We start from the raw sequence: 258,855 nt of genomic DNA, 5'->3' as shown, positions 1-258,855 counted from the left end.
CCTGCCCTCAATCTTTCCCAGCATCAGGGTCTTTTCAAATGAGTCAGCTCTTTGCATCAGGTGGCCAAAGTATTGGAGTTTCAGCTTCAACATCAGTCCTTCCAATGAACACCCAGGACTGATCTCCTTTAGGATGGACTGGTTGGATCTCCTTGCAGTCCAAGGGACTCTCAAGAGTCTTCTCCAACACCACAGTTCAAAAGCATCAATTCTTCTGCTCTCAGCCTTCTTTATAGTCCAACTCTCACATCCATACACGACCACTGGAAAAACCATAGCCTTGACTAGACCTTTGTTGGCAAAGTAATGTCTCTGCTTTTTAATATGCTGTCTAGGTTGGTCATAACTTTCCTTCCAAGGAGTAAGCGTCTTTTAATTTCATGGCTGCAGTCACCATCTGCAGTGATTTTGGAGCCCAGAAAAATAAAGTCAGTCACAGTTTCCCCATCTATTTGCCATGAAGTGATGGGACCGGATCTTAGTTTTCACTCTCCTTTTTCACTTTCATCAAGAGGCTCTTTAGTTCTTCACTTTCTGCCATAAGGGTGGTGTCATCTGCATATCTGAGGTTACTGATATTTCTCCCAGCAAGCTTGATTCCAGCTTGTGCTTCATCCAGCCCAGCGTTTCTCATGATGTACTCTGCATATAAGTTAAATAAGCAGGGTGACAATATACAGCCTTGACGTACTCCTTTTCCTATTTGGAACCAGTCTGTTGTTCCATGACCAGTTCTAACTTTTGCTTTCTGACCTGCATACAGGTTTCTCAAGAGGCAGGTCAGGTGGTCTGGTATTCCCATCTCTTTCAGAATTTTACACAGTTTATTGTGATCCACACAGTCAACGGCTTTGGCATAATCAATAAAGCAGAAATAGATGTTTTTCTGGAACTCTCTTGCTTTTTCAATGATCCAGCGGATGTTGGCAATTTGAGCTCTGGTTCCTCTGCCTTTTCTAAAACCAGCTTGAACATCTGGAAGTTCACGGTTCACGTATTGCTGAAGCCTGGCTTGGAAAGTAAAAATCCCAATTTTACAGGTGAGAAAAATGAGACAAATACAATTATGGATCACTGTTCTGCATAAAAGGGAATGGCATTATTTTTGCAATAAAGTAATTGTTTCATCAACTTTGAGCGCCACTAATCTACTAGGTAATGGGGAAACACTGGTGAATTAAACACCATGTTCCAGGGAATTCCCTGGCAGTTCAGTGGTTAGGACTAGGTGCTTTCACTGCCATAGCCCCAGGTTCAATCCGCCCTCTGGAACTAAGATACCAAAAGCTGGGTGGCGCGGCCAAAATAAAAACTGTTCCATACCCTCAAAATCTGAATTGTGCCCAACTAAGCCCTACATGGTTTATTTCCTGCATACCTCTCCAGTCGTGCCTTACTCATCTCTCCTAGGATTTTTGTTCCCTAAACAAGCCTTGCACTCTTTTCTCTTCTGGGCTTCTGCACAGGCTGTTCCATTGTCTAGAGCCCAGTTTTTGCCACCCCACCTCTACTAAAACCAGCCTCCTTCCTTTAACTAACACCATCCTCAAGATATCCACTGCCCTTCTCAGAAGAACTGGACCAGGCCCCTGTTTGACAGCATGTAGCACCATACACTTCTTCATAACCCTTTTCACAGCTGTCATTGTTACAGTATAGTTTTTTGATGTTTTCTCCTTCCAAACCCCCTTCACAACTCCAAGAGAGTAGAGTCCTGGTAGCACTTAAGAATTTTCATTGAGGGAATTCCCTGGTGGTCCGGACTCCAAACTTTCACTGCTGAGGACAGAGAGTTCAGTCGCTGGTGGGGATCTAAGATCCTGGGCAAGGTGTATGCCAAGAAAAAAAGTTAAAGAATTCTTAAAGAAACTGCTGATCTTTTGAAATTAAAAGACACTTGCTCCTTGGAAGAAAACCTATGACAAATCCTGGACAGCATATTAAAAAGCAGAGACATCACTTTGCCAAAAAAAGTTCGGTAGTTGTGAGAGTTGGACCAAAAAGAAGGCTGAGCGCCAAAGAATTGATGTGTTCAAATTGTGTTGCTGGAGAAAACTCTTGAGAGCCCCTTGGACAGCAAACAGATCAAACCAGTCAATCCTAAAGGAAATCAATCCTGAATATTCAGGAAGGACTAATGCTGAAGCTGAAGCTCCAATACTTTGGCCACCTGATGCAAAGAGCTGCCTCATTGAAAAAGATCCTGATGCTGGGAAAGACTGAAGGCAAAAGGACATGGGGGCAGCAGAGAACAAGATAGTTAGATAACATCACTGACTCAATGGACATGAATCTGAGCAAACTCTGGGAGTTAGAGAGGGACGGGGGAGCCTGATGTGCTGCAGTCCATGGGGTTGCAAAGAGTCAGACACAACAACAATTTTTTGAAAGCTACTACTTAGGCAAAAGTGCAAGTAAGAACAAATCCAGGAAAGAAAAGTGTTCTTTGAACCAACTGTTCTTCAAACCAACTTCCTTCCGTTGGTTTTAATTCCACTTCTTGGAGTCAGTCAAGGAAGTCTTTGATTTCTTCAACAAAACATCTAGTTAAATATCTTCAGAGCATCATCTTATCCTCCACATTTTCTCTTCAGCTCCAGCATCCATCCAGCCTCTGGACAATCATTTATTGAGAATTATTTATTTATTTAGTGGAAGCATGGAGCCCTAGCCCTCAGACCAGCAGGGAATTCCCTGAGTATCATTATTGATGCACCATTATCTGGCTGGGGAATAGGATCCGGATCTTGTCCCCTTCCTTATGGGACAGGTTAGCTTCTGACACCTACATCTTTCTCATAATATGAAAGATAAGGCAAGTCCCCAGGAAAAATCTATGCTCTTCCCAGAGTGTCTGCTCAGTTACAGCTGCCCAAACTATTTTTGTTTTTTCTTTTTTGGTGGGGGAGGAGGGCTTGTTTTTGTTTGTTTGTTTTGTTGCACTTATCTGCCTGGCAACACTGTTAATCCTGTAAGAAACAGCTCTGTGTCCTACTACAGGCCTAGCTGTTTCTTTCTCTAGAGCTCCCACAAGTCCTTATTTTCTCCTGTGTAAGAATCCTGTTCACCATGGACTGTAGTTCTGTGTCTGCGTTTGCCTCCCCCACCTCCTAGAGTACTTGAGGAGCTATGTGATGGTCACATCAGCATCCCGAGGCTTGGCATCAGCTCTGGCACTTGGTAGACAAATGATGGATATTTTTTGAATGAAGCTGTGACTTGGGAACTTTGCAGAACCATTATTGCCCCTCTTAACTTGGAGTGTCTCCCATAAGATGATGGAATCTTTTAAATCACTTTTAAAAATTGAAGTATAGTTCATTTATGTTACATTAGTTTCAGGTATACAGCAAAGTGATTCAGTCATTTATATATATATATATATATATATATATATATATATTCTTTTCAGATCCTTTTTCATTACAGGTTACTATAAGATATTGAATAGAGTTTCTTCACTATACAGTAGATCTTTGTTGTTAAGGTGATGGAATTTGCTGAGGAGGCAGGCTTCAGTAGCCTGGGTCCTCTGAATGCAGAGACTCTGCTGAAGACAACAATGAAGGGCTACTGCTACAACCTTAGTGGTAGTGTTGGGATTCCAAGCCTGTTTGTCTGACTGCAGTCAGTTGGTATATTTCACACTGAACTATACTCATATCTTGGTCGTCAGGAATGTCCCAATGACATGGTCTGGACTTTAGGCATGACTTTGGGTATTAGGACATGCCCAACAGGACATACAGGAGGCAGTGTGGTCCAATGTGGGCTCCTTGTTTGGAATGGGGAAAAAGGGAAGTGAAAATTCAAATGTTTTTATGTAGCTCTTTGCCCAGAAATCTAGAAGTTCAGACTTATAAGGGCTCTTTTAAAAGTATAGCCCTTCTGAAACTGAAGGCAGTCATCAACTAGATCTTTTGAACCGTAACTTGCTTAATAAATAATATCATGTAATTTGCTTTCACCAATCAAGCTTGCCTTAGCCTTAATCGTTCCTGCAAATTACATACCCTCATGTAGCTTACACAGTATGTCACAAAACTCCATTAATACCTCTTTGTGGGTAATACCTCTGATGTACGGATCGCTATAGTAATGGTTCCTTAAGCTGATTTTTCAGGAATTTAGAGTCAGCTCTTGTCCAGTTCACATTCCAGCTGATTAAGACTGCTTGAAACCACAACCCTCCAACCAGGTCTGTGTGAGTGCTGGATGGATGGCCTTTTGATGTCAGAGGGCCAAAACTTCACCCTCAGACCATGCTAATACTACCATTTTATGAATGTCCCTCCCATGAAGAAGCATGTAACTCAGATACACCTGAGCAGAGTACTGATTACTCACCTTTTTTCCTGTCCCCAATTACCTTCTTCTGCACCTCCAACCAATCTATACCCTTCACCCATAAATATCCTAAGCCCCTTTCCATGGAGGAGGTAAATGTGAGATCTGTTCTTCCTGCTCCTCAGATACCTCATGAATAAATCCTTTCTACAAACTTCAGTGTTTCGGTGTTTGGCTTAATTCCTGTTGGCCAAACGAACCTGGTTTGGTAACACTTCCCCACCCTCTGGGAAATTCGCTTTTCTTTTCTTGAAAGAGTAGGTGAGTTACTAATTAATCCTCATTCAACATAGGTCCAGCTTTTCCTTCCTAGGACATAGGAATTGTGCTGGGGAGAGGGCAGGAGAGAGCTAGGTGCAAGTGAGAAAATTATATTAGGAATATATGGTTTCTCAAATGTCAGCATAGAGAAGTGGAAACTAAGAGAGTGAGGCACTAGGCCAATGTGTCTCTGTTCAACACATAGACTTCTCTACTTTTAAGAAAGCTGTTACTTTAAAAATTGTGAATCACCACATTGCACACCTGTTACACGTAACATTGTACATCAATTATACTTCAATTTAAAAAAATCTATCAGGATTACCTTCTCCTAAGACACACCTGGAGAAGGCAATGGCAACCCACTCCAGTATTCTAGCCTGGAAAATCCCAAGGACAGAGGAGCCTGGTAGGCTGCAGTCCATGGGGTTGCTAGGAGTTGGACAGGACTGAGCGACTTCACTTTCACTTTTCACTTTCATGCATTGGAGAAGGGAATGGCAACCCACTCCAGTGTTCTTGCCTGGAGAATCCCAGGGAAGGGGGGCCTGGTGGGCTGCCGTCTATGGGGTCACACAGAGTCAGACACGACTGAGGTGACTTAGTAGCAGCAGCAGCGAGACACACCAAAGCTGGCCAATGAAGATTTCCACTGTGTCTGTAACTTCCCTGGTGGTCCAGTGGTTAAGACTGCACTCCCACTGCAGGGGTGTGGACATTCAATTCCTGGTCAGGGAACTAAGATCACACAAGCAGCAGGGCCAAAAAAAAAATCTGTTACTTTCTTAATAAACACATTTAAAGAACAAGTCAGCAAAAAAACAAAAAAGGACGTGGGGGGGAAGCTGTTCTTTAGACCAACTTCTTCTCTGGAACTAGCCCTTGGAGTTGATCAATGAAGTTTGCAGTCTCTTCCACAAAATATCCAGTTAAATATCTGAGGAAATTCAGGGAGTTGAACTTGGGTAATAGGAAGTTAATAACAACCACCAAGACTAGAGAAAAGTTATGGAAAGTACCCAGGCTGAATCACTGGGATAGGGGCAGGGGACATTGAGAATCCTGGCCTGAGGAACTGGGGATCTCCTTTTCTCCAACCCAGACAAGCCTGGGGGCATCTGAGTCATCTGAGCACTGCCTGGGTCAGAGGAATAGAGGCCTTGCAAGATCCTTCCTGTTATAGCCCCTTTCCAGGCAACATCCTTCATTGCGAAATTTCCAGGAAGAGTAGCGAATGGGGTGGCTGGGAGGAAGAAAAGTGGGGAGTGACAGGGTTCAAAGAAGGGGGAGCAGAGCGACATCACAGGGTTACATAAACTCTCAGAGGCTGCTAAAGAGTAAAGACAGATAGGTTTGTGGAGGCTGGAAGCCGGCGTGAGCCGCTGTAAAGGAAAGAATCCACAGTCCAGTCGACAACCAGAGAGAGAGGCAAAGGCTCTGAGAATCTACCGACTATGGTGAGAGTATGTTCTTGGGGCCGAAGCGTGGGCTATTTGGGGAACCTTAGGAACAGGCTTGGGCCGCCCTGACCTCCGCTGTCTTTCCAGGTGTGCGTGCCCTACCTGCTGCTGCTGCTGCTGCCGTCACTGCTGCGTGTGTCTGCGGACACAACAGAACCCTGCGAGCTGGACGACGACGATTTCCGTTGTGTCTGCAACTTCACGGATCCGAAGCCTGACTGGTCTAGCGCCGTTCAGTGTATGGTTGCCGTCGAGGTGGAGATCAGTGCCGGCGGCCGCAGCCTGGAACAGTTTCTCAAGGGAGCCGACACCAACCCGAAGCAGTATGCTGACACAATCAAGGCTCTGCGCGTTCGGCGACTCAAGCTGGGCGCTGCACAGGTTCCTGCTCAGCTTCTGGTCGCCGTTCTGCGCGCGCTCGGGTACTCTCGTCTCAAGGAACTGACGCTTGAGGACCTGGAGGTAACCGGCCCAACGCCCCCGACGCCTCTGGAAGCCGCTGGGCCTGCGCTCACCACCCTCAGTCTCCGTAACGTATCGTGGACAACAGGAGGTGCCTGGCTCGGCGAACTGCAGCAGTGGCTCAAGCCTGGGCTCAGGGTGCTGAACATTGCCCAAGCACACTCGCTTGCCTTTCCGTGCGCAGGGCTCTCCACCTTCGAGGCGCTCACCACCCTAGACCTGTCTGACAATCCCAGTCTCGGCGACAGCGGGCTGATGGCAGCTCTCTGTCCGAACAAGTTCCCGGCCCTCCAGTATCTAGCGCTACGCAACGCGGGGATGGAGACGCCGAGCGGCGTGTGCGCGGCGCTGGCGGCAGCGAGGGTGCAGCCCCAAAGCCTGGACCTCAGCCACAACTCGCTGCGCGTCACCGCCCCGGGTGCTACCCGATGTGTCTGGCCCAGTGCACTAAGGTCTCTCAATTTGTCGTTCGCTGGGCTGGAGCAAGTGCCTAAGGGACTGCCCCCTAAGCTCAGCGTGCTTGATCTCAGCTGCAACAAGCTAAGCAGGGAGCCGCGGCGAGACGAGCTGCCCGAGGTAAATGACCTGACTCTGGACGGAAATCCCTTTCTGGACCCTGGAGCCCTCCAGCACCAAAATGACCCGATGATCTCCGGCGTGGTCCCAGCCTGTGCGCGTTCTGCCTTGACCATGGGGGTGTCAGGAGCCCTGGCGCTGCTTCAAGGAGCCCGAGGCTTCGCGTAAGGCCAGGGGAAGAGAGGGAAGAGGAATGAATTGGCTCAGATTGCCCTGGCTCCGGGAGACCCTCGCCAGGACATCTCAACCAACCAGCCTTCTGCCCCATCCTTATTAAAATCTTAAACAGCAGATCCGTGTCATTGACTCAGCAGATGTTTACTGGGCACAGTGCTGGACAGGGAATCCATTATACTTAAACTTTCTTCATCCTAACTTGCTAGAAACCGTACCCGCCCTACCATAGAAAAGAACTACGGGGGCAGAAGGGGTATGGAAAAATTGAGTGTCTAGGGCTGCGTGGTTTCCCTGCAGGGTTTCCCTGCCATTTGGGGTTTTCTGAACAGATTACTAGAACCTGTGTTAAAGGATGTTTGAATGGTAAACATGCCTGGAAGGATACTAAATGTTTCCTCTCTGGTGCATTTTCCAAGAGCCAGCTCAGCTGCTCCCTCTCCAAGGTAATAAAACCCAGAGGCATTTGCTTATTCTTACTTTTTTTTTTTTTCCCTTCAACCCCCAGTGAGGAAAGACAGCTATGCCACTCATTCTACCTAAGCTCTGAGGTTTATAATTTCAGGGTTGCTCTCCTGTAGTGTAGAGCCCCTCTGCCCACAAAGGTACACTGATTTTCACTCTGTCAGGTAATAACGGGGGAGCTTGAGAATGGGGAACTGATGCAAGATGCTATAATTTAACCTTCTCTGAACCAGAGATTTTGCAATTATGTTAATATACAAATGTATGATTGTTCTTTGATTTGCAAACAGTATAACATCTCAGGCCCTTCACAGCTTCTTTGGACCCCTGCACACGGCAATTAACAGTATATGTCCCCTGAACCACATCATCTCAGAGACCCAGGACATCAACCAAGAGGGACTGTTCCTTCTAAGGGTTCCTTCTTCACCACATCAAGGAGGTAGTCACGTCCATAAGGGATCTAGATATGCCTCAACGGGGACCTGAAGAGGAGTGGGGAGAGGCATGTAAACATAGCCCTTCTCCTGCCTGCCTTCCTCCAGTGTCCAGAACCACACAGATAGTAACAGAGAATGCACATTATTACATTGAAGGGAAAGTTACACAGGTCATCAGACTCAAAGAATCACAGGGACAGCTAAATAAACTGCCAATCTGTGTGGCCAAACCTCACTGGCTCCATTTTGTCAGTTTCATCTTAGGCCCACAGTCCTGCCCCCTCCCCTCTCTGCACAACTGAGCTTTACTCTATTCACAAGGAGTGTACCCAAGCCAGATAATTTACCTAATTAGCTTTTACTCTTGCCTTCATCTGATATGAAAACGGGAAGAAAAAAAAAAAGAAAACTGGAAGGATGCCTTTTGCTGACACAGATGGTTAACAGTCATGAGACCCTCAGGGAGGAAAAAGCCCAGGTTCCCTTGGATGCAGATGTGCAGCTTACTTGGTAGTCAAATTCTGTTTTTAGCCTTGACCCCTTTAAATCTCAGGTATCCCCGTCTCAGAGTGCATCTGTGAGTGCATCTGGATCTTGGCTGTATGTAAATTCACAACACCCAAATTATGTAAGTAACATGGCTGTATGTCAGTACCCACAATAAACTTCAAACTGTACTTTATGGAGTTGCCTGCTTCGTTTTTTCATCTCAAAGTTCTTTCTCAGTCTGATGGATATTATTCAATATATCTGCTTCCCAACATTTTGCATGTCGATAGTTTTCCCAATACCATTTTTTGAAAAGACATTGAATGGACTTGGCCCCCTTCTTGAAAATCATTTGACCGTGTGTGTCAGGTTTTATATCTGGGCTCTCTATTCAGTGGTGGTTGTAGTGGTTTAGTCATTAACTTGTGTCTTTTGCAACCCCATGGACTGTAACCTGCCAGGCTCCTCTGTCCATGGGATTTCTCAGGCAAGAATATTGCAGTGGGTTGCCATTCCCTTCTCCAGGGCTCTTTTCAATGCTACTGGTCAATATATCTGTCTTCATGCCAGTACTATACTGTTTGATATGAAATCAGGACATGTGAGGTCTCTAATTTTATTCGTCTTTTCAATGTTGCTTTGGCTTCTTGGGGTCCCTTGAGAGTCCATATGAATCTTAGGATGGATTTTTCTATATATGCAAAAAAAAAGCCATTAGGTTTTGATAAGATTTAATTAAATTTGTAGATTGCTTTGGAGAGTGTTGATATCCTAATAATACTGTCTTCCAATCCATGAACATGGGATGATTTTCCATCCACTTGAATCTTTTTTCATTCTTGCAGCAATTTTTTTAGTTTTCACTGTACATGTCTTTCATCTCTTTAATTTCCAAGTATTTTATTTTATTTTTTGATGCTACCTTAAATGGAATTGTTTTTCTTAATTTCCTTTTCAGACTGTTCATTGTTAGTGTGTAGAAACTGCTTTATTGACAGACTGTCGGGACTTTTATCAGGTACTCTTGTACTTATTTTGGCTGTGCTGGGTCATCATTACTGCATGCAGGTTTTCTCTAGCTGTGGTGAGCAGTGTCTGCTCTCCAGTTACAGAGCAAGGTTCAGTAGTTGCAGCGCGTGGACTCAGTAGTTGTGGTAGATAGATCTGCTTTGCAGCATGTGGGATCTTCCCAAATCAGAGATCAAATGTGTGTCCCCTGCATTGCAAGGCAGATTCCTAACCACTGAACCATCATGGATGCCCCAGGTACTCTTAACTACTCATGCATAGTGAAACTGAGAGAAACAGACTTGGGTTAATTCCTACTTCCAAAGGCCCCTACATTGGACTTGTCTACAGAGAGGGTTGCTGACCTAAAGTCACCTTGAAGTGACGCTCAAACAGAGGAAACTGCACCTACACCAGGACAAGAAGAAGACAACATCAGAAGTAGACAGCTTACCCAAGGTGCTAGACCTGATTCATATGATCATTGATCTTTCCTTGACTTCTTGGACCTTTGCATATAAATCAAATGTTTTTCTATCACGGGCACAATCCTACGCTTGTTTTTTAAAAAATCAATCCAGTTGTTGTGTTTATGGCCAATAACCTGTGTCTAGTACTTCCAGATTACCTTGGTGGATTTCTCCACTCCAAGGCTCTCACTAGATGACCCTTAGGAAATTTACCTTATTTTAAAATTTTTTAGAAATTACTTATCTGGCTGCACCAGGTCTTAGTTGTGACACGTGGGATATATGATCTTCCTTGGGGCATGAGGGATCTCTAGTTGTGAGGAGATTTATTTTAGAAGAAAGAAAGTTCAGTCCTGTCAGACTACTCTTGATATTACCAGGTGGGATCCTCTCACCTGGCCAATAAATAATACCTGTTGTGATCTTCGCCATAAATATGAATTTTCCTCTAAAGTTACTCAAGCTTAATCAGAGCAATAAGCAAAAATTCGTGAAGGAATAAAACTTCCCACAATCATGGGATGGATTTATGTGGTTAACACCAGGCTGTGGTCATTTAAGTTTTAAGGTCCCCACAGTTGCAAGGGGTCACTCGTAATTGGGCTTCCCTGGTGGCTCAGACAGTAAAGAATCTGCCTGCAATGCAGAAGATCCTGGTTCAATGCATGGGTTGGGAAGAACCCCTGGAGAAGGGAATGGCTACCCACTCCAGTATTCTTGTCAGGAGAATTCCATGGACAGAGGTGCCTAGTAGGCTACAATCCATGGGGTTGCAAAAAGTCTGACATGCCTGAACTATTAACACTTTTATCTTGGGAACAATTATATTATACTAAGAACAGCCAGCCTAGCAACACTAGGAAACTGGACTAAGAGGCTTATGGAAAGTGCCAATTAAGATTGGTACAGAATAGACTAAGTCAGACGACCTGAGGATATACTGGGCTACATCTAATGCAAGTTTCTGGCTTAATTTTCACTTATGATTTTAATAATACTGCTAGCTATGTTATTTATACTTTGCCTGTTTCACAAGATTAGATTGTTTTTTCTTGCATAGCTAAATGTGTGGCAGAGTCTCTGACAAAAATCCATAGTTTTATATGAGATCAGTGATTGTAATAGAGTAACTCTAGATATGGGAAGATACAACAAAAGGGAATTTTTCCTAGACCATATCATATTAGGAAGACAGGTGGTCCAGAGTCCTTTGATTACTGTTGGTAAGACTTAGTCCAGTAACAGCACACTGAGTAGCCTATCAGTGAAATCTTCACCAGACCGAGGAATGAGTCTTCCTAGCACCATGGGACAAAGTGGTCATGAAATGCCTCCCAAATATGGTTGAGTTTGTGACCATGAGGAGGCCCTGTCAACTACAAATTGGTACTTGCCATCTGCCTCTACAAGGATTAAATCATGTGCTGCTGCAGTGGCTGATTTTCAATGTCCCCTGAAAGGAGTTCAGGGTGGAGAGCAGAAATGAGACACTCTGTGCTCAGGGAAAAACTGGCAGGACAGGTCTTCAGATAGTTGGATATTGTCAGGGGCTGATTCTATGAGCCTAATCCTTGTATCTCCTTATATTTAGAAAAGCACCAAAATCCTTCATGGTGATGACTGTTCCTTTTGACTAGCAGAAACCTTCCGGAAAAATATGTGCTTGACTGCATATACTCTCCCTTCACCACAATCACATAGATGCTGACCTCCCCTTCCTCTCTAGAGCAGTTTCTCAGAGCTATCTGAGGTGCTGTCTCCTGGGATGCAGTCCTCATTTTCCTCGAATAAAACTTAACTTGCAACTTTCTTGTTGTGCATTTTTTTAAGTCAACAAGACCTGGAATCAAAGAACACTGGGGATTAGAACACACAAACATCAAACTATAAATACCTACTTGTGCTTAGCCATTACTACCAAAAGCATCATTTTTTAAATAAGCAGATGTGTGTCAATCAGTGCAAAATACAATAAAGACTTGTTAAAACAGAACAGTACTTTGTCTCAATGGCTATATAAAGGAGGTGGTTTTGTTTTTGTATACATCTGGTCTGACAGCAAGTTGTATTACGCATTTAAAGCAATACATGCCCTGAAAGCTTATATTTTCAGTTGTGTACTGAAATCAGAGACCATCTTTTTTTTTTCTTTTTATTAGAGCCATACTAGTGAGTATGGGAGAAGGCAATGGCACCCCACTCCAGTACTCTTGCCTGGAAAATCCCATGGACAGAGGAGCTTGGCAGGCTGCAGTCCATGGGGTCACTAAGAGTCAGACACGACTGAGCGACTTCACTTTCACTTTTCTGCATTGGAGAAGGAAATGGCAACCCACTCTAGTGTTCTTGCCTGGACAATCCCAGGGACGGGGGAGCCTGGTGGGCTGTTGTCTATGGGGTCGCACAGAGTCGGACACAACTGAAGTGACGCTGCAGCAGTGAGTATGAGGAGAAGGCAATGGCACCCCACTCCAGTACTCTTGCCTGGAAAATCCCAGGGACGGAGGAGCCTGGTAGGCTGCAGTCCATGGGATCGATACAAGTCGGACACAACTGAGCGACTTCACTTTCACTTCTCACTTTCATGCATTGGAGAAGGGAATGGCAACCCACTCCAGTGTTCTTGCCTGGAGAATCCCAGGGACGGGGGAGCCTGGTGGGCTGCCGTCTGTGGGGTCGCACAGAGTTGGACACGACTAAAGCGACTTAGCAGCAGCAGCAGTGAGTATGAAGTAGTACCTCATTATGTTTTTGATTTGCATTTCTTTAATTACCAAGGATTTTGAGCATCTTTTCACATGCTTGTTGAGCTTCTTTTAATAAATATCTATTCAAATTTTTTGCCTAGTTTTAATTTTGTTTATCTTTTTGCCTTTCAGTGGTGTATAATGATGTTGAGCATCTTTTACTGCATGTATCTTCTTTGGAGAGATAGCTATCCAAATCTCTTCCTCATTTTTTTCTTGAGTAGTTTGTCTTTTTGTTGGTGAGTTGTAGGAACTCTCTATCTATATCTTGGATACTAGATCACTGTCAGACATATAATTTACAAATATTTTCTCCCATTTTGTTGGTTTTCATATTTTGATGTACAAACATTTTTAACTTTGATGAAATTCAGTTTATCATGTTTTCTTTTGTTGTGCTTGCTTTTGGTATCATATTTAAGAATTCACTGCCAGATTATGTCATGAGGATTAATTTCTCCATTTTCTTCTATGAGTTTTATAGTTTTAACTCTTAAATTTAAGAAATTGATCAGTTTGAGTTAGTTTTTGTGTATGGTCTGAAGTAAGGGTCCTGTTTCATTCATTTGTATCTGGATATTCAGGTGTAACAGTGCCATTTATTAAAAAGATTAATCCTTCTAATTAGGAGATAGATGGCCCCAGGCTGAACAGTTTCTCCCCTGTGGACAGAAACTCCATAAAGCAGGATGATGGAACAGGCTGGGTTCTGCCCAGATAAGTGATAAAAGACCACATATTCTTGAAGTTAAGGAAACCTCCCTGCCTACACATGTGCAGAAAGGCTCACTGGAGGTCAAAAAAGATGGGGGTGTCACCTCATAGTAAGTGAGGCAATCACCCACAGGCCTCTTCACTAGAATCCAGCTTGGCTAAGAGATGCACATGCGCACACAGGAGGACCCTGAGATATACCAAATACAGGCTCAGAACCAGACACAGCAAAGTGATTGGCCAAAGAAAACTTGGAAGAAATGCCCCATAAAAGTGATTCAAGCTACGATGAGGGTGCGACTGTCTCTGAGCCCACCTGTACGTCTATCCACATGTGCTATACTCTTTTTTGTCCTAACAAACCCTTGTTTCACTACTTTTTATCTTTGTGGGAATTCTTTTCTGCAAAGTCAAAAAGTCAGGGCTTTGTCACTGACCACCAGTCTAGTGGCTAGGCTCTGGCACCCTGACTGCCTAGACCTGACCTCAATCTCTGGTCAGGGAACTGAAGCCTCATCTCAGGCCGCTGCAAGCAGAGGTCAACCAAGATCATTTCCTCACTGAATGTTTTTCACGTCTTTGTCAAATCAGCTGTCCATAGAAACATGGGTTTATTTCTGGACACTTACTGCTCTTTGACTAATCTCTGCTTTTACGCCAGGACCACAGCATACTGTTCTATTACTCTTGCTTCACAATAAGTTTTGAAATCAGGAAGTATGAGTCCTCCAACTTTGTTCTTCTTTTATAAGATTTTTCTGAATATTCAGCACCTGTTGAAATCCATACGACTTTAGAAAGAGGAACAGTGGCTGAGAGTGAAGGAATGAAGGAACTCCAATATTACACTAACACTTTAAAAGAGGCTCAGAACACACCAAGGAAACCAGAACTGAAAGAGACACGTGTACTCCAATGTTCATCGCAGCACTGTTTATAATAGCCAGGACATGGAAGCAACCTAGATGTCCATCAGCAGACGAATGGATAAGAAAGCTGTGGTACATATACACAATGGAGTATTACTCAGCCATTAAAAAGAATACATTTGAATCAGTTCTAATGAGGTGATGAAACTGGAGCATATTATACAGACTGAAGTAAGCCAGAAAGAAAAACACCGATACAGTATACTAACGCATATATATGGAATTTAGAAAGATGGTAATGATAACCCTGTATGCGAGACAGCAAAAGAGACACAGATGTACAGAACAGTCTTTTGGACTCTGTGGGAGAGGGAGAGGGTGGGATGATTTGGGAGAATGGCATTGAAACGTGTATAATATCATATATGAAATGAATCGCCAGTCCAGGTTCAATTCAGGATACAGGATGCTTGGGGCTGGTGCACTGGGATGACCCAGAGGGATGGTGTGGGAGGGAGGTGGGAGGGGGGTTCAGGATGGGGAACACATGTACACCCGTAGTAGATTCATGTTGATGTATGGCAAAACCAATACAATATTGTAAAGTAATTAGCCTATAATTAAAATAAATAAATTTATATTAAAAAATATAAATAAATAAAAGAGGGTCACAGAAAACAATGACCTGTCCTTTAGTTCAGTTATACAAGATGTTGGAGGGTGAAGCCATCTAATCCTGAGACCACTTTTGCTTTTGGAACCTGCCAAGATTGAGGAGAAGACAGTAAATCTGGTTGACCCTGCTGTGGGTGACATTTTGGTAGTAAAATATAATGACAGGCTGAACTAATTACTCTTTATTTTCACATAACAGCTGGTGGTGGTTTAGTCTCTAAGTCGTGTCCGACTCTTGCGACCCCATAGACTGTAGCCCACAAGGCTCGTCTGTCCATGGGATTTCCCAGCCAAGCATACTGGAGTGGGTTGCCATTTTCTTCTCAACGGGACCTTCCAGACGCAGGGATTGAATCTGGGTCTCCGATACTTCACGCGGTCCCCTGCATTGCAGGCGGATTCTTCACTGACTGAACTACTAGGGAAGCTCACATAACAGCTACACAACGAGATATAACAACAGGCATTGTTGGTAAGCATACAGTATCAGTATTGATAGGCAAATGTATGGGAAAATACAAGCCTTCTATGCCTACCCCAAACTGATTCCTCCAAAGGTTAGGCGTATTCATCTTGTTACTATTGCTCCACCTGTTATATAGATGTACACTGAATACTCCAATATTTTGGCCACCTGATGTGAAGAACTGACTCACTGGAAAAGACCCTGATGCTGGGAAAGATTGAAGGAGGGAGGAGAAGGGGAAGACAGAGGATGAGATGGTTGGATGGCATCACTGACTCAATGGACATGAGTTTGAGTAAACTCTGGGAATTGGTGATGGACAGGGAGGCCTGGCATGCTGCAGTCCATGGGGTCACAAAGAGTCGGACACCACTGAGCGACTGAACTGAACTGAACAAACTGAACACGGAATATAGATGGCCAGACAGGTATGATTCTTTTGGTTGTAACAGATCCTTGGTGAAAAACCAGAGTGGTTTGTGATATAATGAAGAACATATCTGGTCTTCGTCTCCAGTTACTAGCACAAAGCTTCAAAAACCTTTGTAATTACCTAAGCAATAGGAATCTCTCTGTTATGCTAATGAGATAACTTCCAGCAGGGTCCCTAGATAGCTTCAGGATGGAGGAGGTTGCTCACCAGAAAAAAGAAAAGAAAAAAAAAAACAATTCAGGGACTTTCCCTGGCAGTTCAGTGATTAAAACTCTGAGCTTCCATTGCAGGGTGCGCAGGTTAGATCCCTAGTAAAGGAACTAAGATCTCGCAGGCCACGAGTGCAACAACAACAACAACAACAACAACAAAAATGCAGATGAAAGGGCTGGAGTTGGATTCAGTCATATAATTCATGATTTAATTAATCATGACTCATTGAAAAATGCAGGACAATGAGGCTCAGGGAGCTTCCTGGTTGGTGAACATACTGATGTACTGGGAAGGCACACCCTCACTCCATAGAAACGAGATCCTTCACTCAGAACCCTGCCAGGCCTTGTCCAATGTCGACTTAAAAAGTGACTGAGCACAGCACAGCTGAGTTCTGTAAGTCATTCTATCAAAGTATGGAAGCTGCAGAAGAAGCGTCTGAAGTTAGGGCAGTCTTACTGCAACTGTGTCCTCACCTGTGAAGTTTGGCCAGACTCTGGGGATCTCGTGACAGAAGCAATTTCATCCTACATGGAACATGATTCAGTCACAGAAAGGAAAGAAGTACTGATAGATGTGTTAGGTAGTTAGAATAGGAAACAGGAATCCAGATTGGCAGCGGCTAAAAGACAAGGAAGGGAAAAGCCCACGAAAATGGAATAAAGGAAGGTCCGAGGACCGGAATGAGGAACTCAGGTAGAACAAACAGTACTCCTGGCTAGCCCAACTTACGTAGGGCAGGCCTAGTGGGGAGGAAAAAATGTATAAAAAGAGGAGCCAAAGGGCTGGGGGTCTCTCTCTCCCGTGTGCTGGCACGCTCCCCTACTCTCTTCTCTTCGCATCTTTGGAACGGCATTCCCTCATGCCTCGAGGATGTATTTTCCTGCTATTTTCTAAACAAATAGAGCTGTAACACGGAGCTGTAACACTGATCTGTCTAAGGGCTATAACACGGTCTGTTTGAGACCTGAGAGCTATAACACGGTCCGTCCGAGAGCTGTGACAGGCCGAGGTCTCTAACGTCTGTTGCTTCAAATTTTTGTTGAGATGAGACAGAAGAACCGGAGAGCATACACTGGCCTGACAGATGCTACAAGCCAGTCACCAAAAGAACACATGTGAGTCCACTTATATGAAATGTCCGGAATAGGCAAACCTAGAGAAACAGAAAGTAGATGAGTGATTGTTTAAGGGTCAGCATAGGGTGGGGGTTAATGAGGTTACAGTAAAGGAAATCCAGTTTCTTTATAAAGGGATGGAAGTATTTTAAAATTAACTGTGGTGATAGTTATACATGTCTGCAAACATACCAAAAACCATTGAAACACACACTTTAAATGGGTGAATTATATGGTTTTTGAATTATCTCCCAATAAAGCTATCATTTAAAAAAAAAAGAGTGGTTATCTTTTATAAATACATACTGAAATAGCTATGTGTGAAATATAAAGTGTCTGGGAGATGCTTCAGAAGAATCCACTAGGGGTGGAAAGGAGAACAGATAAGACTGGCCGTTAAGTTGATGATGGCTGAAGCTGAGTGCTTGGAGCTTCATTAAACTATTCTCTTCACAGTTAATGTCTGAAATTTTCATAAGAGGAAAAAAAGAAAAATTCCATGCAACAGGCTGACTCACTCAGAAAACAGAGGACCGTCACTCCTTAGTTATTGTTTAGAGGCCCTGCCCAGAGCCCTCAGGTCGGGGAGATGAATTATTGAGGGGAATCTGAGAGGCACAGAAGCCATGGAGTGTGGAGAGGCGATGGGCACAGGGGCCCCTTTGGGCCAGGGCCCCTCAGCCCCCACAGCCCTCACTGACAACCCACAGGCCCAGTTGACCGTGGTGGTGGAAGTAGAGAGGACAAGATCTGGTAAGAAGCCCCTACACATTCATCTCAGAAGTAACACAGCCTGGGAGAGCCTCCTGGGACGGGGGTAAGGCAAGATCATCTCACTAGGAAACTGAGGCAAAGGTTGAGGGCAGGACTCGGGGGTCCCGGGAGCTCAGTGTTCCCCAGGAGAGTTGACATGAAGTCCACTTGTCTCAGGCCCCAAGGAGACCTGCTTCCCTACGCTCCTCCTGGAGGGGGCCAAGAGCATCCGCCTACTTTGGCCTGGGCCTCTGGAGAGTCAGGTAGATATGGGCTGGGCTGGGGTGTGTGTGAGTACAGGGGAAGATGGCAGTGACACTGTTGACTCCTGTCCTGCTCACAGGAACAATGCATCACCTTTGATAGAGTCCTGGGTTCTGATGCTGCTCAGGTAGGGGTATCTGCTAGGGTGATGGGAGATGGTTGGGAGCACTCAGAACCCTTGATCCTGGGGTGCTGAGTGTTTCCCAAGCTCTTTGCTCAGGGCGGGCTGGGTCAGGGCACCTGAGTTGGGGGTGTGCCTGTGTCTCCGGCAGGAGGCAGAGCAGGAGCTGTTAGCACGAGTCCGGCCGACACTGGGCTCAGTGGGCCGAGGGTACAGTGTGGCCCTGCTGCTTCGGGGTCGGGAAACAGAGGCGCCCCGGCTCGTGCCTCAGGTGAGTCCCAGAGAAGGCATCAGGCATAGCTGTTTCGAGGCTCACATGTTGCCTCCTCCAGGAGACCTCCGAGAACTTTCCCCTCCCCACCCTAGCTGGACTAGATGTCCCTCCTCGGGGTTCCTATAGCGCCCCAGAGTCCATACAGGTTGTTTTGCCAGCATCAGTCATGAAGCTGTTGAGAGGTCAGGGAAGGTGGGAGGCTGGGGTACATAGGGTGTGAGTCAGGGAGGGGTGATATGCAAACATCAAATACTCAGGCAAATATGATTTTCACTGTTCTTACTAATACTGATAATAAAGTTGAAAGTTTTGTTTTTAGGCTTCATCAGAATGCCCCCAAACTAAAATAATTGCCTCAAAACCTTGTCATGAGCCCCTACCCTTGCAGACACCAGGTCCCACTGAAAATATCTGCTCACTTGTCTGGCTTCCTATGAACCATGAGCCCTGGGGCTATTTTTGTCTTGGCCACCATATCCATGGCACCTAGCACAGGGTCAGGCATAGACTTTGCCCTCGGGAAATGTTGAAAAAGAAATTAATCCTTTCTCAATCTGCACTGGACCCCTTTCTCTACTTCAGCTGCTACAGATGCTGTTTGAAGAAGCTCTGCCCCTCAAGGGCTCTGACGCTGTGCTTAGCACTCTTAGCGTAGTACAGGTGAGGCCCTGGGGAAGGGGAAACCTGGGGAACCAAGGCCATGGTGATGCTGCCATAGAGCCTGAGACTCGAGGGCAACCTGAAGGGCTTGGGTCTCTGCTGCTCACCAGTGTTGGCTTGCCTTGCTGGGCTCTCCTTTTTTCTGCCTGAAATGGCTGAATTCTGGTGTCCTGCTTGGCTCACAGGGCCCTAGTGGGAGAGTCATGTGAGCCAAAGTCTGAGTAAACATTTGGTTTGTAACAGATGTTGTGCTTGTGTGATCTCAGCTCAGCACCAGTGGGAGGATCCGGGACCTGCTGACTCCAGGGGCAGGGAACCTATCCGTGCTGGATGTGGCTCCTCTGGGCTTGTGAGTGTCCAAAGCCCAGTGAGGTCTGAGAGCGCTTATCTTTAGGCAGGACTGACACCCCAAACCAAGTTGTTGGAGACTTCTCCCCACTGCCACTCCAAGGAAGAGAGGCTCTGAACTTGGGGTCTTGCTTACAGGGCCTGGGTTTGCCCCCAGGACTCCCTCTCACAGTCTTCCCTCATCCCTCTCACTCTTCTCTCCACCCCATCCACTTATACCTCCTCAACTCTGTCATCACCATCCCAGGTGACCTGAGCATCTCACTGAGCAGAACTCCAGTTTATCCATCTATAAAACGAGAGCAATCCCAACTACCTTGTTTCCCACACTGGGCAGATAATAGGAGAAAAAAATAAGATCATGAGGATGAGAGGCTTCTAGGGGACATACTGAGCTTGGAGCCTTGGGGATGATTCTTATAGCCTCTAGGGATGCCCATGGGCTCCCCATGCAGAGATTCTGGGGGCTGGACAGAACCCTTGTGCTTGGGAGCTGAGTTCAGCCTTCCCTTCCTCCAGGGTGGTGGAAAATGCCAGTGAAGTGGAGGTATCTGACTCAAGAGCTGCATCAGAGCTGTACTTGCGGGCTGCATGTGAAGCAGGCAGGTGAGGACAGGAGAACCCCTGTCATCCCCCTCTCCACCCCCCCGGTCATTTGGCCTGATCCTATGGTCTCCATCACAGGAGCTGCTCTCTGCTCACTGTCACCATGTCCTGCCTGGGGCCTGACCCTCCTGAGGGGCCTGGGACCCAGGGCATGTGGCAAGGAGCCTTGCGGATCCTGCAGCTTCCAGGAGAAGTGTAAGTCTCATGGAGGTTTTTAATAGCTTTAGGGAAGGGTTGGGGAGGGGGTGGCTAAAATATGGATGTAGAGGCCCAGGGCAGCATCAGAGTCTCCTCTTTCCCTCACCTCTGACATGCTCAAGGATTTGCTCCCTTTAGTATTTCTTGTAAAGTAGGTCTACCAGCAATGAACTTCCTCAAATTTTTTGTTTATCTGGGCAGATCTTATTTCTTGCCAGATGTAGAAATTTTAGTTGACAGGTTTTTTTTTCCTTTCAACATTTTAACTATGTTATCGCACTGCCTTTTGGGATCTATAGTTTCTAGTGAGAAATTGGTTTTTAATCTTATTGAAGATCCTTTGTACATAGTAAGTCTTTTATAAGTTTGGGGTAATTTGGGAGCATTATTTCTTCAAATATTCTTTCTACCCTTTTCTCCTCTTCTCCCTCTGGGTCTCCCATTATGTACACGTGTGTACACTTGATGGCAGCCAACAGGTCTCTCAGGCTCATTTTCTTTTTTTTTTTTTTCTTTCTGCTCCTCAGACTGGATAATTTTATTTGACCTATCTTAGAGAAGGAAATGGCAACCCATTCCCTGGGAAATCCCATGGATAGAAATGTCTGGCAGGCTACAGTCCATGGGGTCACAAAGAGTCAGATATGACTTAACAACTAAACCACCACAACCGCACCCAGATTTACTTGCTCAAATCTGCCCTCTAGTGAATTTTAAATTTCAGTTATTGTACTTTTCAGCTCCAGAATTTCTACTTGGTTCCTTTTTATAATTTCTATCCTATTGATAATGACTGAGATCATTTTCTTGATTTAGTTTTCTGAAAATATCTAAGACAGTTGATTTAAATTCTTTGTCTATTGAATCCAGTGTCTGCTTCCTCAGGGGCAGTTTTTATTCATTTCTTTTTCTTTTTTTCCTTTGAGTGAGCCGTATTTTCTTATTTACATGCTTAATTTTTTTTCCTGGAAACTGACCAATTTGAGTATTTTTGTGAAGACTATCTTATTTACTGTGCTGGTCCCTTAAGTCTCCATTCTTTTTCCTCAGTGCTCTAACATTTTAGATATGATAACCTGGTAATTGTGAACGTTGGATTCTCCCTCCTTTCCAGGGTTTGACTTGTTGCTTACTGTGGGCATCAGCCATCCATTTACTAAGTTACTTTTCCAAACAATTTTTGCAAAGACTGTATTCCTTGCAGTCACTGAAATCTTCATTCTGTTATCTCAGTGCTTAGCCAATGACACAGAATTCCCTAACCTCCAAGAATGCATCCCCACCTCAAAAAGAAGATAGGAAAGGGAGGAAAAAGAAGAAGGAAGAGAGGAAGGGGAAAGGGAATGAGGAGAGAGGAATGAAAGGAAGCAGGAGGTGGGGAGGAGGATAGGAGAAATAAAGGAAGAAAGACAAAGAAAAAAAATCCTCTAGGTTTCTACACACTGACTGTGTGTTGGGTCAGTCCTTCAGTGCTTAGCCAGGCCATTTACAGCTCTGCCTTAGCTTTACATCCTGCTTGCACTGAGCCCTAAGTCAGCCAGAGGTGAAAGCCTATGGTCTTCTCAGCTCTTTTCTCACCGTGCACACTGCCTTGGACACGTGTGTGACTTTCTAGGTCCCCTAGTACACAGGGCAATTTTTCAAAAACTCTTATTTCCCCCAAATTTCACTACCCAACTTTTCTGCCCAGTCTTTTCATGTGTCTACTACTTGCCCTGTTATTTATTTCTTGTTCTTTCATCTCTCAAAGTTTGGAGGGACCACCCTCTGGCATAGCTCCTCTGCCCCAAGGAAATTCTAAGACAAGGGAAACAAAGGGAAACTCCTTTGTCAGTCCTTTGTGTGAAACCCGGACAGTCAAAACAAACACAATTCCTTGGGAACGAGATCTACTCCGCTCTTTTCAGAACCAGGTACCGCCATCAGAAATGTGGGCTGTACTGGAGAGAAGGTTGGGGGTAGAGTAACTTAAAAACACCACAAAGACCTCTTACCATAGTTAAGTTGCTTTCTCCTGGTTAAACTTCACTTGATTGCTGTAAACCTTTGACTAACTCCTAGAGTTTCAGTAAGGTTGATTCTGACCATTTTTTTGCCAGATGGTTCTGAGGAGGGACAAAGCCCTAGAGTTCCCTATTCTGCCATTTTTGTTAATGTCACCTTGCTTTGCCATTTTAAAATTGGGTTGCATTTTTATGTATGTATGTATTTCCCCCCTGCAATGGAAGCACACAGTCCTAACCACTGAACCACCAGAGAATTCCTCAAGTTGTACTTTCATTACTGAAGTGTAAGAGTTCTTTATATCTTCTGGATACAAGTCCCTTGTCAAATATACAATTAAATCCTTTTTTACTATGAGGATGTATTATTTGTGTAACCTAAAAAATAATAAAATAAAGATCTATACAAGGTCGCAAATCTGTCTGGTGGTACACAAAAGTGACTGGAAATAGTCAACCTTTCATCAGAGTGTGATCTGGGCCAGTTCTCTCCCCATCTATCAGTGGGCATCTCTTTTCTTTCTCCCTCCCTCCCTCCCTCTGGCAGAGACTGTCCCCTGCTGCAGGTACTAGCTGGCAATGTGGCTGGTGAAGAGGTGGAGGGCTCTCTGACCTGGATTGCCTCATGGCTTCTGGAAGGAAACAACTACAGTGGCCTTCTTCTTCGCCTGGATCCTCAAGGTGGCTTGGGGTAGGGTGTGGTTTCTTTGGGAAGCTCTAGGATCTGGCATTACCTGTCACCCAACCAGTTGCAGCCCCAACCCTAGCAAGCCCAGAAAGGGATGGGAGGGCCAAGATTCAGAAAAGTCCCAGAAGGGTTCAGCTGCCAAAGCCTGGAAAGGTAGGGCCAACAGTAAAAGCCTCACCCTTTCAGTGGCCTTCAATGGTGTACCAAGCATTTTTATGGTGACTAAAACCTCTGATTATTACCACAACCTCATGAGGCAGATCAAATCCATGGGTGTGGAAAGGAAGACAGGTTTAATTTATAAATGAGGAAAGGGAGGATCAGAGAAGGGGAGGTGCTTGCCTATTTTCACACACTCTTTAAAAGATCAGGACTCTGTGAAATATGACGTCAGAGATATGGAAGAGGTCAAGTGGAAGGTATAGAACAAACAAGAATGGTCTTAAGTTGATAACTGTTGAAGCTGGATGATAAGAGAATGGACCTCCCAGACTCTGCATATGTCTGAAATTTTCTGCTAATAAGAGTGGGAAAAAAAAAAAAGTCTGGTGCTCTGTCTCCAAAATCAACAGACATACATTCATTTGGCCAACGTATTCCCAGACCTCACCCTATGTCAGGCCCTGTGGAATGAGGAAAATAAGCTGGGGCAGTTCACATTCTCAAGGACAAAGCAGGGAGTGAAAGAAGTGTGTTTATGTACAGACCAGTTTGGGATCATGGTTAAGGGCACAGGCTTTAGTGTCAGACAGAATCTGGCTTGAGTTTCAGCTTTGCCACTCACCAGGAAGTTGTTTGACCTCTGAGCTCCAGTTGCCTCATCTGGAAAATGTGGAGGGAGGCAGAATAAATCAGAGTTGCTGCCTCATTGGAGCATTGTGTGTATAAAAGGAGACAATCCACAGAAAGCCTTAGCACAGTACCATCAAACACATGTAAATGCCTGATAGGTGTTAGCTATTTTTATGAACAATACTCTTAATAAAAATTAAAAGTATTACAAACAGTGTGCTTTGGATTTCAGAGGAAGGAGAGATTCATTCTGTGTCTCCCCTTACTAGGCAACCCCCTGAGCTTGTTCCAGTCTGCTTTGTTGGGGGCTGCAGAAAGGAGGAGGAAGGTGAAACATGTGAGGCCCACCCTGTGGGATGCAGTAGAAGAGGCCCGGGCCCGCCGAGCTGGTCTGAAGAGCCTGCGATCAGGCCTCCTTGGGGACGCCCTGACAGACAGTGGGCTCAGTCAGCTGGGCAGGGCACTGCGGGAGCTGCATGTGAGCAAGGTGAGGCCTGGGGGTGCCTGAGCCAGCAATGGCCAGAGCCTACCCAGAATCCTTTCTCTGTAGGTGGTAAAAGCCTGGAGCCAGCGCTGGGGAAGCTGGATGCTCAAAGCAGTCAAAACTGAGGCTGTGGGGCTCCCAGAACCACAGGTACATCTTTTCATCCAAACTCTTGGGAGCCCTAGATGTCTGCTGCCTTATTCTGTCTATAGCACACTGTAAGGCAGCCCTTCCTTCATTCATTAATGTTCTCATTCTCAAACATTTACACTGACCACTCACTATGTACTGGGTATAACATCATGCAGGCCCTGGAAAACCCCTGTCCTCATGGAGTTTACAATCCTCTGGAGAGAAACTATTACTCCGTGATCAGTGCTCTTAAGGGCTTATCCGAAGGGTTCTATGCAGGCACGCAAGTTAGTATTGGCAAGAGAGGGAAGGTGATCTCATGGAAACTTGAAACCTGAAGGAAGTGACTAGCAAAGATGAATGAAGGACATTCCAGGCAGAGAAAATAAGAGGAAAAGTCTCAGAGGTAAGTCCTTGGTCTCTTTGGGGGACTGCAACCAGCTCAATCTGCTGGAGGATAGAGTTTGAGGAAGAAAGTCCAGGGAGAAGGATTGGTGAGTGAAGCAGGGGCCTGGTCATGCAGGTCTTTGTAAATATATTGAGATGTTTGGACTTTGCCTTGAAGGTCAAGGGGAAGCCACAATTTATTTTAAACAAGGATGACAATACTGCTCCCACTTTTCAGCAAACGGAAACTCAGAGACGTGATGTGAGTAATCCAGGGTCTCTGGGGTCATCAAAGGCAGCAGAGGTGCAGACATCCAAGTCTTCAGACCCAGAATAGTGCTTTCATTCTCTTAGGATGCATGGCCTCCCTTGGGCAGAAGGTGGCACTGTCTTCCATGATTTGTCACAGGGTGGCTAGAAGGTCGCCTCTGTCCAACTTCTGGTCCTTCCCTTTTCATAATTACTTAGTACTCATTTTTTACAGCCCTGGGCCTTGGGGATTAGGCCTATAAACTCCAAGTTATTGAACAGAGCTGGCCACTGCTTAGTGCTTTGGGTGCCTTTTCTCATTTAAGGCTCTCTACAACTTTTATCAGCTCCACTTCATGGATAAGAAAACGGAGGCTCAAAAGACTAGCCACCTGCTTGAGGTCATATAGCTAAGAAAAGGGGGTGGGGTGGGGCTGGGACCCTGATCCTGGGAGGAAAGGTACAGACTTCTCACTCATAATATATTCTCAGCAGGTGACACATTCAACAGCAAGCCCCAGCCCAGGTCTCCAGAAGGAGCCTCAAGGTGAAGCTGGTGCTTGGGGTGGAGCTGGAGGTCTTCTCCATCTTTGGTTACTTAACTGCATTCTCCTCCAGTGGCAGGAAGAACAGCATCTATAGGACCTGATCTCCACCAAATGCATCCACTCAGGGACTCTGAGGAACAGGTAATAACACCTCATGTACCCCAGAATAACTGGAAGTAAAGAGTCACAGAGTGCCAGTAACATGTCTCCTGCTTACTTTGCCCTAACATCAGGGAAAAAAGCAGAGCTTCTGGCAAATAAAGGGCCTGTAGAGCTATTGGATTTCTAAGGATGGGCATAGGAAGGGGCTGTTTCCCTATTAGGGCCTCCATGGCACCTCTTGGCAGAAATTGGTATCTCTCCTCCTCCCTCACGGCCTGAGTCTCTGTCCAGGGCACAGGTTCTTCCAGGCCAACTAGCCTCCTGATGCCATTCTAGGGGCTGCCCTGGTAATGGGGCTCTGCTGGAAAGGTTGGGCCCTTTATCCCAAGACTGTGTGCACACATGGGCTTCTGGCTGAACCTAGATCGATGTCACATAGGCCCAGCAGGCCCCAGATGTGGCCCTACACTTCTTCCTGGCTCAGGCCCAGAGGCACAGACTGCGAGAACAGCACCAAGTGTGGATCCAAGAGGAGCTGAAGCATATGCAACAGGAGGAAGAGGTGGTGGCAGGTGACCAGGTCAAAGGCCTAGTGGCTGAAGAGGTGAGGAGGGCCCAGTAGGGCCCAGTAGGGCCTAGTAGGCCAGGGCCCTGGCCAAGCAGGGGGCTGGGGGCTGGGATCTAGCCTCAAAGACTGGGCGACACCCTCTCTCATGGCCCTCACAGTTTTGTGGGGACAAATGAGGCAATTCTCAGTGCTAAGTGCTGTGAAAGAGGGAGCTAGTGACTCACTGGAACAAAGAGGTGTACCTGGACCAGGCTGGAATGGAGCAGAGATGGCATCTAAGCTGAGGCTTAAACGACAAACAAATCAGCCAGAGAAATGCACTATATTCAGATCCACAGGGCAGTTTGTGCTCATCACATAGAGGCATCCGGTAAAGGTAACTTGTTTAAACAAGAAACAATACATGTGTGCACAGAGGTGGGGTCAGGGGAGGTGGGAGACATGTTTTGAGAAGAGAATTCCGTAGGAGCAAAAGTCCAAAGGGAAGCAATGGCAAAGTAGGTTCTGGATGTTGTGTATTTTCCATCTGGCTGGAGCCTGGCAGGTGTGCCGTCAGAGGCAAAGCTAAAGAGACCACCTGGTGTCAACACTCTGGATTTGGGCTTTACACCGAGGATGATGGTGAACTGTTGAAAGGCATGTCATCTCAGTCCTGTCCCTCACTAGTCATGTGAATTTGAGCAAGTTAGGTCACTTTTCTGATCCACTGTTTCCAAATCTATAAAATGGCAACTACCTCAAAGGTTATCATTACCTCAATTAAATCATAATATAAAGTACATAGAGCCGAGCCTGGCACACAGGCTGCACTCCACAGAGAGCATGTGTTATCACTGAAGGACTCCAAGGAGAGGCAGAGATGGCACCGGGAGCAGACAGTGCTGAGATGTCAGCTGGAGGCCCTTCAGGCAGAACGGGATGCCGCAGAGCAGGACCTGACAGCCCTCTATGACCTACACGTGCAGGCTGCCCGGGCTCAGACATGCCATGTGCTGCAGGTCAGTTGGGAGAGACAGGGGGCAGGCCTTGAGCTGGTCCTAAGGCTACCTGACTGATGGGAATCTTGGAATGTGGGCACAGGTATTTCGAGCCTGGCGGGGGCTGTGCGAGGAGCAGGCCATGACCACAGAGCATCACTACCGCAGCCTGCTGGCCGGCATCTTGCAGGACTCCATCAGCTTGGCCACACAGAACCAGGAGCTCCAAGCCCAGAATAAGCAACTTCAGCAGACCGGGCTGGCAGAGCTTGTACTGGATACCTGCCCTGAGGAGAAATCTGGTGATCAGGAATCCAACAGGGGCACTTTCTTCTCTCCTCATTTGTAAAGGTCCTAGAAGGGAGAGGCAGTTGGGACACAACAGCCAAGCTTACCTCTACTAGATAAATAATCACATCACTAACCAGGGTGCAATGTGCCAGTCCCTTGCTAAACACCTAATATCCATTTGATTTAGAGATTTCCACTACCCTATATGGAGATGCAGGAGACATGGGCTCCATCCCTGGGGGTCAGGAAGATCCCCTGGAATAGGAAATGACACAGACAAAGGAGCCAGGAGGGTTACAGTCCATGGGGTCACAAACAGTCAGACACAACTGAGTGCGCACATGCACACATACACACACACTACCCTATATTGTAGTAGGTATCATTCAAGCTGCATTTCAGAGATAAGCCTATTAAAGCTAGGAGAGGTTAAGTGACTGTTCAAGGACAGTCTGCTAATAAGTGCTGGAGCCAGAATTAACACTCAAGCCTGGTTGGCTATAGTTCTACACTGCAGGCAGTAGTGGTTCAAAAGTAGTGTCCATCAGAATCACCTAGGGAACTTACTGAAGAGAAAAAAAAGAAATAAAAAAAGATTCCCAAACCCCAATCCCTAAGATTCTGCTTCAGCAGGACTGGGATATTATCCCCTCTACAAGCTTACCAGGTATTTCACCACAGGAGTGGGGTCTGACATCCCTCTGGTCATGAGAAGAGACGACAGGCAGGAATACCAGTGAGGGATTCAGAGAATGAGAACCAAAACTACCTTGAGTCCTAAGAGTTCTCTAGCCTACAGTCTATAATCTGTGGGCTCGCAAAAGAATTGGACATGACTTAGCAACTAAACAAGTTTTGTACTTCAGAGAAATTTCCAAAGCTCTGTGCCAGAGAAAATTCGGCTTCACAGAGCTCTCAAAGGAAATTACCATGTTGGCAAGAGCTGAGAGAAAGCAGCCTTTTCTCTTAATCTGTAAGTCACCCCAGGATTAAGACACTTAGAGAACCAAAGGAATGAATTATGTTTGAGAGGAGCTATGCAACACAGAAGACACAGGACAATCATGACCAACTGTAGGAATCACCTACATCCCAGAGCACTTTATTAAGACCTTATTGCATTTAGACACTGATTGAGTTAAGCAAGTTTCCCTGTGCCTGGTCCCAGGCCACTCCATGTAGTTTCCCCAGGCAGATGGGAGCTGGGTCGCTGCGAGCAAAGGGCAGGACCCAGAGAGGAAGAATAATACCTCCGAGGAGCTCCAGAGGGGACAGTGGGCCTTGAGAGAGCCCTTAGGGTGAGCAGAGAGATCAGGAGTGTAGACTCAAGCCAGGGTCCAGGAGCAACATTCCCTGAGATGAGTCAAGCCCCAGTCCTCTCTGAGGATTCCAGAACAAAGGCTAGGTGTGGAGAGAGCAGGGGGTGTTACCTCCAGATGCTGCTGGAGCCACGGAAGCATGGCAGAGGCCTGGGTGATGGACATACACATAACCTTCGGCAACTGGGCTTTCCTACAATGACACTGGGAGATGAGCTATGTTATGGGGGAGCCATGTACCATGGTTGGGCTGGAGCAGCCAGCACCAGGCCTGGGGGGCTATGGGTCTGCTGGGGTGATCACAGCAGGCAAGGAAAGCCAACTGCATTCACGCAGGATGAAGCAGCATGCCTCCTCCATCAGCATAGGATAACTTCTCAGGCCTCTGAACGGATGCTCCCCTAATTCCTTAGTCCGGAAGTAGTTGTGGGGGGTGGAAGAGTTTTGTTAATCAAACCCAGCCTTCAAGTCTCCCAGGGATAACCTACCTCCAGAGACTAACGTGGCTGCTCCCACTTCCCCTGCTTTTCTTACAAGGCACTTGTTACAGGGCTGCTGAGGGGAGGGGTCAGCACTGGGAGGTGGCTCTGATGGTGGTGCCCAACCTACAGGTCAGGAGTCAGGATGGAGGTGGTGAGGGGCTAGCGACTGCCGTAGTACAGGCGTACTGCCAGGCCAATGAGCAGTGTGGCCAGGAAGAAGGCAGCGGTGAGCTGAAGCCGCAGCAGGGCGGCTGACAGCACGGCGTTGACCACTAGAGAGCAGGACACGACAAAGAGGCGTGTGATGCTGCTGCCGTGTTTCATGACGGCCGACATGAGCAGTCCATTCAGTGCCTGGCTCAGCACCACGAGTGCCATCCATCCCGAGAAACCCTCCAGGAGGCCTGGGCCGGGGCCACCACCTGCATGCAGACCTAGGTTTAGGAGCACACCAAAAGAGTAGAGGAAGAGGTTTTGAAGGGCCAGCGGCAGCCGCTGCCGCTTCATGAGCAGCTCTGTGTACACAGAGGACAAGCCGGAGATGAGGCAATACAGGATGAGAAGCAGCAGTCCCAGTGGAGTGATGTGCAGGGGCATGGGGCTCGTAGCAGCTGCTGAGGGGGGCCCGGGAAGGGTGGTCCCTGGGTCCTGGAGGCCCCCGGCTGCATAGCAGGCTCCGGCGGCCATCAGCAGCAGCAGCGCTAAGCCCTGGCGTGCAGAAAGGCGGTGTTGGAGGCAGAGGCAGTAGAACAGGGCTGTGCTTCCAATCTTGAGATTGCTCAGCACCTGGTAGGTGCTGGGGTCCATGTAACGTTGCAGGTAGATCACCAGGTTGTTGTTGGCGCCGTATAGCAGGGCTGACAGTGCAAACGGGGCGGCCTGGCGCCAGGGTGGGGTCCCCTGGGGCCATGCTTGCCAGCCCACCAAGAGGGAGAGGGCGCAGAGCAACAGCTTGGTCAGTTCAGTCAGCAGTACAGCCGAGGAGGGTCGGAAGGGCACACGGCCGTCCACGTGGCACAGTGCCAGCAATGGGGCATGGGCACCGTACATAGCAGTGGACAGGAGCAGCATCAGGGTCCAGCGGGCCTTCCTGGGACGGCCCAGGCCTGGCACACCCCCGTCCTCTACACTCATGCCCAAACTAGACCCTGGGTGGCCTGTGTAGCTAGCAAGGTGGGGTGAGGTGGGCTGGGGGTTGTGACACGTTCAGGGAAAATCAAGTTATGGAGCTGGCTCCCAGGAGGGAGGAGCCTTGAGAGAGAATACTGAGAGTCAGAGTTAGCTGCAGACTCCACAGTAAGGGCTAGAAGAGGAAGGGCGGATAGTCTTGGGGCCAGTCCCATGGGGTTATGGAGGCAAGGGGTTCAGGGTGTTGGCTGATGAGCCACTGTCCAGTCTCTGCAGGAAAGGAAGCAAGGCTGAAGGTGGTGGGAAAGCTGGAGACAGCAAATGGGTGAAAGCCAGGGTGGCCAGATATGGCATCTGTGGCTGAAGGCCTCCACCTGCTGCCCCCAGCTGCTCATCCTGCCTCCCTCATGGAATCCAGAGCTAGTCGGGCCCTTTGCGCAGTGATCGAAGATAGTCCCTCAATGTCTTCTCCACATTGGGCACAGCATATGCCTGAGCTACATATATGCCAGTGCAGGTGCCCACGGCAAAGCCCAATACTGCTGATGCCCTCAGTTTGGCCACCACATAGCCAGCCAGGAAGCCCTTGAGGAATGGAGAGGACAAGAATGAGGCATCCTGTAGAGGAAAATGTAGGAGAAAAGTCAGCCTGGCTTTCCCCTTCTCTACCTAGAAGCTACTCAAGCCGAGCTTAGCACATCCCACTAGCTACTCCTCCTTACTCTGGAAAACTGTAGTATGCTCCCCGAAGTTTTTCAAGATTCTGGGGCAGGAAAAGAACCTAGGAGTCATGACCACACAATGTCAGAACCCTGAGGTCTGAAAACTCTAACCAGAGAAGCCCACTGAGAGAGATGTCCCTGATGAATCTGAGCCCTGCGTGCTTCTCCAGTCTTATTTCCTAGAATGCTGCCCCTACTGCAGCCAGACCAAACTGCTTTCACCTCTCATATTCATCATGCTACCTCCCACTACAAGGGTTTTGCCTGTGCTGTTCCACCTGCCTGGAATGTTCCCTCCTCCCCTCTTTACCCTGTTAACCCCTATTTAAGATTCTAGTTCAACTGCCATTTATAGGGAAACATTCCTTGGGGTCACAGAGAACAGGAACTCAATAAACAACAACTTGCTGAATAAATCTCTACCACCCATTCAAAAGCATATTGGATAATAAAGCCTAAGGGGGGTGGGGTGGTGGTGGTAGGCAGCAGGCACACCTTTCTTTACCTGGCCTACACCACTGTTGACTTCATCTTCCACACGCTGCTGCAGGCGTTCCAGCTGGTTCTTGAGAAAAGCCAGGTCCTTAAGCTTGGGAAGAGAATCCTAGGACAAAGAAGAGGCTGGCTCCAGAAGGCTGACACAGCCCTCTACCCTGCTCAAGTCTGAGCCTGAGAAACCTCTTTCTATAAAACTTTCCTGATGTGATAGTAGTAAAAGAAGAAAGGCATTGAAAAATAAAGAATTCACATGAGGAAGGGATGACAGATGGGATCTGCATTGGTAACTTACAAACACTCTTACAGGAACTTTATACAGCAAGCAGTGTATAGGGGAGGAGAAGGGACAGCTGCTGCTGCTGCTGCTGCTGCTGCTGCTAAGTCACTTTAGTCATGTCCGACTCTGTGTGATCCCACAGACGGCAGCCACCAGGCTCCCCCGTCCCTGGCATTCTCCAGGCAAGAACACTGGAGTGGGTTGCCATTTCCTTCTCCAATGCATGAAAGTGAAAAGTGAAAGGAAGTCGCTCAGTCGTGTCCGACTCTTAGCGACCCCATGGACTGCAGCCTACCAGGCTCCTCCGCCCATGGGATTTTCCAGGCAAAAGTACTGGAGTGGGGTGCCATTGCCTTCTCTGAAGGGACAGCTAGGGGACCTTTAGTTAGGTTTATCAGGAAAGCACCAGTCAGTGAGTTAAGTGTGCATTCTTAGTCTCTCAGTCGTGTCTGACTCTTTAGACCCTATGAACTGTAGCCCTCCATGCTCCTCTGTCCACAGGATTTTCCAGGCAAGAATACTGCAGTGGGTTGCCATTTCCTCCTCCAGGGATTTTCTCCATCCAAGGATTGAACCCAAATCTCTGGCGTCTCCTGCACTGGAATCTTTACCACTGAGCCTCCTGGGAAGCCCATTAGTGAGTATAAGCTACCTGAAAGTCTGTCTCGTCCAGTGTGTTTGGAGGCCTAACACAGGAACTGCAGATACTTAGTAAATGTATGAGCGGTGCTGAACTTCCAGACTAATGGTGAGTAATGGCCTCAGGCAGTTCCTTGGACAATTTGGGGGTAAACCTGATTTCTACCTAGGCTTCTCCCCCTTCCTCCCTAAAGCCACCCCAAACGAAATGTGTGGATGTATGAGCTGGAGTTTGGTGAGGAGATAGGAAAGGTGGATGTCTGCAGGAGTATGAGTAAATGAATTCAGTGATTCTGGTCGTATGTAAGTATGAAATTAGTAAGTGCCCAAGGAATGTGATAGAAAACGGATGTGTCTCTGTGGTCTAGAAACTTCCCATCTCTAGAAGGAAAATTTCGGGGGTTAAGGAATGGAGTAGAGTTAGGAGTGTCTGCAAATAACTTAAGAATCGCTATGGTCCAAGAGTGGAAGGTGGGGGGACACTTGGGAGAATCCCTGGCTCTGCTTGCCTCGCGTAATGCTGTCACCCCACTTCCCTTTACTGAGGCAGTTGACAGGAGTAACTTCCCTTGTGGGCTTCCCTTGTGGCTCAGCTGGTAAAGAATCCTCTTGCAATGCGGGAGACCTAGGTTCGATCCCTGGATTGGGAAGATCCCCTGGAGAACGGGATACCTAGAACGGCTACCCACTCCAGTATTCTGGCCTGGAGAATTCCATGGACTGTACAGTCCATGCGGTCGCAAAGAGTCGGACACGACTGAGCAACTTTCACAGGAGTAAAAGTTTGCCCCCAGAAGAAACAAGGGGCACCCTCATCCAGGAGCCTTTCCAATTGTCGCCTCTCCCCAGGACTAAAAAGGCGGGAAGCCCACCCCCGACTGCAGACAATCCTGATGTCCACTCACCTTGTCATCCGCCATCTTCCCTGCAGAACTTGTTGCGCAGGCGCAGCACCGCCTCCCTCCTGGCAAACGCTGCCGCCATCTTTACTGAGGGCACAGGTACTTCCGGGGCATTTCAGGAAAAGGTGGAGGCGCTTTCCTGACGGTCCTCTTTTCGCAGATACTCCCACGTGACCTCTCTCATCGAGCTGCACCCCAGCCGCGCCAGGCTTCGTGTGCGCGTGCGCAGACGATCTGAACGCGATGATCTCACTTGTTCGCGTGTACGTTCTGCGTCCATTCTCCTGGAGGATCTTCCGCCGCTTGATGAGCTCACTGTTGAGCGGTGACGTCACCTTGTGCGCCGCGGTCCTTGAGCCTCCCCTAGACTTTCGGACGCGAACGCGCAGCCACTGGGAGATCTGGACGTCTTGTTTACACGCGCCACCTCTAGACTCCAGGCGCTACCTTGGCGGGTCCTTTCCCGCCCCTAGGACCCGGCCTCTGCTCCTCCCTGTGTTTGTGCGGCGCCCGTTGGCCTGGCGGATTCCAGCGCAGAGAGGCTGGACTTGTAGGCACAGCAGCTCCGGAGGCGTGCTGGGCTGAGTGAGGGCCGGCGAAGGCCGGCGGGAACGCGACCAGGGCTATGCTGGGCAAGGATTACATGCTGGCCATCATTCTGGTCAACTGCGATGGTGTGCACAGAGGGTCCAGATGGGAGGGTCGGGAGCTGAGGGAAAACGAGGGAGCGCGAAAGGCTACCTTTGGCTCAAAGACAGGGAGCCTGCCTTTAAGTTACTTGCGTACGTTATGTCTTGGGATGAGGACCAGGGGACAAATGAACCCAGATCTTTGCAATGCAGTATCCAAGGTTGGAAGCGCAAATATGGGTTGGAGGAAGGGTTATGACAGTGTTATTCTGAGTCCACAAATAAGCCCTCCCTCTCCAATCCTACGTTCCTGTAGACGACTTGTGGGGGGACCAGAGTCTGGAGGGGGAGCCAGGCTTGCCCCCTGGCTGGAGGAAGATCCGCGATGCTGCAGGTACTTATTATTGGCATGTACCCAGCGGTAGCACTCAGTGGCAGCGCCCAACCTGGGAGTCAGGAGATGCAGAGGACCCAGGCAAGGTAGGTGGAGTGCGAGGAGAGGGCTTGAGCTCATGTGTGGACCTAAGCTTGCCACACTGACCTATCCCTCTCTCTACAGAAGACAGAGGGAATTTGGGGACTTCGGCCTCCCAAGGGGAGATCCTTCTCCAGCCTGGAGAGCTCACTGGACCAGAGGTAAGGGGGAGAGGCCAGGCAGAAATGAAAAGCCTGGGGTTCCATAGCACTCAAAGATGCAGCTGGACCTGTTACAGTCTGCTTTCCAGCCCAAGTTCTGGGGTGGCACAGTGGTAAAGAATCCACTTGCCAATGCAGGAGATGCAAGAGCCGTGGGTTTGATCCCTGGTTCAGGAAAATCCCCTGAAGGAGGAAATAGCAACCTGCTCCAGTATTCTTGCCTGGGAAGTCCCATGGATAGAGGAGCCTGGTGGGCCACAGTCCATGGGGTTGCAGAGTCAGAAACTACTGAGCCACTGAGCACACACACATACACACTATGTTCTTGGTTCTGTCCCATATTCTTGATTCTCCCAGTGTTTCGTTTCTTGATCCAAGCTCTGTTTTTTGCTGTATGGTTGTTTTATGTATTCTGGGTCCTGACCTGTCATGTTCTACATCTTGCTGACTACCCTACCTTCTGTCCATGGAGGTTCCTATCCTGTGTTCAAGGGTCTTCTTGTCCTGATTTGGGGCACTGGTCCACATTTTGGACCCTGCTGCATGTTTGTAAGTTATATTCTATGTCCCGTGTGTTGAATTTTTCCTCAATTTTTAAGCCATGCTCTATATTACACTTATTTAATATGTCCTGGGCCCTGTCTCCCTCTGAGTTTACATTTGGGACTCTATATTCTGCTTCTTATCCCACATCTTGTGCCCATCAAGTAGTCTGGTTCTCACCATTGTGCCTTCTGTAGGAATTGTGATCCTTTTATGAGCTCTGCTCTATTCCAGTAACTCTCTGTCCTGGTATGGTGAAGAATCCTACATCCAGAGAATGGAGCCAGGGGCTAAGGTAGTGACTTAAGCCTGAGGGCCAGCCCAGGACTTTGGGGAGGGTCCCCCAGGGAAAGGTCAGGGGTGAGACTGGGCTGAGCAGAGGTGATAAAGGGTAGAGGGAGGTCTCCAGAGGGTTTATATATGTGGAGCCTGTGACACCCTGCCCACCCTACTTGATCCTGCTTCCCTTACTCAGGGGCCTTCTGTCCTTTCCTTCAACCTGTCAGTGCTTTGCAGTCCGCTCTCTGGGCTGGGTGGAAGTACCTGAAGAGGACCTGGTACCGGGGAAGAGCAGTATCGCTGTCAATAACTGCATCCAGCAGCTGGCCCAGACCCGAAGCCGCAGTCAGCCCCCAGATGGTGCCTGGGGTGAGGTGAGCTGGTTGACCCTTCGAGGTATTCAACCTAGCATCCAGCAGAGGTGGCTGTCCCTGAATTGCCTATTCCCCATGGCAGCCACCTTCATCTGAGCTCCGGCCTGACCTCTGCTTGGCAGGGCCAGAACATGCTGATGATCCTGAAAAAGGATGCCATGAGCCTGGTGAATCCCCTGGACCACAGTCTGATCCACTGCCAGCCTCTGGTGCACATCCGTGTATGGGGTGTGGGCAGCTCCAAGGGCCGGTGAGGACCCCCTGCATCCTTACAAGTGAGAGTTGCTTCTCCTTCCCCCTTGCAGGCTGTGATCCCCACTGATGCTCATTCCCTGTATTGAACCCCCGGACACAGGTCCTCTGACATGGACCCAAGCTCTGCCTCCCCTGCCTGATCCAGCCCTGGTTGGGGAGGGTGGGCTCCAGCCCAGCAGGGACAGACAGGGGAGAGTCTGAGAGGCTGGGCTGATTCTCTCCTGTGCTCCCACATGCTTCTGGAACAGTGACAGGTGAGTGACAGCCAAGTGCCTTGAGCTCCAGCCCTGATCTCCCTGTTCCATCCCTGCGTTAACTCTGACTTCCAGCCTCCTGCAGACACTGCAGGGCCCCCACCCCTACCCCAGCCCCATCTCTAGTCCTGCCCTACCCCCATCTCTGACCCTGCCAGGGACTTCGCTTTTGTGGCGGGTGACAAAGACAGCTGTATGCTCAAGTGCCATGTATTTCGCTGTGACGTCCCTGCTAAGGCCATTGCCAGTGCCCTACATGGGCTTTGTGCCCAGGTAAGGGCCAGGAGTTGGGTAGGGAGTGTGGGTATGGAGCTGGGTCTGAAGCTGCTAAGGTTGTTGGGTTAGGGTGGTATTGGCTCCCTTACCTCACTTCCCCCTCCCTTCACCGCATGCTGTCTACACTGTGTTTCAGATCTTGTCGGAGCGAGTGGAGGTCAGTGGTGATTCCCCTTGCTGCTCACTAGACCCCATTACCCCTGAAGACCTGCCTCGACAAGGTATGGGGGGCGGGGGGCAGGGCTGCAATGCAAAAACAGACTACTTTGGTGAAAGATGGGGAGGGAGATATTTAGTACTTCTCTGCAGATAGAGGACTTCTGAGGTATCCTTTCCCAGGGATCCCAAACCCTAAATTGGAGGAACATCCATGGCCTTTTTCCTATTTGCTCCAGTTCCCTTAGAAGGGTGGAGAAAGGGGTCATTGAGAGAGTACCCAGACCAACTTGGTGTATGTATTTCAGTGGAGCTACTGGATGCTGTGAGCCAGGCTGCTCAGAAGTACGAGGCACTGTACATGGGGACCCTGCCAGTCACCAAAGCCATGGGTGAGAACTGAGTGGGCTGGAGGGCTTGGGCTGTGTAAAGGAAGTGGAAGGTGGAAAAGGAAGGATCTACCACCATTTCTCAGAGTGCTCCCATGGCCTTCTGTAGCCTGGGATGTACTGCCCTTCTCCACTTAGGATTTGAAGCCTGATCCCAGCTATTCTGTTCCCATCTCTCTGAATCCTAAGTCAGTGAGAGGGGCTTAGACACTCCTTTGCAGATCCTTCTTTACGCCTGGGAGACACTGAGGTGGGCATGTCCCCCCTAGGCATGGATGTGCTGAACGAGGCCATTGGTACGCTCACCACCCGTGGGGACCGGGACACCTGGGTCCCTGCCATGCTCAGTGTGTCTGACTCTGTTATGACTGCACATCCCATTCAGGTACCAGCCAGAAAAGGGTGAAGTTGGGAGCTGTGGAGGGGTGGGCGGGGATGCTAAGTGGTTATTGCTTGCTATTGAAGTGCTCAAGGGGTCCAGCTAGTATCTGACCCTTCAGTGATTAGGCCTGATTTGGTCAGGCAGAGGCTGGTGCAGAGGAGGAACCACTGTGGCAGTGTCCTGTGCGCCTCGTGACCTTTATTGGTGTTGGTCGTGACCCACACACCTTTGGTCTCATTGCCGACCTGGGCCATCAGAGCTTCCAGTGTGCAGCCTTCTGGTGCCAGCCCCATGCAGGGGGACTCTCTGAAGCTGTGCAGGCAGCTTGCATGGTGAGTCAGGGGTGGGAATGGGTGGGTGGGATTGCCCTGCAGCTGCTCTATTCTGTTCACTGGGGTTCAGGATTAGCAGCCTCTCCAGAGATCACAGACCAGCACGCCAGGGCTGACTGTGGTTCGGGAGTATTTTATTTAACCTTCACACTGTTTTTAGTAGGTTTTAATTGTCAATATTTAAAGGCCAGGATATTTCACATAATAATAGCTATTCCTGTTTTTCTTTAAATGTCAGAAGCTCTGACACTTGGGTCCATATGCGTACATTTCAGCAAAATTGTGTAAGGGCTGTGCCTTATAGGGTGAGCATTCTCTTTCCTGTTTTCTCTCATTTAGGTTGTTTTCTGGTATCTGGGCATATGAATGTGGGATATTTGCACTCAGTTCAATTCACTTACTCACTGAAATATAAGTAGTTGCCAGAACTCAACCATACTTGACCCTGGGAATTCAGTGGTGTGGAAAGCATGGTCTTTTCCCTCACAGAACAGTTAGGTTAGAGCAGAGATAGATGAGAAGGAAGTTGCACATCACAGGATGATGGATGCTTTGGCCCCTTCAGAGGTTCAAGGAGGCTCTCTGAAACAGGTGATAGAAAACTGAGAGTTGAAAGTCCAAAGAGGAAAGTTATCCAAGTGAAGGGGAGTGGTTTCAAAGATGTGCTGTCAAGTACAGGGAACCACAGTGGTCAAAGTGAGAGGGATGTCAGTGTCTGAAAGAATGTAATTTACCTGGAATACACCAGTGGGGGTAGGGTTGGTGGGTGGAGGAAGGATGGATGGAATGAGAGACAGGGGCAGAAAGAATGGCAGAATCCAGGTCACAGAAGAACTTACAGGGTCGGGTGATGAGGTTGTTTCATCCTGAGGCACGATGAGTCATTGAAAGGTTTTGAGCAAGACAGTGAAGTCAAGTTTGTGGATTTGGAAGATGACTTAAACTACAGTACAGGTTTAAGATTTGGAAGACACCAGAGGAGTAAGAAGACCTTGTAAACCCTGTTGAATTCAGGAGAGAGAAGAACAGGGCAGTTTTGCACTGGGACTAGGTTGTAGAATGTCCCCTTGACGAGGGATTCCACTTTGCCAGGGGCCAGTCCACTGTAAGGAGAGAGAGAGAAAGCCAGCATAGCGGTAGGTATGGTTAAGAACACAGGCCCTACAATCAGAACTAGTTTTGAATTCCATCAATTTCTGACTCTGTTTCCTTGGGTAAATCATGTATTCTCATTGAATCTCACTTTCTTATTTGCAAAATGGTGATTATAACACCTGATAAATAACTGGATCAAGTAGAGTATGCAAAGAACTTAACACAGTGTCAGGCTTTCCTTAAATGCTCAGTAAATGCCAGGTTTTAGACTTTTTGTTAATGAGCTACCTGTAAATGTTGTAGGGGCTCCAGACATGGCAGGTTACCCGCTTCTTTCCTCCTGAGGCCTTGTCCTGCGGAAGCTTTCAGGGAGTCCAGGGGCCAGAAGGAGCTGGATCCTCACATTCCTCTTCTCCCTAGGTTCAGTACCAGAAGTGTCTTGTGGCCTCTGCAGCTCGAGGCAAGGCCTGGGGTGCCCAGGCCCGCGCACGCCTGCGGCTCAAGCGGACCAGCTCTGTGGACTCCCCAGGAGGTCCCCTGCCACTTCCCATGCTCAAAGGAGGGGTTGGGGGTGCAGGAGCAGCCCCTCGAAAGCGGGGTGTCTTCTCTTTTCTTGATGCCTTCCGGCTGAAACCCTCTCTGCTCCACATGCCCTAAGTTAATTGGGGAGGACTGGGGAAGGAGGCTCTGGGTCCACGCCCAATTCTGTACCCCTTCTTTCCCCAGGGGCCTGTAGCTCTCACCTTTTGGAGCCTTCTCTGCGTGCCCCATTGACACTTGCCCACCCTCTATTGCCCAATTCATTGTATGGGTGACTGAGAGGCCCTGTACCACAACCTAGGCTGCAGGCTCTCCTTTCCCTGGGTCCCTGTGTTCCTTGCCCCTGTCCAACCCTGGACAGTTGGCTCTACCTCAGCAACACTTTATAGCAAAATCAGTACAAATAAAAATCCCTCGGTGACCTCACTGGATGTAAGTATATTGGGCCTGGGACAGGGTTGGGAGTTAACAGCCTGTATGAGATGAGGGTCTATATCTGTCCTTGGTGTTGGTGGCAGCTGGTAGTCAGTCACATAAGGGGATGGGAGAGTTGGAAATCTGACTTCATTTAACAAGTATATTTCTGAAGGACTTCTCTGTGCTAGGCATTAAGTCGGCATTGGAGGTATAATCAAATAGGGGCTCCACCTTCTGAGACTGTCAAATAAACGAAAGTCAAGGACTGAAGATAACATGCAGTACAACTGGGAAGTCTCAGAGGGTTGTGGGAGCTCAGGTGAGACACCTCAGAAGTACCTGGTCTGAGACACTTTAAAGTGTACTAGGCTTCCAGATAAATATATTCCAACCAAGAGAGTGTAAACGTTCAGGGAAGTGGACAGAAGTTCTGGAAGTCCACTTGGCTAGATCACAGTGGGGCATATGTGGGGCAGGAGCTTCTGGTGGTGTAAACTTGCTTCTGAGAGCAACTGTGATTTGGAGAGGGAACCACAGGGGACTTAAGCTCCTAGAGCAGCACCTCCTGGAAAATAGCCCCATTTCGTACCATATAGTCAGCACTCCCGACTGTTAAGTAGCTGAAATAGACGGAGTTGGAGCAGGGTCTCGACGGCGATTTTCAGCGTTCCTGAATTGTCCATCCTGGAGGGTCCAGGAAATCTGCCCTGTCGGGGGCGTGTCCTAGCCGGCTGGGTGCGGCCGCCCCGGAAATGACGTGATGCCCCGCTGGCCGTGCGGAAGTGGAGATGGCGGAGCTGTATGTGAAGCCGGGTGAGCGAGGCGGGTGGGCTAGGGAGCTGGGTCCTCCCCTGGCCCAGGCTGGGGGCGGTTACCGTGTGGGGTGCGGACCCTCTGTCGCCCCCTCGGGCTCGCTTCACGTCTTCTCACTTTTGCAGGCAACACGGAGCGCGGCTGGAACGATCCGCCGCAGTTCTCCTATGGGCTGCAGACCCAGGCTGGCGGACCCAAGCGCTCGCCTCTCACCAAGAGGGTCGCCGCTCCCCAGGATGGAGCCCCCAGAGGTGCGTGAGAGCCCTGTGTGCCGAGACCCCCCGAGAATGGGCTGTGCCGGGATAAGCTTGCCCCGCTAGCCTATTTTTCTCTTCTGAGGACTTACTGAGGGAGAGAGGTTGGAGTCCCAGAAAGGGGCTCGGTTCAGGCCTTTTTCTGAGCTCCTCCGAATCGATGGACGTGGATTTGGGTGGACTCCGGGACTTGGTGATGGACAGGGAGGTCTGGTGTGCTGCGGTTCATGGGGCCGCAAAGAGTCGGACACGACAGAGCGACTGAACTGAACTATCTGTTGCCCAGGTTTGTCTCCAAAGAATCTGCTTTCGTTCTAGGTGACCTCATCCAGACTTACGGTTTTTAATGTAGTTTTTGTTACCAAATTATTTTCAAATTCTGTTCCAAACTTGGATCTTTTCTCGGAACCCCATGGTGGTACATCCATTTGTATGTTCTACCTCATCACTGGACTGTATGATAAGCATCTCAGACTTAACGTGTCATTCATGTAATCAGTATCATCTACTGAGCACCTGCTGTGTTTGAAGGCAAACTAGACAGCAGTGAACAAGACAAAAAGTTTTGTTTTCTTGGCGGAAGATGAAACTTTGGAGAAAGATGAAATGGTGGTAAGGACTCTGCAGAGAAATAAAACAGGGTGATGTGAGAGTCATTGGGTAACTAAGGTATCCGAAGGGCTGACATTTAAGCTGAAACCTGAAGGATTAAAAAGGCAGTCATGCAAAGATCAGGTGCAAGAGTATTCCAGGCATTAGAAACAGCTAGTGCAGAAGCCCAGAGGTAAGTTTGGCAAATTTAGACTAAAGGAATATCTGATGGCTAGAGCATACTGGGCTAGGGATAGAGTTGAAGATGATCTGTGGCACTTTAAGGGCTTCCCAGGTGGCACCATGGTAAAGAGTCTGCCTGCCAGTGCAGGAAATTGAGGAAACACAAGTTCGATTTTTGGGTCAGGAAGAGCCCCTGGAATAGGAAATAGCAACCCACGCCAGTATTCTTGCCTGGAAAATTCCATGGACAGAGGATCCTGGTGGGCTACAGTCCATGGGGTTGCAAAGAGTGGGACATGATTGAGTGATGACTGATGTGACCCTGAATAGGGGGCTCAGATTCAGCTCTTTTCATCCCTCTATTATCCACACCTATAACATTGCAGAGTTACGATATAAATCAGTTTCTTAACCTTATCACTACTGGCCTTTTGGGCCAGATCATTCTTTTTTGTGAGGGATTGTCTTGTACATGTAGGTACATTGTAAGATGTCTGCAGCATCCCTGGCTTCTACTCACTGGATGCCAGTAGCACCCACCCAAAGTTGTGACAGTCAAAAGTGTCTCCAGAGGTTTGGAGGCAAAATCTCCCCAGATTGAGAAACACTGACTGACTTACATGTTTAAAAAGATCACTGTGTTTGCTCTGTGGAAAACAGATTTTAGGGAAGAAGTGAAAAAAACTATAACACAGGTAAAATATGATAATTTGGCCAGGGGTAGGAGTACTAGAGGTAGTAGTAATTGGATGGATATGGACAAAGTCAGTAGGAATGAGTAGATACAGTAGGTGAGGTGAAAGAAGAGGCTATGTAACTTACATTTTTTCACTTGAGGAACTGGATGGTGTTCATTGATATGGGATAACTGGGTTTTGGCAGGGTAGGAGAAAAGCAAGATTTCTGTCTTGGCCATGTTGACTTTGGGCTGCTACTTTGGGGAGAGCTCTGGGCCTGAATTATAGAAATGTGTCACTATCATATGAATAGTATTTAATGTCATGAACTTGAGTACAAAAAGTAAAGACAGGACTCAAGACAGAACCCTAGGGTTCTCTAGCATTTCAAGGTTGAAGAGAGAATTAGCAAAGGAGGCTGAGAAATGACCAGTGAAGTAAGAAAAGTAGAATTACTCTTTGGGAGAGAGTAGGATCTTGATTCAACCCTGATGAATGCTGCTGAGAAGTAAGTAAGATGGAGAAAAGGGACCACTTGATTTGACAGACGTAGCAATCACCAGTGATCCTAACAGAAGCATTCAGGAGTGATGAGAAGTAGGGCAGTACCTGAGGATGGAATGTGAGGTAAGGGAGAGTTCTGCGTGCTGATGGGATGGCTCAGTAGAGGGAGAACTGATTGCTCAGGGGAAAGGGATGACTGCAGGAGCAAAGCCCAGAGAAGGCAAGAGAGGTGGGTAGAGCCCAGCTGGAGAGAGAGCCTCTGGGAGAAGCGGGAGCCTTTCATCTATTAGAAGAGAAAGGAAAGTAGCTCCAGGTGCAGGTGGGTAGGCAGAACTGGTGGTGAGAAGATGAGTGTTCCTGTTTAATGACCTTTATTTTCTCGGTGAAATGTGAGGCAGGGTCAGAAGTAGACATCAAGGAAAGGAAAATAAAGGGAGAAGGTAGAAAAGTTTATAGGCGATAAGATGTGGAAATAATTGTTCTGAAGAGGAGAAAAAAGAGGCAAAGTATAGGATTTTCAGGCAGTGTTAGATTTTTTTTAAAATCTGTAGCTATGAATTTAAACCCACGCTCCCTGCAATTGAAGGTGGATTCTCAACCAGGGAGACCACCAGGGAAGTCCCTGTGTTGCTGCTGCTGCTAAGTCGCTTCAGTCGTGTCCGACTCTCTGCGACCCCATAGACGGCAGCCCACCAGACTCCCCTGTCCCTGGGATTCTCCAGGCAAGAACACTGGAGTGGGTTGCCATTTCCTTCTCCAATGCATGAAAGTGAAAAGTGAAGTCGCTCAGTTGTGTCCAACTCTTAGAAACCCTATGGACTGCAGCCCACCAGGCTTCTCCGTCCATGGGATTTTCCAGGCAAGAGTACTGGAGTGGGGTGCCATTGCCTTCTCTAGGCAAGTCCCTGTAGCTATATCAATTTAAAGGGAGTGATTTTAATGCACCTTGAAAATCTGAGTAACTGCGCTAGAGGGTAGGAGGGGTGGACACTGTTGTTGAGAACAAGACAGATGATGAGATGCTGAAGGAGAGTGGTCACTGGAGGTGAGGTCAAATTGACAGACCAATTAGATGAATTATCATCCATGTGCATATTAATACATGAAAGTAATTTTTGACTTTTCTTCTCCAGTATTCTCATTTTTCATAGTGATTCTGCCATCGTGTCATCAAAGTCAGATACCAAGAGTCACTCTTGGCTCCTGTCTTTCACCCCCATTCCATCAAGATTTGTTCTGTCTCCTCCTAAATAAATCAGACCACCCCATTTCCCCTTGTCTACTCTCACTCTAGTCCCTGCCAGCATTCTCTTTCCTGGACTGTTGTTAACCTCCCAACTGGTATCCCTGCCCTTCTTTACCTATTCTCATCGACTTTTCACAGACCATAAAGAGTGAACGCCATAAAACACAAGTTTAGTGACATCATCCCCTGCTTTTATAAACCTGGCAATGGTTTCCTGTTACCATTAATGGAGTAATAGCTCAAAACTGGGCTTCCCTGGTAGCTCAGCTGGTAAAGAATCCGCCTGAAATGCAGGAGACTCCAGTTCGATTCCTGGGTCAGGAAGATCCCCTGGAGAAGGGATAGGCTACCCACTCCAGTATTCCTGGGCTTCCCTGTGGCTTAGTCGGTAAAGAATCCACCTGCAGTGCGGGAGACCTTGGTTTGATCCCTAGGTTGGGAAGATCTCCTGGAGAAGGGCATGACAACCCACTCCAATATTCTTGCCTGGAGAATACCCATGGACAAAGGAGCCTGGTGGGCTACAGCCCATGGGCTCGCAAAGAGTCGGACATGACTGAGCGACTAAGCGCAGACAGCTCAAGACCAAACTCCTCCAAAGTCCTGCAGGGTCTGGACCCCTACTTACCTCTCCAGTGAAAGCTCATAATTTCTCAGTGTTAAGCATTTCTAGCCACACAGGCCTTGTTTCTGTTCCTTGAACATCAGGACTTTTCCCTTCTCTTGGGCACTGCCGTTACCTATACCCTCGTACTTGGTTCCTTCAACTCTTAATGACTGCATCTATCTCATCCAAGTTCTTAACTTTGTGAGCACTTTTTGCTACTCACTTTAGCAGCTGTACCTATATTCTTACACTTAATCATCGTAACCTTGTGAAATAAGTGCTGCTACTGTAATATCCCCATTTTATAGAAGAGGAACCCAAGCTCAGAGGTTAAAAGTAACTTGCCAGATGTCACATTGTGTTGAATTAGGGCAAACTTTGACATCACCTTAGAAGGCCTTCCTTGAACAGTCTAGGTAGGGTCCTCTACTACTATTCTGCTTTACCACAGCATCCATTTTTATTTCTTTGTATATAAGCCACATTTGCTTGATCCTGCTTTATCTTTTCAGTCCCTACCTCAGAGACATCTCCTGGGCTCCCCCCAATGGGGCCTCCACCTCCTTCAAGTAAGGCTTCCAGACCCCCCCAATTTGTGGGGAGCTGTCCTCCCTCCAGAACGGAGCCCATGGATTCCCCAGTCGTTGAGTCTGAGACTCTGCTGGAAGATGTACTGAGACCTTTGGAACGGGCATTGGAGGACTGCCGTGGCCACATAAAGGTAAGTGGGAAAGCTCCCATCAACAGCCAGATGCAGGTGTGGCTCCCAAAGGTAGACCCTCTGACCTGATGAGCAGTCTTAAAGGAAAGTAGAGTGGTCTTAGGCCCTTAGAATCCCATGGAGAGAGGAGCCTGGTGGGCTACAGTCCATGGGGTTGCAAAGAGTTGGACACAACTGAGCGGCTGACACTTTCACTTTCCTTATTGTAAAGCAACACTATAGAATTAATTTTTAACCATCTGAAAAACTCCAGAAATTTAAAAATTCTAGCCATACACACATTTTCCTTGAAAAGAGATCCATAGATTTCATCAGATTCTTAGTGGGGCCTCTAATCTTTTCGTAAAGAACCATAACTCAGATTGAGTATAAAGTTCCTGGGCCAGACAGAGCATGTGCTGCCTACCCTGCCCCTGCAGGGCTGGCAGCACTGACTTGGAGGGTGCTTCTGTCTCGCAGAAGCAGGTATGTGATGACATCAGCCGACGCCTGGCTCTGCTGCAGGAACAGTGGGCTGGAGGGAAGCTGTCAATGCCTGTAAAGAAGAGGATGGCTCTGCTGGTGCAAGGTGTGGTGGGGTCCCTTGGTATAGCCTAACCCCTCATCCTGCCATGGTTGTCCGAGTTGGACTAGGTGCTGAGATTTTGACTGGGGGAGGGGGGAGGAGTGGCAGCTATATCTTTGGCTCCAGGTTGCTTGCTCAGCCCCTCTCTCTCCTCAGAGCTTTCAAGCCACCAGTGGGATGCAGCAGATGACATCCACCGCTCACTCATGGTTGACCATGTGACTGAGGTCAGTCAGTGGATGGTGGGAGTTAAAAGATTAATTGCGGTAAAGAGGAGTCTGTTTTCAGAGGAGGAGGCCAATGAAGAGAAATCCATAGCCACAGCTGAGCAGAACCAAACTGTACCAGGCATCCAGCATGACCTGTGATCCTGTGGGTTCCCCAGACTCATCTCACACCATCTCCTGTGCCTTGGCATGGGAGGCTTCTCTAACTTGACTCCTTTTTACCACTGGGAAGACGGTCTGCCCATGGGAAACTCTGGCCTGACCCATTTCTGGGGGAAGAGGTCTCACCTGGACCACAACGAGGTTGCTTTATCATACCATATGCATTTCAATAAAAACATCTCAATATAGTGGGCCCTGGGTAGGAGAGATGAGCGAGCCCTTCATATGTTCCCTCTGGTGTTCTTGACTGCTCTGCTTCTTGTTTTCCTCTATTCATCATGAATGGCCTTGCTAAGCATGAGTAGATTATCACCTGGCACTTTCCCCCAAATTACATGGAAACATACATCCCTTTCTGGGCTGAGTCATCTATGTTTGGATGACTTTGTTTCAACATGGAAACAAAGGCTCAAATAGCATGGGGAGATTTTTTTCTCTTAAAAGGAGGAGACTGCTTATTTGCATTGCATCACCCTTGATGTATGCAAGTGCTACAGAGATTATAACATAGCTATATAAACTGAAGGTGAAAAGGACCAGATTGTTGCAATATGGGAACATGATTTTTCCCCATGGGGGCAGGGGAGGGGGAGCAGGATTATGACTCTTTATCTGACTCACCAAATAAGCTGCTGCCTCGGTTTGGGCCCTAAGGTCTTCTAACACTTTGAGGACAACAGAACCAGGTGGAAGGGGCCAGGAGGTTCACATCATGCTGTGAGAAGGGAGAGTACAGGTTTTCAGTGTTGGAATAAGGTTGGTACTTACAAGTAGGAGGCAGAAAAGGCATGGGGAGAGACCAAAGAAGGCTGTAGGCTGGGGCAGTGCCTCTTGTTTCCTGCTTTGAAACAACTAGGGAGGGACTGCTAGAGAGGCTGATTCCGGGAAGGGTGCTTCCTGGAAAGGCTTGAACTGCCCTCGGCAGGGGTCAGGCTATTGCTGTTTATGGTTTGGCAGCTCCTATGACCTGTCCCCAAAGTCTGCCTCAGGGTCTAATTGCTGTTCAAAGTGGGCCCAGAGGGAGCTAGGAAGGGACCTGGGACCTCTAATCCTAACCAGGTTTGCTGGGACCCTTACATTATGGCTGAGCTGGGAAGATCAACATTGAGGAGAACACTGGAGCCAAGACATTTCTTTGAATGTTTACTAAGCAGTCAGAAAGTGACATTCTCCATTCCCCTGGCCCAGCCTCAGCTGTAACCAAGTGCCAGGGGTTGGGAGGAGTGGCTACAGACCAAAGAAAGTAGAGCTAAGGGCTTGGCAAGTTGCCTACTCCTATCCCTGGTCTAGCTGCCTCAGACCCAACATGGAGGCCCAGAACCAACATATCACCCCCTTCCAGATTAGATGAGGCCAGTAGGCCTTTGGATACCCCAGAGAAAGGAGGTAGCGGCAGCAGCGTGACGGAGTCCTCTCATTCCACATGTGGTCATCTGCACTGGATCAGATGTCCATTCCAAACTGTTCATCATCTGGGGAGAGAAAGGGCAGGACTGGTTGCTGGGCTGGCAGTCTGTGGCTTCGGTGTTAGTTCAGACAGCCCCCTCAGAACTGACCCCCACCCCCAATCTACATAATTGGGGCTTTTGGGTTCAAAGCCATATTAAAATTTTAGGGCCTGCTTTCCTTACCGGGTATCTCTTCCTCTGTCTCCTTCTGCTCCGTCAGCTCCTCTAGCTTGGGGGGTGGGGCTGTTGGAGGCGCTGTGACCCCGGGAATCTGGGGGAGGCAGCAGGGAGGCCTCCGGGCAGTGGGCGAGTTCTTGCACTCCAGCAGGAACTTTAGGTCGTAGATGATCCTGGTGCCTGTCAAGGGGTAGGGGCTAGGTAAGAGGCAGGAGCTTGGGTACAAAGCTGTTTGGGACCCCAGACACAGGTCTTTTAGGTGCCAAGGGGTTACATCTCCCCCTTTCTTAAGGGCTACTGCTCTGCAGCCCAGTCAGGATCTCAGCTGACTAGCTCTCATAGCACTTGGAAGGCTTCTGGGCCTAACCAAGATGTGTCTGAGCACCATAGAGCAAGTGGGGCATCCCAGCTGGTCTAGGCAGGGGCTTTTGGTTTAGGGGAGCTCCAGGAGCACCACCAGACTTGGAGCTCAAGAACTTCTGGAGGTTCCTGTCCTCTGCTGGCTCTGAACTTCACCTATCTGGTTCAAAAGGTAGGGCCTAGCCCTTTAGCCCCAGGTGGATGAGGAAGCCAAAGAACAGATGTGAAGGCTAGTGCTGCCACCTGGGCTTGGACAGGGAGGGGCAGTGCTCCTCCTCTGAAACCCAGGGACAGGCTCTTCTCATCCGGACCCCTCCCAAGTCCTGTCAGGCTCAGCTCAGCCCAGAGGACTTGGCCCCTGCCATGTCCTCACAAGGCCCTACCTCTTCTCACTCCTCCCCTTTGCCTGCGTGGCAGGAACCCCTAAGTAGGTGTGATTCCAGGCTGCTCCACCAATCATGCACCAGGCAACCCAGCCAGCACAGCGGCCTAAAGCCCCTGCCCCCGACTGCCCCCACCTCCAGCCCCCGATCCCCACCATTTGCAGCTTTGCAAAACCCAGTTGCTTCCTGCTGAGGCCACACAGCCAAGGGGCCAAAGCTCCTGCTATAACTCCCAGGCAGCAATACTGGCAGGGGTGGGTGAACAAGGAGCCCAGAACCCAGGCCACAGTGATGATTTCCGCCCAGAGTCACCCGGAAAATAGGCAGAAGGCCATGTTGCATCACTTCCAGGTTTTAGGGAACCGAACATAGGTTCCAAGAACCCACCCCGCTAAAAGCTAAAATATGCAAGGGGGCCTGCACACAACTCCAGTCCCGCACCTCCCCGCCCACGTTCCGCGACAAGCACACGCAGGCCTGCCTGCTGCCTGTCGACCCTGGCCCGGCCCTCTGACCTCCGGGGGTTGCGGCGTATAGCGTGCCCCCGGCCCGCCCCCGGCGTGCTGCCGTAGCAGTCGGGCAGCCCTTCCCTGCCCCCATGAATCGGGCAGCTGGTGGATGAGGGCATAGCGAACGGAAAGAGCAGGAAGGCAGTGGCTGGTGCTGAGGACGCTGAGCGCAGTCTGTCGCGGACTCTGCCTACCATGTGCGGTCGCAGCCACAACACCGGGACGACGTCACGCCGGGGGCGGGCCGGCCGTCACTCAACCCGAAGATCCCGCCCTACCCTCGTGGAAGCAAGCCCCAAACTCAGCGAAAGTTTGAGAGTGTCCCCGGACCTGCCCTGGCCTCCAGTTCCTCCTGGCCCCAAATAGGCCAGCCTGCTTTTGCCTATGAGCGCTGCAGTCACTCAGTCATTTACTATTTACTGTTTCCAGTGGGTGCTGGGAACGCGTGAGGTATGGCACACGTTTTTTGCTTGTATTCATCCATTCCTCTCAACAGTTGGATAGTAAGACACTATTATTAGTTAAGTTACAAGTGAGGACACCAAAGCCCAGAGAGGTTACGTCATGGTTGGAAGTCATGGATCTTGTATTAGGAACAAGTATTCATACTTGAGTGTGTCTGATTTAAGTGTGTGCCCCTAAGCACAGCTATTATGCCCCCCATTAATCAGTTTCAGTACAGGGTTAAAGTGCCTTGATGGCCTGGTGCACAGACATTTGTTGTGGAGTAAGTGGACTGATTAAAGGATGAATAAAGGTTGGAAGATACAATAGGCCTGTTCTTTGATCTCTGCCACAGCTAACCTCAGTTCAGTTCAATCTCTCAGTCGTATCTGATTCTGCGATCCCATGGACTGCACGCCAGGCCTCCCTGTCCATCACCAATTCCTGGAGTCTACTCAAACTTATGTCCATTGAGTGAGTGATGCCATCCAACCATCTCATCCTCTGTCATCCCCTTCTCCTCCTGCCTTTAATCTTTCCTAGCTAACCTCACAACCTCAGAAAACTAAAGAAGGGCTGGGGGCTGGAGAGGAGGGCTTGGTTTTTTAGCCCTCTGGCAAGACAGAGTCTGGCTTTTTTTTTTTGGCCAAGTCTCCAAGCATGTAGGATCTTAGTTCCTCAATCAGGGATGGTATTCAAGCTCCCTGCAGTGGAAGCACTGAAGTGTGGAGTCTTAACCACTGGCCCAAGAGTGGCCTCTTAAAGGATTTTTTGATGTAGGCATGGTGATGTGAAAGAAGGCATGAAAGAGATGGTAAGAGAGTAAGTACTAAATTGAGTATACTAAAAATCTCAACTTGATCTAGTTTGCTGTTTGGCTTCCTCAAAATCAGTATACCCTTCACCAGTGTCCCCCTTCTCCTCCAGCCAATTAATTACAGGCCACCTGATTTCATGCATTTATCAGTATTACTTCAGCTTTGGCATCACCAAATTTTCCTTCAGCTCTGATTTCTTTACTTATTAAAAAAAAAAAAGACTATTTTACAAGTCACTGCTTCTCAAATTTTACTGTACACATAAATCACCTGGAGATCTTACTAAAATGAAGATTCTGATACAGTAATTAGAACTTGAAATTCTAGGCTTTTAATAAAATCCCAGGTGATGCAGACCCTTAGGTTTGCATGTCCTTAGAATCACACTTCAGGTAGCAAGGATATGAATGTTTTATTGTTCCAAAAAGGCTTTTGAGCCTCTTATAAAGTGGTATATACCTGAAAGAAGTGTTTTAATAATAAGTGCTGGAGCATAAGGCTTGGGATCAGATTGCGAGGAACCGTCTATGATAACTCAACTTTTAAGCAAGGTAAGTAGTCTAATGAGGAGAGTGGGAGATGGGATGGAGAATAGTAAGACTGAAGGTGAAGACTCCAGCCTAGTGAAATGGGGTGGGCAAGAAGACAGTGGCTGCAAGGACGGAGAGAAGTGAAGGGGATCCAGATACACAGAGGAGTAAGGATAAGGTGACTGATTTAAGGGTAGGGTGGGAAGGAGATAAGCTAGGATAAGTCCCAGTCTTCTGACTTGAGAGTCTTGGTAGTTTATAGTACCAACTAATATAATAAGATGGAGAAGGCAATGGCACCCCACTCCAGCACTCTTGCCTGGAAAATCCCATGGATGGAGGAGCCTGGTGGGCTGCAGTCCATGGGGTCGCTAAGAGTTGGACACGACTGAGCGACTTCACTTTCACTTTTCACTTTCCTGCATTGGAGAAGGAAATGGCAACCCACTCCAGTGTTCTTGCCTGGAGAATCCCAGGGGCAGGAGAGCCTGGTGGGCTGATGTCTATGGGGTCACACAGAGTCGGACACGACTGAAGTGACTTAGCAGCAGCAATATAATAAGGAAAACAAGGGGAGGGGCATATACTATATTGGGGAGTATAAAATGTGTGTGGAATGTTCAGATGGAAAACACTGGAGAATGTTAAGTAAGGAGCCAGATGTACAGGTCTGAAGCTACAGAGGGAGAACTCTGGGCTAGTGATTCAGATTTGGGTGGAGTAAAATCTAAGGCTGTGGGATAAGATTCCTTGGGGAGAAGATACACCAAAAGAAGAGACCTGGGCACATCAACATTTCTTTAAGGGGTAGTGGAGGAAGAGGATTTCACCAAAGGAGACTGGGGAAGACCAGTGAGAGCAGAAGAACTACAAGACAAGTGTCAAAGGCTGTCAAGAAGGATCAGTATGGAAGTGAGGTCTCCCATCTATTAATCTCTTCTATAAAACAACAGCAGCAGTTACTACTACTATAAGACTACCACCAGAAGCTTACTTTTCTTGAGACACTGTGTGCTACAAGGGTTGGGGAACTAGAGAATAGGTAGTTGGATTTTAGAGAGAAAGCCAGATCCATTATCCATTCAACCTGCATGAAGGACCAAGAAAGATTTTAAATCAGAGGATTTTGTCAACACTTACTGACCATCAGAGTACAGGAGCTTTAAAAAGAAAAACAACTTAAACTCAGAGATCTGATTAAACCTGTAGGGAAATACCAGGTCTCTGCCACCAGGCAAATTACTGTGAACTAACATCAGTATCATTAAAATAAAACAGGAAGAGATGAAAAGCAATCACAAAATAGGTTTGCAATCTCATCATTAGATTTACAATCTTGTTTTCCAAATTAGGTCTTTAAGCTTAGGCTCCTGCCTTTATTGGATGTGGTCTTAACATACTTAAGTTTTGGATACTCAACCATTTCCTATCAGAGAGAGTGAAGGCAAAGTAACCTGTCAATAACATTGACACATGGTGACAAATCTTTGAGCATGAATAGAAAATGCAGCATTATTACAGTCTCTCACCCCAGGACAGGGTCCAGTGGGAAGATGTCACAACCAGCCACATTTCTTGGTAGAAGAACTCCAGGGCTAGAGAACAAGATGTTCAGAGGCTGTTTTCATACAGTTTGTCTGTCTCTTCCTAGGTTTACAATGTGGTACAAAGGTCTTAAAACAGTGGGACAGAACTGTGTATACTAAGTAGTCCTCCCTGTCTGGCTTGAAACTCTAATATGATCAGCCTTTCCCCTTCTAAAAGTCACCTCAAACTAAGGATGGTACCTCCTATACTAATTTTGAGGTTGGGAAGACTTGGTGAGAATTTACAAGATGGAAACTATAGTTCCAGGTCCTGAGATCTCTTACCTCTGGTTGGGAGAGGCCACCATTGGCTGTCCAACTCTCTTCTTCGGTCTGGTTAGCTGAGGTGATGAAATTTCCCCTTTGAGAGCAGGGACTGAAGGAAGCAGACTGGCCTATAAAAGGGCAAGTCAGCACACTGTAGCCACAATAGGTTTAAAGGGTCTTAAAAACATCAATACTGTTATTGGTGGTGGGATTTTATTTTATTGAACACTACTTGAAATAAGTAGGTTCAGAAACCTTGATGATACAGTTTTATTTCTTGAATGAGCTGTTATTCACAGGGTTTGATCTATGCCTCGGCAGGATGTTCCTTTTATTTTTTCAGCAGGATGTTTCTTAATGACTTGAGGGCTCACTATGGGTGTGTAAGGTTTTCTTCTGCCTCCACTAAATCCCCAAAATCAATAATGGCTCTCACAACAGCAGGCTTTTGATTCCATGTAAGAACAAATAGTAGGGGCTCTCAAACCTCAGCAATGCATCAGATTCTAGCAGTCCTATACCGCATATTCTCATTCATGAGACAAGTAAATCTGTTAGAACTAGGAGACCCTTTTGAGTTCAGTTATACTAAATTTCATTTTCAGATGAGGAAAGTGAAGCCCAGAGATGAGAAATGACTTGCCTAAGGTCACACAGTATTGAGTAACAGAAATGAAAAGAGGATTTAGTTTTCTGAACTTGTTCCACTCTACCCACTCTGCCTCCCCACAAATCCCTTGTATATTTGAAAATAATTAAGTTCTTACCTGAGCTAGGTTTAATCCAAGGTTCAGGTTGGTAAAATAGCAGTAAAGTAATGCCAGGAAGAGGCAAGACAGAGGAAGAAGAGATTATAGCAGGCAAAATGTAGTGGGGAGTGTTACTGGGATTCAAATAGAAAAGAAGGCAGTACAGATAAAAGGACAGGAAGGAGGGTATCCTAAATAGCTGCTACAAACTGCACAGCTGCTATCTGTTCCTAATTCTCCTAGGGGGTTTCTTATAATTGTATCTTCTTCTTTTGGGTTCTAGTTCCTGACCTGAGATAAAGTTTCTCATTCTGTTGTCCTCAGGGTGTAGAAGATATTGGAAGAGCTCTTCCAAAAATTCAAATGTACTTTAATTAGTTAAGATAGAACACCACTTACTTTTTGTCCCACTGAATAGTTTACTTAATATTATCTCTCACTATATGTTTCATCAAGAGTAGTTCCATTCATTTCACTAATATTCGGTGATTTTTTTGTGTGGGGGGGTGTTATTAGTGATAACTGGATACAGCAAGATATGCAGGTGATCCTAGGGTTCCTTTGTTCCCCTCAAGGTGAGGAGGTCTCTTGAGACTACCTGATGTGGTTATTAAGCATTACAAAGGCAGTAGCTTCAACACCAGTGATAGTTTCTAAATCCAATCAAAATAGAAAATAAGAAATCTTTCATATGTAATATAATATAGAAGACAAAAGAACCAGGTATGTCTAACATAGAACAACATGGTGTATCTCATCTAGTGGTGGCTCTAGGAGGAGGGCAGAGAAGATTAAGAACTCCTGTTGGTATGAGAGTAGAAAAGTGTTTCTGGTATGGCTGTGCTCCTAGTTACTATTTTTCTGTGCAAGCTTCTTTGCCTTAAAGTGTGTTCTGGCTTCTCTATCAGTCTCCAACATTTTGTTTTCTTTTTTAGATTGCTTTTATCTAAGACCAAGTAATTCAACCACGTTACAACATGAACAAGTTGATAACTGTTCTTTTCATTTGGATAGTTTTTTTCTTCTCTATTGCATCAGATTCTTGGCATAGCCTATAGTTTGGCCAAAGCAATCCATTCCAGGGTTCCTGAGTTTAGTTTGTTGACCATATTGGCTCTTCATGAAACTAAGCTCAGAATTAGTCACATATTTATAAACATTCAGCTGATTTGACAATACAACAGAATTACATGAGTCACCCCACCCCCTCCTATGTCCCAACTCAAAACTTAAACACCTATAACCAAAATAAATCTTTAGATTAAAAAGTCAGGAAGCACAAAAGGAGTCTGAAGGGTGATCTGGGTGTCTTAAGTTTGTTCAGTGTCATCTGACTGAAATCCTACTGTTCTTATTAACATATTCATGATCCACAAAGAGCTAAACCTTTTAATGGCCTATCTGCTAAAATCAGATAGGATACATTACAGGGGCTTGAAACATTCTCACTTATAAAAATATATGCAAGAAAACCAAAGAACAAGGAAGTTTAACAGAGTAAGTATACAACTTATTCTAAAAGTGCTTTTGCAAGGCAATCTAAGAATGAACTCTAAAGTGTAAAATGTGAGAAGACTATTACAAATATAGTATTAACAACTTGGTTCAATATGATTGTGGATTGGGCAGTACCTGCATGACCACTGAAAGGATCACACCCCACTTCTAAATACTGTTCATCTTTTTATTGAATATTCTGGTAAATATTTCACATTAATACAGGCTACATTAAGTAGAGCCACTATATGACAAGAAATTTACTCAACTTTTTCCTTTTAAGTATGTAAACAATTGTACATGTATTTACCACCCTAAAAGGTTGAAATATGTAATCATCTAATTCTTTTCTGCATACAAGTAGCATTCAGTATGTTTAGCCCAAAGCACTAATTTCAAAATGGCTAAACTAACCAGAGAACATAATCAGGTGGTTAGGAAATCAATTTGTTCTTATACAATGGGCAATCAAATTTCCATTGCTAAAGCCTCAGAGAAAATTTCTTAGGCACATTAAAAAAAAATCCCCAGGGTTCTTCCAAGGTCAAAATTTCTCAAACAAGGCTAAAGAGTAAGACCTTCTAACTTAGTTGACATATTTGAGATGCATGTTTCCAATATGAGGTGCCCACGTGCCAGGCCAAATCTGAAAAGGGGGAGGAAAAATTGGAATTTCTAATTAGGAATCTTTAGACATTTACAAAACGAATATATAAATGCAATGGCAATTCACTGTTTCTGCCTAGAAAGAATACAGTACATGAAACAAAATGTTAAGTAGCATTATCTTGATACTGAAAAACTTAATTCAGATCAAGGTGGTAAGATGTCTTGACTTTTGATATTCAGAACTTGTATTACCCAAAGAATTAAAAGGATGACATGATAAATCTGAAAAATAAAAGAGCATTAAGTTCATTTTACCTGCTGGGCATCAGTGCATTCAGTTGAATTTTGAATAACTTTTATCATAGGGTTCCAAGAAGGATCTGGGTTGTGAAGTCCATTAAACAGAGGGCCTCCTGGAACATCAGCAAGCTGAGGATGGGAGGGTATTATGGTGCCTCCATACATGGAAATTGGTAGACCCTAAAACAGCAGAATGGTGTAATCATGAAGTGACTGTAAATGATGATTCCATAATACCAGCATAGATCTCTCTCATTTCCCTTCATTCAAAGAACTCCAGAGTATGTACAGCACCATTGTACAGTGTTGAGAAACCGAAAGTAGTTATCTACATCAGCAACACATTTTCACTGAGAATAGAGAAAACAACTAAACCCAATATTCAATGATTGGGAAATTTCCAATATTTTATGAACATATAATACCCCAACTTTTCCACATTTTAGATTTACTAATAAGCTTGTGCTAAGAAAAGGGAATTCTACACGATAGCTTGCAGCCACAGTCTGGCTTTACGGCAACCTGGAAGCTCTCAGAGCAGACAAGAGCGCAATGGTGAGCTCAGAGCCAGCTTTCCAGAGAGGGAGAGGCCTCCCTTCTCAGCTGTGGCAGCCAGATGCAAAGCAGCAAAAGTCAAATCTTCCAGGTTTGGAAAGAAGATGGCAGCATCTTCAGGATAGTTCGAGGACAAACTAACATAAACAACATAACCCACTTTTGAAAATAGATAAAAGATCTGACAAATTCATAGAAACAAACTAGTTATAACCAAAAATGAGAATTATTTCAGTACAAATTACTCCTTAACATGTGACTACATTGGCTGGCAAAGTGTTAAACAAGTACAATGATGTTTGTCAACTCACTTTAGAAAAATCCACAAAACTGCTCGCCATAGGCTGATGAAAAATGTTAGAGGGGGCTACCATTCCAGAATCATCTCTCTCCATTGGCTGATGCTGAGAGAATGTGCTTGGGTCTGACAATTGTTGATGCATTGGATGGTTCCCTATCACAGACTGTGACCAACCTGATAACCCTTCTAGAAAAAAGAATTGAAATCAAGAGTTAGATATTTATCTGGATAAAATAACAAAACATTACCACTGGAGTTTTTCATACTAAATTTAATCAAAAGCATTCCTTTGATAGCTCAGGACACATTCATAAAAATCTTTGCAATCCAAAAAAAAACCAAGTTCCTGTAACTGGATGTAGTCTTCGGAATATCCCAAACACTCTACCTTGTCCTTCAAAAGATTAAATGCTATCTGAAAGAAATCAAATGATTGTCCCATTCTCCAATGAAAAGCTTAAGAGGGAAAGGAAGTATGCTTTGAATTTTTAATTTCTAATTAACTCTATTTATTATATTTATTACTATCATACACATTACATCTATTATTAATATATAACCCAAACTAACATTCCAGACTTTGAGACTGGACTGGGCTCCTCAAAGGTTTAAACAATCCTACTGGTTAAGTGTAGGAATTAAGCTTATTTAGATAAGGAACTAAGTTTAAAAGGCAAAATCTCACAATTTACTCGATATCCCTCCAGACAGAGGGCACTATAACTGTACCTGACATGGCATTGACACCAAATGACCAGATTCCACTGTGTCCAACAGGAGCGACAAAACCGGTTCCCACAGGGGCTTGTGCGACAGACCCTCCTTGTCGAATTCGGGCTAGTCTCTCTGTTCCAATGGGGGGAGGGATTTTTCGATCCTGACTGGCACTGCCTCCTTTTGGTTGGCCCAATGTTGGTGGGGCAGAAGTGGCTGAAAGAGGTGAAGATGATCCCGAAGAAACAGATGGAATAGGAGAGTCACCTGGTGGCAAAATATTTCTCTATTGTTTTATTACATATAAAAATTCAAATTATAAAAATATGAGAAACCTTGTTGGAAAGATCTATTCCACAATACAGGTTCTGGAAAGAAAATTTTCATTTTGCAAGATCATTCAAATGAAAATATATGAGTTATATATACATTATCCTATACTACTACTGCCTGAAGCAAGTACAAATAGTCTAAATTTTTTTTTTTAATTGAACTGAACAAGGCTAGAAAGGAAGAAGGCCCTATTTATTCTTGCTGTAGTTCTTTTGTCAAAGGACCAATATTCACTGACTACCTCATGATGCTCATTAAAAAAAAAAATCAAATCCTGTTCACATCCTTTTAGAACTTCATCTATTCTAAATATTGAAATAAGTCAGAACAGGGGAATATTTTTACTTATAAATGGCAATACAGTTTCCTCAAATGTAAAAATAAATGAGGAATCATACCAAACTGATTAGATATTTAAATACCATTTCACAATACTGTCCTCAAAGCATCTTATAAAACTACTTCCCTTTTTTTTTTTTTAACTCAAGGCAGATATACTGAATGAGTTAATAACAAATGATGCTTAGATTGCTATAAAGTAACTAGATCCTTAGGTGGTGGTTTGGATACTAAAAGAGGTGACTCTTGATAAAAATGCCATGGTTCATCAGAAAATAGAGGATACAAAAAAGCTGAACTCAAACCAAGAGGGTAAGCAGCTTCTTCCTCAGTTTCTCTCTTTTCTTTGTACCTCTTTTCTTGATCCAAGTCTCAGTGTAACTTCAAGTCTGGCTTGAAAGAATAGCCTGACCCTTCTCAAGTTTTCTATCCTATAAACGACTGATAATTTTTGACATGACTGCAATACAAACCTTGGGTATTTGCATATAACTTAGATTACTTAAAATTACAATATGGTGTTCCCTGTAACAAATGATTTAATAACTTATTAGAGATTCTTTGGGACGATTTCCTCCAGGATTCCTACATGAGTTTGAGGCGCTCGTCCAAGGGTGGGGAGAAAAATGTTGTCTGTTGAAACTAGGGGTCCCAACAGGAGCTGGCCCTTGCAGGAAAACCCGAGTTCCTGGTATGCTGGAAAAACTTGTCAGAGGAGCAGAAGAGGAAGATGGGGAGCTGCCTGATGGGTCAATGGACGGTAATCCTGAAATAAAACAGGTCCAAGAAATCAAATTAGCTAAGGCTTTAAAAAATGAAAGTCCAAAGTTTACTTAATTCCTCTTTAAAAAAGAAGAAAGCACACAGTTTATTCTGTGGATCACAGCAACAAGAATCCATTTATACCACACTGTATGTCCCAAACCCATTTTTTTTTCTTGCAGTTGAGAAGAATACCTCAGGCAACACTAGATATAGAAAGTCCAGTGTTTAGGAATGGCAGTTACCTGGAGTATGTTTCAGATAAATCTCAAAGCCTTCATTGGAGGGGATATGAAATGACAACATGTTGTGACTAAGTGTTACCTATTACTTGGAAGAATAGCTGTTCATCTCTATAATTATAGTCATTCCCTATGCAAAATGAATAACAATCTACCAATTTTTTTCTTCCTGACAAGGAGGAAAAGCATACTATTAAACTAAAGATAATTTCAGAACTCCATCTTACCAAAAAAAGAAAATCAAAAGTTGCAAACTACATCAAAATTTCTATCAATATCTAGTTTATGTAAGTCTGAATTTGATAGTCTTCTCAAATTCCATTGCTTTCTCTGGAGAATATAGTAGGGAAAGAGGGCAAGGATCTGGAAAAGGATTATAGGTGCTCATTTCATTTCAGGAAAAAGTAGTTAACATCAACATAAAAAATTCAAAATTCTCAGGCAGGTCTTTAGTATATTCACTGGGTTGTACACCATCACCATCGTCAATTTTAGAACATTTTTGTCCACACTAAAAGAAAATGTATGCATTACCTGTCACTCTCCATCCTCCTTTACCTGATCCATATCTGAACCTTTAAGCAACTACTAACATTTTTTTTTCTCTCTAGATTTGCCTATTCTAGAAATTTCATATAAAAAGAATTATACAATATGTGGTCATTTGTGACTGGCTTCTTTCACTTAGCAAAATGGTTTCAAAGTTTATCTATGTTGTACCACAAATAACTACTCCATTTCTTTTACTTTATCTCATAATATCGAATATACATTATACTGAGAATAATATCTTCTTATATAGATACACCACATTTTGTTTTCCATTCATCAATTGATGGACATTGGATTGTTTCCACTTTCTGGCTATTATGAATGGTGTTGCCATGAGGATACCAGTTTTTGTGTAGGCATATGTTTTCTCTTGGGTATACATAGGAGAAGAATTACTGGATCATATGGTAACCCTTTTTAATTTCTTAAGGAACTATTTTTCCAAAGTGGCTGTAACATTTTAAATTTCTGCCAGCAGAGTTTGAAAGTTCCAATTTCTCTACATGCTTTCTTGTTTTTTGAAAGAAGGTCAACGAAAGAAACCACCCAGGCAGTTAAGAAATGAAGCCAAGCTTAATCAATCCTGGACCCTGGAATGAAGGTCAAGGATTAATGCTTGCTTTAAAAAAAAAAATTGTTTTTTAATTAGTAATAAGTAATTTTGATGTTACAGATCTGAATAATAAGGATCCCAAACCTGGTTTACTACCAAATTAGATGGATGATTTCCTTGACTTTCTTTTTTCCAGCCATTCATAATCTGTACATCTTCTGGGATATAGTATTAGAGTGCAAAGAGCTCAAACACTGGAATATGAAAGATCTCAAGCTCAACTCTAGCTAAGGCATCTAAATTCACGTATTAGTTACTGCCAGTCACGTGAAGGACTAATTTAAAAATTAATTAAATTTTACCACAGTCTGAGCATTGGCAATGAGCTCTTCTTTCATCCTGGGGCCTCTGAAACCTTTATTAGTTTTGACCAAAATGAAAAGTTAAAATAGCACCTATTTATAGAAAAAAAAATCCTGGAGAATAATATTTTTGGACCACAGATGGTCTTATCTAATATTTATTTTTATTTGAAAGATGATATAACAGCTATGTTTTCCTGAAAAGTAAATGGAAACGTATCTGATAGAAATGCTAAGGCTCACAAATTTTAGTAAACTCACAAATTTTAAACAACTTAGATCAGTTTATAATTAATAAAATGGAAATGGGCTCTGGGAAGTTTTCCAACTGGAAAAAAAATGCTAAATAAGTGGCACTATCACTTCTTACCCCCATTCTAGGTCAGCCACAATTTCTAATTTGTTTTTTAGCATTTATTAGAGCAGATTGGACTAAATCAGAGCATTATAGAGCAAACTGGAACAAAATTTTGGCCCTTAGACTCTGGAAAATAGATTCTGGCTTTCCAAATATCTTTGAACCACCACTAGCCTCTTATCTTTCCAAATCTTTCTTATACTGCTTCAGTAGCTAATTTCTAATTTCAAGGAACAAAGAGCTGATTTGAAATTGTTTTTTAAAAGTAAGAGCGCATACACGACTGGATCTCTTCAAGCAGCTCCATCTACTATAAATAAGATGGGTTAAGACATCATTTAATATTCATTCTGAGCACCCATGACTGAAAACAAAGAATGTAGATTATGAATTGTAATCCAACATTTTTAAATCTAAGAAATGCAAACACTCACTTTGATTTAAAAAATGTCTGTGAATTTGGAATCCTTGAAGCATCCTATGGGTCCCTTTTATGAATATCTTATATCAATTCTAAGAAAATGAACTGACATAAGGTGTAACTTCCTTGATAACAGGTACAGAGAGATCATAAAAAAGAATATAAAGCAGTTCATATTTGAGTGACTAACCTACAACTAGTTTTTTGTCCACTCAATCAGCAGTCATTAAGGGGTCTTTACTGTTTATGATAACACCCTTATTTCTTCATGATCATGCAATAAATATTATGTATAAAATAAATGCTTTATTATCTTTGGAAGGTTAGATTATGTTGTTAAAGCCCCAAATTGCGCAGTCATGATAGTTACAATAACTTACCAACTGGACTAGTAGAAACTCGCTGGGAAGGTGATCTGAAGCCAGGTGCCTTGGAATTGTCAGGGTGCACGTTCTCCAAGTGTCCAAGTACAGAGCTACCCAGAAATGCTGACTGAACAGTGAAAGAGGCATCTGCAGCAACTCGTGAGGACAGAGGACCATCTCCCCAACCCTGGTTAGCTGGCACCTGACTGCTATCAAAGAGACTACTGAAGTGATTGAAAAGCGTGGCCGGGCCAAACGTAGGTGGCAAAGATTTATTTGCTGGGTTAATGTGCATCTGAGAACCATTCATAATGTTCATGGCTGAAGAAAGCTGCACTGTAGCTGGTGGGCCTTGAGGTGGTGTTAAAGGAACTGGATTTGTAACAAAAATGGACTGGGGATCCTGGTGTATATTTGCATTTGGTACCACTGAGTAGAAAGAACCTCTGGGTTGCAATCGATGAGAAACTCGAGGTGCTGGTACAGCTAACTGAGGTAAATTACTGGTATCCTGATTATCAGCAGCAACCAATCTAGGTGATGCTAAAGTCAATGGAGCAGGTTCTGAATTAGATGCAAAAGGCATTGACATAGGACTTAAATCAGACACACTGGATGGCTGTGCTTCCTCCTGTGTGTTATTGGACAGAGGAGTGGGACTACCAGATGGGTGAGTTTCTGGAGCTCCTGGGGTGTTGCTGGCAGAGCTACTGCAGCTGTTGGCAGTTGAAGAGGGGGGACACAGGTTTGCCGTGGACTGGTCCTGTGTGGACAGTTTCTCTTTGGGGGCGGGCATGGCAGAGAAAGACTCCATCTTTTGTGAAGAAAGCTGTGCTTGAGAAGTACTTGCAGGCAGAAATGTGGTGGGAACTTGCCCACTAGTGATAGGTGCAGAGGAGACTGAAGGCAGGGAACTACAAGTGCTTGTCATAGAAGTAATCACTGTTGCTGGAGGGCTTGTCTTAGGCACACAGGCAAACAGCTGCTTTCTGACTGATGAAGGAGTCCGGGTATTAGTCACACACAGTTGCTGACTGGCAGCAACTACAGAAGAGACAGTGATAGGGCAACTGGCAGTAGCTAGTCCAGTAGACTCTGACGGTAGAACAGTTCCGTTCTGGTTAGGTAGACGGCCTGTATTATTATGCTTTGGAGAGCTGTTTGTGTTGCCAGGATTCACAGGTCTCACTGGGAATGGTCCCCAAGTGTTAGGAGAGGGTGAGAAGGTTCCTCCAAACTGGGCCATGGGTAAGCGAGGATGCCGAATCTGTTGCATGGTTTGAGCAGCCAACAGGGCAAAATGCGGGTGGGGATAAGCTAAGGGCAGAGAAACTGGGAAAGAAGAACGTACATTTGCTGGAACGTTCTTATTAAGTTTATTAGTGGGCTGGAACGTAGATAATGTTGTTGCCTGTGAAGTTACCAGACTTGGAGCACCCAAAGGAAATGCATTTTTACTGGAAGCTGCTGTGGTGCCTACTCCAGATGAGAAGTTTGCATGAATGGCTTTGATGCTGGCAGGTGTTCTGATATGGTTTTTAGGAATCAAGTCTTCCAGTTCCTTAGCAGGATCTTGAATAAGTGCATTAATAAGTTGAACTGCAGATCTTGTTGATTCTGTACCACCCCTGGGGAGAAAACAAACAAAAAACAAAACAAGATCAAAATCATAAAAAACTAGGTAATCTTTACCACGAATTAAAATTCTGATAGTACCATGGCTAAGAAAAATGTGCTTCTAATACAGTTTAACTTCCTCACAGAACTAAATATATATATATATATATTTCATAATCACCTAATTGTGATCATTCTCTCGCCATTCTTATCTTTTTGTTTATCCACATCAATGTGGGCACCAGTAACATCTTGAATTGCAGTGATGTTGCATCCTCCTCTTCCCATTATTCTGGAAACCACTGAGGCTGGAACAGATAATTTTTTTGACCTATAAAATGAAGACCACATACATGAGCATATGAAACAAAAATATTTATTAAAAAAACGTCTCAAAAAAACATGTCTCAGTAAGTATGTTCATGAGTATCTGGAGAATAGTATTTATCAAACCTTAAAGAGGAAGTTATTAGAGGCTTTTATTTAGAAACTGACCTCGTATTATACTGAATTTAATTTAGTAAAGATGAAAAACACATTGCCATTTGAAAAAAATTATACTTAAGTCACTCACGATCTCAGCATTCAAAGTATCACATGTTAACTGAATGGCAATGATCATATATATTGATACTTTCAAAATTAAAATAATGCATACCACATTGTTAAACTCTATATGAAAATGAGTACAGGCAGGTTATCAGTTTCAACGACTTTACTAAGCAATAAGCCTCGGAGTTGAATTACATAAAAAACAATTCACAAGTGTATGAATTCCACTTGTGTGAGGCATGCGAAGAGTTGATTCATTGGAAAAGATCCTGATGCTGGGAGGGATTGGGGGCGGGAGGAGAAGGGGACGACAGAGGATGAGATGGCTGGATGGCATCACTGACTCGATGGACGTGAGTCTCAGTGAACTCTGGGAGTAGGTGATGGACAGGGAGGCCTGGCGTGCTGCGATTCATGGGGTCGCAAAGAGTCGGACACGACTGAGCGACTGATCTGATCTGATCTGAGGCAAGTGGAACTAGAGAGAACACCAGAGGCTGACACTGGGATCTGACAAGATGGCCTGGGTCTCTTGCAGGATTATTGTGGAAACTCAGTGTTTGCTGGCAGAACCAAAGGAAAGCAACATCCATTATTTTCATGTGGTCACTGCTGACTGTCAAGATTACCCCCTTGAAGATTCCACCCTCAAACTTTGAACTATACCGTCCAGAAGAATACCCAGTTGCAGACTCTAAAATACATTTCATGATCAAAATTTAATATCCCAATGTAGACAAACTGGGAAGACTATATTTAGACATTTTGAAAGCTAGAGCATAGACTAGGCCATAAATAATATAATACTTAAATCAATCTAATTATTAAGTGCACATCATTTCTCCTGTTCTGCCAAGACTTCTTCCTTTTTTGTTTGCTTCTAATGGACAAAAAGTCTTAGAAAAATTATACAATAAAACTTCAGACATCTTAGTCCTTTGGTGATTAAGTGCACACTAGTAAATCTGTGTCTTGTCCTAATTCCCTGTTGTAAAGCATGAGAAGAGGCTTGAAATACCTTCTGGATTGTGTGAAACATTTTAAAGCACTGGTCCCCCTCTGTTTTTATTCATCATGGTTTAAGTATAAAGCAGTGTGAATAAAGAGAGTTGTCAAAGTTAGCTGCAGGGGTGTTTCTATTTGTCTTTATTTTTTTGAGGGAGAAGGAAGTTTTAATTTTATGAGCTCTTTCCCCACCTTTTACAGTGATCTAACTGCATTAGTTAAAAGTAGACAACGATTCTTTAGTGAACTCTATGTAGATGAACAAACTTGCCTGACTCAAAATGGGACCATTAAACAATATCATAGCCCTAATAACATTGTGACTTTGCTGTCAAGTGAATCTCTCTTAAGAAGTTTGTGACCTTTTTGTATGATTTGTCTGTAAACTGTTATATCTTATGCTTTAATAAAGTATTTTTTGTTTTTCCTAAAGCCAACATTTCTTGTATCATATAAAATATACATATAAAATTTACATACTGTTTCTAATTTTGCTTTAGTCCACTCTGGATATAGTATGGCATTATAGTTGAAAATAATAGTCACATTCAAATTACTCATTAATTAACTGGGTAACCATCTCACAATAGGAGAAAACGAGGAGATAAGTTAAAAAGATGAGACTAATTGTACTTGCCTTCGGACAACTTCTTTCCATCCTTCCTCTCTTTTTTGCCCCCTTTTAGGGCTAGTCAGATTCAGCTTTATGTTTGGAGAACTTAATGGCAATGACACTGACTTGTAGGTTGTTGATAAGGAATTAGGATTCACTTCGCCTTCAAGTCTAAGAGAAATATCAAATCCAATAAAAGATAAATTTTAAGATAGAAGCTCAAGAGATTTGCTGAAATATTTGAATTAAAATTTGGCACATCAAATTATTAACAATTCAGAAAAACAGAAATAGGGCAAAGAGTCCATCATTTATTTTAGTATTAAAATGGATTCAGAAGCCAAAAGGACTATATATAATCAATAAAATGACATAATTAAAGTAAAACCAAAGTATGCTAACATTTTCAACTTCAAAATTAAATCTTAAAAGTTCTAATAATTTCCTTTCATAACTAGCACACGATTAGGAGGACACCGGTTTTAAATGTTTCAGTTTTAAATGTTGAAGACAGATAATGTGGTAGACTTAAATTATTTAACACAACTTGTGTTACTTCAAGTTCTTGTGCCAGGTATGCAAAAGGAAAGGTAGGTACAGAGTTAACAAGTCAGAAAATTTTACCGTGTTGGAGTTTTGGAAGCAGCGGTACTTGTCTTTTCCTCCTGGGAATGGAGTAGCAGTAGGGGGTATCTCCTATCGCTAGAGGAATTCACATCCATAGTGAAATTTAATTCTTGGCTTTTACCACCACTGCTACTCTCACTGTTGCAATCTGTGCTGTCCAAGTTATCTGAATCACTATTCCCACCTGCACCACCACCTTTGCTTTCTCCGTTTATTTTATTCTTATCTGCCTTTTGCTGTGCTAAGGATATATGTTGTTCTGGTAATATTAAATGTGCAGTGGGAGGAGTCTCTTTGGTTTTGTTCTTCTTATTTTTCCGGTTGGTGCTAGGAGTTGTCACAACATTGGCCCTTTTTTTCCCAAACACATTTGTGAATGTTGCAGATGTTGCAGAGATTCCAATTGTGGTGGTGGTAGTCGCACTAGGAGGTTCTATGGGAACTTCTTGCTCCACTGTGAAAAAGGATATAAATCACACTGAGCGCCACAGATCTCAAAACAAATTGTGACAGAATATACCTAATAATTCATAATTCACTCTTAGTCATAATTTCCTTTTATCAGTATTCACTAGTAAATAAACAAATCTTTACAGTTGTGAGAATGAAAGTATCATATTTTGATGTCTAACTCAGTACAAAAACATTAACAGTCTTAAGCTTTGAAATGCTAGTCTCATGAACTAACCAAAAATCACAATACAGATTGGATTTAAGAAGTTTTTAAAATAGCATTTTAGAATTAGAATTCGAATAGAGCAAAATCATTTGCCTATTACTATAACTGCCAGACTGTACAATAAACAATTCTTTGAGAGTAATGGGCCCCAGTGCTATACAGCTTCAACACTAAACCTTAGTTAACTGAGGAACTAGACCTCTCCCCAGTTTCTAACTGGGGAATGAGAGAGTAAGGAAGAACCTGAAGAAAAGCTGGCAAACCTCTTATGGTATCACTTTAGGACATACATAATGTTTTTACAGGGAACTTAAATTACACCTGAATGTCTTCCCCTTCTGTTTGTCTATGTCACTTTACAATGTGAAATACTGAATACAGAAGTCAACTGTCAATTTCAGATTAAAGTAATTGAATATTTAACTAGAATTAGTTTTGAGAGCAAAAAGCACTCAAAATGAAGCTGCTGCTGCTGCTGCTAAGTCGCTTCAGTCATGTCTGACTCTCTGCGACCCCAAAGATGGCAGCCCACCAGGCTCCCCCATCCCTGGGATTCTCCAGGCAAGAACACTGGAGTGGGTTGCCATTTCCTTCTCCAGTGCATGAAAGTGAAAAGTGAAAGTGAAGTCACTTAGTCGTGTCCGACTCTTAGCAACCCCAGAGACTACAGCCCACCAGGCCCTCCGTCCATGGGATTTTCCAGGCAAGAGTACTGGAGTGGGGTACCGTTGCCTTCTCCCAAGCTGATAAACACAAAGAATTTTTATCATTAATTCAGACGGTCCATTTCTCACCATCTTCCTCATTCTCCTCTTCATCTTCATCTTCCGGTAGTTCTGAATTCTCCTTAGGTTTGTTTTCCTCGTCTTCTTCCTGCTTTCTTTTCTGCTCCTCTTTTTTCTTCTTTCTCTTTTCTTTTCTTTTCTCTCTTTTAGCTGCAAGAGCTTGCTTTCTGCTCTCCTCTCTTGACTGTGAATAAAATTGTTGTTTTAGTCACTAAGTCCTTCCCGACTCTTTATCTCATCTTAACAATAATGCAATGATTCAAAATAAATAATGAAATGATGCTTTTGTTTATGATACATGGGGTTTCTCATGTATGTCACTCTTAACACACATTTATAAAAGCAACGAAAGAAGAAACAGATATGCTGGATATCATCAAAATTAAAAGTTGTTGTGCTTCAAAGGGATCATCAATAAAGTGAAAAAACAAAATAGGAAAAAATTTTTGCAAATCTTACATCTGGTAAGGGTTTTGTATCAGGAATTGATAAAGAACTCTTATAACTCAATAATGAAAAGACAAATCAATCAATTAAAAATGGGCAAAGGATCTGGAGACATTTCTACAAACAATATACAAATGGCCAATAAACACAGATGCTCAATATCACAAACCATCAGGGAAAAGCATATCAAATCACAATGAGACACCCATTTCACTGTCACTAGGATGGCTAATCAAAAAGACAGATAAATCATGGTTAGAATGAGAAGAAACTGAAGACTTCATTCACTGCTGGTAGGATTATAAAATGATGCAGCTACCTTGGAAACAATCTGGCAGTTTCTCAAGTGGTTAAGCACAAAACTGCCATATGAGCTAGCAATTCCATTCCCAGATATATACCCAAGAGAAATGAAAACATATTCATACAAAAACTTGTATGCCATGCTTGCTTTGGCACCAAACTTACAAAAAAAATTGAATACAGAAGGTTAGCACTACTCCTGCATAAGAATGCCATACAAATTCATGAAACATTCCATAATAAAACAAAACAAACAACTTGTATACCTATGAAGTGGAAACAAACTAAATGTTCAACAACTAATAAATGCATAAACCAAATGTTGTGTATCTATATAATGGGATATTATTCAGCAATAAAAAAATGAAGTAATGATATATGCTACAATATGGATAAACCTTAAAAACATGAAGCAAAAGAAGCCAGTCACAGAGGACCAAATACTGTATGATGATTCCAAATATCAAACGTCTGGAATAAGCAAATCCATAGAGACAGAAAGTAGATTGCTGACTACCTAGATTTATGTGGCATTGTTTAATTAAAATGCAGCTGTTACAATCTTTATAAGATATTAACAAATTTCACTATGAAAATGTCCTTAGGAGGCCATTATAGAAATTATTTATTTTCAGAAAGGGGAACATGACAGTGGTTGCCTCACATCATAAAGAAAGCTTGAAACAAACAGAAAACACATCAAATTACTCACATTTCTATGGAAATTATCTAAAAAATCCTCACCATATGAAACTGACAATGAAGTCCAGTTGTCCTGGTAAAGCACTTTCCTCAAAACTATAATTTACAATTCTAAGTCACAAATAAGCTATTTTTAACATTTTTATTTATCCAAAACTAGGTATCAGCAAATTATGGCTTGAATGCTAAGAATAACTTTTACATTTTAAATGGTTGAAAAAAATGAAAAGGTAAACATTTCATGACATGCAAAAATATCACAAAATTAAAATTCTGATGTCCATAAATAAAATTCTACTGGAACACATTCATTTAACCACTGTCTGTAGGTGCTTTCATACTACCACAGCAGAGTCAGAGAGTCATGACAGTTTGTATGGCCTACAAAGCCCCAAATTTTACTCTTCTGCACTTTATAGTGTGGCCAAAGAAAGAAAAAAAAAATAAAGTCTCTAAACTGCCTATGTAAATGAGAAAGGGTCTGAGGACTGAAAGAAGAAACTGCATATTCAGTTAACAATTATTTTATCATTTTTGTAGCATAAGAGCAAAATGGCTGTTCAGGGAATTGCTGACCATACCCCTGGGTAGTTACACAAAAATAAAATTACAGACATGGAAGGAACCATAGAAGTCATCAAACTTTAAACTTCCCTTTATTTTAAAATGAGTATTATTTTTTCCACTTGTGATTTTAACTATAATCAAGTTTATCATGGAGGTATTAGAATTTACTTAATTTCCTAATGATAAAACTTTAAGGTTTTTACCTTTCCCCTTATTATAAGTTATTTAACAGTGAATGCATCTTTGAGCATCTGTCAAAGTATTTACCTTAGGCTAAATTTCTAAAAGAGGAATGACTGGAGTAAAGGTATGCTCTCTTTTTAATTTGTCAAATCATCTCCATTAATAATTACACTAATTTATACCATGTATCAAAAGTCATACCAGAGTGCTAATTTCTCCACATCCTAGCCATCAACAGCTATTATCAAACCTTTAAATGTTTTTTCCCCAAACATTTAAATTTTGAGTTTCCCTAGTCTGGCAAAGGAAATTTAAATCACTCTTTCACTGTGCATTTCTTTGTTTATTCATGAAGCTGTGCCTTCTCCATTTATTTACTGAAAATTTATATTTCTTTTTCTGTGAATTGCCCATGAAATTATTTTTCATTCTGGGCAAGTTATCTTTTGTCTTATTGATTTTAAGCAACTTTTTATTCTTTTTTTTAACAAGTTTTTTTTTTTTTTCCTAAACAAACTAAGAATTGGTATCAAAATTTTGGCATCTCTAAAATGATTTTTCCCCTTTCTTTTATCATCAATGAAATATCTTAATGTTAAGCTATCTCACACATTCTAACTCTACTTGATTATAGTATTTATTCTTTTAATATAACTTCTGGGTTCATAAGAACACCCTCATTTTCTGAGGCACACTGAGCCTCAGAAAGGTGATCTTTTAAAAAAAAATTTCCATTATATTAGCACATCCAAGGAAACTTAGACATTTACTCTTTAAGAATTTAATAAACAACCGATACCCCAGATCTTATAATAAAGAAAGATTTCCAATGTCTTAATAAATTTCTGCCTACACTAATGGTAAAACAGCTTAGGCAATAATATCATGTAGAAAACTGTGACGTGTTTAAAAACTAATTCTTCACTTATATGGTTAAAAATATGTTTTGTATAACAGGTCAGAATAAAAAAAACTGATGGTAGTTTGATAATTTATCATTTTATAAAAAGAGATTTTGTTAAGATTATAGTCCTATAAGTAGCAAATGTATTCTACTAGATTTTCAACCAGTTCTAAAAAGGAAAATTATATTTCTCACTCACCTTTTCCAGATCAAGTTCCTTTAAAAGAATACTTGCATTCTTATTTGCTTCTGCAGCCTGTTGGTCTTTAGCCTTCACAATTGTCTCAACACATTGGTGACATTTTTTCAACAGTTCCTATACCAGAAATGGAATTATATAAATACGGAAACACAAAAAGAGGCCAATAAAACTTGAGTTGGTAAGTACACCAAAGTTCAGGGCTTAAAGCCCAAATTATTGAATATTTACTAAACCAAATCAAGTTATCCTTTGAATCTAGAGTTAGACTGAAAAATCAAAATAAGCTACCATTTTCTTAAAAAGTTTATGTGTTCTTAGAAAACTGTCTAATCAGACTAATAATCTAATGATAAAGTTTAGATGCAGTTGCTGTAATTACAGTCTGTATTAGGCAGAAAATCTCAAAATAATTTATAAATTATACTCATTCTTCATTTGCAAATGGAGAAACTAATCACTGAAAAATCAGGTTATCTGTCTTATAAAGAATGAAAAGAACAGGCTGTTAACATATACTTTGGTATATAATTCCATAAAGAATAAAAATGTGCTTCAACAGCATATTAAACCTACCTTATCAGTGATTGTTGCTATGTATCTCATGCATTCTATATCAGAAGGGAACTGATTGACTTCCTTAACCAAATACTGAACAACTTTTACATGACCCTGTAAAAAGTACAACAAAAAGTACACAAAAGAAAGCACTGAAAGCTGGCCCATATCCTTAAAAACTTAAGAGTAAAAGGTATAGTAACACTTCAGAATTTACTAAACTTAACAATTGAAACTATGAAAATATGAACAGAGAGAGCTAAGTACAACATGATGGGAAATACATGGAAGACCAAATGACATTTCTCCTAAATTTAATTTGCTCACATCCCACTGAAAATAGAAATACTTTTGAATAGAAATAGAAATAAATCTATTAATAAAATAAAAACTGGTGATGTGAAATATCTCTCAATATAAAAGGGAAACTAGATCTAAAAGAGGATATTCTAAATTCCAAAGCATTATTTTGCCCCTTTCTGCTTTTTCTTACTGTTCATGGGGTTCTCACCGCAAGGATAGTGGAGTGGTTTGCCATTCCCTCCTCCAGTTAGAACAACAGTTAGAACTTTACATGGAACTGATAATTTTGACTGGTTCAAAATTGGAAAGGAGTACATCCAGGCTGTATATTGTCACCCTGTTTATTTAACTTATATGCAGAATATATCATGTGAAATGCCAGGCTGGATGAATCACAAGCTGGAATCAAGATTTCCAGGAGAAACATCAACAATGTCAGATATGCAGATGATACCACTCTAACCACAGAAAGTGAAGAGGAACTAAAGAGCTTCTTGATGAGGGTGAAAGAGAAGAGTGAAAAAGCTGGCTTAAAACTTAACATTCAAAAAACCAAGATCATGGCATCTGGAATCACTGGGGACAGTGACTGCAGCCATGAAACTAAAAGAAGCATGCTCCTTGGAAGGAACGTTATGATACACCTACACAGTGTCTTCAAAAGCAAAGACGTCACTTTGCTGACAAAGGTCTATCTAGTCAAAGCTATGGTTTTTCCAGTAGTCATGTACGGATGTGAGAGTTAGACCATAAAGAAGGCTGAGTGCAGAAGAACTGATGCTTTTGAATTGTGGTGCTGGAGAAGTCTCTTGAGAGTCCTTTGGATTGCAAGGAGACCAAACCAGTAAATCCCAAAGGAAATTAACTCTGAAAACTCACTGGAAAAGACCTTGACTGAAGGCAAAAGGAGATGGGGGTGGCATAGGCTGAGATGGTTAGATAGCATCACAGATTAAATGGACATGAATTTGAGCAAACTCCAGGAGACAGTGAATGACAGAGAAGCCTGGCGTGCTACAGACCATGGGGTTGCAAAGAGTCAGACACGACTTAGTGACTGAACTACAACAACAACTTTGGCTCTATCTTATCTAAACTAAACAAGGTGGACTGTCATATTTATCTGAGTCCTATGACTTGAATCTAGGTGAAACATTTTCTAGATGGTATTATCAGAGGCTTGATGATCTGTAATCATTAAAAGTACATCTATTTTAACAACCAAACTTGCATAGTTTCCCCTAATACTAAGGTTCTAAAACATCTTCAAGAAGTAATCTGATGGGGAAAATTCCCTGGTGGTCCAGTAGTTAAGGTTCTGTGCTTCCAGTGCATGTGTACGGGTCTGATCCTTGGTGGGATAACTATAAATAAGATCTTGCACGTGCCATGGTGTAGCCAAAAAATAAAACAATAAAAAATAATTAGTCTGATGGTGGCAAAAGCCAGAAAAGTAGTTGCCTCTTGGGCAGGGAATTAACTGAGAATGGGCACGATTAAAGTTTCTAGGATTATGGAAGTAGTTTATATCTTTATGGGATGTGGGTTACATAGGTATATGCATTTATTAAAACTCATTAAACTTAGCATCTTAGATTTGTGCACTTTTAATATATATGTTATATCTCAATTTAAAGGAAAGAAAAAATCGGAAAAAATATTTAAGATTTTTTAAAAGACAGGTAACTTACATTGCTTTCATTCAATAGCTATTTACTGACCATCTAGTGTGTGTCAGGCACTGTGCTGAACAACTAGGTATAAATAGTGGTGAAAAAGACAATCATGAATCTTCACCTTCATAGATCTTCCAGTCTAATTAGGGAGTGAGAGTGAAAGTCACTCAATCATGTCCAATTCCTCACGACTCCATGGACTGTAGCCTGCCAGGTCCCTCTGTCCATGGAATTCTCCAGGCAAGAATCCTGGAGTTGGTTGCCATTTCCTTCTCCAGGGGATCTTCCTGACCCAGGGATTGAACCTGGGTCTGGGGCAGATTCTTTACTATTCAAGCCACCAAAGGAAGCCCCTAACTGGGGAGAGGAGCATTAAAAAACTAATACATGTTTGCATGTATAATTACAAAATGAGATAAGAAAATAATGGTGAACTATAAAACAGAACAAGAGAAACTTTTCAGATTGCAAGTTAGGAAAGGACTTTCTGAGAAATGATATTTAAGGAGTGGACGTAAAGAATAACGAGAAGTGAGCAAGGTGAAAAGCAAGTGAAAGAATATTTCAGGAAAAGAAAGTGAGCAAAGGGCCTCAGGAAGTTAAAAATTTAGTGAATTCTAGGCCAGTGGCTGAAGTGTAGTGAGCAAAGGGGTACGGCAGTAGAAATGACTGGTCTGAGGCTGGCATGAGCCATATCATACAGGGCTTTGTAAGCCATGTTAAGTAGTTTATAGTCTATCACAATTTTAATGGGAAAGCTTTGTAATATACAGCAGAGAAGTAAACCTTAATGTATACAGGAGGTATAATAAATTTTTATGAGAGTCTACTTGTTTTTGTTCCTCTTAAACATCTATCTACCCATAATATCTGCCCTGAAATCTCATGTTTTATGTACAAAAATATAACAAAACTCTTCAAGATATGAAGTTATTTAACAGCAAAGTTGCTTATAGGGAACTACCATACAGCTCTTAGATTTGGCCATAAAGAGAGTACAGATAGCAGGGGTGTGTATATAGAAACAGCGTCAATTCCTCAAGACCAATTTATCTTTCTCCTATGACTTCAACTTAAAATTCAGTAGTTTTAAACAAATTCTGTCATTTTTGTCCACATCAAGTTACCTTTCGAAATGCTGACATAAGAGGTGTGATTTTCCGGTTATCAGCTCCATCCACATCAGCACCTGATCGCACTAGCAACTGCACGACTTCAAAATGACCACCATTGGATGCCAACCAAAGTGGTGTGTTTCCCTTCTTGTTACGAACATCAATATGGGCTCCCCTGTACAAATCAAAGAATGTTAGTATAGCTTGCTTCCTATGAGAAGTGGCTAACTTTTCCTTTTTTTCTCTAATTTATCTTTTCTCTTTTATAAAGCAGCAAATACTCTGTTCTTTTAAATGTCAAATAAAGTAAAACAATTTTATTAACTGTAAAGGCTCTGAAAAATGAAAGGGATCATAGGAAATTTTTACAAATATAAAATTTACCTACCTATTAATCAAGAGCTCACAAAATTTGTAGTGACCTTTGTCCGCTGCTATTGTTAAAGCAGTGTCTCTTGAGGAAGGCACAGGGGGGGCATTGACATCTGCTCCTTTATCTAGGAGAACTCTTCCAACCTCTGCATATCCCCCAGAAGCAGCTTCCATCAAGGGGGTAAGACCAGTCTGTTTAAACCAAAAAATTATGTGGGTAAATTACATTGATTTCTTTAAAGGACTGAAACAATGACTTATAAGTGGATTCTATTTCTAATTTTCTCTCCCAAGAGAGCTAAGCAAAATTCACTCTTAAGCTTTACTAAAATAGCAAGTGAAAATTGTTAGATTCTGTTAAGACATGCTAGATTAAATTAACTTATACTACCTTATGGTAATAAAAAACAGTTCATAACATCTCTGTTATTATAAATCTACATGAGACAGTAACTGTCTCTTTTAAGAAATAAAAAAGTGATAATCAGGGGAAAAAATAAGAGACTTTCATTCAGACATTTTCAATTTGGAATGACTACTAAATTGACCATTGTCTGGTTATAAAGAATTATACATAAGCTACATGTTTCAGGGGGTCTAAGTACCTAACAGTGCTAAGAAGAGAAATTATAAACACTGACATACTAACTCCTACTTTCTAAATGCTACACTGTCATTAAATTGTCATAATCTGTTACAAGCAGATTATAGTTGCCTCAATTTTAGTTCCCTCAGTTTTGTAATTTATAAAGTAATTTTTGATTGAGATTTTTACCAATGGTAAAGCACCTGTCTCATTAAAGGAGATCTTAGCTGTCCTTAATAAAGTTAGGAATGGTGACAGTGTGTCAACGACCACTGGATAGCACTATTCTACAATCCTGCACTGGGGCAGGAATTTCCTAATTTTAACTTAGAAAAATTTAAAATAGCACATTCAATTTGAGTGTGCTATGCTATGTTATATTATGCTCTTTCTATTAGAAATATGTCTGAAGTAGTTGACAAGTTATAAAATGCTTACCTTTGCCCTATGTTCAACATTGGCTTTTCGGTCCAGAAGCAAGCTCACTACTTCCGCTCGGCCTTGGAAACACGCCAAGGTGAGAGCTGTGTTCCGATTGGTCTCTATTTGGGCATTAATATCTGAACCCATATCAAGCAGCAGTTTCACTGCAGGAACATGTCCATTCATTGCAGCCAACATCAGGGGAGAAATACCTAGTTTACTCCCAGTCCTAAGGGGGGAAATGTGCTCAGAAAATTAAAATAATATGTTGCCTGTTGTTTTTTTAAAAGCAGAGAGAACATAAAAAATGTAAAAGTTTCAGTGAAAAGAAAGCTTTCTAACACCAAAGAATAGATTTTATTTGTTTAGTCTCAAAATTAGAAAATCTCATAATTAGGAAAATCTCACAATTAAAAACACAACCCTTATTCAGAGGCTATAAATTTCTAACTATATATAACAGTTTTCTGAAATGAAACCTCTTTGAAAACAGCCATGTTAGCTGAAATAAGCTCTGATTACTACAGGAATAATTGTTGGCCTTGCAATTTTAGTATTATCTTGCTTAAAAATGGCATCTGTCTAAATATTTAGGGGAAAACACTTAACTCTAAGGTCATAATTTATTAATCATGAATAATAAAATGAACAGGTGATAGATACCTTGAATTAATTTCTGCCCCAGCATTAAGCAGAATCTTAATGATATTAACATATCCTCCAGATGCAGCTAGACTCAGCGGCGTATAATCAGACACGTTCCTATGTTCTTTATTTGCACCCCGAGCCAACAGCAAGTCTACCACCTACAAAGTAAAATAGGAACAGAGAAATCTAGTTTACACCAAGGGTTCATCTTATAATGAATGAAGCACAAAGAAATCTTTGTGCTTCTTTAAGTTCTCTAAATATCTAACATTTTAATCAGATAGTAAATATTCAAATACCAGTACTAGATAAATGAATTCAATTTTATATCAAGGAATTCAGACCTATGAAATCCTAATTATATTGAAATAACAAGTTGTTACTCTTTCACTTCCTCAATTATTAAGTGACAAATTTGCATTTCATGTGTTACGATTTTGCTCCATTCAGAATAGATTCTTTAAAAGGACATTTACTATTCTCACTAAATTTAATATAAAGAATATCTCAAAACGCATGCAAGTTTTATTCATGTAGCTAAACTACTAAGCACATGCATATTTAAAATACAAATAAAATGTTTACAAAGTGAAAATAAACATCAGCATACTTCCTGACGTCCACCAGAACATGCTAATGAAAGAGGAGTATCCTTAGTTCGTTCAGATTGTGCTTCTATGTCTCCACCTTTATCCAAAAGGATTTCAACAACTCCAACATGTCCTGCTGTTGCTGCCAGGATCAGTGGTGTGAAACCTAAATCAGAAAATAAAAATCTCAGTCAAATTTGTGTTTTTTACTTATTAAGCCACTGTTTTTTAATTCTCTATTGTTTTAGGAGGAAGAAATCTTTAGGACAGATACTTAAAATCATTTAACATAAAACTGCTTTAAACCTTAATTTGTTACTGACAAAACCCCATAAATACTTGATAAAAAGAAAATGCTAAGTCAAAGAAAACTATTCCAGCTTATAATCATAATAAACTTTGATACCTTTGTATGCTCTACTTTTGGACCAAGGAAAAAGCAAACACAACTTGCTGTACTTCCCTGAATTTCTGAATAATAATTTGGCTCTGTAGATGAACAAATATGGATATACTTAATTGAAATATGCTAACCCATCTTTTCACTAAATAGTCCAGGAACTACTTACCCATAGTGAAAAAGAAATTGTTTTCTGACACTCAAGACTTTATTTCTAACACTTCTTACCTTTTTTGTCTCTGTGTTCAATTTTAGCATCTCGTGCTATGAGTACAGATACAAGTTCTTCATGGCCACCTGCACAAGCTAGGGTTAATGCAGTGTCATGATTGCTCTCAGTCTAGGAAAAGGAAAAAAAAAAGAATTAAACTTTTTTCTGTTTATGGTGGGGTTATTGATTGAAGAGCAAATAATGTTAATTTCCACAATTAATGTACAATGAATCTTTTCCTTTCCAAAGAAAATTGGAATATGCAAAAAATAAATATAAATAAAGCAGTCTACTTACATGTGCATCAATGTCAACTGAAGGATACACAGGGGGTATAGACTGAGAAGCCACATTGCTTGGAGACTGAGAACAGGGTTCAGGTGTAAGACATTCTACGTTTTGAGAAGAGCTGTTTGAGCCAGTGGGCACTCTGCTACTCACAGCTGAAAAACAATATTCATATTGCTGAATTCTACTTAAAAGTAAAGTCATTTGCATACAAAAAAACACAGAAAACAGAATATTCTATAGCAGTAATACAATGTAGTAGTCAAATCACAAGCTTTTGAGTCAGATGGACATATGTTTGAATCCCAGTTCTACCAATGACTTTCTGATCTTGGGCAAGTAATTTAAACTCTCAGAACCTCAATTTCCTTATGTGTAAAATGGGATGATAAATATAGTACCTCCATTGTAAGGTTGTTGGGAATAGAATACTGAGCATGGTACCTGGCATTTAGTGAATACAGAAGAAATAGCAGCCTTTTACAGTGTCAGTAGGAAGAAAATAGTTTCCAATTGAAAAAAAAGAATTGTAAATCTTAGTTTATAAAAGGCAATTAGATAAAAATATCCTGAAAATAATGCAAATTTTAAAAAAAGAAGAAGAAAAATAGAAGATGTAGAAGAAGGGAAAGAACAAGTCAGAGTATCTCTCTCATAAATAACAGAGAGTATGTATTTTTAAAATTCAATATTTACTCTGAAAATTTGCTAAAATGAATCAGTGTCTGAAATCAAATTGCTTTAAAAATGAACACTGGAACTTTTATTTGGGACCTCAAAATCTAGTGTCTGAAACTGAATTAAATGAAATTTTATCTTTGTGGCTCTGCATATTTCTTTTCTTTCATAAAAGACAAGAGTTTGCCCCATGGAGGGGGAAACAGGACCCATCTCAGAGGGATATTGTGAATTGTCTGTGAGATAATGTATAAAAGAAGCATTTAACAAGTGTTTGGTACGGTAAGTGCCCAATATATGTAATTATCAGATATTTTATAGGACTTCAGTTACTATCAATCACTGCATTGAAAAATAAAACATTATAATTCACTCAAGAAAGAAAAAACTCAGAAAAAATATATAATCAATAATATAGAAAAAGACAACAAAGTTTCAGTGATGGCAATTAACTTCCTCTTACCCATGCTAAAAGTCAATCAAAAACACATAAGTCATAAAGGAAAATGTAAGCATTTCAATGGTTGGAGAATGTTTTCTCTCTAGAATTTTGATATGGCTGAATCCCAATCAAGGATACGTATGACCACAAGTATGAAAGATTAAGTGTAGTATGCTACTTCTTTATAAATAATAGCAAATTTTAAGGATGTTTCTACATGAGCTGTCCCTCCCTCCTCCCAACCAATATATATAAAATCATCTTGATCATATGAATTTCTGCAGCTTCTGTTACCACATAAATATACACAAATATTTAGCCATATGGTTATAAATAAAAATGATTATAAACATTTGTTTTGCCTTACAAGAATGTGCATGAAAACAAAGCTTTAAAAATCTGTCACTGAATGAATTAAAAGCACATAGTATTTTGCTGCCCCCCTCAAAACAGCTGATAAGATTGGAAAAAAGTTCCAGAAACAAGATACTAAACTTTGATATATAGCACCTTTGTAACACTAAGATTTTAACAACAGTCTCATAATCATTAACACGTTAATAAAGAATTACTTTTCTATCGTTGTTAAATTTATTCATGCTATCTCTTTTTGTGATTATGAAAAACAGATATTCAAAAAAATTTAAATAGTTGACTACAGTGCTATGTCAGAATGTGATGGTATAAAAGACTTTTTTTTACAGAGTTGGTTTTTAAAAAATACTTTTGTACATTTAACAGCTCTATTATCAAAAAAGTGTTGCTACGTTGATTGTACATTTTGGTACAGCAGTACCCTAGGAACATTTTTTTCCTCCTTATAATAATGACAATCAGAAACATTCCACAGAAGTGACATTAAAAGGATAAATTACATATGAAAAGTTCTAAAGATAAAACTAGAAAATAGCAAAGATTTTAAAAGTATATGTGGAATAAAGGATTTATTAAGATAAAATTATACCAGGACTATAACAATTTCAAAAATCCTAAAATGCTTCCTACGTCTGAACAAAACGCCTCTGAAAATGACCAAAACAGATCATTATCATGAAAGTCACTACATAATTCAAATTAAATTTATGTACTATCCTAAAATGGGGTGATACTTTACTTACTTCTTTATAAAATTTAAGACAGTTTTGTAGGCAATATGGAAGATAGTAATGTTGCAAGGTCTTAAGACATTAAATCACTGTAATCCAATTTAGGTAACAGTAACCATATTAAATATTTCCATATAAATAACAATCTATAAATAAAATATTAACATCTACTAGAAGAAATGATTACTTAAAGATATTTTATTGTAAATTCCCTCAAAGATAATTTTCCAATTACTTCATTCTAAAACCTAAATTGACTATCACCAGATTGCTTGAAGCAAGATACTTTTGAATTGGTACATGTTGAGAGCCTATTAAGATGCCAACAACATTAGCAATGTTCTAAAGTCACAAAACTGTGTTAAACCTTATATACAAATCATATCTTAACATAAAAATAACAAGGGAAATTGTTATTTGATACAATTTAGAATTCTAAGAAAATAATATCTTAAATATAAACTCAGAACTTCCAGTTGAATCAAATGCATGCATATTATATCTAAGGTTCTTAAACCTGGCTGAATTGAGTTTGAATCTTAACATTTAACTAGCAACTTAATTTCCATTAGCCTCAGTTTTCAACAGAAAAATAGATGGGAAATGGACTTATTTTTTAGTATTACTAAATAGCTCATGAAATTACATATATAAAAGCATTTAGCACTGAGCTTGGTAAATGGCAAGTACTCAATAAATGTAAATAAAGAGGTATTAGTTGATTTTTTTTAACTAAGGAACTTTATATATTAAGAATGAAAATTTTGCTAGATGTTTCTAGAAGTGCTCAATGGTCAAAGCTATTTTGAATTTCTTTAAATTGCTGTTTATTTTTAGACCTTTATTCTAGACATCTGAACTGAGAATCACTTGCTATTATGATAACCTCGAAAGCCCAGCACTTATTTTCGGAAGAAATGGACCTGAAGAACCATGTTTCCAATCTGAGAGTAAACATATATTCTGGTTGGGACTATATCAAGTATGATACATCTAAGACTATATACTAAACTGCTGTCAGTCAACTAGTGAAGTTATGACATTAATAAATTATGTATCTAACTAACTAGCTTTCATGACAAATATTTTGAGATAGAACAGCAGTTAAAAAAAAAAAAAAAAAATCCTGGGACTTCCCCAGTGGTCCGGTGGTTAATTAAGACTCTGCCTTCCAATGCTGGGGGTGAGGGTTCAATCCCTGGTCAGGGAACTAAGGTCCCACATGCCTGGCGTGCTGGGAAAAACAAAAACTAAAAAAACCCTTCTAAGAGTAAAACTTACTGCCATTATCTAAAGTAAAATCTTAAGATGTATTCTCTTTTATTAATAAGGCATGATTCATATAAAGGCATGATAACTAGATTTGATATAGGTAAAATTAATTACATCTTTGGCCTAACCTATAATTTTACTGACATATTAACATATTGTATAATCATGGAACTAGGTATTTACCTAATTCATCCTTATTTAATTTTTTTCACCTTCAATTAAGAAATTAAGAGAAATTCAGACTTAATAAAATAACATTTTAAATTTTGAGGCAAGTCACCCTTTTTGTTATATATTTTAAAATATAAGCTTCAACAAAATGAAAAGCTTTTAAATAAAGATAATTTTTAGGGAATTCCCTGGCAATCCTGGAGAATTCCCTGGACAGAAGAGCCTGGCAGGCTACAGTCCATGGGGTTGCAACAAGTTGGACATGACTGAGCAACTAACACTTCACTTCACTAGCAAGCCAGTGGTTAGGACTCTGCACTTTCACTGCTGGGTGCCAGGGTTTGTTTGATCCCTGTTCAGGGAACTAAGATCCCACAAGCTATGCAACATATAATTTTTAATGTATTGACAGATTTATACTTTAAAGCTTATTAACAAAAGAATATTGTACAGTATGGTGGGCCAACTGTGTCAGGAGACATTAATGTCTAAAAGAAATTAAATTTTATTCATTTAGATTAATGTTAAATATAATTAAAAGATGTTTTCTAAACTGATTTTTTGAAGTTTCATGTGAACTTTATAAAAGGTCACTTCAATTTAACAAATACTTCAGTGGAATAAACAGAATTTGACCTCCTCCACAAGAAATAGCCTTAAATACTACCATAAAGTTAACACCTACAAGTACCCTTTAGAGATGTTTTCTCCATTCTTTAAAAATAAAAGGACAGGTCCTAAGTTCCAACAAACTAAACTGATCAGTAATATGGGTTTCATAACTGCAAATGGAGTACTTAATTAGGAAGATTATAATGATATTTATAGAACCCTAAGTCTTAAAAATGTTCCTTCCAGGTCATGAGTTTCATTATTATTAATCCTAATCATACTTTACACTCTAATATCTGCTTTAACCAAATTAGAAATCAGAACCATAAATGAACTATAAAGTTATTCAATATTTATAACAACTTGCAATGCTAATAACACAAAGTTAATCTGAGTGAAGTGGCTATGGGCTGAAGATATAAAAAATAAAATTAAAGAATAAAGAATCTAACTCCTTAAAACATTTCCTAGCATTTTAATTTTCTTTATGAAAACTAAGACATTCCTCCTCTGCACAGCGATACCTATTACGTATCAGAGGAGCCTCAAAGGCACTCTTACAATAAACACTGGAAGTCATACACATGCCCAATAAAATTCCTGAATTAAGTAATTTTATTCCACATTTAAAAGATTCAGTAAAGATTAGGAAGACTAAAGGCTCACAGAAGAAGAAAGGAAACTGGGAAAGCATAACTGGGATGAGAGGAGGGGAGGAGAATATGACAAGAAGAAACAGACAACAGTAAAGAAAAAAAAAATGTTGCAATCAAGAGACAGAGGACTGGCCTGCCTTTGAATATCACTCCAGCTACATCTTAGTTCTTGGTCTTCATCCACTGTCAACAGCCATTCTGGCTGCATTTCTGAACTGCGCTCTCATGGAGGTGATACATTCACCAGCCATCTTTAGGAAGGTAAATGATTAATTGCACTGTTTTCCCACTGCTGCAAGGACAATGAAAGGGAAAGTAAACTTGTGCACCTCATTTCATATCTAGTTGTAATTTTCCACACAACAATAAACAGAAACATATACTTTAAGTTTATAAGGCTGGTCTCTTTTTTGCTTTGGTGATTACCTCTGTGTGTGTTTGAGTGTGTGTGTGATGTCTGTGCGCTTTCATCAAGACAGTTACTACAAAAAGCCCAATCTCCAAATCATTATCAAATGGACAATACTTTCAATGTACATTAGATCTTCTAATCACACATATTTTAACAATATGGAATGCTTATGGTTTTTTTCTGAATATCCCTTTTAATTAGAATGTTTAAATTGATCTAATAAAATCATAAAGAAAAGCAATGTGATTTAGAGTTCTCATTTCCAAATATGAAAATCACCAATAGGAAAATTAAATGTCTAATCTTATATGATTATCTCTAAAGCCTGCAAAGAAATTCTATTTTGAGATCTCCTACCCAAGACATGAGACAGGGTGATTTTGATACCAAAGGTCTAAAATAAAGGATCATGACAACTTTATTTCTTTGCTTTTGCAAATAATGAAAAAGAAGAGGGAAAGCACACTTTTGTGTTTTAATGCTGTTGAGTTTAGTTAAAGTCACTTCCAAAACACCTCAAGAAATGATTTTATAAACATAGTTCTAAGGAAAAATACCAAGTTGGTGTTTTTGGAAAGTTGTGTAAAGAAGTTGAGCACAAAAATTAAAGAGAAATTATTATAGGTATATTTCTTAACCCACCTGCTATCAGGTCATCAAGAGTGTCGGTAAGCGTCTGGGCTGGAGTTGCAACCATTAGTCCATCTGGTTCTTGCACTAACAGCCCCTGATCATGTCCAGTAATAGCAATCTGAGGCTGTCCTATAATCTGATGATTACCTGATACTTTCTGAAGTTCAAGAGAATTTGTCCCATTAGAACCTAATTCACTGGAAAAGTTACACTGTGGAGATGATAAAGGCTGGACTGGGACAAAATCAATTTGTTCTGCCGATGGTGGAGACTGTTGCTCATCATCAACATCATTATCTTTAAATAAGATTGTGTCAACCTGAGGTAACTCTGAAAAGTGATCCTCTGGGAGACTACCATCTCCTTCCCCTTCTGGGAAGACTCCTCTATGAGAGCACTGCTGGTGTAGAGACACTGTGTCTTTCTGACCTTTGGTTTCCAGATATTCTTTGGTAAATTGCTGCTGTGTTTTCATCTGCAACTGCCTTTCCACTTTCTGCAGTTCTTTCAGTATTTTCTTCTTCTTCTGGACTTGCTCTTCTCTGTTCTTTTTAAGTTCTTCTATCTTATCTTTGTTCAGAGGTTCACCTTGAATTAACTCCAATGATTTAAGCTGTGCTTTTTCAATAGCACTAATTCTTTGTCCCAGTTCATTCAGTTTTCCTTCAGTCTCCTCTACTATGCACTCCAAAGGCTGGTATGGGTGAAAAGGTGGCAGTACGTCCTGATCTGCTACCTGCAGGGAACTGGACTTCTGCTTGGATGTACCTAAGCACATGAAAAATGTTTGAAAATGTGCCATGCTAAAAAAAAAAATAAAAATAAAAAGAAGAAAGAAAAAAAAAATCCCCACCCTCTCCCCACCCCCACTCCCCCCACATCCTCCCTCCCAAACCCATATAACTAGCGCTGCAGACGAACGCTCAAAGATTCACACCAGTTGTAGCTAATGACCAGACTCTTCGATTTTACATAGCACAAACAGGGATGTTGCCAATTCAAAAAAATGTGACTTTTTTAAATTTAAAAAATGCAATATTTAGGATTGAATGATTTTGGAAAACAAGACAGGGGTAGGGAGAAAAGGAAAATCAAAGAGGAAAGAATCTCAAAATTCTGCTTACTAAATTGGACTTTTTAAAGAACATAAAATCTAAAGCAGAACCAAAATAATGTTGAGGGTATCATAAATGTTAGCTTAACTGACCAATTTTTCTTTTTACAATATTAACTGTGTACATACAGATTACTGCAAGAAATTATAACTTGTAGATCAAAGTGGGGAAAAGTGTTTTTCAAATTACCAAAATGTTTCTTTTATTATTTTAAAATATAGGTTGAAATTAATTAAGATATAACCTTCTAAATTGTTCATTAATTAAGTCAAATACTTCCATAAGTGTTTAAGTTCACTACCTGAACACTGTATTAAACTTATATTACAAAGGACAATTATTCTGAGTTTAAGTAAATACTTCACGTAAAAATCTATGAGAGAAACAATGAACATTACCTGGGAGAAAATCAGACTTCCCATACAGGAGTACTCATATTGGCAGTGTACATTAAAAATGAAATAATTATACATTTAAGTGAAGGTTTTCAGTCACACTTAAACTTACTCCCCAAAGGCAAAATAATTATCAATAATCCTAACATGGACATAAAATGGAAGAAATATATAATAACCACTTTGAGGCCAGTTTAAGGTTTAATCTTATTTAGGAAGAACTGGGGCTATTCTACAGTAAAAAGGAACAAACTACTGATATATCCTACAACATGGATGAACCTTGAAAACATTATGCTAAGTGAAGAGTCCAGGCACAAAAGACCATATATTGTACAATCCCATTTATATCAGATCTATAGAGAAAAGACAAATCTAGAGAGACAGGTAAGGAAAATAGTGGTTGCCTGGATTACAGTCGTGAGAATGCAGGCTGATCACAAAGAAGCATGAGAGATTTTTTTGGAGTGATGGATCCAAAACTAGATGGAGGTGATGATTACACAATTCTGTAACTTTACTAAAAGTCATTGGATCGTACATTTAAATGAATTTTATGGTATGAAAATTAAGCAATATTAAAGTTGTTAAAAAAAAAACAGGTGAAAAATAGTTGTCTATTCTCAAGGATTGTGGTCAATATATATGAATAACATATGTAACTTCAGAGTTTTAAAAACTAGCTCATCCAATGCATTCAAAATGAGTCCTAGGTCCAAAAGGAAAAAAAAATAATCCTTTAGATGTTTAATTGCTCTGAACTGCCAGAGATTGACAAAACTACTGGACAAAACAATCAGAGATTTAACTGCTTCTTTGTTAGAACTCAAAACTGCAGGTAGCTCAAATAACTGCAACATGTTATCATAAAAAGCCTAACAGATTTTCCCCTAAATACTGTCTTTAACAAGGTCATACAATCAGAGTTCCAAAATCACTATGATAATTACCCATATTCAATTTTATATTTCTATCTGAGCAAAGTGGTGGGAAGAGATTTTATCCTTAAAGAGCAAAAGCTGTTAGCTTGTAAGATAATTTTCTACCTATTTCCTTAAGATTATATGGAAACCATGGTTTGCTTTACTTGTTCAAAGTACCTCATGACAATTAATGGTAGGAAAAAGGAGTTTAACTGCCACAGAATCTGCAAGCTCAGCAAGGAAATTTTCAGTTGTGTAACAAATTCAATGACATCAGCAGAGTAAATTCTTAAGTTCCGCAAGCTCCTCCAACATTATTTTAAAACACCCTTGTATAGTTCCTATGTAATTTGTATTTAAGATTAAGAAAACTAGGTTAAGAGTTCAACACTAAGACTGGTAATTAATTATGACCACTTTGGACATTCTCAGATTTAAAATCTTATATAAATAGTAAGATCCAAAATAAGACAAGAATTTTGAGAATAGTAACAGAAAGAAATGGCTCTAACTTGTTAACAAAATACAAAGAGCAGAAGATTAAAAAGAGTAACGTATTTAACTGAAATTGAGATGAAAAGCCCTAAATTTAGGCAGCAGGAAAAGCAGAGGATGGTGAAATTAATGCACAAAAGGCAGTTCTTCCCCAAACATCCAATGACTGAATATCAGTAACCATAGAAGTGTGCGATTGCCTAGATACATATCAAAGCACTAATAAAAGCCATAATATCATGAATAAGTCAAGTTGGTGAAAAACAAATTATTCCTAGAAGCTGAAGCAACTCCTTCAATTTGGAGGAAAAGGAGAGAATGTTAAACAAGTGTCCTTTTAGCAACAAAGTTTTCAGTATGTAGGAAAGTAGCAGCGTAAGATGTCAGAATATAAAAGAGCTCCTTCTTCCTCAAACATCTTGTACAGTCAGAGAGAAATAAATAAATCTATTCATTTGGTAGCACTGAGTGATATCATAAATATTTAGGAACATAGGTGAAGTTACCATCTTATCTCTTTGGCGTGGTTTCTATCCTACTTCCTCAACTTTCACTTTTCCTCCGTTAATTAAAAATGTTTCCAGTAGGAAACTTTGATACAGAGAGAGCTTGGAATGTGGCCTTTATTTTTTATTGGAAGTGAGAAAATGAGGTAGATTATATACTTGTCAAATATTTGGTTTACTACAGAAATCAGTTTAATTCTATTAATCATTTTTGTGTCTAAACAATTAGTCCTCTGGGAAACAGAAAAATAATGGCCAAAGGAAAATAATGAATGACCTACAACCACCAAGGTTAAGCAAGTGTCCAAAAATAGAGTATCTGTGTTATATGCCAACAGATTAAATCAACTGCTTTTACTATAAGCAGTTATATGTGAAAAGATATTATTAAATTTGGGCAAATGTAAATCCATACTGCCATGATTACTAATGGAAATCTACTACAGAATATTATTAGTAAATCTTCCAGAGGAATATTCAACCTCATTTACTGTACATATACTTTTTCTATATAATTTTAATGCTTTGCTATTAAACTGAGAACTTTTCATGTTACCTACTCCAATAAACAACTCAGGGATATAAAGCAGTATGTTAACCTAATGCTTACTTTTCATGTATATTTCTGTTTTCAATCTTTTCCCTACAATTTAGAATACTCCAGCTTAAGTTCTTAAACATCCTCTTTAAACACAATGTTACTCTGCTTAAAAATTCTTAATAATTTTCTCTTGCCTTCAGAATAATCTATATTCTTATCCTGGCATTTATTAACTTATTCAACAAATATTTAACAGCTAGTACAAGCAAGCCACAGTGGACCATACAAAGACGAGCAACATAAACCCTGCCCTCAAAGAGCTTACAGTCTAAAAGGGGAGATAAAAATGTACAAACTGAAGCATTGGCAGGTATGGAAATGCAATGGGGTGTAAAATATAGTAACCTTACCAATTGCTGGTGGGAGTGTAAACTGCTGTAGCATTCTAGAGAGTGAATTCATAGTACTTTGTCAGATAAACATTATGGTTTTCTATGACAGGCAATTCTGCTCCTGAGTTTATCCCAAAGAAATTCTCATACAGATCCATAAGGGGACTGTACCAGAATTTTCACCATAGCATTGTCTGTGTTGGTGGGGAATGAGACACAATTTGGGTACCCATCACTGAGAGAAAGGACAAGTGAAAAACAGGATATACAGGATAAACACTATGCTACAGGTAGAAACAATCTAGAGGTAGACATATGGATAGATCTTAAAAACTGTTGGGCTTCCCTGGTAGTCCAGTGTTTAAGAATCTGCCTTACAGCAGGGGACATGAGTTTGATCCCTGGTCCAGGAAGATCTCACATGCTGTGGGGCAACTAAGTCCACGCACCACAACTACCAAGCCCACATGTTGCAACTACTGAAGTCTGCACACCTTGAGCCTGTGCTCCTCAATAAAAGAAGCCACCTCAATGAGAAGCCTGAACACTGTAAAGAAGATCCAGTGCAGCAAAATATAAATAAAAATAATGTTGAAAAAATAATATATGAAAAAAGTAAAAACCAAGCAGGACATACAACATAATATCACTTGCGTAAATTAAAATATACATAAAGAAGTGAACATTTTATAAGAACTTGTAAGAACAAAAAAATCTACAAATTAAACACATTAGAAGGACTGCCTAAGGGGAAGTATGGGTGTGAAGAGAGCGATAAAAAGGAATAAAGTAAAACAAGACAGGAACCATGATGACAAAGTCCAGGAATTAAGTATGATTAACTCAACCTTCCATACTTGAAGTTCAAAGGGGAAGTGAAGGTGCAGGAGTGACCATAAACAGAAGGAAGATCCAATAAAGTACCACAGGAATTCAGAGAAAAGAAATGACTCCTCAAGAGGAACTGAGGTGCACACAAAAGAAGTGTATTTTTTATCTTGATATCATTTTAATGTTTTGCAATAGATTAGTTAGTTCTAAGCTATACAACTACATAGAATCATCAGACTCACAATTTAGGATCTCAGTAGAATCAGTTACTACAAATAAATTACATGCAAGAAGTGGCTTCAGTCAACAAATTTCTTTACAAAATTAAATTTGGGTGGTGGTGGTCCCTGGGAACCAATGTTCCCTGATGGTCCAGTGATTAAGAATTTGCCTGTCAATGCAGGGAACATGTTGATTCCTATTTGGGCAACTAAGCCTGTGTATCACAAGAGAAAGTACTGCAATGAGAAGCCTGCACGCCGCAACTAGAGTAGCCCCCATTCACCACAGCTGAAGAAACCCATGTGCAGCAATGAAGACTCAGTGCAGCCAAAAATAAATAAATAAATTTATTAAAAAATTAAATATGGAAAGACAAAGGTTTGATATTACTTATATATCCTTTCCCAAGTGTACTCATAACTATAGATGATAAAGCTAAACAATGCTATGAAACTGAGCATATCACTCTTACCCAGCTTCATTTCTTTTTTTATAAAGGTATTTCTGAGGCCTCTATCAATGTCAGCTAGGATCTCAAATCTTTGACAACTAACAATGGATAAGTGAAATTAGTTGCCTAAACCAGGAGACTATAGTCAAGATGGATGGAGCCTGGACGAATGGTGCACATGAAAGAAGAATGTTTGAGTAGAATATATAAAAAAACACCTGGGTAAGACTTATGGGCATGAATATATTTTAAAAGGATGCAAATATGCATAAAGACTTCAGATAGGAGTAAAATGTTATAAACTTGAAAAGATGATTGCTAAGAGGAAAAGAGTCCTAGAGAATAAGAATCCTCTCTCCATCCCTAGCTACATATGCAATGCATATATCTATGGACTTAGAAAAAACAAAAACAAAAGGATCAAACAGCAAATTCAACACTCAAAGGAACTTCTCCAGAGACATAAGTGAGAAATTTTAGGAAAAAAAATTAAGGAGAAAATAATATATCTTTAATAATTTAAGATAGCTTTTTCTATCCACACAGGTGTACTTTTACATCATCAATTTATTTTTCCTAATTTATAATCATATAATATTCTATGATGCACTCAAACACAATGCATTATTACACCTTCATCCTGCAAAAATAAATGTTGGGGTTGGCAACACCGCTTGGTATCTGGCAACAGCAAGTGCCAAGTGTCTAGATACAAGTGTTAATTTTTCCTGCCCTAATAATTTAGTAAAATGAAAGATTCCGTAAAAGGTAGGTTCAGTTTAATACTATTCAGTAAGTAATAAAACATCAAAGTGAAGAAAATAAGTAGATATTAGTATAAGAAGATATTTCAGTAAGCAAAAATACAATTACTCACTTAAGTATCAACTTAGAAATCATGACCCAAACATTTCAGTTGACTTACATAGTAGATCTAAATTTAAAATGCCTTACTTCCTTTCTGTACATACTGTGTCCTTCCTAGCTCATTTCTTGGTTATTCTGTGGCTCTGTGTCAATAAATATTTTTTCAATTATTTCTTACGTAGTACTGAATTTCCCTACTCAAAGTTACTACAGTCTTCTATAGGATATAGTCAAACAAAAAAACAACAAAAACTGAGGCTTTTAGGTTCAAATACTTTACTAAAGTCTATTAGCTGGTTAGGATCCTCAGATTCTTAACAAGTACATGCTTAATTTGCTTTTTATTTCTTAAGACTAAAAATAGCAGTCTTCATTTTCTGAAGTTAGAATAGCTCGGTAGCCAATGGAAAACTGCTAGAATTAGCTTAAGTTGGAGAGACTGCAGGTTACTTTTGAAATTAATAGTTTAGAAATGAAGTAATCCTTGGTAAAGGCACTCAATACTCTAAATTACTAAAACTGACATTAAATTTGAAAGAAGTTTCTGTTTGGTGCTGTACAGTCGCCTTACCAACTTTACTTAAAGCTATATTTTTTAAAAAAGTTGTATTAAAGATACTGAAACCTACTTACTTGATTATGATTTCAAACATCTAGAACTTGTCATATAATGGATGAAATATGCTTATAAGTTGGTTTTAGCTGTAGTAGTTTTTAATACTTTACATACTACCTATTTATTTCAGAGAACTCAGATATGACAACCATACATGATTATCAAGTGAAGGTACTTTATATCTACAAATGAAAATATAGCAGAAAAAAAACAGAGCTCATAAACTTGAGTCCTTTACACAGTGTATCCTCTTCAATATTCCATTTGACTGTTTTTCATATACTTTTTAATAGTTATTTGTCTATGTTCACATACTGACAGATGTTAATCCATTCAGTGAAATGGATTTCATGAAAGAAACTAAATGTAATTCTTAAATTGACATTCACTGAATTGCATCAATGATACTAGGACTTGACTGACAGCAAACACATATTTTCATTCCTCATATTATAGTATTATTTAGCTAAAGCATTGTGAAATGAAAAATGAATGCCTGATACATTTTTGCTACTTTAATAAAATGAAGTACTTGGTATATGCTTATTTTTGGCATTGCCAGATGAAAACTACACCTGGAAGTACGTTACCATTTTAATAAATCATTTTCCTAGTACTTCTGTCTTTCCTATTTTAAATGGTATACAAGATGATTAGCATTTGTCAGAATTACCTACCTCAATTCTAGATATACAGTAACTGTGTACCATGAAAGTATCTTTATGAATTCATACATTAGGTGATAAAAATGCCCATTTTAAAGAAAATAATTCAAGAACTAACCTTTTTGTACTCCTAAAACAGCAGGAGAGTTCTCCTGTAAAGTTCTGTCAGGTTCCTGAGGAGGTACAACCATGGCAAGTGTATGCATTGGCACACGTGGAACCTAAAAAATCAACTCAGAAAAAAATGATCTCAGACCAAAGAATAAAACAAAGGTCCATACATGAAACAGAGATCTTGTTTTAGATTTTCTTCATATACCACCAAATGAAACAGAGATCTTATTTTAGATTTTCTTCATATACCACCAAATTAACTTTTTTGTTTCTTTAAAAGAATAAGAGGGAAAGGAAGATGAAAAAGAAGGAGCAGCAGCATTGTTTACCAAGCAATAATTTCTGAGAATACTGATAGGGCAAATTCAGGCAATCTACACATAGTCCATGATTTAAGCTAAATGGAATTAATATCACTCTCTTGTTAAGGAGACAGCCTTGCTGGTTTTAATTATAGCTAGGAATAAAAGTAACATGATCAACTGACCAATTTACCCTTGTTCAAATTCTATAGGGTCAAAAGAAAAAAATCCAACACATTTCCCAAATTAGTGTATTTTAGCAGTTCTCAGGATACCGTTGTAGAAAAGAACTTAAGACATCACTGAACTTTGTATACTTATTATACTCTCTACATACTCTCTGTATTTTTAGGTAGGTTTAAAAATTAATGAATTTTTGGTGCATATATCACTCACACTTTCCTGGTTGATAAGAGTAGCTATCTTTAGAATATCTCTAGAAAAGGTATTTCCAGTATATCTCTTAAGAGTCCTTTGGACTACAAGGAGATCAAACCAGTCAATCTTAAAGGAAATCAACCTTGAATATTCATTGGAAGGACTGCTGCTGAAGCCAAAAAAGACTTTGGCCACCTGATGTGAAGAGCCAACTCATTGGAAAAGATCCTGATGCTAGGAAAGAGTGAAGGCAAAAGGAGAAGCAGGTGGCACAGGATACGATGGTTAGATAGTGTCACCAACTCAATGCACATAAGTTTGAGCAAACTCCAGGAGTTTGTGGAAGACAGAGGAGTCTGGCATGCTACAGCTCATGGGGTCACAAAGAGTTGGACATGACTTAACAACTGAATAAAAACAACCAGGATAATTAACAGTCTTGGGAGGTACTAAGGGAAAAGCTTTCTCTTGGTTAACAACTCTAAAGACCTAGCTGAATAAAAGGACAACTTGGAATGCTTATATGGTATTAAGTGTGCATTTTTTTTTTTAAACCAAACACTATTTTCAGTAAATAAAGACAATTAAAAGATTTCCATGTACTTTTCAAGAAAATCTCAAAAGAATTTAGGACAAGATTTATTCAAATTTTAAAAGAGAAATAAGCCTATTTTATCTAAGACTAATTTTAAACAAAATTTCCAATTTGAAGAATATTTATAAGTTTAAATTCTATTTTATATTACCTGAGATTGATCTTGAGAAGGTGGGGTAAGCTGAGACACATCTGTGGTAGGAACTGACAGAACATTGTTTGGATAATCCAAAAGATAAGAAACAACATTAGTATGACCACCTTTTGCAGCTTCAATGAGCATTGTTGAGCCATCCTGAGAAAAATTGATATTGTAATTAATTGTCAGTTTCTTTTAATAATATGATTACTAAACACATTTAGTTTCTTAGCTCATATAAAATCAAAACTTAAACAGTAATGAATATTAATAATATTAAGCACTAAAATATCTGAAATATATTTTAATAATGATATATAATTTCCTTATTTTGAAGTAGAATACCTTGAGACGATGAGTAGGGTCAGCCCCATGAGCCAAGAGTAGCTCCACCACTGCCAGGTGACCTCCTGCACATGCCAGTGACACTACTGTATGATCATTATTGGCTGTAGCCCTATTCACATTAGCACCTTCAAAGAAAAATAAAAAAGCAATCTTAGCAAAGCCAGCTCAGACAATATGATTTTTGAAACATTTCTGAAATACAACATAGACATAAAAAAGTACAAAAATCATACGCGTATAGTTTGAAATATTTCTCAAAGTGAACATAATTGTGTAACCAGCACCCAGATCAAGAAACAGATTATCCACATACCAGAAGCCCCACTTTGTGTACTCTTTCAGTCACTACCCACCCCTCCAATGATAAGTACTATCCTGACTTCCAAACTGATTTTAGGTTTTGAACTTTATATGAATGAAATCACACAGTGAACTCTTTTTGTGCCTGGCTTCTTTCACTCAGTATAATATTTGTGAGAGTCATCTACACTGTTGCAGTCCATTCATTCAATACCACTTCTAAGATGAAAAATCTAGATTAATAAATATATATAGTTTAACATATATACGAGCACCAAATAATACCATTGTATGTAACTCTTTAAAGACATTTTTGATCTACTTCTAAAATGTGGCAGTATAGCCAGGTCTCAAGGTAGAGAACTTTTGAAACAATACTTAAGAGAAATATAATTTTTCATATTGTGTATTTTAAAAGTTAGAGACCTGGATATGAAGAGAAGACATAAGATCATCTGAATATATTAAAAGGCAATTTAGTAAGTTGTTCAATAGCTCTGTACAATATAATCTAAAGAAAGTCTAAATGCAAAATCTTTTCTTAGCCTCTTTTTTTGGTAAGTTAATTTTGATCGCCAGGAAAAAAAGACTTTATTTTTAGTTCAACTACCTTTTAAAATCCCAAATGGATCCAATTAGATAAGACTACAGCAATGTTTGGTCCTCCTTCTTCCTTAATACCAGATTTATTTTATGAAAGAAAAATAAACCTATGGGAAACTAATAATTATTTAATTTTCAAAACTACCCAGCTGAACCTAATCCTAACTTACATTAAAGTACATTTAGCGGGGAGGGGAAAGTACATTTGGGAAAGGCAAGGTACATCAATAAGCATCCTTACATTAGCAACATGAGATTATTTCTAAAGCTGTTAATACAGCTGACTTAACTATATAAACCATAAACAATGGTAGTAGACTTTCTCCCCTCTATCCTTCCCTATTTCCAGCAGAACTGCCTTAAGTGCTGAACAATACTGTATCTACTATACATAGCTGGACATTTTACATTTGACTTTTCCAACTTTTGGGAGTAAGTATATACTGTTTGGTTGATGAAAATTCAAACTTGAAACTAATAAAGATTCCAGCAAAGTACCTTATGAACTCTGCTTCCTAAGAATATACAGCAATAAGAGACTAGAATTCAATACGTAGACTACAGGTAAAGTAGCTTTAACATAAATTACAACAGTTTAGGAACTTTTTACAGAAGTTGCAGCTTCTTGAAAATTCTCATTTGTACTTTCTTTACCTTTGCTAATGAGAAACTGCACAGTACACAAATGACCAGCTCTTGCAGCTTTCATTAAAGGTGTTCTTCCACCTTCAGATTCATGCTCCTAAAGAGACATAAAATAATCCGTTAGTGCCAATTCATTAACCATCCATCTTAAATACTTAGTAGTAATGACATAAGAAATAATGAAGATTTAATACTCAGTCAATGCAATCACTTATGCTGCTGCTGCTGCTAAGTCGCTTCAGTCGTGTCCGACTCTGTTCGACCCCATGGACTGCAGCCTACCAGGCTTCTCCATCCCTGGGATTCTCCAGGCAAGAACACTGGAGTGGGTTGCCATTTCCTTCTCCAGTGCATGAAAGTGGAAAGTGAAAGTGAAGTCGCTCAGTTGTGTCCGACTCTTAGCGACCCCACGGACTGCAGCCTACCAGGCTCCTCCGTCCATGGGATTTTCCAGGCAACAGTACTGGAGTGGGGTACCATTGCTGTTACCTACCTCAAATCCTGGAAAATACAGGATTAATTTCAGTCCACACTAGTTAGTGTAACTTTCTAACAGCAAGTTCAGTTTTGCACACCAAACAGTAACCATTAAAAATTAGACTTATGTTTAGTTTGATTCCCAAAAAGAAATAACTGCATTTTTTTCCCCCTAATACTAAGTTTCCCTAATTATTCATCTGAACTCTGAAAAAGGAACCTTAATTTTATGAGGTGATTATGAGGATCACATCATATCAGAAGCCAGTAAGAGTTGTATCAAAGGTGAGAAACCAGTCAAACACTGTGGTATTTCAGGAGTAAAGGGAAAAGGAAAAAGAAAAACACAAATGAGCAGATTTTTTTAGAGTAAAATTAAATGCTTGAACAGCCAAAGGCAAAAGAAGCAGTCTTATAATAGCAGAAAGATTGTGTTCTTCCTAGGAAGTTTACCAGCAAGAAGAATGAATGATAAAATAGCTTCCAACCATTCTTTATTAACTCTAAGGGCCCATGGACAGAGGAGCCTGGACGGCTGCAGTCCATGGTGTCGCAAAGAGTTGGACATGACTGAGTGACTAACACACACACACACATGAAGAATGCATAACTATAGACAATGCCAAAATAATGTGGTTTTAGAATGGATTTTGAACTTTAAAATTCAAGTGTAGATAAATGTAATATTCTGGCCATTAACTTCAAACAAAACAGAATACACATCATGAAGAGCTTACTCAGAAAGACATAGAAAGTCATGTCAATACACTATACACTGGAATTCTATCAGCTAAACACTGGAAAGAAAGTGCTCCCTTTAGCAACTGCTATTTACCTTCTGTCTCAGGGTCCTTTTCCTTAAGCTGCTATCTCTTCCCTATAACACCTGTTAGCTCCTTTTCATCCTTGATTGTTTCAAGTGTTGTGTCCTCAAGGAAGATCATCCTGAACCTTCTTAACTACATCAATTTTCCTAATATCAACTTATAAAGAGTTCTACGAATTGCTCCTTTTTAAGTTTCAAACACATATTAGTTTGTGTAACTATTTAGGGTTACATGTCCACCACTAAAATGCAAGCTTCATAAGAACAGCAATCATGTCCATTTCTGCTTACTATTATATACCTAATATCTAAAACGATTAAGTACTTGAATACTGTTTACCAAGAAGGTACCTAAGCATAACTGACCTCTCAAATCTTCCCTCTCACAGAAATGAAGCTTGAAGTTTAAATTTTCTACTAGGTAAATAAGAGAAAGAGAAGTTAACAATAAATTAAAAGTAGTAGCTAAAATTAGATTAAGAAATTGATTATCTGCATCAGATAATACATTTTATTAGATCATGGGTGGGCAACACTAATGTCGTTTTTCCTTTTTTGGGGGGAGGCTTTCTCATTTCTTAAGCCTGGCAGTGACATCCATCAAAGCAACCAGATCCCATGAATAGTGGCAAAGACAAAAGATTTTGAAAGCCCTGTTTAGAATAAACTTTGAATTAACTGTTAATTCTGTATATTTAAAATATTCCCATAGCTGTTAAAAATAAGAAATCAAAGAGCCTCACCTCAATTTTGAAATTTCAAAATTCAACATATTAATAAAATTTTGGAAATAAAAGGTGTTAAAAGCTGCCTATTTTATTTTCCTCCCTATAAATATACATCCATTCCTTTGGTTTTGAACAATTATGTTTGAGGAAACAGCTGATAAGACAATGCTGCAACTTTATAATGGATTTACACTTCTTGTCCTAAAATTAAAAATGTATATCCCACAACCTATATCACTTGACCCAAAATATCTGATCACTAAATCTTTCTTTTAGGATAGAAATCAAATTTGTTTATACAGTTGACCCTTGAATAACATGGGGCTCGAACTGTGTGGGTCCATTTATATGTTGATAACTAAGTACTACATTACATGATCTGTGGTTGGTTGATCACAGGGATGCAGAAACCAGAATTACATGGGTAAAGTTACATGCAAATTTTCCACTTCACAGGTGGGCATCCCTAACCCCCATGTTGTTAGAAGGTCTGCTGGCTACTTAATGAATAGTACTACTATTCACTTACGAATGTTGGGTTTATTATTTCAGCCAATATTTGTTCAGTATCAATAAAATATTAGAAAAGAAATCACGATTTTCCCCTGCATATACAAAATTACTTTTCAAGGCTACAAAATTACTTTTCAAGGCTACAAAGTTAGATACTGTGCAGTTTAACTTTTCTTTCTCTTTTGAAGAAAACTAAAAAATAAAGGGATTATCTATTCTTTGAACTTTTAGTAAAGCTCACTGATAAATCCTTCTGGGATGCTCTTACCCTTTTAGGAGATGGGTGGTTTTGAACTATTGACTCAATTGTAAAAGTTATTGTTTTATTAAGGTATGTGATTCTAGAACTTCCTTTTTTTGCGCTGCACAGTGCAGCTTGCATGATCTTAGTTCATCAACCAAGGACTGAACCTGGGAACTCGTCAGTGAAAGTGCAGAGTCCTAACCACGGGATCACCAGGGAATTTCCTGGAATCATTTTTGATAATTTATATTTATAGAAAATAATCAATCATTTCATCTAAGTATTCAAACTGATTGTTCATACTGCCCTATAAATTTAGTCCTGTACTATATCAAAGTTATAACTCCGTTTAAGTTTATACCATGTATCTGTGCCTTTTGCCCCTTTGAAAAAAGCTGGTCTTACCTACTTCAGAATTTTTTAAAAATCAGCTTTTATTTTGCTGTTTACCCCTATTTTTTAAACTCTTTTTTTGTTTACTACTCAATATTAACTTTTTTTTAACCTTATATCCTTCCTTCTTTGTGCTGTTGTTCTTTGAGTAGATTCACTTCCTTTCATTATAGACACACACACACACACACACACACACACACACACACATACAATTTTCCTTCTAGGGACCACTTTAGCTGTATCCTCTCTCCCAAGTTTTAATGTGTAGTTTTGGTGATAACAACTATTTTGTAGTTTTTACTGTGATTGCCTTTTAAACTCATGAATTATGTAAAAGTATATTTCCTCATTTTCTAATTGTATGGGATTATTTTTAAAAAGGTTTTATTGTCAATTTGTAATTTTAAAACTACAAAAGATTAGAGAATGTAGTTCATAGCATGAAGAAGTTTGTTTTAAAAACTTTTTTTGTGGCCTACCATGTATCATTTTTATGTATATTCAATGCACTGGAAAATATATTCCATATTTATTGGAAACAAAATTATAGCTCTCTATAAGAACAAACTTGATTTTTCTATTCTTAGCAATTGTTTTATCTGTCAGTTTCATGGAGAAGTGTGGGAAAAAAATCCTATGAGCAGAAATGTAGAACTAATTTTCTTGTAACTATAATTTTCTATTTTAGTTGGAGGGTAGATGTTAGATACTGATAAGTGACTGATTGTTATACTAATGGGAGGAGCATTTATTTATCTCTAAAAATAATTTTGGCTTAAAATTCCATTTTGTTTGATATTAATATTGTCTTACATAACGTTTTCCATTATTTTGTCAATCTTTTCCCTGTCATTTTGCTTTAGTTCTTTCTCCTGAAAACAGAATTCACTAGATTTTGATTTTGAATCTAATTCAAATTTCTCTGCCCTTTTAACAAATGAGTTGAATAGGTTTGTATTTGTTCTGATTAATAAATTTTTCTTAAAAAAAAAAAAAAAAAGATTCTTTAAAGTTATTCAGTACCTGATTATTCTCTCCAGAACAACACAAGAATTCTAACATGGTTTTTAAACTTTCTAACATATCCTGCTGAATTACATACTATTTCTGTCTAGATTTTAGCACTACTTTGTTTTTAAGCATAAAAATTTAAGTTTTATACTCACAAATTTGTATTTATAGTTTACCAGCTTCTGTGCTTACCAAGGCTTCTTGCATCCCACACCTTCCTCCAGGGTTCTTTTTTCTTCTTATTGATGTACATATATTTTAGTAGTTCTTTTGGCAAGGGTCTGAGGTGGTAAACTCTTTTATTCTTTGTAGATCTGAAAATATCTACATCTGAAAATATAAGTATGTCTTCTTCTTTGGAATGCTAGCAGAGTACAGAATTCTGTATCATGCTATTATCTTCTGATATTTGGAGGATATTACCCTCTGTTGTTTTCTGTAATTATTATTGTTGATGAGAATCTATTGTCAAAAAGGTATGGTCTTCCTTTGAGAATAATTCATTTTTCCTATAATGGCTTTTAAGATTTTTTTCTTTATCCTTAAAATTCTGCAGTTTCATTTGTTCTTCTTAGTGATTTTTTCAACCAAGGATTCCTGTCAGCCTTCAGTTCTAGAAAATTCTCCATCAGTATCTCTTCAAGCATTTCTTAGTGATTTTTTTCTAAGACTCATGTCAGGTTTCAATTCTAGAAAATTCTCCATCATTATCTCTTCAAGCATTGCCTTTGCTTGCTATTTCTATTTTCTCCTTCAGCAACTTCAAATAAATATATGGTAGAGCCTATTTCATTTCTCTCAATTTCTCTTTTATATTTTCCATCTCTTTATTTTTGTGCTGTATTTATTTATCATTTGATTAAATCTTTATTCAACTGTCCAAATGTTTATCCTATACATTTTTAATATAAATTTATTTAAATTGGAGGCTAATTACTTTACAATATTGTATTGGTTTTGCCATACATCAACATGAATCTGTATCCTATACATTTTTATTTTCAAAATTTTTTTACCTGAAAGTTTAAGTATTTCATATCTACTTGACCTTAATTCATAATTATCAGCTCCTATTTCACTGCCTCTCATTATTTTATGGCTACTGTTCATAGTTTAAGCATGTTTAAAATCTCTGATTAAAGTCTTTTATTTCAATTTTCTTGGGCCTATATTCTCCTAGTTTGCTGGCTGTTTGCTTGCATTTTGACTATCTCTCTTGATGTAGATTTGCTCCTGAGCTTTACAATTTTTCTTATTTGAAAAAGTTCATTTTGCATGGGAGTTGGTTTTTTTTTTTTCTTTTATTTCCATTTATAAACTTATCCCTTCTCAACAGATGGTCTGAAAGTTACCTTAATCTGGTCCGTTTCAGAAGTAGACCTTTACCTGGCAACTTAAGCTTCTTATCCCATGAGGTTATTTCTGTTCTTTCTTCTCACTATATCAAATAATGATGTCCTCCAAGTTCTTAGCTACACTGCTGTCTTTGCCTCTTCCCTCTGTGAAGAACAATCTGCTAATTTCTAACAGTAATCCTGGGCAGTTGCTTTGAGTTTTTTCCCCACCCTGCTTCACAAGCTGGGCAATAATAAATTAGGTACCACTTTCATGCTTCAATCAAGTAGACTAAATCTATTGGCCTGCTCTATGTGAGATACATTCAGTTCTTATTCCCTTAAAGATGAAATTCAAGCCCCAAATAGCTTCAACTGTAGATTCAGAGTCCATTTTTAGTCCACAGTTCTTTAACCTTGTTTCTGAGTATAGCTACATGTTTTTAGTTTAGTTTGTTACCCTCCCATATTTTATTTACTGTATCTATGTACTTGACACAGAACAGAGAGGTTTCAAAATATATTAAGAGACTTTACCCTCTTGAAAGGAAGTCATTTGTTACTTGTATTTAAACAAATTTGAGACAGGATTAATTCAACATACAATAGGAAGGAAAGAAAAAATTTTTTTGGCCTTTAAAAAAAAATTATCAGGAGTTTTGTGTATTGCACAGTTTAGAGATCAAGAAAAAACTGATAAAAGTTTTCCAGCTTTAAGTAGTAAAATCTTAAAATATGTATATGTTATTCCTTAGTGAAAAGTTATTTAAAAACTGGGAGGTCCTATTTAGTTTATTAAGGTAAACTAACCACTAATACTTAAAATATATTGATAAGTAGATATTTAGAACTTACAAGTCTGCTACACTTTTTTTCATAAAAAATGTACTGCAAAGTTCTGGTTCTGATGCATAAATACTATGAGAAAAAAGGTACAAGTTTTTTTCTACTTGACTTTAGATAACAAAAATTTTAGATTAAGGTTTTTTTCCTTTAAAATAAGTCAATTTCCTTAAAAACCACAGTCCGGGCCACCCAAGGTATTTGTTCAAGATTGTCACTATATCACAGAGACAGTGCTTCTTGGAGTTGAAGGTGGACAATGTCTTGGGGTAAGGACCAGAATCAGAGGGAGGAAAAGGAGATTGTTTATACTATGTTATGTACTAAAGGATTCTTACATCTCCCTTAGTGAATATGCTCTTCCAACCCACTACTCTGTATACTGATCATTACCTTAGCAATTTGTTACTGATCAGATTCATATCCTTCAATAGAACTGAGATGGAGAAAGATTAAGAGGCACCATATTAGTGCTTGTATTTAGCTCAGTTTCTAAAAACATGTAACAAAGACAAAAACCAAGTTCATTCAGTTTGGATGGAGGAAGGATGATAATAAAGCAAAGATGAGAACAGAACTCAACAATGATGCAGAATAATCTACAGACTCTACAGTATAGACAGCAGAGTCTCTACAGACAGATAGCAGTGTTTCAAAGTATGGAATATAAAGGACTTAATGAGAATCTCCTGGTATATCATCTAAAGTGCAGACTCCCCATTTCAGAGCTGCTGAATCTGAACCTCTAAAAGGAGGGCTGCAAACCTAATTTTTAAAATTATCCTCCAATAAATAATAATAATAAAAATCCCAAGTCTTAAGACTTACAGCTAGAGATAGATTTATAATCACATTTCCTTTAACAAACCCAGAGAGAAAGAAATAACTTTATGTGAACTAACACTCAGTTTTACATTCTTGACAGGAGCCAGAGTTACTACATAAACTGAGCAAAAGTTTACATTTTCACCTAATATTTTGTGAAAGAAATTTATTTACTCTATTCCAAATAGAATGAATATATAACAACTTCTTGTTCCAAAAGCCAATAAAGGTGATCCTTAACAAGCATTATGATTAAAAGTGGCTTGATACTGAAAAATTTATTTTAGATGGCCTAAATTGTGATACAATCACAACTCACTCTTAATTTAAAAATTAAGTACTGCTCCTGAGTGTAAACAAATCTCTCTGAATTATAATGGATATTAAATTTGCTTGACTTTTAAAACCATTAGGGCAAAAATTCCACACATTTTTTTCAAAAGAAAAGAAATGCTTGTTTATAAACAACAATTTCAGAATGAGGCTACATGAGAGGATATTAAGAAAATTTTAATTTTACAGAAATTAGGGCATCAGCTAGTAAATGTGTCACTATTTTTTGTTGTTGTTGTTTGAGGATTATATAAAAAATAATCCACTGTATCACTCTAAATCTGAGTTTCAGACTTTTGTTGAACAAAGCTGAATACAAAGGGCTTTATGACTGAGGGATATCTTAACTCTCTCAATAAAGGAGAATGCAAAAGAACTATCTGAATAGGAAAAACTATTTTCACCTAAGAGGTTTTTTAGGAATACTACATAAATGAATACTAAGGAAGCAAACCTCTAGTAATATAAATCTCTTTTTATTGGAACTTCATAATCTTTTTCAATTGAAGAGTATTTCCTTTGTCACCCAGCAGGGTCCTGGAACTTCTTGGCTGGAATTCAGATACCCAGAGTTCTGGTTACCTACATCATCTATTCTTTATGTAGTAGCTTACAAGCATCAAAGGCCACCCTCACCTGATGCTTGGCCGGATCTATGCCCTCCAAAATAGTCTTCATGTCCTCCTGCTTGTCCTGTGAAAGGAAAAAGAAGAACTCACGGATCTAATTCCAAAAATGAAAATCACATTTGGCCATGAAGACCTTGTGACTGGTACTTCAGGTGCTGGGCTTTGTTAACTTAGGATCTTCAGCTAAAAAGATTCCCATCTATAGAGACCATAATCTCATGAACAGAGTATTATTTCTTTAAGAGCATGATAATATGGTCTCTACCAATATAATTTTAACATAAACCTTAACATATGCAGACATAATTCTGCTAAATGTTTAGAATTCATACCTTTGTCTTCAAATACAACTAAAACTACAGGAAAAAAAGAGCAGTATCTTAATATCTAACCAAGGGAAATAATTAAATTGAAAGATCTGTGAATATCAGAAACTGAGAGAAAAAGTAGGGAAAGTATTGTAAGATGATTAAACAGTTCTGTAGTACCTCCTCCTCCCATTATAAATGCAGTCAGTCCTCACACTTCAACTAAAACAGGAGACTTGAAAGAACTTGAGAGATGGAATATCTGTATTTTCTCTAGATCTTAGACTCCAGATAGGAAGAAAGTTCTTGCAGATGAGACAGGAATATAGCTGAAGAAACAGCAAGGAGCACTGCAATCACTGACCAGAGTCAACTATATCTCCAAATAAAAGAGATGTGGCCTAGAGAAATCTTCACTCTAAGTCACTCCTACCTCCTACCCTGGAAGATGTGCTTACCTAAGAAGGTGCATGCTCCTATGGCAAAGATTTAGTGAGAAAATATTCTGAGACAACTATATGATATGAAGAAGCTGACTGTTAAAGCTCACTTGTTCTTCCTTTCTCATCCACATTTGAGTTTCAACAAAAACAAGTCCCATTCAAATATGAATAGATAAGCACAAAGTATCCAACACAGAACATATTAAGAAGTTCTTAAAAAAACAGAAAGAAAATTTAACCCAAATATTCCCTACACTTTCAAAAAATTAAAGGGAATACAAATGCTTTAAACAGTGGGACAAAGTGATATAACAGCAAGAGGAAATTTAAAAGTGAGTTGGAAGAGCAGAAGATACTAAGTAATGAGGAAACCATGAAAACCACATTAGAAGCAGCGACAACTTTGCAGAAAAAATAGGGCCCTGATGGATGATCCCTATTAAGAAAGAATACAGAGGAAAAAAAAAAGAAGTGAAAAGAATCAGACATAAAGGTAATACAAATAAGGGAGATTCAATATATGGATAATAAATGTCCCAGGAGAAAAAAGAATAGAAAAAGAAGTGTTCTATAGAAGAAGAAAACTGAAGAAGAAGAAAACTGGAAGAAGGATGATACTAGAAGAAAACTGGAGAAGGATGATAAGGAGGAGAAAGAAAAGGAGAAAGGAAAGAGGATGAACTAAAATTTTCAAATAGAAAGCATTCATGATTTTCCAGGAAAAACTATTATAAAATAATACACACCAAGATACATCCTGGAGAAATCATAAACATTTAATATAATGAAAGAATCTTATGATAATCCAGGCAGAAAAGAAGTCGCTTACATATACTTACATACACTGGGGAATATTCTAGCAGGCTTTTGCAATATTTAATACCAGAAGATAATAGAACAGAGGGCTTAGAATTTTGAGAGGAAAAAACCCAGTGATTCAATAATTCTATATATGGCTACATGGTGGGTCAGTGGTAAAGAATCCGCCTGCCAATGCAGGAGACACACAAGACGCAAGTTTGAACCCTGGATTGGGAAGAGATTCCCTGGAGGAGGAAATGGCAACCCACTCTAGTATTCTTGCCTGGGAAATTCCATGGACAGAGGAGGCTGTTGGGCAATAATCCATGGGATCTCAAAGAGTCAGACACAACTTAGTGACTGAGCATGCACGCACGCACATTCATTTATAAATACAACAAACAATAGTCCTAAAAATGCAAACACCTGTAAACTTTTTTTGGTGGAGGAGAGTAAATTCAAAACAAAATACTAATATCAGCCAGCCAAAACTTGAGTCAAGTTCAGGAAATCAGGAATTCCAAATCTATATAATATGAAAGACTAGTAAGGTAAACAATGAATCCACCTAAATATACAATTAAACAACTTTGAGAAATAGGATCATAAAACAGAACATAAATGTTGTAAAATCATAACAATGTAAAAATAAAATAACTCATGAAAATTCTATGATGTAAGACACAATCTCCTCTTCAGAATGGAGTTAATAAATATTGTCTAAATATTAGATTTTTAAAAAATCAGTTTTTTAAAAAGAAAGTAACAAAATATTTCAAAATTTGCACTTGTACATGATGTCTGAATACTTCTCCAGGAAATAACTTTATATCTGTGTTTTACATAGTTCACCAAAGCTTTGGGAGCAATTAGTGGGCAGCTAACAGGGCTACTTGGAACATTGTGATTTTTTAAGATAAAAGAAACATGGGGGCTATGATCAGAGATTAGAATATTAAATTATAAAAAAAGAAAGGAAGGAAGACAGAAGAAATCTAACTCATTTTAAGGAGAATTAAGAATCTGGAGACCTCGACTGCTAATAGAAGTGTAGACTGGTTCAGCATTTTTGAACAATTTAGCAGCAGCTATCAAATTTCTAGATGTGGACCCTCTGATAACCAGCAATTTCACTTCTAGGAATTTACCCCTATAGATAAACTCACAAAAGTAGCAAAGATATATAAATGTACATAACAATATTTGGTGTAGCACCATTTGTAATATTTAAAGATTAAAATAACTCAAATGTTTATGAATAAGTAAGTGGTTAATCAATTACACAGCACACAGGAAACCTGTGAAAAAGAGTGAGAAATCTTAGGGATTGATAGGAAAAATATTATATTAAAAAGAAAAATGTTTCAGAACAGTATACGTGATAACAAATCTATTCATATAAAAAAGAGACACAGCTCACAAACACAGAATATATACATGCTTGGGTGTACAGAAATATCTAGAAAGACACACAACATACTGCTCAAGTTAAAAAAAAATCTTATGAAGATTTCTATTTTGTAAGATTTAATACAGATAACAAACTGATCTTTCAAAATTTTTGTCTTTTAAGATAAGTCCATATCAAATCTTAATTTCCAGAAGTAAGAAACCAGAGGGTGCCAATATATCCACATTCAAAATACCCAGTTTCCACTAGTTCAACTATTCTAGGAAATCCTCCCCCAAAGTTCATTTGGCTGGTAGAATAGTCTAAGAAAAGCCAACAGAGGTCAGAGAGCTTACTTTCTATGGTTAGGGAGGAAAATCAGTGACAGGCCACTACAATATATTCAAGGGGCCCAATTTACTCAGTGCAGAAGTGCTTCAATTTTTACTCCAATGTTAAAAATAATAAACCTTAAAAGCTATGATCAACTCTACAAAGAAAATCAGTATAGTAAAAACCAATTTTCTATTTAATTAAGGAATTATACAAAGCACTAAGCATTAGAGTATGTATTTCTTTCAATATGTGACTTTTCATCATATCTATATAAAATATCTCCAGAAGAATAGAAGGAAAGAACAACACTGATTGCTAATAGAGAGGAAAACTGGGTGCCCATGAGACACTTTAAAACATAACAAGTTTTGAACCATGTAAAGGCATTACCTATTTAAAAAATAAGGAAAACTACAACTGATTTGCGTAAGACCAACTATTACTCAATACGGCAAAGATGCAGAATTAGCAACATTGTGTACCTACTACACTTCTTTAGGTTGGTTCTACTTATTTTCTTTGATACTGCATCTATAGCAGATTATGAACATAAAGAAAGAAACCATGTCCTATCTTATCCCTGGAAAAACTTGTCTTCCACCCTTACTTTCAAGATGGTGAACATCTTGAAGCAAAACAGTATTTCTAAATTCCCAGCCACTGAATATGTATCTTAAAGAAATTTTGAAAAGTTTGAAGCCACATAAGATGAGAAGAGGATGTAACAAAAGTTTATTCTGCTACCTGAAATAAAATTTAACTGAAGGAAAAGAAGAATAAATTCTTAATTGAATAATTCCAAAGATAACTGGAGAGATTTTATTCTTAAGGAAACAATTTACTTAAAAATTCATGTCAAGGAAACTCTTCCTACTTCTTTGACAGTATTTAAATAGGAAAAAATATTGATAGTAAAAAGACAGGGTGGAAGACATAATGATTTAGCATTGTATTGCCAAATAATCCTTACTGGGGTGGCCTTGCCAAGTTACTGTATTTTCTAGGGATTGGCAACTTTTATCTATTAAAGTATTTTATAGTAAGCTAAATCTGCTAATTATTAACTATAAACACCATCCAAAATTAAATAATTTAATACATTTAATATACACAAAGATTTCAAGAGATAGAATCATTTGTGTAACATATCACTGCTCTTAATGATGAGTCGCAACTAAAATTTCATTTTCTTCAAGAATCCCATAGCACTTTACACATTCTTGGGCTAAGCACTCATCTAGTCCATTCAATACCTCCAAACAAGTAGCTGCTTAACTTGTTCTTTAAAAAAACATAAAATTAGATTCCTTAACACACATCATTAAAGATCTTCTGGTCCAAACCCCTCATTAAAAAAAGGAAAGGGGGGAGAAGAGGAAGAAAGAAAAAAAAAAAAAAAAAGCCTAGGGAGTCTCAGTGATTTGCTAGCACATTCAGCAGAACCAAAGAAACAATATTTACATGACTTGGGTAAAATAGTCCAGAAAATAATACTAGATTTCATTTTACAGATGAAATTATTGAGGCAACTGTTTACTTAAGATCAGTGGTTTTATGGCTATAATGAAAATTTAGGTCTTGTCTAATGTTCAGAGCATCTCTAATGAAGACTTTTTTCTAAATAACCTAAGTGTAGCCCTCCATTTAGATACAGGATTACAGGGTGCTTTCTGCAGGTACTTCTACCTTTTAGTTGATTTATTTTCAAACAGCAATGAAGGCCTATAACATGCTAAAATAGATCATAAAAAATCTTTATATGAATACAACTAGAATGTATTTACTTTCTCTAACATCTATGTCAGTTGTTTATTATGGGAAATACTACTTGAGTTCCTCTTCTAAAATGAAAGGCCAAGGAGCTGGAGACAAGGAAGGAATACTAATTTATATATTATTCTCCCTTTCCAACCTTAACTTTGTGAAGGAAAATTCTGTAGATGACAAGTATTTCTTTTATGTTAACAAATGTATCAAAGCTTTAGTGTTGAAAGTAACATGCCATGATGAAAATAGAAAGATTCCACCATCTTCACAAATGGTTTGAAAAACACAAACACACAAAATCAATGTAACTCTTCACAGACTTCGACTTATAAGTAAGTACTGGGAATGTATTATACAATATGGTAAATATAATTCACACTGTATGTTATATATGAAAGCTGTTAAGAGAGCAAATCCTAATAGATCATGTGACAAGAAATAAATTTTTTTTTCTATTTCTTTAACTTTGTGTCTACATGAGATGGAGGAGGGCATGGCAACCCACTCTAGTATTCTAGCCTTAGAATCCCATGGACAGAGAAACCTGGTGTGCTATAGTCCATAGGGTTGGACACAACTGAAGTGACTTAGAACACACAGTATATGAGATGATATATGTTCAGTAATTTATTATGATAATCCCAAATTAAATTTATACAATGGTGTATGTCAAATGTATCTTAATAAACCTGGAATAAAATTTTTTAAAATAAAACACAATAAAAACTCCTATATATAGAGATAAATATATATATTTTTAAAAATATATATAGATAAATATATATATTAAATATATATATCTCTCTCTCTCTCACTTAAAAACAGAAAAAACAATACTGACATGTTAACCAACACAGTGTTGCCACCTAAACATACTATTATTAGGGCCTTTGTAAACTCTGACCTGATGCAGTCATCTCTCATAGACATGGAACAACTCTCTAACAATAAAATGGTTGGACATGGAAGCCAGGAAAACAAAGACAACAAAGTAAGTCAAGATTAAAAGTAATCTTTTAATCTTTTAAAAGTAAGCAAGCCAAAAAATGAGAAAGAAGCAGAATAGTGTTTTACAATCCAAATTATACTGTTGAATAGTTCATGCAAATTCTCCACCTTGAACATAAAAGTAATAGTGAACAGGGAGCTAAAGGACTGCGGTAAAAGAAATCAAGCCATGTAAGTGCTTTAGCTGAAGTAAGCTATCAAGATACGAACAAGAATGAAACATTAAAACTCTGTCTTCTGGTCTAAAAACCAGTAAATAGGGAGAAAGGCCTAGAGTAACAACTATACAGGACACCAGGACAGTGACTCAAAGACTATGGAACTGAATCAACTTCAGTTTTTGTTTTTCTAATACTGTAGATGTTGATTTTAGTTTTACTTTTTACTTTTTGGCAGCACAGCTGTGGGATCTTAGTTCCCCAATCAGGAATGAAACCTGTCCATGTATGCCCCCTGCAGTGGAAGCGTGATCTTAAGCACAGGACCACCAGGGAAGTCCCTCAACTTCAGTTTTGAAATGGTATTTATTAGTTATTTTTTGCCAAGTAATTGAGTAACAAATTTGTAAGGACACTGATAGTATATTTCTTTTCAGAGAAACAAGATTAGTTTTCAAAGGCAGGTGTCTTCTCTTTTTTAAAAAATTCCTTTTAGATTTTAAATATATTACAGAATGCTAATGTTTTTTAATAAAAACTTTCTTACAATGGATTTACATCATATTATACCTGTCATTATATCAAATACTAAAAACAAATTTGGGCCCAATAAAAGATGCTGTGCTGAGAAAGTAGCACATAAAGGAATACTATCTTTCAGTATACAATGATTCCCATTACAGTGGTAACAAGAGGTACAAATAGCAGGAAGATATGGATTAGGTGATTTGTTCAAGGCTCTCTACTTATTGAGTAGTTAAAATGATTCTGCATGTTAATAGGGAGAATTTTCAAAAAACTCTGCAATTAACAGACAGTTTTTATTTCATTTAAGTTTTGATTTCTAAAAGGAACATTTTAAATGGCTTATTTAAGACTACTAATCTCATTCAAAGGTTTTTAATAATGGACTATTGACATTTATGTAATTATTACAAAGTTAGACAAGTTACATATCAATTCATAATCTTCTAAATATGATGGATATTCAGTGGTTTTTTTATTAAAAATATCTATAAATACTTTTTCATTTTAAATATTTTTAAAACAAGAAAAAAATCAAACCTCAAATAACTAAGATTCAAATGAGAATATGCACATATTTTGAGGATCTACCTGAAAAGCTCAAGTATACCATCAGTTCTGGCTGAAGATTTTTTTAAAAGCATTAAATAAAAAACTGTCTAGATTTCCTTTAAAACTAAGTTCTAAAGTATACTTCCTAAACAAGTAGAGTGAAAAGCCTTAAAAACTCCCAGTTTCATCTCGGAAAACAATAAAAGGAATTCAAATAGTTGCATTACATTTTTATAAAACTATAATTAACATCCTGATTCTAGTATAGAATATTTTAAAGAATGAGAGACAACAGCTTTTAAGCTCCTTTAAAAAACATATAATAACAAAGCCTTGAATTGTGGCAAAAGTTAAGCTCTAAAAATCTAAGAAAACATGAGGTTAGTCCAGATTGAGTTTCAAACACTGACTTGTGAGTTCTTATTTAAAACTGAAGGTAAAAATAGTTACCCACAAAATGAAGATTCTCAAAAAAAACTATTTACCTTAAAGAACTACCAAACCTAGACATCGAGAACACATCTATGGGATCCAGAAATGTTAAACAACTCAAGTCCATGCAATAGGAGTATAGAGTTTTTCCAATTCCAATCCACAGTCCTAAACAGACACTAGGAGATGACAGAAAAGAACGAAGGACAAGAAAGATGCTGCCTTTTTAGGTTCAGTTAGCAAGAATTATCAGTCATTTTTTCCTCAGGATTCAAGGACTGATCTGCCTGCACTTCTTGTTTTTCAGTAGGTCGTTCGTTGCCCACCTCTGGCTTATACTAAATCCTGAAATTATTTATAGGTTTTAAATATCAAACTTACTATACTTTTCCAAACTTTCCACATTTTCTATAAAGAACAAGAATTGCTTTTTACAATCAGGAAAATAACATTAAAATTGAAATATCTTTCCCCAGACAGCAAAAGCATGAAACAGGAATAATTTTTTTCAATGGAAAATTATATATGAAATAATTCAAAAGTAGAAAAAAGGAAAAAGTTATGCACATGAAATTATTAGATCTAATAATTTACAACAGTGAAATATAAAAAGTAAAAGTTCAATAATAAGTGAATGATGATGGCTCATCAACTTGATGGAATATTATGGACAAGTTACAAACATAGAGAATATGTAGGAATAAGGAAAAGATTATGATAGAACACACAGCTGGAAATTATAATTTAATTATAATTACATATAAATATGAATACAAAGATGGTTTACAAAGTAGAAAACAATTATGTTAGAATAACAGCATTAGCTCTGTACTTAAGATAAATATTTATCTAAGTCATTTTTTAATCTTATATTTTGAATGTAAACATATGACAAATGAAAATCTATCTGCTTGTTTAATGAAATTCTTCTAAGGAACTTTAATCACAAGCAACTGACCTAATTACAGAGGACTATAAGACATTTAAAAATATTTCATAACAAATTTTTAACTGTCAAAATCAGTAAGTTTTGCTATACTTTATACTGCATTTAACAGGTAATTTTTCTTTTTCCTATTTAATATTTTTAGAAGAACTCCTAGCAAATAAATTAAGGAAGTGACTTTGCTATGGAAAAATGGAAGAACAATGAATTTTATAAGAATTCAGAGGATAAGAATATTAAATTTGCTTCTAGTATCTAAGCTTTTATGCTCTATCCTATTTATTTCAAGTGATCAAATACTTCAATTCTTAATTTTTATAGACGACCCAAAGCAACTCTTAAGGAAGGCAGAAGATTAAGATCTATTTAACATACCTGTCATAATTTTCAAACACAAAAATTACACCTCTTAGAAATTCTAACTGGCAGAACCTCATTAATGAGAATGAATGCTAGTGTTATCATTACCATAGTTAGTAGTAGTAGAAATCATGATAAACAAATAGCATAATTACACTATATTCTTATTTTAGTTAATAACTATTTTCCACAATGTTCTGAGGGATTTTGGGAGGAACTGCTGTTACAAGAAATGGATTAAAAGACAATACTTAGAAAGTTTTCTCTATATAAGGGAAATTAGTAAAGTTGATTGTCTACAACATTTATTAACTATGTGTGCCTCACATAGATTTTTAAGAAATACATAAAGGAATTGTGGAAGAAACCTCAGAAAGCAGTTTAAAATACTCTCACAAAAGGCAAACATTTCAGCAAGAAGCATAAACCTTCTAGTGGATATTATTTTACAATTTCCCATTGTTGTAAGGATTATTATACTTATGAACCTGCCATCTAATTTGAAACTTTAAAAAGCCAAAATAGAAGATATTAAAATAATAGAAAAAGAATGAAATGCTCTATAATGTTGTTAGGAAGATGACAGTAGTTTTATTTTAAATGTCTAACTGATTAGAAAAACATAAGAAAATCACTCAGTGATTTGAACGGTTATTCTATTCTATAAACAAATCATTGCATTATAACTCATACAGGGCAGTTAAAAAGGTTCAGGAATGTTAAATGGGACTTGGGTGAGAGAAAGAAAGAAATAAATGGTTTTACCTAGAAAAAAACAGTATGCCCTTTTAAAAATTATTTTCAAATACATTTAATAAATGCAACAACTAAGAACAAGTAGCCAGATTTTCAAGTTATTTTATATAAAGCATGCAAACTATTGATCTGCTTTACTAGTGTTTTCTAAATGTTAAAAATAAAGGAATTAACATTCATACAAAAATATGTGAAATTAAAAATCTCTTACTAAATCGGCCCCTGCTTGAAGTAAAACATCTGCAACATCCGTGTGTCCATTTTCACAAGCGTAGGTTAAAGCTGTGTCTCCTGTTGCTGTTGTAGCATGAACATTAGCACCTGGCAAGCAAAAAAAATTACACATTTATTCTGTGAATTTTAAAATTATATTAGATAATTTGATTTTATAATTTGGTGAAACTCATAAACTCTAAATATGAAAACATCAGAATATATTTTAAGAATCCTAATTTTCCTTTAAAAATGCTTTGAAAAAATGCTTTTAGCCATAAAGAAACTATACCAAACAACTAAAAACTATAATAGTCTGTCTATATATCCCCAGTAAGATATACTCTAAGAAATAAAAGAGCTGCTAAAACAAAAAATACAAAAAATATCAGTTTTCAGAAATCATATTGGCAGTAGTTTTAGTTTCTTCTGAAAAATTTTATGAATACTTTTTATGATTACATAAAAAGTGATTCTCAAGCCACGAGACAGTTTCATAAATTACCCACTTCAAATTAGCAAAAGTTGCTAAATGTGAGAATTAATGGTGACATGATAGAAAAGACAATGTCAGGAGCTCTAAGTTCGAATATTGGCCCTGTCACTTATTAGCTTGATTTGCTTAGAGAAGCTATGTAACATGATTGTACATTAGTTTTTGTATCTATAAGATGTGTGTAATATTTCTTACTAGACCAGTGGCCAATGGTAATTAATAGAGAGAACACATGAGCTGAGCAGAATGTCTGATATCCAGTGATTTCTTAGTTAACATTATTTATTCCTTTTTTTAAAAGTCCCTTAACAATACCATGACTACTTAGAGGGATGTGGGAAGAATGAAGACTGGTGAAGAAAGACTCTTAAATAGGACACAGACAATTACAGAAAATAATGAGAGAACAGTAACTGAATAATATACATACATATACTATCTATAGCAAATAATAATTTTTGAGCCAAGGAAGAGGTCAGCTTGTATGGTTGGTTTGTGCAATGGTTCAAAATCTAAACAATCATTCAAACCATTAATGATCTGGATTAATAAATTATTTTAATAATAATTCAAAGGAAAAATTGATGCTGGTTATAATCAAATTAACAGTGAAAGCCCAAAAAGGATCAATAAAGTTTTGCTAATATTTCATTTCCCTTTATACATTAATTTCCTTATACATCAAGTTTTAAACAATTTACTAGACATGGATTTAAAAAAATTACTTTCAAAGGAAATATAAAGGCTTACATCTGCCTGGATCAATATATATATATCAATTTTTTGATATATTCTTAACTTGCTCTATATAAAACTATATGTAAAAACACTGATTTCTTACTACTGCTTCACAATATATAAAGCACAAATTATTTTATATAAAGACCAAATATTTCTGCCAAAAAACAATTTCCACTTTTTCATTCATTCTTTTTTTTTTTGAGAAGTAAGAAATGTCAAGAAATGACATTGTCAAATGTTATAGAGGTTATCAAATTATAACCTCTATGTCATCCCTATATTCTCTTACTGAAAGACTGTAGAAGGAGCTAATTTCTCCCCTTCAGAAACTACAAATCATTCAATGGAAAGAGAAGATCAACGGGAAGTCTTACCATCACTAAGCAAACATTAACTACTTTATAAAACTTTTTTTTTTTTTTAAAGACATTTTTGGAGATTTAAAAGCCTAAGATGAGAGTTAAATTGTGGAGCTGTTTTTCAACCTTTGTAGAAATGAAAAAAATAGAGTTAATTGTTAAAGTTATGAAAAGCAATATAAAATTCTTTCTCCAAAAGGCATTATTAAAGCCACATACCAGCAGCCAGTAAGTATTTAACCAACTCCAGGTGTCCCTCCTGAGAAGCCTCCATCAGAGGTGTGGAACAGCCGAGTTCTATGTCAGCCCCTGCCTTAATCAGGAAGTCTGCAACTTCAGAAAAACCTCCACAGCAAGCCAACGTCAGAGCAGTTTCTTGGGTTTCTTCTGTCTGAGCATTTATATTTGCTCCTGGGAAAAGCATAAAAATAGATAAAACTATAGTTACAAAAGACTTACAATTAAGTGTTCTGATTTCTGATAATTATCTCTTATTTTTTCTGTTTCTGGTGTTCCACCCAGGGTGTTGAAAACTTATTTTATCATCAATGCAAACAATATCTTAGTTGTAATAAACTTCAGTGATACTGACACAAAAATTCAAAGGAAATTGATTTTTTTAATTAAAGAAGTAGAACTATTTTACCTTGCGCTAAGAGTAGTGCCACCATCTCTTCATGTCCCTCCCGAGCAGCTTCCATCAAAGGAGTATATCCTTCATCATTAACTTCTTCAAGATTTGCTCCCCTTTCAATAAGCAGAGCTGCCAATTCAACATGTCCTCCACAGGCAGCCAGAGTTAACGGCGACTCGAATGAATCCGCAGGCATATTCACTTGAGCACCACTATCCAAAAGCAAACGTGCTACCTCTACATGTCCATCCTGCAGATTTTCAGAAGTAAAACAAGAAGAAAAGAATTTTTGTTTTGATATTTTTTAAGTGGGAGAAGAAAAGCAACAGATTGTGGAAAGACAGGAGGGAAGAAAAGGAGAGGCAGCTTAGATGCATATATTATCATACACATCTGAGAAGTTTTGAAATCTGTCTTATCAAAAGTCCATTAAAATTATTTTACCTTACTTTAGAGTAAGCCCAAAATTTTCCATAAGAATCAAACTTGGTACATACAGTTACAATTTCAAATAATTTTTAATTTCTACATTCTCTGAAGTTCAAAAAAGTATTAAATCCATAGTCATCAGTAACTCAAAATAAAATAATTACTATTTATACTACAGCCAGGGTCAAATATAGCTATAGCCTCAAACTTAAGTGTCATGTTTAAGTGTAGAAATTGTGTTACATCTATTTAAGAAACAAAGACTGAGAAAAAATAACAACAAATTCTGTGAAGTCATTATCATTTGGGATTATATCACCAAGGTAAATCCCTGTGGACTGATACTATCTTATATTTTTTCTTATCACTAGTTTGTTGTAATAAGGCAAAGAATTTTACAAAGATGCAAAAATTACTCACTTGTAAATAATTTTACCATGAGCCTATCTGCATAGATAGGCAATTAACAAAATATTCTCATGGAGGTACCCATTCTACCCCTTTATCATCATAAATACATTTCTTTAATTTCAAATTCTTTGCTTCAAAATTTTATGGGTCTTAACTCCTGTGGAAAATAAAGATAGAGCTGGTATGTTGTTCTTTATTTTAAAAAATGACCCAATATTGCTAATGAAAAGTAAACAGAGTAGAAAAATAAGGTTTTATAAGGTTGGGAAACTCTTTTACTGAAGAACTAATGAAAGAAACCTTAAATATTAGGTTTCAGTATCTATCTAGAGTTTTATTATACTTAAATAAATAAGTTAGTTATAATCACTTTAGCTTTAATATGAACAAATACTTCACATTAAAATAAAACACATTTTTACCAAATTCCTATATTGAGTTATTTGGTATCTGAAATATACACCTAATTTAAAAGAAAATAAGGGTTTATAAGTGTCCACAAATCAGGGAACTACTATTGCACCCAGCTTCTTTAGGTTCCCAAGAAACTGTTTTGTATGAATTTAATTTTTGAAGATTCTTTGTATATTGTGCTAACATATCTAGAGTACAGACCTTAACAGCGAAATTGTGCTAAGAACTTTTTAAATATTAATGTGCAGTATTATTTCTAACAAAGGAAAAAAGAATACGAAAATAAAATTAAAAAAGAATAATCCACTCTTTAAACAAAAATAATTTGACCATATTTAACTGTACAGTTCAGCAGCACTAAATGCATTCACATTGTTATGCAACTCTCATCATCATCCATCTCCCAAATTTTTCAATTTCCTAAAATGAAACTCTGTTCCCATTAACCACTAAGTCCCCATTCCTCCTCCCACCTCCCCCAGGCCCCTGGGCATCTAACAACGTACTAAGAACAATCAACTCTTTGGCTTCCTTGATGGATCAGTGGTAAAGAATCCACCTGCCAGTGCAGGAGACATGGGTTCGATCTATAGCCTGGGAAGATCCCACATGCCACAGAGCAACTAAGCCCGTGTGCCACAACTACTGAGCTTGTGCTCTAGAGCTGAGGGGCCACAAGTACTGAAGCCAGAGTGCCCTAGAGCCCATGTTCTGCAACAAGAGAAGCCACGACAATGAGAAGCCCACGCACTGCAACTAAAGAGTAGCTCCTGCTCGCCTCAACTAGAGAAAAAGCCCGTGCAGCACTGAAGACCCAGAGCAACCAAAAATAAATAAATAAAATAATAATAATCCACTCTTAAAGGCCTAATATCAATATTAATTTTTTTTTTTTAATTCTAAGAATTCAGTCTTAGCCATTGAGCAGTAGCTGGGATTGGCCTTACCCTCCTATCACAAACTATAAAAATTGGGATAAAACTACTAGAGGCACTGGACAGCAACCAAGCTAGGGTTAGAGTTATAATCACTGAAAGAAGGAAGCATATGAGATAAGTGCTACATTCACTCTAACTTTTTCTCTTTAGGCATCTTCCAAACCATGGCCCAAGGAAATAAAGCCTAAACAAAGAATGAACATCTTTAGGACCAAAGAGTTAAAGACCTAGGAGTAAAAGCGATGCTGAAATTAAGCCTCAATAGGATCAGGGTGATTCACTGGTAATTTAAGTACCTGATAGAACAGAATTTAACAGTCTTAAAAGAAGGACAAGATAATCCAGAGCCTTGAAAAGGGATCATCTACAGCATATGACTTACAATAAAAAACAGACAAATCAAGAAGCAAGAAAAGGTGACTGACCTCAAGACATAAAATAATAAAAATTGACCCAGAATTGAATCAGATATACAAGATAGAAGAAAAGAACTTCAAAACAACTACTACACTGCCTGTGTGCAGCAATGAATACTCAGCACAGCCAAAAATAAATAAATAAAATTTAAAAAGAATAGAAAAACAGAGAAAAATCAGTGAAACCAAAAATTAAAGGCTCATCATTACGTTCATATGCAATCTAAAGGAACCCTGAATAGCCAAAACCAACTTGAAAAAGAAAAACAAAGCTGGAGGACTCATACTTCCTGATGTCAAAACTTAAACAAAGCTACAATAATTACAACTTTGTGGTTCTGACTTAAAGACAAACATACAGGCCAATGAAAGAGAACAGAGAGATTAGAAATAAACCTTGCATGTACAGTCAAATAATTTTTGATAAGAGTGTCAAGATGATTCAAATGGGAAAAGTCAGTCTTTCTAATTTTGATGCTGGGAAAACCAGATAGTCACATGCCTAAGTGTGAAATTTAACACTTAACCTAATATCATATATAAATTTACTCAAAATGGATTAAAAACCTAAAAAAAAGAGCTAAAACTATAAGAAAACACAGGACTAATGCTTCATGAAACTGGATTTGGCAATGACTTCTTGGATATGGTATCAAAGGCACAAGAAACAACAACAAAAATAGATGAGATGGACTTCTGAAAAACAAACCAACAAAAGCACAACTTTTGTGCACAGAGGAGACTATGAACAGAGTAAAAGGGCAGTCCATGAAATGAGAGAAAATATTTATCATATATCTGATAAGGAATTAAGATCCAGACAATATAAAGAACTTCTAATATTCATCAACAGAAAACAAGCTAATTCAAAAATGGGCAAACGATTTGAATAGACATTTCTCTAGAAGATATACTGCCGTAGAAAACAGTATGGTAGTGGTAATCCTCTTAATTATATTTATGACATGTGTATTTTACCATGATGAGAAAGCTGGAAAGAAAATAAAAGTACATGAGTGTGCTGGAAATAACATAGCTAAGGCTGCCTTTCGTATGATTTCCTACATCAATAGATTTACTATGAAAAGCTAAACACTGCACACATCCCCTTCAGCCTCTAATAACGTACAAAATTTTCAGATTCCTCACCATCTCATAACAATTTTTCCAAAAAATAGTAATAATTCTCAAAGGCTTAAATACATAATGACTCTTTCGTCCCATATAATCTCAAGTGCAATTTAAAATTACCATGCAAGCCTCCATTAAGGCAGTGTGCATCTCATCTGTTTTGTGCTCTTGATCTGCACCAGCATCAAGCAGAAAGCGAACCATGTCCAAATGGCCTTAAAAAAAGAAGAAAACAAATTTTAAAACTATATTTCTCAAGAACTATCAATTTAATATATAAGTATTAAAATGGGAAATATTTTTCTTTCAGATGTCTATACAAAAATTTATAAGAGAACTTATTTTGCATTCAATAAATCAACAATTCTACAAAGCCAATCCAAAATAGTAAGCAGGCTCTCATCAAGGTCTTATCTAGGTTTTAAAGATCAAATTAGTCCAAAGCACATTAATGCAAGCTAGGTAAAGCAATAAAATGGTAATACTTATACTTTGATTTAATCTATATAAACTATAAATCAAAACATTGAAATAGAACAGAATGCCAAGTAAAGTACGTTTGGATCATATTTTTCAGAAATAAAGCTTTAAAACAATAACCATAAACTCACTGTGGCAATGAGCAGGCACAGAAAACTCCACTTAAAATAATTTCAACCTTCTTGATACATTTAGTATATAAAAAGCCTTAATAGTCAATAAGAAAAAGACAAACACTCCAGTAGAAAAATGGATGAAGGACATGAAATGGCAATTCAAAAAAAAGAAATGAAAATGAATATTAAACTGATGAAAAATATATTAAACCTTCCTACTAAACAAATGCAAATTAAAATGAGACACCATTTTTTACTATCAAAATGGCAAATATTAAAAAGAATGATAATACCCAGTGTTGGTGAGGGTGTAGGGTGGGGTAAAGGGCACTCTCAAACACTGCTGGTGGGAGTGTAAATTGGTTCAACCTTTCTAGAAGGCAATTTGGCAATATGTATCAAAAGCCTTAAAAATGTCCATACCCTTTGACCCAGCAATTCCACTTCCAGGAATTTATCCTAAGGAAATAATCAGAGATTAGGCAAAGATGTCTGCACAAGGATGTTATCACAGTGTTTTTAATAATAGTGAAAAACTGGGAACAATTCAAGTGTCCAACAATAGGCAGTTATGGTGCATCCATTTGATGTATTTGGCAGAGATTGCTAATTCCCTACCCAATATCCATTCTTTCATTTTCATCCTGATTTCATCTCAGTGGCAACATGCCTGACTAAAAGACTACATTTTCCTGTCTCCCTTGCTGCTATGTGTAGCCAATGGGATGTAGGAGGGACTTACAAGGCAGAACTTCCAGGAAGACTCCTTAAAGATAGCTGACGTTGGAAGGCATTCCTCATTTTGCCCTTACCCCTTGCATCCTTCCTAGAATATGGACTGCTGGAGCCCTAGCTACCATCTTTGAGCACAGATAATAGGTAACCTTGAGAACAGAAACCACACACTAGGATGGGTGGAGCAGAATGCTGATATCTTAATAAAAATGGAACTGCCTTTTCAGTTCTAGATAGCCTATTTTTGTAACTTAAAAAAATTTTTTTTAATCCACACCACTTGCAGGATCCTAGCTCTCCCACCAGGGACTGAACTTGGCACTCGGCAGTGAAAGCATGGAGTCCTAACCACTGGACTGTCAGAGAATTCCCAGAATTGTTTTATATAAATGAGAATGAGTTTCTCTTTTGTTCAAATCATTATTAATTTAGGTTTTGTAACAAAAGCAGCCAAATCTACTCCCAATTAAAATAGTGAAATACCATGAGAATATCAAAAGTTGTACTACAAAAATACTTATTGAGATGGGGAAGTATTCGTGATAAGCAGACTATAAAAGTGTTAGAGTATGACCATTTAGTTTTTAAAATGTATATATACATTTTGACCTGTGGACAATGTGGAAGGTTAGGGTACAGTCAAAAATCCACATCACAGTTGGCCCTCTGTATCCATGGTTCCATATCCGAGGATTCAACCAGCTTTGAACTGTTTAGTACTACAGTACATATTTATTGAAAAAAATCCATATGTAGTGAACCTGTGCAGTTCAAACCCAAGTTGTTAAGACTCAAGTGTGTATACATTTGTTTATAAATATACCTAAAAAACACGCTGGAAGTTACTATACTAAAATATTGTTTATATGCTTTTTAAATATTTAGATGGTAACATTATATGTCATTGTAAAATTTCTTTACACTATTCTGTTTTTTAGGATTTATATATCATGTGACTATTATTATTTGAGTGTGTATTATTTTTGAAATAAAGATTGGAAAAATCATATAAAACAAAAGTTATTAAAGAATGGAAACCCTCTAAGTCTGTGCTAAGAATTTCGGTTGACTTTATAGCTAGTTGAGTAAATTTTGAATTAAAATAATAAGAAAACATATACTATGAAACTATACTATAGGAAATACAGGCTAAAATGGACTTTCTATATAATGTCTCAGAAGCTAGATAATTTTATAGCACAGGGAAAGTATAAACAATAAAAAATTAACTCATACTCAGTATCCAAATATTGAAATATTCAAAGTTATTATGAAAAAACTCTATAAACATATATACATTTATAGAGTACCTTTGTAGCATGCAAGTGTAAGAGCACTTTCTTTGAATTCATTAGAATGAGTGTTGATGCCTGCCCCATGATCTAGAAGAACTCTTGCAACTTCCACATGACCTGCACTGGCTGCTTCCATTAAGGGGGTATGTCCATTTTCATTATGATCTTCTATATTTGCGCCTTCATTAAGTAGCACTTTCACAATATCAACAAATCCTCCAGCACAGGCATAAGTTAATGCAGTGTTGCCTAACGAAAAGAAATTAAAGATTATGATAAAACTGATACAATTCCTATTATACTACTGCTCTAGTTCTATTGCTTCAATTACCTTACATAAACCACTACAATTATTATCTCAAGTTTTTCATTGTATTGGTTAGAAGCATCATCTGAATTTTATCACTAATTAAAAGGTTTATTATAAATGAGCCAATTTACCTCTCTTCATATTTCCTTAGCTTGTAAAATAAGATTGTCATCTTGAAAAATTACTTCAATATATTTTAAAATAAAATATTCTAATGTATCAAAGTATTGCTTTTTCTTACAACACTACACAACTTAGAAACACTTAACATTTTCTATGTGTATTCATTTCTTAATTTTCTTTTACTTCTCCTTTATCTTTAAACATTTATTCATAATACAATTCATTGTTCTAGATACATTTTCTTTCTGAAATATATGTTTAGCCTACATTTATGAGACCCAAGGAGACAGAAATAAATCTCCCTCAGCTTAACTCCTTCAAAATAAAAATTTATTTAAAAGGTCATTATTCTTTGATCTGCCACTTATTTCTTTCTTGATTTGTTTTGAGGACTTTTATTATTAAAGGGAGTAGGGAAATGGTTTAACTACCCAATAGTATGAGACTGAAGAAGACTGTTTTAAAGGCTCAGCAAGAAAATTATCATTTCAAAGCCAAAGTTGTTCAGAATTCAACTGTTTTAACAGTCTCAGACATTAAGGATATTAATTTTACTACAACTATGGCAAAATGGTCAGCAAAGTGACCTACAATCCCTTCTAAGAAGTCATGGTCATTTAAAAATAAATTAGGTTGCATTTAACATTTATTTAAGTATGCTAACATATACTCAAATGTCACTTAATGGAACACTGATATGTTTTCATTATTGAAACTGTTTTTTAAACCATGTGCTTGCTTGCGATTTAGGAATCTCATTACTAAATGTATATTTTCTGCAACTCAAGACATATGCGGAGAAGGCAATGGCATCCCACTCCAGTACTCTTGCCTAGAAAATCCCATGGACGGAGGAGCCTGGTAGGCTGCAGTCCATGGGGTCGCGAAGAGTCGGACACGACTGAGTGACTTCACTTTCATGCATTGGAGAAGGAAATGGCAACCCACTCCAATGTTCTTGCCTGGAGAATCCTAGGGACAGTGGAGCCTGGTGGGCTGCCGTCTATGGGGTCGCACAGAGTCGGACACGACTGAAGCGACTTAGCAGCAGCAGCAAGACATATGACCGAGAGTAATAAAGAACCTTACTAGAGTAGCTTTCATGTTGCCAGGAAAATACCTTATTAGTAAATGCATTCTGTACACTTGACATAAAAAACTCTATAAGGTTTTGACTCTCAGGTTAATATATACAAGGTAGTTGCTATTTAAATGAGACAAAGAATTGTGAAAGATACAGTTCATTAATTTGCCTCTTTAAAACATTATATATCATTGTGGCAAAGAAATTGTCTCCAGCAGAAAAACTGTCAATCCTGATCAAACAGAATGTAAGAGTATTCCAAAGACTTCTGAAGATAACAAATTAATCTATATTTTACTCAGAAATTCTAAACAATGGCTACGATTTTTCTGTATATTTACAACCAACTATCCCTAGGAATCAAATTTTTTTCTCTCTCAGGTTATAGTTATTCACATCAATTTATTTTCCTCAAATGAACACATCACTTTCGACATACCTGTTGCAGACTGTGAGTTGACATCTGCATCATGAAGAAGCAACAATTTCACAATATCTAAATAACCTCCACTAGATGCTGCCATTAGGGGAGTTATATCTCCTTTATTCCCTCTGTCTTCAACATTAGCATGCATAGCAAGCAATACCTTTAAAACACATAGGCACATGGAGAGAAACTGTCAATTCTTACAATTAATAGTACTCTAGGTAATATACTGAATCTGGGAAGATACTCTTTTAGAATGGAGACAAGTAAAAATAAAAATAATCACCTTTGGGGAAAATATGCTAGTGTTCACTGCTCAAAAAAAAACACTGGTTAAATGTTATATTTTATAATACCATTACATATTATCTCTAAGTAAAGTAGAGATAATCATATAACCATAGAGGTAATCATATAACCATCCAATTATAAAATTTAACTGCTACTGTCAAAAAAATTGTATTATGCTTAGGATTATCTAGCAAGAGAACAGCAAACCTATTCACAAGACAGAAACTAATTGGTAAACACGTGGCTATTTCCCAATATTGCTCTAACAGAAAAAAAAACTAAAAAGAATTGGGATAATCCAGATGGAATGAAAGTAAATCAACATTTTTCATTATAGTTGTATATTATTTCTAATGGCAAGTTTAAAATTTACTATTATTAATATTATCTCTATGTGGTTTTTTTTCCTTTCCTTTTTTTCCCTATGTGTCTCTCATTCATTAGGACTATTTTTGAGTAAGTGGCAGAAAAAATGGACCATGACAAGTTGCATGCACAGAGAACAAAAATTAATTATGTATCAGTTTCTATTTAACCTACTGCCAAAAAAGGAAAGACCCTGGTCTCTAATGATGATTTTTTTATTAATGATAAAAATAAATAAAACATCAAAATCTTCCACAATTCTGATCACTAAAGATTACTTCTGCTTACTTGTGCTAATTCATAATACCCAGCTGAACAAGCCAAACACAGCAGGCTTTCTCCTTCTTCAGTATGTTCATTTACACTTCTGCCTTCATCTAGCAGTTTACGAACAGCATTCACATCCCCATCAGAACAAGCTTCTGCCAGACTGCGACTGAAAACAAACCAACACAGAAAAACTCAAGGTCCTATGATAATGAATTGTATTAAATATATACAGTTAGTTATACAAAGAAAAATGATGATATTGTAAGAAAAAAATTATTTGAATATTTATTTGCATACTAATTTTTCATGTATGTGGACCAAGCCAGAAAGCAATAAGTAAATGTGAAAACAGCTGTCACATTGTCATGTCATATTAAGTTTTAAATAAACTGTATAAAGCATTAGATGAACAAGTTTTTAAACTAATGTTATGATTCCCAAAGACGTATTTATCTTAAATTTTACTCGGTAATAGTGAGGTAATAGAAGATGAAAATCTGAATAAAATTTTTATTGCAGAATGACTAACAAAATCGGTGAGTCTCTAACTCTAATGTGCATACAAACAGCCCATGTTTCTCGTTAAAATGTAGATTCTGATTCAGTAGATCCAAGTGGGGTCTGAAATTCTACATTTCTAATAAGTTCTCAGGTTATGCTGATGCTGCTAGTTCCAAGTGCCATGTTTGAATAGCAAGGACCTAGATTACTGCATTAGCAACCCATTTCATTTATTATTACTCAGGTGGTCAGTTTAGAGTTTCAACTATAACCTTTGGAGTAAGTAACTTCATTAGAAATGAAAATCAGATACAGAATTGAATACTCAGCAGAAGTCATTAAACACATACGTGTCTACTTGTCCTGCACTGTGACTGTTTTCCGCCCTCATCCGCGTCAGTGCAGCGGCAGCTTCATCCAATGCACAACTTACTGAGGATGTCAGTCTTCGGAGTACCTCAGGATCTGCAAAGGCTTTACCATCAGCAGTTGACAATTTGCCAATTCCTTCAGTGTGCATCAATTAGATGGTGCAGGGAAAGAAGAAGCATTAATGTATAAATTGTAATTATATTTCTTAACACTACTATCTAGGGCAAAATGCATGTGTAAGGCTGACAATTTAAATTTTGCCACTAACATCAAAAGGCCATTCATAACTACCTATGTTTTAGTCTTTTCATCTTTACAATTCACATAACACTAATTTGTCCTCTACCTAACTCCAAATATAACTTAATGCTTACTGTAAAAAAATGGATGAGATTTCTATCAAAGTGTAATTACAGCATCAGATCTAAAGTATAAGATCCTATCTATTGATATTTTTAGTAGTAATGAAGGAAATATTCTTTAATATTACAACAAACAATCCAACAGTTTCTTCCTTTGATTGAACAGCCACCTAGAACCATTTTCTGGGTAAACATGGTAAATTAAAATAAATTATCATATTTTACATTTATTATGTGCTTTTAAATGTACCAGACATAAAGGAATAAAACGTAGCTCCTGTCCTTACAGAGCTCACAATCTGGTTGGTCTAGGCTGCCAATAAATCTTTTTCTCTAGATTCAGTGAGGAATCAGTAACAGAAAACTTTGTTGATAATATCACCACCTGTTACTGCTGAAAATGAGAGGAAAATAGCCAATAAAAATTTATAGAACAAAAAAAAAAGAAGGGAAAAATTGCACAATAAGAGAAAAAATAGACATTGTGATGCTCTCCAATTAAAACAGTATGATAGTATGACACCTGCACAGAAAAATAATTCTATCAAGGATATATAATAGAGCCCCCAAGATCCTGGATTATTTGTGAACTCAATATATGACACAGGTGGCACTTCAAATCAATGGAGATAAGAGAGCTTATTTCCTAAACACTGTTCAGAAGTTGGCTATTTGAAAATTAGGTAAGATCTCAAATTCATACCATTTACAAAAATAAAAACCTGGTAGACTTAAATGAAATCTGAAAAGTACTATTATACTATGTAGTATTCTTCTATTGCTGATGTTAAGGAGGATTTTCTAAGCATGAGACCAAATCACGAAAGCTATAAAGTAAAAAATTAGTAAATGGGATACTAAACATGTTTATTTTCAATAAAAATTTCTATATAATTAAAGGCACTATAAATAAAATTAAGGCAAAATAAAAACTGGAAAAATTAACACACAATTAATTTATATCATTTATAAAGAACTACCACACAACTTGTTGATAACATTGACTGAACACAAACTATGAAATTGACCAAAAGAACAAAGGTGTGAGACCCTTTCAAACAGTTGATAGGAAGGTATACTGACATAAACTTGACATTTCTATTGATAAAAGTTATCAAAATTTTGAATGCAAAAATATCCTCTGACCTAGCAGTATCACCTTCTAAAACTCTGTCCTATGAAGATACTTGCACAAGCAAGAAAAGTCATGGATATATATGGATATAAACTATAGCAGTATTTGTGATATAAAAAAATTGGAAATAACCTAAAAATATCAACATATAATGTTATAGAAGGATGAACACAATAAATTAAGTGAAAAAAAGTGAAGTCGCTCAGTCGTGTCTGACTATTTGTGAACCCATGGACTATAGCCTACCAGGCTCCTCTGTCCATGGGATTTTCCAGGCAAGAATACTGGAGTGGGTTGCCATTTCCCTCTCCAGGGGATCTTACTGACCCAGGGATCGAACCTGGGTCTCCCGCATTTTAGGCAGACACTTTACCATATGAGCCACCAGGGAAGTCCAAAAAAGAAAAGTTAAAAAAAGGAAAATTATGATTTGTTAATATGAACCTATTTAACTTAAAAAAAAAATCATGCATTTGTAAAACTACAAGTGAAAGTCTGAAAGTATATGTAAATCCTGACAAGTATACATAAACCTTTACAATCAAATTAATACATCTCATTCTGTTTTCAGTCAGTTCAGTTCAGTTGCTCAGTCGTGTCCGACTCTTTGCAACCCCATGGACTGCAGCACACCAGGCCTCCCTGCCCATCACCAACTGCCAGACTTTACTCAAACTCACGTCCACTGAGTCGGTGATGCCATCCAACCACCTCATCCTCTGCCGTCCCCTTCTCCTCCCGCCTTCAATCTTTCACAGCATCAGGGTCTTTTCAAATGAGTCAGCTCTTCACATCAGGTGGCCAAAGTGTTAAAGTTTCAGCTTCAACATCAGTCCTTCCAATGAATATTCAGGACTGATTTCCCTTAGGATGGACTGGTTAGATCTCCTTACAGTCCAAGGGACTCTCAAGAGTCTTCCCCAAAACAACAGTTCAAAAGCATCAATTTCGGTACTCAGCTTTCTTTAGAGTCCAAAGCTCACATCCATACACGACTACTGGAAAAACCATAGCCTTGACTAAACGGACCTTTGTTGGCAAAGTAATGTCTCTGCTTTTCAATATGCTGTCTAGGTTGGTCATAACTTTCCTTCCAAGGAGTAAGCATCTTTTAATTTCATGGCTGTAGTCACTATCTGCAGTGATTTTGGAGCCCCCAAAAATAAAGTCAATGGAAACACTGTTTCCATTGTTTCCCCATCTATTTGCCATGAACTGATGGGACTGGATGCCATGATCTTTGTTTTCTGAATATTGAGCTTAAGCCAAAATTTTCACTCTCCTCTTTCATCAAAGATTCTCTTTAGTTCTTCACTTTCTGCCATCAGGATGGTGTCATCAGCATATCTGAGGTTACTGACATTTCTCGCAAAAATCTTGATTCCAGCTGTGCTTCTTCCAGCCCAGCGTTTCTCATGATGTACTCTGCATATAAGTTAAATAAGCCAGGTGACAATATACAGCCTTAACATACTCCTTTTCCTATTTGGAACCAGTCTGTTGTTCCATGTCCAGTTCTAACTGTTGTTTCCTGACCTGCATACAGGTTTCTCAAGAGGCAGGTCAGGTGGTCTGGTATTCCCATCTCTTTCAGAATTTTCCACAGTTTATTGTGATCCACACAAAGGCTTTGGCATAGTCAATAAAGCAGAAATAGATGTTTTTCTGGAACTCTCTTGCTTTTTCCATGATCCAGCAGATGTTGGCAATTTGATCTCTGGCTCCTCTGCCTTTTCTAAAACCAGCTTGAACATCTGGAAGTTCACCGTTTATGTACTGTTGAAGCCTGGCTTGGAGAATTTTGAGCATTACATTACTAGCCTGTGAGATGAGGGCAATTGTGTGGTAGTTTGAGTATTCTTTGGCATGGCCTGTCTTTGGGATTGGAATGAAAACTGACCTTTTCCAGTCCTGTGGCCATTGCTGAGTTTTCCAAATTTGCTGGCATATTGAGTGCAGCACTTTCACAGCATCATCTTTTAGGATTTGAAATAGTTCAACTGGAACCATCACCTCCACTAGCTTTGTAGTGATGCTTTCTAAGGCCCACTTGACTTCGCATTCCAGGATGTCTGGCTCTAGATGAGTGATCACACCATGGTGATTATCTGGGTCGTGAACATCTTTTTTGTACAGTTTTTCTGTGTATTCCTGCCACCTCTTCTTAATATCTTCTGCTTCTGTTAGTTCCATACCATTTCTGCCCTTTATTGAGCCTATCTTTGCATAAAATATTCCCTTAGTATCTCTAATTTTCTTGAAGAGATCTCTAGTCTTTCCCATTCTATTGTTTTCCTCTATTTCTTTGCATTGATCACTGAGGAAGGCTTTCCTATCTCTCCTTGCTATTCTTTGGAACTCTGCATTCAAATGGGTATATCTTTCCTTTTCTCCTTTGCGTTTCACTTCTCTTCTTTTCACGGCTATTGGTAAGGCCTCCTAAGACAGACATTTTGCTTTTCTGCATTTCTTTTTCTTGGGGATGGTCTTGATCCCTGTCTCCTGTACAATGTCATGAACCTCCATCCATAGTTCATCAGGCACTCTGTCTATCAGATCTAGTTCCTTAAATCTATTTCTCACTTCCACTGTATAATCATTAGGGATTTGATTTAGGTCATACCTGAATGGTCTAGTGGTTTTCCCTACTTTCTTCAATTTAAGTCTGAATTGGGCAATAAGGAGTTCATGATCTGAGCCACAGTCAGCTCCCGGTCTTGTTTTTGCTGACTGTATAGAGCTCCTCCATCTTTGGCTACAAAGAACATAATCAATTTGATTTCAGTATTGACCATCTAGTGATGTCCATGTGTAGAGTCTTCTCTTGTGTTGTTGGAAGAGGGTGTTTGCTATGACCAGTGCATTCTCTTGGCAAAACTCTATTAGCCTCTGTCCTACTTCATTCTGTACTCCAAAGCCAAATATGCCTGTTACTCCAGGTGTTTCTTGACTTCCTACTTTTGCATTCCAGTCCCCTATAATGAAAAGGACATCTTTTCTTTTCTTTGGGTGTTAGTTCTAGAACATCTTGTAGGTCTTCATAGAACCATTCAACTTCAGCTTCTTCAGTGTTACTGGTTGGGGCATAGACTTGGATTACCGTGATACTGAATGGTTTGCCTTGGAAACAAACAGAGATCATTGTGTCGTTTTTGAGATTGCACCCAAGTACTACATTTTGAGACTGCATCCAAGTACTACATTTTGGACCCTTTTTTGGACTATGATGGATACTCCATTTCTTCTAAGGGATTCTTGACCACAGTAGTAGATATAATGGTCATCTGAGTTAAATTCACCCATTCCAGTCCATTTTAGTTCGCTGATTCCTAAAATGTCGACGTTCACACTTGCCATCTCCTGTTTGACCATTTCCAATTTGCCTTGATTCATGGACCTAACATTCCAGGTTCCTATGCAATATTGCTCTTTACAGCATCAGACCTTGCTTCCATCACCAGTCACATCGACAACTGGGTGTTGTTTTTGCTCTGGCTCCGTCTCTTCATTCTTTCTGGAGTTATTTCTACGCTGATCTCCAGCAGCATATTGGGCACCTACCGACCTAGGGAGTTCATCTTTCAGTGTTCTATCTTTTTGCCTTTTCATACTGTTCATGAGGTCCTCAAGGTAAGACTACTGAAGTGGTTTGCCATTCCCTTCTCCAGTGGACCACATTTTGTCAGAACTCTCCACCATGACCCATCTGTCTTGGGTGACCCTATACAGCATGGCTCATAGTTTCATTGAGTTATACAAGGCTCTGGTCCATGTGATTTTGTATTATATATTATATTTATAATTTAGAAAAGAATTTTTAAAAATTCTTCTTGAAATGGCCTTAATTCTCAAACAACCTTAAAAAATATTTTCAACTTTTTTTTTTCAGTTAAAATAGTGTCAAGGATTCTGTCTTTAGTGCTCATTTCAGCAGCACATACACTAAAATTGGAACAATACAGAAAAAATTAGCATGGCCCTTGTGCAAGGATGACACGCAAATTTATGAAGCATTTCATAATTTTAGACCTATATGTAAGACTAGAAACTATAAAACTCTTAGAGGAAAACATAGGCAGAACATTTGATGATATAAATAAAGGAAGAGTCTCTATGACCCACCTCCTAGAGTAATGGAAATAAAAACAAAAGTCACAAGTGGGATCTAATTAAACTTAAAAGCTTCTGCACAGCAAAGGAAACTATAAACAAGGTGAAAAGACATCCTTTAGAATGAGAGAAAATAATAGCAAATGAAACAACTGATAAAGGATTGATTTCCAAAATATACGAACAGCTCACACAACTCAATACCAGAAAAACAAACAACCCAATCAAAAAGTAGGAAAAAGACCTAAACAGACATTTCTCCAAAGAAGATACACAGGTAGATGGCTAACAAACACATGAAAAGATGCTCAACATTGCTCATTATTAGAGAAATACAAATCAAAATTACAGTGAGATATCACCTCACACTGGTCAGAATGGCCATCATCAACAAGTCTACATACAATTAATGCTGGAGAGTGTGGAGAAAAGGGAACCCTCTTGCAATGTTGGTGGGAATATAAATTGATTCAGCCACTGTGGAAGACGGTATGGAGATTCCTTAAAAACTAGGATTAAAACCACCATATGACTGAGCAATCTCACTCCTAGGCATGCCCTGAGGAAACCAAAATTGAAAAAGAAACATGTGTCCCAGTGTTCACTGAAGCACTATTTACAATAGTGAGAACATGGAAGCAACCTAGATGTCCACTGACAGATAAATGGATAAAGAAGTTGTGGTACATATACACAATGGAATATTACTTGGCCATGAAAAGGAACACATCTGAGTCTGTTCTAATGAGGTGGATGAACCTAGAGCCTATTATACAGAGTGAAGTAAGCCAGGAAGAGAAAAATAAATATCTTATATTAACACATATATATGGAATCTAGAAAGATGGTACAGATGAATTCATTTGGAGGGCAGCAATGGAGAAACAGACATAGAGAACAGACTTATTGACATAGGATGGGGGGAGGAAGTAGAGGGTGGGATGCATGGAGAGAGTAACATGGAAACTTACATTACCATAATTAAAATACATAGCCAATGGTAATTTGCTGTATGTCTCAGGGAACTCAAACAGGGGCTCTATATCAACCTAGAGGAGTGGGATGGGGAGGGAAATGAGAGGGAGGTTCAAGAGGGAGGGGACACGTGTATACCTATGACTGATTCATGTTGATGTTTACAAAATCTGTGAAGCAATTATCTTTCATTAAAAAATTAAAAATTTTTTAAAATATATTTATAAGGAAAAAAAACCTATCTTTAGAAGTCTAGTAATATTTAACACATTCTCATAATTGAAAACAAACATAAGTCTAAAAATTCCTCTTAAATGTTATAGGCTCATGCAATGTACAAAAAAACAAATGAAAATACTAATGCACAAAAAGAAAGTATTCATTAAGCAACTGCCTTGGACAGGGCTTCGAAAGTACATTTTAAAAAACATTTGATAGGGACTTCCCTGATGATCCAGCAGTTAAGAATCTGCCTTACAATGCAGGGGATGAGAGTTTGATCCCTGGTGGGGGGACTAAGATCCCACATGTAGGGTACCACAACTATTGAGCCCAGGTACTCTAAAGCCCTTGTTTCACAACAAGACAGAAGCCCGCATGCAGCAATGAAGAGCCTAGGAGACCCAACAAGACACCGGAGCCAACAGAAAAGGAAAAAACACCTGTAAATTCTTCTAGATTAAATTCTTATGTATGTGTAATGTACACATGTATTTACATTAAATAAATAAATATAGGGATGAGATTGGATGGCATCATCGACTCAATGGACACGAGTCTGAGCAAACTCCAGGAGATAGTGAAGGACATGGAAGCCTAGCATGCTGCAGTCCATGGGGTCACAAAGAGTCAGACACAACTAAGCAACTGAACAACAACAACAATAAAAGAAGGGAATATCATACAAAGTAAACATATCTCAAAAGCAATATACAAAGATTAGAAAAAGATAACTTCCCTCTTAAAACAATTTTAGGAAATGAAAGGCTTTCATTACAGTGTGATGGAAATTTTGTTAGGCAAATTGTGAGAAGGTTTTAGAATATAAAATAGTTATTTATTATAGAAGTATATATTACTTTGAGAAAGCATGCTTATCACAGAATTTTTTTTTCTGTTGCTTCAAAACAAGAAATTGACAGAGTTTGGTAAATTCTGGTCCAATTTTGTGTTCAATTTTTACTTAAATGTCTTCGAAGTTAAAAAAAGCAATCTACAATTAAGTTACAGACTAAAGTCAGTAATCATGTGCACAGTTCCCTAAATCAGCTAAAAGACTCATAATTTGATGGATTTAATTTACCTCACGCATTTTAATTTTACAATGTAACTGGTAATAAGTTTTCCTTAATAACTAGCTACTTATCTAATACTTTAAAAATGCTAGTGTTATTGTACAGCAGGGAACTATATTCAATGTCATGCAGTAAACCATAATAGAAAAGAATACATATATATATATGACTGAATCACTTTGCTGTATACCTGAAACTAACACAACACTGTAAATCAACTATACTTCAATTTTAAAAAAAGTTAGTGCTGAGCCTAGAAATCACTCATTGAGAACTTTCAAGCAAGAATTTTTTAAACATAAAATGTGAACATTTTCTTTAGGAAATTTTTAAAAAACCATAAGTTTTACAGACTTCAAACTTTATATAGTATATAATTTGGTGATAATCTTGTATAACTTTGAATAGAGATGGAGTCTTTTTTTTTTTTTTTGCTGCTCACAGGATCTTAGTTCCTCCACCAGGAATGGAATCTGGGCCCTTGGCGGTGGAAGTGTGGAGTCCCAACCATGACCACCAGGGAGTTCTCTGGAGTCTTTTAAAGAAATGAGAAACAGAAAAGAAAAAATAAAGTACCTGCTGCTTCCAGCAAGGCTTCTAGTCGTGCCTGTGTCTCTGGATCCACAGTGCGTAAGTCTGCTCCTTCTGCAGTGCTTGATAAGAATATCTCTGATGTTGTTTTAAGCACTGGGTTATCCAAATCTTCTTGGTCCAAAATAAATGATTCAACCTGTTTATGAATTAAAGATGCAATATTCATAAAGCTGATCTTAATATAGTTAGAATACTACAATTGAAGGTCATAGGACTTCTGATTTGGAATTTAAACATAACCAAATAAATTACTGCAAAAACAGGAGATTATGGGGAAGGACTTTTAGGGAGCCTCTTCAGACACACCAGATTCAAGTTTCCTGGAGAGCAATGAATCTTCTGTGCCCACCACAGAGCCTGAAAAGCAGCATTTTTTAAATGAAACAAGTACATCAACACAGCCCCTAGGAAGACATATACAGGACTAGATAGTAAAAAGATTAGATAGCATAAACAGGTCATTGAGGTATAGTTTCTCCTCTTTTCCAATCAATATAGTCAATTCTGACTCTTACACTAAAGAAAAGAATATTTAATCTACTGTCAAATATCTTAAGTGCTCTAGACAGGAAAACTTTATTAGGTTAGGAATCATAGCCATTTGTTCACTGCTCTATCCTCTGAGCCTATGAATATCTTGTTATTCAATACAACTTTGTTGAATGAATAGCATAAGTAAAATTAACTTATAAAAATAAACATGCAACCCTATAATTTTAAATTAATTCTAAATTTTCTTACCAAATAAAATATGTACAACCTTTTGGGGAAGCAATTTGGAAAAATGAATCAAAATGCTTTAAAAAGTACTTCTCTGATCCAGTAATTTCATTTAAAGAAATCTCTAAGAATCTACCTGGGCTTCCCTGGTGGCTCAGTGGTAAAGAATCTGCCTGCCAGTGCTGGAAATACGGGTTTAATCCCTCGTCTAGTAAGATCCCACATGCCGCAGAGCAACTAAGCCCTTTCGCCACAACTACCTAGAGCCGGTGCTCTAGAGCACGCAAGCCACGACAACAGAAGCTGCGCGCTCTAGAGCCCATGCTCCACAAAAAAAGAAGCCACCACAATGAGAAGTCCGAGCCCGCGCCAAATAGCGAGTAGCCCCTGCTCAACCACAACTGGAGAAAAGCGTGTACAGCATCAAAGACCCGGCACAGTCAAAAAAAGAAAAGAATCCGCCCACAATGCGGGAGACCTGAGTTCAGCCCCTGGGTCGGGAAGATACTCCGAAGAAGCAAACAGCAACCCCCTCCAGTATTCTTGCCTGGGAAATCCCATGGACAGAGGAGCCTGGGGGTCTGCAGTCCATGGGATCACAAAGAGTCGGACACGACTGAGTGAATAACACTTCCATTTCCATCTTTAAAAAATTATCTGAATGCTAGGAAAAAATGCGCAGGGATGTTCATTGCAGCATTAACTAAAATTCCAAAAATGAAGTGAAAAAAACAACAGGGGATTTGTTAAGTACATTTTGTATATTCATAGGATGGACCACTATGCAGTCATTAAGAATAATATTTTTTGAAGCATGTTTAATGGCTCAAGTCATAAAATTAAGTGAAAACCACAAGATTTAAGAGTACAATCTTTATTTTGCAAAAAGTATGTATGTATATGTATGCAAAGAAGATCATATGAGTACTCATGTATATATAATCATGAATACATATTTATATACCTATATATGTCTATAATATATAAATATGTCTAACCAGGCAGGTTAACATACTTGTAGACAGAAAAACAGGAACAGAAAGGTTAAGTACTTCTCCAAGGCTGCATAGCTAATAAATGGCAAAGTCACATTTCAAACACAGGCCATGTGACTCTTAGACATTAAGCAATAGATAGTAACACATTCATAAACAAAGTACCACAGTATTTGGATTACATTATTTGGAATATTTGACTAGTTGGTGATCAATTTTCACAATGGATACCAAATAAAGATATCCTAATAAAGACAGTAAAATGATGTTGATATATTTTTTATCCAATGATGTGCTTTAAATAAAGTAAATCTTTAACATCATATCCAATAACACTGAGCCATGTACTGTGTTTTAATACAACTTCTTTAATATGTAATTATAGACAAAGATGTCATTCTAGATCAAAGCCAACAGATAAATGTATACTATCAGTTTTCCAGTGATTTGAAAGGCAACTGCTCATACAAGAAAGAGCTTGTTGCAAGCACAAGAAATTATTACATATTTTTAGATACATACATCTGCAGTTGTAAGGACAGTTAAAACCACCATTACAAATTCTGAAATTTATTAAAAATTAAAAAAATTAATTTATTTTTTAAAATTTATTAAAATTCTGAATTTATTAAAAACAGTATTTAGATGCTAATATGTCTATTTTATAAAAGCACTGGTCTCATACACCATTACACATATTACAAAGATAAATACAGATTACATCTATCATGTAACATTTTAAAAATCCAAAATAAGGATATCCAATTTTCTCCCATTCATTCTCCAATATTTACTCAAGTCCTGTTTTATACAAACTACTATGAGAATACAAAAATGTGGTAGAAGAAATGTCAAAGACACCAACAACTGTCACAAAAGGCCTCCAAGAGAAATAAATGGTAAAACTATATGCATTAAAGAGAGAGAAATCACTTCCTGCCCCAGTACTCTAAGCAGACTTTGCACAAGTAGAATCTGAACTAGGCTTTGAAGGTTGCATAGAATTGCACAGGTGGTCAGACATGTAGGTGGGGAGTAAGGGAATGAAATTAAAAAATGGACTTGAAGATGCATTTAGAAAGTGACGAATGATCCACCCTCAAAAATATAAGGTCCTTTGTACACTGTTAGTAGAAGCATAAAAGATGAAGTGCCTGTGGGACAGTGTTTGGCAGTTCTTCAAAAATTAAACACAGAATACGACCTAGCAATTCCACTTCTATGTATACACCTAAGAAGATTGAAATGTACATGTTCATACAAAACTTTGTACACAGACATTCATAGTTGCATTAAGCATAGTAAACAAAAAGTGGAAACAACCCATATGTTAACCAGTAAACTGATAAACAGAATAATAATATCCATACGATCGAATTTTATTCAGCCAAGTTCATGTGCTTAGCATGAACAAAGTCAGATGCAAAAAGTCACATACTGTACAAATTCGTTTATATGAAATGTCCAGCACAGGCAAATCCAAAGAGACAGAAAGATTAGTGGTTTACTGAAGAGCCGGCAAAAGAGGAATGGGAATGACTGCTAACAGTATGTATTATGAAATTATTACCACAATAAGTTAACATCTATCACCTCACATAATTACAATTTTTTTTCCCTAGTTAGAATCCACTTAAATTTTTAAACATAGTTTTAGGCATTTTATATTTAGCTTCTGACCCAAAAGATCAAATTTTAAATATCTGTAACACTTGTGGGGAAAATCTTAAGTTCCCAGAATGAGTTATACATAACTAGACACAAAAATGACTTGAATACATTTGTGCCGATTTGTGCCAAAAGGTACTCAATTCTCATACTTTTCTGCCCTACTCTCTGTAAAATCTTAATTGTCTCAGGATTTCCCTGGTGGTCCAGGGGTTAGGAATCCACCTGCCAACACAGAGGACATGGGTTCAATCCCTGGTCGGGGAACTAGGATACCACAGGCTGAGGGGCAACTAAGCCCATGCACCTCAACTACTGAGCCCAAGTGCTCCAACTACTGAAGCCCTCACACCCTGGAGCCTGGGCTCCACAACAAAAGAAGCCACCACAATAAGAAGCCCATGCACCACAACTAGAGAGTAGCCCCTACTCGCCACAACTAGATAAAGACCAGGTGAAGCAACAAAGAGCCTGTGTGTTGCATCAAAGACCCAGCGCAGCCAATTTTTTTTTTTAACTTAAATAAAAAAACAAAAGCCTGTCTCAACATGCGATCAATAAAAGGATAAAATATCCAGTTATGCCCATTACTTTGGGACTATTTGGAGGACTGCTTTTGGCAGTTCATAAATATCTTACCTGACAAACCTGCTGAAGCACATACTGTTGCAATGCAAATTGCAACAGCATTACCTCAAAATGTATCTGGCCAGTCAAGATGGAAACCATTTTCAGAAACATGGAAATGTTAATTAAGACCAATACCATACATTTAATATAAAGGCTCAATGATATAACACAAAAAATGTCTAAATAATAGATAAGTTCAAAGTAATGTTATATCTAATGAAATTAGCCTTCATTATGCAAATGATGAAGAAGCAACACACAGCTTATGGATCAAATACAGCTAAAGGATCACAGAAATTTCCTTATTGCCTAAAGATAGAAAGCTCACCCCTATCCAGCAGCTACATTGAGCAGCAAACATAATGCAACAACCTACAGTGGTACTGTTTTTAGTAATGGCAAAAAAGTTTATTTCCAGTCTTAAACATGGCAGATTTCTTTTCCTACTTCTGATTAGGTACAAAAATAAAAGGTGGAAGAAAAAGGATGTGAGGAAATCTGGCCCACAAAAAACTACATGTTTTTTCCTTACATATAGGTTTTTTTCCTTACGGGCATCCTTGGTGGCTCAGACAGCACAGAATCTGCCTACAATGCAGGAGACCTGGGTTTGATCCCTAGGTCAGGAAGATCCCCTGGAAAACGAATTGGCAACCCACTCCAGTATTCTTGCCTGGAGAATTCTATGGACAGAGGAGCCTGGGAGGCTACAGTCCATGCGGTCACAAAGAGTCGGACACGACTGATTGACTAACACTTTCACAACATCTAAACATCTTTCATCTAACATCTTTCACAACTATCTCATCTAAAATGCTAAAGGCAAACTCTTGAGGTCTTCCTCATCAAAAGTCTTTCTTATCCTTCCCTTTTTCTAAAAAAAATATGTCCAGTTTTTAGCTTCAACTAGAATTTAAATAATTCTAGTATTCTTGCCTGGGAAATCTCAAAAGAGCCTGGCAGGCTACATACAGTGCATGGGTTGCAAACAGTTGGACACAACTTAGCGACTAAACAGCGAGAAGGGAAAAGAGCGGAATAAGCATTTTGTCCCATATGACATTTCAAAAATAAACCACTGGATGGCAATAGTTACTAGGGAGAATAACCACAGACTCAGCTATTATCACCTAAAATAAAACCCAGCAACCCTAGCCAAAATCTAATTAGAAAAAAACCATTAATTAGCCTAAGCTATGATTTAGCCAAAACTTACTTCCACCAGAAAAACAAACAACAAAAAAACACAATTTCTATCAAGTAAATACTGCTAAAATTAACATTTTCAATAATATTAATATGGTTTAAGTCATATGACAGCAAAATAAAATCTCACCTGTACATCTGTTACCTTCTCTAAGGGTAAATTTCTGGAAACAGTGAGGGCTAGTTAATACAGAAAATAGGTTAGTAAAAAAATTCTATCATAAAACATGTATGTAACATTTCTGTTTATATATTCTCTAGTTATATGGTCATATCATGCAAAAAGCAAATAAAGAACTCCAACAAATGCCTTTTCACTTACAAACAAATTATGAAATTTTTATTTTTAACATGTTAAATACATTTGTTTTTTGAGTTATGGACTGAAATATTAGTAGTCACAAATATTGCTTCTGGCAATCCTTAAGAATAATCATCACTCCCATGAATTCCCACCAGAGCTATTTAAGAGAAGGGGCTAAATCTTTATTTTTCACTAACTCTTCTTACAAACCTTTAAAAATAAAGCTTCCTTAAGAAATTCAGATTTGATCATTAAAAATGAAAATGTTTAAATAAAATATTTAAACATCCAAAATATTATATATATGTTTAAATGTATTTGCTATTACTTCTATTCTCTCTTGTTTAGTTTGTATCTGGAGAGATAAACTTGTCTTACCTTTTCCCACCCAAAGTAAGCCCTCAACTAAGTCAGAATCACACCAATTTTAGAATGCAGGTGGCTTAATACTGGTTTCTACTTGGAGCAGCAAAAAGGATGGGTCAGCATTCCCAGAGATAATTATTGAAGGACACAGTAATTCCTTTTTGCAAAAAAGGTGGTACTCCAAACAGTCACATTCACCACAAACATGCTCCAAGATCCATTCAAAAGGAAAAAGTAATACAGTTGCAATTTGAGACCAAATAATGACAAATTTAGCAAAGAGTTTTGCTAATACTGTTAAGGCCCAATATAATCAGCAACACTGGAAATAATGGAATGAAAAGACTATCCACCCTGCCACAAAAACTTCAGATCCACAATCCTCTTCTCAAAAAAACATCAATGTTATCTTGGGATTTCTGAAGTTAATTAACTTCAATAAGCACAAGAGAGAACCACCCGGCTTTTCCTAATTCTCAGTTAAAGCTGAAGAAAATTAACTCCACTTTTGTGGTGATTGTTGTTATTTAGTTGCTCAGTTGTGTCCCACTCTCTGCGACCCCATGGACTGTAGCCTGCTAGGCAAGAATATTGGGATGAATTGCCACTTCCTTCTCTGGGGGATCTTTCCACTGAGGGATTGAACCAGAGGCTTCTGCTGCGTCTCCTGCATTGCAGGCAGATAGTACTCCACTCTGGTCAACCACAAAAACTTCATTTTTAAACCATATCTTTAATACTGAATCTATTATTTTTTAAAGTTTCTAAACATGGGAGAAAGGAAATAATAGCTACCATTAAGTGCATTTTCCATATATTATTCCACTCAATCATCTTTACTACTCAATGAAGTAGATTAACATCTTCATTTTAACTGAAATTCAGAAAAGTCAAAGAGACTTATCCAAGATGACATAACCATGAGCAGATCTGAAGCCATGTACTTCAGACTCCAAAGCTCACACCATTTTCACCAGACTAAACTGTATTAAGGGACTTCCCTGGTGGCCCAGTGGCTAAGACTCTGTGCTCCCAAAGCAGGGGGTCCCAAGTTCAGTCCCTGGTCAGGGAACTAGATCCCACATGCTGCAACTAAGATCTGGTGCAGCCAAATAATAAATATTTAAAAAAAAAATAAAAAAATAAACTGTATTAAGTGACTGTTCTAAACATTGGAGTATGACTAAAACAATTACATACTAACCAAATATGTACTAAACAGAGAATCTACAAGTATCATAATGTCAAAGTTTAAAAGTAAGAGCAATGTCAGGAAAAAATCTTTAAATGTGATAGATTATCAAGCCACAAAGAGTTCTTACACAGACAAAGCATGATTTTATTTAAATACTTCTGGTAGCTACAACTACATTATTTCTAACAAACAAATATATAACAAAATTTGTGCCACAACAGGTTTTTTTAAAAAAAGAAGCTTGCTCACATACTCACTAGGAAAGTCACAAGGAATGAAGAACCTGGCAATCAAGTCCAAGAAAATCTTAATGTTGAAAATAGAAACATCGTATCTGCCCTATCATAATAAATGGGTAAGACTGAGGTTAGAGAGAAGTCCTGGCTTCTACTCATTACTCTAAATAAAAAATAAGCATCAAACACTCCAAAGAAATACTTGATTTGAGTAAGTTAAAAAAAGCCTCAAACACCCATAAACCTCCAATTCATACCAATAATGGGAGGAGAGCATAATGACTAAGAGCAAGGAGTCTTAAAACACTAGCCCACTGTTGACAGTGCCATCTTAGCTAACTCGTTTTACCGCTCTTAGCCTCATTTTCCTCAGCTTATAAAATAAGGATAATAGTAGTAACCACATCACAGGGTTATTGATGATTAAGCAAGACACTATATCTAAAACTGCACAGCAGTACTTACTTAACACCTGGTAATCACTCAACAAATATTAGCTGTTATTACTATTACCTTTTTTATTATTAAGGTCAGTTTATCTCTTACTCTCTACTCCACAAAAATATAAAATCCCTTACACTGTCTTAGGCTAACAAGTAATCTGAGCATATTAAACACTATACATATATATTCAAGATACATTGGCTTATTAAATCCAACATTTAATAAGTACCCACTATGTGCCAGACATTCTACTACATACAGGGAACATAAAAATAAATGACATGACTCCTGCTCATAAGACAGATAATCAAATAAATGCAATAAAGTACTAAAGATGCTGTTTAACAGGGAGTTATATATGGACAACATGGGAACACAGAGGAAGGAAGAAATGGTCAGTTCTAGCTGGGGCAGTAATGAAGGAAATCAGAGTTGATGATCTGGAACAAGAAAGTATCCAACAGGATGGGGAAGAGGGCCATTGTAACAGCTGCAGAGTAGTAGTTATAAGCATGGGTTTTATATTCCAAGAAACCTGATTCAAACCCTGGCTCCATTATTACTAGATGTATAACTTTGTGCATGTTATGTAACGTCTCTAAGCTTCAGTTTCCTCATCTATAAATTGGGAATATCACTTTCTTCATATGATAGTTGTAAAGTTTATTTTAGAATATAAAGGTAAGCATTTAGTTCACTGGACAATAAAAACTTAGCATGTAGTAACTATTATCCTGATACTAGAACCCAAAGCAGTGAAGTAATTTACTCCGGACGTTTAATAGCTTGCTATGTTCAGAGAACTACAGCAAATTTGGTATGGCTGAAATATAAAAAGCAAATAAAGGAGGATACAGCAAGGAAAGAAACAGAAACCAAATCCTAAATAACCTGGTATGCCACACCAAGGAATTTGATTTATCCTTTATCTAAGGAACGGGAAGGCTTTTTGCCAAAGGAGTGACATGACTGAACTGGCATTAGACAATTTACTGTGATAGCAGGGTAGAGAAGAATTAGAGGTTTAATCATAGAGGTATTGAATAGATAGAGCCAGGTATTACTACAGTAAGTGTAAGTAAAAGACGATGGTTTGATTTACAGCAGAAGCAATGAGAATACAGAGAAAGAAACAAATAAGATGTTAAGAAAGAAACTACAGGGTTCAGTGCCTGTTTGGATGTGTGTGGTAACAAACAGCAGATGCAAGTTCCAAGGTTTCTAACTACACTGACTAGTTTTAGGGCAATGCAATTTACAGGTGGGGGGAGGGCAGGGGAGGGGGAAAGCGATGAGTTCAGTTTTAGGACTTGAATCTGAGATGTTTATGGAACATACATACAGTAGGCAGTAGGAAATGCTCTTAGACTACTAAAATAGGTAAAAGAGGGAAACCATACAGGTATCTAAGAGAAGAAAGCTCCTATGAGAGTGAAGTACAAATGCCAAAAGCTCTGGAGCAGAACATGCTTGGAGAGTTGACAGAACATAATGTAGTAGTTGTGGTTTTGCTCAAATGTCTTATGCTAATGAAATTTGTATCCTTTCATTTTAAATCACTGCCCCTTTAAACTTGTCACTTAAAGCCCATCAAACTCTTGAAAACACTCAAACATCAACCTTTAGAGTGATCATCCAACTAACACAGGGCAATGATCCCTATACTGCGGTAAGGATTTTAGGCTGTCACAAGACTAGGAAAATATTAAATGAGGTTATGCAATTAAGGTACACACGCCTTGAACAAACACTCAAATATAATCTGTTACTATGTAAAAGTAGTTTAGAAGGGGAAATATAATTTGTATAAATAATTTACCTTGTTTCACATTTCTCTGAAATGTTCATGTTCCTGAAAAGCCTGATGTCTTTAAGGGTAGGCACCATATTTTTTCATCTTTGTAATCTAATCCTAAAGCCCAGAACAAAGCTTAACAAATAGCAGGTTCTAGTTAAATTACTGTGGAATCTGCAATACCAATCAGAATTCTTAAACAGAGTGCCAAGGGTTCTAATCTCTGAAAGATATAATTTTATTATGTAAGACGTGAGTTCATGAAAGAGGCCCTACCCCAAACTAAACATTGCTTTTCCTCAGTAGAGACTGAGAACATGCTTTTAACAGACTAACAAGGAGATAATACACAGTAGTAAGTACTTTTGATAATGTATTTTTATATTATTCAAAATTTTGTGGGGGAAAGGGTGGTAATAGGTCAAATCCATGCTCCTGATTTAAGTATAGCCTTAAATAATAATCTCTTCAAACCAAAAGAAAATAAACTTTTCTTTGTTGTCAGTCAAGTCCCAAGCACATCAGGTACTAAAAGATAGTACACATTCTCACTATTCAGAGCCAAACTAACTAGTAAATTAACATAATTGAGACCATTTGGGCAGTAATATCTAAGATTTGTTTGTGTAATAACACAGGTGATAACACTGGCTTGGGTGTCAAGCGAATAGTATGTTACTCAAATACTGAATTCATACCTCTTAAACAACTGTCAGAAGATACCAGATGCAAACACTCTAATTGACATGTTTTACACTTTATTCTAGTTACCTGTTTATTATTCTGGAAAAAGAAATTCTGTCCATATTCCTCTTGAGGCTATATATACAGTCCACATCAGATGCACTTAGACTACAACTATTCAAACTAACCACCTCCTTCCTCTTCAAGTTAGTCTCCTCTCAAATATATACCCAGTTTCTTTCTGGGAGGGGATGCATAAAAAGACACTACAACAGCTTGTTCTTCTGATAGCTTGCAAACACAGGTTTAATCATAAGAGTTCCCAACCATCCACCTTCAGTGTATACAAGAGGAGCAGAAATTTCAAGAGATGAACATTATTAATGGAGAAGGGGTGGGTTTTGTGTGTGACCACAAATTCTGTAGCATACAAAACACCCTCTATTAAGCCTCTTCTGAAGACTAAAGAACAAGAACATATCTAGTAACCCAGAAAGGCCAAAAGAATCTCGAAAAAAGAACAAAGTGGAAGACTTACACTTCCCAATTTCAAAACTTACTACCAAAAAACTGCAGTAATCAAGACAGTATGGAACTGGCATAAGACATACAGAACAGTGGAATAAAACAGAAATAAACATTCCAAAAATAAACCATTATATTTTAAAGTCAAACGAATTTTGAAAAGGGGGCTAAGACACTTCAATGGAGAAAGAAATGTCTTCTCAACAAATGGTGCTGGGACAATTAGATATCTACACTTAAAAGAATGAGGTTAGACTTCTATCTCACATCTATAAGATCTCAAAATGGGTCTCCCCTGGTGGTCCGGTGGTTTAAGCATCTACCTGCCAATGCAGGGGACACAGGTTCCATCTCTGCTGTGGGAAGATTCCAGATGCCACGGGGCAACTAAGCCTGTGTACCACAACTGCTAAGCCCACACTCTAGAGCCCCCGAACCACAACTACTGAGCCCACAAGCCACAACTACTGAAGCCCATGAGCCCTAGAGCCTATGCTCTCTGCAAGAAAAGAAGCCACCGCAATGAGAAGCCATGCACCACAACTACAGAGGAGCCCACACTTGTCACAACTAGAGAAAGTCCACACATAGCAACACAGACCCAGTAGAGCCAAAAATAAATAATTTCTTCAAATCTCAAAATGGATCAAAGACCTAAATGTAAGAGCTTAAAGTATAAAACTCTTAGAAGAAGAAAACAAGAGTAAATCTTCATAACTCAGAATTATGCAATGGTCTCTTAGACATGACACCAAATACACAAGCAACAAAAGAAAGAGTAGGTAAATATAAAAACTGGGCCCAACCAAAGATTTTAAATTTAACGGCACAATCAAGAAAGTGAAAAGATAGCTGACAGAATGGGAAAAAATATTTCAAAATCACGTATCTGATAAGGGACAGTATCCAGAATACATGGGGTTTTTTCCCCTAAAAACAAACAAACATAATTCAACAATAAAAAGACAATCCAACCAAGAAATGGGGAAAAGATTTGAAAAAACACTTCTCCAAAGACATGCAAATGGACAACAAGCACGTGAAAAGATGCAACTTCACTAGTCACTGGGGAAATGCAAGTCAAAGTCACAATAATCTCCATACCCACTAGGATGGCTATTAAAAAAATGTCAGCAAAGATGTGGAGAAATTAGAACCTTCATATACTGTTGGTGGGAATGTAAAGTCATGAAGTTGCTATAGAAAACAGCCTGGTAGCTTCTCAGAAAATAAAAGTTATGATGTGATCAAGCTATACACTCAAGGGAAATGAAAAGATATCGTCATAAAAAACTTGCATACCAATGTTCATAGTATCATAATTTATAATAGTCAAAAGATGGAAATAATCCAAACATCAACCAATGAACAAAATGTTGTATATCCACAAAACATTTCAATTTAGTACTGGCACATGATAAAGTGAAAGTGAAAGTCATTCAGTTGTGTCCAACTCTTTGCAGCCCCATGGACTAGACAGTCCATGGAATTCTCCAGGCCAGAATACTGGAGTGGGTAGCTGTTCCCTTCTCCAGGGGATCTTTCCAACCCAGGGATTGAACCCAGGTCTCCAACATTGCAGGCGGATTCTTCCAAGATCAGACGAGATCAGGTGTATTCAGGGTGGTATAGCCGTAGACTGCAGGTGGATTCTTTACCAGCTGAGCCACCAGGAAAGCCCGATACGTGATACAACATGTAGAAATCTTGAAAACAATATAATAAGTGAAAGACATGAACACAAAAAAATCACATATTGTTTGATTCCATTTATACGAAATTTCCAGACTAGACAAATCCAGAGAGGCAGAAAATAGATTAGTGATTACCAAAAGCTGCAGGGACAGCAGAATGGGAAATGCCTGCTAATGGGTACAAGGTTTTGTTTGGGGTGATGAAAATGTTTTAAAACAGATAATGGTGAAGGTTGTACAATTCTGTGAATATATTTAAAAACAACTGAAATTGTACAATTTAAAGAGTGAATTCTATACTATGTGAATTCTATTTCAATTTTTTCAACTTTAGGAATGTGAATTCGAATAATACTTTTGAAATTTGTTAAATTTCCTATCTTGATAAATAAATACACTGTGGTTATGTAAGAGAAAAGGCATGATGTATGCAACCTACTTTCAAGTTATGCAGAAAATAAATTTGAGAGACAGAAGGATACAGGAAAGGGATAAAATGAACACAATTGGTCTGTCTGGACAAAGGTTATATGGGGGGAGTTCTTTGTACTATTCTTGCAACTTTCTAGTAAGTTTGAAATTATATCAAAATAAAAAGTAGCAAAAAAGAGGGAGAATATATCCTTGGTATCTGCTCTTTGATAATGATAGTTTGTGTCACATGTCATTGAATTAGCAACTGTATATTTTTTAAAAGGCAAAATCAGAAATTTAGCAGAATAGGTAAACATGAGAAAAAAAAGTCAATTAGAAGCTGATTAAGTGCTGCAAGTACAGTGTACCACTCAAGGTATCAACTGACATGGCCTTTACTTTCTGACTCGGATTTCATAAAATGCCTATATGAAAACTTTAAAATTCTACATTATTAAAGAAAATACTACAGGTTCATTTATCTAGATTTAATACCAGATCGAGATAATTTTTTCAAAACTGAACTCACCTCTAGTGATAAAAAGAATAAAAATTATTATTTCTAGCATTTAATCAGTATGTGAAGCATTGTGATCAGTCACAAATTAGTTAATATGAGGACAAACTGGGGAAAAAAACCCACCATATTAGAGAAACATCTACTTACAGCACAGTATTCCACGTGAACTGGATTCAATGGCTTTGGGAAGACATTAGTGAAAGTTCAGTCTTCCAATGTTTCGAATGTTTTGTCAATCTCAAGCTTTTTGATTTGCTAATATCAACTGTGGTGAATCAATTAAGTAAGATCTATACTCAAACTTGTTCTCATAAAGCAATCTATAGATTCAGTGCTGCTGCTGCTGCTGCTAAGTCGCTTCAGTCGTGTCTGACTCTGTGCAGCCCCATAGATGGCAGCCCACCAGGCCCCGCCGTCCCTGGGATTCTCTAGGCAAGAACACTGGAGTGGGTTGCCATTTCCTCCTCCAATGCATGAAAGTGAAAAGTGAAAGTGAAGTCGCTCAGTTGTGTCCGACTCTTAGCAACCCCATGGACTGCAGCCTACCAGGCTCCTCCATCCATGGGATTTTCCAGGCAAGAGTACTGGAGTGGGGTGCCATTAATCCCTATTAAAATCCTACAGCATTTTTCACAGAAATACAAAGACCAATCCTAAAATCCACAAGCAATCTTAAGGAAATGTGACATCTTGCCGCTGCTGCTGCTGCGAAGTTGCTTCAGTCATATCCGACTCTGTACGACCCCATAGACGGCAGCCCACCCGGTTCCTCGGTCCCTGGGATTCTCCAGGCAAGAACACTGGAGTGGGTTGCCATTTCCTTCTCCAATGCATGCATGCATGCTAAGTCACTTCAGTCGTGTCGGACTCTGTGTGACTCTATGGACAGCAGCCCACCAGGCTCCTCTGTCCACAGGATTCTCTAGGCAAGAATACTGGAATGGGTTGCCATTTCCTTCTCCAAAAACAATCTTGATAAAAGAACAAAGTTGGAGGACTAATGCTGCCCAATTTCAAAATTTAACTACAAAAACTACAGCAATCAATACAGTACAATACTGGTATAAAGTCAGTCATAAAAACCAAAGAAATAGAACAGAAAGTCCAGAAAAAACTCTCCCCCATATGACCAATTAATTTCAACAAGGATGTCAGGGCCATTCAAAGGAGAAATTATAGTCATTTCAACAAATGGTACAGGAAAAACTGGATATCCACAAGCTAAAGAATACAGTTAAGACTGCGATCTTACACCATATACAAAAATTAACTCAAAATGGCTCAAATATCTAAATGTAAGAGCTAAAAGTTTAAAATTCTTAGAAGAAAACATTGGGAAAAAAATCTTCAAGACACTGGATTTGGCAACAACTTTATGGATATGAAAGGGCTTCCCCAGTGGCTCAGGGGTAAAGAATCTGCCTGTAATGCAGGAGTTGCAGGTTCGATCCCTGGGTTGGGAAGATGCCCTGGAGGAGGGCGTGGCAACCCACTCCAGTATTTTTGCCTGGAGAATTCCATGGGCAGTGGAGCCTGGCAGGCTACAGTCCATAGGGTCTCAAAGAGTTGGACACAACTGAGCAACTTTCACTTTCACTTCCCAATTAGACTGGAAGATCTATGAAGGCCAAGATTCATGATTATTTTTTTCACCATTGTTTATACCCAGTTGTTCTGCACAGTGCCTGACATACACTAGATGGTCAGTAAATAGCTACTGAATGGAGAACAGTGTGAGACTAAAGCAACTTAGCACACATGCACGTTATGGATATGAAATCAAAAGCACATACAATAAAGGAAAAAATCAGATAAACTGAACTTCATCTAAATTAAAACCTTTCTAAAAATTCTTTTATTTATTAATTTGGCTGTGCGGGATCCTAGTTGGGGTGTGGGACCTACGATCTTTGCTGCAGCATGCAGGATCTTTTAGGTGCAGCACTTTTTAGTTGCAGTATGTGGGATCCAGTTCCCCAGTGGGAAATGAACTCAGGTCCCCTGCACTGGAGCTCAGTCTTAGCCACTGGACTACCAGGGAAGTCCCTAGAAGAAAACCTTCAATCCCTGGTTGCAGAACTAAGGATCCCACGTGCTGCTGGGCAACCAAGCTCCTGCACAGCAATTACTGAGCCTGAGTGCTCTGGAGATCATATGCCACAACTACAGCAGACTTGCCCCAACAAAAGATCTTGCATGATGCAACAAATACCCCACGTGCCAAAACTAAGGCTCAATGCAGTCAAATAAATAATATTACAACTGTTTAAGCACAAAAGGACAACAGAGTAAAAAGGCAACCAGTGGAATATGAGAAATGTGTGTAAATTATATTTATATATATATGATATGATAAGGGATTAACATTCAAAGAACTCCTACAATTAATGAAAAAACAACTCAACTAAACATGAGCAAAGGAGGAATTTCCCCGGCAATCCAGTGGTTAGGACTCAGCACTTTCACTGTGGGGGTGGGTGGGGCCAGTTCCATCCCTGGTCAGGGAACTAAGATCCCACAAATTCCAAGACGTGGCCAAAAAAAAAGGGCAAAGGATTTGAATAGACATCTCACCAAAGAAGAGACACAAATGGCCAAGAAGCACATGAAAAGATGTTCAATATCACTAATTTTCAGGGAAATACAAATCGAAACCACACCCATTAGGATGACTAGTCTCAAAATCGAAAACAAGAAGATTGGCTAGAATATGGAGAAACTGGAAACCTTGTGCTTTGCGAGTGGGAATGTAAAATGGTACAGCTGCTATAGGAAACCAGTACTGTGGTTCCTCAAAAACTTAAAAATAGAATCAACAGATGATCCAGCAATCCCACTTCTAGGTATATACCAGAAAAGAATCAAAAGCAGGGACTCAAAAAGGTATTTATACACCTATGTTCACAGCAGCATATTAACAAAAGCCAAAAGGTAGAGAAGCAATCCAAGTGTCCATCAACAGATGAACAAAAATGTTATATACGTAACAATAGAATAGTATTCAGTTAAGTTTCACACAAGCTTCCCTCCTCACTCAGAGGGTAAAGAATTTGCCTGCAATGCAGGAGACCTGGGTTTGATCCCTGGGTTGGGAAGATCCCTTGGAGGAGGGCACGGCAACCCACTCTAGTATTCTTGCCTGAAGAATCCCCATGGACAGAGGAGCCTGGTGGGCTACAGTCCATGGGGTCGCAAGGAGTCGGACACGACTGAACGACTAAGCACAGCACAAGTTTCACACATGCTGCAAACATAGATGAACCCTGAAGACACTACGCTAGGTAAAATAAGCCAATCACCAAAAGCAGAAGAACTGAATGATTTCACTTATTTGAGATACCTAGAGTAGACAAAATCACAGAAAAGGAAGTTACTTGTGATTAAGGGGCTGGAGAAGGGAGGACAGGGCGTTACTGCTTAATGGGTACAGAGTTTCAGTTTTGGAAGATGAAAAGGTTTTGGAGATGGCTAGTGGTAATGGTTGCACAACAATGTGAATGTACTTATAACCACTTTAAAATGGTAAATTTTTTATTTTTCTGGTAGTCAGGTGGTTAAGACTTCTTGCTTCCACCACACGGGATGTGAGTTCCATCCCTGGTCTAGGAACTAAGATCCCACATGCTCAGGGTGACAAAAAAAACAGGTAAATTTTCTGTTGCACATATTTTAACACAATTTTTTTTAGCCCTTTTCCTTCTTTGTTAAGTGTGTAAAAAAGAGTCCTCATTTTACAAACTCAAATCAGACAAGTATATGAGGGTATATAATTGGCATATTTATAAGATGGATCCAACAAAAAACTCACTGCACACACAATCCAAAATACATTTGTCTGTATATTTACACAGTAACTCCTACAAAGTAAATACAAAGTTACTTCTCATCACTTTAGTTTAGTACATATGTGATACATGTACTGAAACATATACAAACATATTTAAAACAAAGGAAGTTTTTTTCAACCAGAACATCAAAGGCAACTTTTTTCAACTCATTATTTTCTGCAAATATACAGCAAGGTTAATTTTAATGGTTCTGTTCAGCTTTAGTAAGTTATGTGTATGCTCCTGAAATATAGCCAAAGTTTTAGATTTTAATTTCCAAGGTAACAGTACTTGTGACTTTGTTGTTTAGTCACTAAGTCGGGCTCGACTCTTTTGCCACCCCAGGGACTGACTGTACACAGCTCACTGGGCTCCTCTCTCCATGGATTTCCCAGGCAAGAATACTAGAGTGGGTTGCCATTTCCCACTTCCTTCTCCACAATTGGGGGAAAAAAAGAAGGTTAAAATGGTGAATTTTGTTATGTTTTACCACAATTTAAAAAACTGTTCTCAACCTAACTGTCCTCATCACATAGCATCGTAACAATTTAATAAACTGTTCTGTTCAGCTCTTTGGTTCCTGGGGCTAATCCCTGGGAGTTTACTTGCTTTTTTTAAAAACTGCAAACTAATGCAGGTGAATCAAAACATTAGGATACAGTGGGATATCTACATAAAAACAAACCAAAAAACCCATTTTTACTAACAAAAGCAGCATCCATTCAGCGGAAAACTTTGTGAGAACAGGAGGATATACAGTGGAGGAAGAGCATAATGTACTCTTGATAAACTGTGCTAAATTTCAGCTTATCAAGTAAAAAAGCTTTATATACAACTTTGCTTTACTCCTGGTTTAGGTAAAGTTGACCAGAAAAAAAGGTAAACCTGTCAACCATCATAAGGCAAATGATCTTCATTCACAAGAACTGTACACTGTAAGTAACTATAAGACAGCACACAGATTTTAATTTTTATAAATTAAAACCAATGTTTCCTATTAGTGGCAAAGGTGCAAAGTTGGGTATCTGCCTTTCTATATTGGTACTTTTAATATTTAATTCTCTTAAAATGAATAATGAGAAGGCCTGAACTTTTCAAGTTTAAGCGCAATGACAAAATTACCTTAAAGTTGTGTTCCTCTGATCCCCAATGGTACATCTTTGACTGCCTTCTTAAAATAAATTGATTCACATGGCAGTCATCAATTTCATTATATAAAAGCTTTTCAACAAGGTCAACTACAGATTATATGCTAGTTTGAGACATATGTTTCTTAAGTAAGTGTTAGTTGTTCAGTGGTGTCAGACTCTTTGTGACCTCATGGACTGTAGCCCACCAGGCTCCTCTGTCCATGGAATTCTCCAAGCAGAATACTAGACTGGGCTGCCATTTACTTCTCCAAGGGATCTTCCCAAAAGGGGCAAAACCTGGGTTTCAGGCATTGCAGGCAGATTGTTTATCATCTGAGCCACCAGGGAAGCTCATAGGCATTTCTTAAGCAATTAATTATTAATAAATTCATGCGTCAGAAAAGAAATAGTCAGCAGGACAATACAGCAGTTAAGTACAATAGGAGTCACGTGACCTATTTTCTACTATAAATTAGCTGTGTGATCCTGAGCAAGTTATTCAGATCAATGGTTCCCAGACTTTTGAGGCTTTACCCAGAGTCCTAACATGAACTTTCCAATTTGATATTTTGTCAAACACAGATATTTTAAAAATTAATTTTCATAACAGTACAAAGGGCATTAACTCAAAATAGAAAAAAAGTGGGAAAAGATTGCTTTATGAGAATTTCACTACATTGTCCTTACTTTTCTGACTTCATTATGGACTTATAAAACTTCAGTATAGATTAAGCAAGTAATTATTGGAGGCAGAGCATTGGTAACCAAAAACTCTGCCTACTTCTTAATGTGAAATAGCATGAGTTCTGGATTCAAATCCTAGCTTTATTGATTTCTAGCTGTATAAGTAACACTAACCATTTTTTATTGCTTTCTGGATTGATCATTTCTCTGAACCTACATTTATTCATCTATCAAAGTGTAGATAATACCCACCTCAAACGGATGTTGAGTGATTAAATAAAATAACCGAAGTATATACCATGGTGTGTGTGTTAGTCGCTCAAGTCGTGTCTGATTCTTTGGGACCCCATGGACTGTAGCCCACCAGGTTCCTCTGTCCATTGAATTCCCCAGGAAAGAATACTGGAGTGAGTTGCATTCCCTTCTCCAGGGTATCTTCCTGACTCAGGAATCGAACCTGGGGTCTCCCGCATTACGGGCAGATTCTTTACCGTCTGAGCCACCTGGGAAGTCCTTATATATATGGTATTGGACTATAATAAGCATTCAATAAACGATAGCAGTTACCTAAAAATGAGATGAGACAGGACTATCACCAAGATTCTGTGACTATATAGACAAGCAACAGGAGAGGAAAATTGTAAATAATAATGTCCAAGAAGATATATTGGAAGAGTTCATTTATAATGCACTGAAAAAAAGATAAAGAATTTATTAAAACTTTGGTTCTGTAGGAAGGTAAATTTCCAACTCAAGACTAATACTAAAATTTTATTTATCTTATCTCATTGAATCAGAAGACCAGAGTTGATTTTCAGAGGTCATCATTCTACCACCAGATAGGCTCAGAAAAGAATGTGCCTAAACTCATCTCCAAAGCTTCATTCTTAACATGTTTTATCACTTTGATTAGATAAAAAGTCTAAATTCTTATCAAATTCACCATTTAAAAATCTCACATGAATAGTATGTTATCTTTTGTATAATAATGGGGAAAATAAAACTATACATTTGTATTTCCATAATGATATTCTGATAGGACATCAAGACATTAAAAGTATAAAGGGCAGGTCAAGACCTTTTTACTGTGTTTGCATTAGTCTTATGAACTATGCAAATATAAATCACCTATCAAAATGTACTAAATAATAACCAAAAGAAAATCTCTACATACTTCAAGTTTCACAACAAGGTTTTCCTCTACCCATACCTAGTCAACTCTGTTTTGACCTGCCATTCATACAACTATACTCATCAATGAATCATTTTATGTAAAGTCCAAAGGCTTTATAGAATGAAACTTGTGCAAGGTTAGTACTCATGTAATATAAAAAATTTGTTATTGTCATAATACGTCATTTTTCCTTCAACTGACATTCTCATCTCTCCAAAATCTGCTCACTAGAATACAAAGGTATATTTCCTATTTTATCACTGTGTGTGTGTGTGTGTGAGCTCAATCGTGTCCGACTTTTTGCGACCCCGTGGACTGTAGCCCACCAGGCTCCTCTGTCCATTTGATTTTCCAAGCAAGAATACAGGAGTGGGTTGCCATTTCCTGTTCCAGGGGATCTTCCCAACCCAGGGATTGAACCTGAATCTCTTGCACGTCCTGCATTTGTAGGTGTGTTCTTTACCACTGTGTCACCTGGAAAACCCTGTTTTATCACTACTGCTGATAATTTATGGAATAAGGCCTTTCTACCTTTAACAAAGTCCCCATAAAAGTTTTTTAGAAATTCATTTTCATGGGCAATAAATGAATTTTTCAAAAACAACATAGCATTTTAAAGTTTCCTAAAATTATAAATTTATCATGGAAAATTTATAACATTAAACCTGTCAGTACCCACCCTCTTTCAATTTCTCTCTTGTTCAGTTATGAACATAAGCCCTGAGATGTTATTAAAAGCAGTGACTCACCTTGTTTACCTGAACTTTGAATATAGAGTAGTGATGACAAAATTGCCATCCCAGATAAGAGTGGGCCTCTAGACCAGTGGTTCTCAGGGGTGATTTTGTCCCCAAAGACATTTGGCTTTGTCTAAGGTCATTTTGGGGCTTCCCTGGTGGCTCAGTAGTAAAGAAAGAATCCACCTGCCAAGCAGGATTCGATCCCTGGATGGGGAAGATCCCTTGGAGAAGCAAATGGCAACCCACTCAAGTGTTCTTGCTTGGAAAATCCCATGGACAGAGAAGCCTGGCAGGCTACAGTCCATGGAGTTGCAAAAAGACATGAACACAACTTAGTGACTAAACAACAACAAAGGACATTTTTAGCTGTCACAATTAATTAGGTGTGTTCTACCAGCATCCAGTGGGAAAAGGACAGGGATGCTGCTAAAAAGTCAGGAGCGCCCCTCACAACAAAGAATTAATATAGCTCCAAATTTCGATACGTTTCAGTTGAGAAACTTTGCTCCATACAGTAGACTGTAAATAACCCTAAAGGAAATGATCCATCTCCTATTAGAGAAAATCAGAAGGAACCTCTGTATGGCTTGTGCGTTTGACTCTTAACATAATTTTCAGGGAAAAAAAAAATCCCTACAAAGCTTTTGCTATAATTTGCTATAAAATGTTAAACCCAATTTCCTTTTGCTTTTACCTAATTGTAAATATAGCATCTGCCTCAGATTAAAAAGCCTCAACAATGCTTTCTAATTGCAATGATTTCTAATTTATAATCTTTTAAGTGTGTATAGGAACAGGTAAACATATATGCATTGGCTTATATAGGCCTAGAAATTTTACTCAAAGGAAGACTGTAATACTCATTACCTCTAAGTGGGATCTGAAAAGTCAGTAGGGGTGAGGAGAACTTTTTACTTTTCATATTATATCTACTATCTACACTGTTGAACTTTTAACCATAAGATTATATTACTTTATTATTTTTTTAATTTTAAAAGGAAGATGTCACACACGTATACATACAGTATATGCATACATTCTTAACACAGAAAAATTAAAGGTCATAAACTTCACCAAAACCCTCTCTTTAGAACTTTATTTTCCTTTTACCTTACTTTAAAAAAAAAAAAATTACAAATCTAAAATTAACATTTAAAAATTATTTTTTAAATAATTTTCAACCTGATTTCTATTCTGAAAAATGGGTACATTTCAAAGGAATCCAGGGCAAGTTCTGACTCCTCTGTTCAAGGCCCTTGACAGCTAATGAACGTGCTCAACATGTCTGAAGAAATACAAAACAGGTATCCACCCCAATGTTTAAAGCAACAAGAATCAATTCTAATATAAGAAATTTACAAAAAGATCCAAGCTTCTTCTTCAAACTAAAAGGTCTTTTGACTCAGCCAGCAAGAGAAAGTACCTTGTTTCTTTTTTCCTCAGATGTAGGCTCTAACAATGAATAGAAAAGAAATCCTTAAAGTATTTATATCTTTGTATACCAAATATCTACTCCCTACTCAAAATCCTTCAGCTAATTCTAGAGCAAATGCTCTAAGCCTCCATATTTCTTATTCATTTCTCACCTACTCCTGCCCCACTTGGGGAACAAGACAAACTTCACTCACATACTCTTCTGAATGTCTACATTCTAAATATTTGGTTCTAAAACATCTAGAGGTATAACAAAAATTAAAATTCTACTATTATTCATCAAATGCCAGTTGGGTAAGTATTTTTTGAAGAATATTACTTATGATCTTTTTACACTAAATGAAACTCAAAGGTAATAATAAGGGAGAAGACTATGATCTTGTCAGAGAGAAATGAGAAAATCCAAGAAATCTGCTTGAGAAAAAAAGGTCATTTCACTCACAAAGGCACAGACTATACCCCACCACACATTCAACATACACTAGATATTCCAGGAATTTCTTTTTTATATGATATGGATGAATAGGACATAAAAACAAAATTTCCTTTCTCCTCAGGTTAAGAAAGAATCTATATGCATATTGAGCATTATCTTAGACTAGGCTCAAGTTTGTGGGTACTCTAGAAATCTCTATCCAAAAGTGATGTCTACCTATATACACTTAATATCTAAATCTTTTAAGCATAGAAAATTTAGGAGAATAAGAAGTTCTTCTACCATTAGCCTAAGTGGCTGAAGGAATCGTGAATAATTTCTATGATAACACCAAAGAAAATCACACAAAAGGTGTGAATTCTGCTCACAGCTTTTAACAGCCTGGTGTGAAGACTCCAAATGAAATAAGCTGTGTGTATGAACAAACCTTGCAAAATTGGTTACTTCAAAAGCTCATTTCTCCAGATATAACACAGAAGCCCATAGAGTTAGAGATTCATAACTATGGAGGCTCACTAGCACTCTACCTCTGACGAAATTTAAGACTACTACTGAAGTAAAAACAAATGTGTGATCTCTCACTTCATCAATGACAACTGTGCAAAAATGGTTCAGAAAATCAAGAACATCATCCTTCTATCACATTCAGACCAAAGCAAACTTTTTCAGTCTAACAAGTTTCAAAGAAAAACAGACTCTAATCTTTACTTCCTAGGTAAAAAGTAACTATATTCTAGGTTCATCTCTCATCAATTTTCATTCAAAGTCTAAATGAAAGCCTTCCACAAGCTCAGGAGTGGAAGTGCCCCAGAGACACTCTCCATAACTGCCTACTCAAAATCCTGTACCACCTTGGCTTAGAAGTTTCTCTTTTGGTGAAAATAAAAGACAGAGACATTCAAGGAACTGTCTCCTTTACAACCCACAAAGTTTATTCCAAGCAAAATACTGGGGTTAGAAAAAACTAAAAGAATTCCTGTTCAGATCAAGAATGGTAAGACTGCACTAATTGTATTCTACAACCCATAAATACAGTTTCTCCTTATTCCTCTCAATACAACAGCCAGAACAGCTGTACATACACAGAAGCCCCTGTACTTCAAGACCAAGATCAGAGGTTAAAATAATTGGTCATAGGGGATGAACCAGGCACCTTAGAATCAAAATAGAATACTCTGAGCTCTTAGAACAACAGTCACCACAGGACAGAACTATAACAAAGCCATAGTCAGGGGGAGAAAGTACAAACGTAAAATATCTCCTTTAGCCCTAGAGCCCAAAAGTTGATGCCTCCCATTCCAGGTTGCCTAGACCTAAAAATGTCCAGTATGCGCCTAACAGCTGAAAGGAATGAAGGTCCTGATAACAAATTTCCCTCACTGCAAAAGGTTTCCAAAGAGGATCTCATCTTCTCCAAGCCTAAAAATCTCCAGAGTTCAGCTATCCAGCTGTTGCGAAGCCCAAACGAGAACTGGAACCTTCTCTTCCTGTCTAACTTCACACAGTCCCAGGTGCAAGGACCCACGTGACTTTTCAGCGCAAAAGCAGAGAGCTCCTTAGTACTCACCTGTCTCAGACCAAACTGGAATTAAGAACCCTCCTTTAGCACACAAGTAAGGCATAAGGCAAATAATGCCCAATCCTTCAACTCAGAGAAGAGACACAGTACAGTGGCAACGTTCTTTACGCAAGCCAGCCCTGTCTGTCTGTCTCTCACCCTCACCCTCTCTCTGTCCCGCTCTCTCAGTACCAAGGGCAGGGACTCTGGCAAGACCCCGCCCCCACCCTCGTCTCCAAAGCGGGGTGGGCGGGAGGTGCCCGAGGAGTCCCGCTTCCCGCGCGAAGCTCAGAGACCAAAGGACTCCCTATTGTGGGTCTATGGATGGTGACGGGAACCGGTCCGACTCGAGCCGAAGAGTAAGCCGAGGGCGCACTAGGCCCGCACCGCCGCCACTGCAGCCCGGGAGCCGATCGCTGACAGTGAACGACTCCATCTGGGCAGCGGGAGGGTGGCCCGAGCCCTGCGCCGGCCCAGAGAGAATTCGTGTCTCAAGCTGTGTAGAAAGCAGGGGTCCTAGAGCCGTACCTCGGACACCTCGTCCTCGTCGCTACCAGAGGCACCACCTCCACCCCCGGTCCTCAGGACAGCAGCCGCCAACTTGAAATCCAGCGCCGCGTCCCCTCCGCCTGCACCGCTGCTGCCTCCACCGACTCCCGGAGCCGGCCCGGCCTCCCCGAAGAGTCTCACAGTGCGGATTCCCAGCCCGACCCCTCCCGGCGGAGGCGGCTCCGAGGCCCCGGCTGGGGCGGATCGCGGAGCCACCGAGTCCAAGTCCTCCTCAAAGGAGGTGCCGCCGCCTCCGCCGTCGGTCAGCATGGTTCGCACGCGGAGCCGGAGACGCTGCCGAGTCACTCGCGGCCGCGGCCACCGCCGCCGCCGATCCCGGGAACGAGAGAAGCAGCAGGAGGAAGAAGCGTCTCCTTCCCCCCGTCCCAGCAGCGCCACTAACTTCTCACTGCCTAACCTGCTGCCTCCCGCCCCGCACACTCGCCACTGGCTGCAGCTCCCCAGCGGCTGCAGATCATTGGTCAAAGTGACCCGTCGCTCAGGCTCTTCGTCACGCGCTGTTCGCTGGCTCGAGGCCCTCAAGCTGCGTTGACCAGCGCAGGCCTAGGCGGTTGCGAACACCCGCCTCCTATTCCCCACGCGCCGACTTCCGGTCTTTTTCTATGTCTATTGGCCAGTCTCTCTGACTATCGCCTCACGACCTTAAAGTGGATTAGTTGGCCTTGTGGTCAGTCACAGTGACCCCAGACAATGGGAAACTTCATTGGCGACATAAAGTGTCGGTCACTTTGTCACAGGACGTCGCGTGGTACAATTGGTCAGTAAGGATACCATTCATCCCGCCCCCATCTGAGGTGACGGGAAAGGGTTGGGGAATTTCCACTCTTGATTAAAATGACGGCTGCAGTGACGACCTGCAAGAATTGGTGAGATTTGGAGTGAATTCACCCAGGGCTTAGTAAGGCTCTTACGTCAAGTGTGCAAGAGGCAAGGAGGTAACGCAGCTCCCACCTGTCGCTCTCCGCCAGGCGCGGAGAGTTCCTGCACGGGGATTGGAGGGAAGAAGCTATCAGTCTCAGCTAGGCTCCACCTTCCTGCCAATCCCTGGTTGGAGAAGCGGTGCGTCAGTCACTAGAGAGGTCGCCTCCTCTGGGACAGGTGAGGCTGTGTAAACTCAGCTTCAGTCTCTGGGTGGGAGTGGGGGATTAGGACAGGCAAGTGAGCGGGGACGTTCCGGCTGCGTGCCACCGGCCTTTCCGAGCGGAGCCTAGACCGCCGAGCTGAGGGAACCAAAGAGGCTGCTGAGGATGACCGCCGGGAAGCGATTCGGCCAGCCTGCCTGCCTGGACGTGGCTGGGCGCGGCTGTTCTACAACCTGCGGGCGGGGTCGCCCCGCGGGGCTACGTTCTCTTGCCTGTTGAAGGCGGCGGGCCTCAGGGCTGGACAGCGCCATGCCTCAGTACTGGGAACTGTCCCACGAAGGAGGGTGGGAAGACCGCGACAGCGTGCGGAATCACACCGCGGGGCAGAACGCAATGGTTCAGGGTGCGTGCTCTGGCGCAGTTTCGAGTTTTAGTGCCGCCACTTAACTTGCTGTTGTGACCTCCCGGCCTTAGTTGTTTAATCTCCGTGACTTTCAGTTCGTCCGTATGCAAAATGCGGATAATATTAGTACCTCCCTGATTGACTTGTTGTTTTGAATAAATTGGTAACAACTTCAGGTTGTTAGCAAAGTGCCAAACTTATAGCAAAGACTCATTTTTTTAGTCACTTTTCCGGAGTCCTCCACCTACCCCTGGCAGCCAAACTAATTTTTGTCAGGTCTCTGATGCGAAACAAGGCTAGCTAAGGGTGTCTTCTACCCTTAGCTTTAAGGAGCGTTCTCTTTACCTCTATTATCTTTCTCTATCGCCTTTGTCAGTGAGGGCTTTAAAAGTTTGAATGGCGAATATTCTTTGACCCAGAGAATGTCCGTATGAGTTTAACCATGAGAGACTGGCTAAAAACAAAAACTTTGGTATTGGCTACTCTCTTGCAGCTTTAACAAAGGGCTTTGTATATCTTGATTGTGTAATTTTTAAAATTTCACCTCCCTTGAACTGGAATCTAAAAATTCCACCAAAAAATTATTTTGAAAATGACTTTTAAAATAAATTCTGCCAAACATTTATTTAAAGAGCTTTTTGAAGATGGTGAACATTTGGTAAATGCTTGCTTTGGCATTTCACATGCCTAAAAGAGACTATTTTCCATGAACAGAACATTTTAGGTAAATATTCCTTCTAGATAGTACATCATAGAAAGTGGGGGGAAAGTACCTTTTCTTGACAACTGTTTTGATGTAAAATGCCATGTACACTGGCTTTAGTTAGAATTTATGGAGCTTAATTACATTATATCTTCAGTAGGCATGTGTGACTAGGTCACAACTCAAATTAATAGCACCAACAAAAGAAACCCAGCACTGCCCAACCCACATCAAAGCTGGATTATCCAGAATTGGTATGGCTACATCCTTAGGCAAAAACAGGTATTGACTGGTGCAACACTACAAAGGAACTGTTTGTCATTCTTACCACTAATACAAATATAATTTCTGATAAAGCTCCCTGAACAAACTCTTTAAATTCATTTAAACAAATGTAATGAATCTCAAGGACTGACAGAAAGAAAATCTGGATATATACATTTCCCCCAGTATATTTAAAAAAGAAAAATACACTCTCTACTTAGTTCCTAACAACTTATCCTGAGTATAACTGAGAAAATATGATTGAGCAATGACCTTTGTTTCACCAAGAACTGTACCGGAGACACTTGTCAGTAGTTTGACAGTCAGTATTCGAGTTAGGACCTCTCAGTCTCCTAGATTTTGGTGACTGCTATAAAGAGTCTACATTAAATATAATTTAATATTTCCATATATGCAAAATTCTTGTGGTTTTACAAATGTGAAAACTAATTGAAAAATCATCATATCAAGTAACACATTTGATAAATATATAAAGTCATTCTCAGGACTTCCCTGATGGTCCAGTGGTTAAGACTTTGCTTTCCAATGTAGGGGGTACAGGTTTGATCCTTAGGAGGACTAAGATCCCACAGCCTGTGCTGTGCAGCAAAAAAAAAAGTCTTATTCAGGGTAAAATATCGGTAAGTATTAATGTGATTTAATGGGTAACCTTGGTTTTGATATATATTAAGATGGTATTTACTACTGGGAAAAAAAAGATACACTGATATTTCAAATTCTGAATAAGTAGTGGAGTACAATATCCCTCTTAAAAGTATATTTGTTGGAAATTAACATTAGAATAAAATATTTCCCACAGAAAACCAGTGGGAATATTTATTAAGGTGTAGTTGTAATGTGTTGCAAAGCACTGTCTTCCTTTTGATCATCTTTCAGACAGAGAAGCAAAAGGGAAGACTGTATAGCCCAAGGGTTTTTTGTTTTTTTTTTAAACTGCATCTTTTGTTTATTTATTTATTTGCTACACCACACAGCTTGTGGGATCTTAGTTCCCCAGCCAGGGAATGAACCTGGGCCCTCAGCAGTGAGAGTGCAGAGTCCTAACCACTGGACCACCAGGGAATTCCCCCAAGGGTTTTTTAAATTATGAGGTAATAAAAGAATTTATTCCTCATAAGAAATATGAGATTGACAACTGAATTGTAGATACAGGGCCTTTAGACACATGTAGTACTTTACCATGCAACTTGCAGTTTCTCAGGACATTTAATTTCTGCATATCAGTTCATCTCAGTTCAGTTCACCCATGTAAGGAGAGAAGGCTAAGTAAACCAACCAATTTGTTCCTGTTGGGTGTTATGTCATTTAACCTTTACAATAACCCTATCAAGATTTCACCCATTTTACAGATAAGAAAATTGAAACTCCAAAAAGGTTAAATAGCTTACCCAAACATATAAAGCCAGTATATTAAAAGGCTAAGATTTGAATGGGATTTCCCTGGTGGTCCAGTAGTTGGGACTATGCACTTCCACTGCAGGGGGTGGGAGTTCAATCTCTGGTTGGGGAACTGGGATCCCATATATGGCCCTGCTACTGCTGCTAAGTCTCTTCAGTTGTGTCCAACTCTGTGCGACCCCATAGACAGAAGCCCACCAGGCTCCCCCGTCCCTGGGATTCTCCAGGCAAGAACACTGGAGTGGGTTGCCATTTCCTTCTCCAATGCAGGAAAGTGAAAAGTGAAAGGGAAATCGCTCAGTCGTGTCCGACTCTTAGCAACCCCATGGACTGCAGCCTACCAGGCTCCGCCATCCATGGGATTTTCCAGGCAAGAGTACTGGAGTGGGGTGCCATTGCCTTCTCCGATATATGGCCCACCAAGGCCAAAAAATGAAAAAGGCTAGGATTTGAATTTATTTCTGCCTGCTCCTAAAACCCATGTTCTTCCCACTATATCACATTGATTCCATGGTACACTCAATGGCAGAAGAACTTCATCAATCAGGTAAACTGATATAATACTTCAACAATTAGCATGCTGCTGCTGCTGCTAAGTCGCTTCAGTATTTGATCTCTTTTTCATAACAGTTGGAGACATTTAATTTAAAACTGTCTTCTGGTTTCTCCAACTATGTTAGTTTATTAGACCATGTAATTTCACATTAAAAAATCTGAGTAATATATTCACATAGTTCACATTTCAAAAAGAATTTTAAAAATGCAATGAAAGATGTCCTTTTACTTTATCCACTAAACACCCAGAACCCCTCTTGTAAGTAAACCATGTTATTAGATTTTTAAGTCTCCTTCTAGAAGTGTTTATACCTATATAAGCAATTATGTACATGTCTATTTTTTCCCTTTTTAACATAAATGGCAGCTTACAATCCACACTTCTGTATCTTGTTTTGTTCACCTAATATATTCCAGAGATATTCCATTATATATACTGGAATATATATATATATTCCAGTATATATAATGATCTCTGAAATTCTTGTTTACTGCTTCACAGTATTCTGTTAACCAGGGATACAATAATTTAGTGTTTATCCAGTTCTATATAGTGTTGAACATTTAGATTGTTTCCTTTTTTAATATAACTTTATTTATTTTTGGCTGTGCTACTCCGGCTTTTCTGTAGCTGCGGCAAACAGGGGCTACTTTCTAGTTGCACAGGCTAGTGCGCAAGCTTCTCATTGTGGTGGCTTCTCTTGTTGCAGAGCACAGGCTCTAGGACCTTTGGACTTCAGTAGTTTCAGCAGTGGGCTCAGAAGTTGTGACTCATGGTCTTAGTTGTTCCTCAGCATGTGCCGTCTTCCCAAATCAGGGGTTGAACCGTGTCTCCTGCATTAGCAGGCAGATTCTTTACCACTGAGCCTTGGGAAGCCCCACACCCCTTTTTTTTTAACCAAACAATGCTGCTGCTGCTGCTGCTAAGTCGCTTCAGTCGTGTCCGACTCTGTACGACCCCACAGACGGCAGCCCACCAGGCTCCCCCATCCCTGGGATTCTCCAGGCAAGAACACTGGAGTGGGTTGCCATTTCCTTCTCCAATGCATGAAAGTGAAAAGTGAAAGTGAAGTCGCTCAGTCGTGTCCGACTCTTAGCGACCCCATGGACTGCAGCCTACCAGGCTCCCCCGTCCCTGGGATTTTCCAGGCAAGAGTACTGGAGTGGGGTGCCATTGCCTTCTCCGAAAACAATGCTACTGATGCCTAACTTTATAACCTACTGTCCATCCTCCAGGAAGTTCTGGGCACAACTTTGTTCAATTGAAAAACCATACAATTGCAACTAAATCGAAAGCTACCACTTATTTACGCCATAACTGAATATACCTGCAAGATGTATGAATCAAGCACATTTTAAAAAATAATGAGCTATGCCTGCAGCTGGACTACCCACCACACCGCCTAAGAAAATTATACCAAATTATTCAGAAAATTTACTGAGCCTACCCCAAAATGGGAAAAGTATATGTATGTATACACTTAAATACACTTGTGTGTGTGTGTGTGTGTGTGTGTGTGTGTGTATTTCAAACTTGTAAAACTATCAAGTATATAAATACCTCTTGTGGTAGAATCACTGAAGTTCTCAATGATGGAGAGAGGAGAAAACAGTTAATATCCATTTTCTTTCTTGGGATTCTGTCATGATTCCATAATCCTTAAATTGCTGGATAAAGGACAACATGTCAAGGAAAATATGCAGTAGGGTTGAGTGAAAGTAGGATTTGATGGGAGGGTCTCTAAACTGGGAATCAGAAATACCAAGTCTACTTCAAGTGACTAGTATACTTCTGTGTGTGATGCTATGCACCTTGACCAAGAAATTTTGTGTGTCCAGTTGACCTTTTGAGGTACACTTTATTTTTTATAGTTAATTTTTGTTCTCTTTTTTCTTAAATACTTTTTAAAAAAATATTTATTTTTAGCTGTACTGGGTCTTTGTTGTTTCATGGGCTTCTCTCTAGTTGTGATTGGCAGGGGCTACTCTCTAGTTGCAGTGCATCAGCTTCTCATTGTGATAGCTTCTCTTGTTGCAGAACATGAGCTTTAAGGTTGTAGGCTTCAGTAATTGTGGCATGTGGACCCAAGAGTTTTGGTTCCTGGGCCATAGGGCACTGACTCAATAGTTGTGGGCTATAGGCTTACTTACAGCATGTGGGATTTTCCCAGACCAGGGATGGAACTGTGTCTCCTGCATTGGCAGGCAGATTCTTTACTACTAAGATACTCGGGAAGCCCCTTGAGGTACATTTTAAAGGTACATAACTTAAGAGACATTCCATATTACAAAGCATAGTCATCACTTCCAATCAAATATCATACATGTATGGAAAAAGTATGATATGTTACATGTAAAACCAAGCTGTTAATAGTAATTATCTTTGGATAATGGAATTATATGGAGATTTAAATTTTTTTCTTTTTTGAATATTTATATTTTCTAGACTTTTCTTTTTTCCACAGTGAAGATATATTTTTTGTGTAATAAAAATTCAAATAAAATATTTCAAATTACTTTTGCAATTTTTCACATATTCATTCAACTCACATTTATTTAATTCCTGTTATACATGGTACTTTGCCAAATCTTTAGAGAAAACATAAAAGAAGCAGATGATTTAAAGTACCTCTTTTCAGTTACACTGATGAATATACATATTAACTAAGATTAGGTAGTAAAATGCAAGTGGGAATAATAGAGAATAGTATTAAACAACAGAAAAGCAAATTTGACTCCTGGATAAAGCACAAGCTGGAATCAAGATTGCCAGGAGAATTATCAATAACCTCAGATATGCAGATGACACCACCCCTATGGCAGGAAGCAAAGAAGAACTAAAGAGCCTTCTGATGAAAGTGAAAGAGAAGGATGAAAAAGCTGGCTTAAAACTCAGCATTCAGAAAACTAAGATAATGGCATCCGATCTCATCACTTCATGGCAAATAGATGGGGAAACAATGGAAACAGTGAGAGACTTTATTTTGGGGAGCTCCAAAATCACTGCAGATGGTGACTGCAGCCATGAAATTAAAAGATGCTTGCTCCTTGGAAGAAAAGCTATGACCAACCTAGACAGCATATTAAAAAACAGAGACATTACTTTGCCGACAAAGGCCCATCTAGTCAAAGCTGTGGTTTTTCCAGTAGTCATGTATGGATGTGAGAGTTGGACTGTAAAGAAAGCTGAGCACCAAAGAATTGATGCTTTTGAGCTGTAGTGTTGGAGAAGATTCTTGAGAGTCCCTTGGACTGCAAGGAGATCTAACCAGTCAATCTTAAAAGAAATCAACCCTGAATATTCATTGGAAGGACTGATGCTAAAGCTGAAACTCCAATACTCTGGCCATCTGATGTAAAGAACTGACCCCTTGGAATAGACCCTGATGCTGGGAAAGATTGAAGGCAGGAGGAGAAGGGGACGACAGGATGAGATGGTTGGATGGCATCACTGACTCAATGGACATGAGTTTGAGCAAGCACTGAGAGATGGTGATATACAGGGAAGCCTGGTGTGCTACAGTCCCTGGGGTCACAAAGAGTTGGATACGACTGAGCAACTGAACTGAACTGAATAAACTATTTTGCAGTATTGAGTAGATAGAAAGTAAAAGAGAAATCAAAATACATTAAGTTTAGGCAAAAGCTTTGATTATTATCATTTTGAACTTGGAACTAACTAAGGAAAATAAAAGTAAAGCCTTCCAAATGGAAAGGAATGGCTAAAAGACTAATTTGGTCAGTGCAGGGAAATCAGAAAGAGGATTAAAGAGAAATTAGGTTAAAGAAATGTTGAATACTGGACTAAGGGCTTTAAATTTTACTTCATAGTTATTGAAAAGAAAAAGTTACCAAGATAAAAATTGTCACAGGGAGATTACATCTTTTTGTTTTGTTTTGTTTGGGCTGCATTGTATGGTTGGGATATGTAACAAGGAGGTACTGGAGTCTAGGAAACAAGCAGTCTTGCTGTTGTGTTTAGTCCCAGTGTGAGGTAATGAAAGCCTGAATCGGGGGAGTGGCTTTCAGAATGGAGAGAATGGAACTGTCAACAAGCATAAAAATCAGCATGACTTGGTGCCTGATGAAATGTGGGGAACAATAGAGTTAGGAACAAGTTACTTCAGAGACATAAGTACAAACTTTCTGAAGAGAAATGTGGCACTGTGGATCAAGATCCTTTCTTTAAATTTTTATTTCCTCCTATTGTTGTTGTTCAGTTGCTAAGTTATGTCTAGCTCCTTGCAACCCCATGGACTGCAGCACGCCAGGCTCCCCTGTCCTTCATTGTGTCCCAGAGTTTGTTCAAATTTATGTCCATTGAGTCAATGATGCTATCTAACCATCACATCCCGTGCTGCCCCCTCTCCTTTTGCCTTCAATTTTTCCCAGCATCAGTGCCTTTTCCAATGAGTTGGCTCTTTGCATCAGATGTCCAAAGAATTGGAGCTTCAGTATCAGTCCTTCCAATATATATCAAGGTTGATTTCCTTTAGGATCGACTGGTTTGATCTCCTTGTAGTTCAAGGGACTCTCAAGAATCTTTTCTAGCACCACAATTCTTCTTTATGGTCCAACTCTCACATCCATATATGACTACTGGAAAAAAGAACTGACTGTACCAATTGCTGATAAGGATGCAAAACAACAGGAACTCTCATTCATTACTGATTGAGAATGCAAAATGGTACAGCCATTCTGGAAAAGAGTTTGGAAAGTTCTTACAATGCTAAACATGCTCTTTCTTACAATCTACAAGTGCAGTATTAAGTATTTACACTCATTTGAAAACTTATATCCATGTAAAATCCTTCACGGAGATATTTATAGAAGCTTTCTTCATAATCATTGTTTCTGGAAGCAACCATGATGTCCTTCAATAAATGCACGGGTAAGCAAACTGTGATACAGCCATACAGTGGAATACTATAAAAAGGAATGAGCTGTCAAACTATGCACAGACCAAGATGAATTTAAAATGCAAATTGCTAAGTGAAAGAAACTGGTTTAAAAAGGCCACATACTGTATGATTCTACTTATATGATATTCTGGAAAAGGCAAAAGTATGGAGATAGTAAACAGATCAATATGCCAGGGATCGAAGTAGGGGAAGAGTTGAATAAGTGAAGCAGAGGGTTTTTTACAGTGGTACAGTTCTGTTATGATATTGTATTCTATATGATGGTGTTCATTTAACAAACCTATAGAACATTACAGTACAAAGAGTGACGTTTAATATATGAAAAAATTTTTTTAATCATTTAGTAGGCCAGGGGATCCCAGAATGGAATGCAGACCATGACTAAAGAATCTAATTGTATCACAGATGTGTGAAACAACCTCACTGAAGGGAGCAGAGGAAAATATACCGATCTATGTAACTTTGGAAATGAGTGGTGGCTGTAGGGCTGAGCTTCCCTGGTAGCTCAGTTGATAAAGAATCTGCCTGCAGTGCAGGAGACCTGGATTCGATCCCGGGGTGGGGAAGATCGCTTGGAGAAAGAAATGGCCACCCACTCCAGTATTCTTGCCTGGAAAATCCCATGGACAAAGAAGACTGGTGGGTGGCTCTAAGACTAAAAACAAAAGAAACAGCACATAAGCACTGTACTATTGTTGATCAAGTTGTTTCCCATGGAGATACACATTAGCAGTTTTGAAACAACTATGTATATGTACGGGAATTGAACAATTATGTAAATAGATAACAGATGGTAGGAGCCTACTTTCTCACTGTTGGAGTGGAACATGGCAGATAAACAAGGGGAATAGACTACAGTGATCTGTGAGGTGATGGCTGTCAGAGTTGGAAACATCAGTATGAACTCAGTTTAATATAGTTACAAGTAGATACATGTAGAAATATATGTAGGTATTTATATATACACAAGTTAGATACACACTTTTTTTCTTGCTCTGTCAGCTAGAAATGACATTCCAGTAGCAACATGCATACTTTATACCCAGATCTTGGTTTTTAATATCATGCTTCAATAAAAGGAACCATGGATGCTTAGAGAAATGACTGATTCTGGGACTGGGGCAGGAAATATACAAGATGAGCCTAGATCATCTCATAGTGCCAGAAAGTAAGAAAGTACTAATCATACACAAAATAATGAAGGTATTTCAGAGATACAGGAGCTAACTGAAAGAATTCCCAATGGCCAAAGCTGGGACAATTTGAGCAAATAAATAGTAGTGGATTATAACCCAAAGTATAAAATAAATATGAGTTCACATGAATATAAGTAAATGACTGAATAAATGAATGGAGAGAATAGATAAGTCTTCCATGTAGAAAAATTCCAAGTTTATGTAGTTACTTGCTCTCAAGGAGGTGAAGCATTCCCTTTTCCTTAAGTGTAGGTTGTGCTTAGTGACATCCTTCTAAAGAGTACAGTATGGAAAAGGGAGGGAGAACAGTAATTTTATAGTAGAGAAAACTGACAAACACTACTTCAGCCAGGTATCAAGACTAACATCAACAGTTATGAACCATGTTGATAGTATATATCCTTGACATTATGTGCAAGTAGTCTGAGAAATGTCAGTCAAAATGACACTAAGGAGACATGATGACTAAATGTAATGTGGTATACTGAATGGGATCCTGGAACAGAAAAAGGATATGAGGTAAACAAGGAAGAAATCTGAACAAAGTATGGACCTTAGTTGATAATAATGTGTCAACCAGCTAATAATAATATATCAGTGTTGCCTCATTAATTGTGACAAATGCACCATACTAATATAAGATGTTAGTCACAGAGGAAACAGGATGGGCTATTTGAGAACTCTGTACTGTCTTTGCAACTTTTCTTTAAAACTATTCCAAAATTTAAAGTTTTCATTTTAAATTAAATTTTAATTACTTACATTCATTTATTTTGTTTTTATTGAGTTTTTCCAGTTTTATTGACATATAATTAACATATAATTTTTGACACTAATTGTATTAGTTTAAGGTATACAACATAATGATTTGATATATGTGCATGCGTGCATGCTTAGTCGCTTCAGTCGTGTCTGACTCTTTGTGACCCTGTGGAATATAGCCCGCCAGGCTCCTCTGTCCATGGGATTCTCCAGGCAAGAGTACTGGAGTGGGTTGCCATGTCCTCCTCCAGGGAATCTTCCTAACCCAGGGATTGAACCTGTGTCTCCTTTGTCTCCTGCATTGCAGGAGCCCAATTTGATATATGTATATGTATATATTTGCAAAATTATTATCACAATAAGTTTAGTTAACAAATGTCACCTTACATAGTTTTAGTTTTTTTCTGTGATGAGAATTTTAAGATCGACTCTCATAAATTTTTCTTTTAGAAAATGCTTATTCCTTGGACTTCTAGGAATTTAAGAGTTAATCAGACATGGCACAAAATATATAGCAAAAAAAAATAAAAGCTAAATATCTAACAGGAATTGATTGATGTTAGCTGAATGTGGCTATACAATTTGATCCTATAGTCACTAAAAATGAAGTTCACATTATATTAAATAGAAGATAAAATTATAAAACAAAGGGTATGTAGTAATCCCAATACACTAAAATGAGTAGAATATCCCATACATCAAAATCGCATACACCAGGAGAGAGATTATCTGTGGATGGTGGGATAATGGGTGATTTTTATTTATTTTATTTATGTTTTCAAATTTTCTATAAGTAATATATTACTCTAGTGATCAGGAAAAATTTAATAAAGTTAAATTGTGTAAAAAGTGTAAAAAGTGTAAAAAAAATCACTTTTGGTATAGAGTCAAGTAACTGATCAAATAGGATATTTATTGGCAGTGTTAGAAAAATTAAGCAGGAATGATTCTTTTTCAGATGAAGAAGTCTGTTTGTTTCAGAAAGCAATGTGAGGAACTTAGCCAATATAGAACATTGCATGGTAAGTCAGCAAGAAACCCTCAAGAGAAATATACTGAACAGAAGCAGATGTAGTCTTTACCATAACTGGAAACAAATTTTTAAAAGATGTCAAGTTGTAGCTTTTCACAAAAGAAACATCTCTTTGCAAAAAGTCATGTGGTTAGCAATGAAAGTTAAGTCACTTACCCCTGAGGTGGGTCCTTGGAGAACATGTTTTAGGTTTTGCCTGTACTAAAAGATACATACATACTGCAAATGTTACTAGTAGCAATTCTGTGTGCTTCCCACCATCCTTCAGTACTAATTCAAAGGGAAAATCAAGAATAACACTGAGGAATAAGAACCAGCAAGTATGTAGGGGTTCTGGTTCAGCCGAGATGCACTAGTCCACAGGTGTAAAGTACATTGACAGGAACAGGGTTCAAAGAGAATGCAATCAATAGATGCCTTGGAGAAACCCAGAACCCTACCATGTGCATCACAATGAAGCTCCTACCTCTCCTGTTCCACAGTTAGAGAACCTGAGGCTAACCACTCCAAACATCCGCTTGTGTCCTACAGCTTGGGCAGCCACATCCATCCTCTCTAGAAGCTCTTCTTGGGTGGTACCACAGCCTTCTTCCATAGACTTTAGAAAGTCCCAGGACTGGCAAAAGTTTGGAATCTCATGGTTTGAGCATAGTTAAGTAGCAACTGATGAGAGAACAGTTAAATAGTAACCCCCACAGCAAGAATCAACTTATTTTTCAAGTCATAGTGGTCTCATTCAGTTCAGTTCAGTCGCTCAGTCGTGTCCAACTCTTTGCAACCCCATGAACTGCAGCACGCCAGGCCTCCCTGTCCATCACCAACTCCTGGAGTCCATCCAAACCCATGTCCATTGTGTCGGTGATGCTATCCAACCATTTCATCCTCTGTCGTCCCCGTCTCCTTCTGCCCTCAATCCTTCCCAGCATCAGGGTCTTTTCAAATGAGTCAGCTCTTTGCATCAGGTAGCCAAAGTATTGGAGTTTCAGCTTCAACATCAGTCCCTCCAATGAACACCTAGGACTGATCTCCTTTAGGATGGACTGGTTGGATCTCCTTGCAGTCCAAGGGACTCTCAAGAGTCTTCTCCAACACCACAGTTCAAAAGCATCAATTCTTCGGCACTCAGCTTTCTTCACAGTCCAACTCTCACATTCATACATGACCACTGGAAAAACCATAGCCTTGACTAGATGGACTTTTGTTGGCAAAGTAATGTCTCTACTTTTTAATATGCTGTCTAGATTGGTCATAATTTTCCTTCCAAGGAGCAAGCGTCTTTTAATTTCATTGCTGCAATCACCATCCACAGTGATTTTGGAGCCCAGAAAAATAAAGTCAGCCACTGTTTCCACTGTTTCCCCGTCTATTTGCCATGAAGTGATGGGACCAGATGCCATGGTCTTCGTTTTCTGAATGCTGAGCTTTAAGCCAACTTTTTCACTCTCCTCTTTCACTTTCATCAAGAGGCTCTTTAGTTCTTCACTTTCTGCCATAAGGGTGGTGTCATCTGCATAGCTGAGATTATTGATATTTCTCCTGGCAGTCTTGATTCCAGCTTGTGCTTCTTCCAGCCCAGTGTTTCTCATGATGTACTCTACATATAAGTTAAATAAGCAGGGTGACAATATACAGCCTTGATGTACTCATTTTCCTATTTGGAACCAGTCTGTTGTTCCATGTCCAGTTCTAACTGTTGCTTCTTGACCTGTATACAGGTTTCTCAAGAGGCAGGTCAGGTGGTCTGGTATTCCCATCTCTTTCAGAATTTCCACAGTTTATTGTGATCCACACAGTCAAAGGCTTAAGTCAATAAAGCAGAAATAGATGTTTTTCTGAAACTCTCTTGCTTCTTCAATGATCCAGCAGATGTTGGCAATTTAATCTTTGGTTCCTCTGCCTTTTCTAAAACCAGCTTGAACATCTGAAAGTTCACCATTCACATATTGCTGAAGCCTGGCTTGGAGAATTTTGAGCATTATTTTACTAGCATGTGAGATGAGTGCAATTGTGCAGTAGTTTGAGCATTCTTTGGCATTACCTTTCTTTGGGATTGGAATGAAAACTGACCTTTTCCAGTCCTGTGGCCACTGCTGAGTTTTCCAAATTTGCTAACATATTGAGTGCAGCACTTTCACAGCATCATCTTTTAGAATTTGAAATAGCTCAACTGGAATTCCATGGCCTCCACTAGCTTTGTTTGTAGTGATGCTTCCTAAGGCCCACCTGACTTCGCATTCCAGGATGTCTGGCTCTAGGTGAGTGTGAGTGATCACACCTTCGTGATTATCTGGGTCGTGAAGATCTTTTTTTGTACAGTTCTTCTGTGTATTCTTGCCATCTCTTCTTAATATCTTCTGCTTCTGTTAGGTCCATACCATTTCTGTCCTTTATTGAGCCCATCTTTGCATGAAATATTCCCTTGGTATCTCTAATTTTGGCATGTAGTAAATCAGCAGTTTTGAATCAGAAGAGCTCTTAAGGAGTCCTTTAGTCTTTTTAATAAGTACTCCTCCTTTTAATAAAGGAGGAACTGGAGAAATGGGTATTAGGGTCAGTATCTTCCAGGAAAATCTCTGGTTCCTATATGACCCCATCTATCTAACCCTCTGTTTCCTATAAAAATCCGAGGTACATTGTTGCTTACCAAAGTGAGAAGACAGCAAGCCCAGGATTCCAGCTCGGGGAGGAATTTTGGCTTACACGTGAGAACTGAGTCATTCCAAAGGCTGATCTTGGAGACTCTTGTGGAGTGTTTGAACTGAACTCAGTTTACCACACCCCTTGCTCATCAAGGCAGGCTCATAAATCAGGAGACGCAGCATGGCTTTCACCTGCAGGGCAGCTACAAATGCCACCTCCCAGATGTTCTGCCCTAAAGAAGTGGCATAGTGTCTGCTATGGCCCCAAAAAGATACCTATGGACAGTCTAGTTGAGACATGCATCTGGTACAAATTCACAGAAGCTACAAGAAAAACTGTTCAGGACTCTGCAATGAAACTTCTCACATAGAGAGCCCTCTTAAATCCTGGCATTGGCACACCAGTGACAAAAAGAAAAGAGCCAGAGTTGAACTTTCCCAGCAGAGATAAGTAGATGCAAAAGGTTTGTCAGTTGAAGAAGATTGCTTCATCAGTACAAGAGTTATGTGGGACAAATGTCTGAGAAGTGGGCAAGCCTGTCAGTGGCCTCTGGGGTTTGGCTAAAGCCCTTGATTGTCCCAATGCCTCTGCCCATAATCTGGCAGGGTTTTTATACAAAATTGAGCCATAATAGAGAATCCTAAGAAAGCAGCAATATTGATCTATCTAGTAGGGATTTTCGATGAGTATTAGGATCCCTGAAGAGTGACCAAAGGATTCAGAAATATTAAAAAAAAAAAAAATACCCTGGAGAACAATAGTGAGACCACTATTCAGACCCCGATTGTCTCATGTGAAGTGAAAGTCGCTCAGTCATGTCCAACTCTCTGTGACCCCCATGGACTATAGCCCACCAGTCACCTCTGTCCATGGGATTCTCCAAGCAAGAATACTGATGTGGGTTGCCATTTCCTACTTCAGGGGATCTTCCTGACACAGAGGTCGAACCCAGGTCTCCTGCATTACAGGCAGATTCTTTACTGTCTGAGCTACCAGGGAAGGTTTTTTTACACTCAAAAGTCCTATGTTGCTTTCTCATATACCTTTATCAGGTGTGTAGATTGATACAGTCTTTAGGGAAATCAGTTTGGAAATGCCTTCAAATTTTTAAATGTACATACACTGCTTGATTAGCAAGTCCACTTCCAATTCTGAGGGGTATAGTGCACAGAGACACTCACATATGAGCTCAGAAATATTTGTATAAGCTGGTTTTAGAAAAGGCATAGGAACCAGAGATCAAATTGCCAACATCCGCTGGATCATTGAAAAAGCAAGAGAGTTCCAGAAAAACATCTATGTCTGCTTTATTGACTATGCCAAAGCCTTTGACTGTGTGGATCACAATAAACTGTGGAAAATTCTGAAAGAGATGGGAATACCAGACCACCTGACCTGCCTCTTGAGAAACCTATATGCAGGTCAGGAAGAAACAGAACTGGACATAGAACAACAGACTGGTTCCAAATAGGAAAATGAGTACATCAAGGCTGTATATTGTCACCCTGCTTATTTAACTTATATGCAGAGTACATCATGAGAAATGCTGGGCTGGAGGAGACGCAAGCTGAAATCAAGATTGCCGGGAGAAATATCAATAATCTCAGCTATGCAGATGACACCACCCTTATGGCAGAAAGTGAAGAGGAACTAAAAAGCCTCTTGATGAAAGTGAAAGAGGAGAGTGAAAAAGTTGGCTTAAAACTCAACATTCAGAAAACGAAGATCATGGCATCTGGTCCCATCACTTCATGGCAAATAGACGGGGAAACAGTGGAAACAGTGGCTGACTTTATTTTTCTGGGCTCCAAAATCACTGTGGATGGTGATTGCAGCAATGAAATTAAAAGACGTTTGCTCCTTGGAAGGAAAATTATGACCAATCTAGACAGCATATTAAAAAGTAGAGACATTACTTTGCCAACAAAGGTCTGTCTAGTCAAGGCTATGGTTTTTCCAGTGGTCATGTATGGATGTGAGAGTTGGACTGTGAAGAAGGCTGAGTGCCGAAGAATTGATGCCTTTGAACTGTGGTGTTGGAGAAGACTCTTGAGAGTCCCTTGGACTGCAAGGAGGTTCAACCAGTCCCTTCTGAAGGAGATCAGCCCTGGGTATTCTTTGGAAAGAATGATGCTAAAGCTGAAACTCCAGCACTTTGGCCACCTCATGCGAAGAGTTGACTCATTGGAAAAGTCTCTGATGCTGGGAGGGATTGGGGGCAGGAGAAGAAGGGGACGACAGAGGATGAGATGGCTGGATGGCATCACTGACTCGATGGACGTCATGAGTCCATCTGCTGGATCATGGGCTCGATGAGTCTGAGTGAACTCCGGGAGTTGGTGATGGACAGGGAGGCCTGGCATGCTGCGATTCATGGGGTCACAAAGAGTCGGACATGACTGAGCGACTGAACTGAACTGAACTGATTCATTGAAATCCTGCTTCTCTGTCAATAAGAAAGTGGCTAAAAAAAAAAAAAGTGGCTAAATAAGTTGCAGTATGGCTATAAAATAACTTAGTATGTATTTGTTAATAAGAATGAGTGAAATCTGTAAAAATTTTAAAAATACATTTATTTATTTGGCTATGTCAGATCTTAGTTATGGCATGTGGGATCTAGTTCCCTGGCCAGGGATTTAACTCAGGCCCCCTGCATTGGGAGTGTGGAGTGTTAGCCACTGGACCACCAAGTTAATCCCTGTGAGTAATCCCATATTCATGGTAAACTGCTGAGTGAAAAAGTGCAATTATTTCTGCTTCTGAATAAAAATATTTGTACATTTATTGTTTGAATTTGTTTATGATGAGACTACAATACTTTTGTAATAAAAGATTTCCAAAAGCACTCCCATTACTACCTTAAAATTAAACTATAGAAATTGGTAGATGATTTTTTTAATTTAAAATATCTTTATTGTTGTTATGTTACTTATCCAATAAATTAAACTTGGGGGGGAAAGCAAATTAGTTAAAATTTAGAATGCACCTTTTTTTAGGTCAAATGTAGGGAATTATATTTAACTCAGAGAAATGTCAACTTAGTAGATAACTATTTTACATATATTTCCATACATACACACATGCATATATTGCCAGTTCTCATAGTATGGTTTATAGACTCCTGGAGGCCCCAGAGCCTTTTCAGGGCTGTGAGTCAAACTGTTTCCATTATCATTCCTACATTTCACCATGTTGACTTTCTGATAGTACAAAAGCAGTGGTGGGTTCAAACTGCTGGTGCCTTAGCACTATTCAAGGCAATGGTATCAAACTGTACTAGCAGTTAATGTAGTCTTCCCTAATCAGCACTCAAAGGGGAAAAAAGGCAAGTTTACTATGAATATCCTTAATGGAGTGGTAAAATTAATTTTATTAAAACTCAACCCTTGAGTATATATATTTTAAACATTCTACATGAGGAAATGGGAAATATACATAAAGCACTTCTATACATTGCTTGTCTCAGATACATTGATTGCCTCAAGGAAAATCACTTAGGCAACTATTCCAGTTGCAAAGCTGAACTAACCACTTTTTCATGTAATACCATTTTTACTTGAAAGTGTGACTGACAGATAAATTTTGGTAATTCAGACTTGTGTGTTTGGCAGACATTTTCTGGAGCCTGCCACTTGAAAGGAAACAGCTGACAGTATCTGTTTCCAGTTATAAAATTCAGGCTTTGGGGCAAAAATGAGGATTTTGAAAAATTGTATCCACAACCATTGGTTTGCTGTTTCCCAAAACATAAAGATTTTTTCTGAAGAGATAATTATAATGTTAACAAATGTGGTTTTTTAAAATTATATTGTTAAATGTGTCAGTATTTCCAAGTCCTTCATAACTCAATGGACCAATATTTCCCGAATGATCAATATTTGATGTTGCAAACCCATAAATGAATAAAAGAACCATCCAAAGATAGACCAATGGATTTTAATGTAACAGAGCATGAAAACTTTATAGTTACGTTTTAAACATTTACAAAACTAACAGTCATTTAATTTTGGTGTGGTATTAAAGAAAATAACTAAGCTTATCTGGAAAAGCCATTAAAATATTTTTCCCTTTTCCAACTCATATCTGTGTGAGTCCAAACTTGCTTCCTATTCTTCAACCAAAACGCTATATTGCAATTGACTGAATGTGGAAGCAGATAAGAGAGTCCATCTGTCTTTATTAAGCCAGACATTAAAAATTCCACTCTTCTCATTAAATTCTTTTTGTTTTGAAAGATACATTTTTTCATAAAAATATGTAACTAGTGTTCACATTTATGAAATCAAATTACAGATTTAAAAAAATTTCTCAGTTTATGGACCTCTCTGGCGGTCCAGTGGTTAAGACTCACACTTTAAATACAGGGGGCACAGGTTTGATTTCTGGTCAGGGAACTAAGATCCCACATGCCACACAGTATGGCTGAAAAAAAAAAATTCCTCAGTTTAAATTTCTGATACAGTAAACACTGATAGACAAAAATATCAATATACAAAGCCTACATATATAAATAAGAGCTCTTTGAGTCTGTAATAATTTTTCAGAGTGTAAGGGGTTTTGAGACCACAAAGTTTCAGAGCTGCTGCAGCATTGTAGTATAGCAGTTCCAGTGGAGGCAGAAGAGTGGAGTAGATGACCTGTGGAGACTCTGCTGGGTTTTCAGTCTTTTCCCAATCAGCCATCACTCATCATTAGCCGAGCATGGGAATAAGAGGTCTGAACTGTGCTCTGCGTATCTTTGATATCAGTCTGTGAAAGGGAAAAGGTACTTCTTTCCCTTCTTCTCCTTGTCTAAGTCTCCAGATAAGACTTATGGGTTATGCTGAGTAAAGAGACTAGGAAAGGGCAGATGAGAGTGATGCACCTTGACAGCCATTAAGGAGTTTATTTAGAAACCCCAGAGTTAGCCAGTAAAGACAAACTGTCAGGGGCCACATCTGGTCCACTTGGGTTCAATAGCATGGACAGGAAGGAGCCTGCGACATCCCTAAAGCAGTAATCCTTGGGTTCCCTTCCTTCTGCTTTGGCCTATTTCTTAAAATGGCCTAAACCCTTTAATGACCCTCCCTGGTAGCTCAGCTGGTTAAGAATCTGCTCGCAATGCGGGAGACCTGAGTTCGACCCCTGGGTTGGGAAGATCCCTTGGAGGAGGGCATGGCAACCCACTCCAGTATTCTTGCCTGGAGAATCCCCATGGACAGAGGAGACTGGTGGGCTATTGTTCACAGGGTTGCAAAGAGTCGGACACGACTGAGCAAGTATGCACAGACCCTTCAATGGCCTTAAGAATGAACACTTCTTCTGGGCCATAGTACCACATAGTTAATTAAATCAAAATGGAAAGAAATCAAACTTAAAGAGGAAAAAAATGTAAACCAACACAATAGTAACTGCTACTTTTCCTTATTTCTCCCCTTCTATCTCCACATTCACCTAAGCTTCTCCTTTACCTCCTACCTCTCTCCTGGTCTGAGCCCTTCTTCCCTTAGGCCATTACTGATTCATTAGGGATATAGTCACTAGGATGGGGAATTTAGGCATAAGGCATTTCACCATGATTTGAGTCTCCACTGTGCCATTAAGATAAGAGAAAGCCTTAAGTGAACAGTGCAAAGAAATAGAGGAAAACAATCAAATGGGAAAGACTAGAGATCTCCTCAAGAAAAAGAGATACCAAAGGAACATTTCATGCAAAGATGGGCACAAAAAGGACAGGAATGGTATGGACCTAACAGAAGCAGAAGATATTAAGAAGTGGCAAGAATATACAGAAGAATTATACAAAAAAGATCTTAAAGACCCGGATAACCACGATGGTGTGATCACTCACCTAGAGCCAGACATCCTGGAGTGTGAAGTCAAGTGGGCCTTAGGAAGCACTACTACAAAAAAGCTAGTGGAGGTGATGGAATTCCAGCTGAGCTATTTAAAAATCCTAAAAGATGATGCTGTTAAAGTGTTGCACTCAGTATGTCAGCAAATTTGGAAAACCCAGCAGTGGCCACAAGACTGGAAAAGGTCAGTTTTCATTCCAATCCAAAGGAATGAAAGGCAATGCCAAAGAATGTTCAAACTACCATACAATTGCACTAATTTCAGATGCTAGCAAGGTAATGTTCAAAAAATCCTTCAAGCTAGGCTTCAATAGTACATGAACCAAGAACTTCCAGATGTATAAGCTGGATTTAGGAAAGGCCAGAAGAACCAGAGATCAAATTGCCAACATCCCTTGGATCAGAGAAAAAGCAGGGGAGTTCCAGAAAAACATCTATTTCTGCTTCATTGACTATGCTAAAGCCTTTGACTCTGGATTACAACTGTGGAAAATTTTTAAAGAGATGGGAATACCATACAACCTTACCTGCCTCCTGAGAAACCTTTATGCAGGTCAAGAAGCAACAGTTATAACCAACGTGGAACAACAGACTGGTTCAAAATTGGGAAAGGACTATGTCAAGGCTGTATATTGTCTATAAGGCTATATATTGCTTATTTATGTCAATGCAGAGTACATCATGTGAAATGCTGGGCTGGATGAATCACAAGCTGGAATCAAGATTGCTGGGAAAAATATGAACAACCTTAGATGTGCAGATGATATCACTCTAAGGGCAGAAAATGAAGAACTAAAGAACCTCTTGATAAGGGTGAAAGAGGAGAGTGAAAAAGCAGGCTTGAAACTCAACATTTAAAAAACTAAGATCATGGTATCCAGTCTCATCACTTCATGGCAAATAGATGGGGAAAAAGTGAAAACAGTGACATACTTTATTATCTTGGGCTCCAAAATCACTGTGGATGGTGACTGCAGCCATAAAATTAAAAGATGCTTGCTTCTTGGAAGAAAAATTATGACAAACCTCGACAGCATATTAAAAAGCAGAGACATCACTTTGCTGACAAAGATCCATATAGTCAAAGCTATGGTTTTTCCAGTATTCATGTACAGATGTGAGAATTGCTCTTGAATTGTGGGGCTAGAGAAGACTCTTGAGAGTCCCTTGGGAAAAGACCTTGATGCTGGGAAAGATTGAGGGCAGGAGGAGAAGGGGGCAACAGAGGATGAAATGGTTGATAGCATCACTGACTCAATGGACATGAGTTTGGAGCAAACTCCTTTACTACCCAGGAAATAGTGAAGGACAGGGAAACCTGGCATGCTGCAGTGCATGGGGTGGCAAAGAGTCAGACATGACTTAGTGACTAAACAACAACTGTGCCATTTACTGGCTGTGTGATCATGCAGGTCAATTTCTTCTGGACACTCAGTTTCTGTATCTTTCAAATGAGATGATCTTCCAGCTCTGTGATCCTATAGTTATCAATAAACAGGAGATATGTCCAGGCTGGAGTTAAGGATTCTGAAATAAATATGTTGTCACTGAAAAGAGCAGAGGATCAAGAGAAGGAACATAGCTCTAGTTTGCATCACTACATATTATCCCCTTTGGACATGGATATATTCATGGGAGATGAACAAACACAGGTTTCTGAAAACAACCTGCAGAAACCTCCTAAGGCTATGGTTCTTCCCTTGGGCTCACTTAACTAGTATGTTCCTAGAGTTGGTATTGGAGAATTCCCCAGTTCTTGCCCAGCAGTGGTAATTCCTTTGGTCTTGGAGACCCTAGAGGTTTTCAGCCTCCTTGTTGTGACTCTGCTAATTAGATACCAGGTTCTGGCCCCTACCATTCTTTTTATTTTTAAACACCTTTATTGAAATATAATTCACATACCACATGATTCATCCAAAGTGTATAATTCAGTGACTTTTTATTATATTCACAGAGTTGCATAACAATCATATCTATTTCAGAACATTTTCATCACCCTTAAAAAGGAATCCTAAATCCATTAGCCATTATCTCTCAACATCCTAGGTTCCCAGTCCTAGGCAACCACTTGTATCCCTTTTGTCTCTATATATTTGCCTGTTCTGGCTAGTTCATATAAATGGAATCATACAACGTGGTCCTTTGTGGTTAACTTCTTTCAGTTAGAATGATACTTTCAATGTTCATCAATGTTGTAGTATGTATCAGTGCTTTGTTCCATTTTATTGCTGAATAATAGTTCACTGTATGGATATAATACATTTTGTTTATCTATTCATCAGTTTGAGTAGCTGGGTCATTAACACTGGTGTACAAGTGTCTATTGAGTGCTTGGTTTCAATTCTTTGGGGTATATACCTAGGAGTAGAATTACTGGGCCATATGTTAATCCTGTATTTAACTTTCTGAGGAACACAAACTGTTTTCCAGAGCTGCTATACCATTTTACATTCCCACCAACAATGTGTGAGGGTTCTAGTTTCTCCACATCCTTACCAATACTTGTTATTTATAACCATCTTAGTGGATATGAATGGTATTTCATTGTATTTTTGATTTGCATTTCTCTGATGGCTAATGATGTTAAGCATCTTTTCATGTGCTTATAGGCCATTTATATGTCTAAATGTTTGCTTATATTCCTTGTCCACTTTAAAAAACATTTATTTATTTATTTATTTTTTTTGGCCATGCTGCACTGCATGTGGGATCTTAGTTCCCTGACTAGGGATCGAGTCCATGCCCCCTGCAGTAGAGTGTGGATTCTTAACCTCTGGACCACCAGGGATGTTCCCCCCTTGTCCACTGTTAAATCAGGTTATTTGTCTCTTTTATTATTATTTTGTAAGAGTTCTTAATAAATTGTAGATAAAAGTCCCTTAAAAGATATATGATTGCAAATATTTCTCCCATTCTATGGGTTGTCTTTTCACTTTCTGGACAGTGTCATTTGGAGGACAGAAGTTTTAAATTTTGGTTATGCCCAATTAATTTTTTTATTTTGTTATTTGTGCTTTTGGTATCATATCTAAGAAACCATTTCCAAATCCAAGGTCATGAAAATTTATACCTATGTGTTCTTCTAAGAGGTGATTTAGCTCTTACATTTAGATTTTTGATCCATTTTGAATTAAATTTTGCATATGGTGTGAGGAAGGGACCAACTATATTCTTTTGCATGTAGATATCTAGCTTTCCCAGTATCACTTGTTGAAAAGACCATTCTTTCACCATTAAATTGTCTTGGCACGCTTATCAAAAATTAATTAACTATAAGAGTGAGGGTTTGTTTCTGGACTATCAATTCTGTATGTCTTTCCTTATGCCAGTATTGCATTGTCTTGATTACTGTAGCTTTGAATTAAGTTTTGAAATTGGAAAATGTGAGTCCCCCAATACAGTCCTTCATTTTCAAGATTGTTTTGGCAATTCTGAATTGGCCTCTCCTATTCTTACCCCAAGGGACAAGGTCTCACCAGCACTACTTCTTCCAAGGTATACATTATACCTACAACCCTAATCCTCAGACACTCCAGCTTCATCTTGAAATTTTCTCTCCCTCACTCCTTCACTCTAGATATATGGGCCTTTTCTCAGTCTCTCAAACATTCTGAAGTTCTTCCTGCCTGAAGGCCTTTGCAGTGATATTCACTTTGCCAAAAATGCTTCCCCTCTGTTCCCTCCTCCCTATTCTCAAGACTTCCTTTTTGTCATTTAGGTATCTGCTCAAATGTTAATCTAAGGTAGTCACTCACCCTCTTTATCACATTAGCTTGTATTATTGTATTTATCAGTGTCTGAAACAATCTTATGTATGTATATTTATATATTTATTTTCTGTCTCATCCTAATAGAATGGGTACTCCACAAAAAAAAGAGATCTGATTTAACAGTGAATTCCAACACATAAACACTACCTGACATAGGATAGATATTTAATACATACATATTTGTTGAATGAATGAATTGATGACTCAAGACCTGCACAGCCCATATACTGGGATACAACACCAAAAAAAAAAAAAAAGTAAGAAGCAGTGAACTTGTCCTCAAATCAGGATTAAGTACTTTCTATGTATTTATCTCCCATTTAGTACCAGTCAACAATTCCTCCTCCTTTTATTTGAAAGTTTCTGGGACTTCCCTCATGGTCCAGTGGTAAAGAATCCACTTGCCAATGTGGAGAACGCACATTTGATCCTTAGTCCGGGAAGATCCCACATGCCGAGGAGCAACTCAGCTCTTACATCACAACTGCTGAAGCTCATGTACCTAGAACCTGTGCTCCACAACTAGAGAGAAGCTCCCGCTTGCTACATCCAGAGAAAACTTGCTTGCAGCAACAGAAGCCCAGTGCAAGCAGCCAAAAATAAATAAATAAATATATTTTTAAAAAGTTTTCCCCAAATCTTCCTTCTAACTCATGACTACATTTGAGAAGTAGATACAGACACATTCCTGCCTCTCCCAATAGCTGCTCTGAATGACTCTCAGAAAAAATGACCAAAAATGTCTCTGATCATAGTATATATAGACAAATGCGCACTCAGGTCCATTTGCAAAGACAAAAATCTGGAATAATGGGAAGTATGAGGCACAGGACAAGAGGACAGAAGAACACAGAACCAAGAAGATGAGAACCAGAACCTTAGGGAGAATCAGAACTTCAAGCAGACAAACAAGGAACTTGAAGTAGAGAACCCAGAAATTCACATTATAAAAACCTTTGATTTTAATTCCCATTGAAGTTTGAGAACCACTGTTCCATAGCTACGGACTGGAGAGAAGAGAACCTAGGATATGGAGACATTTTCCCTGGGGCTTGGGAGGCTCTAATAACCCTCTATGTAGCAGTAGGTCTTTCATCTAAACAACTTAAAGACTGTTATAGGCATTAATTAACTCTTGTAGCACCCTAGAATCTAGGCTCTGGGCTCCATTTTACTGATAGAAAACTGTAGTCTGTGGGTTAGAGCCTGGAAAGGAATATCTCAGGCTCATATGGTCTGGACTGAGCAAGATAAGGGCTAAGTTTGAAGCCAGTGTTGACGGCAAAATCTTTGCTCTGTGACAGTGGTTCCCAATCTAAAGACTGTTGAGCTCTTGGGAATTCCCTGGTGGTCCAGTGGGTAGGACCCCATGCTTCCACTTCAGGAAGCACAGATTCAATCTCTGGTCAAGGAACTGAAATGTTGCCCTGGCACAACCGAAAAAAAAAAAAGACGATAGAGCTCCTAAATTCATGTGTATGTTTACCACTCCTTGACTGCAGGCAGATGGAAATTTGACTGATTCTTTGTCACTCAGGTCTTACCTTAAGACCACCTCCTCAGAGAAGCCTTCCCTGAACATTCATCTTAAATAATGTCTTCTTCCCATCCTTATCATACTACCCTATTTGATTTTTATTTGCCATTATCTGAGATGATCTTATTCATTGCTTTTTACTTCTCTCCTTCACTATAATGTGTATTCCATGAAATCAGAAACCTTATTTGATAGGACACTGTGGACGTTCAGTAACTGTTTGTTGAATATTTAAATAAGTCTTAGTGAAGATGTTTTCTGGGAATCCCTTGGTGGTCCAGTGGCTAAGACTCCACACTCCCAATGCAAGAGGCCTGGGTTCAATCCCTAGTCGGGTAACTAGATCCTGCATGCCACAACTAAGACCCGGTACAGCCAAATAAATAAATAAAGATAAATATTAGGGGTTTTACATGGTGGTCCAGTGGTTAGGACTTTGCCTTCCAGTGCAGGGGGTGTGGGTTTGATCCCTGGTCAGGGAGCTAAGAGCCACATGCCTCATAGCCAAAAAACCTAAAATTAAAGCAGTATTGTAACAAATTCAATAATGACTTAAAAAGAAATGTTTAAAAAAATTTTAAGCATTTAAATGAAGGTGCTTTCAACAATATATAGATGCTGTTAAAATGAACAAAATATACAATTATCTAAAGTTTAAATGATACTTTTGGTACATATTCTTTCAATCAATAGACACTTGGACTATTCTTTATAACACTAAAATAAAGCATCAGAATTTCCATTTCTGGCATTATGTGGATTAAAATTTCCGAACAACCTAAACACTAAATGCTAGGTTAAACAAATATAATGCTAGGTTAAATATACTTTTTAACTTTAAAATTCATAGATGAACTGGTACAATAGTAAAGAGAATGATCCCCAAACAAACACATCTCTGTAAAACATTTTCTTGCTACAAGAATGACACCATGTTCTTCTGGCTTTGCTTCCATGTCACCAGCCTCTCAGTCTTCTTCTTTCCCAGTTTCTCCTTAACCTCCTAACACTGGAGTGTTCCAAAATTTGATCCCTGAATTTCTTTTCTAAGTCCATTCCCTTGGCCATCTTACCTAGTCCATTTTAAATATATTTTATATACTAATAAACTTATAAATTTTTATTTGATTCAGACCTCCCCCACTGAACTTTTCAGATTTCCATGACCAGCTGCATATTTGACATCTCTGCCTTTTTATCTAAAAAGCATTATACTTAAAATATGAACTCAGTCAATGGCAATTCCATTCTTCCTGTTACTTACGTGAAAAACATTGCAGTCATCCTTAACTTCCATTTTTTTTTTCATATCCTAAACGAGCAGAGGGAGGAAAATGAAAAAGAGAAATAAAAGACAAGAAATCACAATCAATTCTAAATAAGACAAGAAAAGGGAAAAGAAACAGAGAAACAGAATAGAAAACCAACTATGTTAGTAATTACTCTAAATATAAATGTCCTGAGTTCTCTAACTAAAAGACGGATTGTCAAATTGAATTAAAAAAACTATCTGGCTATGTGCTATTTATAATAGATACACCTAAAATATCAAAACACAGAAAGACTAAAATTCAAAGACTGTAAGTGTACAATATAGGTAAATTCTAACCAAAACAAAGCTGAATTAACTGTATTTTTAGAAGACAAAATAACTTTTAAGCAGAAAGCATTCCTAGTCATTACAAAATAATAAACCAATTAACAAGGAAGATATAACAATTAACCAGGAAAATATAACAATTCTAAACTGGAAAGTGCCCAATACCACAGCTTTTAAAAAGATATAAAAGCAAAACTTGACATGTCTACAAGGAGATATTAATCAATTTATTATCAGAGTAAGTATATTGAAATACCTCCTCTGGTATTTGATAGTTCAAACAGACCCAAAAAGAAGTTATGAAATACATAGAACATTTTAAACAGCACCATTAGTAGGCTGTCCTAATAGAAATAGATAGCAATTGCTCCCAAAAATTGGAGCATAAACATTCTTTTTCAAGCATCTATGGAACATTTCCAAAAATCAACCACACACATAAAGTTCACCTAACAAATGTCTAAATGCAGTTCAGTTCAGTTCAGTTCAGTTCAGTCACTCAGTTGTGTCTGACTCTCTGCAACCCCATGAATCGCAGCACGCCAGGCCTCCCTGTCCATCACCAACTCCCGGAGTTCACTCAGACTCACGTCCATCAGGTCAGTGATGCTATCCAGCCATCTCATCCTCTGTTGTCCCCTTCTCCTCCTGCCCCCAATCCCTCCCAGCATCAGAGTCTTTTCCAATGAGTCAACTCTTCACATGAGGTGGCCAAAGTACTGGAGTTTCAGCTTTAGCATCATTCCTTCCAAAGAAATCCCAAGGCTGATCTCCTTCAGAATGGACTGGTTGGATCTCCAAATGCAGTTAAGTTAGATCAAAAAATGGGCCAAAGAATTAAATAGACATTTCTCCAAAGAAGACATACAGACGGCTAACAAACACATGAAAAGATGCTCAACATCACTCATTATCAGAGAAATGCAAATCAAAACCACTATGAGGTACCATTTCACACTAGTCAGAATGGCTGCGATCCAAAAGTCTACAAGCAATAAATGCTGGAGAGGGTGTGGAGAAAAGGGAACCCTCTTACACTGTTGGTGGGAATGCAAACTAGTACAGCCACTATGGAGAACAGTGTGGAGATTCCTTAAAAAACTGGAAATAGAACTGCCTTATGACCCAGCAATCCCACTGCTGGGCATACACACTGAGGAAACCAGAACTGAAAGAGACATGTGTACCCCAATGTTCATCGTAGCACTGTTTATAATAGCCAGGGCATGGAAGCAACCTAGATGTCCATCAGCAGATGAATGGATAAGAAAGCTGTGGTACATATACACAATGGAGTATTACTCTGCCATTAAAAAGAATACATTTGAATCAGTTCTAATGAGGTGGATGAAACTGGAGCCTATTATACAGAGTGAAGTAAGCCAGAAAGAAAAACACCAATACAGTATACTAACGCATATATATGGAATTCAGAAAGATGGTAACAGTAACCCTGTATACGAGACAGCAAAAGAGACACTGATGTATAGAACAGTCTTTTGGACTCTGTGGGAGAGGGAGAGGGTGGGATGATTTGGGAGAATGCATTGAAACATGTATAATATCATATATGAAACGAGTCACCAGTCCAGGTTCGATGCACGATACTGGATGCTTGGGGCTGGTGCACTGGGACGACCCAGAGGGATGGTATGGGGAGGGAGGAGGGAGGAGGGTTCAGGATGGGGAACACGTGTATACCTGTGGTGGATTCATGTTGATATATGGCAAAACCAATACAATATTGTAAAGTTAAAAAATAAAATAAAAATTAATTAATTAATTAAAAAAGAAATCAGCTATAAAAAGATAAGGGGAAAAAAGTCATATGTTTGGAAACAATTTTTTTTTTGGCTAATCTGGGCTCCACAGCCCATGGGCTCAGTAGTTGTAGCTTGTGGGCCTTGTGGCTCGTGGGATCTTAGTTCTCCAATCAGGATCGAATCCACATCCCCTGCACTGGAAGGTAGATTTTTAACCACTGGACCACCAGGGAAGTCCCTGGAGTTTTTTGTTTTTTTTTTTTTATCTTCCATCTTTTATTTTCACCTCTATCATCCGAAAGAATGACAAGAAAAGATTTCCACCCATTCAGCAGATTGGCCTGCTGTCCAAGCTTTATGAAAGTGATTTCTGAAAAAGCTGAAGCACTTCACCCCGTCCCTCAGTGGCAGCCATGTGACCCATCTGCCCTCAGTCGTGGAGCTTCCAATAGGGCAGGAAGAGTCTTAGGAACACACCTGACACTTGTCTCGTTCAGCACAGGCTGTTGCCGGCTGTGTCCTGGTGCTGGAGAGGGTCTTCATTTAATACATGTTTATGGAGGAAGGCAGAGTAAACTGAGAACGGTTACTAGAGCCATTAAGAGGCTAACTATATACCCTTAGAGTCTTCTGTATTATATCCAAACCCCCCACGGAGACATGGAGAAAATATATCTTAATCTCGGATAGGTATCTTAGCCAGCAATGGATTTACTATGACAGCACTGCGTCTAAGAATGCTTATTAAAAGTAAGTTGCTTTGACTGGCATTTAAGACTTTCCTGTTTAATGAAAGATTTTATATTTGTAAAGAAAATTTGTTTCTTCTTTTATATTTGTAAAGAAGAATTCTGAATACATATACATTCTGAATTTCCACCTGGAATTTCAAGTGCCTACTTTACTAAGTGTTATTTGGAAATTTTTTAAAATATATTTTTCAACAACTTGTGGGTCAAAGAGAAATTCAGAGTAGAAATTAGAAAATACTTAGAAATAAATGGTAATGAGGATACTATATCAAAACTGGGGTGCAGCTAAAGCGGTACTATGAAGAAAATCAATGGCAGAAATAAAGTTCAAAATAATGAGCTAAGAAGTTAGAAAATTAACAGAATAAACCACAGAAAATAGAAGGAAATAATAAAGAGTAGAAATTAATGAAGTAAAAGGATTAATAGGGAAGATCAACAAAACCAGAAGTTAATTTGAAAAGACTAATAAAATAGACTAACTAGCTAACTTCTGGCAAGAGTGACCAAGAACAGAAATAGAAAATGCAAATGATATTAAAAATTCAGAAATGTATAAATATTTACAACAACAACAACAAAATGATAAGGGACTATAGCTAAGTGTGCTACATAGATTAAACAGACAAAGGTTTTGATAACTTTATGCCAATAAATATGAAAACATGATAAAATGAATAGATTCTTATAAAAATACAAGTCCACAAAACTGGCTAAAGAAGAAATAAAGAGCCTGAAAATCCTATAATCTGTAACATGAACCTAAAACTGTGCTAAAAAAGTATAATCTTTCCCAGAGATGAGGCCATGGAGCTTATGATACAGCTAACCATCAGAAGCTAGGTTGGGGCATACTGTGATCTGCATTCCAAAAAACTGATCAAGTTAGGGATTTTTACTTCAAAAGTGCTGCCTATGTGATGAAAGGGAAAATTAGGACTCTTCAATTTTAAAAACTACATTTAAGAACTTAATACTTTGGAGAAGGAAATGGCAACCCACTCCAGTATTCTTGCCTGGAAAAGTCCATGGACAGAGGAGCCTGGCGGGCTGCAGTCCATGGGGTTACATGACTGAGCATGTGTGCATGAGGGTGGAGGGTGATGGGTTGGTAGCAATAAACTGATAGAACTAAAAAAAAAAAAATGAACTTAATACTTCATATTTCCTTTCTCTTATGGATACAGATGTCATTGTTTTAGTGCCTTTCATCACCATGAAAAAATTACACCACTGATTCAGGCTCCCATGTTTGTTTCTTTCTTTGGCTGCACTGGGCCTTAGTTTGGGCACTTGGGATCTTCAGTCTTTGTTGACAGCATTCTAACTCTTAGCTGTAGTATGTGGGATAGAGTTCCCTGACCGAGGATTGAATCCAAGTCCCCTGCACTGGGAGCCTGGAGTAGCCACTGGAACAACAGGGAAGTCCCCTCCAATTGTTTAAATCCTTATTTGAGGTCATAAATTAATATTAATAGACTATGTACTGTCTTTTGCATTGTGTACCTTCCCCCAAAAGTTACTCTCAACCAGTGTTGCAAACAGTGAAGCAGATTTCTTAAATCATTCTGGGAAAGCATGGCAAAAGAGACAGTAATTTTCATTTTTGAGGGCTAAAAAATGAAGCAACGAGAAGCCCAAATTACCAAAATAATGCCGCTAAAACCCACCTTGGACCAATGGAAATAAGATAAAGATAGTATTTTCAGTAAAGAAAAAGGCTGTGTGCTTTGGAACCACAGTTTATTGTTTACAGGACATTTGGATTGTCATGTTTTGGGGAAAAATTTTTAGGCTGTCAAATAATCCAATAAAAACCTTTATTTTGAGAATTCCCTGGTGATCCAGTAGTTAGGACTTGTCACTTCCACTGCTGGGGGGCCCAGGTTCAGTCCTTGGTCAGGGAACAAAGGTCCCTCAAGCGGCAAGGCCAAAAAAGAAAAAAACAAAAACAAAAAAATCAAACTTCATTTTACCTTTGTTAATTATAAATTAAAGTTAGATTTTTTCCCATCCTAAAAATATGTAGTCTTCAATTTAAAAAAATCTTATAGCCATTAAAGAATTTGAATGAACTTAACTTTTCTCAAAGCAAGCACCAGGTCCAGATGGCTTCAGGAATGAATTCTTGGAGTCGAAAGAAAAATGGATAATTGATCGTGGTAGAGACATACAATGGAGTGCTACACAGCAATGAGATGAGCAAACTACAGCTGCAGACATCACATCAAAGATTCTCAAAACAATGTTGAGTTAAAAGAAGCAGCCAGAGAACTCATACTCTGTGATTACATTTATATAATATTCAAAAATTGGCAAAACAGGGCTTCCCTGGTGGTACAGTGAATAGGAATCTACCTGCCAATGCAGGGGACTCGGGTTTGATCCCGGGTCCTGAAAGCTTCCCCACGCAAAGAAGCAACTAAAGCCCATAACTACTGAGCCCAAGAGCCACAGCTATTGGAGCCTGTATGCTCTGGGGCCTGTGAGCCACAACTACTGAGCCTGAGGGATGCAACTACGGAAGCCCATGCACCTAGAGCCTTGCTCCCCAACAAGAAAAGCCACTGCAATGAGAAGCACATGCACCTGCAAAAAGTAGCCCCTGCCCACTGCAACCAAAGAAAGACTAAGTAGAGCAGTGAAGACCCAGCACAGTCAAAATAAATTATAAGTAAATAATTTTTAAATAGGCAAAATAATAAATACATAATGGCACCACACTCCAGTACTCTTGCCTGGAAAATCCCATGGATGGTGGAGCCTGGAAGGCTGCAGTCCATGGGGTTGCTGAGGGTCAGACACAACTCAGCGACTTCACTTTCACTTTTCACTTTCATGCATTGGAGAAGGAAATGGCAACCCACTCCAGTGTTCTTGCCTGGAGAATCCCAGGGACGGGGGAGCCTGGTGGGCTGCTGTCTATTGGGTCGCACAGAGTCGGACACGACTGAAGCGACTTAGCAGCAGCAGCAGCAAGCATCAATAAATGTTAAAACTATAAGGAAAAGCAAGAAAATAATTACCATAAGATTAAGATGTGTTTAATGGAATTGGGGGTGCAATATGTAAGGTACATACAGAGGGATTTCTGAGGTACTAGGATGCAGGTCACAGAGAAGGCAATGGTACCCCACTCCAGTACTCTTGCCTGGAAAATCCCATGGACAGAGGAGCCTGGTAGGCTGCAGTCCATGGGGTTGCGAAGAGTCAGACACAACTGAGCGAATTCACTTTCACTTTTCACTTTTCATTTTCATGCGTTGGAGAAGGAAATGGCAACCCACTCCAGTGTTCTTACCTGGAGAATCCCAGGGACGGTGGAGCCTGATGGGCTGCCATCTATGGGGTCGCATAGAGCTGGACACGATTGAAGCGACTTAGCAGCAGCAGCAGCAGGATGCAAGTCAAGAAGCAACTATTATAACTGGACATGGAACAACAGACTGGTTAAAAATTGGTAAAGTTGTACAACAAGGCTGTATATTGTCAGTTCAGTTCAGTTCAGTCAGTCAGTCACATCCAACTCTTTGTGACCCCATGGACTCAGCATGCCAGGCTTCCCTGTCCATCACCAACTCCCAGAGCTATATCAAATTCATATCCATCGAGTTGGTGATGCCATCCAACCATCTCATCCTCTGTCGTCCCCTTCTCCTCCTGCCTTCAATCTTTCCCAGCATCAGGTCTTTTCCAATGAGTCAGTTTTCTGCATCAGGTGGCCAAAGTATTGGAGTTTGAGCATCAGTCCTTCCAATGAATATTCAGGACTGATTTTCTTTAGGATGGAGTGGTTGGATCTCCTTGCTGTCCAAGGAACTCTCAAGAGTCTTCTCCAACACCGTAGTTCAAAAGCATCAATTCTTCAGTGCTCAGCTTCCTTTATAGTCCAACTCTCACATCTTATACATGACTACTGGAAAAACCATAGCTTTGACTAGATGGCCTTTGTCGACAAAGTAATGTCTCTGCTTTTTAACATGCTGTCTAGGTTGGTCATAGCTTGTCTTCCAAGGAGCAAGCATCTTTTAATTTCATGGCTGCAGTCATCATCTGGAGTGATTTTGGAGCCCCCCAAAATTAAGTCTGTCACTGTTTCCATTGTTTAGCCATCTATTTGCCATGAAGTGATGGGACCAGATGCCATGATCTTTGTTTTCTGAATGTTGAGTTTTAAGCCAACTTTTTCACTCTCCTCTTTTCACTTTCATCAGGAGGCTCTTTAGTTCGTCTTCTCTTTCTGCCATAAGGGTGGTGTCATCTGCATATCTGAGGTTACTGATATTTCTCCTGGCAATCTTGATTCCAGCTTGTGCTTCATCCAGCCCAGAATTTAGCTTGATGGACTCTACATTAAAGTTAAATAAGTAGGGTGACAATATACAGACTTGACATACTCCTTTCCTGATTTGGAATCAGTCTGTTGTTCCATGTCCAGTTCTAACTGTTGCTCCTTGACCAGCACACAGATTTCTCAGGAGGCAGGTCAGGTGGTCTGGTATTCTCATCTCTTGAAGAATTTTCCACAGTTTGTTGTGATCCACACTGTCAAAGGCTTTGGCGTAGTCCATAAAGCAGAAGTAGATATTTTTCTGGAACTCTCTTGCTTTTTTGATGATTGAACAGATGTTGGCAGTTTGGTTCCTCTGCCTATTCTAAATCCAGCTTGAACATCTGGAAGTTCACGGTTCATGTACTGTTAAAGCCTGGCTTGGAAAATTTTGAGCATTACTTTGCTAGCGTATGAGATGAGGGCTATTGTGCAGTAGTTTGAACATTCTTTGCCATTGCCTTTCTTTGGGATTGGAATGAAGACTGACCTTTTCCAGTCCTGTGGCCACTGCTGAGTTTTCCAAATTTGCTGGCATATTGAGTGTAGCACTTTCACAGCATCATCTTTTAGGATTTGAAATAGCTCAACTGGAATTCCATCACCTCCACTAGCTTTGTTCGTAGTGATGCTTTCTAAGGCCCACTTAACTTCACATTCCAGGATGTCTGGCTCTAGGTCAGTGATCACACCATCGTGATGATCTGGGTCATGAAGATCTTTTTTGTACAGTTCTTCTGTGTATTCTTGCCACCTCTTCTTAACATCTTCTGCTTCTGTTAGGTTCATACCATTTCTGTCCTTTATTGAGCCCATCTTTGCATGAAATGTTCCCTTGGTAGCTCTAATTTTCTTGAAGAGATCTCTAGTCTTTCCCATTCTATCGTTTTCCTCTATTTCTTTGCATTGATCACTTTAAAAGGTTTTCTTATCTTTCCTTGCTGTTCTTTGGAACTCTGCATTCAAATGGGTATGTCTTTCCTTTTCCCCTTTGCCTTTTGCTTCTCTTCTTTTCTCAGCTATTCATAAGGCCTCCTCAGACAACCATTTTGCCTTATTGCATTTCTTTTTCTTGGGGATGGTCTTGATCACTGCCTCCTCTACAATGTCACGAACCTCCATCCATAGTTGTTCAGGCACTCTGTCTATCAGATCTAATCCCTTGAACCTATTTTTCACTTCCACTGTATAATCATAAGGGATTTGATTTAGGTCATACCTGAATGGTCTAGTGGTTTTCCCTACTTTCTTCAATTTAAGCCTGAATTTGGCAATAAGGAGTTCATGATCTGAGCCACAGTCAGCTCCCAGTCTTGTTTTTTTTGCTGACTGTATAGAGTTTCTCCATCTTTGGCTGCAAAGAATATAATCAATCTGATTTCAGTATTGGCCATCTAGTGATGTCCATGTGTAGAGTCTTCTCTTGTGCTGTTGGAAGAGGGTGTTTTCTATGACCAGTGTGTTCTCTTGGCAAAACTCTGTTAGCCTTTGACCTGTTTCATTTTGTACTCCAAGGCCAAATTTGCCTGTTACTCCAGGTATCTCTTGACTTCCTACTTTTGCATTCCAGTTCCCTATAATGAAAAGGACATCTTTTTTGGATGTTAGTTCTAGAAGGTCTTGTAGGTCTTCATAGAACTGTTAAACTTCAGCTTCTTCAGCATTACTGGTCGGGGGTGACTGGTATATTGTCACCCTGCTTATTTAACTTACATGTAGAGTACATCATTTGAAATGCTGGGCTGGATGAAGCACAAGCTGGAAGTAAGACTGTGGGAGAAATATCAACAACCTTAGATATGCAGATGATACCACTCTAACTGCAGAAAGTGAAGAGGAACTCAAAGAGCCTCTTGATGAGGGTGAAAGAACAGAATGAAAAAGCTGGCCTAAAACTCAGTATTCAAAAAACTAAGATCAGGCATCCAGTCCCATCACTTCATGGCAAATAGATGGGGAAACAGTGGAAACAGTGACAGACTTTCTTTTTCTTGGGCTCCAAAAATCACTGCAGATGGTGACTGCACCCATGGAATTAGAAGACACTTGCTTCTTGGAAAGAAAGCTATGACAAATCTAGACAGCATATTAAAAAGCAGAGACATCACTTTGCTGACAAAGTTCCATATAGTCAAACCTATGTTTTTTCCAATGGTCAGGTACAGGTGTGAATGTTGAACCATGAAGAAGACTGAGCACCGAAGAATTGATGCTTTTGAATTGTGGTGCTGAAGAAGACTCTTGAGAGTCCCTTGGAATGCAAGGAGATCAAACCAGTCAATCCTAAACTAAAGCAACCCTGAATATTCATTGGAAGGACTAATGCTGAAGCTGAAGCTCCAATACTTTGGCTATCTGATGCAAAGAGCCAACTCTTTGGAAAAGATCCTGATGCTGAGAAAGATTGAAGGCAAAAGGAATGGGAACGACAGAGGGTGAGATGGTTGGGTAGCATCCCTGACTCAACGGACATGAATCTGATCAAACTGCAGGCAATAATGAAGGACAGGGGAGCGTTGAATGCTGCAGTCCGAGGGTTTCAAAGAATCATAAATGACTTAGTGACTGAATAACGCCACCATCAATGACAGGATACCTCTCACCTGAGTGTTGGATACATGTGTTCTTTTAAAATTTTTATTTATTTATTTACTTGTCTGTTATTTATTTTTTTTAATTGGAGTATAACTGCTTTACAATATTGTGTTACACTCTGCTGTACAACAATATGAATCAGCTATATGTATACATATATCCCCTCTCTCCCCCATCCCATCCCATTCCTCTAAGTCATCACAGAGCACCAGACTGGGCTCCCTGTGTTTAACAGCAGCTTCCCACTAGCTATCTGTTTTACCCATGATAGTGTATATATGTCAGTGCTACTTTCTCAATTCATCCCACCCTCTTCTTCCCCTTCTGCGTCCACAGTCTATTCTCTACGTCTGCATCTTTATTCCTGCCCTGCAAATAGGTTCATTAGTGCTACTTTCTAAATTTCATATATATGTGTCAATATAAATATTTTTCTCTTTCTGACTTCACTCTGTATGACAGACTCGAGATTCATCCACATCACTACAAATGATCAGTTTCATTCCTTTTTATGGCTCAGTAATATCCCATTGTACATATGTACAACATCTTTATCTATTCATCTGTTGATGAACATTTAGGTTGCTTTCATGTCTTGGCTATTGTAAATAGTGCTGCAATGAATACTGAGGTACATGTGTCTTTTTGTTTGTTTGCTTTTTGTTTTTTATTATTTTTTACATGTGTTTTTTTGAATTATAGTTTCCTGAAGCTATATGCCCAGTAGTGGGATTGCTGGATCATATGGTAGTTTCATTTTTAAAGGAACCTCTTTACTCTTCTCCACAGTGGTTTTATCAATTTACATTCCCACCAACAGTGCAAGAGGGTTCCCTTTTCTCCACACCCTCTCCAGCATTTATTGTTTGTAGATGTTTTTATGACGGCCATTCTGACTGGTGTGAGGTGGTGTCTCATTGTAGTTTTGATTTATATTTCTCTAATAACGGGCAGTGTTGATCCTCTTTTAATGTGTTTGTTGGCCATCTCTATATCTTCTTTGGCAGGTGTTCTTTTTATTGTTACTCCTTAACTTCACTCCTAGGTATATACTCTGGAGAAATTCTTGCCCTTGCAGAAGACATTTTATATACTCTTTTATATATATGATATCTTTCCCAGCTTATAAAGTTATTTATTCTATGCAAAAAGAATAAGTTGGATATGTATGCAGTACTGACATGGGGAAAACATCCAATGCATCCTAAGTATCAAGCATGTTATAGAACTCAAGAAACCTGAACAATATATACTAAAAGGTGAGCCCTAGTTATCTCTGGAATGGTTTCCACTTCAAAATTATACATTTCTAGAGTGTTCCAATATTTTGCAGTAATCTCATTCACTTCTGTGGTTAAAAAAAATTAAGTTTATTCTTAAACATGTAAAAACACTTTAAAATAGAGGAGTACTTATTCTGGAAAGAGGGACATTTTTCCCTTTTGCAAACTGAGAAGAGTTCCCTGGCAACCCCCTGATTGTATAAAAGAGAATCTGTGAGGATAGAAGTTTCAAAATGAGAAGGGCTGCTAGACTTAGGTTCCTTTAATGGAGTAAAGAGTAAATGGGGCCTGGTCAGTCCCTCTGACTTACCAGACTTTCCTAACCACAAAGCAAGCCTGCTTGTTCCCTGCCACTCTCCACCCCCAGCTCAGGAGGGTGACTGAGGTCTTGGCCAGCTGCCTTCCAGTCCTGCCCCAGTGTTCCAGGCTCCCAGCTGACTGAGCATCTGGCAGTTAAGCCAAAGGCCAGTAATTTCCTGACTTCCTGAATAAATACCTGTGAACAGAGAGAAGACATAGTGGGGTCAGAGCAAGTGCTCAGGGACACAAGTAAAACAACGAACACAGCCAGCAGTAGTAACTGGGAGTAAGGCGAGCTCAGGAGATCTCGTTCTGGGCTAGACCATGATTTGCCGTCTCCCTCTAGCCCCCAGAATTTTCCACTGCAGCTGGTGGGGACTCAGGCTCTTGGACTTGGGGAACCATGGAGAGGACAAACCCTAAAGAGTTCATTTTATCAAAGGGGAAAAATTCCAGGCTTTTGCACGTGCTGCACCCTTTGCCTAGAACATTTTCCCTTCATCTTATCCTGACTAGCTTCTGTTTGTTCTTCAGTTTTCAAATTATGGACCACTTCCTCTTGGAAGCCCTACCCAGCTCCCACCACTTCACCACCCTCCTTGGAGGCCTCTCTGCTGCCACAGCCTCTCCTTCCCTGAGCCAGCACTAGCCCACTCTAACAGTTTCCAGTGTGTCTTTCCCACAGGAATTTTAACTTCCTGAGGTCAGGAACCGTGACTATTATACCACTAGTACCTGGACACTCCAGAAGTGCTAAGAAAATATTTTGAGAAATAGATGAATAAAATAAAAGAATGGCAGAGAGGGCAAGTGACAAAGAACCCCCCACCCCCACTTGTTTGTAGTGTGGTTCTTGGCAGCCTCTGGAAGGAGCCTCCAAGGCTCAGCAAGCAAGCAAGCTGCTGGGAGCTTTATCCTCTCTTTCTCTCCTCCCATTCCTTTCCATTCTTTTATCTTCGAACCCTTCCCTTCCCCAGTTCCCATCCCTGCCAGGTTGATGTGAGCTTGAGCTCCCTCTACTGGCTAGACTTCAGTGCCACAGGGAGCCAGGCCCAGGTACCCTCTCTTGTTTCCAGCTTTCCTCTGGAGAGATTCTCCTACCCACTCCCACTCTGGGGTTCATGAAGGACTGGAACATGTAGAGGAAACAGCCATTCAGCACACAGACGAGCTTTCCACCACCAGAGCCCCCACCGCCCCACCCTCGACCCTGGGGGCATTTCCCTCACACCCTTACCTCAGTTTCCTGGGTCTCAACTCCATACTGCTACTCCAGCTAATTCACAGAGATGTTGATTTCCGGAGCCTTTGGCTGATACATCAGTTCTGACTGTGGAACAGAGATCTCAAGATGAGTTGGGAATAAAAAGACAAAAGACTGAGAGAAAGAGCAGAAAGAAAAGGACCCAGAGAGTGAAAGGATATAAATCCACCTTAAGACAAAGATCCTGGGTAAGACAATCCACTTAAGAGTTTTGTCCCCGACCATTTCCAACCCTCATACAGCCCTGGACTCATATGAAGAAAAATTTCCCTCACTCCTTCAGTGTGCCTATGTTAATACAGAACTAGGAGGAGTCACTGTGTTGATCAGACCTTCAGACTTAATAGAGATATTATACTTCAGTTAAACTCCTGGAGATGACTTCTCTCCCAAACCCCTGCCCTGTTCTCCAGGAGCTCACATCTTCACTGTCACTTCCACTGAACGAGTACTCTGGCTCCACTCCCTTTTCAGGGATGCTTCTCTCCTTCTCCGGCATCAGCTCATCCAGCCAGAGGAGTTCCTGTGGCGAGAAGACCCACTCCAGTGCCTTTCGGACTCCCACCAGGCCCAGCAACTGCAGGGATAGAAACAAAGCCAAGGGCTGTCAGCAATAGCAGCAGGAACGTTAACAACAGCCGCATTGTGTATAGTTTCAGTGAATGCTAACACATTCGTATGAGGTAGACATGATAGTTATTTCCATTGTACAGAGGAGGAAACTGAGACCCTGGGAGCTTACTAACTTCTCAGAGGTCACAGAACTGAGATGTAGTAACCAGATTGGTTCCAAAGCAAAGCCCATGACTCTTAACTTCCTCAGTGGGTAAGAACAAAGCCAGAAGCTTACAGTATCACCTAACTGGGTAAAAGAGTGCCAGCCTTGCCTCTCCCAGGTCCTCAGTTTCCTTCTGGGCCTTCTATCCCTACCTGTGGTTGACGAGCCCAAAGAGGTTGGGAAAGGAATTAAACCAGATATCCCAGGTCCAGAGCCTCACAGTTATCCCTTGGCCATCTTTCCTTGTCCTGAGATTCCCAACCAGGCAGAGCCAGGACAAGTGACAGAGGAGAGATTCTTCCTCTTGTGAGGCCTTGACCACCCTCCCAGGCTCAGAGCCACCAGGACACCACCCAACCCTGCCACAAGTCACCATGATGGGGAAGATGATAGCTGCAGGGGTAGACTTGATTATCCAAAGCAGACCCAGGCAGGCAAGCTGGATGGCTGTGAACAGGTGGACTCTGCTCAGGGGCACATGCCGCAAGAACAGAAGGTCTGGCTGGTGCTTCGCTGGTATCAATAATAGCTGCACCCTCTTCGTGAACTGGGGGAACAAGGGGAGGAAGAAAACAGGGTACTCAGGTAGTCTGGAGGGTGTCACTGTTAGCTATCCAAGCCTAGCTTGGAGGTCAGAAGGCTCCCTTGGTCCCCTCTCCATCCAGAGTGTGGCAGCAGAGGCTCTGTGCCCAGGAGAAGCAGGAAAAGAGGAGGAGAACTAGCAAATGTAGGCAGGAAGTAACGGGCTCACCTGGATGCTGCTAATCGCTGTCACCCCCATGTACAGGAAGATGCCATAGAGAAGAGGCATTGGGATGAACTGGTAGAGAGAATTGGAGAGCTGGCAAAGCAGTTCGCCTCTGCTAGCTGCCCAGATAACCCCATTTAGCCCCCAAGCCCAGCCTCCAGCCTCCAAGATCTAAACATACCCACTTTGCATGCCTGATTTCATTGAATGTTCACATCAGTCAGATGAGGTAAATTCTATAATTGTCTCCATTTTACAGATGGAGAAGTTGGATTTCAGAGAGGCTAAGTAACTTGCCCATTACCTCTCCACTCCTCTCTCGCATTCCTCTCTGTTCTCTCTGTTCCTGTTGTACTGGCCCCCTTTCCTTTCCTCAATATGCCCACATTTACTTCTACCCCTTTGCAAGGCCTTTTGCTTTGCTAGTCCCTCCACCTAAATGCTCTTCCCTGACCTCCCTCTCATTACTCCTGTCATGACACCCCAGAAAGGCCTTGCCATTAAGTGCACCATTAAGATCACCCCACCCTCTTTTATTTTCATAGAAGTTATCACTATCTGAAATTATCCTATTTTATTGTTTTAATTGTTTTTATCTGTCTCCTCTCACCAGAATGCAAGATGTGGATGACCTCTTTTGATCACCACTATATCCCCGGTCCCTGGAACAGTACTTGGCATATGGCTTATGCTCGGTAAATATCTGCTGAACGGGAGTCACCTAGTTTAGTCAGCGGCTGATCCAGTCCATCTGGCTCTTTCAACTACTCTCCTCTCATCCAGCTTCCATGACCTTTCCCTCCCCTAACCTCCTGTCATCCTGCCAGTGACTCTTGTGTGCAATTCTCCACACCCTCCTTGACTGCTCTGCTGTACTGGCTTGTTGAACCTTTCTGCTGTTACTTGTTACATAATTTTTATTCATGTGTATGTGTTGCTGACAGGGGCTTGGTTCCATATTCTTTTTCAGTATCCTTCCCCTTCCCATTCCCTTCTCCCAGGTGCCTCTCAGAGCCTTGCACTCCAGCAGGTATTCTATAAACATCTGGTGAGGGAGATGTGAAGGGGTTTTGCCTCAGAAGTTTTCCTGGATTGTGATGATCATGTTCTTAGTCTAAGCCTCATTGAGTATGGAGTAAGAGTAGCTAGTGCTTGGCCCCTGGGGATGATGGCGTGTCTCTACTTGGCTCCACTGGGTAGAAAGCCAATTGGGTCACAGTTCAGGTTCTCAGATAGGTCTGAGAAACCAGGTCTCTTGGTGGTCTCTTGTAAGTTCCTTAACCTCTTTAACTTTCAGCTTCCTCACTTTAAAAGTGTATATGCTTCTCATGGGTTATGCCAGGATTAAATGAGACTGTGGGTGAAGAAAACTTAACACAGTGCCCAGTATGTAGTAAATGTTCAGCCAATGTCAATTCTTGCTATATTTATTATTTTTACTGCCTTGACCCTGATGCTGGCTTGTTTAAGGTACCTTGAGTATAGGTGCCAGGAAGATGGAGATTCCTGTGAGGATGAATACGGCCAGGCCCGTCAGCCTCTGCTCTCTGTGGGGAAAGGAGAAGTTAGCTCTGGGGGAGCCCCTGGGGTGCCAGGTTGGGGGCCCTGGCATGAGGGAAGTGGAGGGATCCCCTGATAGTTCCCTGGAAGGGAGGGGATCTGAGCTTGGTGTGAAAAATTGGTGGAGAAGAAGGGACAGGTTACCTCTATATGAGGGTCCCAGTCCTTTTCAGCAGCTCAAGTTCAAAGTTGGTCTTTGTTTTTATTTTGATGGAAAATTAAGCAATCTTATACCACCATAAAAACTTTTACTTCATAATGTACAAAGTTGATTTCCCATACTCTCAACAATTAGATTGCATTTCCAATAAAATTGTTTTTGTGATGTTACTCTATAATATCAATGAGGTGCTTCTACACGGAGTGGGATTCTTAGGTGGCACCTCATCCTTGCTCAGCCTTCACACTCACCTCCATGATGCTCCCCTGGAGGCCCCTCCCAGTCCCATGACTGAAGGAGCCCAGCACCCACCCATTCACCCCACTTCAGTGCTCATGGGGCAGTGAGAGAGCCCTCTGGAGTCACCAGCTTAGAATTTAAGTTGCCCAAATAACTCTGCGCTGTACCCAGTACCCGACTTTGCTGCCCACGTCTCATTCCAGTCTCCTGAATACTGGCCTTACCTGATGCCCAGAAAGCTGGGAGCCTCCCCTGGGGCACAGGCTCTGCTCTCTCTCCGAAGACTGTCCATGTGGGCCAGGGAGATGACAGTGGCTGAGACATACCAGGGCAGCCCAAGCGCTGATGTGAAGGGCATGAGCACAGCCACACAGAAGAGGTCCAGGTGGAAGCCAGCTCCCTTCTGCAGGCGGTGTGGGGCAGTGAGGATGAAGCTAGCCCAGATCTGGGCCCTCTGTCCTCTGGGGTGAGAAAGGGGGAACCCAGACCCCACCCTGGAGCTCCTGTCCCTTGGGCTAGGGACCTGGGGTCTGACCCTGCAGGCCTTACCCGCAGTCTGTATTCAGCCCGGTTGAGGATGACCCCTGTGATCTGCTGGTCCATGAAAATGAGGATAGACAATAGCAGAGCAGGCAGGGCAGCTGCCACACTCAGCCACCAGGGGTTGGCTCCAAAAGGTGACACCAGCCAGCCACGTCCAGGGAGTGTGGGCTGGGGAAGAGGAGTCCATGGACAAATTGGAGAGGCTATCTTAAGAACACCTCATCTACACACTCTAGCCATGGCATTCTTCCACAATGCCCCCCTCCCCACCCACTGTAAGACACTGGATGCTAGGTGGGAGCAGTCTGTGTGTGTACAGCTGGTTCAGCGCATCCCAGGGCAGAAGGACGGAGACCAGCCTGGGGGTTGGGCTGGAACCAGGGGCTCTGGACTTTGAGTCTTAGGGTCCTTCCCTCCCTGTAAGAGGAGGAGGTAGTGGATGAGGCCCACCCACACTTCTTGATGTACAGAGCACTTCTCCCTAAGCAACCTCCCCCCTCCCCCACCAAGAGCCGGGCAACTCAGGTTCAGACCTGCCTTGATCTGGGGCTGGGGCAGGGATAGGGCTGGGTGTGTCTGCGTCTGCTCTGATTACAAGGCGTCTGTGTCGGGGAGGGCCTCAGTTGCTATCTTGGGTTCTGAGCCCCTAAGGCTGCCTTGGAGCCTTGGAGCCACCCTGCTTTCCTGTCCTGAGGGAAGCTGGAGGGGAGGTCTCCAAATGCACCGACAAAGTTTAGGTACTAAGTGAGCGCTGAGCCTTGTCCTGTGCACTGTCATGCCCTGGGCAGGGAGCTCTAGCTTGACCCCATCAGAGCAGGCAATTGGGGGTGCAAAGTAGAGAGTGGGGAGTAGTAAGTAGGGCCATGCCGAGGGTAGGGAGAACACAGAACAACAATAACTAGCATTAATTGAGGTGTTGGTATGAGTCAGTCCCAGTAATGTGACAGTGCTTGGGACTATGATCTTCTGTGAACCTCAAAACAAGCTATGAGGCAGAAACTATTGTTATTTATTATTTCCATTTTATAGATGAAGAAATTGAGGCTCAGAATGTGGGTTAACTTTCCCAAGACACACAGCTAGGAAGTGACAGAAATGGGACTCAGACCCAGGGCTGGCTAACCAGAACCCACTCTTTTAACCTCTTACCTGCAACAGTAGCTACCTATCCTAGGCTTACTATGTGTCTGGTACACAATGTGCCCTCACAACAATTCTGTAAGACCATTATTATACTATTTCTATCTTATGAATGAGAAAACGGAAGGCTAGAGAAGTGTGGTATCGATTCATCTTCCTCCTCTAGGGTCCTGTCTGCTGACCCTGCTTTGCCCTCTCCCCTCCATGCCCAGCTCTCACCTTGAACTCTCTGGGCACCATGAGCTTCGGTGTGGCTAGGCCAAGGAAGGCATCGAGGCCACAGCCTAGCAGGATGGCCAGGACCGAGGAGAAGTCACCCAGCATCTTGCGTACCTGGCCACCCAGCGGACACTCAGTCAGGTTCAGGCCACCACCCCCTCCTTCTGCCCCCTTTCCCATTTGCAGACAGGGCCCAAGGCCAAGAGCCAGTTCTCTCCCACAGAAGTCCAGGTGACACTCACCACGGAGGGGAAGAAGCGACTGGTCTTTACGTGCTTGAGGGCCATGGCAAAGAGGAAGGAAGTAAGGAAGAGGAGGATGGAGAAGAAGGCAATATCTGGGACTGTATGACAGCCGGGCCCACGAGGATGGCCTCCCCGCTGGGCACACTCAGGTGGGGGCAGCAAGGATGCATTGACCAGGCCTAGGTCCTGTGTGGAGAGGTCATCCAGGTTGGGATTATGGGCAGTGGGATAAAGGTCCACTGATGCCCAATGAGACTGAGGACACCAGATAAGAGATCTCCAGCCATAGCAAATGGTTGGGCCTCAGTGGCCTATGAAGGGTCAGAAGAGCCTGGAACCACTAACTTCTTTGACCTCCACCCTCTCTTTCTCAGGCCCTCCCAGGAACAGGCCCTCACCATGCTCAAGATGTCATCTCTGTCTTTAGGGTTTGTGCTTGTCCACTGAGACTCATTTCCTGGGAAGCAGAGAATTCAAGTGAGTTTTCTTCCCCTGGGAACCTTCTCCAGCCTTAATTAGAAGCCTAATTTCACAGGTCCAGCTGAACCAGAGAGTTCTTTGTTCTGACTCATCTGTCTGCTGACTCCAATCACTACCCAGTCTGTTCTCAGGACACTGCCTCTTGCCCTTATCCCTTCAAATTCCCTCCCTATCTGTATCCCTGGTGGCTGGCACAGGACCGGCCAAAGCAAGTGCCTAGTAAATGACTGAGCACACACATTTGTGTGTTTCCACCAGCATCAGAATTATTGTTGTTCGTGCCTGGTACAGAGTCTGGCACTCTTGAGAGGATGCCTATTCCCCAGTCCTGGTGTTCCTGGCCATGTGGAAGGAAATGTGCTGGTGCAATAGTCCGAGCTCCTCTCCACCCTGTCACTCACATGGCCCAGGGGAAGAGTGGTGATTTATTTGGTTGGTGACTTTGGGAGAAGAAGCTGGGCATGCTTGGTCCTGCCCCTTCCTCTCCCTCTCTAGGGAGTAAGCACCCTGCATGCATTGAGCTCTGCTCCTCTAGGGTGAGACAGTCCCTGTCCAGCATGGCCATGACTGGGTGAGTAAGTCAATCCAATTTTGGTTTCATCATTAGGAAGCCCACATACTCATAGATATAACCATGGTCTTCTCTTAGCACTGGCAGAAGTAAAAGATGAAATTGGGCCTGCTCTGTTCACTTATTTTTCATCTGACTCAGAACCAAAGAAAGGAAGTTTGCTGCTGGCTACTGGGTAGGTACTCAGCATTTTGCTGAACTTAACTAAGGGGACAACAACCCTTCCTGCATCCTCCCTTATTTTGCCAAGCTCCCTATTTCCCTCGGGCTTCCCAGGTGGCTCAGTGGTAAAGAATCTGTCTGCCAATGCAGGAGATGTGAGTTTGATCCCTGGGTGGGGAAGATACCCTGGTGAAGGGAATGACAACCGCTCCAATATTCTTTCCTGGGAAATCCCATGGACAGAGGAGCCTGGCAGGCTACAGTCCATGGGGTTGCAAAAAGAGTTGAACATAACTTAGTGACCAAACAACAACAAGTTCCCTCACCCACCTCCTGGATCTGGGTACTGGCAGAGACAGCCATAGGTGGGAGAGCCAGGTCTCTGGATGGGATAGGCATGGGTCAAGGTCAGCATTTTTCCAACAGCATCATAGATGAAGATGAGACTGATGAGAGCACAGAAGCCTTCCTCGGTGAAGCGGGTAAAGTAGCGCACCAGCACGCTGGCCTCCGTGGCCACCAGCACCAGGCAAAAGATGGCCACCCAGATGCCAACCCACAGGCGGAAGGGCAGGTAATCCAGGCTGTGATCTCTGGGGGAGGTAAGAGACAGCAGGGTTTGCCTGGGCCCACTCTTACTCCCAACCCAACCCAGGTCAGGTGCCCCTGGAGCCAGTTTCTACCCTCCCCTACTAACCCAGCTGAGACCAGGCTGAGGGTGTGCTAGTGAGGTCAGGTGAGGTGGGGGAATTCTCCTACCTGCTGAAGGAGAAGAGCAGACGTTCAAAGACCAGCACTGGCCCGGTGCTGCTAAGGATGGTGAGGGGCTGGCCAGCGATCAGGCAGAAGGCAGCTCCAGTCACTGCCGTGCCCAGGAAGCTTTCCAGCACCCCCTAGAAGCCAACAATGGCCCCTGTCAGGACAGGTACCCAAGTTCCCTGGGAGCCTCCTCAGCCCAACCATAGACACTAGAGGAGGGCGTAGGGCACGGCTGGTTGAACACAGAAGATAGGCCTGCTTCCCACCCACCCACCTGCGCACCGTCGGTGGCTTCTCCCAGCAGACCCCCAAAAGTGATGGCGTTAGTGATGGTGGCCAGGTAAATGTAGAGCACGGCCGAGAAGCACTGGGGGTGCAGGGCGTCCAAGAAGTCGCTGGGGTACCACGAGGCCTTCCGCCGCACGTCCTGGACAAGGCCCCCGAACAGCCTCCCGCCCATGGGTTGTCAGTAATCCAGGCTTCAGCATCCCAAGTCCCTGGGGCCAGGTGAGCCTCCCCCCGCGTCCCCCACAGTGACTGCACACCTCAAGCCCATGACACCCCACTGCCCCCCCCCACCCAAGGTACCCTGGCTTCCACCTCAGCACGCCTCACCTGCCTGTCCGCCGCAACTCCGGGTTAGCCGCGTGCTGTCTGCGGCCGTGCCTGTCCTCAGCTGAGGTCCTTCTCCGGACAGAGGGCCCCTTGGCCACCCGCAATTGCGAAGGGAGCCTGAGGACCAGGGGAACCCGAGTTGGCTAAGGCTCTGCTACCAGACCGCGACTCGGCGCCAGAGTTCTCGGCGATCCGCCCCCTGGCGGCGGGTTGTGTGTTTGCGGGCTGGGGGCGCCGCAGCTCCACAAGGTCCAGGTCGCCTTCTAATAGTGAAAGCCAGGCTCCAGCACGGGAAGGTACTCAAGGTCTCACAGCCACAGAGTGGTCCAGCAGAACGCAGGTCTTACCCTTTCCTCTCGCCCCCCTCCCCCACTTCCCTTCCTCAACACTGGAAGGATCTCTATGGCATGATGACCCCCCAGATACCTTTTGTGCTCAGAGGGCAGGCATTTAGGTGGGGGAATCCGAGCTGTTGGGTCCCATCGACCTGGAGGGAGCACTGTCACTTCCTCTAGGAAAGCATCCAGGGCTGCCAGAAGGTCATGAAGGCTGCTGGCCCGCCGAACTCTCCACTGAAATTGCTGGGGATAGGGGCACAGAGAGGCACTAAATACAGTCTAAATACAGATCTGTTCTTACATGCATTTTCACAGTTTCAAAACTAGACACAGGTCACATAGGCAGATGAGTCATTTAAGCATTCATTCAGGCATGCATGCATTCAGGGAGTATCTGTGGGTGCCTACTGTGTGCCAGCTCTGTGCTAGGTAAGGGGGGCTGTGGTGGTAGCCAAGGCAATTTCAATCCTCCTGCTCACAGACAGGAAGCCACATTCTGCTTCACTGTCGTACTCAGTCACACCTAGAGAGTACACACACACTCACTTGACACAAGCCTATGTGCATGCACACAGACACACATGCCTGTCCAGCTCACCAGGTCACTGAGGAGGATGGCCACTGCTCGGCCCATCTCATGGTAGCCCCTTCCCAGTGTAGGGGGACCGAGGAGCAGGCAGAAAAACCTGAGGAAAGAACCAGGTCCTGGAGAGAATCAGAGGCTGCTATCTCACAGGGCAGCCCTGGCCTCTGACCTCATTACTACTCCCCGTATACACACTCACACCGTCTTTGCAGCTCTAACCACTACCCCTCCCTAAGCACCACCCCCCACACACCCTAAAGAACTGGTCCCAAAGACTTCCTAATACCCTCCTGGGTAAAGGCCTTTTCTGGATTCCAGGATCCCTGACCCCCAACTCAGCCACCTCACCTGCTGGGGAGGGGCACCTCAATAAGGGGCCCCAGTACCACCGGATCCCGCAGTCGCACAAAGACCCCCAGTGGCTGTTCCAGGAAGCCCAGCTGTCCTGCCAGCACAGCTCCTGCTTCAGCCCCTGCAGCGAACTTCTGTCTTAGAGGGTTCTGATGCTGGGTGGGGGTTCAAGGAGACACAGATGATGAAAGGTTATTCAGGGGAGAGGATGTAGGCAGGACCTTGACTGATGAGGAGCCCAGTGGAGGGTGGCTCCCCTGACCTCTCTCCCAGCCCTGCCCTTGGAAGGGCCACAAACCTGTTCCTTCAGGGGGGCTTCCTCCTCCTGAGAAGCCTCTCTTGGATGGGCAGATCCTACAAAACAGGATTATGTTTAAGAGCACAGGCTTTGGGGACTTCCCTAGTGGTCCAGTGGTTAAGAATCCACCTGCCAGTGCAGGGAATATGGGTTCAGTCCCTGGTATGGGAAGATCGCACGTGCCACAGAGCAACTAAGCCCAACTAGAGAGCAGCCCCTACTTGCTGTGACTAGAGAAAGCCCTTGCTCAGCAAGGAAGACCCAGCACAGCCAAACAAATAATAATAATAAATAAAAGCTATATCGTAATCTGCAGAAGGCAATGGCACCCCACTCCAGTACTCTTGCCTGGAAAATCCCACGGACAGAGGAGCCTGGTAGGCTGCAGTCCATGGGGTCGCTGGGAGTCGGACACGACTGAGCGATTTCACTTTCACTTTTCACTTTCATGCATTGGAAATGGCAACCCACTCCAGTGTTCTTGCCTGGAGAATCCCAGGGACAGGGGAGCCTGGTGGGCTGCAGTCTGTGGGGTCGCACAGAGTCGGACACAACTGAAGCGACTTTGCAGCAGCAGCAGTATATCATAATCACTGCAGATGGTGACTGCAGCCATGAAATGAAAAGACACTTACTCCTTGGAAGAAAAGTTATGACCACCCTAGACAGCATATTAAAAAGCAGAGACATTACTTTGCCAACAAAGGTCTGTCTCATCAAGGTTATGGTTTTTCCAGTAGTCACGTATGGATGTGAGAGTTGGACTATAAAGAAAGCTGAGTGCCAAAGAGTTGATGGTTTTGAGCTGTGGTGTTGGAGAATATTCTTGAGAGTCCCTTGGACTGCAAGGAGATCCAACCAGTCCATCCTAAAGGAGATCAGTCCTGAGTGTTCATTGGAAGGACTGATGCTGAAGCTGAAACTCCAATACTTTTGCCACCTGATGTGAAGAGCTGACTCATTTGAAAAGACCCTGATGCTGGGAAAGATTGAAGGCAGGAGGAGAAGGGGATGACAGAGGATGAGATGGTTGGATGGCATCACTGACTCAATGGAGATGAGTTTGAGTAACCTCCGGCAGTTGGTGATGGACAGGGAAGCCTGGCATGCTGCAGTCCATGGGGTTCCAAAGAGTCGGACATGACTGAGCAACTGAATTGAACTGAACTGAATATCTATATATTATAAAAAACCACAGGCCTTGGGGGTGGATCCACCAGGGTTCCCTGACCAGCTTTGCATTGTTATGGAAACTGGAGCACACCTTCCCCCTGCTACTCCTCAGTTTTCTCATCACTAAAATGAGGATAATTATGGTATTACCTCCCAGTGTTGTTGTGAAGATGAAATGATCTGCTGTGTGTAAAGCTCACCATGATGCCCGCCAAGAACATCTCTTCATGGAGCTCTGGCCCTTGTGCTTCTAGCCCTTCCTCTCCCCTCAGGACTGCCCCTGCTGCTTCTCACCCTCGAGTCCTAAGTTGAGGTCTGACCCAATGCCAGGCCACTGCTGGTCCAGGAAGGTGAGGGGAGACCTGGGGTCCTCCCACCCCAGGGATTTTGGTCTTGGGCCCAGGGAGGGTCCTCTTACCCCAGCAGGGGCTGGTGCATGGGGTCTGGATGAGGTGCTGGGGTCTCTGCAGCAGCAAAGCCTTCAGCTTCCCTCTCAGCTCTGGGCTCAGCGACTCCACTCTGGTCACTTGCTCTGGAGAACAGAGGTGGGGCTCCCATCCTTTCCTGAGAACTCCCTGCCCCTGAATTCTTCCCCTTTCCCCTCTGCCCAGGCTCCTTTCCCTTCCAAGAGTCTCAGGGAACACAAGTCCAACCAATGGACTTGCTCTTCCCCTCTGCATTTCCACCTCTTCCTTGTGATACAGGGGTGGATAATTCTCAAGAGTAGAGTGGGGTGGGCTCTGGAAAATTCTAAGACTTCATGGGGAAAATCTTAGAGAAATCATTAGGATGCCCAGGCCCTCCCAGCAAAGGGTCCCAGGGCACCTGTGAGCTCCTGGAGGCTCAGAGCTGGACAGTCCAGCAGGACAAGGCCCTTGGCCAACAAGCTGCGGAGCTTCTGGAGGCTGGGCAGTGCCATGGTGGGCACGTGGGGGGTGCTCCACCGGCCTGCACCCACTTCCAACTTCTCCTCAAACAGCACCCACCTATGGTGAGAGGGGCAGACAGTGTTACTGGGGGCATCTCTCCCAGGTCCAAGAGTGAGGATGCAGGAGAGCCAAGGAAGGTGAGACAAGGGTGAAGTCATGGGCCCAGTGGTACAGAGCCCCTCCCCAGGGAAGTCACCCCCTCATCTTGGATCTTGGGGAACTCAAAACCAGACTGCAGAAAAGGCTGAGCACCATAGAGCATGAGGGTCTGAAATGGGGAACACAAAAAGAAACTCATGATTGGAGGTGATAATACCAACCCCGCACACAGGAAGAGCTGGGGTCATGGAGGAGGACCCAATGGGGGAAGGGGAAGGACCCAATAAAACTGTCCTGGATCCCACTCACCTGCCTGTCTCTTTCCACTCGGGTGCGTGGGGCCAGCCCAGCAGCTCATTCAGCTGAATGAAGAGCGGAGGGTCCTTGGGTACCTCCAGTTCCCTGCTGTCTGTGTCTAAGGGGCCATCAGGGCTGAGGCCAGAGCCAGGACCACTGTCCAGCTCTCCTGTGGGCACATTTTCACTAGCACTGGAGATGTCAGACTCCTCTTGACCTGGCAGCTTCATCTCAGTGAAGCTTCTACAAACTCTCAGGGACTGGTGTGGTCCTAGGTTCTGAGGCCAGGGGCCCTCTGGCTGGCTGCATTTATAATGCACCCCCCACCCCGCCATACAACACAAACAGAGCCAGACCTGCTGACTCCAGAGCCAACTGGTCACCTCCGCTGTGGTTGTTTTCCCCTCTTGGCTAGCCTGAGTGTGAGGCCAACCTAACATTTTCCAGGCTCTCCAGAAACGCCCAACCTGGAGCAAAAGTGTTATGCGTGTTTCCTGTGGGATCAGGTCTGACCCTATTGTATTTTGTGTAAATTAATGGGAGTCTATCACTGGCTTGGGTCTGAGGACTGACCCCCAGATTATACCACCCCATACTCTGTATCAAATACAAACACAAAATACAGTGGACTGTTTTGGGTGTCACCAACACACCCTGAGGATATACATTTGGAGAAACAGAGGCCTACTAAATAACTGGGTCTGTAGAAGTTAGGCAGACTAACGAAGAAGGGAGACAGCAAGCAGAGACCCTGTCATTAAATGAGCTAATGATGGAAAGTGGAGGCCGTTCATGGAGAACATAGGTCCGCATCTTAACTTCATTTGTTCAGCCACACCTGGAAACTTCCTAATTTAGCTGTGTGCCTGGGATTGGCCTCTCTAACTCAGCCCCCAGTGAAGATGGAGGAGCCACCTAGGGTGTGTGTGTGGAGGAGTTCCTGGAGCTAGATGAGCAAGGGAGAACATGGTCTGTTAACATGCAAGTCCTATTGACTCAACCTTCAAAACAGACCCAGAATTCAACCACACCTCCCTACTTCCAACATTACCTCCTTGTTCCAAGCTATAATCACGTCTCACCTGAATTATTTCAGCAGCTTTCTAATTTCTTATGGAGATCTCTCTGCTTCCACTCTTTCATTCTCCACAAAGCAACCAAGAGGACCTTTTTATATTATTAGTGTAAGTGAAAGTCACTCAGTTGTGTCCAACTCATTGCGACCCCATGGACTATACAGTCCATGGAATTCTCCAGGCCAGAATACTGGAGTGGGTAGCCTTTCCCTTCTCCAGGGAATCTTCCCAACCCAGGGATCGAACCCAGGTCTCCTGCATTGCAGGCAGATTCTTTACCAGCTGAGCCACAAGAGAAGCCCTATTATATTATTATTTTAATAATCTTGTTATTTATTTTTGGCAGTTCTGAGTCTTCGTTGCTTCAAGGGCTTTTTTCTAGTTGCATGAAGTGGGGCTACTCTTCATTGCAAGGTGTGGATTTCTCACTGCAGTGGTTTCTCTGGTTGCAGAGCTTGGGCTCTAGGGCTTGAGCTCAATAGTTGGGTGCACAGGCTTAGTTGTTCCATGGCATGGGAGATCTTCCCAGAGTAGGGATCGAAACTGTGTCTCCTGCATTGGCAGGCAGATTCTTTACCACTGAGCTACCAGGGAAGCCCTATTATTTTTATTTTTAATGTTTAAACTACATTTCCATTTCATTCAAACGTAATGGTCCTTTTATTCTGCTGAAAATCCACACAATACATTCTCATTACTCTTAGTAGAATAATTAAACTCTGTCATGACCTGAAGATCTGATCTATAGTCTGGCCCCAGCCCACCTCCCTGATGGGCTCTTACTGTTCTGTCATTGCTCGCTCCTTTCCAGCCACACTGGCCTCCCTCTGTTACGTGAAGCCTGTTCCTGAGGCAGGGTCTGTGCAGCACTTTTTCTCTCTGCAAGAAGGGTTTTTACCCCAGATTGTCACAGGACTGCATCCCTGTCACCTAAGTCTCATTTCAGACATTACCTACTCATGGAATTCTTAGTTTCTTCATCACTTTTCTCTGTTTTATTTTCTCCCCGGCAATTGTCACTACTAGTAACTGCCTTGTTTATTTATTTATTTTTAATCGTTTATTGCCTATCCCTCCGCACACACACACTGGAATGTACAGTCCACAAAGTAGATATTTTATCTATCTTCTTCACCACTGCCCCTAGAGCACCTAGTGGCACTCAATAAATACCTGTTCAATGAGCTCATAGAAAGGGAGGGGCTAAGGGAAGCGCTGCGCTTCTTCTGGAGACCACACGAGGGCGCTGCTCCCCGCGGACTGGATCGCTAGAGCCGCTCCCTTGGGCCAAGCGGCGGAGTTTGCTTCTTGAGCGGGCCCGTAGAGTGCACAGATGGAGGGGCGGCCCGAAGGAGGTCCTTGAATACTTTGCCTTGCCTTGGGGTGTAGCGGGGAGCAACGGCCTGGGGCGAGAGACCCATCAGGCTCATCTGATGTGGGTCAATCAAACCCCCCACTAGATACCTGGGACCCATTTCTTCTCTGAGAAATGGGATTCAGGCCAGTCCTCCCCACCAACTCCAGGTCTGGACTTGTGGCAAATATCTCCAAGTTCACGGAGGTCCCAGGGCAGGAATTAGAGGATCGAGTCACCATATTACCAATTGGGAATGGGTGCTGAGTCTGAGGGGGGAAATTGGTTTCAATCCAGGATGAATAGAAACTGGCCTAAGAACTGAAAGTTCAGGGAATCCCTGTGACCACTCCTTCAAGAATGCGTCCTAACTCCAGGGGCCAGTGACTCAAGGGAGCCTGAGGGGGACAGGAGCTGGATTTAGCATGAATACCCCCTCACAAACATGTCCTCCCTTCCCACCCCTACTCCAGCTAAAGTTCAGAGGGTTTGCCCTGCCCTCTCTGGCCCCAGCTACTCTGGCTCCCCAGGCTGCCTATAGTAGAAGGCCACCATGCCTCCATCCTCTCCAGACCCTTTTTTCTCTTAAGTCTCAAGTGCTCTGAGCTGCACAGGTTGATGAGGGAGTGAGTGAAGATCTGTCTGTGGGCATCAGTGGTCTCCCAGACAGGGCCAGTGAAAGTGTGCTGTCTGAGAGATCAGTACTGGGCATGAGCCCTGGAAAATGCCCTGGCCCAGGATGCAAAGACTTGGTTCTCCTCCTGGCTCAGTCACAGACTTGTCAGGTGTTCTTGAGCAAAGCTCTTCCCGCCTCTGAGCCTGTTTTCTTCTACCAAAACTGCGACAGTGTTTAAAGCAGACCTTTAGCAGTACATGGGGGAGCCGTGTCATCAGCTGGCTGCCTGGGTGTAAATTCCAGCTTGGTCACTGTCTAGCAAGTGGAGAAGAGATTTATCCTCGCAGAACCCGAGTTTTCCTATCAGCAGGAGGGGAATAATAAACGTGCCAACTTCATAGGCTTTATTAAAGAAACAATGCATGTAAAATAGGCCTGGTAAATAGTAAACACAATAAAGCGAGGCTGTTATTATTAAAAATGATGAATATAGTCACTTCTAGAGTGGAGAGAAAAGAAAATGTATGCTGAAATGTCAGTTGCATCCAACCACTGTGCGTGGCACATTTTCTTATATTATCCTTAGGACAAGCTTTTAAAAAACTTTATTTTTGGAGGGTTCAGGATGGGAAACACATGTATACCTGTGGCGGACTCATTTTGATATTTGGCAAAACTAATACAATTATGTAAAGTTTAAAAATAAAATAAAATTTAAAAAATTAAATTAAAAAATTAAAAAAATAAATAAAATAAAAAACTTTATTTTTACAAACTTTTAATTTATTTTTAAAAAACTGTTTATGTGAGTCTAATTATAGAAAAAGTTGCAAGAAAAAAAAGTAAGTCTCTGGCTGGTACCTATCATCCAGCTTCCCCCAGTGGTAACATCTCACATAACAACAGTACAACATCAAAACCAGAATGATGACATAAGTACAACACTGTTAACTAGACTGCAGGCATTATTCAGGTTTCACTTGTTTCTATTGGCACTCATGTGTCTGTGTGTGTTTGTGTGTATAGTTTTATGCAATTTTATCATATGTATAGATTCACTTACACCCAACTGGACAAATTGCTCCTCAAGACTTGGTTTTCTCATTTATAAAATGGGAGTGAGAATGAGATGAAATAATGTATGTAAAGTGCTTGGAACAGCACCTAAAATTGAGTAGCAAGTATTCAATAAATTTAAGTTTTTTTTTCTTTTTTTTCCCCAGAAAAAAAGCATTTTTTAGAAAAAAATGACTTATAATATATGAATAACTTATATTTGTTATAGAAAATATCTTCCCTGGTGGCACAGAGGATAAAGAGTCTGTCTGCAACACGGGAGACCCAAGTTCGATCCCTGGGTCGGGAAGATCCCCTGGAGAAGGAAATGGCAACCCACTCCAATATTCTTGCCTGGAGGATCCCCATGGACAGAAGAACCTGGTGGACTACAGTCCATGGGGTCGCGAAGAGTTAGACACGACTGAGCGACTTCACATCACATTATAGAAAAAAACAGAAAATATTCATAAGATTAAAACTAAAATAAATTTTCAAATGCCCATACCTCAAATTTTTACTCTTACCACAAATTTTAGGTGTATTTCATTATCCTTATTTTATTGTAAAGACACTGAGGCTCAGAAAGGAAAGCACTTTGCCATAGTCACTAAGCTTATGAATGAGGAGCCACGATTGAATGCATACTCTTGCCTCCAGGAGCTCACAGCTGTGGGGCAGCAGACAGGCCTATGAGTCATACCAACCCAGAGCAGACTGGAATGAACAGCCACTGGTGGTTTCTGAACACTTGTTATGTTCCAGTCACTGCCTGAACACCTAGCAGGTTATCTCAGTGAGTCTTTGTAGTAGCCCTTTGAGATAGCTAACATCCTCATTTCTGGTGAGGAAGCAGATGAGGCTCAGAGAGGTACCTTGCTCAAGATCAAAACTAGGGTCTGGTTGGCCCAGGGTTTAAAAAGGGGTCGGTTGCATGCCTCAACCTGAGCTTCAAAGCTCTTCGCTGAGGGATTCAGACAAGGTGTGGAATGTGTGTGGAAGGAGGGTCTCTCCAGCTGGAGCTTTGGGCTTCTCTCGTCCTGGAGCTGGGGTGCCCTTCTCTGACCCCACTTTGACCCCAGACCACCAACATCCAGTCAAGACTTGGGAGCGTACCCTAACAGCTGAAGCCTGCTTCCACTTCTCACAATACCCAGACTCCATCTGGAGCGGAAGAGTGAGAGCCTATGAAAGGAAATCGTGTTAGTTGCTTCAGTCATGTCCGATTCTTTGCAACCCCATGGACTATAGCCTGCCAGGCTCCTCTGTCCATGGGATTTCCCAGACAAGAATACTGGAGTGGGTTGCCATTTCCTTCTCCAGGGGATCCTCCCAACCCAGAGATTGAACCCAGGTCTCCTGCATTGCAGACAGATTCTTTACCTCTGAACCACTTGAAAGAAAGAAGCAGAGGAAAAAGAGCAAAACTGTCTGAATCGCTCTACCAGGCGCCTCTGACCCAGACTGCCAGGCTCAGGAATTGTTGGAAAGGCAACTGCAGGTATGTGATTGTTGAGTTTCAGAGTAATTACTTATGCTCCCCTTACTTCCAGAAAAGGTTTAGACAGCAAGAGACATAGAAACAAGTATTTAGAGAATGATTAAAGAACCCCATAATGAAATGAAATTGGAGAAGAAAGAAATAATTGTCCTCAAAATGCTGAATAGGGGATAATTGCTGTAATTGAGCATCAAAGCTTAACTGTGAGCTTCCTGGCGGTGGATGCAAAAAGGGAACATATGAATTCTACACTTGCATTGTCTCATAAAAGGAAGTACTTCTACCAGATACCAGATGAGCCAAACTTTCTAACACTGAGCTACAAGAGAATTTATTGTACTTCATTCAGGCACTGGCCAGGGGCCTTATATGTAGTAATATCTAGAACAGTGCTTTTATAAAGGATACAGATATTCATATTCCATGTGAATATGTCTTATGTTAGTGGTTCTCAACCCTTTCTGAATCAGTATTTCCTTTTTTATTACAAATATATTAACAACCCTTTAATATTCTGAAATGAAGTTAACAATAATATCCTATCTGCACACTTTTCTCTTTAAAGAAAGTCAATATCCAGGACATCTCTGGCGGTCCAGCAGCTATAACTTCACACTCTCAATGCACGTTATATGGGTTCCATCCCTTGTTGAGGAACTAAGATCCCACGTGGTGTACCACGTGGTGTGCTCTAAGCATTAAAATATATATGTGTGCGTATGTATATATGTGTGTGTATATATATAGTCAATACCCTAATTAATATAAAAGTGATTAAAAATATGATATTTGAATATCAAATGCTTGGCCACAACTACTCTAGAAATCTCAATGAAGTAGCCCATTACTTGCACCTACACAGACTTGTCTTGAATGTGACAACTACAAATATAAATATAGGTTTTTTGTTCAGCAACTCAAATACCACCAACATTAATAATTCACGCTTAATTCCATTCCTGGAAAACAGTGCAAAAACCATTTTTGTGTTTTTAAAAATATTTACTTATTTATTTGGCCTTGCTGCAGGTCCTAGCTGCAAGATGGATCTTCAGTTGCAGCGTGTGACCTCTTAGCTGCAGAAGTTCTCCAACCAGGGATCAGACCCAAGCCTCTTGCATTGGGAGCACAGAGTTCCAGCCACAACACCACCAGGGAAGTCCCTCTTTTTGTGTTTCTGTGTGAATTAGGGATGAACCTAGGTTCAAGTAATTGTAATCAAGAGTTTTACCCATATGAGTGTCTGGTGAGACACTCAACAGCAGTGTGGAATGTGCGGCAATTTTTTCCCTCATAAATTGCTTATTGACACATCCGTCCAAGTCACCTTTACAAACAACCCATCAAGAATCTTAAATGTCATTGAAGCATCCTCCAATTCCCAGGGGCGATTCTTTTTTTTCCATCTCCCAAACTCCTTTTATTAGAAAACTACTGGAGAATGTCGTCTACCAAAAAACGGAGGTTTGGATCGAATACATACAGATATGGGGGTCCGGGGTTCAGAAGATCCAACGCAAGGCAGAATCAGAAGGAATCCTGAGGGTGACAGTAACGGGGAACCAGGCTAAGACAACACTGAACCCACATTGTTAGAGAACTTTAGGAGTGATTTCTTCAAGAAGACAAACTTAACATAACCCTCAATGAACTTGAAGATTTTGAAAAGAGATTTACATAACTGAGGAAGTGTTTGGATTTGAATTACTACTAAGTACATAGAAAATTAACCCAATATAAAAATGCCAGAAAATCATTTCACTCCAGGGAAAACAAAATGCACTGGAAAAGACAAAGTAACCATAGTATACTATAAGATTTACCTATGAATAGATACCACATTGCTGTTGTTTAGTCCCCATAAATCGTGTCCAGCTCTTTGCAACCCCATGAACTGTAGAGAGTCACCAGGCCCCCCTGTCTGTGGGATTTCCCAGGCAAGAATACTGGAATGGGTTGCCATTTCCTTCTCCACAACAGGCAGTTCTTAATAGTGTGAGCCCAACAGCTTTCCCTCACAAATAAATGCCTGCTGCTGCTGCTGCTGCTTCGAAGTCCCTTCAGTCGTGTCCAACTCTGTGCGACCCCATAGTCGGCAGCCCATCAGGCTCCCCTGTCCCTGGGATTCTCCAGGCAAGAACACTGGAGTGGGTTGCCATTTTCTTCTCCAATGCTTGAAAGTAAAAAGTGAAAGTGAAGTCGCTCAGTTGTGTCCGACTCTTAGCGACCCCATGGACTGCAGCCCACCAGGCTTCTCTGTCTGGGTTCCTCAATTGGTGACAATGAAAACTTTCCCACAGATTTCTAAAATGTTCCTTAAGACTTAGTACCTCTTCCTTTGTGAATCATTGTCTTAGATCAATCCTAAGTTATAAAAAAGAACAAATGGAACTTCCTTGGTGGTCCAGTGGTTAGGACTCTGTGCTTCCACTTCAGGGGGCATGGGCCTGATCCCTGGTTGGGGAACTAAGATCCTGCAAGCCACTAGGCACAGCCCCCAAAATAAAATAAAATAATAAAAAGGCAAATGGATGTTGTTAAATTGCAGCTCTCTGTGACCAAATTTCTTTCCTTTTTTTTCTTTAATTATTTATTTCTTTTTGGCTGTGCTGGGTCTTCATTGCCACAGGGGCTTTCCTCTGGATGTAGCGAGCAAGGGCTACTCTGTAGTTTCAGTGCTCAGGTTTCTCACTGCTGTGGTTTCCCTTGTTGCGGAGCATGGGCTTTACGGCACACGGGCTTCAGTAGTGATGGCTTACAAGTTCTAGAGCACAGGCTCAATAGTTGTGGCGCATGGACTTAGTTGCTCCAAGGCATGTGGGAATTTCCTGGATCAGAGATCAGAACCCATGTCCCCTGCATTGACAGGTAGATTCTTTACTACTGAGCCACTAGGGAAGCCCCGACCACATTTCTGAGATCAGACGAGATCGGGCGCCTTCAGGCTGATACGGCCTGAGACTCCCGACCACATTTCTAAGGGGAATGAAACTTACACATTCCTGGTACAGGATGTGATGTGATCTTGTTCCAAGACTGAGCTCTGGAGATGTTAATAGTAGTTCTGGCCTATTCATATAGTGCTTTCCCTTTTGCCAAGCACTTTCGGAGATGCTATCTCCTTCAATTGTCAAGAGCCCCCTAAGAAGATTGTTATTCTCTCCCCATCAGAAGACAAAGTTGAGGCACAGAGAGAAAGGTTATCACATAGAAAGTTTATCACATCTTGTAGATCAGGCACTGTAGATCGTCATAGAATTGTCTTGGCAAGCCTTTTCACAGCAACATGACTGCAAACAGTTCACGATGGACATCACTGGCCAGTGCCTGAATACAGAACAATTGTTTCAAAGTTTCATTTTACACAGAGGAACCTGAGGCTTGAGGAGGGAGGCAGGTTGTGTGATGCACAAGAATCACATAGCCGTCTATGCTAGGGGATGACTGAAGGGGTAAAGTCCTGGGACTGGAAATTTAAATCTCTTGAAGTCACAGAAATGGGCCCAGAAATGGAGGAGGATGGCCTGGAATCCAGGCCTTCGCCAAGCACATCATAAATCCCTTTCCTCCACATCTTCTGTGGATGACATGGGTTCCAGACATCCTCTAACCTCCCCCTCCATCCATCCCTACTTTCACCCTATTCAAAGGATCTTGACTCCAGGCAATCAGACAGCAGAGCCTCTCCACCCCCTGGGTATGCATGAAGCATTATCTGGCACTTCCTCCAGGGGCCCCCAGTCAGCATAGGAGGTGCAAGGGGACTTCAAAGGGTAGACCTGAGTTCAAATCCAGCTGCACCCCCAAAACTGCTGGATCAACGGGCTCTGATGGGGAAAGAGATATGGATGAGAAAAATCATACTGGGATAGGAGCAATGACCCCTTACCCTGAGCTTCCAAATTTGGGTAACTGGGCCCATGGCCACCTGGTGATAGAAGTATCTTCCATGGAGGAACCCCTCCCTTAGCAGTCTCCCCAGCCAGCTGAGCTCTGGGTCCACTTAGCACTCACTTCTCCGGGTCAGAATAAAAGGAGAAGGCAGCTGTATCCCTCCCCCATGGGATACATGTTGTGAGTCAGGACTGCTTTCTTGGGTGGAGGTTTCTGAAACTCTGAGTGGCCTTGCAGAGCCACTGTCTCATTGGTAATTATGGCCATCTCCCAGCAGAGAGGGACCACTTCAACTGAGGATGACTGGTCCAGGTTAAAGCAGCACCTTACTAAACTCCCACTGGAAGGAAGGGAGGGAAGAATGAAGGAAGAAAGGAAGGAAGTGGGGAAGGAATAAAGAGGAAGAAAGCAAATCTGCTCTTAACTGCAGCTGTCACCAAGTCAGCACCTACAATGGGCCAGGCATCATATTCTATGATTATTGCCCCCATTTTGCAGATGAACAAACTATAGATAAGAGAAATTGACTAACATGTCCAAAGTTAGAAAGCTAGAAAAATAGCAGAACCCAAATTTGAACCCATGACAGTCTGGCTCCCGAGAGTGTACCCATTTCGTTAACTGCCCTGCTGCTCTTACCTAGGCCTCCTTCCAGTCTGTGAGGCAGAGATTCTTACCACCTCCCCCAGGACAGATGGAGCACTGAGCCTCAGTGAAGCTGAGGACGTTACTGTCTGTAGAGGCAGAGGGAGGGCGGCCATCGTCTCATGTGTTTGTTCAGAGTAGCGCTGAACCTTAAGAGCACAGGCCCAGAAGAAAGAGAGGAATTCTAATTGAGTCTGAGATTCTTGATAACTGGGTGGCATTGGGCTGTTACTCACCTGTTTTTAGCTTTACCCCTTTAAAATAGGGAGGAGTATCTAGTCTTAGGGCAGTTGTGAAGATCATGCAAGATTATGAGCACATGGGAAGTGTCATTGCTTAAAGCTCGACCGTCTCTGCCTCAGAGGTTCAGATTTTGCTCAGATGCTTAATTCGTTACCCTAGTTAATTATGTAGACCAGTGCTTTAAATCCTGGTTGATGTCAAACTTACATGCTCAAAATGTAAATGTTTGGGCCCTACCCCAGGAAGTTTTGAATTAGGAGGACTGGGATGAGGCTTGGACCTCTTTATCTTAAATAAATTCTCAGGTAATTCTGATGCACAGTCAGGTGTGGGAGCACAATTGACCTGCATAGACATCTCAGCCACATTTGGAGAAGGGACTCAGGTGGGTCCCTTCATGTCCCCTTCTCCCCTTCTCCCCTTTCTTGTCACCACCAGCACCTCCTCCCCACTGGCTTGAAAGTGCTCTTCCCAAATGTAGGTCTGTGTGGCCTAGCAGAGAGTCAGTGACACTCAGGGTCCCATGAAGCCTGCCTTTCCAGAGGCCTGGGAAGCCAGCACAGAGCTGGGAAGCAGGATGCCAGGGTTTCTGCTGTGGATTTGCCCCCTTGGGACTCACTGGTGGCCCAGGGCCAGCAGGTTTCCAAGCCTCAGTTGCCCATTGTCCATCACTAGATAGGGAAAGCAGAGTGGCCTGTCTGCTTCCTCAGGAGTGTGTCCTTGGTGCTTGAACGCCAGAGAGCATGAGGAGGCCTGGGTGGAGAAAGGGGAGGAGGTGAAAGAATCCTTTATAACTGTGCTTTCCCACTGACATCGCCTTTGATGCTCACAGAGATAGGGAATAAAAACCAGCATCTGCCTGGGGCTTGGGGGCTTCCCTGGTGGCTCAGTGATAAAGAATTTGCCTGCCAATGCAGGAGAGGACCCCTGGAGAAGGAAATGGAAACCTACTCCAGTATTCTTACCTGGACAGAGGAGTATCATGGTGGACTACAGTTCAAAGGCTTTCAAAGAGAGTCAGACATGACTTAGCAAATAAACAATAACAACAACCTGGGGCCTATAACATCCTCTGTTATCTGTCCTTGGTCTTTGCTTTAATGTTATCTAACCCTCCCTCCTTTCTGGCCTTCTTGCTGTTCCCTGAGTGCTCCAGGCTTGTTTCCACCTCAAAGTCTTTGCCCGAGTTGCTCTGCTTAGAATACTTCAGCAGTGGATCATCACAAAGCTGGTTCCTTCTGTTATTCAAGCATCAGCTTCCAGGCCACAGGCTCAGAAAGACCTTTGCTAATCAGTCACCAAATCTAAAGTGTTGTTCCGAGCACTGGGACATAGCATCCTAGAGTATACCATTAAAATTTAACTTTCATCTTAGTATTTGTCATCATAGGATCTATTTTCCTTTTTAATTTATTTAATGTGTTGCCTGTCTCCCCCTACTGTAGAATGTGAGCTCCATAATAGCACATCCTTGGCTGTCTTGTTTTTTGCTGTCTCTTAGTGCCTGAAAAGTGTTCGGTGATTGTGGAATAAATGAGTTAATGATACTGCCCCAGAATGAATTGTGATTCCTTTTTCTATTTTTTAAATATTTTTAATTTATTTTTGGCTCTGCTGGGTTCGTTGTTGTGCAGACTTCTTACTGCGGGCTTCTCTTGTTGAGGAGCACAGGCTCTATGCACCCAGACTTCAGTAGTTGCAACTCCCAGGCTCTAGAGCATAGGCTCAAGAGTTGTGGCTCTTGGGCTTAGTTGCTTTGTGGCACATGGGATCTTCCTGAACCAGGGATTGAACCCGCATCTCCTGCGTTGGCAGGCAGATTCTTTACCACTGAATCACCAGGGAAGCCCCTCCTTTTTCTATTTTTGAAAATTAATTTATTTATTGGCTGAGCTGGATCTTTGCTGTGCGTGGGCTTTCTCTGATTGTGATGAGTGGAGGCTACTCTCTCGTTGCATAGCATAGGCTCTAGCCGCAAGCTTCAGTAGTTGGGGCTCGTGGGCTCAATAATTGTGGCACACAGGCTTAGTTGCTCTGCAACATGTGGGATCTTCTGGGACCAGGGACCGAACTTGTGTCCCTTGCGTTGGCAGGTGGATTCTTAACCACTGGACCACCAGGTAAGTCCGTGATTTCTTTTTCAGATTAGAGGACACTCAAAGTTCTGAGAGAAGTGACTGTCCCCAAACCATTCCAGGCCTTTTGAATTCTTTCTCCAGGTCCTTCCTGTAAAAAGTGAATGACATACAAACGTAGCTGGGGTGAGGCTCACAGGTGTGATGAAAACTTGGAGTTGCCCCGTGAATGGGCTACGACTGATGTGAGGGTGAGAGGGCGGAAGGACAGAGCCTGTGAGAGACAGGCTGAGACAGGAGAGCAGGGTGTGGCCCTGGCAGGGGCCGGGGGAGGGGTGACCTGGCTGCGTGTCAGGAAGTGTTCCCCCCACCCTCCCCTGGGGAGAGCCCTAACCCTGAGGCAGTTTTGTTGTGGGGAAGCAGGTTGTCAGGCAGCTGTTGAAGGAGAACAAAGGTGTGGCCTGGGTGGTGACTGTCTACTGAGGTCCTAGGCCCGATACTGATCACCCAAAGGAACAATCCCACAGTGGCGCTTGGCCAAATAGGCGATAGGTAAGCTTCCTCCTAAAACCAGCCCAACCACACATGAAGCCTCAGACCTGTGGGGAAGGGAGAGAAAAGAAGTTTCTAAGGAAATGGAATGGTCAATGTAGAATGCTTAGTAATAATAATGATAATAATATGGCACGTTTACTAGAACATGTCTGTTCCCTTGATCAATCTTCAAGAAGCTCTCTATAAAGTAGGCATTATTATTTTTGTTATTCCCATTTGAGAGACGTGGAAACTGAGACTCAGTAAGATTAAACATCTTGTCCAAGGTCACACAGTAAGAAGCCAAGTCAGGATTCCAGCTTAGGTCTATAGTGATTCCAGGGCACTGTGGAAACCTAAACCTGGGGGTAGTTGCTAGGGGCAAGTTAAGAAGCCAGAGCCCCATGGACTCCTGCAGAATTATGGATGGGGAGGGAGAGTGGAACAGGCTGTGTATAAATAGCAGGCCTGTTTTTATCCCTACACATGGGCTGAAGCAGGCAAGCAGCTCTATCTGGCACAATTTGAGGGCTCTGAATGCCAACCCAGCCTTGTGTCATACAACTCCCGCCCCAGCATGTCCCTGGGAGCTGAAATGCCTACTGAGAGTTATTTCTTTGGGTCAGGACATTGACTCCAGAGGATTTCTGTAAAAATACATAGATTGTTAGAGAAACACATCAATCTCCTGGCACCTGTTGAAGGTGGCAACCTAGGCCAGCCAGCTGGGTCCTGTGGGAGGGGGCTCAGCTTTTCTGTTGAAGAAGATGGCGTTCAAAGACAAAGAAAAGTATGAGGCTTGTTTCACAGCCTGTGTTTCTTCAATCCCAGAAGCCTGGGAATTATAATCCAGAGTTCAAAAATCCTAATGGAGACTACGTCATCTGGGACAAAGATGGAAAGAAGCCACTCCAGTGGATGGAAGAATACTAACTTCCTTTGCTTTTGCTGGGCTGATACCAGATGCCTGCAGCTAGCTGCACTTGCTGGCATTCATGTGTTTAATTTTTAAATGATAAATGAATTAATTATTATTTACTCCTTGATTTGTGGGTAGGCAAAGAAGCAGGTTTCTGAAACTCAGAAGAAGACATGGGCGGAGATCTCTGGTTTAGAGCACGGATAACCGAAGAGACCAGGCCTGGAAGAGAAGAAAGAACGAGGGGTGTCCAAGGGCGAAGCGCAGCTCAGCGGTCACAAGGTTGCAGCGGCGGACCAGCATTTGGGGAAAGGTAGGAACTGGTCCCCGCCACCTGCCGGTCAGCAGCCCTACCCACAGTCAGGCCGCGGCTGCACTGGCCTAGTCCCAAAATATGTGAGCGCCGCCCCTTTCTCCCGCCCCCTTTCCCCGCCGCGCCCGCGGGGTCGGGGGCTGAGCGGTCGGCGCCTGGAGCCCGGCCGGCATCCCAGAGCGGGAGGCGGGAGGGGGCCGCGGGGGGCGGGGCGGAGCCTCGGCGCCTCCCGGAGCCTTATTCCAGGCTGCACGCCGAGGAGTGCTCAGTCGACCCAGGGAGCTGCGCGCGGCAAGCAGCTGGCTCTCTTGCTTGAGGCACTAGGGCTCGGGCGGTCGGACAGACGGAGTGAATAGAGAGACGCCCAGCGGCCGCGAGCTCCGCGCAAATCCCAGGCAGGCTTGCACCCAGAGGCCGGCAGCCGACCGTGCCCGCCGGGATCTCCAGAGCTTCTCCCGCCCGTCTCCCGTGCCAGCGTCCGGTGGTCGCCGCCCCCCAAAGTGATTGCTGCCTCGCCTCCGCCGAGTCCGGGACCATGAAGCTGCTGCCGTCGGTGGTGCTGAAGCTCTTTCTTGCTGCAGGTAAGCGGGCTGCCGCCGCTCCCGGAGGTCTGGGGGGATGGGGACTCTGCTGGGGGCACGGGGGAAGATCGCTGCAGCGTCCCCGGCGCGAGCCACTTGGTGGGGCCCGTGCTCCCTGGCTTGCGGGAGCCGGCCGCGGTGCATGGCGACTGGGGTCTGGGCTGGGGGTCTGAGGCGGCCTCGCCCCTTACCCGCAGTGCTTTCGGCGTTGGTGACTGGCGAGAGCCTGGAGCGGCTTCGGAGAGGCCTGGCTGCTGGAACCAGCAATCTGGACACCCCTACTCAATCTACGGACCAGCTGCTGCCCGCGGGAGGTGGCCAAGGCCGGGAAGTCCTGGACTTGGAAGAGGCAAACCTGGACCTTTTCAGAGGTGCGTGTGGGGGCTGCCCATCTTCGGACCCTGGTGGTCAGTTGAAGTATCATAGGATCTGGCATTTATGCCGATTGGGCACAGTTGTGGTTTGGAGCTTTTCAAGAGAGGACTTCAAGGAAAAGCCTCTTGGCCTGACAAGCTCCCTGGGGGATCCTAGAACGTAGGTCCTGTTATCTTTTTTGTCCTCGGGTCTCACATGCCACATTGCTGCCCTTCTGCATACTTGGGGGCAAATTGAGACAGGCAAGGTGCTTGGGTTTTGTGTGTTCTTCTCTGAGGTAAGCTAGGTGACAGGAACAAGGACTGGTTGAGATGCTTTCCCTAGAGTTTCTATATAAAAATGTGCACAAGATCTAATTTCCACATTAATTGACTATTATGTATAAAATCACAGATGTGGAGGTGCTAGGCACATACCACGTGTGCAGGATTAGTCTCCTGCATCCACCTGTCTCCAGGTTGGGGAAACAGTGGGGAATGAGGAACACTTGGTCCTGCCAGGTGAGGCCGGCACCTCTTGGGGAGGCTGTGAATGGCGAGCACTGGGACCCTAGAGAGCTGTTTTGATATGCTGGGTGTCCACAAATCCTTCACAAGCCTGGATACTTCCTGACCACTTGGAGGCCCTGAGAGGGGCTCCAGAGGAGGAAGGGCCAGGTGGGATCCTTCAACCAGCAAAGGTGCTGTGGCCAAGTACATACAAGTGCAGGGCAGAGTCCAGAGCCTCCAGTATCACCTGTTTCCCTGCCCCCAGTCACCTGCAGAGATTCTTGAGGGTGGAGCAGGGACTGAGCTCTGGAGCCCCGGAATGACTATATTTGGTTGGAAAGATACCCACCTGTTCTAACTCTGCCTGCTTCTCTGCCACTCTTCTTCTTCCTTACCCAGGGATTACCTTAGGTGCTGTCCACTCCAAAGCTGAGGCTGGGCTCTCACCTTCCATCCTTTCACAGTAGCCCTCCAGGGGGCGGGGATCACCCCTGGCCTGAACAACCTGGATTCTCCTGGCCCTCTCCTAGGAAGGGCAGAGCTGGGCTGTGACTCACTCTCCACCCACACAGCTGCTCCTCATACCTCGCAGACCTGACTCACTGCTCCCTCTCCCCAGCAGGAGCCTGACTGTCACCCTGTCACTCTCTCCCTCCCTTTTCTGATTGGCTCGTTTCTCCTGCCTCAGTTTCACCACAACTGTGGTCACTAATTTCCTCTGAGCATCTGCTTCTTCTGAGTTCTGAAGGGGCCTGGGTCTGCACGGTAGGAACAGGGGACTATGGGACTATTGGCACCTGTCTCTTCTCTTTTCTCAGGTTTGCTGGGCAAAGACTATTTTTCAAGTCTAGGGATCCTGTCACCTGAAATAAGTAACTGTTACCATTTACTAAGTGTCTTCGGTGTTCTAGTCACTTAACATGTTATTGTGAATTAATTAATCCTGCTGCAACCCTCTGAAATAGGAACGCCTGTTCACTTTTTACCAAGAACCTCAGGGTTCAGAGAGATTAAGGGACTTGCCCAGGATCACATGGCTGTAATTCGAGCACCATTCTGCTGACTTCAGAGCCCATTCATTGTCTGGTTCCTGGCTCAGCATCCCAAGTGCTCTGGGCTTGTGTGGAGGAGGACACTGCTGGGGTGTATGAGGCAGCTTAGTGTGTTGGGGAAGAGCACTGGATATGGAGTCCAGAGACCACATTTCAGATCCCAACCTGCATGACCTTGGTCAAGTCAGTACCTTTTGGGACCTCAGGTTTTTCATCTGAAAATGGAAAGCCATATATTTTGAAGTAAATTCTACTTTCAGAATCCTAAGCCTTCAATCTAATAATGTATGATGCTCACCCTTCTGCCAGACATGTGCCTATAGCCATAGACAGCAGGCACCTTTTCTTCTGCTGGGACAGGGAAGGGAAGACTGGCGTCAGACCCCTGGGCTGATGGGCATAGCCCAAGGTCAGTCCCAGCTGGATGTCTGTGTGAGATTGTTTTTCTCCTTTGAAGCATGGAAAGAATGGAGAGAGCCATCATTGTTCTAGTTCCTTTTGATAGTTCTTTGCTCTCCGTCTTTCTGCCTCTTGGGCACCCCATCCTAGAAAGCAATAAACAGGACATCTGGGGATAAATGTAAATGGGCCTTCGAGAAGTAGTGAACTGCAAAGAGCACCGAGCAGGGTAAATATTTTGCTTGATGTCAAAAAAGCAAGGCTCTTTGAAATTAGCACAATATTATAAATCAATTATAGATCAATAATATTTTTAAAATTAAAATTAAAAAAATTTTTTTAAGTTAAGAAGCAAGTGTCTGACCAAGGATGGCCTGCTTGCTGTCCCTGAGCTGGGTTCTGGTCTGGGCTTATGGTACCCTGGTGCTACAGGGTACCCCAGAGGGTACCGCCTGGGCATTATTATTATTTTAGAAACCTCTTTCCTCTAAAATACCCTCCAAGTGCCTTCTCCAGAAGCAGTTTTTATCTCTGACACTGTCTTCCTGTAAGTGGGTCACTGAGTGCAACATCAGGAAATGAGGCTGATTTAAGGCCAAAATAGAACCAAGTGGGTATGGGGGAGTAGGAGCTGAGTATAGACAGGGGTAGGAGTGAGGTCGGTAGAATTGCCCAATCAGCTGCAATTACTCTACTGAAGCTAGCATTCTTAGAATGAGATTCTTAAAATGAGGTTGTGAAATACCTTCGTTGGGACCCCCCACCAGCCTCTACTTCCTCTACCACTTTTGGGTGGTCTGCCCAGACTGACTTTAGGTAGAATCAAAGTGTCCTTCCAAACACTGTGCTGTTCTGATTTTTTTTTCCCTTGAGGGAGTCAAAGACTTAACAGGGTACTTTTCTACTGCAGCTGCTTTCTCCTCCAAGCCACAAGCTCTGGCCACACCAAGCAAGGAGGAGCGTGGGAAAAGAAAGAAGAAAGGCAAGGGGTTAGGGAAGAAGAGAAACCCATGTCTTCGGAGATACAAGGACTTCTGCATCCACGGAGAATGCAAATACGTGAAGGAGCTCCGGGTTCCAACCTGCATGTAAGTGTCCCTTCCCTGTGGCTGTTATCAGCTCGGTCTGTCAGCCTAGTGGCTGTTCGTCCATTATCACTGTTCCTTGAATTCATAAATCCACTCAGTTTCTTCTCACCCTCTGGGAGGAAGTTGGGAGGAGGGGAAATATTTTTAGTCAGCGGAAGGGGCTCCCCCCAACATAGGATGCAATTTCCTGTGGCGTGGGTTTGTGACGCTCTTTCATCTTTGGGGGCATTTCCTGCTTGTTCAGAAATGAGCATGTGACTAGGAGAGCTGACACCTGAAGGCAGGTTCTTCATCTCTGCCTCATGCTCTACTCCAGATGGGAGAAGCAAGTAGGAAACACGGCAGAGTGGGGCTCCTGGGCGGAGTGCAGCTCCCGTGGCCTCCTTTCCTAAGTCCTGCAGGCAGGTACGAGGTGCCTTTGGACGTGTGCTGTGCAGGTGTGCTCAGACAAATGTGCATGTGAGTGAGCAGATGTGGGTTAATTGTAAGGCATGGCAGGATTGTACAGAAAGCAATCATTGTGGGAGCAGGGAGAAACCCTTCTTCCTCACCCCAGCGAGGGCCAGGATGTGGGGGACGTGGTGGGTATTGACCTTTGGCCATGAGGGTGGGAGAACACTTCCTTTGTGCAGGATTAACGGAAAATAGAACCCATCTCAGTAGGCATCAGCCCCCGGTCAGACGGCACCACCCCTTCCCTGGGCAGGGGTGTGGGTGGAGGGGCCATGGGTTCCCCAGCTACTTTGCTAGGCTGAGCCCAGCAAACGGCTGCCTTGGCAGTCCCTCAGGGATGACGACACTGCCATGCTCTGTGGCAGGCATAATGTCACCACTGTACCCAAGACCCACACCCACATCAGGCTGCAATCATGCCCTCTCTTCTTTCGGGCTGGAGTTTCTATGGGGAGGCAGCCTCTGTGACCTGGGAGACTCTGGGCAGATCAGGAAACTACTGTGTGCACACTGCCTCCCAGCGTGGCAGGAAGGCTTGGCTGCCTGGCACTTCTGCTTCTGTGATTGGTACAGATCCTTTGATTTTTTTTTTTTTTTTTTTTAAAGCTTCCTTTTGCCATCTGGTCTCATATAGCAGAGTTGCCCTGTATTTGGCAGTAGGATCCATCACCCCTCTCCATGTCCACAGTCACTTGTGGGTCGTCTCCTTTAATATCTGTATCAGGAACTTGGTGTTGGATGGGGGTGCTTAAGAGTAACCTAAACAGTTCCCATATTATTCTTCCAGAGGTCTGGGGACAGGGCAGGGAATGTTTGTCTTAAATTTGTAAAATGGCCTCATTAACACAGGGTGGAGGCAGTCACTCTGAGGGTTGTCAAGATGGATTCAGGCCAGGAATCTGTCTGGGCTGAACTGGCCAGGGCACTGGTGGGTGGACTTCCATTGCTCAGCTGAGAACCCTTGTAAGGCTGCTTTCCTGCACACCTGGGCTCGACCGACCACCTAAGCCCAAAGAACCTAGGTAATGGTGTCCAGGGCCAAGGTGCCCCTAGGGATGGTGATGAAGACTGTGATGATGCCTTCTCTCCTTTTTCCTGGAGCTTAACAGTTTACATTTAATATGAATTGAGCCCAACAGGTATATGTTGACTACCCACTTGGTGCCAGTTATTCTAGGGGATGGGAAAATATAGCCCTGTATTCTCAAAAACACTCTGCTGGTTAGGCAGGGCTTACTGTCTCTACTTGAAAGATAAGGAAACTGGAGCCCGGAAGTAGGAAATGATTTGGTTTGAGATCAGCAGCTAAATAAAGTGGGTGGAAATAGGACAGGCACTCAGGTGCCTAACTTCCAGTCCAACATGCTTTTCATGCCCCCAGGCTGCACTAGGTGTTGGCTTGCTTCCTTCTTCCCCGTCTGTTCTTACAGAGTTGGAGCACAGTTTTATAGAGAGCAGCTATTATACTAGAGGTCTCTTAAGGCTTTTACTAGTTGAAGAACATGTTGAAGTCTGATGTGACTACTTTGTCTGCTTCCAAGGCAAGATTTTCAAGGGGCTGGATTCTGTGTCTGGTTTTTCTGCCTCCTGCCTCCAGCCCTTGGTACTCAGGGCAGCAGACAGCAAAAAGACATAGAGCTCCTGGTTTGGGAGAATGTGACATCTGGGCACCTAAATCTGGGGCCCTTTGTGGCTCCTTCTAGCCTCCAGACCCAGCAACCGCCAGCTAGGGTGTGTCCAGGCTGCCGTGGTAAGCTTGAGGCTGGCCAGCTTCCTAAACCAGCCCTCCACAGCCATCATCCACAGGAAAACCCTTTTGTGTCACCAGCCAAAAGTTACCCTCAAAGAGCAGTTTCCTGGGGCTCCTGACGAGCTGCTGACCCAGAAATTGACTGCAAAATTTCCTGTGGCTGGAGGAAGCCTAGGGACAGTTAGCCTGAGGAGGACTCAGGGCTGAAAGAGGGCTCTACTTGGCCTCGCTGCCCAGTTGCCAAGAAGCAATAGCGAGCCCCCCTCCCCTTGACTCTGACTCTGGTACCCCTTTCCTAAGGATATGGGCAGTATCCTCTGGAATCTGATTAACTCCCACACAAGTGGGATTTGGCCTTTATTCAGTGCTTTTATCCATATTATCTCATTTGATCTTCATAAAGCTCTAGTGAGGTAGGCACTTATTATTCCTGTCTTTCACATGAGAAAATCAAAGCTTGGAAACGTGACCCTCCCTTGCTCCAGATCACCTGGCTAGAAATAGTAGCAGAGCCAGTCTGGAACTCATATATGCAGAGTCCCCTCTGCCAAATGGTGCCCCTCCACCTCCTGGGATAGGCATGGAGAAATCCAACTTGGAAGATGTCTCTGGACTCTAGAGGGTTCTGTTATAATACACGTTCTGAAACGGGCCACAGACTTGGGTAGGAGGAACACGTCCCAGTTTGATGGGTCGCCGGCTCTGGGCAAGAGACACGATCTTGTCACCACCCTGGGATGCTTGGAATGCCCCTTCCCTGGGGGAGCCAGGAGTTGTCTACAAAGGGAGGAGGAGGTGGGTAATATTAGGATGTTTACATTATTATCCTTTTGACTCAGGGTGGCGGAGGGGGTGGAGGGATTATGTAACTGAATTGCGGGACTCTGAGACCAAGCTTTATTTCTATCATCTGAGTAAGTACCTGTGGGGTTTGAATGATGGGCTTGAAGTGAAAAACAGACTCAACTTCAGCTCCCCTCCCCCCAGGAAAGCACAGTCTCTGAAGTCAGCCAGATTACTGGGTTGAATCCTTACTCGACTCTACCACTTACACGCTGTGTAGTCTTCGGCAGGTTATCTAACAGAAGTCCAACCTCTGTCCCTTCATCTTTAAAATGGAGATAGTAACTCCTACTTCAGAGGGATATTTTTAAGAAGAAGTGATCCTTGTAAAGCCATTAGCACAGTACTTGGCTCATAGTAAACCTATAATGTGTGCTATTAATTATTATTTATTTATCATTCAAGATACTAATAATTAAGAAATCAGAGTCAGACAACCCCCAAAAATCCATCAAGCCCATCAGATATGTGTTTCCTTGGGGTAACAGTGTTCAGAATGGAAAGAATTATGAATTTGGAATTTGGCCCTTCTGCTCTCTAGTTTTGAAACATTTGGCAAATTCTTTACTCTCCTCTGACCTTGATCTTAGTCTTTCAATATGTAAAAGAGGCTATCGCTGCCTACCAGGGTGTTGTCTTAGTTAAGCTAGTTGATAAGAATAGTGTCTTGTAAAGTGTGGTGCACAGGTGATGTTCCAGGGTGCTCCTGAGAGCATCCTGTATGTCCCGGCAGGAAGAGGGGTCATTGTCTTGCCCACCTGGGTCGATGGGACAGTTGTATGGAGAGGCTGGGCACAGAACTGTGTGCTGTGCTGTGGGCCTGACCTACCTTTATCTTGCAATGAGATGGTTCTCAAAACGTGCAGGAGATGGGAGAGAAAGAGGTGCTGGGCAGGATGGCAGGGGCAGCCTGCCCTTGGGCCTGCGTCGGTCTGTTCCTTGGAACTTGCCTGCTACCCTTCCACAGGAAAAAGAGGTGCTTTGCTCTGAGGAACCAGGTGCCTCACCTTCTCCCCAGAGGATGTGCAGTTCAGAATAAAGGGCCCCCAACTTCTTGGTGCTTCCTTTTGCAGCAAATGGCCTAAAGGCCATGGGCAGACAGGGCCACCACATCCCTGACTAGGCATTCGTGGATGCGAGTGAGCAGCATGCTGAGTTCAGCGTCAGACAGTCTGCATCTGTGTTTCTGCCCTGCTGTGTGACCATGGGGAAAATTTCTCTGCCTTTCTGTGACATGGGCTCCTACCTACATCAAAGGATCTGTGGGCTGCTCAGATAAAGAAAGGGACGTGAATGTGCCTGATCAACAGTGGGCATTTCTCAGTCTTCCCAAGAGCTTTCAGGAAAAGTTTTGTGTTAGAAGAGGCTGTTGCCTGTGATTTCTTTCTTTTTCTTTTTGGCCATGCCCTGTTGCAAGGATCCTAGTTCCCTGACCAGGGATCAAATCTGCCTTGGAAGCACAGAGTCTTAACCATTGGACCTCCAGGGAAGCTCCTGATTTATTTCTTGAGTGAAAAAAGCCGAGGGGGTTGTTTCTGATGATCTAAAATGCGCTGGCAGGACAACTGGGCAAGATGTTTTTCTTGCTTTGTTGCTTTGTCTTGGGATGATAGCTGGATGTTCAGAGGTCAAAGGCCAGAATTCAGCTTTCAAGTTGGGCCTTGCACCCAGGGGGAGCTGGGAGTTAAATGAAGGAAACTTGAGAAAAATGACTCCTGGCAAAGGAACAAGACCTATTAATAGGCTGGGCAGTGGCAGAGAGGGACTGGCTGCTGGGAGCATCGGTGGGGAAGGCTGGGTTTATTTCTGGGTCAGAGTGATGAGGGGCCTCACTAGAGAGAGTGATACTGAATCCCCTCAGTTCAACCCATGTGCCTAAGTCCTCAGAACTGACTGAAACAACATCTTTACACACATGTAGTTAATCATCCACACGTGGAACCTATCTAGCCAAAACCTGCAGTCCTTTCTTTTTTCCTGCCTGGAGCAGGATTCTGGGGCCAGAAAACCAAAGGGAATGAAGAAGGGGAGGGCTTGGAGTGAAGGAGGAAGGCCACAGAGCCTTTAGAGGGGCTTCCAAAGAGCCTTGTACTAGAGAAGAATAGAGGAGCAACAGGGATCACAGAGACAGAGAGGCTGAAGCTGTGAGGAGTGGAGTTTGGCTTATGTAGGCAGCCCATCATCAGGAGTGAAACCAGACCACTAACTTTGTCTCTGCTTTGTTCTGTTTTGGACCAGCTGCCACCCAGGTTATCACGGAGAGAGGTGCCATGGGCTGAGCCTTCCGGTGAAAAATCGCTTATATACGTACGATCACACAACCATCCTGGTTGTGGTGGCTGTGGTGCTATCATCCGTCTGTCTGCTGGTCATCATGGGGCTTCTCATGTTTTGGTGAGTGTTACAGGCTGTTTCTGAAAATCACTTCTATTTCTCCTTCGTTAGGATCTTTTATCTGATGGTCACATGAGCCCTCCAAACCTCCAACCCCACCTCCTACTCCCCCTACCCTCTGCCAAATCCTGGGCTAAGAGCCTGACTGACATTCCTGGGTATGGGCCCTCCAAGAGCCTGGCTTCTTTGGTATGACGTATGTCCAGTGTCTAGAGCCCAGGGCCAAAGTCACCAGGTCATAGGAGGTCCTGTTCTAGCAGGCTCTGCAGCCCTCCCATGAAGCCACATCTTCACACAGTTCTTTTTCCTGACTCTATTTTCTGTTGGCATCAGGATGTGATTTGGTCAACAGAGCATGAATGGTGCTATTGGTATATTTTTCTAAATCTGAGGCATCCGGACCTCAGGCCACACTTCTGATCCTGCTTCTGTTCTAGATCGGAGGGACCTATTAATCACTCTGTGCCCATTTATAAGCAGTGCAGCTCATCTGTTGTGAGACCTGGATCTAATTACCTGTCTAAGAGCTGTAATCTTCCAGGGATTGTAATCTCTGTTCCCCTACTTCATAAGCATGTTGTGAGGATTGTATAAATTAGATGAAAACTCTTGGCAAATTGTGGCCTGCAATTAAGAGACGGGCATCCTTTGGATATGGGCATTTGAACCTTTGGGCAGAGGTCTGTTGACCCACCATGTCCTCTGGGTTTTTCCAAGTGTGAAGAGAACCACTGCGCCAGAATCTTTTAGGAGGGCCAGCTCTGGAACCCACACCCTGTTACAGCAGGCAGAACTTGCTCACAAAACTTACCTTCCTCAGGTACCACAGAAGAGGAGGTTATGACGTGGAAAATGAAGAGAAAGTGAAGTTGGGCATGACTACGTCCCACTGAGAGGAACCTGCGCTCAAGGTAATGGTCCATCCTTTGCCCCATGGTACCATCACCGCCTTTCCTGGATCTAGGAAGAGATCCAAGCATGCTGGATTCTTCTTTCTAGGCATTTTTCTCTTGACCTGGAAGTTAGGGGGCAGGCTTCCATGGAGTCAGGGACCCATTGCGGAATTATTTTCAAAAAGGTTGTCAGTGCTGCATCTCTACTTAGGGTGAAAGTTGCCAGAGAGATACCCAAGAGAGATGCCTGAGAAGACAGCTTCTCCCATCCTCTTCTCCTCTCCTTCCCACCCCTTCCCAGAAGATCTCTCCACTTCTTTTTGTTGTAGTTGTTTGTTTTTAGATTTTCCACTTCTTAAAGCTGGACCTAGGAGACTCTTAAGACCTCTTAAGCTGGATCCAGCTTTAAATACCTTCTTCTTGTACTTTAGGAATCAGCTGGGGACTGCTACCTCTGAGAAGATACAAGTTGATCACAGATTCTACAGAGGGGAAGGACTTCACAACTAGCCATGAAGATTCCTTCATCCCCAGTTGCCATCTAGATTGGGCCTCCCATAATTGCTTTGCCAAAATACCAGAGCTTTCAAGTGCCAAACAGAATATGTCCAGTGGGATCTGGGTCAGAAGAAAGCAAAAGTGAGGGACCTTCGTGTCCTGATTCTCCTGCACCAAGCCCTACTTACCCCCATACGTTTGTTTGAACACTTCTCTTCTGGATTAAAAATGCCAGTTAAATTCCATATGCTCCAGGATCTTTGACTGAAAAAACAGAAGGAGAGGAAGAAAGAAAGATTTGGGGACTGGAAGAAAGTAATAAAGATCGAGAAGCCATGTACTCAAGTCACCACCAAGGGATCTGCCATTTGGACCCTCCAGCGCTGGATTTGATGGGTTAACTGTGAAATACCATAGACCTGAGAACTCTGAATTTTGGGACTTCTACCCAGATGGAAAAATAACAACTATTTTTGTTTGTTTGTTTGTAAAATGCCTCTTAAATTATATATTTATTTTATTCTATGTATGTTAATTTATTTAGTTTTTAACAATCTAACAATTTTTCAAGTGCCTAGACTGTTACTTTGGCAATTTCCTGGCCCTCCACCCCACATCCCCCACCATCTGGCTCAACATTTGACTCTTCTGCTGCAAACATGAGATGGCTCTGTGACCCATCTGTAGTCATCCATTGTCTGTCCACATTTCTGAAGATCTTCCATGATCAGAGTGCCACAGGGGGAGTTCTGTATGGTCAGGATGTAGGAATTAACTTTGTCAGATCCACTCTGTGAGTTGGACTGCAGTCTTGCCTAGGCGATTGTGTCTACTGTTTGTGTTTTGAAAGCCCGCGGTGCTGATGTCAAGATGTAACAGATATCAGTGTTATCCTGTGTCCTCTCCCTGCCCAATCCCAGAAGAGGTTGGGCTTCCATGCCTCCAGCTTTCCTGGCCCCTCACTCTCTGTGGGCCCAGGTCCACAGAGTGGGAACTCACTGTCCCTTGTGTCAAGACATTTCTCTTACTCCTGCCGTTCTTCTGGTGCTACTCCATACAGGGGTCAATGCAGCAGGGGATAACCTAGAGAAGGTATTTGCAAAGAAAAAGGCTGAGGAGGAACAGGAGACATTGGAGCTGACTGTTCTTAGTAATTGATAACCTACCAATTGCTACAGAGAAGGATGGAGGTGGGGAGGGCTTTTGTGTAATCCCACCCACCTCACCCAAACTACAAAGGTATGCTGTCATGGTCCCTTCTGGAAGTTTCTGGTGCCATTTCTGAACTGTTACAAACCTGTATTTCCAAACTTGTATTTCTAAAACTGTATTTCCAAACTTGGTTCATGTTTATACTTTGCAATTCAAATAAAGATAACCCTTACTCTGTAGTCTTCTGTGTGCTTGTTTTAACTGGGAAGTGGTTTAATGTAGGTATTTTCTAAGCCCTGACTCTCTGTTGGGCTCTACATCAAGTCTGTTTATACTATCTCAGTATCCCCAACAATCCTGTGTAGGAGCTACTGTTGTCCCATTTTTCCAGAATCAGAAACTGAGGCTTGGAAAGTCTATGTAACTTGCCTGAGGATACCTAGTTGGTAAGTGACAGAGCTGCAACTGGTAATCTGACTTTTATTATTTGTCTTAATACTTACATGATAGCATATCTGAGGCAAGAGAGAACAGACTTTCACAAAGGAAAGGTTGTAACCAAGAAAGACATCTACTCTTTCAGTCAGCAGACCTTGGCCTCAGGGCCTGACCCTACTATGCTGTCTGTGCAAGCAGGCATTGCTCCTGGTGGAAACAGGCACGTTTGACTCCCCTCTCGTGCTCTACATTCCATCTATCATCCATCAACCAATCTTGTCAGACCTATCTTTTGGATATATGCAGAGTGCAGCCACTTCTTATCACGGCCACCATCATCATCTCAGTCAAATTCGCCATCATCTCTCACCTAGACTTTTTTTTTTTAACTTTTGATTTTGTCTCACCACTTGTGGGGACCTTAGTTCCCTGACCAGGAGTTGAACCTGTGCCCTCAGCAGTGAAAGTGTGGAGTCCTAACTATTGAACCACCAGGGAATTCTCTCTTACCCAGACTCTTGTGATGTCCCCTTTCTTCCTCCTCACTCCCGTATAGCCCATTTCCAACATAAAACTCAGTGATCATTTAAAACATAATCCAGATCTTGTCTGCCTTGCAGGCCTTTCCCGACCACCCTGTTACACAATAGCACATTCCTTCCCAGCCCACTCTTGCTCTCCTTGTTATTCTGCCTTATTTTTCTCCACTGCCCTCATCACCACTAACATATTCTTATTTGTTTTTGTCTATCTCTTCCTACTAGAATGCTAGCTCCATGAAGATTGGGGTGTGGACATTGCTCCAATCCCAGATTGTAAAACAGTGTAATTGAGTTGTAGGCACACAATATTTGTTATGTGGATAAGTGAATGTAAGAGATGACTAAAATCCAGTCCAAGGCCAGCAAATGGACAGATACGGGATGCAGTACTGCCCTGGAAGTGTGGTTAGGTTTAAAGAAGGGTCTTTGTTGGGGAGGATGGATGGGGATGACAGGGTGAATGGAAATTGGGGCAGGTCATGGTGCCCTGGATAGACTGGAGGCAGAGATCCATTGGGAGGCCATGGAACAAGAGCTAATGGATGCCCCCTCCTCATCCTCTTCTCGTAGAGAGTTGTGACACTGTGAAGTTTCTCCAGGAGCCCACATAGAGATCTTATATCTCTTTGAATATCCAGAACTGAACACATGCACACCTGTAACCAAGCACTTCCAGGGATATACACAAGACAAATGAGTATGTGTGCTCATCAAAAGGTATGTGCAAGAATGATCTTAGCATTATTCACAATAACTGAAAACTGGGAACTACCCCATTGCTCATGAGTATTTGATGAAGAATAAATACATTGTGGTGCAGCTATATAATGAAATGTTAAATAGCAATATGGATGAATCTCAACATACTCCAGTATTTTTGCCTGGAAAATCGCAAGGACAGAGGAGCCTGGTGGGCCACAATCCATGGGGTTGCAGAGAGTCAGACATAACCGAGCACACAGCACAACATACTGTGGAACCAAAGAAACCAGACTCAAAAGGATTCTGTGTGATCCCATTTATTTAAAAATTTAAAACTAATATATAGGGAAAGAAATCAGGAAAGGGATTGCTATTAGGATCTGTAATGACTGGAAGGGGACAGATGGTGATACTTCTGGTGTTCTGATAATGTTATATTCCAAGATTTAGGTACTGACTACCTAGGGGCCCCCTCACTTTGAGAAAATTTATTGAGTGGGATTTGTGCAATTTTTTTATAGGTACTAAACTTCAAAGATTCTTCTTTGTTTTTTCTTTTTTTTTGTTTAAACTTCAAAGATTCTTAAAACTTGGGTAGGGGACTCTTTTGCTATTTGCATTATGCAAAGCTCTGTAAAATACCAATGTATTACTGTAGTAGTCAGAAAAAATGGTATAGATGTCAGAAGTAATTGGAGTATGAGTTACTTTGAACTCTTCATGGGGCTCCCTTTCCTGCTTCTAAGCTTCAAGCCTCTAGTCCTCACACGGGCTGGGCTTTTCTGAGCACAGCTAATGTTTCCTGTGGGCTCTGGGCTTCCTGCCTTTCAGCTGCTTTCTCCTCCTGCCCCTGCTGCTGCTGAAATCTCTCCTCAGCATCCTCAGAGGAGGTCCCTTGGGCATCTACCTGGCTGATACAGTGACTCTGGGAGCCTCTGAACCATCAGCCACTTTTCAAGATTGGTCAGCAGAAGAGATTGGGCCCTTGTGAGTACTGAGAAGCATCTACCTCTTGTCTATGAACTTCCCTTTCAGCAGCCTTGGAGAGACTTTATTTTATGATGTTCATAATCATTGTTATCAGAATAAAGATTTAACAGTCATTGAGTGCTCACTGAACCGGGTCCGCTGGGTTAGGAGAGAAGTGCTCTGACTCTCCTGTGTTGTAGTTGCTTAAGTTAAGGGGTAAAGTTAGACTGTTAACCTAATCCTTTAACCACTAACTACATTCCCAAATGAGTTCTTGGGGTCATATTTATCTTCTCTTCCTCCCAAATCCAAAAACAATATAGTGAAGAAATCCCATCAAAGGAATCTGAGAGAGCAGCTCCTCAGAGTTTCTTCTCCTGCCCCAAGGTGCCTTATTAGGGTGCCAGGGGAGGAGCAGGAGTGCAGCCTGATACACACTTGAGCCCGTGTCTAGGCTCCACTGTTTCATGCATGATACCTGACCTCTCTGAACCTTCCTTCCTACCTACAAACTAGACATACTAAAAATACCCACCTGGAAGAGTTGCAGAAATTATATGTGTGAGTAAAGTGCCTTACTCAGGGCCAGCCAAATGTTAGATGCTCAGTAAATGTTGATTATCATCAGCAACCTGTCCAAAAAGCTAATTAGTGGCACATCCAGGATTGAAACCCAGGCTTCTGATTCTCAGTCCACAGTTCTTTTCCTTAGAAACAAGCAATACTTTTCAATTGTCTTACATTTTGTCATCAGTTTTGGTTTTTAACAAATATTTGTGGATTTAAGAAGCCATGGAACAGCAACTCAATCCAAACATATCACTTCAACTTGGCTGGCCTGAAATTTTTCCCTTTGTCAGCGGTGCCTGAAATTCAAGCTTCCTGTTTGAGAATGTTGATACTCCTGGGAACAGCCATGTGTTAAGAGGCTAGCATTCTTAGTTGACATAAGTCATTTTAGCTTCATTCATTCAGTGAATATTTGTAGAGGCCTCTCTGTCAACTTCCAATGAAATCCATGCTCTGAAGAAGAGGGAGGGCATTTTGATGGAGTTGTGGGAAGCAGGGGAGGGAGAAGAAGTTGTCTTGTAGCAAGTACATTCATTTACTCATTCAAAAAAATCGACCGGGCACTTATAATGTGCCAAGTACTATCCTTGTTTCTGGAGAACAGTGAACAAGAATGACACGTGGATCAACAATACATGTGTAAATAAAGAAATAGAATAATTTCAGAAATATACAAGTGTATTCTGCTAGAGAGTCAGTGGGGGTAGAATTAATTTATATAGGTGGCTCAAAAAAGGTCTCTCTGAGGAGATAACATCTGAACTGGGACAAGACAAGATCAGGCACGCAAAGAATAAGCTTAGTATGTATGTGTGACAAAAAAAGAACCCCTGAGCTGCAGCATAGGCATTGGAGATTTAAAAAGGAGGTAAGGACCAGATCATGTGGGGCCTTGTAGGCTGTGGTGAACAATCTGGAAGCCAGTGGAATGTTTTGAGCAGAGGAGTGATATGATTTGATGTACGTTTAACACATATGACTTTGATATACAGAGAAGGAGTCTTAGGGGACAAAAGTTAGGAGACCTTTGGAGTCATCCAGGCAAGACAATGGTGGCCAAGAATACGGTGGGAGCAGAGGAGGTGGTGGTCAGATACAGGATACATATTGGAGGAACCACCTATAAGATAGGCTGGTGGATCAAAGGTGGGCACTATGGGAGAGAGAAGAATCAAGGTTGATTTCTTGGATTTTAACCCGAGAAACTGGCCACATAATGGTTCTGTTCATCAGGATGGGAAGGAACAGGGCAGGCATGTTCACAAGGGCCACAGAAATCAAGAATTCTTTCATGGACATATTAAGTCCAAATGAGGTAAAGAAAGGCACTACAAGTGAGAGTGATGGGTGGGAAAAAGATGCAAGGAGGAGAAAAATGGAACCAAAAAGGTAAATAAGAAGGACTTGAAGATAGAAAAAGGAAAAAAAGAAAAGACACTTGACATATGGTATTTCACAACTCTTCTGTTAGAGGATCTTATTTAATCCTTATAGTGCCTGGGGGAGATGGGTAGTATTATTATCTCCAGTTTAATGGAAGAAGGCCCTGAAACTCAGAGGAATGAATGCAATTTGGTGTATGCTGCCTAATCAGGCAGGGCCCAGGCTCCTTACTGACCTCAAGCTTCTATCTTGACCCCTGTTCTCCAAAGAGAGAAGAAGGCTCTGTGTTTTCCTTCTTGCTGTGGTAAGGTGCCCAAGCTGAGACAGGCCTCTAGGAATAGGACACCAGGCAGTGTCATTCTTGGAAAAAAGGAAAAGGCTAAACTTGTCTGAGAGCAGAAGAGGGAAGTTAGAACTGCCCCTTCCATGGTTGGTTTCTGGAGTGTCAGGCCACCACCATGTTAATGTAATTTGGACGTTGTTGTGGTTTGGATTTTCTTTTTGAATTTTTAAAATTGCATATTTTTTCTTGATTTCCCCCTTGACTGATGGAGAAGAAAATGGGACCTCTTAGCTCACTGCCACCCACACAGCTGTAAAGGAAGCCAGCCCTCTTGCTCTTCAGAGAATATGTCCCCTCCCTTCTTTCTTCCCTCCCAGCATCTTGGCCATTACTAAACAACAGGGCATCTAAGGAAAAGGGCTCCTTTCAGAGCTGGAGTGCTGTAGTTAGTGGCTCATAGTCTGTGTGGGAGGCTTCCCCAAAGATGTATGATGTGGGTGCAGCAACCAGACAGATGGGAGGAATTAAGTCACCCTTTTCCCCAACCCTCATTTCCTTGTAACCTAGAAGTCATTGGGTTGGTTTCCCTATGATGAGAGACTGGTTTTATTTTTGTTGTCCTCCAGATTTCAACAGCAGGCATGCTTCACTGAGAGTGTGAAAAAAGGAAGAAGCTACCAGCTTGTTCTTCCTTATGCCATTAGTGTCTGGGTTAAGCCTGGTTATGTATACCACACTCTCACCCAAGACTGTCTAGGAAGGCTTGATTTCTTTCTGTTTCTTCGGTGGTACTGAGTGGATCAGTGGCCCTGGGAAGCCCTGTGCTTGGTAAGGAGGGCCTGATCAGGTCCATTTGCATGTAAGTGTGCTCTCCTGCCCAGCGGATGCAACTCCAGACCCCAAGATTCAAGGCAAGAGAAGCCTGATCCAAGTTCCACACTGCAGGTACAAACATCCTTTCCTAGTTTGGACACCTGGAGAAAGTCCACAGGTCCCAGTTGCGTTTGTCACTCCTCCTCTGCGCTTTCACAGCACCTGGGCCTGGACAATGCAAGGAAAATTGGTCCTCTTCTCATAGCAGCTTTGGTTTTCCTCTCCCATGGCTTCCATTGCACTGTGTATGGTCATGGCTCATCTGTTTTTCCCACTGTGAGCTCATGGAAGTCATGGAGAGTGTTCTTTTTTTTTTTTTTTTTTTTTGAAGAGTGTTCTTTTCCAGCTCTCTCTGCCTGTACCTGACACAGTTCCTAGCTCATCAGAGGCTCTCACTAAATGCTTGATGCATGCATGAATGGACAATTGAATAAATGAATGAATGCATGAATAAAGAAATGAGTGAAAATAGGGGAGAGGTTAAGAGTTCAGGCTCTGCATTAGACAAAGCTGGGTCCATGGGATTTTCCAGGCAAGAACACTGGAGTGGGTTGCCATTTCCTCCTTCAGGGGATCTTCCCAACCCAGGGATTGAAACCCCAGCTTCTGCGGCTCCTGCATTGCAGGTGGATTCTTTACCGCTGAGCCATCCGGGAAGTCCTCAAATCCTGACCAGGCCAATTTCTGGTTGTATAATAATCTTAGACAAGTTATTTGACCTCTCAAAGCTTTACTTTTTAAAAATTCTTTTCTGTTATGGTTTATCATAGGATATTGAATATAGTTCTCTGTGCTAACCAGTAGGACCTTGTTTATCTGTCCTATATAAAAGCTTAGCTTTGTTAACCCCAATCTCCACTCCATCCCTCCCCCAACCCACTCCCCCTTGGGAACCACCAGTCTGTTGTCTATGTCTGTGATTCTGTTTCTGTTTCATAGATAGGTTCATTTGTGTTATTTTAGACTCCAGTTATGAGTGATATCATATGTTATCTTTCTCTTTCTGACTTATTTCACTTGGTATGATAATTTCTAGTTGTATAAAGCTTCACTTTTCCTATTAGGATTTTTGTGAGGATTATGGTGCATGTAAAGCATTTATCATAATACCCAGTGTGAAGGACATACTCAGTCCAGGATAGCTATTGACAAGCTCCGACTTCTAGCCCTCTGCTGGTTTTTCCCATTGTGGATCTTGTTGGCAGTCTCCTTGCCAGACTCATGGCTGTGCGGGTACAAGTCAGAGTCAGGCTATGGATGTGCATACAGCACTGGGCTTTCCTGAGAGGGGGGAAGCTCTGACAGGGTCCTGCCTGGAGCCGGGCACAATAGGTCAGCGGCTATCCCCATTATCTCAGGCCTTCTCTACGGGCAGGCGTCCTTAGAAAAAGTAGGAACAGGGCTTCTTTTAAGGTGTCTGGATGACAGCCACATCAACTATGTGACCTTTTCCTAGGAAGCCTGGTTTCCATGGTGAGCAAGGCGTGTTCTTTCTCAAGCTATGGTCTGTGGTCTGTGACTTGTGGCCCTCTCTGGAATCTGGTGGCAGTGGCCCCAGCAACTGGGTGGGGACATCTGTCCAGAGGCTTCCCCTCCAATATCTCCAGGGTGTGCAAGTGCAGAGATAGCCTCCCAGGCTCTCCAGTGTCCACACCAGCCCTCTAACCTGGAAGGATTTGCCTTGAAGTACTGACATTACTTCCCTACCCCATGCATGCACACTTACTGGCTCCTGGCCAACTGGCTGCCAGACTAGGCAGAAAGAAGGGGACTCTTTCTGTGATCCCCCATCTTAGGCAGAGGCCCTGACCTCCTCTACCTCATTCTGGCAGCCTGGGCCGGGAGAGGGCCGGCCTCCCTGGCCTTGGCAGAGTATGTGTTTGGGCCCAGGCTCTGCAGCTGCCAGAACAGGAGCTGAATGCCCAGTGCGTCTGCCAAAGCTTGCTAACTTCTTTCTTCTCTCTCAGAGCTATGCAAACGGAGGCCGCTGAGGAATGTGGTGGCAGCGAACCTCCCCGCCACCGCCTCCCTCCCGCTGTGGCCTGTGCTCCCCCAACCCCCCAGGCTGGAGTCACATCAGAAAAATGCTGTGGAAGAAAGAAATCCCCCAGTGTGTCATGACATTACATTTCCGCCTGGTGCTCAGAAACAAGAAAAGTGGGGTGGGGGGAGGTGGAGGTGGTGTGGTCATAGTTGGATCCCTGTGACTGCCTCACCTCTCTGCTTCCCTGGGGCAGATCACCTGCTCCCTTGGAGCTCTGTTTCCTCATTAAGAAATCAGAGCACATCACCACTGACTCAGATCACAGAGAAACTCTGAGAATTAACTGCTATCATGAAAGAGCACTGATATTCCTAAGAGGCTGCTGAGAGAGGCCATATTGCAACTTTTAGTTGATAGTTACTGATCTAGTTTACTGAGAGCATATGTTCATTTACCGTCATACAGTGATTCCTATTTTGTTCTAGAAGCTAAGAACGCAAGAGTGAACAGGACTCAGCCTCTGCCCTCTTGGAATTTGCACTCTAACAGGAAAGATAGACAATTAAACAAGTCACACCAATCAAGTATCAAGAGACTTGTGATGGGCAGTAGGCAGTGCCAGGTGGGTGAGCCTGCTCCAGGGGTCAAGGAGGCCACTTCTTGAGGAAGTGAAATTCAAGCTGAGTCCTAAAAGATGAGCAGATGTGGCCCAGGGGAAGAGAGGGGTTAAGCTTGTTCTAAGCAGAGGAACAGTCAGCTGGGGGAGGGAGGATGATATGAATGAGGAACTGAATTTGCTGTGACAGGAGGGCAGACAGCTGGGCTGGGGTCAGCAGAGGGGCGAGGAGGTAGAGGGAGGCTGGCTCAGATCATGCAGGGCCTTCAAGACACTGCCAAGGAGTTTATACCCGATCCGCAGGGTGATAGGGAGCCAGCCTAGGGTATAAAGTAAGTGTGGTACCCCAATGTTCAGAGCAGCACTCTTCACAGTAGCCAAGACATGGAAACAACCCAAATGTCCATCAACAGGTGAATGGATAAAGAAGATATAGAAAACTTATGGTTACCAAAGGGGAATAGAGGTGGGGGAGGGATAAATCTGAAGTTTGGGATTAACAGATACATACTACTATATATGACATATAAATAGATAAACAACAGGGATCTGTTGTATAGCTCAGGGAACTATATTCAATATCTTATAACTGCCTATAATGGAAAATATTCTGAAAAAGGTTTTATATAACTACTTTGCTATATACCTGAAACAATGTAAATCAACTATATGTCAATTAAAACTTGATTAATTAAAAAATAGTAAGGGTGGGTAGGGGATGCTGTGATTGGATCTGCTTTTGAGTAGATGCCTCGGGCTATAGTATGGAGAGCAAGCTAGAAGGGTAGCAATGGTAGAGTAGTGAGACTGTTTAGTGGTGGCTATTGTAGTAACCAGATAGCAGTATCTGATGGTGGGAGCAGTGAGGAAGAAGAGAAGTACATGAATGCAAGAGATGTTTATGAGGCATGTGGAGGAGAGAAAGGGAGAAGAGTCAAGGAAGACTCTGAGTTTTAGGCTTATGTGCCTGGATGGACTGTGGTGCCATCCACTGAGATGGGCCTTACTGGAGAAGGAGAAGCTGGTTGGGGATAAAGAGAGTAAGCCCAGTATTGACCACATTTGACATCCCACCCTATCAGTAGGGTGTCTGGTGCTTAGTTGTAGAGCTAAGTTTGGAGCTTAGCTCCAAAGGAGAGGCTCTGGGCTGGAGAGGTATCATCATCCTGGACAGAGTAAGGAACTATATAATTAAGATAATGCTATCAGCTCTTAACAGGTAAATGCCCAGCTTAGTGGTCCATCACAGTGGTTTATTTCTCAGATCAAGTCTAAAATAGGTGTTATTAAGGCTTCCCTGGTGGTTCAGTGGTTAAGACACCATACTTCCACTGCAAGGGGCACAGGTTTGATCTGTGGTTGGAGAACTAAGATTCTGAATGCCATGCAGCACAGCCAAAAAAAAAGGAAAAAAAAATAGGGTGTTCTTAATAAATGGGAGGCTCTTCTCCAAATATTAGTTTAGGGACCTAAGTCCTTTCATCTTGGATCTCTGCCATCTTTAATACATGACTCGATCTCTGAGGTCACTGTGATGTAGCAAGAACATGAAGGATTGTGCATGGGAGTTTCTACACTTCTGTCCACATCCCACTGACAAAAGCTCATCATGTGGTCACATCTAGCTATAAGAGAAGTGGGAAAGCATAGTCTAGGTGGGTGTCTATGAGAAAGAGGAAATGGGTTTGGCAACCAGCTAGCCAGTGCCTGGCACAGGAATGCACAGGAGAGGATAAGATCATCTGGCAAGTCTGGGGCTTGTGCCCATTCATTTACCCCTATTTGTTATATGCCTACACAGGCCCAGGGCAGACAGAAGTGAAGGTAAGCCAGTTCTTCCCCTCCCCAGGCTCATGTTCTTAGAGACCAACAGGAGAGGGTAGACTCCAGCCCATTTTGATCCCTCCTGTAAGTTCAACAGATCTTCAGGGTGAAATGATCCTGCAGTAGTGAGGCACGTTGATTCTGACACTGGCCACCCTTGCCTCTTCCCTGAGGCTGGCTGCCACTCACCCTTACTTACGTTCCTTTACCTCAACAAGCATTTATTGAGTATCTACTGTATGGGGGTATACAATGTCCAGTTCTGCAAATGCAGCATCGAAAAGAGCAGGCTTATTTGTTTATTGTCTACCTCCCTCACTAGAATGTTAGTATCATGAGTAGGGTCTATGGCTTATCTAGCCTCCCACTGTATCCTCAGGCTCCCAAACAAGACCTGGCACATAGTAGGAATTCTAGAAATGATTGTCGAATACATAGATGGTTGAATAAGGCCCTTTGGGAATTTATATATGTAATGAGTGCTAGGAAAGGAGGAGGACAGGTTTCTATGGGGTGGCCCACAACAGTGACCTATTCTGGTTCAGGAGGTCAAGAGAGCTCTTCCTGGAAAAGAAATTTTTAAGCTTAAAATAAGTGGGTGACCGGAAGATGGAAGAATGTGCAAAAGCCTGGCATCAAAAGGGTGTGTGGAAGAACGAAGGAAGTTCAGTGTGGCTGGACCCTAGAGGGGAGGATGGAGTAAGTGCTGCAAGATGAGACAGTGGGCAGGGGGGGACCAGACTGCATTTGGCCTTGCATGTGTGCTCAGTCGTGTCCAACTCTTTGCAACCCCGTGGACTGTAGTGTGCCAGGCTCCTCTGTCCATGGAAATTTCCCAGGCAAGAATACTGGAGTGGGTTGCCATTTCCTACTCCAGGGGATCTTCCTGACCCAGGATCAAATCCGCATCTCTTGTGTCTCCTGCATTGGCAGGCAGATTCTTAACCACTGAATCACCTATATGAATCACCCCACATATAGCCTTGAGGAACCTCTTAAGTCTCTGTATTCTGTCCTGAGGATGCATCACTCAGCAGCATCTTTGACATGCAATCATTATATTTCAAGTCATTGTCCAAAGTGGGCAATTTTTACTTCACTAGTGATTTGCACATCACTGTCTCAATAGTGTTTGAACGTAGGTCGGAATGAAAGTTCCTGTCTGCTTGCCCTACTTCCTACACAGAGACAGCTTCTCTTCTTTTCAGCAAAATAGACACCTAGACTCTTCTTCTTGCTGAAAGGATGTTGAGAATTGAACAATCGCCTTGATGTGCTCAGTGCTTTTACATAAGACCTCCTTTAATTATCACAACAACCCTGGAAGGTTGGCATGACCACCCCCATTTTATAGATGAGGAAACTGAGTCCCAAAAGGAATGAGAATCTGCAGGAAGGCTTAGGTAAAGTGCATCTCTCTAAACTAGAGATGTTGAAGTAAACGCTAGTCTTTATCAGAAAAATAATAACTCTGAGCTGCTCTGACAGGCTGAGAACAGAATTGCAAAGGAGTCAACAGTCCAATGAGTTAGGTTAGTTTAAGCAGCCAGTCGGAAAGTGTTAATGTCTGAGATGCTTAACATGACATTTTAAAAGAGTTAAACATGGTCCCAGCCCTGGAGGAGCTCACTGACAACTGAGAGACAGATGAGGGAACTACAGTTTCAGCATCATGTAAGCAGCTACTCTCCAGAAGGTGTTGATGGAGAGCTGGGAGCCCGCAGGAACTTTGGTCAAGTTTACTGTGTGCTCAGAGCTGAGGGGGCAGGGAAGATGTGCAAAAGCTGGCAGTTCTGATACTGACCCAGTCTCTCTCTTCTTTTGAGATCCTTTCTTTTACCCTGCAAACATTGATGAATTTCTAATTATGTGCCAAACACTAGGGATAAGGCAATGAACAAATATACACAGTACATACTCTCAGTTTAATATAGGAGATAGCCATTTAACAAATAATTACATGGACCCACAAAACTATATAGAATTTTTATAGAATATAACGGCATTTGGCTGTGGGAAGAAGAGCTGAGAATCAGGGGGTCAGGAGCATGAAGCTAATTTTCTTTCCCTGCTATATATAATGTATACAGTTTTCATTTAATATGTGGTTATTGCATGAGTTACCTTTTTTTTTTTTTTTAAAGTGATTTGGGACTTCCCTGGTGGTCCAGTGGCTAAGACTCCACATACGCAATGCAGAGGATACAGGTTTGATCCCTGGTAGGGGAACTAGATCTTCCATGCTGCAACTAAGATTCCATATTCGGCAGTGAAGAGCCAGTGCAGCAAATAAATAAATATTTTAAAAAAATCATGCAAATAAATATATTAAAAACTGTGATAAATGCCATGGAAAAAAAGTGTAGGATTCTCTGAGAAGATAATAGAGGCATCTACTTTACATTTTGGAGTCAGCACAGACTGAGAGAACAGACTTGTGGTTGCCAAGGGAGAGGGGTGTAGGGGGTGGGTTGAGAGTTAGAATCTAACGGGATTAGCAGATGCACAAAGCCAATGTGTGAGTAGTTTTTGTTCAGAAACTATAAAAATACCAAGAAGGGATTGATTTGCACTAATGCTCTACTGCCCTAAGGACTGGGAATTCACAGAATCACACAGTCACTGGTGGGTAGAGTCAGGGAAACAAAGTCTGGGCTAGGAGCTGATCTGCCGGGTATGACCTGTGGTCACAGTGCAGTACAACAGAAACTCGGCACCTGCTTAATTCCACTGTTCTCTCTACGGCTTCTTGGGTTTCAACTTCCTTCCCTTTCCAGGAATTCTCATTTTCTCTTTGTAATAAGCACCTGAAGCATTTATATCAGAACGGCTTTAAAGTTCTGAGCTAATTTTTCTTTCTCTCTTCCAGAAAAGCATTTCATTAATATTTCCTTCCTGGTAAGTTCCTGGTAACATGCAAGTTCTCTGGGCTCCAGCACACAGATCCACTGAATCTATCTCCCCAGGAGGAGGGGCCCAGATATCGTGCTTTTGAAGATTTCCTGGGGAACTCCTTGACAGTCCAGTGGTTAGGACTCTGTGCTTTCACTGTCGAGGGCCCGGATGTGAGCACTAGTTGGGGAACTAAGATCCCACAAGTCATGAAGCACAGTTGTGCTTATGGTGTACCCAGAGTTCATGTGTAGTCCAAATCTGAAATAACACCAGGTTCATGTTTCTTCTAGGGAGCAGAGGCCTAGAGCTTTTTCTATATCAACTTCTCTTTGTGCCCTGGGATTGAGGTCCTTTTTCAAGATCTGCATGTTAAAGTCCAGTCAAGGGTAAGTGGTTACAAAAAGGAGTCCCATATTCCCAAGACAAATGGAACCTTTTGATTCTAAATTCTGTTTGAGATTCAGCATAGTTTTGCCAGGATCCACTCAAAAGAGGCCATAAGGTGGCATGGAAGGAACTCTGGAAGGAAATCCAAGACTCCTGGGCTCTAGTCTCAGCTTGGATACCAATTTGCTATGTTCTAGACAAACTACTTTTCTTTTGTGAGCTTCATTTTCTATATTTCTATATTATGCTGTCCTATATATTTCTGTGTATTTTCTATATTTTCAACTATAAAATGAGAGGATAGGTGACAAATGGATGGACTAATTAGGATCCGTTGCAGTTTGCCCCCTGATTCTATGTGGCTTTCTGTCCTCAGAAGCTGATGTTTCCGGATAAGTATTTCTGCTAGGGACTTCTTATGTATTCTTCTAATCCCTGTGGTTAGAAAGACCAAGACCTATGAGGTCACTTACCCACAGCCAGCTACCCTTTGCCATCTTCCCAAGCCCAAGCTGACCTTAGCATTTGACCTTAGCTGAGGGGACAAAAGGAAGTGGTAACTTCCACATCCCCTCAACAATGCCTGCTACAATTTGTCATCAATGAAACAAAGAGATAGTCCTCAGTGTCCCTGAGCTAGAAACGCCAAACGATACTAAAACTTAGATTCAGTGCCCTTGGGTGGGACCCTCCATATCCTATGATCCAAGGACTCCATTGCAAAATAAAACTCTTTCCTTGAAGTCCCTGACCTCCACCATCTCAGGAAGAATAGAGGTTCACTATCATGAAGTTCATGTATTGACTGAAATGGAATTGACCTAGTCATTAGGAGAGAGGATTGAGAAAATTGAAATTTTGGACACTAAGTTGTAGTGGACACATTTTTTCCCCTATTTATGACATCCATCACCTCTTTCTTTGATAGTTACACTTTGTCCTTTGGTAAAGAAGACACTTTTCCCTCATTCTCAATCCATGTGCTTTTTGGGTGGGGCTGTACCCCTAACCTTCCAGAAATGGTTGTATGACCTGCTCCTGGCTGATCAAGAGCCATGCCATTGGCTATGGTGATTGTTTCAAAGATGGGCATATGATCCAACCTAGGCCTGGAAAATCCAATCCTGGCACTCTTTCTGGAAACAAAGGAAAGAGGTCTCTCTCTGCTTGGAGGCTAAACTGGTCAAATGGAAGCCTGGAGTTGCTTGTGACTACAGATGAGAGTTAATAACAAGGTGGGCAAAGTGCGGCTTCTTGTTCAACTAAGTTTTCTGCTTATTAGGTGTTACACTTATTCATGTTCTAATTTCTGAAAGGAAAAATAGTAAGTTTTAAAGCTTCTTACAATTTAGAAACCCTTGTTTAAAAAATTTGGAGCTGCTCTATGTGAGTGCTCTGAGGAAAAGCTTTAGTCACCATGTCCTAGGAACAGCTCTGAGGACAGAAAAACATTCTTCCATGTTGATGCTTTTTTGGAGCCTATTTAAAAATCGCATGTGGAGTTTTGTCCAGATCTCAACCCAACTCCATTGTATTCTTCTTCCTGTTTTAAAGGACAATGAACATTTTCCATTTAGGGTGAGCTGGGCGATAGAGACATGGATTCTCCACTAAGCTTTTGATTTTTCTGATTTTATTGCTTCCCTATTCTTGAGTCTTCTATTCTTGGCTCTCACCTCTGCCAGGCCCCACACCCTCACTTTCTCTGGTGAGCAATGGGATAAATATCCCAGTCTTTGTTATGCTCTGTTACCCAGTTTCATCTCTGAGGCAAGGTTAAATCATCAGATTGATTGAAAGTACCCACTTTCTTTGGACTTTTCATAAACAGTTTGAATCAAATGTGGCCAGGTGCCTGGGAAAAGCTGCTGACTGTTCCTCCTTAGGACAACTCACTTCCTCTCTTTGCAGTTCACAATGACTGTTTCATTTGCTAGGCACAGCTAAGGCTCCCTCCTAGGAATGTCCCAGCCCCAAATCTTACTTTGTCAGCCAGAAGAGCTACTTCAGTTTCTTTGCAAATGTGTCACTTGGGAAGGACCACTCCCTATTCTTGTCCCTAAAGCCCTTACAGAACCATATAAGTCATACAAATGCCCCACCCCATCCTACCCTACTCCTAGGCAGACCCCTGCATAATTCATTTTCAGAGGAAACAGGTGCAAATTCCCTATTCCTGAGGATATCAGGAAGTAGCCCACTTGGAAGAGAATCTTAAAGGCCTTCAACACTATTAAATTCAATTTAATGCTCCCAGAGGCTACCCACAGATAACAGAGTCCCCAGGATCACAGAACTACTTTTTCTCACCATCCTTGGGTAAGGTGACTGGGAGCTTGAATGAAAGATCTGGAGACATCCAAGAAATAATGACAGAGCAAGAGGACGTGTGGGACAGAAATGAAATAAACCAGAAGGCAGTAGGTTTATGCGTGTTCAGTTGCTCAGTCGTGTCTGACTCTTTGCGACCCAATGGACTGTAGCCCATCAGACTCCTCTGTCCATGGAATTTTCCAGGCAAGAATACTGCAGTGGGTTGCCATTTCCTCCTCCATGGGATCTTCCCAACCCAGTGATCGAACCTGTGACTCCTATGTTTCCTGCATTGGCAGGCAGTTTCTTTACCACTAGTGCCAGCTGGGAAGCCCAGTAGGTTTATAACAGCTATAATTTCAGAATGGTCATGGCAAATACAATTTTCTGGGTATCAGTCTAAATTTTAAATAGTATAGTTGTCTTTCAGTATTCACCAGATATTGGTTCTTCCGATCCCGTGGATATCAAAATCTCAGGATGTCCAAGTCCTTTAGAGTTAGCCCCTATCTTGAAATTGCATCCACAGATACAAAAGGCCAGCTCTATATTATTCACTCAGTTAATCTTCACAATAACCCTGTGAGGTAATTACTACATTGCATCATCTCCATTTTTCATGTGGAGAAATTGAACTACAGAGAGGTAAAGTAACTTGCTCAAGGTCCTATACTTGATTCATAATTGGGCTAGGATTTGAATCCAGGCAATCTGGGTCCAGAATTTTTCTTTTATCCAGTACACAGTCTCTCTGTAAGCTGAGTGGTTGTCCTGGCCTGCCCAGGATTAAGGGGTTTCCCAGATCACAGGGCTTTCAGTGCAAAAACTGGTATAGTCTTGGGTAAACCATGATGGTTGATCACCTGAATATAGAAATATTATCAAAGAAGATGTTTCTGTAGTAAATTAAGTGATGCAAAAGCAGCTGAGATAAGGCAGAGTTAAGAGAGAACTTGCTCAAAGGAAAGGAATTTTAAAAAGCAGATGAACCCTAGGGCTCTCCTCTCTCCCACTGCCTTAGTTTTGGGCCCTTGCTATCTTCATGGCTGCTCTATTCTGATCTGGTTTCTCATCTTCTGCCTTCTAGGAATCACTCCCCCTAAAGCAGCCACCACAATTTTCTGGAGTGTAAATAAATGTGACCAGTCACTCTCTTGCTTACAACACTCCATTGCATTCAATGACCATCGCACTCAATGAGCTTGACTTGGAAGGCCCTCCACTGCTGGCCCTCATCGCTCTGTCCCTTTCTCTCTCAGTGTTTAACATGCTCTGTGCTTCAGCCATACCAAACAATTTGTATTCCCCCAAAGACACTAGGCTCTTGCCTTGGTGTCTTAGTCTCTTCTAGGAATATTGTTTCTACTTTCTTTGCTGCAAACTCTTACTTTTCCTGCAAGACTCCTGGATTAGGAGTCCCTCTTCTCTGTTCTTCCAACTCCTGGTGTCACTTTCTCTACAGCTGAATTTTCAGATTCTTTCATAACTGTTTATCTGTGACACCTGCTGTACTGTGAACTGCTCTTTTATTTATCTGCAGGTTTGTAATACTTGACACATAATAGTAGCTAGTGTAGATTAGGTGTAACTGTATATCAAGAACTTTGCATGCATTATCTCACTTAATCCTTATAAAAACCTATGGGATGGGTACTATTACTATCTCTGTTTTATAGTTGAAGAGAAGGAGACTTGAGAAGTTAAGTCCTTTTCCTTGAATCTTGCAGCTAGAAAATAGTAGAAACAGAATTTGAAACTAGAAGGTCAGATTTCAAAGTCTATACTCTTAACTACTCTGCTAAACTTTCAAATGGAATGAACCCTTCAGAGTCTATCCATCTTACAAAGTTGTTAAGATCAAATAACTTGATAAATAAGAAATGGCTTTGTAAGCTGAAAAGCTCTGATGTCAGAAACTGCTAATTTTAACCCAGTATCTCTCTTCGATTTCTCTTTCATAATAATATAATTCCTGGTGTTTAGCTGGTCACATAATTGCCCACAATAATAACTACATTTCCCAGTTTTTCTGGTCTCCAGGAATGGTCATGTGATTCTGTCTGGGCTAATGTGATATGAACAGAGCCACATTTTTATTTCTGGGTTATGCCTTTAAAGGGACAGAGTGAGTGTCCCCCGCACCCCCTCCCCTCCTGCCGACCCCTGGGTCCTTTCCCCTTCCTTGTAGCTAGGCTATGAACATGGTGGTGATGAGTCATTTTGGATCACAGGGATAAGATAGAAGGAGCCTGGGAACTGCGGCACTGTAGAACTCACATACTTACCCTACATTGCTTTTGCCTGGATGATTGAGATGGAGAGAAAGAAACTTCTATCTTGTTTTAGCCATTGTTGTTTTGGATCTCTATTATAGCAGCTGAACGTATCTCTAACTAATACAGTCTGTTCACAGGGAGAAAGATTATTCTTACTATTCCTATAGAGCAGCTTTGAAACTGCTTATAGGCTATATCATAAGAATTAACTTTCTTTTCTCTGTAAAAGACATTATCATTCAACTATTAATAGTTTGCTTGGGTCAAAAACCTTGGAGTCTTTGCTTTTCTTTTAAAACAACTTGATTGAGATATAATTGACATATGATGAACTGAGTATGTTTAAGTGTACACTTTGATAAGTTTCCACCTAGGAAACCACCTTCAGAATTAAGATAATAAGTATATCCATCACCACAAAAGTTATCTAATGCTCCTTTGTAATCACTTCCTTGTGCTTCTTCCTTAGGTTTCACCACCCCTAGTCTGTCTAGTAACCACTGATCTTCTTTCTGTCACTTTAGATTTGTTTGCATATTCTAGAACTTTAGACATGGAATCATACAGCATGTTACTCTTTCTCATCTGGTTTCTCTCACTCAGCATATTTATTTTGAGATTACAAATCATCTTTGATTCATCTCTTTGTTTCATTGCCACCCCCTCTGCCCCCAATCCATTCCTTCATTAAGTTTAGTAACCTCTACCTGAATCCATCTACTGCTATCTGTCTCCATCGTCATCATTCTCAGACCATTAGCATCTGTCTCGTGTACCACTGCAGTAGTCTCCCGACTGGTCTCTTTGCTTCCAAGCTTGCTCCTTCCAATCCATTCTCCACCTTGAACCCACAATGCTTTCCTTAAAATAGAATCATATCAATCTCTTCAGATCATATCAGTCCTCTGCTTGAAATTATTCACTGGCTTATAATCACACTCAGAATAACACTCTGATCCCTGACTGTAGCTTAAAGGTCTTTCATGGTCCGGCCCTCTGTGCAACTCTCTGATGTCACTGCCTTCTACCATTCTCTGCGTCCAGCCATGCTGGCGTCTTCCTTTTGTTCTTCAAATATGCCAAGACTGCTCCCATCCTAAACTCTTTGTTCTTGCTGTTTCTTCTGTCTGGAAGGCTGTTTCCCCAGCTCTTTGCACAGCTATCTAATTCTCATTTTCCAGGTCTGATTTCAAATGTTATGGCCTTCCAGAGAGCTTCCCACACGTAAGTGGCCTCCACCCAGCAGCCTCTAAGCACATTGCTGTTTCCTTCTTAATAACACTAATTAGTTTATTAAATTACTTGTTGGCAATGTTTATTGTTTCTCTTTTCCCACTGGAATGTGTGCTCCACGGGGACAGGGAATTTGTCTCTTGTTGTTGTTATATTCCAAGGACCTAACAGATATTCAATAAATATTTGTTGAATGAATAAATAAGGGTATTGTGCATGGGTTGGCAGAGCTGAAGGGTAATAGGGGATCACTTTTTAAGTTCCACAACTGTGGTCTCTTTGCACCTCAGGAGTATATCCCTGTACTAGTGAAGTTTTCAGTGTGAAGGCTGTTTTTTTTTTTTTTAAATAAAAATAATAGAAGCAAGCTCAGCATGGTTATTCTCTAGACAAGTTTCCAAGGACTGAAAACTTTTTAGGGCTTTCATAGACAGTGTCTTCCTGTCATTTTAGAAACTCTAAAGAGGGAAAGGCAATAACATTTATTTTGAAGTCCAAAATAAAAGGGTGATAATATAGTGGCTGCCCATCCATAAATGTGGATCACATTCTGCCAACTTTATGCTCTGGGCAAAGTTTATTTTCCCCTAGGTTTGCTTCATTCATGTAGTATCAAGAATTAGCATAAAAATTGGTCTGGAACCTATGACTCTCTCAGGGATCTGGTAGAAATGAATGTGGAGGAATTCCCTGCGAGTCCAGTGGTTAGGACTTGGTATTTTCATGCCAAGGGTCTGGGTTCAGTCCCTGGCTAGGGAACTAAAATCCCAAAAGCCACAAGGTGCAGCAAAAAAAAGTGAATGTGAGACGTTTCTGTAGTCCATGGACATGCTGGACACTGAAGACGGGTTCTAATCAAAAATTTATGAGTCAAATGAGAAAATCAGCTCTCATAAGAAAGACCAGCAGATGCCCAACAGTGGAAGAATTCATACCCCAAAGATTT

The 258,855-nt window shown here is 41.1% G+C and overlaps 10 protein-coding genes, 1 long non-coding RNA gene and 2 other non-coding genes across 25 annotated transcripts; 6 read left to right on the top strand and 7 right to left on the bottom strand.

Moving 5' to 3' along the window:
• Positions 1–5,845: 5,845 nt before the first annotated feature.
• On the top strand, positions 5,846–8,867 carry CD14 (CD14 molecule). 2 transcript variants are annotated; one of them, XM_005900225.3, is made up of 2 exons: positions 5,846–6,071; positions 6,156–8,867. In XM_005900225.3, exons 1-2 carry the CDS (start codon positions 6,063–6,065, stop codon positions 7,272–7,274), a joined length of 1,128 nt encoding a protein of 375 aa, XP_005900287.2. In that variant the 5' UTR covers positions 5,846–6,062; the 3' UTR covers positions 7,275–8,867. The 2 variants fall into 2 exon arrangements, with proteins under 2 accessions (XP_005900287.2, XP_014335073.2); XM_014479587.2 differs by having other exon boundaries at positions 5,848–6,065.
• Positions 8,868–18,013: 9,146 nt separating this feature from the next.
• LOC102270200 (uncharacterized) lies at positions 18,014–27,890 on the top strand. The gene is made up of 10 exons (XM_070374749.1): positions 18,014–18,204; positions 18,613–18,796; positions 19,382–19,459; positions 19,726–19,808; positions 20,327–20,413; positions 23,162–23,295; positions 24,364–24,581; positions 26,436–26,600; positions 27,404–27,562; positions 27,645–27,890. Exons 1-10 carry the CDS (start codon positions 18,014–18,016, stop codon positions 27,888–27,890), a joined length of 1,545 nt encoding a protein of 514 aa, XP_070230850.1.
• Positions 27,891–28,899: 1,009 nt separating this feature from the next.
• Positions 28,900–30,770, bottom strand: SLC35A4 (solute carrier family 35 member A4). Its single transcript, XM_070374466.1, has one exon. It carries the CDS (start codon positions 30,765–30,767, stop codon positions 29,793–29,795), a length of 975 nt encoding a protein of 324 aa, XP_070230567.1. The 5' UTR covers positions 30,768–30,770; the 3' UTR covers positions 28,900–29,792.
• A 411-nt stretch (positions 30,771–31,181) lies between these two features.
• LOC102285638 (SLC35A4 upstream open reading frame protein) lies at positions 31,182–33,864 on the bottom strand. The gene is made up of 3 exons (XM_005900198.3): positions 33,803–33,864; positions 31,989–32,087; positions 31,182–31,379 (listed from the first exon to the last, which is right to left on the bottom strand). Exons 1-3 carry the CDS (start codon positions 33,815–33,817, stop codon positions 31,182–31,184), a joined length of 312 nt encoding a protein of 103 aa, XP_005900260.2. The 5' UTR covers positions 33,818–33,864.
• A 123-nt stretch (positions 33,865–33,987) lies between these two features.
• On the top strand, positions 33,988–40,365 carry APBB3 (amyloid beta precursor protein binding family B member 3). 8 transcript variants are annotated; one of them, XM_005900197.3, is made up of 12 exons: positions 33,988–34,473; positions 34,745–34,908; positions 34,988–35,064; positions 35,842–35,902; positions 36,114–36,260; positions 36,383–36,510; positions 36,928–37,042; positions 37,182–37,266; positions 37,510–37,593; positions 37,860–37,975; positions 38,113–38,304; positions 39,820–40,365. In XM_005900197.3, exons 1-12 carry the CDS (start codon positions 34,425–34,427, stop codon positions 40,054–40,056), a joined length of 1,455 nt encoding a protein of 484 aa, XP_005900259.1. In that variant the 5' UTR covers positions 33,988–34,424; the 3' UTR covers positions 40,057–40,365. The 8 variants fall into 8 exon arrangements, with proteins under 8 accessions (XP_005900259.1, XP_070230559.1, XP_070230560.1 ...); XM_070374458.1 differs by having other exon boundaries at positions 36,343–36,510; XM_070374459.1 differs by lacking the exon at positions 35,842–35,902 and having other exon boundaries at positions 36,343–36,510.
• LOC138988556 (uncharacterized) lies at positions 39,162–41,081 on the bottom strand. The gene is made up of 3 exons (XR_011464831.1): positions 40,946–41,081; positions 39,688–39,815; positions 39,162–39,407 (listed from the first exon to the last, which is right to left on the bottom strand). It is a non-coding gene; the product is annotated as an uncharacterized lncRNA (long non-coding RNA).
• On the top strand, positions 40,995–66,046 carry SRA1 (steroid receptor RNA activator 1). 2 transcript variants are annotated; one of them, XM_005900191.3, is made up of 5 exons: positions 40,995–41,169; positions 41,295–41,420; positions 45,744–45,952; positions 46,412–46,520; positions 46,674–47,099. In XM_005900191.3, exons 1-5 carry the CDS (start codon positions 41,145–41,147, stop codon positions 46,883–46,885), a joined length of 681 nt encoding a protein of 226 aa, XP_005900253.2. In that variant the 5' UTR covers positions 40,995–41,144; the 3' UTR covers positions 46,886–47,099. The 2 variants fall into 2 exon arrangements, with proteins under 2 accessions (XP_005900253.2, XP_070230568.1); XM_070374467.1 differs by lacking the exon at positions 46,674–47,099 and adding an exon at positions 65,148–66,046 and having other exon boundaries at positions 41,109–41,169.
• On the bottom strand, positions 47,916–49,902 carry EIF4EBP3 (eukaryotic translation initiation factor 4E binding protein 3). Its single transcript, XM_005900190.3, is given in 4 exon segments — positions 47,916–48,378; positions 48,538–48,711; positions 49,790–49,829; positions 49,831–49,902. Coding segments are annotated over 4 exon segments (315 nt in total). The 3' UTR covers positions 47,916–48,349.
• Positions 55,848–160,529, bottom strand: ANKHD1 (ankyrin repeat and KH domain containing 1). 4 transcript variants are annotated; one of them, XM_070374455.1, is made up of 35 exons: positions 160,090–160,522; positions 135,165–135,318; positions 126,690–126,846; positions 125,857–126,004; positions 124,924–125,071; positions 122,983–123,216; positions 120,462–120,556; positions 116,615–116,852; positions 116,188–116,379; positions 114,371–114,480; positions 104,385–104,441; positions 96,228–96,315; positions 94,668–94,795; positions 94,335–94,478; positions 92,913–93,015; positions 84,785–85,543; positions 78,803–78,948; positions 78,523–78,634; positions 77,915–78,060; positions 77,320–77,462; positions 76,672–76,885; positions 75,664–75,839; positions 75,288–75,450; positions 72,200–72,295; positions 71,624–71,740; positions 68,328–68,502; positions 66,852–67,308; positions 66,252–66,398; positions 64,239–64,388; positions 62,456–64,068; positions 59,415–59,591; positions 58,169–58,420; positions 57,450–57,625; positions 56,599–56,763; positions 55,848–56,320 (listed from the first exon to the last, which is right to left on the bottom strand). In XM_070374455.1, exons 1-35 carry the CDS (start codon positions 160,378–160,380, stop codon positions 56,261–56,263), a joined length of 7,731 nt encoding a protein of 2,576 aa, XP_070230556.1. In that variant the 5' UTR covers positions 160,381–160,522; the 3' UTR covers positions 55,848–56,260. The 4 variants fall into 4 exon arrangements, with proteins under 4 accessions (XP_070230556.1, XP_005900251.2, XP_070230557.1 ...); XM_005900189.3 differs by lacking the exon at positions 104,385–104,441 and having other exon boundaries at positions 58,169–58,369; positions 160,090–160,523; XM_070374456.1 differs by lacking the exon at positions 104,385–104,441.
• On the top strand, positions 132,127–132,233 carry LOC138988746 (U6 spliceosomal RNA). Its single transcript, XR_011465001.1, has one exon. It is a non-coding gene; the product is annotated as a U6 spliceosomal RNA (small nuclear RNA).
• Positions 160,530–163,593: 3,064 nt separating the features above from the next.
• On the bottom strand, positions 163,594–163,666 carry TRNAE-CUC (transfer RNA glutamic acid (anticodon CUC)). Its single transcript has one exon. It is a non-coding gene; the product is annotated as a tRNA-Glu (tRNA).
• Positions 163,667–200,150: 36,484 nt separating this feature from the next.
• Positions 200,151–212,659, bottom strand: SLC4A9 (solute carrier family 4 member 9). The gene is made up of 21 exons (XM_005900188.2): positions 212,442–212,659; positions 211,930–212,090; positions 211,523–211,636; positions 209,932–209,987; positions 209,631–209,788; positions 209,295–209,382; positions 208,785–208,939; positions 208,359–208,475; positions 208,018–208,192; positions 207,744–207,877; positions 207,315–207,577; positions 206,170–206,228; positions 205,769–205,957; positions 205,527–205,640; positions 204,174–204,335; positions 203,849–204,027; positions 203,139–203,211; positions 201,668–201,736; positions 201,290–201,463; positions 200,560–200,715; positions 200,151–200,204 (listed from the first exon to the last, which is right to left on the bottom strand). Exons 1-21 carry the CDS (start codon positions 212,657–212,659, stop codon positions 200,151–200,153), a joined length of 2,868 nt encoding a protein of 955 aa, XP_005900250.2.
• Positions 212,660–226,898: 14,239 nt separating this feature from the next.
• HBEGF (heparin binding EGF like growth factor) lies at positions 226,899–238,860 on the top strand. The gene is made up of 6 exons (XM_005900187.3): positions 226,899–227,236; positions 227,434–227,607; positions 230,461–230,638; positions 235,923–236,078; positions 236,899–236,989; positions 237,403–238,860. The coding sequence occupies exons 1-5, from the start codon at positions 227,191–227,193 to the stop codon at positions 236,969–236,971; spliced, it is 627 nt and encodes a 208-aa protein (XP_005900249.2). The 5' UTR covers positions 226,899–227,190; the 3' UTR covers positions 236,972–236,989; positions 237,403–238,860.
• The last annotated feature ends 19,995 nt before the right edge of the window (positions 238,861–258,855 follow it).

The sequence above is a fragment of the Bos mutus genome, chromosome 7 (genome assembly GCF_027580195.1).
Source record: "Bos mutus isolate GX-2022 chromosome 7, NWIPB_WYAK_1.1, whole genome shotgun sequence".
Classification (NCBI taxonomy): Eukaryota; Metazoa; Chordata; class Mammalia; order Artiodactyla; family Bovidae; genus Bos; species Bos mutus.
Note: the sequence above shows the minus strand (reverse complement) of the source record. Positions and strands in the feature narration are given on the sequence as shown.

Bases quoted from the DNA above. Each gene is read 5' to 3' on its own strand.
- APBB3 (XM_005900197.3), top strand. From the start codon at position 34,425: ATGCTGGGCAAGGATTACATGCTGGCCATCATTCTGGTCAACTGCGAT. The intron at 37,267-37,509 runs GTATGGGGGGCG...TATGTATTTCAG, and splicing joins TGAAGACCTGCCTCGACAAG to TGGAGCTACTGGATGCTGTG. The intron at 37,594-37,859 runs GTGAGAACTGAG...TGTCCCCCCTAG, and splicing joins GCCAGTCACCAAAGCCATGG to GCATGGATGTGCTGAACGAG.
- HBEGF (XM_005900187.3), top strand. From the start codon at position 227,191: ATGAAGCTGCTGCCGTCGGTGGTGCTGAAGCTCTTTCTTGCTGCAG. The intron at 227,608-230,460 runs GTGCGTGTGGGG...TTTCTACTGCAG, and splicing joins AAACCTGGACCTTTTCAGAG to CTGCTTTCTCCTCCAAGCCA. The intron at 230,639-235,922 runs GTAAGTGTCCCT...GTTTTGGACCAG, and splicing joins CTCCGGGTTCCAACCTGCAT to CTGCCACCCAGGTTATCACG.
- SLC35A4 (XM_070374466.1), bottom strand. From the start codon at position 30,767: ATGAGTGTAGAGGACGGGGGTGTGCCAGGCCTGGGCCGTCCCAGGAAG.
- SRA1 (XM_005900191.3), top strand. From the start codon at position 41,145: ATGGCGGAGCTGTATGTGAAGCCGG. The intron at 41,170-41,294 runs GTGAGCGAGGCG...TCACTTTTGCAG, and splicing joins GGAGCTGTATGTGAAGCCGG to GCAACACGGAGCGCGGCTGG. The intron at 46,521-46,673 runs GTGTGGTGGGGT...CTCTCTCCTCAG, and splicing joins GATGGCTCTGCTGGTGCAAG to AGCTTTCAAGCCACCAGTGG.
- LOC102285638 (XM_005900198.3), bottom strand. The intron at 31,380-31,988 runs GTAAAGAAAGGT...TTTCCTCTACAG, and splicing joins TCAACAGTGGTGTAGGCCAG to GATGCCTCATTCTTGTCCTC.
- ANKHD1 (XM_070374455.1), bottom strand. From the start codon at position 160,380: ATGCTGACCGACGGCGGAGGCGGCGGCACCTCCTTTGAGGAGGACTTG. The intron at 75,840-76,671 runs GTAAGCATTTTA...TGGTTTAAACAG, and splicing joins ATGTTGAACATAGGGCAAAG to ACTGGTCTTACCCCCTTGAT. The intron at 64,069-64,238 runs GTGATTATGAAA...TTTTCTCCCCAG, and splicing joins GAGAGAATGATCACAATTAG to GGGTGGTACAGAATCAACAA.
- LOC102270200 (XM_070374749.1), top strand. From the start codon at position 18,014: ATGGAGTGTGGAGAGGCGATGGGCACAGGGGCCCCTTTGGGCCAGGGC. The intron at 19,809-20,326 runs GTGAGTGTCCAA...CCCTTCCTCCAG, and splicing joins GATGTGGCTCCTCTGGGCTT to GGTGGTGGAAAATGCCAGTG. The intron at 23,296-24,363 runs GTGGCTTGGGGT...TCCCCTTACTAG, and splicing joins TCTTCGCCTGGATCCTCAAG to GCAACCCCCTGAGCTTGTTC.
- SLC4A9 (XM_005900188.2), bottom strand. From the start codon at position 212,659: ATGAAGCTGCCAGGTCAAGAGGAGTCTGACATCTCCAGTGCTAGTGAA. The intron at 209,988-211,522 runs GTAAGAGGACCC...CCTGTTTTGTAG, and splicing joins ATGCACCAGCCCCTGCTGGG to GATCTGCCCATCCAAGAGAG. The intron at 204,028-204,173 runs GTAAGGCCTGCA...CACCGCCTGCAG, and splicing joins GGGCTGAATACAGACTGCGG to AAGGGAGCTGGCTTCCACCT.